The following is a 288,358-nucleotide window of genomic DNA, read 5'->3' as shown; positions in this document are numbered from 1 at the left end:
TGTTTCATTTTTCTAGAAATTTGTGTTTATTTCCCCCATTTTCAAATGCACTGGCATATAGTTGTTAATATCCTCTTATTATCTTAGCATCTGTACTATCTATAATAAAGCCCCCTTTTCTCAGCCCTGCTATTATCTGTCCCTCCTTTTTTCCTGGATCAATTACACAAGAGGTTTGTCAATTTCCTTTGCCTTAAAAAAAGTTTGGCTTTGTTCATTCTCTCTACTGAATGTTTATTTTTTTATTGGACTAATTTCTGGTCTAGTTTTTCCTTCCTTCCTCCTACTTTCTTCAGGTTTACTTTGCTATCTTTTTAAACTTCTTGAGATGAATACTTGGCTAATCAATTTTTAGGCTTTCTGTTTTTATAATACACACATTTAAGGCAATGCATTTCCTTCTAAATCTGTTTTAGCTGCATCTACATGTTTTTTCTTCTTTTTAAAAATATTTGTTTCTTTATTTATTTGGCTGTACCAGGACTTAGTTGTGGCACACGGGATCTTCCTTGCACCACACGGGCTCTTTTAGTTGCAGCACACTGGGCTCCTAGTTGTGGCATGCGGGATCTTTTTTTTTTAGTTGCGGCTATCGGAATTCTAAGTTGCGGCACGCATGGGGGATCTAGTTCCTTGACCAGGGATCGAACCCAGGCCCCCTGCATTGGGAGTGTGGAGTCTTAACCACTGGACCCCCAGGGAAGTCCCTGCATCTACATGTTTTGATATATAGTTTCCTTACTATTTGCTTGAAAATATTTTCAAATTTTCATTATAATACCTTTTTGGACCTATAGGTTATTTAGAAAAGTATGTCAATATCCAAGCACTTGGGGATTTTATTATCTTTGTTATTGAGTTCTAGCTTAATTGCGCTGTGGCCAGAGAACATACCCTGCATGATTTGAATCCGTTCAAATTTGTTGAGACTTGCTTTATGGCTTACCATATATTTGTAAATGTTCCTAGAGCACTTGAATTAATGTATTTTCTTCAATGTTCTATACACATCGATTAGGACAGGCCTTTTTCTTTTTAATTGTGTTGTCCAAGTACTTTGTCTTTAATTTTTAATACATCTGTCCTATCAATTAGGTGTATTAAAAATAACCCACTCTGATTGTAGATTTATCGTTATTTAACTGCCAATTTCTACTCCATAAATTTTGACATTATGTTGATAAATGCCAAAGAAAGGTAAAATTAATATCTTCCTGGGGAAGTGAACCTACTGTGAAATGACCCTCTTTATTTTTAGTAATGCTTTTTGCCTTAAATTTTATTTTGATTGCTATTGATACAGCTATGCCAGCTTCCCCTGGCCCAGTGTTGCAAGGTTCCTTTTCTTCTATCCCTTTTACCTTCAACTTTTCTGAATCCTTATATTTAAAAGATACAGAGTTTTAGAAAGCCAATTTGAGCTTTAAACTTCTAACGGGAACAATTAATGTAACTAGCTACTGACCCTTATTCTAATTACTGATATGTTAATAAAAACAAGTCTACCATCTCTGTGGTTTTTCTTAATCTCCTTTCTTGCTGTCTTCCGGACTAACTGACTTTAAAAAATTATTCCATTATCTTCCCACTTCTAGTTTGTAAACTTTGCCTTTTACCTCTGTTCTTTCACGGGTTACCCTAGAAATTATACCCCACATTCTATTAAGGGACAAAACAAGAAAGTTAGAATACTTTAATCCTATGTTTATGCCCTATTGTTTTCATTCTGATCTTTAAAAACCCAAAAGATATTATTCCATGTTCATTTAGATGTGTTTGCTTGTTTCTCATTGTCTTTGCTTATCATTCCTTCCTGTGTCCAAATCCTCCATCAGGATGATTTTCCTTCCACCTGAAGGGAGATTCCTTTAGAATCTGAGGGTCTCCTGGTGACAAACTCAGTTTTTGTTTACCTGAAAATGCCCTTATTTCTCCTTCATTCCTAAAATATCGTATCCGTAGGTTTAACATCCTAGGTTGGCAGTTATTTTTTCTAAGTTATGCTTTCAGTAATATTAAGACATTATTTCACTGTGTTGTGGCTTCTGTCGTGTGGTCAGGAAGTCAGTTTTTTGTTCCTTCGAAGGTAATCTTTTTTCCTCAGACTAATTTTAAGATTTTTTCATTTTTGTCTTTGGTTTTCTACATTTTCATTCGATGTGGATTTCCTTTTATTGATCCTTTTTGGGATTCATTCAGTTTCTTAAATCTGTGGACTGGGGCGTCTTTTGTGTTTTTTTTTTAAGTCAATTCCAGAAAATTCTCAGCTATTCTCTCCTCTCCTGAGACTGTGCTCAAATGCATGTTACACCCTTTCACTTATCTCTATGCTTCCTGTTCTCTTTCTGTATCTTCCTTCTTTTTACCACTCTGTGATACATTCTGTATACTTTCTTGTGCTCTCTCTCGAGCTGATATAATCTGCTATTAAACTCGTCCACTTAATTTTTAATTGTAATAGTTTTACTTATTTCTAAAAAATCCACTTGATTGTTTTTCAAATCTGGTACCTCATTTAAAAGTTGTTTTAAAAATTACATCAGTAAAACTGACTCTTTTTGGTGTATACAGAGTTGAATAATCACCACCAAAATCAAGATACATCATCATTGTGCTGTCTTTTGTAGTCAAACCCTTCCCCTACCTTTAACCCCTGGAGAGCACTGATATCTTCTCTGTTCTTATAGTTTTCCAGACATTTCCTTTTCCAGAATGTCATATAGAGTGATTCAGACAGTATGTATCCTCTTGATTCTGGCTTTTTTTCACTTACCACCATGCATTAGAGATTCATCCATGTTGTTACCTCAATCAATAGCTTGTTCCTTATTATTGCTGAGTACTGTTCCATTGTATAAACAAAGTGGTAAACAAAATGAAAATTGTTATAGGTTTTTGTGTAAACATAAGGTTTCACTTCTCTTAGGTAAATACCTAGGAGTGGGATTGGTGGCTCATAGACTGTGTATTTAATTTTATAAGAAAGTGCTAAAATACTTTCCAAAGTGGCTGTACCATTTGCATTTTCATCAGCCATATATGAGAGTTCCAGTTGCTCTGCATCCTCACCAGCATTTGTTTCTGTTTTTGTTCTGACATTCTAATAGGTGTATAGCGGTATCTCGGTGTAGTTTTAATTTGCATTAACTAATGACTATTGGTGTTGAGCACTTTTTCATGTGCTTTTTTGCCACCTGTGTATCTTCTTAAGTAAAGCATCTTTAAAAACCTTTTGCCTATTTTTAATTGGGTTGTTAGTTTTCTTACTGTCGAATTTTGAGTGTTCTTGTCAAATGTGATTTGCAAATATCTTCTCCCAGTCTGTGATTTGACTTTTCATTTTCTTAACAGTGTCTCTTACAGAGCGAAAGTTTTAAATTTTGATAAAGTCCAATTTATTGACTTTTTCTTTTAGGGACTGAGTTGTCATATCTATGAACTCTTATCTAATCCTTGGTCATAAATATTTTCTCCTATATTTTCTTTTAAAGCGTTTATAGTATTACATTTATGACTATGATATATTTTAAATTAATTTTTCTATACTCATTTGAGTTCAAATAAACTTTGAACTCTCAAAGTTCATTTTTTTACATATGAATGTCCAATTGCTTTAGCACCATTTGTTGAAAAGACAATTACCAGCGTATCTACTGAAATGTGACAGAGGAAAAGTAGTCCTAATATGGAATAATAAGGAAAATCTATCTGTTATATATGAAATAAAGTCTCTAATGAAATTAGTATCTGAAGCTAAGAGATAAGCGCTAGGATTTAATATTATTGGAAGCTGTTCCCCTGAATTACCTCAAAGACAATCACTATTAGCACTTTGACTTAAAACAAGAGAGAGAGACGGAGAACTCTGTCACCAAAATAAGGTGAGTCAAAATGGCTGATACGGGAAAAGGCACATGTGGGGAGATTAACGTTTTCTAATGTCAGTTTTACAACTCTATAAAGACATACAGAGCAATCTATGGATAACAGTAAACCAATCGCATAACTGGGTAACTCTTGGAATGCGTTATGAGATGATGATTGATGCGCTTGGAATTTAGCTCAGTAGAAAGTGCAATAAAGGTCTCCTGAAGGAGGATAAAAGCGATAAAAGAGGACTCAAAGGCTCTCTCTTGATATCATTATTTCTTCTGGATGATTAGACCATCCAATACTCTGCCCGATGTCCCGCTGAAACTTTTGGATGTTCCTGGATGATAAATGATTCCATTGCATCTCACTTCCTTTGCTTTTGAGTCAACCAAACTTTGGGACATGTTCACCTCCAGGAAGGAGGAAAATGAGTAATCCACCCCCACCCCCGCTGCCGTGTCTGACAGAGAAGCCAAGGAGCACTGCCCCCGGGTGGCCGCCAACTGTCTGGACATGCTCTCCAGCCACATGTGTCTGAACACACTGTGAACTGAACCCACACTCCACGTACAGAACCTAAAGCCCTGGCTCTAGCAGCCCCTCTCTCACCCTACAACGCAACAAGGGCTCCGCCCAGCACAGGGGAAGTAAGGGCCTTACCTGTGCTGTCCTCCCCAAGGCCTTCCGCGGCCTCCCGAAGCTTAATGTCCATCACCCTCGTGGAAATCATGTCCAGCTCACTAAAATCAGATAGAAAGTCATGTTAGAGGAGCAAGTCTAACAGAAGTTATCAGTGACTGAAATGGTGGTGACTGCCTTTTGCCCATGTCCCTGGCAAAGACAGATTCCAGGTCAGTAGAGGCCAAAAACATGTCCAATATTAGTAACCACATCAGCATTTATCTAATCACTGACCAGAGCCATTTAATGGAAAATGCTTCACTGATTTACACAATGCAGATTTCATTCCTTTCTTTGAAAAAAAAATTTTCAGAAATTAGGTTTTTCTCTTGTTCACTGTAGAAAGTTTGGAAGATAGAATGAAAATCACCCATTATCCCATCAACCAAGAATGACTAACTATGGAACGTTTTAATGTATTTCCTTCCAATATCTTTTATGCAAATATTTATGTGCACAAGCACACATGCACTGTATTATTAGTAAGACTGAGTTCCTGATTTTCTTATCCCACATCAGTAAAATTCTTGATGTTATTGTAATGGCTACATGATGTTTTGATATTATGCTGTACCATCACTTATTTATATTGTTTCTTTTTTGAACTTTTTATGAAAAATTTCAAACAGATATAAAAGTACAGAGAATGTATAATGAATTTAAAACATGGGGACTCTTGTTCATTTTTACCCCTTCTCCACTCCCCGCTAACTAGGTTATTTCAAAGCGAATCATTCCACATACCAGTATCATTTCATCCATAGGGACTTGCCTTCTCCCCAGATTAAAAATTTCTGACTCTTCATGGAAATCAAATAAATGATTGCTGGTCAGTATTCCTGCTACAGAGTATTGAGCTGCGTCCCTGCTTTCCACAACTGACTTTTAAACAGCACATTCTATCCCACACAGACTAACTCCTCATTTACTTGGAAGGCTATTCCTTATTGGCAATTACTATGAATTCTCGTACTTTAAAAGGGAGCTAAAATATTTAATTAACCAATTAACATTTACCACTTGCACACAGTACATATGGGAAATGATGGGAAAAATTAAAAAAAAAATTAACAGAGGAAAGAAGATGCAGGTCTTTGCTAGAGCTGGGTCTAATACTTAGGTCTCCTTTAATATTAATGTCAAACTGCCCCATCCCTGACCAGCCAATTCCTTAAAAGGGGAACAAACCTTCATTAGCCTTGCTTCTTGATTTTGATATAATTTGGCTTTACAAAAATGTTGGATCAACAGAATGAAGGAGAAAGACATCACACACACAAATCATCTCAACTGATGCAGAAAAACCATCTGACAAAATTCAACACTCTTTTGTGATAAAAAAAAAAAAGCGCTCAAAAACCTAGAAATAGAGAAAAACTACCTCAGCATAATAAAAGCCGTATATAAAAAGTCCACAGCTAACATCATACTCAACACTGAAAAACCTAAAGTTTTTCCTCTAAGATCAGGAACAAGACACTCTCACCACATCTATTCAACACAGCACTGAAGTTCTAGCCAGAGCACATAGGCAAGGAAAATAAAGGGCATCTAAGTTGAAAAGGAGGAAGTAAAATGATCTCTGTTCACATGTGACATGATCTCACATGTAGAAAATCCTAAAGATCCCTGCCACACCGCACACACACAGAACTGTTAGAACAAATGAATTCAGCAAAGTTGCAGAACACAAAATGAACACACACTCATCAGTTGTTTCTATAAACTAACAATGAACAATCCCAAAAGGAAATTAAGAAAATAATTCCATTTACAATAGCATCAAAAAGAATAAAGCACTAAGGAATAAATTTAACCAAAGAGACAAAAGACTTATATCCTGAAAACTAGAAAATGTTGATGAAAGATTGAAACTAATGCCAATAAATGGAAAGACATCCCGCGTTCATAGATTGAAAGACTTCTTGTTGTTATGACGTCCATACTACCCAAAGCAATCCACAGATTTAATGCAATCTTTATCAGAATCCCTGATCCCACAGTATCCTGCCGCTTGATGTTACTATAGGGGATGGGGCGGCTACCAGAGGATTTGAAGGAAGAGGCAGTAGAGAAGGAGCAATGCAAGGAGCAAGGAGAGTAAAAGTGGTCAGATTTGGTTAAGAGTCACCAACTACTACCCTGGATACCATCTTCTATGGTTGCCGCTGAGCTAGAAAGGTCAAGTGCTTGAGGTTTCTATCGCTTGAATTTGGAGTTAACAGCTGCAATTACTTATCAAGCATGCAGCATATCATCTGATTGTCTCATTTCATCTCCAAGAACTCTAAGTATTCCCATTTTGGAAATGAGAACATGTATTATGTATCAGGTAAGTTTATTAACTGGCCCAAAGTAGGGAGGCAGAGACACCAACCTATATACCCATACTGACCGCATATGAAGGGTGGGCAGGCTCTTATGAGGCCTGGGGATACAGCGATGGACGAGACCGACTTGGTCCCTGCCTCTGGCACGTGCTGACCCAGTGCAGTGGAGCATCCTGAGCTGTCCCCAGAGGGGCTTAAGGGAAGCTGGGAAATCCGAAGGACACCAATCTCCCACGGAAATGGCTCTGCCTGCCAAGCAGCCCCTGTCCAGCATCAGGCCAGGCTCAGAGGCTGAAGGAGCCCCAGGAGACCATCCATTGGGTCTGACAGGGCATCTTAGTCAGCAGGGGGTGGGGGTGGGTTGAGGCTGCCAGGATTTATCAGCTAACACTCCTAAGAAACCGTGAGGTTACCTTCAAAATGTCCACTTCTGCACAGTTTACAAAATGTTCCTTGCCAGGAAGTGCTGAGAACATGCAAGCGTATGTGAGCGTGTGCACAAGCTTCGGAGGTGGGTGTACAGGAGGGCGCCCATCCCGCTGAGTGTGGAGTAGACCCAGGAGCTCAGAAACGCTTCTCCCTGGATTGAACAACATGGCTGTGATAAAGCCCTGTGCACAGGGCAGAGGGCTCAGGAGCAGGTGGGAGGGTGAGCGGGAGACACCAGAGGATGGCCCGGTCCTCACCTTGCTGGAAGGTACGTTCTCGGCGGGGGCCCAGGAGCAGAAAGCAGCACGAGAGGCCGAGGCTGCTGATGAACTGGCGCTCAGAGGCAAAAGCCACCCCCAGACCAAGGGACGACAAGTCAGCCTCGCCCCACGTGGGAGGTTTGAAAGCCTGCTCACGCTTGAGGTTCCAAACAGCTTCTTACTCATAGGAGTGCAGTATGATGCGGAGGAAACGGGAAAGACTTGGAAGGGAGGCAGTGCTGGAGCTGAAGCCGCATCCCATCATGTACCAGGGCGGAGCCTCTGTTTCCTGGTTTACAAAATGGGGGCAGTAACACTTTAACGAAATGGGACTGAGAACACAGCACATACAAGCACCCGCTGAGAAGAGCTGTCGCTTTCTGCATCTCGTTTCTCACCATGGGCTCACGCCTCTGCACGATTGCAGACAAGAACACACATCACCGGCATGCCCTAGGGACTGGCCATGCTGTCTCACATAGGCACAGTCTCCTTGGGCAAACGGCTCGCTTTGGAGCCACCAGTATCAAAGATGAAGACACCTGGGCTCCTAGATGACCCCTGACCTTCGCAAGGCTCCGCAGCCCGACGGACCGTGAATGAAACTGTTGCCAAGGAACTGACAGAAGTATATTCCAGGCCCCGGAGGAACGCCCTCCACCTGGGACTGCGGGCTGTGCGGATGGAGGACCGTCCCCTGCACTCGAATGCTCCAGGTGCAAACACGCCGCAGCTGTTACAAGGGAACGTCTTCTCTGTTGAGCCCAATAACTTGCCCTGCTGAATACATGTTCCTCAACCCGAGCAAAATTGAAGAAAAAGCCAGAAGGAGACCCATAATTAGGAAGGCAATGTGGCAAATAACCAGTATCTCCCAGCACCCCTTCTTCTCGCTGTAACTCAAAGTTCAAGTCAAGTGGCCCCAATGTCCCCTCAACCAGCTTCTGCCCTCCACCATCCCACCCCGTTGCTCTGACAGCTCAAGTCCAAGTACAGGAAAACTGGTTCTTTAAACCTGGACCTGAGAGGGCCTCTTCAGGGGTTCTAGTTAACTCAAAAGGGTGCTGAGCCTCCAGACCCCTCTGCACAGCACTCATCAGTGTGCATCTGGGCGCCTAACAGGATTCAGGGGCGTTCTGGATCCAAAGAAGGAACCTTGTGAGGGCTGCCCCACTGCCTCTCTCTGAACCCTAATTCACCAGAGGCTTCTCCCCAGCTTCCAGCAGAATTCCATCATTAGTTGCAGCTTATACTGAAAAATTCTACAGAAGTTTATTCACGTGAAGAATGAGAACAGATTTTAATATGGTATTTTAAAGGTACCCATCCATTACACTTATTTACACAATGCAAAGCAAAAGATCTGTATCCTGATTACATACCTCTGAGCCCATAATTGTATACAAAAACCTTAGTGTCCAGCCCTACAGACCCACTCATTCCACACCACCCTCCAGGCCCTGTTTGCATCTCTGTGGTATTCTGTCTCAGCCCCTGTACCTGTCTTCACAATGCTCACCACAGCTGTCAACAGCAACTTGTTTGTTAGGTGTCTGCCGACCACTCCCCTCACTTCCAAGGCTGTGAGCTTCTATGCCTGTCACATCCATTGCTCTCTTACCAGCAGTAAACAATCCAAAAATGAAGTTAAGAAAACAATTCCATTTACAATAGCATACAAAAATAAACTACTCAGGAATAAATTTAACCAAGGAGGCAGAATACTTGTACTCTGAAAACTACAAAACATTGTTGAAAGAAATTAAAGAAGACATAAATAAGTGGAAAGCTATCCTGTGTTCACAGATCAGAAACTGAATATGTTTAACACAGCAATACTCCCCAAACTGATACACAGATTCAATGCATTCCCTTATCAAAATCCCAGATGGCTTTTTGCAGAAATTGACAAGTTGATCTGAAATTTCGTATGGAAATACGAAGGGCCCAAAACAATCTTGAAAGAGAAAAACAAAGATGGAGGACTCGCATTTCGCAGTTTCAAAACTGACTACAAGTCCACAGCAATCAAGAATGCGTGGTAGGGCTTCCCTGGTGGCGCAGTGGCTGAGAGTCCGCCTGCCGATGCAGGGGATGCGGGTTTGTGCCCCGGTCCGGGAAGATCCCGCATGCCGCGGAGCGGCTGGGCCCGTGAGCCATGGCCGCTGAGCCTGCGCGTCCGGAGACTGTGCTCCACAACAGGAGAGGCCACAACAGGGAGAGGCCCACGTACCGCAAAAAAAAAAAAAAAATGCATGGTACTGGCACAGAGATATACATACAGATTAACAGAATTCAGGGTCCAGAAATAAAATACATTCATGGCCAAAAGATTTTCAACATGGGTGCCAAGACAATTCAATGTGGGAAGAATCAGTCTTTTCAACAAATGCTGGAACAACTGGACATTCACATCCAAAACATAATTTGTACTCCTACCTCACGCTATACATAAAAATTACCTCACTGTGAATCATAGACTTAAATGTAAGCGCTAAACCTAGAAAACTCTTTGAAGAAAACATTAGAATAAATTTGTGATCTTGGGTTAGGCAATGATTACTCATATGCAACACCAAAAGGGAAGACAGATAAGCTGGACTTTATCAAATGTATAAACTTCTTGTTTCAAGTCTAATCTATCAAGAAAGTGTAAAGGCAGCTCACAGACTGGGAAAAATATTTGCAAATCATATATCTGCAATATAGGGATTTGTACCCAGAATATATAAATAATTCTTATAACTCAACAATAAAAGACATCCATTTTAAAACAGATGAAGGATTTAAACAGATACTTGTACAAGAAAGGCAAACAAATGGCCAGTAAGCATATGACAAGATGTTCAACATAATTAATCATCAGGAAACTGCAAAGCCAAACCAAAGTGAGATACTACTTCACACTCACTAGAATGGCTCTAATCAGAGAGATAGACAGTCACAAGTGTTTGCAAGGGCATGGAGCAATTGGAATGCTAATTCATTGCTGATGGGAATGCAAAATGTTATAGCCACTTTGGAAAACAGTTCCTAAAAAAAAAACCCCACAAAACATAAAGATACCATACAGTCTGACAATTCCATTCCTACGTGTTTACCCTAGAGAAATAAACACATATGTCCATGGAAGATTCTAGGGAAACAGTGGAGTAGGAGGCACCAGGAATCTGCCTCCCACTTAGAAAACAACCACACTGGCAGAATCTGTTTAAGGTAACTATTTTGGAGTCCATTTAAGGCTTGCAACTTCCCCTGGAAGGTTGGTATGGAAATTGCAGTTAATTTCAGTCAATTTCAGCTCTTAGCTCAATAGCATCTACTCACCCCCACTCCCTACCAACCCCCCCCTCCACAGGCAGCCACGAATCTGTTCCTAGAGCAGCTTGCACACAGCTTGAAGGAACCATGGTGGGCAAAAAGGACCCTGCTCTCCAAATACTGGGGATCTGTGCTGTGATTAATGCTTATGACGACAGAGTTGCAGACAAAGAGGTGGGCCGCCACTATTGCTGCACCTCCCCTTACTGTTGCAAGCCCCTCCCCTTCTAGCTGCACTAACTTCCAGGAGCTTTAAAGGCCTGGGCTGGTGCTTCATGTCTCCTCCCCCACTTCAGTTTTCTCTCTTCCCCTTTTGGGAGCCAGACATTAAGTACTGGGGCATTCAAAAGCAAACTGTATATATGGGACAAATAAGAAAGTTACTGTATATGCCCAGGGAAAGGCACAGGCTTAGAAAAGATCTGAGAAGACCTTAAGATTACAGTTTAGGCTGATCCTTGGCACAAACATAAAGCCCAGCAAACCCAGAGGAAGGGGGAGAATCCGATTTCCAGGGTTACCACATTATTAGATTCAAATGTCCAGTTTTGAATCTGAAAAAGATCTGGTGGCAAATCTACTAGACAAAGACTTTAAAACAACTCTCTTAAAGATGCTCAGAGAACTAAAGATGCAGAGAAAGTGAAGCAAATAATGTATGAACAAATAGAAATATCAATAAAAAGGTAGAAAACCTTAAAAGGAAGCAAAAAAAAAATCTGGAGCTAAAAATAATAATAATAACAAATGAAAGAGTCACTAGAGGGTTTCAAAGGCAGATTTCAGCTGGTAGAAGAAAAAATCAGAAATCTTGAAGATAGGACATGGATAAAGTGAACAGAGCATAAGGGACGTGTAAGACACCATCAGTTGGATCAAAATACACTGTAGGAGTCCCAGAAGGAGGAGAGGGGAGAAAGAGGGGCAGAGAGAATATCTGAAAACTTAATGGCCCCAAACTTCCCAAATTTGATGAAAGACATGAATATAAACATCTAAGGAGCTCAATGAATTGAGATACATTATAATCAAACTGTTGAAAGCCAAAGATAAAGAATCTTGCAAGCAGCAAGAGAGAAGCAAATCATCACACACAAGGAATCCTCAATAAGATTATCAGCAGGTTTCTCATCAGAAACTCTGGAGGGTAGAAGGCAGGAGGCCAATCTATTCAAAGTGCTAAAAGGAAAAAAAATAAGTCAACCGAGAACCCTGTACATGGCAAAGCCATCTTTCAAAAGTAAGGGAGAAATTAAGACATTTCCAGATAAATAAAAGCTGAGGGAGTTTGTTACCACTACACCTGCCCTGTGAGAAATGTTCAAGGGAGTCCTGCAGGTTGGAATGAAAGGGAACTAGACAGTAACTTTACACCATATTTTAAAAATGGATAAAGAATATGTGGTATGTATACAGAATGGAATACTTCTCAGCCATAAAAAAGAATGAAACTTTGCCATTTGCAGCAACATGGATGGACCTGGAGGGTATTACGCTAAGTGAAATAAGTCAGACAGAGAAAGACAAATATTGTATGATACCACTTATATGTGGAATCTAAAAATACAACAAACTAGTGAATATAACAAAAAAGAAGCAGACTCATAGATACAGAGAACAAATGAGTGGTTACAGTGCGGAAGGGGGGAGGGGCAATATGGGGGTAAGGGATTAAGAGGTACAAGCTATTAGATATAAAATAAGCTACAAGGATATATTGTACAACACAGGGAATATAGCCAATATTTTATATATTTTATAATCAATGGAGTGTAAACTTTAAAAATTGTGAACCACTATACTGTACACCTGTAACATAATATTAAAAATCAACTATACTTCAATTAAAAAAGAAACTAACTTAAAAAAGCTCAGTAAAGGTAAATACATGGCAATTATAAAATGGTAACTATATACATGGTAAATACATGGGCACTTATAAAAGCTAGTACAGTTACCCTTGAACAACATGGGTGTGAATTGCCCAGGTCCACTTAAATGTGAATTTTTTCAATAAGTATGTACTACAGTACTACACCGTCCATGGCTGGTTGAATCCCTGGATGCAGAGCCACAGATATGAAGGGCCAAGTGTAAAGTTAGACTCGGATTCTGCACTGCGTGGAGGGTTGGTGTCCCTAACACCAACATTGTTCAAGGGTCAACTGTATTACTGTAACAATGGTTTGTGACTCCACTTTTTGTTTTCTACACAATTTAAGAGACTAATACATTTTTAAAAAGCAATTCATCTCCAGCTATAAGGTCCTGCCATCCCCGGAAAAGAGTTAATAAAGCCACTGGAGTACCCATCCATGCTAAAAAAAAAAAAAAAAAGCAATTAGTTGTCTAAAAGCTAGTATGACTGTAACTCTGGTTTGTAACTTCACATTTTATTTGCTACCTAATTTAAGAGGTTACTGTATTTTTTCAAATTATTAATTTATGTGTCTGCACACACAATGTTTAAAGATGTTATTTAGTGGCATCAACAACTGAAAGCAAGAGGAACAGAGATGTAGAGGAGCAGAGGTTCTGTGTGTCATGGAAGCTAAGCTGGTATAAATCCAAATTAGAGTGTTATAACTTTAGGATGTTAAATGTAATCCCTATGGTAACCACAAAGAAAATTGCTGTAGAACACACACAGAAGGAAATGAGAAAGGAACTTAAAAGTTTCACTACAAAAAAAATCAACTAAACACAAGAGAGGACAGTAATGCAGGAAATGAAGGATAAAAAATCTATAAGGCATGGAGAAAACAAATAGCAAAATGACAGAAGCAAGTCTCTCTTTATAAGTTGTAAAAAGGAAGGAAATTCTGTACTCTGCTACCACGTGGATGAACCTTGAGGACGTTATGCTAAGCAAAATAAACCAGTTGCAAAAAGACAAATGCTGAATGATTCCACTACTTATCTAGAGGAGTCAAAATCATAGAGACAGAAAGCAGAATGGCGGTTGCCAGGGGCTGGGGGAAGGTGGAAGGAGGGGTAGTTTAATGAGTACAGAGTTTCTGTTCTGCAAGATGAAAAGAGTTCTGGAGATGGATGGTGGTGACGGCTGCACAGGATGGAGGTACTTCATACCACTGAACTTATACCCTTTAAAATGGTTAAGATGTTACATTTTATGTCACGTGTATTTTACAACAATGAAAAAATGGGGGAAAACGCACACAGAAACGTATACACCAATGTTCAGCATTATTTATAATAATCAGAAAGTAGAAATAGCCCAACAATTGATGGAGACATGTAAAATGTGGTACATACATAGGATGGAATATTATTCAGTCGTAAAAAGGAATGATGCGCTGATACATGCTACAGTATGGATTAACCTTGAACGCATTATGCTAAGTGAAAGAAGCCAGACACAAAAGGCCACATACTGAACGATTCCATGTCTATAAAACACCCAGAATAGGCAAGTCCATCGAGAAAGACAAACAGATTCCTGTTCACCTACGACTGGGGAGTAGAGTGCTGGGGGAGGGAGGCAGAAAGGGAAGAGACAGCTAATGGGCACAAGGTTTCTTTGGGGGAGATGAGTATGTTCTAAAATTAGATTATGTTCATAGTTGCACAACTCTGTAAATATACTAAAACCTATTGACTGCACACTCCTAACAGGTGAACTTTCCGGTAGGTAAATTATATGCCAATAAAGCTGCTGGAAAAAAGCGTGACCAGAAAAAAAGGTGAAATAAAGACACCTTTGGAAAAGACGACATGATACAATGTGTCGCCAGCAATCCCACAGAAAAGCAGATATTAAGGGAAGGAGGATATGATCTCAGATGGAAGCCTGGAGGAATGGAGGGCAGTATATGTGAGTAAATCTAAACATGGACGCGACTAGCAGGTTGTCTGGATCTCAACCAGACGCCCTGTACACAACTGGCAGGAATGTGCCTGCCCTGCTCTCCCTGACCCACAGGCTTCACTTCCTTCCAGCCCAGGACCTTTACAGACATTGCTCCCTCGGCTTGAATGCTCTTCCCTGTTCTTACACTCCACTTCCTTCTATCAACTCCCACTCGGCCCTCAGGTACCAGCTTCACTTCCACATCACCCCAGGGGTCTGATCTGAGGAGCCTGCACCTCCCACAATGCACAGTGAGAAGCCCTGAACCTTTTGTTCAGAGCACTCACCAGTTTTCATCACACCTCTGTTTGCACGATTCTGTGATCTGGTTCCCCTTTCTGGATTTAAGCCTGCTTACCTTCCCTATACCTTTAACTAACTTTTCCTTTTCTTGGGGAAAAAGACGAAAATAAACTGGGACTTGACTATTGTTCTCTAGTGAGTCACACCAGGATCTGCCTGTACCTTTTTTTAGAAAAATAAGTTTCACATTACTGAGGCAACGGAATGTGTAAGGCTTGCAAAGTTCCTGTGAGAAATCTCTGCTTGAAAATTGTGCCAGCTTTACTGCCTCATGATAGATACTTTTATCCTCAAGAGCAGAAGGCTTGACCTCTGCTCCCACCCCAAGGTGGCAGGGGCATTGGCAGGGGACCTCTCCACGGTCATGTCTCCTCGAGGGTGCCAGGGGACCTCCTGCCCTTCAGAGTAGACACCTCGATGTTTCTGTGCAAAACCTGCTCCGTCCACTGTCGGGAAGGGTAGATCCACTCTGACATAGGGGAGAAAAGAAAGCAAAGAAGCCACCCAGAAATAAACCCACACACCTACGGTCAATTAAACTATAACAAAGGAGGCAAGAATATACAATGGGGGAAAGACAGTCTCTCTCTTCAGCAAGTGGTGTTGGGAAAGCTGAACAGCTGCATGTAAATCAATGCAGTTAGAACACACCCTCACACCATACAAAAAAATAAACTCGAAATGGCTTAAAGACTTAAATACAAGACATGACACCATAAAACTCCTAGAAGAGAACATAGGCAAAATATTCTCTGACATAAACCGTACCAATGTTTTCTTAGGTCAGTCTCCAAGGCAACAGAAATAAGAGCAAAGATAAACAAATGGAACCTAATCAAACTTATAAGCTTTTGCACAGCAAAGGAAACCATAAACAAAACGAAAAGACAACCTACGTACTGGGATAAAATATTTGCAAATGATGCAACCAACAAGGGCGTAAGTTCTAAAATATACAAACAGCTCATACAACTCAATAACAGCAACAACAACAAAACAACCCAATCTAAAAATAGGCAGAAGACCTAAATAGACATTTCTCCAAAGAAGACACACAGGTGGCCAATAAGTACAAGAAAAGATGCTCAGCATCGCTAATTACTAGAGAAATGCAAATCAAAACTACAATGAGGTACCATCTCACACCGGTCAGAATGGACATCATTACAAAGTCTACAAATAACAAATGCTGGAGAGGATGTGGAGAAAAGGGAACCCTCTTGCACTGCTGGTGGGAATGTAAATTGGTGCAGCCACTGTGGAAAACAGTATGGAGGTTCCTTAAAAACCTAAAATTAGAGTTACCATATGATCCAGCAATCCCACTCCTGGGCATAAATCCGGAGAAAACTATACTTTGAAAAGATACATGTACCCCAGTGTTCATAGCAGCACTATTTATAATAGCCACGACAGGGAAGCAACCTAAATGTCCACCAACAGATGAATGAATAAAGAAGATGTGGTGTATATATATACAATGGAATATTACTCAGACATAAAAAATGAAATAATGCCATTTGCAGCAACATGGATGGACCCAGAGATTATCATACTAAGTGAAGTAAGTCAGAAAGAGAAAGACAAATATCATATATCACTTATATGTGCAAATGAACTTATTTATGAAACAGAAACAGACTCACAGACATAGGAAACAAACTTATGGTTACCAAAGGGGAAAGGGGGTGGGGGAGGGATAAATTAGGAGTTTGGGATTAGCAGATACAAACTACTATAAATAAAATAAACAAAGAGGTCCTACTGTATAGCACAGGGAACTATATTCAATATCCTATAATAAAGCATAATGGAAAAGAATATGAAAAAGTATATACATATATATATATATATATAAAAAACTGAATCACTTTGTTGTACACCAGAAACTAACAAAACATTGTAAATCAACTATACTTCAATTTTTTAAAAAGTAGCAAGGAAATCGGATGAGTGAAGGGCTGAAAGCCGAGAACTCAGACACTGAGTCACAGCGCTCAGAGGACAGCAGGAGGGAAACAAAGGAACTTACTGGGCGGTCAGTTTCCTATCGACCTATAATTGATTATCTTATTAAAATACTAAAATTTGGCTTGGCCTAGAGAAGTCAGTCATCCCCTATCTGGCTAAGGATGTAAAACTTGAAGACTAACTCCTTGAGAATAGGGACCATGTACCAGCATGGTACTGCCACACAGGAGGTCCTTAATAAAGATTGTTAAATGAATGAATGAGTGAGTGAATGAACCAGAAGCATTTGTAACACTTGTTAGAAAGGATTCACCTCCTGATAAAAATGACACAGCATCAACTACCCAATCACTGTTCCCAAGACCACATAGTACTCCAATGTCTTGAGGAGAGACGTCCTTCTAAATCCATGACTCAGCTAAACAACGTCACATTTCTTTAGCCTGAGTTCTTCTTGTCCATTGTCCCCCTTTAGACATCAGGTGCTCTATAACCATGCAGAGCCTTTGGGAGTCAAGGAATATGGATGCAGAGGAGGTCTCTGCTCCAGGTGCCTTGCTCCCATCCTCCGGCTTCCCTTCGGCCACAGCTGGGCAGGGACAGTTGGGGCACCCAAAGAGAACAAGGCAGTGGACCACAACTGGCTGGGCTGTTTCTTTGCAGAGAAACAGCAGAGCTTCATTCAAACAAACTTAGTCATCCGCAAGACAAACGGCACAGTTTATAAGCATATAAATAATATCTTATGTAAGATAAACTACACCACTTTTTGAAATTTATGTAACAGTTGATTTTGTGGTAGTTAGAGTCCTTGTGAATGGACATATTGATAAGTTACTCAGCTGGGAATGCATATAGCTGGCCAATGCAGCATATACCTATATACCGTGTATACATGTATACACACACACAGGAACCTGTGTTCACGTATGCAGCCTACGTCTACATGAATGCTCCTCAACAAAGCTCATGTCTCAGACTGTGATTCATGACAGCTTTCACAGGAGTTACCTGTTTTCACTCACCTAGAAATGAATGTTTTCATACGAGATTTCAAAAACGTTAGTTTAGACATTTTCAGGTTATTAGAATAAAACAAATCTATTAGCGACATTTACAAAACCATCATTTCAAAAACAGGTAAGCATAAGAGCTTCAAACTTTGCAACCTCAGAAACTGCATTCGCATAATTCCTGGGAAAATACATTCTAACGCTGGAGTGTCTTGCCAAGATGCCATCTAACTTGGAAACGTTCAGTCTCAGAGTTACAGCTGTAAGTTGTGCTGACCGATGCCCACACGGGACGAATGGACCCAGAGCCCAGGGCTCAGGGAAGCTTTATGAAGGCTGGTCTGTTTTTAACTTCATGAGTTTATTTACGTAATAAATTTCCCCCTTTTAAGCATTTATACCAAAAATAATGACACGAAGAAAGTTCTTAAGGCTAAATTTATCTAGGATGTTCCATATGTGATTGGCATTTCTGCAGCACAGCAATGCAGAATTAAGGTTTTGCTTTGTGTTTTTTTTTTTTTAATTAGGAAGTCATGCTCCAAAGTCTATTAATGAGGAGACATCACACCACCACTCTATTCTGGTCCATTCAAAATAGGCAGCATCACTTTTGCAAATATGTTCCTGTAAAAGGGGTTCCTCTTCAAGGAATTCATGGAAAAGACTCTGACAAGTACAGGTTTCTGGTAACTGACTATAGTGCTGAACTGAATGGATAGGCATTTTCAGAACTCTAATGGAAAACTGATGAACTCATAAAAGTGCTAACAAAAGATCAAGATAAAAAAAATTAATTACATGGGACTGAGTGAACTGATGAGGATGATTATAATTTTTGTGACTTTCTGTTTGAATAAAAAAAAGAAATCCCACAAGGACTCAGAGGCAAAAAATATACAAATCAATTTTCACTGCAAAGTAAAGGAGCTGTTACACTGGAGGATTACTGGGCTGAATGTCAATATTATGACGTAGTATGAGTGTGCTTCGTGTTTGGTAATTGCAGTCATTGTTGCTTTTGTTGTGGTCATGCATTTACAATGCTTGGTGTCAGTCTATTTATCTCTTGTAAAAATAAAATACAGTGTGTGCGTGTGAAAAAATAACAAAAAACAATATAGGCAGCATCAGACACTGAGGCTGAATAATTACAAGTAAAATGCATTTTTATGAAACAATAACAATGATGGGAACGTCCATGCACAGGGCTTTACACAGTACAAAGGCCCATGTTCCCGAGGACTCCTCTGGTTGTTGGGTTCCTGTCCCTAGGTAGCAAAAGAAGGAAGTGAGGCTTGGCGGGTGGACAGTCTGTCCAGGTCCCCCAGCATCCCCACACCACCAGATGTCTGCTGCCAAAGGTGCAACATCCGTTTCCCAAGATGGTCCACCCAGCCCAGGTGATGGGCAGATGTGACCACCACTTGGATCAGCAGAGGCTGTCATACTGGAACTTTCCACTTGGTATATGAGACATGCAATTTGTGTACTTATACTTGCAAATGCATTTCAACCACGTCATAGGTCTACTTCCCTCTGTACTATCACGACTGAAGCAAAATGCACCGAGGGCCACACATTTTCAAAGCACGAGGTCACCTGCAGCAGGGGGTGGTGGCTCTGAAGGTCCACTGGCCTCTGCTCCAAAGGAACTCGGGCAGGTCACTGCCCTCAGCAAATCTGTCAGTTAAGAACAAGCCCTTTGGCATTATGTGAAGTGAAATACGTCAGAGAGAGAAAGACAAACGCTGTATGATCACTTAGATGTAGAGTCTAAAAACTACAACAAGCTAGTGAATATAAAAGAAGCAGACTCACAGATAATAGAGAACAAATGAGTGGTTACCAGTGGGGAGAGGGAAGGGGGAGGGGAAATATAGGGGGAGGGGAGTAAGAGGTACAAACTATTAGGTATAAAACAAGCTACAAGGATATACTGTACAACACGGGGAATACAGCCAATATTTTACAATAACTATAAATGGAGTATAACCTTGAAAAATTGTGAATCACTATACTGTACAGCTGTAACTTCTATAATATTGTACAGCAACTATATTTCAATTAAAACATAAATTAAAAGAACAAGCCCTTTGGTGCTGATCTTTAGCTACAGGAATAATTCTTTTTTTTTTAAGAGTGAAAAGCATACAAATTTATTTATGTTTTACATGGCACAGGAGCCTTTATAAGGAAGTGAAGATCCAAAGAAATGATTAAGCCTGAGTGTTTTTATTCTAGGTTTGATGAAGAGTAGAAAGTTGTGGGAAAAAATGATAGGAGACATAAAGGAGATGAGCTAAGGATAGTAAACTGGGTGAAACAGCAAGCCTGTGCTTTCAGGTTCCTCTCAGTATCCTCCCATCTTTGGAGATAAGGATGCTCCTTTCCTCCAAGTATCAGGAGGACACCTCTCACATGAGAGTCTTATGACCTGCTACAGGGTAGAAAGGGAAGCGAGCCCTTCCTATACCTGCCATTTCTCAGATTCCTTCAACTTAAAAATAATTATTCTGGCAAAGTGGCATATTTTGGGGTGACATATCCTGATTCCCTTTACTTTCTTTTTTTTTTAACATCTTTATTGGAGTATAACTGCTTTACAATGGTGTGTTAGTTTCTGCTTTGTAACAAAGTGAATCAGCTGTACATATACATATATCCCCATATCCCCTCCCTCTTGCGTCTCCCTCCCACCCTCCCTATCCCATCCCTCTAGGTGGTCACAAAGCACGGAGCTGATCTCCCTGTGCTATGCCGCTGCTTCCCACTAGCTATCGATTTTACATTTGGTAGTGTATATATGTCCATGCCACTCTCTCACTTCGTCCCAGTGAGCTACAGGAATAATTCTAATGGTCTTTCACTTTGTCCTCCGCTGTCTACTCTCCACCCGAAGTACACAGACTGTGCCATGTGGATCCAACTTACAGGCATGGGCTGTTCAGAGGAAAATGCTCTGTCTCCCAGCCCTCTGCCCCTCTCCTTCTCCCTTCCTTTCACTCCCCACCCTCTCACCTTAGCCCTCTGCTCCCTGTGTCCCTCTCTTTCAATATATGCATGTGTCACAAAGAAAATAAAGAAAATCATTATTTTGTCCCGGAATTCACGTAATTCAAGGAACTATATAATATACATAATGACGTCTGTAAGGAAAAGGGTCATACACGACAACAGATGCTGAAAGTCAATTCTTGGACCCCAGGGGCTGGGGGTCGTGGCCGGGCCTCCCCCCGCTCCGCCCCTCCGCCTCCGCCCCCCCTCCCCCCACCACCTCTTGGCTCTCAGAGGCCCACCTGGGCTCAGGCTTGAGGCACTGGTAAAAGGCAGCCATCTTCGTGAACGTGGAGGGGGCCTCCGGCACTTTCATCCTCTGGGAGAAGAGGGCCTTCCCTGTCTTCCCCAAAGGGGCTTGGGGCCCTCGGGACACCCCTGGGTGCTGATCAAGAGCTTCGTCCCCGTCTCCGGAGCAGCACCCCCGGGCCCCGAGGGCTTCGGCCAACTCCTGCGGCCCCGCGGGTCCCCCGGCAGGTGTGCAGCCAGGGCAGTGGACGCTCAGACACACACGCACTTCCTCCTTCCCTCCAAACACGTGGACGCCCAGGGTGGGGCCGGAGCCGCCACCCGCCTCCCTCTGAGCGGAGTCGCTGCCCAACTGCTGAGGGTGGAAAGTGACAAGCCCGGGCTCCGTCTTCCTGCGCTCCCAGCAGAGGAGGGCAAAGGGCACTGATTGCCCCATGCATCCGAGCAAGGGCTCAGGGCCCCGGGGGCACATCCACCCCTGCACGTGTGTTCCCTTGCGCTGGCTTTCTCCTTATTCCTTCTTCAAGGGCCAGCATGTTGCCGCGGGTCCTGGATGTGTTTTGTGAACTGCCTTCCTGGGACCTTCCAAAGGCTCCTCCTTTCAGTCAGGCACCTGCTCAGCAGCTCACTGTGGCAAGGACAGAGTTCCAGCACTCCCTGCTGGAGACCACACCTGGCAGGTGCGCAGACCACGCCCCCCGCCGGAGAGAAATCACCAAGGGCAGCCCACAAAAAGCCGCCTCCCTGATGACTGGCAGCTGCCACTTCAAAATAATAGACTCCTGCCGTCCAGCATCGCAACTCCACCTGAGTTCGTCCAAGGTCTAAAGGCTGCTAACCTGCACAGTCAGCAGTTTCCAGGCAACGTCTAGAGGGTTGACAGAAGGCTCTGGATGACAAGCATGAGTCTGTATTACTAAAACCAAGGAGCAGCAGGCAGCCAGGGTGACTCCTGGAGATGGTTCTTAGAAACCATCTTAGAAAAAGTCCTAGCTTCCTCTTCTGTTTTCCAAAATGCATCCATATATATAAAGTTCTGGTCAAATGGTTTATAATTTAAATAATAAAGCATAACCAGTGTATTTGATGGTGAACAAAGAAAGCAGTGAGTTTAGCGAACTTGGAAAATGACCCCTGAGTGCTTTTTGACGGCAGCCTACATCCACTTGCCCTTGTGTGCTTTAGAGTCTAAACATTTGCTGCCTGAATGCTGCTAACAGAACAGCCTTCTCCGGGGAGAAAGACAACAGGCCGGCAGGAGGTTCAGGGGCAGCGTGGACCACTGTAGGTTCGTGAGGCGATCCAGGGGCGAGTGGACCACTGTAGGTGGGCGATCCAGGGGCAGATCGCGATGAGGCGATCCAGGGGCGGAGTGGACCACTGTAGGTTCAGGGACGGGCCTCAGCCTCGGGGCGGATGTCTCTAAAGAGTGGTCCCAGCCAACACTCCTCTCTCCCCAGAGGCCAAATCCAACAGACCCACAGCTGCAATTCACCCCACCAGAGGCCAGCTTCGCAGCCAGCGGCGTTGAACTTGGAGCCACCCTGCCACTTGCTACGGCCGGCTCTGCTCTGGGCCTGGTCAGCACTCCCTGCCAGTCCAGGGCGGTGCCCAGCTCAAGACAACACCCTTCAGACTGACACAACACCACAAGGGGATGCGGCGTCGCATCTTGGGGTCACACTGAAGGCCCCAGGGACCGAGAGGGACCCTGAAGACCAGGGAGGGCCCTGCCACCACCCGCTCACGCGCACATGCCTTCTCACCGTCCCTCTACCACGTCCCAGCGTGCTCCCCACGGCACACCGTTCGCACGTCTTAAATCTCTGCTCAATGTTAAGAAAAATTTTCAGGAAATTCCTCTCTTTGATGCTTTCTTTGCCCTTCTTTGCCGTGCCGAAGCCATACATCCCTCAGGACATGGGAGAACCAAACGAAAAGGCCAATGACACCCCTGGTACGTTCCTATTACAATGCAATTTATCAACTGCAACAGAAAATCTTTTCTGAAAGAAAATCAAAAGGCTTTGCGATACGACCTCCTCAGGCCTTTGGTCTCGTTTTATTCAGAGGGAAGAGAATGAAGCAGGTACCAGGTCCACGATGGTCTATATTCTCTCTCACTCAGTGCTCACAACCAGCTCTGAATTAAATGGCACATCTCCTTTCTGCAGGTGAGAAGACAGAGGATCAGAGAAGTTAAGCAAACGGTCCAAGATCACTGAGCCGGCGTAAGTGGAAAATCTGACGCTCAAATCAAGGCCTGTACCAGCTCACCAGCTGTGAGCTCCTCCCCACAAGGGCAGCTGCCTACTAAGAAGCCCTGGTCAAGATTTCAAGTGACCAGTCAAGTTAGATATTCTCTGGGCTGGAATCTGCCAGCAAGCACCAAAGGCCTTCGAAACCCTTGCTGACCTGGGAACTGTGCTCTGGGAAGTTGTCCTCAGGAGGTCATCAAGTATCCCCTGAGAACAGCCCCCTGGAAACACTCTAAAGGCTCATCGGTAGGAGACAGAAACAGGAGACCGGCTATGGTGTTGGGACATGTCATGAGGTCACTAAAAACCCTGTTCCATGAAAATATTGATTGACAAGGGAGAATGCCCATGATACCTTGCAAGGGGAAAGAGTAGGCTACAACAGTACTTCTAAAGGGAATACGCACCCCAGGATCTGAAGAGCTTGCTAAACACAGATTCTGCCTCAGTAAGTCTGGGGTGGGGCCTGAGATTCTGGTATTTCGAACAAGCTTCTGGATGACACCAGTGATGTCGCCCATAGACCCTCCTTTGATGATCACCATGCTATGAATGGCGTGTGCATGAAACCCATCGTTACTTTTTTTTACAAGTGTCTTAATGCAGAAAAGGAATTCAGGAAGGGCCGCAAAAGGATGTGATCTACAGTTATTTCTACATCACAGAATTAGGTGTATTTTAAACTTCTTCTCTGCGCTTTTCTATGTTTTGCAAATTTTCTGATGGAACATGTATTTTGCTGATAATTAGGAGACGCTCCAATAGTTTCTTTTAAATACCAAGCAGTATGTGGTAAACAGGCTGGGATTTAAGTTCCTGTTCCTCTCTAAGGCTCAGTTTCCTAACCTGGTAAACCTGAGGAGTGGCTGGGCTGCTGCCCCGGCGCAGATTCCAAGTGTAAGTTTCTGCCCTGCTCTGGCCACACGGCAGGATCTCAGCAGTGTCAGGACCCGCCCTCTCCACTGCTGGAAATGAGAGCTTGAGTCTTTGACAAGCAGTTTCTGTCATTCTTCCAAGGTACTTTCACATTTGCTTCCCTGTTCGTCTGCACACCATTTCCTTGACTACGAGCTGGAGGAGGAATGATCGCTGTAAAGCTTCACAAGCACCGACCTGCAAGGAAGGCGAGCGACTTGCCCAGGGTCAGCGCCGGCCGCCTACAGGGGGCTTCGGTGCCAGGACGCAGCATCCCCTCGTGGCTCCACTACCTCTGACGACCCTCTCACACCCCCATCCCAACACCCCACCCTACACACACAGGACCAGCCCGCTGTGCTCTGACCCCGGGCCAGAACGGTCCCCTGAGCTGAAAGGGCCTGGGTGGAGCAGGGATGCAGAACAGGGTCTCCGTCGGGAATCAAGGCGGGGAGACCCCACACCTCATGCCACTTGGCCCATCCATGCCTCTGCGAGCGGTCCTTCCTGCTCACTCCTGGGATTTCAAACACATCACGGTGTGCTTTTCCCCCTGTAACATTCTGATCTGCTTAAACAGCCCTAGAAGAGATGGGCTCACTAGCGATGAATTCTTTCCAGCTGCAAAGGCAATCAAACCAAACCACCAGGCCCCCAGAGCCCAAGGGAGCGCTTCAGTTCCTTAGAGTGGCTACTTACAAGGGTCAGGAATGAGTGAGACAACTTTAGGTCTTCTCTCTTCTCTGTGTTGTTCAGAGTTAACCTTTGCAAGTGGCACCTGTCACCTATGTGGCCTTTACTTGCTTAGTAGCCCAAAGAGACATTATAAAGAGCACAACGGCCATCGTGAGTTATATTGATATTTAACCAACCCTCCTCCCCGCCCCCCAAAATGGAAAGAACAGCCATAGGTCAAACTGCCACACTGACAGTTTTTCACAGTTCTTCCCAGTTAAACGCAACTCTATGGAAACACAAAAAAGACAAAAACACAGAAGGGCAGCCCCCTAGCTGGGAGTCAGCAGGAATTCTGCACATACTGCTGGGCAGAAGTCTCTCCACCCTGGCCACATGGGGCCAGCCACCCTCCCAACTCAAGGGATACAGGGAAGTCACCGGGTGTGAGAAGGCAGGTCCCTGCTGTCTGTGATGGAGGGAAGAGGGGAAGGTCCCAGCTGGCAGGGAGGCAGCAGAAGAGAGGGTAGTAAAGCTGGGAGAGTGAGGCAGAACTGTGCTGGAGAACCACGCGGCCTGAGGACTAACACACAGACACACATGATTCAACACGGGGCATCAGGGATCACTGGGCAGTAACATGCTGCAACTGAGGACAGAAATAAAAGGTGCCACACAGAGCCAGTGTCTGCATTCATAAAACAATCAAACAGTGGAAGAGCGAAGAACAAAGCTGCCTCCATACTGGATCTGTTTCTTTTGTTTTAACCTCTGTATTCTATTGCTTTTGCTACAAGAATGTTGCCTATAGCCTGAAATATACAGGACAGCCCATTCTCGAGGCTCTGACCTTTAAAGGTATAGCACTTTTCCATTCATATAGAGACAATAAGTTGCAGAACAGAGAATACCATTTGTCTTGTTGAAGGTTTACAGGAACATCCTGACCTGACCTCCGTGAAAAGATGCAAAAACAAAGGATGCTGACACCAAGAAGTCTGCAACTACCAGCTGCACTCCCTCCCCTTTTAGTATAAAAGAAGCCTGAATCCTAACTTGGGGAAGATGGTTCTTTGGGACACTGGGCCACCAACTTCTTGGTCTGCTGGCTTTCCGAATAAAGTCGTTATTCTTTGCCGCAACAACTTCTCTCTTGATTTAGTGGCCTGTCACGCAGCAAGCAGTATGAGCTTGGCCTCAGTAAAGACAGAAACCAGGCAGCTAATGAAACTGCACATTCACCCATGGTGGGCTGACACTTCAGCCAAGGATTTGCCTCCTGGGCCTGCAGGATACTGTGTGTCACCACATAAATGTGGCCTGCCCACCCACTCACTTGCCTCTTGGTCAACTCCCAGATTACCCACCAGCCAGCTGGACCCTGGTTAGGCCACAAGCACCCAAAACTGGCTTCCTGTACTTGGGAGCAAAAGCCATGATGCTCCAGGGATCTCCCTGACCTAGCGAGATTTGAGGAAACTATAAAATTACTGAAAACAAATTCTATGTATGGACTCGTTTGCCATTATTTTCTTAATTGAGCAAAAACACAGCTAATGTCATTTTAATGACTTAATAGGTCTAAAATCGCCTGGCTAGTTCAGTAACTAAAGAGGTATTAACTTTGTTTTCACTTTAACTTAAAAATAGTTTAGACAAACAATACAAATGCACTGCAGAGCACAGATCTGTGAAATTGCTTTTCACATTTTCTCCATTCTGTTGCAAGCCGTTGACATTCCTTGCTAAACACAGCTTTTGCCCTGAGACTGTGAGCTGAGGAAGGACCAGTCTGTGGAAAAGGCAGCTCTGTGTTCACAGCACTGACAGCATGGGTGACCAGCTTTCCCTACTGCTTCATTTTTATCACGGTAAGGAAAGGTAAGGCAGAACGGCAACAATGGGCACGTGTATCGCCACTCTCCCATTACCTGCCCTGGGCAGACATCAGTAATCAACCACAGCATCATTCTCAGAATTGCCCACCACACAGTACTCCAGACAGCTACTGCCAGTTGCCTGGAGTAGCACTTGGCTAGAAGCCTGCCAGCACTGTTGGCAGAAACTGCAATAAATCTATAGAACTGGGTTCTCGCCTTGCCTACCACTAACTAGCTGCTAACCAGCTGAGTGACTTGGGACAAATCACTTGCCTCTCTGGGCCTCTGTCTCAATTATGATACGAGTGATTTGGACTCTGATATCTGACAGTCTATTAGAGTACTTCAGAAAAACAAAGGTCTGTAAAATTGGCCCAGACTTCTTTTTGTGTGAAGATGCTTTAGTTAGCCAGCAGAGGACAAGACATGTTTGAGCTGAGAACAACATATATTGGAAATATATTTTCAAAATCTAGCTCTCAGTACACTGCTCGTTTGTGATCCGAAAAAACGAAGTGGCAGTGGCAATATCACAGAAAGTCCCTCCAGTCTGTCCTGGCCACCACCTCACCTCCTGCCATCCCCGCCTCCGCCACGCAGCCATACCTGACACTGCACGCCTGCTTCCCGAGGGAGCCGCGCTCACACACATCAGCGTCTTTGCCCCACCCTGACCCTGAGAAATCTCTGCACTTGCTGGGCGCCCTGCATCCTTCCTCTGAGCCCCTGCCCACCCACATTATCGTGTACACATTTCCCCTCCTGGAGTCTGAGCTTCATTAAGGGCAGAGACAAGCTCTTTTCATCTCTGTAGCCCTGATAACCTACACACAGTAGATGCTGGGAAATATTTTATGAATGAGTGAGACGTATCACCTGCGCTTATAAAATCCAAGGGCAGAAATCACTTGTAATAACGTCTTTTGCTTTATTACATTTCCCCTAAGGAAAATAACATCCTCAAATAGTTGATTTCGTTTGAGCCATTTGGTAAGATGCTCTGACAGAGTGCTCCTGTGTGATTCAGATGTGTGGGCTGGTTGGGTTTGACATAAATATCTTCCTATTTTGTAATTCGGAGACATCACATTTGGAGACTGGGGACATGGAGCAGTATGAACACACATTTGGCTCATCACGCAAGGACATCTAATATTCCAAATTATTCCAACCTCCTGGTTTTTTTTTTTTTTTTTTTCAGTTCGCGGGCCTCCCGCTGCGGAGCACAGGCTCCGGACGCGCAGGCTCAGCGGCCATGGCTCACGGGCCCAGCCGCTCCGTGGCACGTGGGATCTTCCCGGACCGGGGCACGAACCTGCGTCCCCTGCATCGGCAGGCGGAGTCCCAACCACTGCGCCACGAGGGAAGCCCCAGCCTCTTGGTATTTTAAAGACCTTAGAAAAGCAACCAAGTTCCCATCTTCTTCAATATTGCCATGGGGAGGGGGGCGTCGTAGATAGATGCCCCACACCAGTTAGCGCTTAATGGGTCATAACTGGCCTCCTCAATCAGACTGCAGTCTTTGAGAACAATGCCAGTAAATTTGATTATTTCTGTATATTCCAAGGAGCCGAGTATGCAGCAGGTGCTTCATAAGTGCACAGTGATTAATACAGTGCAACATATAAACCATGTACTCCTGGACTGGCCAGGGCCATCAGTGGACACAGCACTGGGCACGGGACTAGCGTCAGTAAGGGAGCACCCGTGAAGTCCTAAGTTGACTGATGCACAGGAACGTGGCCAGAGGAAGGCAGGCTGTGGTAGACAGGCGGGATCCCGTGAACGACTGAGGATTTCTCACACTTTACCTTCTAGTAAAGCCGCGGCATGATGCTGGCAGCAGCTCACAAGTGCCAAGAACTGCTGTAAATACTTCATATACATTTACTCTTTAAACGCTGGCTGAATTGAACATTACGAGCGTTTCATCCAAGCCAGGCCACTCTGAGTCGTTCATCGGAGAAGGAGCGTCACCAGGTGGCAGCCGGCAGCAGCACCACGAGGCACCAGCACAGGCGTGGGGTGGAGGGCGGAGCCCGGGGACGCGGGATTCCCGTTGCTGAGCGCGCCTGTCCGCCGGGTGCCTTGTTCCTGGGGTGGTGGCAGTGAGGTCAGGTGGCCGCCCAGCCAGGGGGCCCTCTTCCATCTCCATCCGGTCAAATTTCTCCCCTAGGGCAAGGGTGCTGCAGCCAGATGTGACCCAGAAGGGCAGCCCTAAGTGCCTGATAGACACTCAGTCGCGAAGGGCTCCAAGCTCTAGAGCAGGTGTGTCAGGTGACCCTGTGGCCCAATCTGATATGCCGACCGCCGAGCAAAAAGTATCAGAGGAAACTGGCCTACTGACTCTCCCCCTCGGAGAAGAAACCTTGCCGCATGTTCTGCTTCACGGCTTGAGGCGCTGACAGGATGACCACCCTGGGACACCTGTGCCTCACCTGCCCAGAAGCCCACCCTCGGGACGGCGGTCAGTGCTACTGCGGGCACTGCATCTGAGCAGCCCGTGGCTCTTTCTCCAGAAGCAGCCCAGTGGGATGGCGTCTGATGGCAAACACAGGCCTAGGCTGATGTGTCCACCTGCCAGAGGATGTTCCGAGGCCCCAAGGATGGAACGCCAGTTCCCCTGCCACTCAGAGTGCAGCCTGGGGACCAGCAGCCTCAGCATCACTTGGGAGCTGGCGAGAGGCGCAGACCCTCTCAGGCTCCATCCAGACCTATGTCTCAGAATCTGCCCCGAATCAGCGTCCCCAGGTGATCCCTTTGCATGTGAAGGTTTGAGAACCATGGCCTTAGAGCAGTTGTTCTCGACCCTGGTTGCACATCAGAATCCCCTGGGGGGGTTTAAAAACCTCGGGATCCTCGGGTCATGCCCCAGCCCAACTGCTGGCAGGGGATCCCGGGTGACTTCCAATGCAGCCACACTGGAGGACAGCAGTTCTCCAACTCTGAGCGTGGCCCTCACGTCAGCAGGTGAGCCTTCAGCTGGGGCACCTGCAGGAACACTCCCTGGGGGTCCAAGCACAGTGCTCACCCACAAGGACAAGGAGCTGCTGCAAGCTTGCTGCCTGCACCGTGCAGGCAGTGGAAGTGCTCGTGGCCACCAGCGTGTCCTGGTCTGTGATCTAGTGGCAGGAGCCGGGCACACAGCATCATTGGTTGGGGAGAGGGCTCGTCACGTGGATCCAGTCCCCTTCTGAGAGATGCCTCTTACAATACAGGCTTAGGGCAGCCTAGGAAGATCCACCCACTGATCACGGCTCGGCTGCACTCAGAAGGGCTGCACAGGGACTTCCCTGGTGGTCCAGTGGTTAAGAATCCGCCTTCCGATGCCGGGGACGCAGGTTCAATCCCTGATTGGGGAACTAAAATCCCACATGCCACAGGGCAACTAAACCCATGCACCGCAACTAGAGAGAAGCCCACACACCACAACTACTGAGCCCATGCGCTCTAGAGCCGGCGCACCACAAGTAGAGAGCCCACGTGCCACAACTAGAGAGAAGCCCGCAATGAAGAGCCCACGTGCCACAATGAAGAAGACCCAGCACAGCCAAATTAAGAAAAAAAAAAGAAGGGCTGGACAACTGGAGTTCTGGGGAAGGAGTGGGATGCTGTCCAGCCCCTGGGGAGGGTCTGTACAGCAGGGGTGATGGCTCTAAAGAACACTGTTCTGCTTTCAATGCTACAGTTTCTGTAACAAAAGGTTTTCGTTTGAGTCACTGAGTCATCCAGGCCCAGGCACCCAGGAACTCGGTAAGAACGTACAAAGGCTTGACTCTTAATACATCATGTGGCCCAAGACAGGAGCTACAGACATGGCCCGGGCCCAAGCTGGTCCACGCAGTTCCATTCCCTGGCAAGAGTGGTTGTTTCAGGGACAGGCATGTGACTCATTTCTGGCCAAGGGGAGTGAGGCTCAGGGCTTTTATGGAATTGTTGAAACAGAATATTTCTTTTCTGTTGGGTCTGGGAGGATGTGAGTTTAGAGAGGAAAGAAACACCAAGAGGTGAAGGGGAAAAGCAATGCACCTGGGGACTCTGTTGAGAGTCCTGGATCCAGCTGTTCCTGAAGACAGCTACCAGAGATTTTCCAGTTACCTAAGCTACAAAGTCCATCTCTCTGTTTTTTTTTTTTTAAAAACCAAACAAACCTTTGCAAGCCTTATCTGTAAAAGAAAAAGTCCCAACTAATTCCCTGAGCAAACAGGGGCTGTGTGAGTGATGTCAAACCATTTGAACCCTCCGGAGCCACCCGGACACAATTTGTTTGGTTCCATTTTTAGATCTTTAGGGCAAAGGCGTTTGGTATACTTTCAGGACAGCTGCACCCAGGACAGGCTGGGGCAAACGTAAAGGCAGGTATCAGTAAAGGAAGAGTATGTTCATTGCAGATTTACAGAGGGCGGAGGTGCAACCCCTCGGTATCGGAGTCACCTCTGAACAGCTCAGTAATCAGCAGAATAAGCCAGCTCCAAGCTCTGTCCCATTCCCTGTATGTGCCCTGTGTCCCTTCATGGAATCACTTCTTCCAGTAGATGGAAAACAATCTGTCAAAGGATGAAGGGCTAGGGCTTTGGAGGGAGACAGAGCCAGGTGGAACCAGGGAGTGAGAGCAAGATCCTTGGGTGAAAAGGGCTGTGGGGTGCTCAGGAAAGCTAGACGTAGATGTGTCACTGGCAACCCGAGGCCCAGCAGCAGCAGAGCAGCAGGATGACTCCTGGGCTTCAGGGGAGGCCTGGGTGGGGCAGTGCACCAAACTCAGAGGGACCACAGGAAGGGCAGACGAGCCAACCCAGAGCCCCTGGTGCAGAGGCGGGAGGATGGAGCGGCCAGTGGCACCGAGGCCAGCAGCATTTCTCCCTCCCAGACATCACGCACCACAGTCCAGCTCCCAGGACTGAGGTGCAACCCACTGGGTGCTGAGGGCCGGAGGAAACACCACACCAGCTGAGATTAAGACGGGTGGCCCTGTGCTCTGGGGGCTCAGTGCACAAATGAAGCTGAGTTGTCGGGAAAGCAAGTTGTTTCTCGGGCACCTACACTGGTGGCCTGAGACCTGCATGTGGGGAGTCCAGCCCGGGGCTCGGCTCCCAGCAGGCCCGCTGCTCTCACAGGCCCCGCACCACCATGAAAGGGGCACGTTGGTACACTAACACAAAGCACAACTTGTGCAGCCAACCAGAGGCGATAAAATTCTACGCCAAATAGAGGGATAAACCCGGGCCTGAGTAGAACAGGAAGAGCCCCGCGTGGCTCTCTGCACGGGAGTCCTGGTTGTCACTCACCAGCCCGGTCTCGGTGTCTCACCTGTCACAGGACCTGCTGTGCGGGCTGCCGTACAGGCCCGGATGAGATGATGTAACGCGTGAGGCGCATGGAGTTAACGGGAAGGCTCTTGGCTCACCGTTATTTTTGGCATCTCTCAGAATGCAGCACATGGCGCCCACACACACCACCTCCACACAAGGCCTGCTCTGGCTGTCCCATCCCCAGCTCCCTGGGATGTGGAAACAGTGTGCCCACAGGAGACGCTTTGTGGCTGGGGAGCAGCCAGTGCTGGGAGGTGGGGGCCACAGACCCACAGGTGCCCCATCCACCTGGAGACATGGGCCAGCAGGGGGCATGAGGGGGCAGACTTCAATGCAAAGAGGGAGGCACGGATGACATCTGGTCCCCACCTGCAGGCACCTGAGAAATGGGAGGATGGAGCTGGGCTTTCCGGAGAGCAGTGCCAGATGCTATGCCCCATCCTCCAACCCTGGAAACAAGTGCCCACTGAGTTGGGCACAAGGAGGTTAGGGAGAGAGTGCCTGGCACCAAAAGGCGCAGGAGCGTGGGGAGCGGTGGCTGTCCGCGGCATTTAGGCATCTGTAGCATCATAAGGAAGCAGAAGCCCGAACACAGAGGCTGTGGTTTACAAAGATGATACATTTGAGACAAGGGCTGAAATCTGCTGCTGGGGTCAGGACATCAGCAACTGTAAACGGGCGTGAGATGTGTGGCTTGGTTGCTATGGCATCTCACCTCCAGACCTGGGTACCATTTTCCTGTACCGGGGCCCGTTTAAAGCCCTCTTCTTCTACTTCATGCCGAGGAGCTGCTAACCCAAGGTGGAGGGGGCGGGCGACAGAGAGAAGAGTAACCCCCTCTTTTAATGGTAAGATAGCAACTGCACTTTTAAAGTTTCTCCGCAGGAATAAATAACAGCCAAGAGCCATAACGATGCTATTGGAAGAACGTTTACAATTCAGAGTGAAATAATTATCATAAGAAGATGACTGACAAGGTGCAGTTAGAATTTTTAAAAATTAACTCAGTAAAGCTGCATAAGAAAGAACTGAAAATGCAGATGAAAATGTGGCCTTTAGAAGCTCAGAATCTCAGAGGTGGAAAAACCAGAGCTTTTGCTTGACAACCAACCATTTTTCAAGCCAAAGAACTGAGGCTGGCAGATTCTGAACGTGCCCCAGGACACAGTGAATAAGTGACAAAACTGAGCTGTCTTCGCTAACCAAATATGATGACGCCGAACATTCAGCCTGATTCCAAACACTTTTAACGATAAAACCAAATGCAAATGACATCAGCAAGAATGGTGGAATGAGGACCTCCAAAAAAAACCTCTTCTCCATAAAAGTAATTTAAAAACTGCCCCCCCTGGGCTTCCCTGGTGGCGCAGTGGTTGAGAGTCCACCTGCTGATGCAGGGGACACGGGTTCGTGCCCTGGTCCGGGAAGATCCCACATGCCGCGGAGCAGCAGGGCCTGTGAGCCATGGCCGCTGAGCCTGCGTGTCTGGAGCCTGGGCTCCGCAACGGGAGAGGCCACAACAGTGAGAGGCCTGCATACTGCCAAAAAAAAAAAAAAAAAACCTGCCCCCCCAAAAAAAGGTTAGAATCAACTTTGTCAGAACTCTAGAAATTAACCAAAGACTTTAGCACTCCGTGGAGCATGTATTCCACGGCTAAATCTCAGTAAAATCAGTGAATGTTGTGGCATTTTAACTTGCCTTACTCCAACCCTCGGCTCTCCAGCTCCTTGGGAGCCTTGAAAACCAATTACTTCACAATTACTGTGTAAATGAGTAGCCCGGCAGTCACCAGATGGGGAAGAACTGGATTGGAACGTCTTCAAAGCTCCATTTCCAGAGAATTGTCATTATTTAACCTGTTTAGTGGTTCCCCAGAAAACCTCACTTGCAAGGGGAAAAAGCCCAGTCTGACCTGAGTTAGAGCTCTCTCAGTGTGAAAAGCCGTTTTCCCCCTAAAGGGAAATATTTAACTTCACTGAGGCAAGTGGATAACAGTTGGGGTAAATGACAGACTAGCTAAAATGCTTAAAAGAAAAGCCCAACATATTCCTGGGAATCTAGAAGACCACATGTAGGGCTATGCACATACTCAGGAAAAGACCTGAGAAGCCCCTAGCCTCTCACCTCTGGCTGACCTTGAAGCTCTGTGAAACTAGGAAGTGAGGGTTTAGACAGAGCTGTCAACTGCCTGTCTGAGTGCCTCAACATGCACACAGAGTCCCACAGCAAAGACTGGGAGGACGGCTGATTCTAAATGTCTAAGAAAGTCTCTGTCCAATCACTAGCTGATTACTAAGCCAACCAAAGCAGAGACTTCAATGCACACATGATAAAAAAATACAGGCTTTATGGAATTAGTTCAGAAAAGTCAAAACAAACAACATATGCTGGGGAGTCAGGGAGAATCCCATATCCAAAGCTGCCACATTATATATTTTAAATGTTCAACGAACAATTACACAACATACAAAGAAACAAAAAGTGTGATCCATACACAGGAAGCCCAGCTGTTGGACTTATTTGACAAAGAACTCAAATCAGCTATTTTAAATATATTCAAAAAACCAAGAAACCACGTATTAAGCAAAGTATGAGAATGATGTCTCACCGAATACGTAACATGAAAAAAGAGACAGAAATTATAAAAGAGAACCAAATAGAAATTCTGGAGTTGAAAAGTACAATAACTGAAGAATTTTAAAATCACTAGAGGGACTCAACAGCAGATTTAAATGGAAAGATTCAGTGAACTTGAAGACCCATCAATTGAGATTAGCCTGCCTGAGAAACAGAAAGAGATACTATGAAGAAAAATAAACATCACTGAGCACACCAACATATACATATTGGGAATTTCAGAAGGAGAGGAGAGAATGGTGCAGAAAGAATATTTGAAGAACTAATAGTTGAACACTGCCAAAGTTTGAGAACATTAATCTACACATCCAAGAAGTTCAACAAACTCTAAGCAAGATAAACTCAAAGAGATCCACACCGAGACACATCACAATCAAACTGTCAAAGACAAGAGAAAATCTTGGAAGGACTCATACATACCCTACAAGGGAATCTCCAATAAGATTTTTTTTTTAAGATTTTTTTTTTTTTTTTTTTTTTTTTGCGGTACGCGGGCCTCTCACTGTTGTGGCCTCTCCCGTTGCGGAGCACAGACTCCAGACGCGCAGGCTCAGTAGCCATGGCTCACGGGCCCAGCCGCTCCGCGGCATGTGGGATCTTCCCGGACTGGGGCACGAACCCGTGTCCCCTGCATCGGCAGGCAGACTCTCAACCACTGTGCCACCAGGGAAGCCCAAAAGATGTATTTTTTTTTTGATGTGGACTATTTTTAAAGTCTTTATTGAATCTGTTACAATATTGCTTCTGTTTTATGTTTTGGTTTTTGGCCGCGAGGTCTGTGGGATCTTAGCTCCCTGACTAGGGATTGAACCTGCATCCACTGCATTGGAAGGCGAAGTCTTAACCACTGGACCACCATGGAAGTTCCCCCCAGTAAGATTAATGGCTGGTTTCTCATCAGAACCCACAAGGCCAGAAAGCAGTGGGATGAACTATTCAACGTGCTAAAAGCAAAAGACTGTGGATGAAGAACACTAGACCCAGCAAACTGTTCTTCAACAATGAAACAATGGGGAACAACTGCTTAGCAGGTACAGAATTTCCTTTTGGAGTGAAAAAAACATGTTTGGAACTAGAGAGAGGTGGTGAATGTGCTAAATGCCACCGAATTTTTCACTTTAAATGGTTCATTTTATGTTACATGAATTTCACCTGAATTGCTAAAACAACAAAGGAAAAAATAAGACAAATTAAGACATTCCCAGATAAACAAAAACAGAGAGAAATTGTCACTAGCGAACCTGCCCTACAAGAAATACTAAAGGTTACTAGACAGTAACTCAAAACCAGATGAAAAAATTGAGTACCAGTAATTACATAGGTAAACATAAAAACCAGCATAAGTGTATTATTGTTTGTAACTCCTTTTTCCTTCTACCTAATTCAAAACAGTTGTATGAAGCAATAACTACAACTCTGTGCTAATGAGCACATGGTGTATGAAGATGTAATTTGTCTGACAATAACAGCATTAAAAAGGGGTGAGGAAATGGAGTTATAAAAGCAAATGTTCAGTATACTATTGAAATTAAGTTGGTATTAATCTGAACTAGGTTGTTATAAGTTAAAATTGTAATCCCCACGGGCAACTACAAGGAAAATAAATCCTCAAAAAAGGCAAAGAAATGACAAGGGAATTTAAATGGTACACTAGAAAGCATCTATTTAACACAAAAGGAGGCAGTAATGGAGGAAAAGAGAAACGAAAAAGGCTTAATACACACAGAAACTGAAGACCAAAATGGCTAATGTAAATCTCACTTTATTACTAATTACATTAAATGAAAATGGATTAGACATTCCAAATAAAAGAGAGAGACTGATGAAATGGATTAAAAAATGATCCAACTATATGCTCTCTACAAGAGATACACTTTAAATTCAAAGACACAAATAGGTTGAAAGTAAAAGGATGGAGAAAAGATATACCATGCAAACAAACTAAAACAGAGCTGGGGTGGCCATATTCATATCAGACAAAATAGAGTTCAAAACAAAATTACTAGAGACAAAGTGGGAAATTATATATTGATAATAGTGTCAATCAATGAAGATTTAACAATTACATACATATATGCACCTAATAACAGAGCTCCAAAATACATGCAGCAAAACTAACAGAACTCAAGGAAGAAATAGACAAGCAGTAATAGTTGAAGTCTCCAATGTTCCATTTCAGTAATTATAGAACAACTAGCCGTAAGATCGATGAGGAAATAGAAGACTTGAAAAACATGATAAGCCAACTTAGACCTGACAGACACAGAACATTTCTTAGGCCATAAAACATCCTTGATACATTTAAAAAGATTAAAATCATACTAAGTATGTATTCCAACTACAACAGCATTAAATTAGAAATCAATAAGAAAGAAATCTGGGAAATTCACAAATATGTGGAAATTAAATAACATACTCCTAAGTAACCAATGGGTCAAAGAAAAAAAATCACAAGAGACATTAGGAAATATTTAGAAATAGATAAAAACAAAAACTTATGGATGCAGCTAAAGCAGCTAAATTTATAGCTATAAATGCCTATATTAAAAAGGAAGAAAAACTCAAATCACTTGCCTGACATTCCTCCTTAAGATATTTAAAAAGGAGCAAACTAAACTAAAAGCAAGCAGAAGGAAAACTATAATAAAGATTAGAGAAGAAATTAATGAAATTGAGAACAGAAAAATAACAGAGAAAATCAACAAAACCAAAAGCTGTTTCTTTGAAAAGATCAACAAAATTGACACACTTTTAGCTGGACTAACTAACCAAGAGAAAAGGAGAAAAGACTCAAATTACTAAAATCAAGAATGAAAGAGGGGCCATCACTACTGACCGTACAGAAGTAAAAATGATTATAAAGGAATTCTATGAACAACTGGATGCAGACAAACTACATAACCTAGGCGAAATGGACGTATTCTTAGAAAGATACAAACTACCAAAACTGACTCAAGAAGACATTGTTAATTGACCTATTACAACTAAAGAGACTGAATTAGGAATTTTGAAATCATCCACAAAGAAAAGCCCAGGCCCAGACAGCTTCACTGGTGAATTCCACCAAATGTTTAAAGGAGACTACTAATGGATTGTAGTTACTTTCTGAGGCAATGAAAATGTTCTGGAATTAGATTTTGTCAGTGGTTCACAACCTCGTTTGGGGATATGTGAATTATATCTCAAGTATTTTAAAATTAGGGGGAGAAGCAAAACAAAAGGAATCTAGTACAGTTATAACAATGGGATTCCTGGAACTTTTTTTTTTTTTCTTATTGGTAAAGTTAAACATTATTTGAAAAGTTGTGAGTCATAAGCCCCTTCCTTTTTTTTTTTTTTTTTTTCAATCCTAAAGTAGGTGGCTTCTTATTTCATCTCTTCCTTTTCTATACTGTGAAAGCTTTCAATAAAATTGAAGACATGAGTCATGCTAGGGGAAAATATATGCAATATACATAAGAATGGGAATATATATCCTTGATTTATAAAGAGCTCTTATAAAGCAATAAGAAAAATGCAAACATTCCATTGAAAAGTGGGCAAAGGATATGGAAAAACAATTCAAACGATAGGAAACAGCCAGTAAGCACATAAAAAATGGTCAGCCCCACTAATAACCAAATGTAACCATCAGGCTCCTGGAAATTTTAAAAGGTAGATACTAGTCATCTTTGGCAGAGTGTGAGAAATGGGCATGCCCATATGCTGCTGGTAGTTTAAAAATGGTACACCTTTTCTGGACAGCCATTTGGAAATTTCTATCAAAATCTTAAATGTATTCATCCTACGACACAGCAATTAACTTCTGGGAATTTGTTCTATAGAAATATTCAGAGACACGTACAGATAAATGAGCAAATATGTTCCCTGAAGCCAGATTTGTATTAAAAATTCAGTCATCTCATAAACACTCCTTGACATGGGAATGGTTAACCAATTATTCATGATAATAAAGAGTGGTTAAAAGAAATGAGGTGGATCTATTTACTGACTTGGAAGTGTCTATAAAATACATTATGAAGTTTCAATAAAGATCTACAGAAAAATATGCAAACATAGTATGACTTCATTTTTGCAAAAAAAAATGTAAACCCCAATATGCATGTATGTGTGTATATGTATGTATACATGCAAGGTGTGCTATATATTTTCATCTATAACTTATATGTATTACATATATATGTATAATAAATGTAACCGGTTACAGACCAAGCTGGACACCTTAGAGTGAAGCAGAAACCATCCGCATCCTTCCTCACATTCTTACTAAACTTGCTCTGTGGACCTGTTCCCGCCACCTGCATGCACGTCAGCCACAGCTTTTCGGGCCTTTCTGAAATAGTAGATGAATAGCCCATCTCTTTTGACACGAAACACTCCAGTCCAGTCCAGTGGACTTGAGGGTAGAGTCCTTTCCACAAGAAAGTGTCTCTACTCCCTGGCTAACGGAGGCCCAGAGGCCCGTGGGGGAAGCTGTGTGGACACCTGCCCGGCTTATCACCTGGCCTGTACCTGGACGAAGGCCCCTAAGGACAGGCCCCGTCCAAGTGAGGCCAGGGCCCTCCAGGTGGTCTGGGCCCACCTCCCTGCTGCAGGCCCACATACTCTCTGGGAACCCCTTTGGCCAGGTCCCACTTGGGCAGCCCTCACGCTGGCCGTAGCCTGGCAGGAGTGCCACCCATCCAGAGAGGTGCTTCCCAGGCGCTTTCTACAACCTCCAGGTGCACAGGGTAGGGGGCTAGGTTCAGGGAGAGAAATGGACTTGCTGATCACATCTCCAAAGAACTGTTTGCCATCTACGATTCCAGCTCTCAGGCGAGGAGGTGGCTGGGGCCTGTGTGCCCCCTGCCTTCCCCACCCCGTGGAAACAGGGGCTGCAGAAAAGCACCACAAAACAGTCCTCAGTCCAGAGTGCAGAGGAGCTCTACTTCCACATCCCGCTGTGTAAAAGTACAGAAGAGATCTGGAGGGACACACAATGGCTTATCTCTGGGGAAGGGATGATAGCTGTTTACTCTTTATGTTACTGTAGTGTATGATTTTTTTAAATTACTCATGTAAATGAAAACATAATTAAAAAGAAAAAAGTCTCCCAAGTCTATTTCTGACTTTCTCAGTGCGAACAGCTTGTCTTTTACTGAGGAAGCCCCATGCCAACAGCAGAAGGCCCTGTATCCTCACGTCCACCTGAATTCACCTGAACTCCCAGGGACTACACAGCGGAGTCATCTGGGCACCATCCCCAGAGGTTCTGATGTAATCAGCCAGGAATGGGCCTGGGTATCAGGCAGTGTTAAAGCCCCCCAGGTGACTCCAAAGTGCAGCCGGGTTAAGCAGCAATGGGCTTGCTCCTTTTCTGGGGCCCAAACCACGCCCAGCTATTCCCACGCCCCACCTCCACTCCCCTCATTGTGTCAACACCACCTCGTCCTCCCAGGGGAGCTGGAAACACTGCAGAGGTAGAAGCAGCAGCACCTGGTGAGCAGAGGACGAGGTGGGAGCCCACGGCCAGGACTGGCAGGGCTGACATCATGCTGCAGGACCACTCACTGGACAGCAGAGGGCATGGCCAGCCCACTGGCGAGAAACCTTTCCCCTGGACCTGAGAACCTGCACGAGGCAGAGGGTCTGTTAAAGCATTTCCACTTTCTACAGCTTTCTTCCCTTCTTCTGGATCATCGGCTGCCACTGTTTCTTGTACACCAAGCAATCCCTGTTTTTGTTGTTATAGAGTGTTGGGTTTTTTTGCTTTATCTGGAAGACCCCTTTGACTGACTTCTTCTTTTTTCCCCATATGGGATGTAAAGGTGTATTTCTGAGCCCCTCCAGGCACAAAAATACCTCTATCAGTCCTCACGCTTGACTAATAGTTTAGCAGGGAGTAGCATTCTACATTGGAGATCATCTCCACCAAACCTGGCAGATACAACTGCACTGGTGCTGACGAGAAGTCTGCTGCCAGTTTGATTTCTGTTCTTTTTGGCAACCTGCTTTTTCTTTCCAGAAGTTTAGCAATATTTTTCTTACCCTTAGAATTCTGAAGTTTGGCTAGAATATATTTCCCCCAGGCCTCTCCTTCGGATGAGAAGCTGGGTAAGTGGGACAGGCTGGCAGCCTGGGACTCTCACAACTGCCGAAAATAAGAAAGCTTTACCCTGGGTGCAAAGCGTGGGAGGTCTTTCACTCCTGGAGAGCGTCATCTCTCCTCTTTTATTCTCCTCCATGTCCGTTCTGAGGTCTCAGGTCACCTCAGGCTGTGCAATGATTCTCGGTCAGAGCCCAGCACCACCGCCGGGAGCCTGTCCGGGCAGACTGCCCACCTTCTTCAGAGAACGCTCTCGGTTTTATCCTGGAGGCAAGATCTGCTCTGGGCTACTCTGATCTGCAGTAAGCATCAGTGGGGGCTCCCGGGGGGTGGCGGGGGGCATTCGTTCCACATAAGTTCTCATTCTTCGTGTTTAACCATGTGGAGACTGGGGCTTCCCTGGGGCTCCGTGAAAAACTCACTCACGTGTCTCTCCAGGGTCTTGGGCTGCTTCCGCCTCTGCTCTGCTTTCCTCGTCAACCCATTCCGTTTTTACCTTCTAGGCATTCCTCTGCATTTCTGGTCTGCTGAGGGTATTGTGACTTCCTTCTTTTCGCCTCATTGTCTCTCATTTCACTGGGACCCAGGGAAGGAGGAAAGCGGATGTGTGCCTCACCTACCAGCCCAAACCCTCAGGATAGTAACTCTATTAAAGTTCCGGAGAGAATCACAGTGATCACCTCATGCAAACCCCTCATTAGAGAGATGAGGAAACAGACCCAGAAAAGCCAGTAACCTGTCCATGTGCCACATCTGCTGGTCAGTGGGAAGCCAGGACAAACCAAAGGCCGGGCCACACAGGCAGTGCCCGTAAGCCGAGACCATGAGACGTCCCCATTGCTGGAGGTTTGCTTTAATCAGGAAATCAGACAAGGCTTCACACAAGAACAGGTAGGTGCCCTTGGACCTGTCAGGGCTGTGAACCAGCAGAGCCCGTCAGCGCTCTGGGGCCCTCGTGGCAGTCTGGATGGCTGTGGGATGCAGGGCAAACTGTCCCCGAGGGTCCCAAAGACCAGGCTGGCTGGACTTCAAAGATGGCCAAGTCAGCCCTGGGCACAAGGCACAGCCCTCCCCTGCCTAGCTGGGGGCAGGGAGTGGGGGACCACAGGGTCACCCAGCCCACATCCCTCCAGCCCCCTGGGTCTAGGGCCTGAGCACATGAGCAGGACACAGGCGCTCCCAGCTACAGCTGGACGTGCCCACAGCCTTCAGACCCATCTTAGGGTCCAATCAGCAACACCTGTGGCCCAGACGTGGACTCAAGACACCGTGTTTTCCAAGCGGAAAGCCATCATTTTTTATTATTAATTTTAATTGGAGTATAGTTGCTTTACAACGCTGTGCTAGCTTCTGCTGTACAGTGAAGTGAATCAGCTGTACGTATACATATATCCCCTCTTTTTTGGATGTCCTTCCCATTTAGGTCATCTCCTTCCCATTTAGGGGACTGAGTGGAGTTCCCTGTCCTATACAGCAGGTTCTGGTCCCTGGAACCAGAGTGGGGTTGGAAAGAGGAGGAGGGAGAAGACACCCCCCCCCCACCTCTGGAAACAGTCTGCCTGTAGGACCATGCTGCAGGGGAGGGACAGCTCGGGAGAGGCCGAATGGGGACGTGTTTCAAAGTTAAACAGGGCAGAGAAGGGACAACACCAGCACATCACGTGAGGGTCATGTGGAGGAGAGTGGCCACATGACGCAGCAGTAGGTGAGATTTCCCCTGAAATGTGACAAAACCCTCGGGGCTACCCGACGTCACCCATGGAGGGAGTGGGGTGGGCCCTAGTGGCTCAGCTTTGGTGAGTGGGCAGCAACCTGTATAGTGTGAGAAGGGAGAAAATCTATATGATGTGAAGAAGCAGCAGATTTGTGACGTAACGCAGAAGGAGTGCTGCGTAGCTTCTCCAACAGCCTCGACTGCTCCAGCTCCCGTCCTCTCCCTCAGCGGCATTTGGAGTCCATGTTGCATGGTTTAACGCAATTACTATTCACGTATTTAAAAGGTTATTATTTCCCTGACCAGACTGTAGGCAAATGAGAAGGCAGGGACTGGCACCTTGAGGCCATTACATTCCTGCTGGCCGCTGGCTCTGGGATTTTACAGATGACTCTGTCCCTTCCTCATAACATCTTCCCTCAGCACTTTCTAACTCGAGGCACTGTGCTCGGTGCCCAGGACACAACAGTGACAACACAGGGAGGACGCTGTCTGCAGAGATCTGGGGGCAATGATGATACAGTGTGTCAGGTGCCAGGACAGAAGAACAGGCAACTCTTGGGCCGGGAGGGAGGGAGGCTCAGCCCAGAAGAAAGTGGCATGTAGGTAGAGGATGGACAGGCGGACGGAAAACTTGCCGGACGAATACTGCGTGTGGTCAGGGGTTGGGGGCACGGTTCCAAGTACAGGGAGTAGCATTCTGCAAGGGCACAGTAAGACATTGAGCGTCGGATTGGGGGTGAGTATGAAGACTAAGCTAGAGAAACAGGCAGAGGAAAACCAGATGGTTCAAGGATAGACATGAAGCCATGTCAAAGTGTTTGCACTCTATTAGCTCTTTGGCTAAAAGGTGGAGCTGCGGTGGTGGCACGGGGTGGAGAGGAAATGGGCCCATTTGAGAGCTATTTAGGAGACAGAATTTCAAGACACGGTGCCTCAAGAAGGGCTGGGGAGAGATAACGAGGATGGAACCTGGGTTCAGATTCAGGCAAGTGAGTGGACAGTGGAGTCCATTCCTGAGGCAGGAGACTCGGCTTTGAGAGAGAAGTGAATATCATTGCAGCTCTGGACACGTGTCCAGAGGAGAAACCACTTCAAGGGAATAAATTAACAGCTGAAAAGGAATCGCTGTTCTAAGTTTATCAATTTCATGGAAACACTTATAATCATATAAACATTCATATAAATACACAAAAGGAAATCTTGAGAGTGGCCAAAAAAACACAGAAAACAAAAATCACCCAAACCTGCATCCTACATAATTCTAAGGGGCAAGTCTGGAGCAGAGGTGCAAACTCCATGACCTTTTATACAACAAAGAAAACCAGATCGTAACCTTGGGTGCGTCCTGACAACCGTCAGCCAAAGGACACTTGCGACATGAGAGTGAGCCTGGGTTGGGGATCTCTCTAAACCTCTCAGCACAGACGTTGTTACTTCAGGAGAGGAGGGGACCTGAACCTGTCCTCAGGGACTGGACAACTCAGGCACTCCTCACCCTTCAGGAATTATTTTATTTTTAAATTCTCATCCAGTAAATCTGACTTGTTTTCGGTGCACAGTCCCATGAGTTGTGACACATGCCTAGATTCACGTAGCCACCCACTGCCAGGACACAGAACTGTTCCATCGCCCCCCAAACCCTCCCCAGCGCCTCTCCGTTATCCTCCCCTCCCCCTCCCCCAGCTCCTGGCAACCACTGATCTGTTCTCTGCCACTGTGGTCCTGTCTTTTCGAGAATGTCACAAAAATGGAATGGCACAGTATGTAACATTTTGAGACTGGCTTCTTGCGCTAAGCATGATGATTTTCAGATTCATCCAAGCTGCTGCGTGTACCCATAGTTTGTTCCTTTTAGCCTTCTGGTATTAAACACAAAGCACTGACAGCATTGCAAACATTTATTTGCTTTGCTCCTTTTATCACCTACGTGGATACTTTTCTCTTACACGGATGCCAAAGAAATCATCTTTGATTCACAGGGGCCCTGGTAGCAGCAAACCAAATTCATCATATGGGGTACGCAGTCAATCAGTGCCTCTTGTTGAAATAGATTAGAAAACACTACAGCCCTGAAGGTTCCGTTTGGTATAACTCTGCGGGGGGAGTCACGTTTAACTCCTAAAGTAGGGATGCTCCATGTAACCCAATGAAAAAAAGAAAAATTAACCTGTAATTCTTCAAAAGCCTAACTTGGGGGCTTCCCTGGTGGCGCAGTGGTTGAGAGTCCGCCTGCCGATGCAGGGGACACGGGTTCGTGCCCCGGTCCGGGAAGACCCCACATGCCGCGGAACGGCTGGGCCCGTGCGCCATGGCCACTGAGGCTGTGCGTCCGGAGCCTGTGCTCCGCTATGGGAGAGGCCACAACAGTGAGAGGCCCGCGTACCGCAAAAAAAAAAAAAAAAAAAAAAAAAGCCTAACTTGGGAGATACAGTTAAGCCTCAGCTACTGCTTTTCCTCACCATTCTCATAAAAATAAGAGAGGAGGGGTGCAGAGCAATCCTGTGCTCAGCTCGCCACAGACTTTTGAGCTACAAGGCAACTCGGGACGGCACGCTAACTTTGTGCCACCCTTGTGCCAGCAAACATCACTGGACTCCGGCATGTATGTGCTCAGCGCAGCACTGGGAACAGAGGTGGAGAACGCCCTGCCCTCGAGGGGAGGGAGGAGTTCCAGATGATCCCCAAACTGTGGAGCCCACTGTGAGGGTTCCTTCAGCCAGCTTTCTTCCCTCACTGAAGCTTGCTGAGGTTCCATTAAAATCACAGCCCCCCAAGCTTTCATCATCAATGGGGTGGGTCAGGGGGCCCCACAGCCTGCTGAGCAGCTGGGGAGGCTGACCTGAGATTTACTGTTTGTCACGTATAGGCCCCAAACAGTGAATCCACGTGTAACTGATCAATAGTTGATTGCCTGAGGGTTTCGATCCAGATACAAAGACTATGGGATCAGCTGAAGGAAAACTCTCGGCTGGTCATTCCGCTGGAATGTGGAGTTTTACTGCTGGTTGGAGTTTTACTGCCTTTTTTTTTCCACACCAAAAAGAAACAACAGTCAACAGTCAGTGCTCATTTAAAGGGCCATGAGCAAGTCAACGTGGTAGGCAACATGGGGGTGTGAGGGAGATCAGAGTCCGCACTTCCCTAAGGTCAGGGGCAGAGAGGACATGCCCACAGTACAAGCATCAGAGCATGGCGTCACCTGATGAGTGCCGACGTGGGACCAGGTGACAAACGTCACCACGTTTAGGAAAGGGGGGTCCAGAATGGCCAGCCAGCCGTCCGGCTCTCGGTCAGGCAGGGCACACCTTGAGCCCTCTTACCCCGCCAGAGCGGGTGCACTCTGGGCCTAGGGCAACACAGCACGGAGCCTTCAAGGATGCGTGGACAGAGGGCTTGTAGCCTGTCACGGCGGACCGAAAAGGCCAAGGGCAACGGAAACACCGCCACTGTGCTCAGGTAACATGGGGGCAGCCCCGGCCCATTCCCACGAGACCACCTGTTTTTTTCTTAAGTAGAAGGATGCATCAGTTTCTGCCAGAAAGGGTGTGTTTTTCCAAAAAGAGGAAGACAGAGACTGAAATCCAGAGAGGAGGCACGATGAACAGGCTCCTCTGTGGTGACTACAAAGGCCCCAGTCAATTCACGACTGCCAGGCCTCCACAAGGCCAAGATGCTGGAAGCACCGCTCTGACCCCCCCAAGCTCAGCGGGAGGGGCCTTGTGGGCAGGAGAGGTGGCAGCCCCTGAACATGACAGTCACCTGCTGCCACAGGAGCCAGCCCACTCCACCCAGATCCCAGTCCTAGCAAAAGGCCACCTGGCCACTCTTCCCCACACAGCCTGATGGTCCAGTGGCAAGAAGTGGCCGAGGGTCCATCACTGGCCACCGGGCAACACAGAGGGATGAGACAAGGTCACGTAACCTCAAGCCATTAATCCTTTCTTTCACATTGAAAAATACTTCATAAGCAACAAGGATTTACTACATAGTACAGGGAATTACACGCAATCTATTGTAATAACCCATAACGGAATACAATCTGCAAAATGCTGGATCACTCTGCCGAATGCTCTACTCCTGAAACTAACGCGATATTGTAAATAACTACACTTCAACTTAAAAAAATCTTCAAATATGTAATCAGCACCTAAAAATGACAAAAATCTACAGGACAAGAGTCCTCACATAACCTTGTAGTTTCGCGAGCGAGTCGGACAGACATGATAAGTTACACGAGTCCACACGAGAAGGAAATCACATCCCTAAGGCAGAGCGTGGGCAGGTGCCAAATGGACGGTCCAGTGGCTGCCAACACTCTGGGTTTGGAGGCCCGGGGAGGATGCTGTGATGCGGGGACCGCAGCCAAGCTCTGCAGGGCAGGGAGGGAGGGGACGTCCAGGTGAAGGGACAGGGCGGGTGGCCTTGCAGGAGGGGATGCCCCTGAGCGCAGGCAAGGCATCAGCAGACAGACTGGCCCCAACGGACTGGAGGGAAAAATGTGGCTAAGGAGGAAATGAGGGGAAAAAGGCTGAAAGGCTGGTGCTGCCTGATAATGGAGGGCCTGAGGGCGAGACCCCCGGATGTGTGTTTGGGAAATCTTGGCCCAATGGGAGTGAGGGGGAGGGACTAGAGGCTCCACGTGTGGGTGCCCTGGTGGCCCCTGCGGCCAGAACCAGGTTACTAAACCTGCCCAGCAAAGATTCCCCCAGTGGCCCCCCACCTGCTCCCAGCTTTCCAAAGGGGGCTGAGGAGCAGGAGAGAAAAATGGCAGAGGTGAGGGCTTCCCTGGTGGCGCAGTGGTTGAGAGTCCGCCTGCCGATGCAGGGGACGCAGGTTCGTGCCCCGGTCCGGGAAGATCCCACATGCCGCGGAGCGGCAGCCACAGGGAATGACCAGAGACGGCCCGGGTTCAGGGCCGGTGGTGGCTGCCCACACAGCACCTCCTCATCTGAGAAGGATCAGGTCCTCCAGCTCCACCTTCAGTGATGGTGGCAGTCAGAGGATGAATTAAGTTCCACCGAAAGGAAGACTGAGCACCCCCCCGCTTCCTAAGGACAGGAAGTGATTCAACAAGTAAAGGGGGTAGGGACTTCCCTGGTGTGTCCAGTGGGTAAGACTCCACGCTCCCAATGCAGGGGGCCCAGGTTCGATCCCTGGTCCGGGAACTAGATCCCATGTGCATTAACTAAGAAGTCCGCATGCTGCAACTCCAAAAAAAAAAAAAAAAAAGATCCCGCATGACGCAACTAAGACCCGGTGCAGCCTAAATAAATAAATAAAAATTAAAAAAAAATAATAAAGAGGTAAAGGGCAGGGGGAAGGGTGTTCAAAGCAAGGGGCTCTGCTACTTAGACCAAGGTGACCTAGGGCAAGTCCTGTGACCCCTCGTGGCCTCTCTTCACTCCCTCATCTGTGAAATGGGACCATACCTCTTTGCAGGGCTGCTGAGGACTAAATGAAGCTAGGCTGGCACAGGACCTGGCCAGGGAAAGGCTAATAAGCAGTGACCGTTTTGGGCCTCATGAGGCCCCAGAGCCTCTGCTGCAGCGGGAATGTCGCCAGCACCATGCAAAAGGATTTCCAGTTTGGGTTCCCGCAAGCGACAGGAAGCACCCTTCCCACCAAAGGTCTGCTCATCCCCAGCACTCGGGGAGCCCTGATCCTATACATACGGCACAGAGGGCACAGGTGAAAGCACCATCCCAGGGCTCCCTCTCTCCTGAGCCCAGAGCCCTGGGGGCACAGCAGACATCCCAGGGGGACCAGCACAGGTGGCCTGGGGGTCTTGACATAGCGCCAGCACCCCGGCGCAGGGACCACAGGCCGATGTCGCCTCCACTGAGCATCTCACCCGGGATGCTTATCTGTGTGATGGGACCACACATCAGACCACAGGGCCCCCAATCTGCAAGGGATCCTTCTGTCTCTACTTCAAGTCCTGAATCACAGAAGAGACAGCCCAGCGGTGGGCTCCCTTAGGAAGCCAAGTGAGCGCCCTTCCCTCTGTGCCCCTGGCCCTCGTGGAGACTGGCAGAGCCAGCAACCTGAATCCACCCTGAGTCCAGGAGGCCTGGAGCAGAGGCACTCACGCCTGCCTCACCCACCCCAGGCCCTGCAGACCCAGTGTCAGGACAAAGGAGCAGTTAGTGCTGCGGCCAAGGGCACCTGGCCACCCTCGGGCAGCTGAGGGACCAGCTTTCCTGAACCCGCCAAATGCCCACCTTGGGCCACACCATGTTCAGAATTCCCTGATTATAAATCCCTTTTGTTTACCCCCCTATTTTTTAAAAATCCCATCTAGGAAAAAAATAAAGGAGTCCTCGGGCTTCACTGTGTCAAACAATTCCACCTGCGGGAAGAGGCCACAGCTCTGCAGGCACACAGACGAGAGATAAGTTTAAACCACTGCGAACACTTAAATCAAGGGACAGGTTTTTTTTTTTCTAAAGCAACGATATACCATGATGAAAAACATTTGCATTCTCATTAACTCCGAATGCTGAGAATGAACTAAGGCTTCTTAACATGCCTCACCCTGTAATTGTTCTGCAAGTGGATCTTAGCAGTAAGTTTTATTTCTGATAGGTCACTGAGTTAGGAAAAAAAACCATTCTTCCGGCATTATCCCTAGGCGCACACACACAGGCGTGCGGTCCTGAGATTAGAAATGCCGCTGCAACCATCAGTCCTGCTCTCCCGGCCCTCTGTCCAGGAGGCGCTGCCTTGTCTGATCTCTGGCGCCCGGAACGACATCTGCAAAACAGAGTCCCCGGAGCCACCCTCATCCCACTGCCAACGATACCCTGAGCTCCCGGTAGCTTCGCGGTGGAGCCGAAGCCTCAAACCCAGTGAGGACGCGTAAAACGATCCCCGAGAGAGTTATACAAAGTGAGGGGCCACCGAGAAGGCAGGTACCAAATGCGAAAGAGGATGAACTGACGTACCCCACTCCTTCACACGTACCCGCCGGAGATCATTTTAGCCCTGTCCTCACTTAGGTCCCCCCTCATTCATGCTTTTCTTGAGAACAGTCCACGGGAAGCCACCCCCTGCGTGATTACAGTATTACAGTCGCCATACACTGCTCTCTGTCCCACTCACTCCCCGTGGAGATTTGTTCAACACACAAGGCCTCTTGGCAGGAGTCTTCCCGGAGAGCATTTTTTTTTTATTATTACTAGTTCCCCGACCAGGGATGGAACCTGTGCCCCCTGCAGCGGAAGCGCGGAGTCTTAACCGCCGGACCACCAGGGAAGTCCCCCGGATAGCACCTGACTTGGAGTTCTAGCCCAAGACCTGGGTCCTTGCCCCAGACGTGCCACCTACCATGGGAATAACCTTGGGAAACCCACAAGATCGTTTTCTGCCTGCCTCTTCATCTGGGAAGGTGGAGAAGGCATTTTTCTGGTCCATTTTGAGGATACAGTGGGATACGGCACGTGGATGCCCAGTCTTTCATCTTCTGTGTTTACTGACACAAATTTCAATCAGAGCAGAAAAAGGCCACTTTTATTTCTCCCCACTGCCCCTCTCCCACAGCTCAAGGTGGCATATGTGACAAGAGTGGGGCCCCAGTGGACTTGCTCACATCCACAGGCCCCTCCAGGCCTCTCCTCTTTGCAGCTGAAGCCAACCCACATTCCAGAGCCCTCGGGAGGGTCTGTGGGACCCTCACTCCACCCCAGGATCAGCAGGGCCCTTCCTGTGCCTTTTTACACAATGAAAACATCTGAGGCCTGACTGATGTCGGGCTGGCCCTGGTCTCTCTTCCCACAGATCCTGCCTGCAAAAGACCTCGAAAATCTGGAGAATTCTTTTCCTCCATCTGCTGCCTCACGTGCACAGAACCGAAATAGCAGAACACGTATCCTCGTGAAGATCAGACCCCAGGGGCAGCCTCGTCCACAAATGACCACGCGACAACTCTTGTTAGAGGGCCTGATTCCCATCATGGGACACAGTGGTAAGGAACGTGGGATTGAAATCCAGACTCCTGGCTTCAGTCTGTCTGCACGGCCGTAGGCAGGTAAGTGAATCTATCTCCCCATGCTATCCACTATACCACCGGGCCCTGTGTCATCTGGTGTGGCAATGCCCAGGAAAGCACCCTGCAAATGAGGGGTTGCCATGCAAACAAGAGGTGCCCTGTCCTGCTTCAGGACTCCGCACGACATCACAATTTTGAATGGAAATGTTGCTTTCACAGTAAAATTACACAGGTTCTCAAAAAAGATCAAGGTGAACTCAAGGGCCTACCGTACCAACCACTGTCATTTCAGTATGGCGGCCCCCCAGGCCTTGTCCTTGTCAGCACTACATTTTGTTCTCAATCATTCACAAAACAAATATTTACTGACTGCCGCTAAGTTCCAGGCACTGTGGTAGGCGTTGCAGATTCAGGCGTGAACAACCACAAAAGACTGCGTCCTTGTTCTCGTGTTCTAAGGGGGAGAGAGACAATAAACAAACAGGTATCCAATATGCCGGTGGAGGTGAGGGCTTTAAAACCCAAAGTGCAGTAAAGGAAGTGCTATTTTATATCAGGTGATGAGAAGGCCTTCTCCGAGAAGCTGACAGTTGAGCGGAGACCTGAAGGAAGTGAGGGGGTGAGCCATGGGGATGTGGAGGGGAAGAGTCTGCAGGCACCGGTGCGGGGTGGGGGGAGGGGAGCAAACTCAAAGCAGAGGGATCAAGGGGAGATCAAGAGATCAGAGCCATGCTGGGTGCTGGGTGGGGAGTAGGGGACACAGCAAGGAGGGCCTTGTAGCACATGGACAAGACTTTGAATTTTATTCTGAGGGAAGTAAAAAGCCATCGGCAGGTTCCAAGCAGAGGGCTGGCACAATATGACATACATTTAAGTTTCATTTTCCAATTAATCTTGCTAGTATACACAAATATTAATTTTTGCACCTTCACCATGTATCCTATGACTTTGCTAAATTCATGTATTAGTTCTAGTAGCATTTGCATAGATTACTGAGAATTACGCCTTCTGCAAACAAAGATAATTTCACTTCTTCCTTTCCCTCCAACCTTCTCGCCTTTTATTATAATTTCACTTCTTCCTTTCCATCCAACCTTCTTGCCTTTTATTTCTTCTTGCTGCCCTTTTGCACTGACTGGACTTCCAGGGCTGGGCTGCACAGTGTTGTAAGCAGGCTCCCTTGGCTTCTTCCTGATCAAGGGGTAAACATTCCATGCTTCACAGTTTAAAATGACTTTAGCTGTGGGTTTCTGGAAGCTGTCCTTTAAGAGACTGTGGAATTTTCCTTTTATTCTGAGTTTGCTGAGAGTTTTTAATGATAAATAGGCTGTGAGACTTGTCAAAAGCTTTTTTTTCTGCATCTAATAAACAGGTAATATTTCTTTTTTATTCAGGTAATGTGGTGAATTACACTCGAGTTTCACATGTTAAACCAACCTTGTGTTCCTGGGATAAACCCCATTTGGTCACGAGGTGTTATTCTTTTTAAATATTGCTGTATTCAATGTGCTAGTGTTTTGTTATATTTTGTGTCCCTATGCTCATGAGAAATACTGATCTGTAACTTCTTTTCCTTTTTCTAAATCATGGTTATGCTGGTCTCATAAATTTGGGAAGTGTTTCCTCTTTCCTCTTCCTCTATGAAAGAATTTGTATAAGACTAGTGCTATCTCGTCCTTAAGTGTTTTCTAAAATTCACCACTGTAGCAATTTGGTCTGGAGTTTTCTTTGCGGGCAAGTTTTAAATTACAAATTTTATTCTTTTAAAAACTAAAATTCAGGGCTATTCAGATTGTCACTTTCTTCTTGTGTTAATTTTGATAATTTGGGTCTTCCAAGGAATTTATGTCCATTTCATCTAATTTTTTTCTGAACTTATTGACATGAAGTAGTTCTTAATACTCCATTACTAACCTCTTAATGTCTGTAAGATGTATAGTAATAGGCCCTCTTTCATTCCTGATATTGGCAATTTGGTTCCCTCTTGTTTTTCTTGAATATTCTTCTTAGGAGTTTATCAATTTCACTCATCTTTTATAGAACCAACTTTTGTTATTACTGGTTTTTCTCTATTCCTTGTCTGTATTCTTTCATTTACCCTCCTCTTCTTTTTTGTGATACTTTTTACTGTTACATGTATTAGAAACTCCTCAGTAAAACTGCTATTATTTTTGCTTTAAACCATCAATTGTCTTTTTTTTTTTAACATCTTATTGGAGTATAATTGCTTTACAATGTTGTGTTAGTTTCTGCCGTATAACAAAGTGAATCAGCAATACATATACATATAACCCCATATCCCCTCCCCCTCTTGCGTCTCCCTCCCACCCTCCCTATCCCACCCCTCTAGGTGGTCACTGAGCTGATCTCCCTGTACTATGCAGCTGCTTCCCACTAGCTATCTATTTTACATTTGGTAGTGTATATATGTCCATGCCACTCTCTCACTTCTTCCCAGCTTATCCTTCCCCCTCTCCATGTCCTCAAGTCCATTCTCTATGTCTGTGTCTTTATTCCTGTCCTGCCCCTAGGTTCTGCAGAACCATTTTTTTTCTTAGATTCCATATATATGTGTCAGCATATGGTATTTGTTTGTTTTTCTCTTTCTGACTTACTTCACTCTATATGACAGACTCTAGGTCCATCCACCTCATTACAAATAACTCAATTTCATTTCTTTTTTTTTTTTTTTTTTTTTTGCGGTACGCGGGCCTCTCACTGTTGTGGCCTCTCCTGTTGCGGAGCACAGGCTCCGGACGCGCAGGCTCAGCGGCCATGGCTCACGGGCCCAGCCGCTCTGCGGCATGTGGGGTCTTCCTGGACCGGGGCACGAACCCGTGTCCCCTGCATCGGCAGGCGGACTCTCAACCACTGCGCCACCAGGGAAGCCCAATTTCATTTCTTGTTATGGCTGAGTACTATTCCACTGTATATATGTGTACATCTTCTTTATCCATTCATCTGTTGATGGACACTTAGGTTGCTTCCATGTCCTGGCTATTGTAAACTGAGCTTCAGTGAACACTGTGGTACATGACTCTTTTTGAATTATGGTTTTCTCAGGGTATATGCCCAGTAGTGGGACTGCTAGGTCACATGGTAGTTCTATTTTTAGTTTTTTAAGGAACCTCCATACTGTTCTCCATAGTGGCTGTATCAATTTACACTCCTACCAACAGTGCAAGACGGTTCCCTTTTCTCCACACCCTCTCCAGCATTTATTGTTTGTAGATTTTTTGATGATGGCCATTCTGAAGGGTGTGTGGTGATACCTCATTGTAGTTTTGATTTGCATTTCTCTAATAATTAGATGTTGAGCATCCTTTCATGCGTTTGTTGGCAATCTGTATATCTTCTCTGGAGAAATGTCTATTTAGGTCTTCTGCCCATTTTGGGATTGGGTTGTTTGTTTTTTTGATATTGAGCTCCATGAGCTGCTTGTAAATTTTGGAGATTAATCCTTTGTCAGTTGCTTCATTGGCAAATATTTTCTCCCATTCTGAGCATTGCCTTTTCATCTTGTTTATGGTTTCCTTTGCTATGCAAAAGCTTCGAAGTTTCATTAGGTCCCATTTGTTTATTTTTGTTTTTATTTCCATTTGTCTAGGAGGTGGGTCAAAAAGGATCTTTCTGTGATTTATGTCATAGAGTAAACCATCAATTGTCTTTTAAAGAAATTTTAAACTGGGAAAACAAATTCTTTTATATTTACCACATAGTTCCCATTTCTGGCACTTTTCATTCCTTTATATGCATCTATATTCCATCTGGTGGCATTTCCCTCCAGGCTGAAGACTTTCCTTTAATGACTTCTGCACTGTAAGTCTGCAGGGAACAATTTCTCTCAACTCTTGTCAATCTGAAAATGTCTTTGTTTCACATTTATTTTTGAAAGATATTTTTCCAGAACTTTAAAGATGGCATTCCAGGTCTTCTAGTTTGCATTGCTTTCGGTAAGAAGTCAACTATATCCTTGTTTGTGTCACCCTATATGTAACACAGTTGACCCCTGAACAACGTGGGGGTTCATCTGTGTATAACTTAGAGTCAGCCTTCCATAGCCATGGCTCCTCTGTTTCCACGGATTCAACCAGCCACGGGCCACATACGTAGTAGTTACTATTTAAAAATATCAGTGTATAAATGGACACACACAGTTCAAGCTCACATTGTTTAAGGGTCAACTGTGTATCTCTTTTCTTCCGGCTGCTTTTCATCTTTTGTTTTCAGCAATCTAATTCCGGTGAGCCTAGGTGGGGTTTTCTCTGGGTTTACCCTGCTAGGGTTACTTGAAATTCTAACATCTGTATGTTGAGATTTTTTTCATCAAATTTGAGGAAATTTCCTCAAATGTTTTTCTGGCCCAATCTTTCTCCTTCTAGAACTCCAATTACACAGACGTTCGACTACTTGATATTATCGCTCACATGACATTGAGGCTCTGGTCATTTTTTTTCAATGTGTTTTTTTTACTCTGTGCTCCAGCTTGAATGGTTTCTATTGACCTTCACGTTCATCGATATTTTCTTCTATAGTGCCCAAACTGCTGTTGAATCATCTAGTGAATTTTTCATTTCAGATACTGTATTTTTCAGTTGTAGAATTTCTGTTTGGTTGTTTCTTAAATTTCTATTTCTCTACTGAAATTCCCATCTGCTTGCTCATTATGTTTCTATGGGGGTGTATCTAGTGACCTTTTTCTCTTTGTTCCTGGTCACACTGTTTATGTGTCTAGTGATGTTTTTATTGTATGCTGGACATTGTAGATAACACTTCATTTAAATAGTGTTGAGTTTGATTCTGGCAGACAGTTAGTTGACTGGCATATCATCCTGATCCTGATGAGGCTTGTTTTTAGGTCTTGTTATTGTGGGTTTAGCGTGGTCCTTACTCCAGATTAAAGAAACCCTATTCCTAAGGTGTGGCCTTTCTGTGGCCTCAGTTGTTCAGTAAGAGCTCCTCACTCTGGCAGGTTAGAGCTCTGTCTCTCAGCACTGTGTCACCTCCAGAATCTCTGTTTTAGCTCCCTACTTGCTCCTTAGTAGTTGTTCTTTTCTGAGCCTCAAGGAGCCCTGTCCTGTGTAAACACAACTTAGTATTATGCAAGACTAGGCGACCACTTTGAAGATTTCAGAAGCTTCGTCTCCAGTACACTGTGCCCCACAAATTCCGGATGCCTCAGCGCCCCCAAATTCTGACCTCTGTTTCCTCTGCCCATCTCTCTGTTGGTCTCTGCTCCCCTGTGTCTTGGTTTTTTTGTTTTGTTTTTTTGCGGTACACGGGCCTCTCACTGCTGTGACCTCTCCCATTATGGAGCACAGGCTCCGAACACGCAGGCTCAGCGGCCATGGCTCACGGGCCCAGCCGCTCTGCGGCATGTGGGATCTTCCCAGACCGGGTCACGAACCCGTGTCCCCTGCATCGGCAGGTGGACTCTCAACCACTGTGCCACCAGGGAAGCCCTGTGTGTTGGTTTTGAAGGCACTCCCCCACAGAAAGCCAGGATGGATGTGGAACGTGCCTCACACGCTTCCATTTGGATCACAGACCACTGAACATTGTTCCATTCCTGAAAACAGTTGCTTCATATATTTTGCCCTGTATCAAAATTGTTGGAAAAAGAGGAAATCCAGCAATTACTATCCCACTGTGGCTGGGGTTGGAAGTCTGATTATATTCTGACTCTGGCTGCTGTATGGAAGAAACTGCAAAATGAACTACCTACCCTAAGACCACATAAAAAAAGATTGATGATGGAGCTTTTCTTGGAGCAGAAAACGCGAATGCTTTGACACCTGTTAAACACCTGTGCAAATCCGGCAAGGCATCACGAGTAAAATGTACTTTCAGATAAACCCATGGGAACATGAGGCCGGTTCTCATCTCTGACACCAAGTAGAGACCTGCAGTTTGGAAGGCTGGAATAAAAGGACCTCCTTCCATAGTTCTTCTGGTTGAGCTCAGCCACAGCCAGAGCAGGAGCTGGCAGTGCTCCTTTCCCATTCGAAGCTGTAACCAGTGGACTGACGGGCCATCTCATCTGGGAAACCAGCCACAAGGGCAGAGGAACCCAAGTGTGTGACCTGGGGAGCTCTGAGGTCGCCCTCAAGCATTGGGTCTCATTTAGACACTTCCAAATCTTCAGCTGTGGGGCAGCAAACGGGTCACACGCTGTTACTCTCGCAAATGCAGGACCAAGTCAACCCTCCAGCAACAGTTATTTTCTTAGCAAATGCCCGCCCCTCACTACAAATGGGGATCTGGATCAGGGGAAGCACCCAGCTATACGACGCCACGGTTTCTCCCATCCACAGCCTGTGGACGGCTTGTCACGCTAACAGCTTGTCAGGGAACAGGAAGATGTTATCAGCCCAAAGAAAAACCCGAACTCAAACTCACCCTATCGCTGTGAATGTCTACCAGGCAGATAAATACGTGAAAGAGCCTCCCCTTCCTTCCCTGGGACAAGCTGCCATTTGCCCCGGACGACAGACCGAGTCTTGGGTGTCAGGCGGCTCACAGATCCAAGGACCTTCCCTCCAGCCCCTCCACACCCCGGCACCGCTGCAGGAGAGCAGCAACGTCCAGAATCCACTTGAGAAGCGGCCTGAACATCACAATTTCCACTGCAAGTCCATGTGTGCGGAAGTGAATGGCACTTACACCTCACCTGTCTTCTCTCAGCCTGGACTGAGTCTCTATTTGCAGAACCAGCCAGAAGAATCCTAAAGGTTCAGAGGTCTACACAGAGGAAGCTCACTGCCCCAAACTTCCCTAACCCTATCTTTAAAAGTATAATGCAGATGCTAATAGCAGGGGCTGTACAAAGACGTCCTGATTTTAAGCCTCACACAGTGAATCAGCATTTCAGAAACTCTGCTCCCTCAGAGACCCTGTGAGAACTCTCCGGCAAAGTTTCATAAGAGATTGGAGGAGGGCTGTCAGGCAATTTCTGTGTAAGGTTTCTGCACACGCCACGAAATTCATATTTTCCAGAGCCCTAGACGGCAGTAGCAAATGCTTACATTTCCCGTACAATATTCCCATTAGGTTCCCTGGGCTTCTCAGGGGGGGCTTTCTTGTTCATGAGGTTATTTTCTTTATTTGGTTCAATTGTCTGCTGATTTACATGTAGCAGCCGTGTGATGTAAGAGCTACCGCTCATAAGAAGAGGTGGGCAGGTATGGAAGAATTCCTATTAAATGTCTGAGAAAGCAGTCATGATTCTTAGATACAGGATCCCAGAGGAGGTTCAGAATGTTTCCATGCAATTTGGACCCAGGCAACTGTCATCAAACCACTGTTCAGGAAATCTGCGGATGCAAAGGAAATGAGCTGTCAGGCTGCGTGACACGAGCAAACAGCAGCCGTGCACGAGGAAGCCGCCTCCCTCCCGCTTATTCCTGCTCTGACCTGCAAAGGCCCACTGCAATCTGATGCCAGGCTGAGCCGGTTTCCCCCGGGGGAGCATGGACCTGGCACCGAACGCTCCACCTGCTAGGGCACCCCCAGCCACCTGGCCAGCTGCTCGTTTCCCTGCTTCCCTTTTGGTCAGAGGAATCCTGTTCCCGGGCCACCTGCAAACCCACAGAGCCTGTCCCCAGGTCCAAAGCCCATCAGCGGGCATGATGAAGGGGCAGCGATATGGCTGAGGGACAACGACAGTAAAATGAACGGGCATCAGGGCTCTGGCGGCTTTCAAAAGGGGTAACTGAATCCTGAAGGAGGAAATGCCTGCATTCCGTGCAGGTTCTCAACCCTCCGGGCTTAATAAAACACCCTTCAGCAATAAGCCCGTCTTGTCATCGTGTCCTTTCTCCCCAGCATCGCACGGGGGGCAGGGGGGAATGCTGTTCCCTGCCCACCGGCCTGGCACCACCTCCCACTGCGGCTCCAGCCCCTCCTGCAGCTGCTCCACCTGCTGGAGCAGATTTCAGAGACCTCTTGCCAACAGGCTGTGGGTCAGGACCACCCTCAGGCAGGACACACCGCACACCTTTTGCGAACAGCGCAGGGCAGCATTTTCTCTGAGGATGCATTCTGAGTAGTTCTTTGCTTCCCAAACCACTGCTCCGAGGACGCCCCAGAAGCAGAGTCAGCTCTGGCTCACATGACAACCGTTCTCCCCAAACAAGGAGCAGCCTGGAAGCCACACGGGTCAGGGTTAAGGTGTGCTTCCCTCCCACACCCACCCCCCGCCAGAGTGTGGGCTTAGAGGCCATCGGGCCTGGGCCCGTTTACAGGGGGACCCCAGCAGGGGTCTGTCCCCAGTGCACACGTTTGATTTTCTGCAAAGTGCAGCTGATAACTGCGCCTACGCCCGGGATCAACAGGAAGATTAAATCAGGTGAGACAGGTCAACTGCTCGGCTCCAGGGTGCATGCAATTACCTCTCGGACAAAAGGGGTGTTCAGGACTCAGGTTCCAGTGAGCTTGCTGGACACAAAGAACCAGAAAAATCTAAGAAACCGTTTATTTTGCAAGAAAGGTTGAGAAGTTGTCTTCAACCCCCTATGGCTGCCAGGAAGTGGAGGATACAGCAGTGTACGTCTAACCCCTCGGGCCTGAGGCAGGCCGGGGTCACAGTAGCTGTGGTCGCACAGAGCAGCTATGGGACGAATATCACACCGATGTTGCTGGCCAGGCATTATAAACCTGGATTGGGATTAAAAAAAAAAAAATCTTCCCCAAATAATTTTTCCAACATTTAGCCTACTGCAAACTACTTCGCTCTTCTCGGCTACCGGTTCTGGAAAATACAGAAGTTGTCCAAACTCTGGAACTATTCGTGCTCCAAGACCCCCAGGTCGGGGCTTGCCGAGGGGGTCTTTACACCCAGAGCTCTGGGTGGGGCCGGGGCGGGGTAGGGGGGGGCTTGTCCCCAGGCCAGGCACCTGGGCCGGGTGCCTATCTGAGAGGCGGGAGACCCACAGTGCCTGTGCTTCTGCTTCCTACACAGGCACGTCCCTAATGCTCAAAGGGGCATGTGAATTCTGGCCCTGCCCACCTCGCAGTTAATGGTGGGCCCAAATAAGACTGCTGGGTGCAAGCTGTGCCTTGAAAAAAAAAACAGACGGTTCTATAGACGGGGAGGTTTCTCCAGACTATGGGACACTTTGCACAGATGCCCCCCGCAGCCCCAGGTGCCGGCCCACAAGCACTGACTGAGGGTCCTGGGCCTCCGTGGGCAGAGCACGAGGTCAGGCACTGATGGACGAAGCTGACAGGATGCAGTCCCTGCTCTCAGACTCCCACAGATGACGATCCGCCCCCTTAGTGTGCGAGGTCCAGGTGTGTTCAACGTCATGAGGATGCCCAGATCGATGCCAGGGCCAGAAGGGGAGGCACCTGCAGGAACGGGAGCCGCCGAGCCTCTGCGGGACAGGGTGCCGGTGGCCCGCTGTGGCCTCCTGAATCCAAGCGCTGGGGCCCAAGGCAAGGCCGGCACTCCCAGGCAGAAATTACCTGCTGAGCCTCAAAGCTGGGCCACCCTGAAAACCTGTGGATGCTTTGTTTTCTTCCCCAAACCGTCAGTTCACATGATTAAACCCACAGAAACCCCAAGCACACCGATTGCTCTGCTCGCATGCGTCTCACATGGCAACAGGAAAACGGCAGAGGTGACAGTGGAGAAATGTTCTTTCGAGAACAATACTGACACACGTGTGCTTAACTGTTTTACTGTCCCAGCTGGCTGACTCATGCAGTGGTGTCACACGTGCCAGGCCCCTCCCCGCCCCTTGTTTGGCCCTAACTGGCGACGGGAGTGTTTCCTCTGGTGACAGCCACCAGCGTCCTGGACGACACACCTGTGCCCGGGATTGGGGAGAGCGGGAAAGGGACAAGGGAGACCACAAAGTTTTGCAATTGATTGAAATAGCCATGCTAACTGCTCATTCCTTCGAACAAAAAGGCAGTCTGCAAAGAGTAAAAGAACAACAAATGGAGGAGGGGGCCATGCTGTCAGGCGGTGGGCGGGGTGGGTACAACGTGGCCCAGGTATGCTGCAGGCAGGTAAAGGCTCTGGGCTGGAGGTCAACAGCGAGCATGGCGATGCCCACTCCTGTCTGCCACCTGCTCCTCAGGGGCGACCTGGCCGTGCCCGTCTGACCCCCGCTCTGTCTCAGGCGCTGGGCTCACACCAGCTGTGCTTGCACAGATCTGCTGCTCCAACCCACTGCTCGTCTGCAACGGGGCGTGTGCCAGGCATAGACAGGCTTGTCCCCGCTCCAGGCCCGTGATGGCTCCTGAGAGCGATGCCCCCGCCCCCCCGCGGCGGCTGGGGGCCGCCTGCCTCCCGCCCCCGACTGGCACGGCTGCCCCCTCCCCTCGGCAGCCCTGCTGAAGCAACTGAGCTAATTCTGGGCTCCCTGCCACCCGCACAAGCCCACGCGCACATGTTCTGACTCATTTCTGAGGCGCCTAGAAGCAGGGGCCAGGAGACAGGCCACAAGGCGCCCACGAGCACCCCATCAGCTCAGGGCCAGGGGTCCTCGGCCTGGCGGGGAGGCCTCTCATCACTTCCACAAATCACACTGGTGGGGACGAGCCCCGATTTTGAACTCCACGGATGGATGTCTTGATACGTCCAGCCATATGCTCGTGGTACACAACCATGGAGTTAAAATCTGGAGTTAAAAATTAAACCTGTCTTACTGTTTACCATCGAGACCCGTTTGGAGTGTGGAAAATTCTCACACTATTGCCAACGTTCTCAAACCTTAAAGACGAGAGATCAGAAAAGAAGGGAGAATTTACATCTAAAAGCTCAGCTCAACCTAATTCCAAAACCATCTCCTGAACACCTATTTTGCGTTATTCTTCCACGTCCCCAGGACCTCAGGCAGAGTGTCCACCATCAGGAAATCTCAGAGTCGGCTGTTTCCGCCCTACCTGTAGCGGGGGTACGACACAGCGCGGAGGGGAAGCAACACGGAACAGTTACTTCTGCGCAGGAGGCGAGGGAGGGGGAAGAGCGACCTGTGGGCAGCCCACGGGCAGTGAGGACACAGGCCTGCAGCCTCTGGGGAGGTTTGGGGAACAGAGAGTTTCAAGGCTGGAACCTGTGGGCAGTGAGGGGAGGGGCAGGTATCAGACATGCTTAGATGCAAGGAATGCTGGTCAGATGTGGGGGGCCCCTTAGTCACTAAGGACCACACCTCCCATCAGAGGGCAGGTCTGGGCATCCAGGAGTCACGGAGAGCACGCTCTGCAGCAGCAAAAACACAAACATCGTATAGTAACGCATGTATGTGGAAGCCAGAAAAATGGTACAGGTGAACCTAGTTCCAGGGCAGGAATAGAGACGTAGACATAGGGAATGGAAGTGCGGACACAGCGGGGGTAAGGGGAGGGTGGGATGAATTGGGAGATTAGATTTGACATGAATACACTACCATGTGTAAAATAGCTAGCTAGTGGGAACCTGCTGTATAGCACAGGAACTCCGCTCGGTGCTCTGTGATGACCTAGATGGGTGGGATGGGGGGGGCGGGGTGGGAGGGAGTTCCAAGAGAGAGGGGATATATATATATATATACATAGAGCTGATTCACTTCATTGTACAGCAGAAACACAACATTGTAAAGCAATTATACGCCAATAAAATAAATAAATAAAAATAAATAAAATGAAATCTGTCTGACTCTTAGAAAAGAAAAGAAAAAAAGAAGGACCTTAACCAATGTATGTGGTCGGGCAAGTTACTTACACACTCTGAGCCTCACGAGAATCAGAATAAACATAACAAACCCTACTGCAGGGCTGTTTTCAGGATTAAATACGCTATGGGAGGAGGCAAGAACCAACAGGGGGCCCGGCAGTCCTGGAATTCTTCCAACGGATCTTCCACTTGGGAAGTCATTCTCCTCCTCCACCTCCTCCGGCACCGCACAGCAACCCCGCCAGTGCCAACAGCAGCCCGGACATTTACTCAAGGCGGCCTCGGAACCTCCACCTCAGGCAGGAAGCGTCCGAGAGCCAGGTTTCCAGCGGGACGGCGCCCCTCTCTGTGCTGGGCATCACACCCACGCGCACGTGGACGCCACCAGTGAAAACGCGCAGAAAAGGCGCACACAGGGAGGGGGGTCCCAAGAAACCAGCAGGGTCCTGCCCACCCCTGATGCTAAGGACGGGCAGCCCCACCGGCACACACCCCCACCCCCGGCCTGTCCCCAGGCGCTTCACGGACTCCAGCCCTGACGCAGCTCCTCCGCCACCGCTGCGGGACCACAGCAACTGAAAAGGTCCGGGGCCGAGCCCGCAGGCGCTTCCAGAAAACGGCGGGGCTGCTCCGGGCTCACCCCTCCCACGTCGGGTTACAGAGGCTGGGTGCCGTCTCCACCCCACGGTAGCTCTCCGATTACACGGGCCGGACGTGGTCCAGGCAGGCCTGCTGTTGGTTACCGTCCGCTTCCAAGGAGATTTTTTTAAAAACAGGAGTCGCGGGGTGGAGGTGGAGCCCTGTCTTGACCCCTCCTCCGCCTCCCGCCTCCCGGGGATCGGGTTCCGGAGCTCACCAGTTCAGGGCCCTGGAACCACAGGCCCCTCATCAACTCTGCTCAAGCTGGAGGGTCCGCGGGGGAGGCGGGCTGCCCTGGGTGCACGCGCCCGGCAGTCAGCACTCCTGCGGGGGGCGGGGGGGACACAGCCACTTGCCCTTCCTCCTGGTTCCGTTCTTGACAGTCTCGTCCCTGTAATTTAGACCCCTGAGAGAGAAGGAAGGATGAATCTTAGCCCAAGGCTGCTCCCAGGGCCGGTCCGGCGCAGTGTCCGGCAGTCATCAGGTTTATTGAATTTGTTACAATACTGCTTCTGTTTTACATGTTGGTTTTTTGGCTGCAAGGCATGTGGGATCTTAGCTCCTCAACCAGGATCAAACCCACACCCCCTGCATTGGAAGGCGAAGTCTTAACCATTGGACCGCTAGGGAAGTCCCAGAGGTCAAGCTCTTTCGACACAGTTCTCTCCAACTCTATGACCGAGAGGAAGCACACAGGCAAATCTTCCTAATGTCTACTAACCAGCTCTCCGTCTCCTTGGAACCCAAATCAAAACACTGACCGAATACAGTGCAAGTGTTCAAAGGCGCGGCCGAGCCTTTTGTTTGGTGAATGACAGCAGGTGTCCCTTCTGGGCTCACCCAGGGCACTGGCCTGGAAAACTGCCCCAAACTTCCAGAGGGGGCCGGACGGCAGGAGCCCAAACTCCCACGACATCATCTAATGTTAGGATACACCTAGAAAAATGGGGATTCTAATTATAACAGTAATTCAATGGATTGTAAGAACACTGTGCTGTACCCATACGAGGGGATACTACTCAGCAATAACAAAGAATAAACCACTGACGCAACTACATGGATGAATCACAAAACAATTACAGGCTGAACGAGGCCAGACAAGAGAGGATCTACTGCGTGATTCCTTTTATATAAAATTCTTGGGAATGTAAATTGAGTAACAGTGACAGAGAGTGGACCAGTGAGAAGGGAGGGGGATGGAGGGAAGAGATTAGAAAGGGCATGAGGCATTTCTGGGGGTGATGGATATGTTCACTGTCTCGACTGTGGTATTGGTTTCACGGATACATAAATATGTCCAAACTTATCAAATTGTGCACTTTAAATGTGTTCAGAAGATTATACGTCACTTACATCTCAATAAAGCTGTTTAAAAAAAGTCATCGATGCTGATTATAAGAAAAAATACAGAAAAATATTAAATCTCCCATAATTTTATCAGAGCTGACCCAAAACAATGTTTTCTTTCAATCTTCTCCCTATACACACACACAAATAACATATAAACTTGTTTTGTTTTTGTTTTTTTTGGTTGGGGGGACGCGGGCTTCTCACCGTTGTGGCCTCTCCCATTGCGGAGCACAGGCTCCGGACATGCAGGCTCAGCGGCCATGGCTCACGGGCCCAGCCGCTCCGTGGCATGTGGGATCTTCCCGGACCGGGGCACGAACCCATGTCCCCTGCATCGGCAGGTGGACTCTCAACCACTGCGCCACCAGGGAAGCCCTAAACTTGTTTTTATATAGACTACAATCCCTCTTTTAAAAGTTTTTATATTCTGATTTTTAAAAAACTGTATATACTGAGTTTTTGTTTAGTTTTGAACTCCACCCTTCAGGCACACTGAGAACAGGAGCGGGGGACAAGCAGCTCGGGGGCGGGGGGAGGGTGTGCAACCAGAAGGGGGTTCAGTCCCGGAAGCAAAGCCTCTGGAGGGGCCAGGTGGACCCCAGACCCCAGGGCACAAAGCCGGTCCACTACTCTGAGAGCCTGCCCAGTGTCAGCACCCCTTCCTTTGGTTCAAACTTTCCTGTTCTCCAAATCACACCTAAATGACAGTGCCTTGCACCCAGTATCTGCTCTGAAAAAAGTGAAGACCGGCCTATTCTCCCAACACATCTCCCATCTTCACTTTGGCCCCCCAGCTCTTTCCCACGGGTCCCCGGCTCCCCCTCCAGCCCCGGCCCACCATCCCTCCCGCCTACTTCATTTAGCCCTAGATCACGAAGTGCCCTTGTGACTAAGCATCCTTCGGAAATGTTCCTAAGGGTTCAACCACACTTGGCGTATGAATGACTCACTCCCTATTATTGGGTGTTTAAATTGCTTCCAAGTTCTCATCTTTGTAACTTATGTTGTGATGAACATCCTTGCATAGAAATCTTTTCACTGCAGATTTAATTGTGTCCTTGGGAAAATTTCCTAGAAGTGGAATCCCCAGGATGAAGGGGTGAATTCTTTTAAGGGTTTTGGGACATACTGCCAAACTGCTTGACAGAAAGCTTGTATCTTCCACACGGCTCCACTTGCACCAAGTACCATCATTCACGAAAACAAACACAAACGATACACACCCCAAATTTTGCTAATTTGATGGCAAAAAATAGTATCTAATTTTAATATGCACCTATTTTATTACTTTACGACCGACTTTCTCAGATTTACTGCCATTTATTTCTCCTTATGTGAACGAATTCACATCGTTCAGCCACTTTCCTATTGGCAAGTTCATTCACAAAAGGAGTTCTTCATATCAGTTATCAGAGTTGTTTATGTAAGAGTATTTTTCTATACGTGTTGCAGGAGTTTTTCTTTCTCAGTTTATCAACTGACTTTTTATTTTGTTTTGGGGTTTTTTCCTTTTAGCACACTAAAGTTTTGATTCCCCCTGGTGAGACACAACCATTTTGACTTGTGGCTTCTGCCTCTGGTATCACATGTAGAAAGATGTTCCTCATCCCATCATTTCTTAAATTCTCAACTGAAGTAAATTTAATGACTTCATTTTTACATTTAAAATTGCAATCCACATGGAATACATTTTGGGGTTTGACATGAGTGAGAAACCTGATGGTTTTCCTAGTGGTTAAATATTAACTAAATCTATTAACTTTTATTTCCCAGACTTTCTAGTCTGCTCCATGGATATGCTTTCAATTACCAGCCCCAAATCAAAATGTTTAAAGTATTATAAGTTTATAATATGTTTTAATATCTGATAGGTTATCCACCAAGATCCTAGCTGGGAGTTGCATTAACTCTATCTTCATGCAGGTTCTGTACATTTCCCATCAGCACCCTTCCCGGGAATCCATCTTTGATTCTGTCATTGGTGGAAAAGCTTCCCCATCGCATTTCCCGACTATCTTAGGGGCAGACAGGCGAATTGTGAACACTTCCGCATGTAGGCGCTGTCTCTGCAATGTCCCCCAGCCAAGCACAGCTGGTTCCAAAGCCTTCACTGAGTGAGTGGTCGCCCCTGCAGGCCCCCAGGGCTGTGGCCACTAAGGGGCGCCCGCGCTTTCCTCCTCGGTCTCGCGGCAGCCTCCTCTTTTAAACCCCTCCGCCCTCGACAGCCCTCTACACAGCCCATGCCCTGTCCCATCAGATACAGCCTGTCCCACACACACCAGACCCTTCTCCCAACTGGAGGTGTCGCTCCCTGTAGCAACGACCTTCACTCCTCTAGATCCATCCACTGCTATGTCTACCGCACCTCAAAAGTGCTTCCGGGACTGAACCCCCTTCTGGTTGCACACCCTCCCCCCGCCCCCGAGCTGCTTGTCCCCGGCTCCTGTTCTCAGTGTGCCTGAAGGGTGGAGTTCAAAACTAAACAAAAACTCAGTATATACAGTTTTTTAAAAATCAGTGTAGTGCGTTATTTGAAAGGTGCTAAGAGAGTAGATCTTAAAAGTTCTCATTACAAAAAATTGTGTAAATGTGTACGGTAGCGGATGTTAACCAGAGTTATTGTGATCATTTTGCATTATATATAAATATTGAATCATTATGTTGTACACTTGAAACTAATGTCAATTATAGCTCAATAAAAAATAAAATAAAATAGCAAAAATAAGTAAAATAAAATGTTAGGAATTTTTTAAAACTCCCCACTGGGTTTGCACCTTGTGGAGGAGCCCTTACTTATCCAGTTTACTTTCTGATAAGCTATTCACACGTCTGTGCCCTGTCAGCTGATGCTGGGAAGGCCCGGCCCACAGTCAGCTGTCCTGCCCCAATCCCAGTGCCGTGCACTCGGCTGCAGCAAGTGTGTGCTGATAAATTGGGTGAAGGAAGCTGGAAATGTGCACCTTGGGTATGGAGAAGCCAAAAGGAAGAATGATTCCAGGAAGACCGGGAGGCCCGAGGGGCTGAGGACAAAGGAGCGTTTGTGCCTCTTCAGAGCAGATGGGGTGCAGGCCAGCCCAGCCCTGCACACCTGGAATCTTCCCCAACAACTGTTTGGGCTCCTCCCTCCTGCAGGAAGGTGGGAGCCCGGGTCCTGGAAATCAGATCTGCCCAACCGTGGCCCAGACACGCTCAGGTGAAGGCCAAGGCCCTCAACCCTGGCCACGCAGCAGATTCACCCGCAAAAGCTTGTTAAACACAAAGTACGGTCCCACCCAGACCTCCTGAGTCAGCAGGGTAGGTGAGGCGACGGCAGCCTCAAGCAGGCTGGTATCAGGCCAAGGTACAGCCCAGGCAATCACCCTCCGCCTCCTTGGCCTCCCTTGAATGACAAGGTGGACCAACAAAGGAGAAGAAAATAACGCTTGACAATGCCTGGAGGCCAGGTCTTACAATTGCATTGGTATAAAGATGAATATATTATTGTATACTAAAACATTTTCTTGAACCTAAAGTTCATGTTTTCCTTCTGATTTTAGAAGAAATTAAGACATTTCTGTGGGCCCCTAAAGCTATTACGGACGCTCAGCACTGTGCGTCCTGTGTCCACTGGGCTGGTGGGCCCTGCCCCACCGTGAGCCCCACAGGGTTCCCTGGACTCTCCCCACGGAAACTGGCGCAAGCTCGGCCAGTGCCTCTAGGACCCAGGCCCCAGGCACCCCACCCCAGAGGATCTGCTGCCCTCACCCGTCACATTCATTGCACTTATGCTTATATTTCAGTGCTGTTTAGACTGTGGGCTCCATGGACCTTGATAATGTGTACTGAAGGCACACTGAAAAGAACAAACAGCAGGGAACTTTTACCAGTGGGACTACTGGATGAAACGATAGGTTTGTTTGAGGACTTTTGCCTGATTTTCTTGGCTCCGTGTTTCATATTCAAATTAGCTTGACATGCAGCTCTCTCTCGCAGGTGAATAAGAAGCCACGGTGGCCTGTGAGACCAGGCTGCTGAGGGAACAACGTGCCTGCTAGAGTCCTGGATCCTTCTGTTAGGATCCAGGTATAAAAGTGGGGTCCTGGTGCCTCATGGTCCCTAAGTGGTTACGACATCCTGTGTACTTCTAATGCTAAAGCTCTCCTGGGCTGTGACACTTCAGACCCTTTGGAAGTTAGTGCAGTGGCTGACGCTTGGGGATTGCTTTTTAAAAATCAATCCTGGGGATTCCTGGCAGTCCAGTGGTAAGGACTTGGCGCTTTCACTGCCAGGGTCCAGGTTCGATCCCTTGTCAGGGAACTAAGATGCCATAAGCCAGCGGTCTCCAACCTTTTTGGCACCAGGGACTGGTTTCGTGGAAAACAATTTTTCCACAGATGGGGGGTGGGGGAGGATGGTTCAGGTGGTAATGCAAGAGATGGGGAGCGATGGGGAGCGGCAGATGAAGTTTCGCTCGCCTGCCACTCACCTCCTGCTGTGCGTCCCGGTTCCCAACAGGCCTCAGACTGGTACCGGGGGTTGGGGACCCCTCCCATAAGCCATGTGGCATGACCAATAAATAAATAAATTAGTTAATTAATTAATTCTGAAATCCTGAAATAGAGACAACTAAGCAGTAATTAATACTTGGAATTTTGGTATTATTCAGCCTATTACATCTCTTAAATTTGTCTTCATGTTTGGTTACCTCTTTTAGACCATTTTTTCTTAATTCATATGTTTTCTTTTAATTAAGGTATGTTTGTCCTAAAAAGAAAACATTTGGGAATAGAAAACTACACTTTGTCTCATAGCTGGAGTGAAGCTTCATCCACTGCAGAAGCACCCCCTGGTGGAACCTACTGAAATTGCAAGCAAAGTACCCAGGAGGAAAAAGCAAACTGCAAAAGGGCATATCCACTTTTTTGAAAGGCTACAAATATGAAATCTCCAAACACAGATCCTTAGTTCTTTACCTGTGAATCCCTGATAAAGAAGCATTATATAGAAATGGTATCAATATTATGTCACATACATATGCAGGTTATTATTTTTACTTTTCTTTTTTTATACATCTTTATTAGAGTATAATTGCTTTACAATGGTGTGTTAGTTTCTGCTTTATAACAAAGTGAATCAGCTGTACATATACATATATCCCCACATCTCCTCCCTCTTGCGTCTCCCTCCCACCCTCCCTATCCCACCCCTCTAGGTGGTCACAAAGCACCGAGCGGATCTCCCTGTGTAGGTTATTATTTTTAAATAAGTGTAGATGTGATTAATAAAATATGTCATCTAGATGAGCCTCAAAATTCATACTGTCTTTTTGTTTATATACTGATATATTAAAAATATAACTGCTGTCATGTGGAAGGTTTCCCTAACTGTCCAATGTTACAAAGGGACACTCCTACTCAGAAAGACCAGGAACTCTGGCTTTAGGGGAGAACTGACAGCCTTTAAGAAACCAAACACCATGGCAGACCATCCTGGATGTTGTGTCTTGAATTCAGATGGGAATTCCACTTTGATTGACAGTGAAGAGCTTAAACTGCAACTTCACACAAAAGACTACACATCCATGAGAAGAGCAAAGAACTGTTGTAATGTCATGTTGATATTACAGCGGAAGTGTTTATTTGGGAATTGGGGAGAAACAAGAACAGAGGATGTTTGGGAAGTATCTGCTCCCTTGGCTAATCCTGCCGGCACATGGTGAACCGTTCACTTGGGATTGCCCCGTGGAGCCCGAGAGACTCAGGATGCAGCCACCCTGGTGTGCCAGCCAACCACTGACCTGGTGACAAGGCAGGATCCCAGCACCGGTCGCTCCGGACCCCCTCCCCCACCCCCAGGGGCTTCAGGTGACCGCCTCCCTCTCTGCCCACCTAGGTGTCCCCGGATGGGGACAGGCACACACGCCACTTTCACCTCCTGAGCTTTCGTTTCCTCACCTCCAAACAGGGATAATTGTTTGTACTCTTTAAGGTTGCTGCCAGAACCAGTGGGATCATGTATTCCTTAAGCACCCAACAGTGCCTCGAACACAGCCCATGTTCAGCCCACCGGGGCTCCAACCCGTCCCCCTCACTCGACACTACACTTCTTATTCTCTCAGATGGCACGTTACAGGCAACAGTACCCCAGTTGGTCCACACAACGACCCTCAGAGGTAGGGGCTCGTCCCATCCCATTTTCCAGATGGGAAACAGAGGCGCTGAGAGGCCACGTGGCTGGAGAATGCGAGAGTCAGGCTCTGCACCCAGAGCTCCCAGTCACGAGGCCTCGTTCAATTTTAACTAGGAATGTTCTAACATTAAAAAAGAGAGAGAGGTAAGTAAGGCTTAATTATAATAACACATCCTTTTTAACTCACTCTTGTCCACTGGCTACAGCATACCTGCCACTTCCACACAAACGACTGCCTTTGCTTCTCCCAACAACCCTGGAGGAAAGTGAGCCCAAGGCCCACTGGGTCAGCCCAGCCCCCAGCCCGTGCCCTCAGCTGTCTCCCCACCTGCCACCTCCCCTCCTCTGCTTTCCTGCAGAAGCTGCAGCAGGCGGCGGATGCAGGAGGGAAGAGGAGGGTCCCCAGAGACTCCCGCCCCGCGTGGGTGTCATGGAAGCAGCTCTGGGGGGAAGTGGCCTGGAACAAGGAGCCCCTCCCGTGCCCCAGGCCTCGTGCACACCCTGGGGAGTAACTTGCCAAGTTCACTCCCGCTAAGAGAAACCCTGGGCCAGTTATAAGGACACTTCCAGGCCATTTCCACATTAACAGTTCAAGAGGTTGACAAGGAAGAGTTCAACAGGCGACAAGGAAAGGACACTGGGTTCAATTCCCTGCTCCACCGTGGACTGGCTGTCTAGGTAAGTCTCATAACCGCTCTGTGCCTCAGTTTGCTCCTCCAGAAAATGGGAATAAAAATGGGGGTGGGGGTAAAGCAGTCCTGGCAGCACCTGGCGTGTTACCTAAGGAACAAACAGTCTGTTTTCAAGGCGAAATCATCTCCTGAGAGACGAGGGGGTGGAAGTGGGTCCACAGCTCTGTTGCTCACTAGCTGAGGGGCCCTGGCCAAGTTACTTGGCTTCTCTGGGCCTCAGTCTCCTTATCTGTAAAATGCACAGGGTGATCGTAAGGACAAAATGAGATGCTGAAGATGAAAGACCCAAAATGATGCGTGGCCTCGACATCACCTGCTCTCTGCGCTGGAAAGAGACTCATCTAATCTGGAAAGGGACTCATCTAATCGCACACACACTCACAGCTTAGTAACTATTTGAAAGCACAAGATTCGGGGAGGGGGAGGTTATGCAATAGGCAGCCTGGATTATCCAATGTATCTATGCCACATGCACAAAATTCAGAATCTCATTGTACGTGCTTAGAAAAACGGAAAGAAACACCTGTTGCTGGTAAAATAATTATTTCAGTTTACTTCATCATATACAATCAATGTACAACCCCCTAAAATTAAAGAAAGGCAAATGTCTGTTACATATAAACCACAGAAAGGTGTTGTGGAAACCTAAGGCACATCACTTGGGATACAGCAAATCACGATTACTTTCTCTCTTTTAAAAGACATGGGTTCCTTTGATGCGCCTCGCTGAAAGCATGACCTGCTGGACCCTCCAAAGACTAGTCCCAAGGGCTGTGTCGGCCCACCTGGAGATGGAGGGGGCCGAGCCCCCTTCTCACCCCTACCACCCCCCTCAGAGCTTCGAGCTGGGGAGCACTGGCTTGTTTTAAACAGTCCATCTCTAAAGGGGGAGCACACACCATGAGGGCCAGAGAACCTGTTGAGGGTCAGGAGAGCGTGCACCCCCAGGCTGGGGTTGCCCCCCTGCTGTCACCCAAACACCCCCCCACCACCACGGCTCTGGGTTGCTAAGGACACGGTCTTTTCTGGAATCCTTCCTCGGCAATGCTTTCCTGGAACAACTGAAAATACAGAAACCACGCAGAGGGGGAGCTTGGAGCTATACAAACACCTGAATTCACACTAATTACACATAAAGGCCGTTGGAAGAGGCAGGGAGAAATACGGTTCATAAACTACCTGCTGGTCAATTATGGGTCATGAAAAAAAATCGGCTATTAACTTAGCATAAGCTAACTCCTGCTTCCTACCCACGCCTGACAGCTCAGGGCTGCTCAGTGTGAAGGGGCAACAGAACCCAGGGTCCCCCAGAGAGAAAAGAGCCAGCCCACAGCTTCCCACAGGCAGGCCTCAGGGGGCCTGATTTTCAAATACGTGGTCTGTATAGAAGGCAAGTCTGCAGGTGCTATTCGTGTGTGGCTTCACCTTGAGATAGATACTGATATATAGAGACAGATATATAGTGTTTCTTTTTTTACCTATTTGAAGCTCAGGCTGGAGAGGCTGCCAATCTGGTTTCTAAGACTGAGCAGGAAGGGGGCTGGGGTCATGTCAAAAGGGGTCTGAAGAGAAGGGGACTGAAATGAAAACCTTATCGGGGAAACGACCTTGACCTTCTCTGGAGAGGACAAATGATTGATTCTGCAAGGCAGGGACCAGGCCCACAGAACCCATGGCTAAACTCTGTGAACTTCACCCGTCTGCATCAAATAGAACACAAAAAGTACAAAATATTTTTTTAAGAAGAAAGAGAGAAGGGCTGAGATACAGTTCAGCCCACCTGCAGGCTTGCTCACTGCCTGCTAGAAGCTAGAAAAGCAAGACCACACTTCCCGGCCTCCATCCAGGCCACGCTCCCCACGAGGTGGAGTTTCCTGTGCCTCTTTGCTGACAGGCACCACCACGGAGGCATCAGATTCTCCCATGGGTGGTGATGGGGGTCCCAGGGGATCCACTGGCCACAGCTCCGCGACGATCGCCGAGCAGCAGGTGGGACCCTCCACGCGGTGGGTCTGGGGTGGGAGGCAGCTCCCGGCGGGACAGCTCTGCAGTGCTGCTCTGGGGGTCACCCCTGCGGGTCTGGCCCAGGGCTGAGCTTTCAATGATTCTGTTATCCCTGAATTTCCTGCATTAAATCCTCTTCTCCTTAAACTAACCAGAGCAAATCCTGAATAGCACAGATGCTGACGATGCCGTCGACCAAGATCCATGAAATCTCGTGGGGAAAAAAAACTTTAGTGTGGGAAAAAAAAAAAAAGACTCTGGGCAGGACACCTCAAAGGAGGAGGCTTGTACATAGACAGGAAATCTACTTATGAGACAGGACGTCAAAGGAAGCGACCAGACAACGTACAAAAGAGCACTGACAACGGCCTTCACTGTCGTGCTGCTAAACGATGACAGGCTGAAAATGACCTAAGGAAACGTCCATCCGACAGAGGGCTTGGTGAGTAAGCGGGGGCCACCCTGACCATGGAATCCCTCGCAGCCATGACAGCTGGTGCTAAGGAAGCGTATCCGACCATGTGGAAAAGAGCTACTCATTTTGAAAAGGCAGCCCAGAAAACAGTGTAGGCATTACCTCTTTGTATTAATATATACTTTTGTGCATACACGTATGTATGTGTATTCGGAGCAGCAGGGACAAAGTTTGGAAGGATACGCCCCCAAATGTTACCGAGCTGCCTCGTGTTCTGCCCCCTGGCTTGCTGGATGGGAGAGTCTGTCTGTTATGCAGCACCTGGCCTCGGGCCACCCGAGGCGGGCAAACTGCCAGGACGGAGCCAAACCACAAGTCTGGTCGGGGCCCCAGGCGGCTGGACGACCCGTCCCACGCCGGGTTCATCACCTTCCAGGCCCTCCCCGCTTGCTGGCCTGGCTAAGTCCTGTCTGCAATGGTCCCTCTGCCACCTAGAGACCCCGGGATACCCATGCAACGCTCCCAGCGACTTCAGCTCTAGAACGTGGTACCGGATAAGCCTTGCTTACCAGAACCCCTCGACGCACAGACCCGTCTTCGCTCGCGAAGGCCACACAGCAGCAAGATGATACCAGCTAAGCCTCGGAAAGCAGGTGGCGCACATCTGCAAGATGTTTTGTGTTCGTACACTAAGAGCCCATTCACACCCCGAAAGGACACTGGAAATGCTAATACATCATGATTTAAAGATCTGATTTCCAATGGACCATGCAGCTGACACCTAGCAAATATACAGGGCCGAGTCTATCCCCATGGAAATGACCCCAGGGCACGGAGGATGAACCACCAGGTGGAGTGGCGTGGCCGCCTGGTTCAGACGTCGACCCCCCAGCAAATGCCACCCTCCTGCTCCTCACTTCCATCAGCAGAGTTAGCACTGCAGCTGCTAAGTCAGGAATCTTCCACGCAGACGGACCCATAAGAAAGCTCCTGCTACCACTCCTTGCGGAGGAGGTCAGGGAGAAAGGATGAATAATTAACAGGCAAGCTGATGGAACCTCGGGATTAGGAGTTAGGTATCAAACCCAGGTTAGAATAGCTGATGCCAGTGCAGACGCTGCTTCGGAGCAGCTCCCTGCATTTCCCACGTGGGCTGCAGAGCCGTGAGGAGAACTCAAGGGACCCAGGTCAGAGCCTTCATGGGCACCGCACCTGCCCCTGCACCCACAAGGTGCTGAGGCTGTGCCTGCCCCAGAGCTGCAAGCAGACCAAGAGCGAAGAGCTGACAGCAGCTTGCACAGGCTCGCAGCAGCGCCTACAGAAAGGACAGCAAAGGGGATGGATGACTAAGTGGAGATAAAAACTCAGGAAGGAGGGCACGTGTGCATCCAACACAGAGAGGTGGGGAAGGACAGACAGACACCTGATAGTCGTGAGGTGCTAAATATACCCAGGCAGCTGGGCAGTAAATATTCATGATACACTAATGCTGAAAAGGTACTAAATATTCATCATCTATTCACATGCAGGAGACTAAATATACAACAGGAACCTGATACTGGCTGTCATTCGGTTACCCACTGGTGACACCGACTGTGCTCCTCTGACCCACGGCTGTTCATGAGGCTCACCGCAGGCCACAGATGTGGCCGGGCAGAACTGTCCCTATGGCTCCCAGCAGAACGTGTGTGTGTGTGTGTGTGTGTGTGTGTGTGTGTGTGCGCGCGCGCGCGCGCGCGCGTCACTGGCCCAGGGCACCTCCCATCCGCGGCCCTGCTGCTCGTACTTGTAAGCACACGTTAGCGGGGAAAGCTGACACTGCAGAGGGAGATGGGCCACGGGAACCCTGCACGCCCCAGGACTCAGGGTCTGAGGCTCTCCCACCTGCTGAATGGAAATCAGAGGAATTCCCACCTGTGTCACCCTCTCCTACCTGTGTTACCTTCCCCGTCTTTCTGCCCTGGCTCTTTGCTTTAACTTGCATCAAGGTCCTTTCCCACAGGACATCGACCACTTAGCCCTGCTCAGGGGTGCTCTGTAGAGCACACTTGCTCATTTTCCTGGAACGCCATCAGATCTCAGCTGAGGAAGGACCCTTTATTGCTTTAGGAGACTTTATTAGGGGTTCCTAATTGAGAACTATAATAAACACCCTTTTGCCTTCTAAGAAAGACAATGGAAGAGTAACAGCCACAAATAATTTATGAAGCATTTTCTCCGCTGATACAGTACCTCAAGTGATGCTTGTGTGTGTGTGTGTGTGTGTGTGAGCACGTGTGTCACTACCCCCAGGCTATGGGGTCGCAGGGACTCTAAGTGGCAGAGCGGAAACCAAAGCCCTGACTGCCCACCTCGGCTGGACAACCTGCTTTAAGAAAGCAAAACATCTCTGACATTTTCATGTCCACACTTGGGACAGCTGTTCTGAGACCAGTTTCTTGGGAAACTTGCACACCTCAGCTGATGCTTCTGTTGTCTCCCACAGATGTGAGAATCTGGGGATAGAAACAATGGTCAGATTGGTGTTTGGACCCCAGGGGTGAAGGTGGGTACTCCAGAAGTTCTCAAACTTCATACATTCAAAAGCCCGTCCCACACATCAGGGCTAGGAAGACACTTGAGCAAATAAATAACTTCCTACTCCTCACCTTTCAAAAGGCTCTTCTGTAATTTCTTTTCACGGATAGCTTAACCATAAGAAAAATAACTGGGAGCCCTTCCTACCCGGAATCTACACAGGAACAGTGCAAGTGTCTGCACGGAGCTAGTGGCCAACACCGGTGAGGGGGCATCCCTAGTGGTGTGGCCACACCTGTCTGATCATTTCTTGTCAATCTGCTGCTAAGTTTGCTGAGCATCCGCCCCCCCACCCCATGGCATCTACTGGTTTGTGACCCACTGAGCTCAGGGTTATGGGTCATAGCACGTTAAAGCAATACAAAGGATGCCGCCGTAACTCCTAAGAATCACCGATGTGTCTTAAGGGTCCATTTACCTGAGCTGAAAGTTTGAAATGAGTTTCCAGGTGCAGATAACTAAGAATAACAGGGTTAGATGAGAATTCCTCTGAATTCCATTCAGCTGGGGGAAAAGACCAGGCATTTAGAAAGCTGACCGTCCTGTTGTCCTTTGTACAGATGACACTACCTGTACCAGGGTTTACAGGTACCCTGACAACGAAACGGGTAAGCACAACACCAGGAAGGGTCAAGTCACAGGTGGGACCCGAAAGGCCACTCCTGGGGCAGCCTTCTGTCTCTAGGAATTCAAGAGCTCCTTCCCAGGGGAAGTTCTCTTTCATCTCACGTCTGTGTGGCCAAGTCTTAATGTTACTTAAAGTCCCACCTCCTCTGAGAAGCCTTCACTGGCCACTTAACCTTCCACGCATGGAGTGTGAACTAAACCCAGGGCTCTGGGTGTATAGCTTTAGGTTTCATAAGAGCTAATCATATTCTCCAGACAATTCCCAAGGACCCTGAAGCATCCATTATGACTTGGACTTTTCTGTGCTTTTCCTGCTGCTTTTAGTAAAATGCCAAGCATACAGTGGGTCGCTCTGATGATGAAGCAGCAGCGGCAGAAATAGGGTGACTGTTCGGAAAACACTAATGCGTGTGAAACTGGTCTACCGGGCTGGGCTCAGTAGTGTGTAGGCAGACAGCTCTGCTCTCCCCCCACCACCAAAGCTTCAAAGCTGCTCTTTCTCCATTTCCTCCCAGCCCCAGACTGGCAACTCCAACAGGCCCTACAGCCTTTCCAGTCTTTTTCAGGTACTAAGAAGCCCAGTGCACATAACCGAGGTCAGCGACCCAGAAGATGGGGCGGGGGGAGAGGGAGTTTCCAGTCTATTTCCCCAGCTTGCTCCCCACCCTGCTTCCTTCCCACCTTGCCAGAGTACATCTGGTTTCTCCAGGGATGGGGGAGTTAAGAGAAAAAGATGTTGAAATTCCCTTTACACATCAAGAGCTTTACTCTAAGCCACAATGTCCAGAAGACAGGAGACACAACCTAAGAAAGATTCCTGCCCTGCAGGTGGAAAAAAGTTCTGGTACCAGGAGAGAGGAGCCTGGGAGCCCCCTGGCCCTTTGCACCGTGCCTGGAGGAGGAGAGGCGGTGCGGGAAGAAAAACCCCCAGGAGGTGGAGGGGGATGGAGAAGGCAGGGGGGAGTCTGTCCTTCCTCCTGCTGGTAGCACAGGGACTGCTCAATACAGCAGGTATGGGGGCCTGGGCTGTTCCACACAGACTGGGCAGGTTCCCAGGTGCCCAGCAGGGACCTGGTGGAGACCCAAGGGGGTGGGGACCTCAGGACCAGATGCAGGAGCCGGGTCCCCAGCTGTGGCTCACCCCAGTGACACCCGGCTGGACAATAGGCAGTGGAAACAGAAAAAGGAGGCTCAGTCGTGGGAAACCCATCAGAGGACAGCAAGGGGCCACTCTCCCCCATGCCCCGATGTAACTGCAACCTTCTCCTGGAGCCCAGAGACCACCTGCGGTGAGAAGGGGCCCCAGAGGGTGACGTGGGGAGACAGAGACTGACTCTGAGGGACTAAGCTGCTTTAAGCTAGATAGCGGCTGAGAGAAACTCACTAGAATTAGGCTCAGGAAAATCACGATCATGACCTAGGACTAGATATATCAAACGGGAACCAAAGTCCGTTCGGGGCAGCGAAATTAAGCTCACCTATAAAAATCTTTGCCCATCACAACTGGTGGCTGGTGACCTTCACCCTTCCACGATAAAGCTGGGCAAGAAACATCTCTACTCGGATTCAAATGCTTCCGCAGGGTCTCCATGCAACACAAACAGCGTTTATAAAAGTGTGTCTGGGGGCTTCCCTGGTGGTGCAGCGGTTGGGAGTCCGCCTGCCAATGCAGGGGACATGGGTTCGATCCCTGGCCCAGGAGGATCCCACATGCTGCAGAGCAACTGGGCCCATGTGCCACAGCTACTGAGCCTGTCTGTGCTCTGGAGCCCGCGGGCCACAACGATTGAAGCCCATGTGCCAGAGTAGCCCCCGCTCGCTGCAACTAGAGAAAGCCCGCACGCAGCAGCAAAGACCCAACACAGCCAAAAAAAAATTAATTAAAAAAAAAAAGCGTGTCTGTGCACAAGGCACATGGCTAACCTCCAGAGGAAGAGCAGGTGACTGCAAGCTTGCCAAGGCAATCCAGGCCCCCTGAGCCATCGCGGAAAACTCACCCCCCAGAGGCCCAGGCACCTTCACCCACAGTCTCTCACTTAACCCTGTGAGCTGGCGATCACCACTCCCATTCTGCTGAGTCAAACTGACACTCAGCAAGATTCGGTGACCAGCTCAAGATGTCCAAGCTGAGTGACAATACGAACAGGACAGCCACCCTTTCGTGTGCCCCACGTGCCTGGTCCCACGCAGCGGCCACATGCTGTACGTGAGCTGAACAACACCCGTGGAGGGGCCACTTTTTAAAATTTTATCAACGAGGAAACGTGCTCAGAGAGGCTAAGAAACTTGACGCACAGGCAAGTCTAGACCGAGGGTGAGGCAAGCGAGGCCCTCGCTCCAGGCACAAAATGTAAGGCGGTACCAAAAACTCCAGAAGATAAATGTTATAATGAACTGTTTTAAAACATCAAAATTAACACAAAATCCGCATTGTACAAAACATCACAATTTTAAATAAAGACAGGATCCGTATTACTGATTTTTCCTTCTGCCTTAGGCTCCAATATGGCTCAGCACAGCACTGGGGCAGTGCCAAGAAACCAGCCCAGCTCAACCCTTCTCCACCGGCCCCCAAAGGCAGAGACCCCTGATGCTCCTGCACTGCCTCTAGATATGTTTCTCCTCACAATTTTATGACCTCAAAGGGCTGTAAGGAGTGATCAGAAGGCTCCATCATCGCAGGTGTGAGCTCCAGGGAGACCGGGGTCTAAACAGATTCTGTTCCATGGTCACGTGCACATGTTATGTAAATGAAGGAAGCGTGCAGGCTTGAATAACGGGGTGGGATATTTTAAGATATCAGTTGGGGAAGGTGTGGGGTGGGCTCGATCACACAGCTGCTTGTCTCCCACTGGATGGATTTCTGGCTCAAAATTAAGTTTTCAGCAGTGACACGATACCAGCTGCCGCCTGTACCTACGCAAGTCCAATCCAAACGGTGGCATTCCTTTTCACTTTGCATTTCAAAAGCCGAAGCTTAGTTGGTAACTACTACATTGGCGTAGCTACTTATGCTTTGATCACTTGTTCACCTCATATTAAAGCCCCGCCTGAGATGAAGTCTCTGTTCAACAAATATGTGTTGATTAAAAATTCGAACATTTCTTAGATCACACCCAGAACCTCGTACTAGCGGCTTGTAATCAAAGCCTAAAACCTGTATAACAAATCAACCATTACCTGGAGCAGGAGGAAAATAGTTTATGACTCTGTCCACTATTTTCTCCTGCCGTGGCCATTAGCGACGGGAGGCACAAATACTTCCGTCTACTAACAACTTCAACCCTGCAGACCGTCTTCCCTCTTTTCTATTTTCTGAACACGATCAACTGCGAGGCTTCCCCTCACGACGCAAAGTCGTCCGGCAAAGTGAGCAAAGGGAAACTTCGGGCGCTTGCGGGAGCGCGTCCGGCTAGACTCGGCCCTGGGCCAGCGCTGCCCCGAGAGGCGGCCGCGGGCAAGGCGCCCTGTCCGCGGTCCGAGGGGCACCTGGAGGCCCGCGCCCAGCCCTCGGCGCCCCGACCCCTGGCTGGCCGGCCAAGCCCGGCTCCCGGCCCGCGCCGTCCCCGCCCGGGTCCCCGCGCCGCGGTCCCCGGCCCACGCGCGCCCGCGGCCGCTCCACTCGGGTCCCCCCGCCCCGGTACCTGCACGGGAGCGCGGGCGGCTCCACGAAGCGCCGGAGGCTCGGTCGGCGAAGTGGGGGCGGCGGGACTGCGGCCGCCCCGGGAGCGCGGACGCCCGTTCCGCACGCGGCGCTGCAGGTGGCCGCCCGGCCTCGCCGCCGCCGGGTCGTGGCCCGGAGACCCGGACGCGGGCGGGGGCACGACCCTCCGGAGCCGGCGCTCGCCCGGCCTCGTGCGCGCTCCCCGCCCCGGGCGCGCCGGCTCGGCTCGGCTGCTCTCGGCGCGGCGGGGGCGGACGCCGCTCAGCTCGCTCGCTCGCCCGCCAGTCGCGCGCACCTCCCCCGCGGCGCGCCACTCCCGCCGCCGGGCCGAGTCTGGCCGCGAGCTCGCGGGGAGGGGCGGGGGAGGTGGGCCCCGCAGGCCGGGAGGGCGCCGGGTGCGGGCCTGGCTGCCCGCGGGAACCCCTCAGCAGCCTGCGGCGACCCCGCCTGGGCCGGCCCGTGCGGCGGCGCTGTCGGGGCTCCAGGCCTGGCTGCCCCCACTGAGCGGGGCCGGGGTCCGCCAGAGACCCAGACGACCCAGAAGACGAGGCGCCCTGGCCCCGCGCCCCTGCGCACCCCATCCGAGAGGGATGCGGCCCCGACTCCAGCCTCGACCTCGGGGGTCACCTGGGGGTCAGCGGCCCGACGGCCGGGTCCAGAGGGAGGGCGCCGTGGATGGGAATTGTACGTTTGAATAAAAGTAAAAGTTGTTTTTTTTTTTATAACCGTCTGGGTCCGGAGCGTCTCCGGGCTAATTAGGGAAGCTGCCGCCCTGTCTTGGGTTGAATCATGGTTGTGACACTGCAAGTGGTGGAAGAAAGAAAGGCTGCTGACAGCTTCCCAGCCTCACTGGCTCCCCTTTGCTTCTTTTAGAGACGGGCTGGTCCAGGTAAGGAGAGCGTCTTAGGAAACGTGGCCTCGGGTGGTCGCTCAGCGAGTCAACTAGAGAGCCGGCCTTTAAGCCCGGGCCTGCGGAGCGCACAGCCCGGGACACCTCCACTCCAACCATGTGCCCCCAGAGCAGGGAGCTTTCCCGGCAGGGAGGGAAGACGCACGTGAACTGTGACCCGCAGGAGACCGAGACCACGACAGCTGACCCTTGAGAAACTTCCATGCCAGCTGGAAGAGCTCATGCTAGCTGGCAGAGCTCATGCTAGCATCACGGAGTAACACTCGAGTGATAGCCGACATCTGAATCATCAGCTATCTCAGCGCCGTTATATGGGGACACGCCCGGAATCCGCGCCACATCTTGGGGTGGTGGGTTTGGGGATTTTCCCGGCGTACGCTGAGGACTGGAGAAGCCTGCGTTTGTACCACTATCTGCAGCAGAGCCAGGGTGGAAGCCTGGAAGGGGCTCTCCCCACCCCTGGCTTTAAAGGGGATCAAAATCCCAAACACAAGAATCAAAGGCAGGGAAAAGAGGCTAAGGACAGATCTCATTTACTTGAGCACATAAAGAGAGGTTTACTCAAAAAAAATTTTTTTTCATATAATCCCTTTGGTACAAGCCATTCTCTTAAAATCCCCCTTTGCCCTTAAATGCTTGAAATTCCCTGTGTGAAAGGAACGAAAATATATTGTGGATCAGTCTACTGCCCCCCAAGTCAACAACCTGCCCTCACGATGGACAGGTGACTCGTGACAGCCAGAGACAATGACTTTGTTAGGGGTGTGTGGTTGCTTTTTTCAGAACCGTCAGACTAAACTGAACAACTACAAACAAATCTACACTCCTTTCTCTCCTCTCCCACCTTGAGCCTCTGTTTCTTGCTCCTCAAAATCACATTTATTTTTTGTTATAACTAAATATTTATTGACTTCATAAATTCCCTTTCTAACTAAGGATTTCATTTGTTTCCAGAGTATCTTAAACCTCTGGCTTTATTTGTGTGTGCTGTGGGGGGCTTTTGAAGTTCCTGGAGGTTTTGAGGGGACAAAACCCAAAGTTCTTGGTGATTAGTTAAGGCTGGGAAAGAACACGGTGTCAACACCCACAATAGAAAGTGGTGAGGAGCTTTGTGAATAGGTTAGGAAAATGGGAAGTTACCGGCTTCTGGTAGAGCAAGCACCTTCATGCTTTAAAAGTGTTGAAAGGAAGAATGTCCCTTCCCCACACCCAGTCCCCAGGGCTCCTCCACACAGCCTTCGAGGGAGCTCTTCACCTCCATAATGGCTCTTGGACCAAACCTTGAAGCCAGGATGAGAAATGGCTAAAGTGAAGTTTTGCCAAAGGTTCCAAGGAAATAGTCTCCACGTGGAGTTTCTGGAAGCCTGCACAGACAACCATAAAGCTACGAGCATAGGATTGCATTTTGGTTTTGTTTGTTTGTTTTTTCTGGAACTCCAGAAAATCTCTCTCATCTATCCCTGAACACCTCCTCCCGGGGAAGGAGAACCTCACCGCCAAGGCAAAAGGAAAAGTCTGTGCTACCTCTAAATATACGGCACCTGATCAGGGAACACATTTTTATCAAACTGCAGGTGCTGTTCTAAACCATTTACAATTCGTTGCTCATTTAAACCATTCAGTCCCCAGGAGAGCCCTGAGCTAAGACCTGCTATTATCCCATTTTACAGATAAGGCACTGCCATCATCTCCCTGTTGTGGAGGAATGAGGTGCCCAAGGTCAGGCAGGAAGGAAGTGGCAGAGCCAGGGATTCCAGGAAGGAAGGAAGTGGCAGAGCCACAGTCTGCACTCTCGGCACTGAACAGGCTGCCTTTCTACAAGTGGCATCTAACGCTGCAAACTGAAAACACCTTTTAGCTTAAAAAGGGAAGGAGAATCACCCTCGCCCACACTCAGGAAGAGGCAGCTTCTGGGATCTCAGAAAACAAGAGTATTTAAGTCTAGTCTCCTCTTCCCTGAATCATCATTTAGTCAGACCAGAGGGCTGTTATTGATGGGTTGAAGAGGGGTTCGCCAAAGGTACCAGGCTCACTAGCCCAGGCTGGTACCCAGGAGACCCTTCTGCAGGACAGGGCTTCATCCCAGCCTTCTGCTCTTGGGTCTTCATAAGACTCTCAGCCTGCCTGTCTTCCGTTGGGTTCCAAAAATACAGACCCCATCAGGCACAGGTATCCCTACCTGGGCAGAGGATTTCATCCAAGGACCAGCCAGGAACCAACTAGGAGAAAAAAGATGTCAACCTTCTCATGACAGCAGGCCCGTTGCCCAGGTGAGCCTTGGTGACAGAGGTGGAACTGAGCTGCCTCACTGTCAGAGGTCCTCCTTCCTTGTCTTTTGTTTACATGGCATCGTCTGCCGCCACACACCCAGGCAGGTACATTTTTGTCCACACAATCAAGCAGCTTGTGCATTTTTGCTCTAAGTAGTGATTACCTATTTTCAAGACCATCACAAGGGTCACGAGGCTCTGCATTGAGGTCACACCTTTATTTCAGTGGTTCTGAATGTTTCCTCATAAATCTTTACGATCTTAATTTTTTTGTAAAATAGATGTCTGATTGAAAGGCTGGACTTACGTTCAGAACAAGTTCAGGGCACTCTGTTTTCCTTGATGGAATGTTTTTTCCTAAGTTAGAAACTATTTATCCTTTTGGGCCAGTTTATTGATCTGTAGGAAGGTATTTCAGGTTTAGTGAGGTAGGGATATTCAGTAATTCTGGCTTAGTGTTGGCTGCGGCTGGGAGGTCACAGTTCTGCTAGAAGTTTATCATGGTTGATAAATTTCATACAATCTTAGGGTTTCAGGGTGGGTTAAATCTTGGCAGTGGTTTTTGATGACAAGATTTGGTTTGGTTTGTTTTCTGAGGTATAACGGACCTAAAGGACACATATCTCTGTGTTCAGCTTGAATTTTCGGTTACATATCATTTCTCTCATGCAACCATCATCCACATCAAGATCTAGAACATTCTTAGCATCCCAGGAAGCTTTCTTGTGCCTTTTTGTAGTCAGTGCACATACCCAAGCTAACCACTATTCCACACTGTTACCATAGATTAGTGATCTGTGTTGTTAAGGCTCATGAACAGGCATATGTAGACTGATACGGTATGTCTTCTTTTGTATCTGACTTCTGTTATTCAACACAGTGTCTGTGAGATTTATCCATGTTCTGTGTATCAGGTCATTCCTTTTGTATTGCTGTGTAGTATTCCACTGCATAGATATACCATAACTTACCCCTTCTACTCTTCTTAGGCATTTGGATTCTTTCCAAGTTTGGGATATTATAATATATCTGCTATGAACATTCTCATATATGTTTTTTGGTGGGCATAAGTACTCAGTTTTATCCAAGAGTGGACTCCTGGGTCATAGGACATATATAGTAAGTTTAACTTTAGTACTTACTACCAAATACCATCTCTCTACTGCATTGTTTTCCTTTGAAAGTATGATACAAAATTCTTTGACAAGTATCTGTGTCCATAGTTTGTCTGCATTCATAATTATATCTTTAGGAGAGATCCAGAGAGGAGTTCCTGGGTCAATGGCTGTGAATGAGTCAGAGGCTCTATTAATCACAGGGTATGAAGGCTTCTTAGGTTGTAAGGCCTTAATGACACAATTGGATAATACTTTCATTCCTCTCTGGGCAGCTTCTTCTCCCATTCCCCACAGCAACTAGCCCTTACTGCTCTCATGCACCACGTGTTCTCAGCCCCCATCACACTCTTCCAAACAGATGGTCTGCTTCCTTTTTTTTCATAGAAAATCAAAGTTACTGGGCATGGAAATAAGTCTGCTAAGCAGCTGACCTTAAAATAGGGAGATTTTCCTGGATTATCTGGGCGGGTCTAGTGTAATCACAAGGGTGCTTAAAAGGGAAGAGGGAAGCAGCTGAAGACCAGAGACGTGGCGGCATGAGATAGACTCAGCTCAGTAGTGCTGAATTTGAAGGTGGAGGGAGGGGCCACAAGCCACGGAAAGTGGGCAGATTCTAGAAGCTCGAAAAGGCAAGGAAATGGATTCTCCCCTCAAGGATCCAGAAGGGACATAATCCTTCCAACACCTTGATTTTTAGCTTAATGAGACATATAGCAGACTTCTGCCCTCCAGACCTGTGAGATCATTAAACTGTGTTGTTTAAAGCACCAAGTTTGTGGTAATCTGTTACTGCAACAATAGGAAATGAATATGGAATTTATTTTAGAATTCCCTTGACTTATAGCTGGAAAGTCTATTTCTCCATGCCCACTCCCTGGCACAGTCTATAGCAGAGACCCCATTAGACATGCCTTGGCTCAATCCTAGCTGAATAAGCTTAATATTTTAAATGGAAATTATCATTCAATGTAGGATTCAGATTCTTAACTAAGGCTCTCCCAGGCACTTTTTTTTTTTTTTTTGGACAAATGCCAGACGCTGACAGTCTGAAATTTTAGAGCCTTGGGCAGCCATTTAAATACCCTTCGGCAATTTATAGGCCTTTCAGGAATGTCCACAACAGTATCTTCTGAGAACTCAAAAATACTTTCAGTTTTATTTTAACCTGCCCCAATTTTGTAAGATTTATTTTTAATTATTCCCTCTTTTTAAAAAAAGTTCATTCTCTTGTTACACCATCTAAAAATCATAGTTTTTTTGGTTTTCTTATCAGTAGTAATGTCATTTTCCATAAAATCCTGAGCCTTCATACTTAACCCTTCCTCTAACCTAACAAGAATTTCTTATCCAAAAACATCAGCTTCCTGACCGGGGATGAAGCTGGAAGATTATTTTGGAACAATATCCGTAACAATGCTGATTTTGTGTTTATATGGAATAATATTTTCGGTAAGAGAAATGAGAACTTTCATTACGCTTATAAAGTCTAAACCTCTACTTTTCTTTTCTTTTGGTTTTATCCCAGAGAGATAAAGCAAGCAAGGATCCGATTTATGGGCTGGCCCACATAGCTCCTTTGCAAATGTGGCTTTAAACCAGCTAATCTTTTGAAAGTCTTTACACTGACTAATTTAGAAGCAAGGAGAACAAATGTGGGAGTATAAATGCAAGGCACTGAATAAGAGTGATCAGCTCTGCCAATGAACACACTGCTGTGTTTCTGAGTACCCAATGCAGTTCACGACTTTCATTTAGATGAAGCTTCCTGGGGCTTGTCTTGCCTCCCCAGCACAGTGTGCTACGTGACTGGAATTCCAGCTTGGAAGGTGAGATCTGTCCAGGATCTTAAAGATCAGAGTCTCCAACCTCACGTTATGGGGGACTAGAAAGTGACTAGCCCAAGGTTACACGCTGCTGGCTGTGCTTTGCAAAAGGCAGGTGTGTTACAGCATCTGCTCACCTCTCACTGATTCTGTAGTCTCCCAGTCTCTGAAAATCACCAGAAGATTCTGATGGAAAACTTATCTTCTTAGTAGAACAAATGAGCAACACTCCTATTCACTTAGTAGGAGTGCAGCATCTTATTCATTTGATAGACTGTAAATAACAAATACAGTATAAATAAACAAACAGTAAAAAAGGAAATGTAGGTTTTTTTTAATCACAGAAAGGTTTTCTTATTGACACTGTTTGGGCAGCTCCTTATTTTTTGCCTGAGTTATGAACAAAAACATGTTCATAAGGCAGTTTGGTACCCGAAGCATACACCCTCTTCTGCTAACTGCTGGAGCAGCTCTTCCGTGGCTCTGTCAGTGAAATGATATGACATTCAGGTGAAAGAATGAAGGGAATGTTTCTGTAGCAAATGGTAACACTAAAAATAGTGTTTGGAGTGAAAGTAGGATGAGGAATAATTTCTTCATTGTTTCCATGGAAAAGTAGGAAAGTGGGAATGATGTATGGCCTTTTGAGGCCTTAGGTAGATCTGGAGATGTCCTTCAAAGAAATGGGAGGGTCTCTGCTGCCATGATAGCTCTCTAAACAGCTGTTCCGCATTTCACTTTCATCTCTACGATCTCTTCCCATTCTAAATGTCTGTGAGTCTGATTTATTTCATGTATATGTGAAAATTTTTATTGACTGTATTTTTATATCTAGTTGCCTATTGTTTGATCCGTGTTGCTTCTATAGAAAATGGCATAAGGGGTGCTGAAATGCTGACCCATGCGAAGTTGTGATGTAGGTGAAGCTTGTTTTTTGTGCACTTCGAGTCCTCTTCCAGCTCAGAGACCTATCCTGCAGATGCCCCAGGCCTGCCTTCTGCAGACAAGGCCCAATTCAAAGGTACCCCTTCTATACACCTCAGCTAATAAACCAACATGCTCGTAAACCAATCCCTTCAAGGATGCCAGTGGCTAGTATTGCTTACGGTTTTCCTGCCTCTATCACCATTTCACAGGGGTATGTGTAATTCTACAAAAGTTCTCAATGAAATACTAGCAAAATTAATCCAGCAACATATCAAAAGGATTACATACCATGACTAAGTGGGATTTACCCAGAAATGCAAGGTTGGTTGAACTTACAAAAATCAATCAATGTGATAAACCATGTTAATGGAATAAAGGACAAATACCACATGAGCATCTCAGTAGAAAAAAAAGCATTTGGCAAAATTCAGGACTTTTCATGATAAAAACACTTAACTAGGAATGGAAGAGAACTTTCTCAACCGGATAAAGGGCATCTGTAACAAACCTAAAGCTAACATCGTACACAATTAAAGGCTAAATGCTTTCCCCTTAAAATCAGGAACAAAAGTATCTATTCTCACCACTTCTATTCAACACTGTACTAAAAGTACTAGCCAGGGCAATTGGCAAATAAAAGAAATAAAAGACATCCAGATTTGAAAGGAAGAGTAAAACAATCTCTGTTTGCAGATGACATGATCCTGTAGATAGAAAATCCTAAGGAATTCACTAAAAATTATTGTAAATAAAAAAAAATTCAGGAAATGTTGAACTGTACAAGATCGATATACAAAAATCAATTGTATTTCTATACACTAGCAACAAAATGTCACTGAAATGACATTAAGAAAACAATTCATTTACAATAGCATCAAAAGTAATAAAATACATTGAAATAAATTTAACAAAAGCAGCATAGACTTGTACACTGAAAACTGAAAAACATCACTGGAAGAAATTGAGACCTAAGTAAGTGGAGAGATAGCCCATGATCATGGATCAGAAGACTTAGTATCTTTAACATGGCAACACTCTCCAAATTGAGTTACAAATTTAATGCAGTGCCTATCAGAAACCCAGCTTGTTTTTTTTTTTTTTGTTTTTTTTTTTGCAGCAGGACAAGCTGATCCTAAAATTCATATGGAAATACAAGCAACCCAGGGCAGCCAAAGCAATCTTGAAAAAGATGGAGAACTCACACTTCCCAGTTTCAAAAGTTACTGCAAAGCTAAAGAAATCAACAGTGTGGTACTCAATAATTAACTCACATGAATGATAGACATAATGTAAGACTAACACTATAAAACTCTTAGCAGAAAACACAGGGGTAAATCTTTGTGACCTTGATTTCAGGACTGATTGCTTATTTATGATACCTGAAGGCACAAGTGATAAAAGAGAAGTTGGAATTCATCAAAATTATAAACTTGCGTGTTTCCAAGTACACCATCAAGAAAGTAAAAAGTGATAAATGTTACACTTTTAAGTAACTTTTACTTAAAAGTAAAATATACAAAAAGTCTTTAAAAATATATTTTATTCTTTGTACCATATTGTACAGAAACCACTGTAGCAGATATGTTTTAATAGAACTGTATGAACGCATATAAAGTATGCTCCTTTAGTTCCTGGATACAAAAGGTTACATAAATATTGCATAAAAGGATTTTCTGGAAGTGTTGGCCGTTAAACAGCTAGACCACTGAATTTTGCTTCCAAAACTACCTCCTCATATCAGAATTTCATAGCATATCATAGATGTCACCAGACCTCTGTTCCGTAAATGGACATTAGACTCCCAATAAATTAAAGGAAAATAGAAAGGTAACCAAAATATTTGCAAATTATATACTTGGGAAATGCAAATCAAAGCCACTAGACACACACAAGAATGTGTATAATAAAAAATCCCTAAATATTTGGTAATTAAGAAATATAATTAAAATAATCTGTGGGTCAAAGTGGAATCACAATGGAAATCAGAAAATATTTTTAACCAGTCATGAATGAAAATATTACATATCAAAACTTGTGAGATACACCTAAATACTTTGCCTTAGTGGAAAAGTATTACTTGTTCAAAACACATACGTTAGAAAAGAAGAAAGACTGAAAACACAATTTGAGCATCCATACTCAAGAATCTAGGCAGGGCTTCCCTGGTGGCACAGTGGTTGAGAATCTGCCTGCCAATGCAGGAGACACGGGTTCAAGCCCTGGTCTGGGAAGATCCCACATGCCGTGGAGCAACTAGGCCCATGAGCCACAACTACCGAGCCTGCGCATCTGGAGCTTGTGCTCTGCAACAAGAGAGGCCGCGACAGTGAGAGGCCCGCGCACCACGATGAAGAGTGGCCCCCACTCGACGCAACTAGAGAAAGCCCTCACACAGAACCGAAGACCCAACACACCCAAAAATAAAATAAATAAATTAAAAGCCATGCTCATAAAATCTTTAAAAAAAAAAAAAAGAATCTAGGCAAAATAGTAGCAAATTATACCCAAAATGGAAAATAGAAAAAAAGAGAAGAAATTAGTGAAATAGAAAACAAAAAGCACAGTAAAAAGGATCTACAAAGCCAGAAATTGAAAAGATTAATAAAACTGATATATTCCCGGTGAGACTGACTTTGAAAAAAACAAGAGAAAGAAGGCAAAAATAGTCAACATCAGGAATGAAAAAGGGGGTATGTAGATCCTGTTACATGAAAGAGATAGTTGCAGGATTTTATGAACAATATTATGTCTAAAAATTTGTTTAAATTAAATGGACAAATTCCTAAAAAAAGAATTCAAATAACTAAAACTGACTTAAGAAGAATGATATCTGAAGAGTCCTATTACTATTAAAGAAGATGAATTTGTAATTGAAAACCTTCCTACAATGGAAACTACAGGCCCAGGGGCTTCACCAATGTAATTCTACTAAACATTTAAGGAAGAAATCATTTCACTCTTATACTGCTCTTCCAGAAAATACAAAGTTCCTAATTTATTCTTTGAGGCTGACTTAATCTTAATACCAAAACCTGATAAGGCCATTATGAGGATGAAATTTTACACAACTCAATTTCATTCAGTTTTATCAAATAAAATATTAGCAAATCAAATCTAGCTGTATATAAAAAGGTTCCATGTGAAACCCAAGTTGACTTTATTCCAGGAGAACAAGGTTAAATTAATATTTGAAAATCAGTCAACATAATAAAGGAGAAAGTAATATGATAATCAAAATAGATGCAGAAAAACATTTGATAGTGTTCAACATCCATTCAAGGATTAAACCTCTCAAATTAGGAACTGTAATTAACTTTGTTAATCTGATAAATAGTATCTTTGAAAAAAAAAAAAGGCCACTAACCCACAGCAAGTATCATACTTAATGGTGAAATGCTGAAAACTTTCCCTTTGTGATTATAAAGAAGACAAAAATATCCATTATCACCACTTCTGTTCAGCTTCATATAGGTGGTCTTAGCCAATGCACTAAATCCAGAAAAAATTAGAAGTACAGGTATTGTGACAATAAAAATGGTTTTTTCCACAGATGATATGATTGAATATGTAGGGTCCTAAAGAATTTACCGCTAAAGTATTAGAAAGAATAAATGACTTTTAGCAAGGTTGCTAAATCAGTACAAGGTCAAAATACAAGATTCAAATAAGTTTTATACGTCAGCAAGAAGTTAAAAATGACACACATTCATGTATAAATGCATCAAAAAATTCAAATACCTAAAAATATTTTAAAATGAGTGTGTCAACACCTTCACACAGAAAACTATGAAATATTACCAAGAAAAATTAAATAAATAGAAAAATATATGCTCATGGACTAGAAGACTCAGTATTAGAAAGATGTCAGTTCTCCCCAAATGTATCCATAATTTGATGTAACTAGTACGTTAAAAATCATAACAAGTTTATATGGAACTTCACTGAATGATTTTTAAATTATATGGAAATACACAAGAAAAAGAGTCAAGATACTTTTGAAGAAGAACAATAACATGATAGGATCTGCTATAGTGGATAGCAAAACTTTATTGTAAAGATACAGTAATTAAAACAATGAGGTATTTGTCAGATAGAAAAATAGACCCGTGAAATAGTATAGAGAGTCCAAAAACAAAGACACACCTATTTTGGCACTTCATAGGACAAAGTAGTAATGCAAACCCATGGGGAAAAGACAGTCTTTTCATGGGTTTCTTGGCAATCTGTATATTGTCTTTGGAGAAATGTCTATTTAGGTCTTCTGCCCATTTTTGGATCGGGTTTTTTGTTTTTTTGATATTGAGCTGCATGAGCTGCTTGTAAATTTTGAAGATTAGTCCTTTGTCAGTTGCTTCATTTGCAAATATTTTCTCCCATTCTGAGGAATGCTCAACATCACTAATCACTAGAGAAATGTAAATCAAAACTACAATGAGGTATGACCTCACACCAGTCAGAATGGCCATCATCAGAAAAATCTACAAACAATAAATGCTAGAGAGGGTGTGGAGAAAAGGGAACCGTCTTGCACTGTTGGTGGGAATGTAAATTGATACAGCCACTATGGAGAACAGTATGGAGGTTCCTTAAAAAACTACAAATAGAACTACCATATGACCCAGCAATCCCACTACTGGGCATATACCCTGAGAAAACCAGAATTCAAAAAGAGTCATGTACCACATTGTTCATTGCAGCTCTATTTACAATAGCCAGGACATAGAAGCAACCTAAGTGCCCATCGACAGACGAATGGATAAAGAAGATGTGGCACATATATACAATGGAATATTACTCAGTCATAAAAAGAAACGAAATTGAGTTATTTGTAGAGAGGTGGATGGACCTAAAGTCTGTCATACAGAGTGAAGTAAGTCAGAAAGAGAAAAATAAATACTGTATGCTAACACATATATATAGAATCTAAAAAAAAAAAAAAGGTTCTGAAGAACTTAGGGGCAGGACAGGAATAAAGACGCAGACATAGAGAATGGACTTGAGGACACAGGGAGGGGGAAGGGTAAGCTGGGACGAAGTGAGAGAGTGGCATGGACATATATACACTACCAAATGCAAAATAGATAGCTAGTGGGAAGCAGCTGCATAGCACAGGGAGATCAGCTCAGCGCTTTGTGACCGCCTAGAGATGTGGGATAGGGAGGGTGGGAGGGAGACACGAGAGGGAGGAGATATGAGGATATATGTATATGTATAGCTGATTCACTTTTCTATACAGCAGAAACTAACACACCATTGTAAAGCAATTATTCTCCAATAAAGATGTTAAAAAAAACAACAACAGTCTTTTCAACACATAGTGCTGAGTTAATTGGAAATCTATATGAAATTTTTAAAATCTCAACACTTTCCTCAATTCTACACAAAAGTCAATTCCAGATGCACTGTTGTAAAATTAACAAGAAATAATGTTTATAGATGAAAATATGAGACACCATTGCAAACTTCAGGTAGGAAAAATTTTCTTAAATAGGACAGAAAAAAATGTACATCCATAGAGGAAATAACTGATAAATTGGACATTATTTTATTTTTTATATTTATTTATTATTATTTTTTGGCTGCGTCAGGTCTTAGTTGCGGCGTGGGGTCTTCGTTGTGGCATGTGGGCTTCTCTCTAGTCGTGGCACGTGGGCTTCAGAGCGTGTGGGCTCTGTAGTTTGCAGTACGTGGGCTCTCTCCTTGAGGCGTGCGAGCTCAGTAGTTGTGGCGCACGGGCTTAGTTGCTCCACGGCATGTGGGATCTTCCCGGACCAGGGCTCGAACCTGTGTCCCCTGCACTGGCAGGCAGATTCTTAACCACTACGCCACCAGGGAAGTCTCAGCAGCCCAAATAATAAATAAATAGTCTCATATTTGTAAAATGGAATAATACACAACAATGAAAATGAAAAAACCCTGAAACTATTATTACATTTAGCAACATGGGTAAATTTCAGAAACAAAATATTGAGTGAAAAAAAAAGGAAATAACAATACATACCCTAGGATTCCATTTATAAAAAGTTTCCAAATAGGTAAAACTGAACTATTTGTCTTAGAAATCAGGACTCTGGTTATTTGGCAAGACAAGAAGAGTGATTGGGACGGGGTACCAGGGAAACTGCTGAGATGCTGGAAATGTCCTGGATCTTGACCCAGCCAGACAGTGGTTTTATGGGTATTTGTGATAATTCATTGTACTCTTCTACGTGGTTATACTTTACCACCAAAAATGCACTCTATGAAGTACTGCTAAGATTTTATTTTTTTTATTACTAGATTTTTCTAATAATGAAATACAGAAAATTGGGATCAAATACTTCCCTTATCCCTATAGGTGACATTTTCTAGCCTTTCTCAGTGTATCTGGCATATGACAATATCAGGTTTATGATCCTATAAGATCATGGTCACAAAGACATTTTGCCAGAAAAGAAAAAGTCCTACTTCTCATTGTAGAATCCAGAGATGTCTGCTCTATTTTACCCCAGAGAGCTCTGAGACAATGAACAACAGAGCACAAAGAGAGAAGCACAGAGAAACACACAGAGGGACAACAGTCTACCCTGTCTGGTTCTGATGATCTGTGGAAACTCCTCAAATGGACGATTCCTATTCATTCTTTCTCATCAGAATTTACCTGTGTCAATCTGCCATTCACTGCTATAAAGGAGATACTGTTCTATTGCTTCATGTATGAATTAACCACTTGCCCCAGTGAAGGTGTTTATTTCAAAACCTTTAAAGGCTAACGTACTGCCAGATGGGAGCTTAGTGAAACCTGAAGTCATTTATCTTTGATCTACTTGCAGAAAATCCTTGTCTCTGAACAATTCAAACTTCACAAGTGACTGAGGTTTGTAGGTAAGCAGAGGGATTTGAAAGATGCTACAATGGGGGCTGCAATAATCAAATGAAGATCAGTTATAGCAGTAGCCAAAATTCAATCAAGGTACAGAATTGGAAGACAAAATCTTTTTTTTAATCCACAGCAAGTGTAAAATTCTGATCATAAACATAGTTTAGAACTTTTTAACACATGGAAATTTTTTTGCAATAGGAAATTGAAAGTCCTGGGCTTATGTGGACACATAATGTATAAATTTCTGTGAGTTTATACATAAACCCATAACTTTCAATTACTTATTATAAAAAGTTTTCACTAGTCTGTGTAGTTATTAAGGGTTTTTTTTTAAGTCATTCAATACAGCTTTTTTCTAATAGAGGCAATCAAGTCCTTGTACTAATGCCTATGAAGCCCAGGATTAACTGTCCACTTCCAAATGGAAGTCCTGAAAATGGTCAAAGGGACTTGTTTCATCATGGATTAACTTGATTATTGAATTTTACAACTCTGGGCTGCTAAGGAAAAGATCTTGAATTTTTTCCCACCTGTGACCATCTTCTTCAGATCTGCCTTTAACTCGCTTCTGAAAAAACCCACTGTCTGCTTTTTTCTGAGGAAATTATTATTATAAATAACTACATAAATGCATTAAAGCTGTGTTTTGTTTAGCTAGAAATTTTTAGAAGGTGGAGAGAAGTGGGCCATGTTTCAAAAATGTAAATGCAGTTGAAGAGAATCCCTCAGCCGAGCAGAGTCTTTACCAGCCGTTTGGCTGCAGTGAGGGAAACATATTAAGGCTGCCTGCACTGGAGCACAGTTCCAGTGAGTTCTTGGAGCTACAGGGAAGTACTGAGGCAAACCTTTCATCCTGATGACTATAAAAAGTAGGTTTCACTCATTTGTTCATTCAGCAAATACTTATTGAACATCTACTCTATCAAAGTCACTGGTACTTGAGTGTGAATTGGCGAAAAATGCTGCAACAGTACAATGAAAGAAAAACAGGAAGAACTATAGGAAAGTGAATATCAAATGAAGGTTACACTTAAATACAGATAAAAACACTTTCCTCTGAAAACAAGATGACCATGAGGCATATTCCTGATTCTCTCCATCACTCTCATTAGTAGGAAGCCAAACCATAGGTCTCTTTGTCTAGAGGCTGTTATCCTGAAGTACAGACATGCACAGATGGAGTTAATTAGCTGCCCTTGAGCTAGGCGTACTTCCAATTGCCTTGACTTTGATGGAAACATCATTAAAGAAACTGGTCCTTTAATAGCAATCCCTGCGATTCCATAGCCTGTTAAGAAAACTGAGGAAGCAGAAGGGATTTCTGCCATATGAAGGAGTCTGAAGTCTTCTCTTTCAGAATATTGCAAAATGGCCTCTCTATTATATCAGACGCTATAGCCTAAGAGATGATGCAAATGTATTAATAATTACTATAATGTCTGTTTCCTACTGAGATAAAACTGGTTTAAGTCCAGCTCAACAAAACACATATAAAGAGGCAGCAAGCAGAAGATAGATTTTTTTCCCCTTAAACCTAAAACAGGACACTGTATTTGTCTTAATAGATAACAGCTCATGTTACCTTCCCTGTAATTAACCTTACCTCCAAAAGCAAAGTAAACATAAGATAATAATTCTTCATCCTAGGGACAAAATGGGATATTTTCTATATTTTATCTTCTCTTGTTTGTTGAGCCTTTATGAAATTTGGTCTTCATTTTACTAAATGTGTAAATGTAAGATGCAAAATTTCCTGGAAGTGCAGCAAGAAGAAATTTAGAACACAGAAAGCTTTTGCACGGCCAAGGAAACCATTAACAAAATGAAAAGGCAACTTACCAAACGGGAGAAAATATTTGCAAATCCTATCTCTGATACGGGGTTAGTATGCAAAATACACAAAGAACTCATACAACTCAATAGCAAAAACAAAAAATTGGATTAAAAAATGGGCAGAAGATTTGAATAGATATTTTTCCATAGAAGACATACAGATGATGAACAAGTACACAAAAAGATACTTAACATCACTAATCATCAGGGAAATGCAAATCAAAACCACAATGAGATATCACCTCATACCTGTTAGAATGGCTATTATCAAAAAGACAAGTGCACCAGAGGGCAGACAGCAGAAGCAAGAAGAACTACAATCCTGCAGCTTGTGGAACAAAAAACACATTCACAGAAAGATATACAAGATGAAAAGGCAGAGAGCTATATACCAGATGAAGGAACAAGATAAAACCCCAGAAAAACAACTAAATGAATTGGAGATAGGCAACCTTCCAGAAAAAGAATTCAGAATAATGATAGTGAAGATGATCCAGGATCTCAGAAAAAGAATGGAAGGCAAAGATCCAGGAGATGCAAGAGATGTTTAACAAAGACATAGAAGAATTAAAGAACAAACAAACAGAGATGAACAATACAATAACTGAAATGAAAACTACACTAGAAGGCATCAATAGCAGAATAACTGAGGCAGAAGAACGGATAAATGACCTGGAAGACAGAATGGCAGAATTCACTGCCGTAGAACAGAATAAAGAAAAAAGAATGAAAAGAAATGAAGACAGCCTAAGAGACCTCTGGGACAACATTAAACGCAACAACATTCGCATTATAGGGGTCCCAGAAGGAGAAGAGAGAGAGAAAGGACCCGAGAAAATATTTGAAGAGATTATAGTCGAAAACTTCCCTAACATGGGAAAGGAAATAGCCACCCGAGTCCAGGAAGCGCAGCGAGTCCCATACAGGATAAACCCAAGGAGAAACACGCTGAGACACATAGTAATCAATTTGGCAAAAATTAAAGACAAAGAAAAATTATTGAAAGCAGCAAGGGAAAAATGACAAATAACATACAAGGGAACTCCCAAAAGGTTAACAGCTGATTTCTCAGCAGAAACTCTACAAGTCAGAAGGGAGCAGCATGATATACTTAAAGTGATGAAAGGGAAGAACCTACAACCAAGATTACTCTACCCAGCAAGGATCTCATTCAGATTCGATGGAGAAATCAAAAGATTTACAGACAAGCAAAAGCTAAGAGAATTCAGCACCACCAAACCAGCTCTACAAAAAATGCTAAGGGAACTTCTCTAAGTGGGAAACACAAGAGAAGAAAAGGACCTACAAAAACAAACCCAAAACAATCAAGAAAATGGTCATAGGAACATACATATCGATAATTACCTTAAACATGAATGGATTAAATGCTCCAACCAAAAGACACAGGCTTGCTGAATGGATACAAAAACAAGACCCATATATATGCTGTCTACAAGAGACCCACTTCAGACCTAGGGACACATACAGACTGAAAGTGAGGGGATGGCAAAAGATATTCCATGTAAATGGAAATCAAAAGAAAGCTGGGGGCTTCTCTGGTGGCGCAGTAGTTGAGAGTCCACCTGCCGATGCAGGGGACGTGGGTTCATGCCCTGGTCCGGGAAGATCCCACATGCCACAGAGTGGCTAGGCCCCTAAGCCATGGCCGCTGAGTCTGCACATCCGGAGCCTGTGCTCTGCAACGGGAGAGGCCACAACAGTGAGAGGCCTGCGTACCGCAAAAAAAAAAAAAAAAAAGCTGGAGTAGCAATACTCATACCAGATAAGATAGACCTTAAAATAAAGCATGTTATAAGAGACAAGGAAGGACACTACATAATGATCAAGGGATCAATCCAAGAAGAAGAAATAACAATTATAAATATATATGCACCCAACATAGGAGCACCTCAATACATAAGGTAACTGCTAATGGCTATAAAAGAGGAAATCAACTGTAACACAGTAATAGTGGGGGACTTTAACACCTCACTTACACTAATGGACAGATCATCCAAAATGAAAATAAATAAGGAAACAGAAGCTTTAAATGACACAATAGACCAGATAGATTTAATTGATGTTTATAGGACATTCCATCCAAAACCAGCAGATTACACTTTCTTCTCAAGTGTGCACGGAACATTCTCCAGGATAGATCACATCTTGGGTCACAAATCAAGCCTCAGTAAATTTAAGAAAATTGAAATCATATCAAGCATCTTTTCTGACCACAATACTATGAGATTAGAAATGAATTACAGAGAAAAAAACGTAAAAAACACAAACACATGGAGGTTAAACAATACGTTACTAAATAACCAAGAGATCACTGAAGAAATCAAAGAGGAAATCCAAAAATACCTAGATACAAATGACAATGAAAACATGACAATCCAAAACCTATGGGATGCAACAAAAGCAGTTCTAAGAGGCAAGTTTATAGCTATACAAGCCTACCTCAAGAAACAGGAAAAATCTCAAATGAACAATCTAACCTTACACCTAAAGGAACTAGAGAAAGAAGAACAAACAAAACTCAAAGTTAGCAGAAGGAAAGAAATGATCAAGATCAGAGCAGAAATAAATGAAACAGAAACAAAGAAAACAATAGCAAAGATCAATAAAACTAAAAGCTTGTTCTTTGAGAAGATAAACAAAATTGGTAAACCATTAGCCAGACTCATCAAGAAAAAGAGGGAGAGGACTCAAATCAATAAAATTAGAAATGGAAAAGGAGAAGTTACAACAGACACTGCAGAAATACAAAGCATCCTAAGAGACTACTACAAGCAACTCTATGCCAATAAAATGGACAACCTGGAAGAAATGGACAATTCTTAGAAAGGTATAACCTTCCAAGACTGAACCAGGAAGAAATAGAAAATATGAACAGACCAATCACAAGTAATGAAATTGAAACTGTGATTAAAAATCTTCCAAAACAAAAAAAAGACAAGTGATAACAAGTGTTGGAGAGGATGTGGACAAACGGAAGGAATGTGCACTGCTGGTGGGAATGTAAATTGGTGCAGCTACTATGGAAAACAATATGGAGGTTCCTCAAAAAATTAAGAATAGAAGTACCATATGATCCAGCAATTCTACTTCTGGGTATTTATCCAAAGAAAATGAAATGAAAATGAACCCCCATATTCATTTCAGCAATATTTACAGTAGCCAAGATATGGAAACAACCTAAGTGTCCATTGATGGATGAATGGATAAAGATGTTGTGGCATGTATATACAATGGGATATTATTTAGCAGTAAAAAGGAAGGAAATCTTGCCCTTTGCAACAGTATGGATAGGTCTTGAGTGCATTATGCTAAGTGAAATAAGTCAGACAGAGAAAGACTGATACTGTATGATCTCACTAAAACAAAACAAAAACAAAAGAATGAGCTCGTAGATACAGAGAACATATTGGTGGTTGCCAGAGGCAGTGGGCTGGGGAGGAAGTGGGCAAACTAAATGAAGGGGGTCAAAGAGTACAAACTTCTAGTTGTAAAATAAATAAGTCATGGGGATGTAATATACAGCATGGTGACTACAGTTAATAATACCATATTGCATATTTGAAAATTGCTAAGAGTAAATCTTTAAAGTTCTCATCATAAGAAATTAGGTATGGTGATGGATGTTAACTAGACTTACCGTGTTAATCATTTCACAATGTAGACAAATACTGAATCAGTATATTGTATACCTGAAACTAATATAACATTATATGTCAATTATACCTAAATTTTTAAAAAAAGGATAGTAGGTTTTCCCCAACATTAAATCATAGACTTATAGAAAGAGAAGGGGCTCAGAAAGGATACCAGGAGCATGTTTCCCAGCTGAAAAGCTGACCTTTCTCACAAGGAGAGCTTCCCTGTGCATCGGGGCCTCTAAAATTTCTCTCCTTGGCTTCATTGGCTCCTTGTTTGACTCTCTCTGCCACAACTCTGCCCACCTTAACTGAAAGTAATAAAGGTGAGCTCTCCAATCACAGTCCAAAGAAAGGAACTCTTATTATCCATGAATCTGGGTGCCCATCAAGTGCCTGTTCTTTTCAAAGACCTAATTCTTTTCACTCCTCATCAATAGACTAAACTCACCATCATTTCATTCTTCTATTTTCATTAGTAGATACAGCAAAATACCCTTTTTTAAAAAAAGAGGAAATAAAAGAAAAATCTCCTTTGAAATACTCTGAAAGTTTATCGCTACAAATAGAACTCCCATAAGATCCAGTGATTCTACTTCTGGGAATATATTCAAATGAAAACATTAACTCAGAAAGATCTGCACCATGTTCATAGCAGCATCATGTACAAAAGTCAAGACATGGAAACAACCTACATGTCCATTAACAGATGAATGGATAAAGAAATGTGGTATGTATGTACAATGGAATAACATTCAAACATTTAAAAAAATGAGCAAATTCTACCATTTTCGACAACATGGGTGGACCTTGAAGGCATTGTGCTAAGTGAAATAAGTCAGACAGAGAAAGACAAATACTGAATGATCTCACTTATATGTGGAATCTAAAAAACACCAAAACAAAAAACCAAAAACCCCAACCTCCCCCAACAAATTTATAGAAAAATTGGTCAGATTTGTGGTTACCAGAGGTAAGGGTTGGGGGAGGGGGAAATGAGGAAAGGTAATCAAAAGGTATAAACTTCTAGTTATAAGATAAATAAACACTAAGGATGTAATGTACAACATGATGACTGTAGTTAACACTTCCACATGATATATAGGAAAATTGCTAAGAGTACATCTTAAGAGTTCTCCTCACAGGGAGATTTTTTGTGTGTGTGTGGTACGCGGGCCTCTCACTATTGTGGCCTCTCCCGTTGCGGAGCACAGGCTCCGGACGTGCAGGCTCAATGCCTATAGCTCACGGGCCCAGCCGCTCCGCGGCACGTGGGATGCTCCCGGACCGGGGCACGAACCCGCGTCCCCTGCATCGGCAGGTGGACTCTCAACCACTGTGCCACCAGGGAAGCCCCAGGAGATATTTTTTTTCTTTTTATTGTACCTATCTGAGATGAGGGATGTTAAATAAACGTATTTTGGTAATCGTTTCACAATATACGTAAATCAAACCATCTTGCTGTATAACTTAAACTTATATATACAGTGATACGTATCAATTATTTCTCAATAAAACTGGAAAAAAAACTGGAATAAATTTATCAAAAGAGGTGCACTGAAAACTGCAAAATATTGTCAAAAGAAATTAAAGAATCCATATCACATATTCATGGATCAGAAGATTTAATATTGTTAAGATGGCCATACTCCCCAAAGTGACCTATAGATTCAATGCACTTCCTATCAAAACCAGGTACTCTCTTTTGCAGATGTTGAGAAGCTGATCCTAAAATTCATATGGAAATAAAAGCAACTTAAAGTAACTAAAGCTATCTTGAAAAAGAAGAACTAAGTTGCAGGACTCACACTTCCTGGTTTCAGAATTGACTACAAAGTTACAGTAATTGTGACAGGGTGGTACCGGCATAAAGAGAGACATATAGGTCAATAGAACAGAATTGAGAGTCCAAAAATAAACCTTCACATTTATGGTTAATTTATTTTCATCAGGATGCAAAGGGAATTTGATGGGGGAAAGAATGGTCTTTATAACAAATGTTGCCCAGACAACTGGATATCCACAAGCGAAAGAATGAACCCAAACCCCTTCCTCACACTGTACATAAAAGTAATTCCAACTGAATCATAGAATTAAACTTAAGAGCTAAAGCTATAAAACTCTCAGAAAAAAAATAGGAATCATTATTCATGACGTTGAGTTAGGCAACGTTTTCTTAGATACAACACCAAAAAGTACACCTAACAAAAGGAAACAATACATAAATTGGACTTGATCAATTAAAAACTAGTACTACAAGTGATACCATCAAGAGAGTGAAAAGACAGCCTAAAGAATGGGAGAAATATTTACGAACCATACATCTGATAAGGGTCTAATATCTAGAATAAAGAAAATTTACAACAATAATAAAAAGATAACACAATTAATAAATGGGAAGTGGATCTGAATAGACACTTCTCCAAAGGAGACAGACAAATGTCAAATAAACATATAAAAAGATATTCAGTATCAGTAGCCATTAGGGAAATGTAAGTCAAAACAATACCATTTCACAACCACTAGGATGGCTATTTAAAAAAAAAGGCTGATAATAACAAGTGTTGGTGAGGATGTGGAGAAATTGAAACCCTCATACATTGCTGATGGGAATGTAAAGTAGTGCAGCTGCTTGGAAAACAGATTGGTAATTCCTTAATTACTATATGACCTAGAAAGTTCTCTCCTAGGTACCTACCCGTGAGGTTAGAAAACACATATCCACACAAAGACTTGTACATGAATGTTCATTGTATTATCATAATAGCCAAAATGTGGAAACAATCAAAGTGTTCATTAATTCATGAGTGGATAAATAAGATACAGTATATTCATGCAATGGAACATAATTCAGCAATAAAAATTAAAGAAGCACCAATACCTGCTATAGCATAGAAAGCCCCTGAAAATATGCTATGTGAAAGAAGCCAGTCACAAAAGACCACATGTTTGTATGGTTCCTTTTATGTGAAATGTCTGGAACAGGCAAATCATAGAAGTGGAAAGATGATTAGTGGTTGCCTAGGGCAGGGGGTTGAGTGTGTGGAGGAGAATGGGGGATGAGTGATTGCTAATGGGAATGCTGTTTCTTTTTGGGTGACAAAAATGTTCTAAAATTAGATTGTGACGATGGTGACACAACTCTGTGAATATACTGAAAACCATCGAATTATATACTTCAAATAGGTGAACTGCATGGCATGTAGATATCTCAATAAAGCTATTAAAAGGAAGGATAAAGGGAGGGAGGGAGCAAGGGAAGAAGGGAGGGGGGATGGAGGAACTAGAGCTTTGACTCAAAGGAAATATTTTGAGGGACTGGAACAAAATGTGTATATTCTCAGCACCAGAAAACACTACAAACAAATAGACCCTGGTGTGTACAAATAAAGGAAAGGACATTAAGTAAATGAAGATAACTAAATAGACTGTATAGAGGGTGTGCATTCCAGTTTATGTTTCTAGCACATTAGAACAACGTAGGTTGTTTCGGAAAATTAGTTTTGGCATACTGATCAATCTTACCTTGTTCAAAATCTAGAGATCTGATTCTGCACCTGTGAATCATCCTAGCATTTATTAAGCACCCACTTACATTTTCAGCATGGTTAGAGATGGAATAACTTAAAAACCGGATCCTAGTATTGTATTTGATGAAACAAAGCAAAAACACGTGAAGTGGGAACCTAGCTAAATACACTTTAACCCATTCAACATATATTTAAAGACTACCTGTGATGTACAAAGGACTGTTTTGAGCAGGAGAAGGCTGGGGATAAAGATAAAAGTGGGTGAAACTATGTTCCCTTCCCTCAAAATATTCAAAGTCTATTATAAAACATCTACTCAAATAGGTGTAATACAAGGCATTATGTGATACAGGCCTAAAAAAGGTAAACATTTTAAGGGGAGGTCAGAAGGGCAAACTAATTTAGGGCTGATGGGATTAGAGAAGACTTCAAAAGCCTTCTAGCTGTTGATCTGTTTCTCACCTTCTCTCTTAAAACAAAATAAAAACTTAACACTTACACATTCTGTTTTAATTTTAATCAAAATTATAAAAGATTCAGATAGTTCCACAAGGTTATTAAGACAAAAGTCTCCAGCCAGCCTTATTTCCACCTGTGCATTTTCCCCTCCCAGAGGCCACCAGTTTTACCTCTTTTAGCTGATTGTTTTGGTATCCCTTTCTCTAAATAACAAACTTGTATCACTATTTCTTGACTTTTCAGTTTTAGGCATTAGCTATTGACTTACCACCACAAAGGAAGAGAATTTAGCTTTATTTCTTTCCAAGGCCTTCATTACACATTGCTTCTTTCCAATTCCTTCATTCTCTCATTAATTCATTTTGTTTAGATTTATATTCAGTGTTTACATTATTATGTCTGCGAAGTACTATTTGCAATTGAGCCACCTGGTAAACCATGATTAATCTTTCCCTTCCTAAACTGCTTTTCGTTTTCCCTATCTTGTATTTCATTCGTTTGATCTCCTATCTCTTACCTGCTAAGGACTAACAAATCTCTTTCCCCAGGCAAGTTTTCTCTCTTGATACTGAAACCTATAGATTTCTTTATTAATTCAACAAATCATAAAAACATCAACTGACCACCTACTGTACATCTGGCATTGTACTGAAACTAAGCACTTTAGATATATTATCTCAGTTAAACCACATGATTCTATTTTGGGTTAGGTACTATTATAAATATACCTTTTACAGATAAGGAAAACAAAAAGTTAGCACTTTAGAAAGTGCTAACTTGCCCAAGTACACAGCTATGTAGAAACATGACGTAAGGTCAAGCAGTGGGACTTAAGAACCTATGATCATAACCACCTATGCTTTATACTCTTTCAGTAAATATATATCAACTGGAAACCACCATGAGTCTGGCATGGTCTGTACCATGATAAATAAACCAGACTATTCTTGCCTTCATGGAGCTCACAGTCTAGCAGGTATGACACACAAACAAGAAGATACAATAAGAATGCAATGGATACTCCAATAAAGATGTTAAAAAAAAAGAATGCAATGGAACACATGGGATAAGTGAAATTAATAGTGAATAGAAAAATACACAGAAATTAGCAAGAAATAAAAAGGATTTCATTTTTAGAAATAAATATTGAGCACACATCAGTGCCAGGCACTGTGCTAGGTGCTGAGGACACAATGTTAAGACAAACAAGAATCTTCCAGGCTGGGAGGGGAATAGGAGAGAGGAAAAGGAGTGATCCAGGCAGGAAACAGCATGTGCAAAGGCCGAGAGATAAAAGAGCATAAACTGTTCAAGGTACTGAAAGCAATTCAGAATAACTATAATATATAATTGTAAGGTGGGGGGGGTGAGGTATGAAGTTGAAGAGATTAAAAAAAAAACAAAACAGAGAGGTCTGTAAAGGCAATGTTGAAGAGATTGGACTTTAGTCTAATGATAAATTTGGTACTCACAGCGTGCGTGTGCGGAGAGAGAGAAGTAAGCATATTTGTGTTTGAAAACTTTCTTGATTACAGTGTGAAGAATGGATTAGATGGAAGTATGAAAGCATACCTGTTTTTTGTTGTTGAGTTGTAAAAATTCTATATATATTCTGGATATGACATCTTTATCAGATATATGATCTGCAAATATTTTCTCAAATTACTTGGGCTGCTTTTCATTTTCGTGATACTGTCCTTTGATGTACAAGGTTTTGTGATTCTGATGAAGTCCAATTTATCTATTTTTGTTGTTTGTCATTTAGTAATATTTAAGAAACCTTGTAAAATGCAAGGTCATGAAGGTTTGCTTCTATGTTTCCTTCAAAGAGTTCTATAGCTTTAGCTCTTAAGTATATGATCCACTTTGAGTTGATTTTTGCATGTGGTGTGTGGCAGGATCCAACTTCATGCTCTTGCATGTGGTCATCCAGTTGTCCCAGCACCACTTCTTTTCTTTTTTTTTTAATAAATTTATTTATTTTATTTACATTTTATTTTTGGCTGCATTGGGTCTTCATTGCTGTGCGTGGGCTCTCTAGTTACGGCGAGCGGGGCCTACTCTTTGTTGTGGTGCGTGGGCTTCTCATTGCGGTGGCTTCTCTTGTTGCCGAGCACAGGCTCTAGGCACACGGGCTTCAGTAGTTGTGGCACATGGGCTCTAGAGTGCAGGCTCCATAGTTGTGGCGTATGGGCTTAGTTGCTCCACGGCCTGTGGGATCTTCCCGGACCAGGGCTCAAACCCGTGTCCCCTGCATTGGCAGGCAGATTCTTAACCACTGCACCACCAGGGAAGCCCCCAGCACCACTTGTTGAAGAGACTGTTCTTTCCGCATTGAATGGTCTTGGAACCCCTGTCAAAAATCAATTGACCATAGATGTATGGGTTTATTTCTGTGCTAATAGAATAAACCACTTCTAGTCTATTGATCCTTATGTCTGTCTGTATGCCAGTACTACACTATTTTGATTACTGCAGCTTTGCAGTAAGTTTTGAAATTGGGAAACGTGAATCCTCTAACTTTGTTCTTCTGTTTCAAGACTGCTTGGGCTACTCTGGGTCCCTTGTAATTCCATAAGAATTTTAGGACTGGCTTTTCCATTTCTGCAAAAAATAATAATAATAATAAACTCCATTGGGGTTTTGATAAGGATTGTATTTAATCAGAAGACGGTTTGGGAGAATATTTCTTCTTAAGAATATTAAGCCTCCCAATCCATGAATGCCGGATGTCTTTCCACATATTTAGGTCTTTAATTTTTTCAGCAATATTGCATAGTAGGAAGTGACATTTAAGTTGACAGAATGTGTGGAGTGAGAAGGGAAGGGAGTGACCTGGTGTGGCATCTGGCCTCAGGGTTCAGGTGTCTGACTTAGTGGCTGGTGTGGCACTCCATGGTGGGAAACCAGGGTAGAGACTACAAGGAGGAAACATTGTTGAATTGAGTTTAGACGTAACAAGACTCAGTGCCTATGAGATATTTAACTCAGAGGGTTAATAATCCTCTTTTAAAACACGCTTACTTCAGCAAGAGTGGATGGATGCTTTGTACTAAACATGACTTTGCAAAACTGAGAGCTCTTTTTCAGGAGATTTCTTTGTCATCAAAGAAAGAATATGTTTGGTATAGTTTTTGCATTCTGTATTTTATTGCATTTTTTCTATTGTGTCCTTACCATATCAATAGGCTATTACACATTTACCTCAAGCAATTAGAATCTCATTTAAAACAATAAATGTGATGGGCCCCCAGCCTGAGGAGCAGGGGCGGGAGCTTTGAGACTAGGGTGGTGCAAAAGCCGTGTGGATAACAGGCTCTTGGTGCTCCAGCCAGGCATCAGGGCTGTGCCTCTGAGGTGGGAGAGCCAACTTCAGGACATTGGTCCACAACAGACCTCCCAGCTCCACATAATATCAAATGGCAAAAATCTCCCAGAGATCTCCATCTCAATGCCAAGACCCAGCTCCACTCAATGACCAGCAAGCTACAGTGCTGGACACGCTATACCAAACAACTAGCAAGACAGGAGCACAACCACTCCCATTAGCAGAGAGGCTGCCTAAAATCATAATAAGGTCACAGACACCCCAAAAAACACCACCAGATGTGGACCTGCCCACCAGAAAGACAAGATCCAGCCTCATCCACCAGAACACAGGTACTAGTCCCCTCTACCAGGAAGCCTACACAGCTCACTGAACAAACCTTAGCCACTGGGGCAGACACCAAAAACAATGGGAACTACGAACCTGCAGCCTGAGAAAAGGAGACCCCAAACACAGTAAGTTAAGCAAAACGAGAAGACAGAGAAACACACAGCAGATGAAGAAGCAAGGTAAAAACCCACCAGACCTAACAAAAGAAGACGAAATAGGCAGTCTACCTGAAAAAGAATTCAGAATAATGATAGTAAAGATGATCCAAAATCTTGAAAATAGAATGGAGAAAATACAAGAAACATTTAACAAGGACCTACAAGAACTAAAGAGCAAACAAACAGTGATGAACAACACAATAAATGAAATTAAAAATTCTCTAGAAGGGATCAATAGCAGAATAACTGAGGCAGAAGAAGAATGGATAAGTGACCTGGAAGATAAAATAGTGGAAATAACTACTGCAGAACAGAATAAAGAAAAAAGGATGAAAAGAATTGAGGACAGTCTCAGAGACCTCTGGGACAACATTAAATGCACCAACATTCGAATTATAGGGGTTCCAGAAGAAGAAGAGAAAAAGAAAGGGACTGAGAAAATATTTGAAGAGATTATAGTTGAAAACTTCCCTAATATGGGAAAGGAAATAGTTAATTAAGTCCAGGAAGCACAGAGAGTCCTATACAGGATAAATCCAAGGAGAAACCTGTCAAGACACATATTAATCAAACTATCAAAAATTAAATACAAAGAAAAATTATTAAAAGCAGCAAGGGAAAAACAACAAATAACATACAAGGGAATCCCCATAAGGTTAACTGCTGATCTTTCAGCAGAAACTCTGCAAGCCAGAAGGGAGTGGCAGGACATATTTAAAGTGATGAAGGGGAAAAACCTACAACCAAGATTACTCTACCCAGCAAGGATCTCATTCAGATTTGACGGAGAAATTAAAATCTTTACAGACAAGCAAAAGCTAAGAGAACTCGGCACCACCAAACCAGCTTTACAACAAATGCTAAAGGAACTTCTCTAGGCAGGAAACACAAGAGAAGGAAAAGACCTACAATAACAAACCCAAAACAATTAAGAAAATGGTCAAAGGAACATACATATCGATAATTACCTTAAACGTAAATGGATTAAATGCTCCAACCAAAAGACACAGAATGGCTGAATGGATACAAAAACAAGACCCAGATATATGCTGTCTACAAGAGACCCACTTCAGACCCAGGGAAACATACAGATTGAAAGTGAACAGATGGAAAAAGATATTCCATGCAAATGGAAATCAAAAGAAAGCTGGAGGAACAATTCTCATATCAGACAAAATAGACTTTAAAACAAAGACAATTACAAGAGACAAACAAGGGCACTACATAATGATCAAGGGATCAATCCAAGAAGATATAACAATTTTAAATATTTAATGCACCCAACATAGGAGCACTTCAATACATAAGGCAAATACTAACAGCCATAAAAGGGGAAATCAACAGTAACACAATCATAGTAGGGGACTTTAACACCCCACTTTCACCAATGGACAGATCATTCCAGAATGAAAATAAATAAGGAAACACAAGCTTTAAATGATACATTAAACAAGATGGACTTAATTGATACTTATAGGACATTCCATCCAAAAACAAGAGAATACACTTTCTTCTCAAGTGCTCATGGAACATTCTCCAGGATAGATCACATGTTGGGTCACAAATCAAGCCTTGGTAAATTTAAGAAAATTGAAATCGTATCAAGTATCTTTTCCAACAACAATGCTATGAGACTAGATATCAATTACAGGAAAAAATCTGTAAAAAATACAAACACATGGAGGCTAAACAATACACTACTTAATAACCAAGAGATCACTGAAGAAATTAAAGAGGAAATCAAAAAATACATAGAAACAAATGACAATGAAAACACGACGACCCAAAACCTATGGAATGCAACAAAAGCAGTTCTAGGAGGGAAGTTTACAGCAATACAATCCTACCTTAAGAAACAAGAAACATCTCAAAAAAACTAACCTTACACCTAAAGCAATTAGAGAAAGAAGAACAAAAAACCCCAAAGTTAGCAGAAGGAAAGAAATCATAAACATCAGATCAGAAATAAATGAAAAAGAAATGAAAGAAACAACAGCAAAGATCAATAAAACTAAAAGCTGGTTCTTTGAGAAGATAAACAAAATTGATGAAACATTAGCCAGACCCATCAAGAAAAAAAGGGAGATGACTCAAATCAATAGAATTAGAAATGAAAAAGGAGAAGTAACGACTGACACTGCAGAAATACAAAGGATCGTGAGAGATTACTACAAGCAACTATATGCCAATAAAATGGACAACCTGGAAGAAATGGACAAATTCTTAGGAATGCAAAACCTTCTGAGACTGAACCAGGAAGAAATAGAAAATACGAACAGGCCAATCACAAGCACTGAAATTGAAACTGTGATTAAAAATCTTCCAACAAACAAAAGCCCAGGACCAGATGGCTTCACAGGCGAATTCTATCAAACATTTAGAAAAGAGCTAACACCTATCCTTCTCAAACTCTTCCAAAATATAGCAGAGGGAGGAATACTCCCAAACTCTTTCTACAAGGTCACCATCACCCTGATACCATAACCAGACAAAGATGTCACAAAGAAAGAAAACTACAGGCCAATATCACTGATGAACATAGATGCAAAAATCCTCAACGAAATACTGGCAAACAGAATCCAAGAGCACATTAAAAGGATCATACACCGGGCCTCCCTGGTAGCACAGTGGTTGAGAGTCCGCCTGCCAGTGCAGGGGACACAGGTTCGTGCCCCGGTCCGGGAAGATCCCACATGCCACAGAGCAGCTGGGCCTGTGAGCCATGGCCGCTGAACCTGCGCATCTGGAGTCTGTGCTTCGCAACGGGAGAGGCCACAACACTGAGAGGCCCACGTAACGCAAAAAAAAATAAAGAAAATATCATACACCACGATCAAGTGGGGTTTATCCCAGGAATGCAAGGATTCTTCAATATATGCAAATCAATCAATGTGATACACTATATTAACAAATTGAAGGAGAAAAACCATATGATCACCTCAATAGATGCAGAGAAATCTTTTGACAAAATTCAACACCCATTTATGATAAAAACCCTGCAGAAAGTAGGCAGAAAGGGAACTTTCCTCAACATAATAAAGGCCATATATGACAAACCCACAGCTAACACTGTCCTCAATGGTGAAAAATTGAAACCATTTCCACTACTATCAGGAACAAGACAAGGTTGCCCATTCTCACCACTATTATTCAACATAATTTTGGAAGTTTTAGCCACAGCAATCAGAGAAGAAAAAGAAATAAAAGGAATCCAAATCGGAAAAGAAGAAGTAAAGCTGTCACTGTTTGCAGATGACATGATACTATACATAGAGAATCCTAAGGATGCTACCAGAAAACTACTAGAGCTAATCAATGAATTTGGTAAAGTAGCAGGATACAAAATTAATGCACAGAAATCTCTTGCATTCCTATACACTAATTATGAAAAATGTGCAAGTGAAATTAAGAAAACACTGCATTTACGACTGCAACAAGAATAAAATATCTAGGAATAAACCTACCTAAGGAGACAAAAGACCTGTATGCAAAAAACTATAAGACACTGATGAAAGAAATTAAAGATGATACAAATAGATGGAGAGATATACCATGTTCTTGGATTGGAAGAATCAACATTGTGAAAATGACTCTACTACCCAAAGCAATCTACAGATTCAATGCAATCCCTATCAAACTACCAATGGCATTTTTCACAGAACTAGAACAAAAAAAAATCTCACAATTTGCATGGAAACACAAAATACCCCGAACAGCCAAAGCAATCTTGAGAAAGAAAACTGGAACTGGAGGAATCAGGCTCCCTGACTTCAGACTATACTACAAAGCTACAGTAATCAATAAGTATGGTACTGGCACAAAAACAGAAATATAGATCAGTGGAACAGGATAGAAAGCCCAGAGATAAAGCCACGCACATATGGTCGCCTTATCTTTGATAAAGAAGGTAGGAATGTACAGTGGAGAAAAGACAGCTTCTTCAATAAGTGGTGCTGGGAAAACTGGACAGCTACATGTAAAAGAATGAAATTAGAACACTCCCTAACACCATACACAAAAATAAACTCAAAATGGATTAAACCTAAATGTAAGGCCAGACACTATTAAACTCTTAGAGGAAAACATAGGCAGAACACTCCATGACATAAATCACAGCAAGATCCTCTTTGACCCACCTCCTAGACAAATGGAAATAAAAACAAAAATAAACAAAAGCGACCTAATGAAACTTCAAAGCTTTTGCACAGCAAAGGAAACCATAAACAAGATGAAAAGACAACCCTCAGAATGGGAGAAAATATTTACAAATAAAGCAACTGACAAAGGATTAATCTCCAAAATTTACAAGCAGCTCATGCGGCTCAATTTCGAAAAAAACAAACAACCCAATCCAAAGATGGGCAGAAGACCTAAATAGACATTTCTCCAGAGAAGATATACAGATTGCCAACAAACACATGAAAGAATGCTCAACATCATTAATCATTAGAGAAATGCAAATCAAAACTACAATGAGATATCATCTCACACTGGTCAGAAAGGCCATCATCAAAAAATCTAGTAACAATAAATGCTGGAGAGGGTGTGGAGAAAAGGGAACCCTCTTGCACTGTTGGTGGGAATATAAATTGATACAGCCACTATGGAGAACAGTATGGAGGTTCCTTAAAAAACTAAAAATAGAGCTACCATATGACCCAGGAATCCCACTACTGGGCATATACCCTGAGAAAACCAGAATTCAAAAAGAGTCATGTACCATAATGTTCATTGCAGCTCTATTTACAATAGCCAGGACATGGAAGCAACCTAAGTGTCCATCAACAGATGAATGGATAAAGAAGATATTGCACATATATACAATGGAATATTACTCAGCCATAAAAAGAAACGAAACTGAGTTTTTTGTAGAGAGGTGGATGGACCTAGAGTCTGTCATACAGAGTGAAGTAAGTCAGTAAGAGAAAAACAAATACCGTATGCTAACACATATATATGGAATCTAAGAAAAAAAAATGGTCATGAAGAACCTAGGGGGAAGACGGGAATAAAGACGCAGAACTACTAAAGAATGGACTTGAGGATAAGGGGAGGGGAAAGGTAAGCTGGGACAAAGTGAGAGAGGGGCATGGACATAAATACACTATCAAATGTAAAATAGATAGCTAGTGGGAAGTAGCCACATAGCACTGGGAGATCAGCTCAGTGCTTTGTGACCACCTAGAGGGGTAGGATAGGGAAGGTGGGAGGGAGGGAGACGCAAAAGGGAAGCGATATGGGGATATATGGATATGTATAACTGATTCACTTTGTTCTAAAGCGGAAACTAACAAAAAATAAAATAAAATAAAACCATAAATGCTCTTAAATATTACCATAAGGACTTCCCTGGTGGTGCAGTGGTTAAGAATCTGCCTGCCAATGCAGGGAACACAGGTTTGAGCCCTGGTGCAGGAAGATCCCACATGCTGTGGAGCAACTAAGCCCGTGCACCACAACTACTGAGCCTTCACCCTAGAGCTCTCGAGCTACAACTACTGAGCCTGTGTGCCACAACTACTGAAGCCCACATGCCTAGAGCCCGTGCTCCGCAACAAAGAGTAGCCCCCACTTGCCGCAGCTAGAGAAAGCCCACGCACAGCAACGAAGACCCAATGCAGCCAAATTAATTAAATTAATTAATTAAAAATATATATTACCATAAGAAATCATCTTTTCTTTGAATTTTAGCATAGAATATACTTAAGGTTTCCCTACCTTTGGATAATGTTGGCCCCTTTATACTTACCATATAATTTTCCTTTTAAGTATTCTGCAATTAATGGCACAAGTCAAGTACAGTATACTTTTAATCAAGTATGGAAATATTTTCTGACATACTTCATTTCTATTTCTGTCACGCCCCTCTCCCTCATACTGCCCTCTCCACTTACAATATCAAAGAGAGTCATACAGAGTGAAGTAAGTCAGAAAGAGAAAAACAAATATTGTATATTAATGCATATATTTGGAATCTAGAGAATTGGTATAGATGACCTTATTTGCAAAGCAGAAATAGAGACACAGAGGTAGAGAACAAATAACAAGGGGAAAAGGGATGGAGTGGGAGGAACTGGGAGATTGGGATTGACACATACGCAGTATTGATACTATGTATAAAGTAGACAATTGAGGGGAACATACTGTATAGCACAGGGGACTCTACTTAATGCATTGTGGTGTCCTAAATGGGAAGGAAATCCAAAAGGCAGGGGATATATGTATAATGTATGGCTGATTCATTTTGCTGTGCAGTAGAAGCTAACACAACATTGTAAAGCAACTATACTCCAATAAAAATTAATTAAAAAAACCCCAATATATGTTAAGTGCACGCAATAGGTGACACTCAGCTCCTTATCAGCTCTTCTAGGAGGTGGAGAGACTAAAATGAATATTGTGATGCTTTGCTACCTAGCAGAGGTTAATTTTGCATATCTATTGGTATATTATTTAATACCAGCAAGAAAAACTTTTTGTATATTATTCTGTAACATGTTTATAAAAAGACATCTTATTTTTAATTATTCAGTTTTTAAAACCAATCTGTAATAACTGTCCTGAACTAGCTGTGTAAACCTCAAGGGTTTTAAAAATCAAAGTAAAGTGAATATAGAGCATAAATTTATGGTGAAAAACATTAGAGAGCTAATGCATAAACAAGACCTAAATCGGGGCACTATCCTACATTACTGTAGTCATAATGAATAGTGACTCTATAAAATGAGAAACTGTCTGCATCATATGAATACTATTAATGACAGGGCTTTTTAAAAATTATTAAAATGGCAAGAGTACAAATAGCTTTTACCAGTAGTGTTCAGACTGTAATATCAGCATTAAATCAAAGTCTATGGACAGAAACGGTAAGAGATTTAGGAGATTTTAGGGAATAAATAAGGAATAAATAAGGAAACACCACTGAACTTGGTACTCTACATTATAGACAGCTGCCACAGGCAAAAAAATAAATAAATAAAATGGCAATTAAGTTGACTGCAGTATTTTAATATTTTAAAGAAAAACATATTAAAAATACAGACTTTTAAAAAATTTTTACATTCTTGACAGATATAGCATCACCTACCTTTCTAAAAATAGTAAGGGTAAACAATTGTAGAAAATGTATGTTAATTAGTGGTACAACACTATGTATTTAAAAACCCTGACACACTCGTACTATCTACTGCTTTGAAGTTAGATTATGGCCTAGAGTTAATGTCACGTTGGTTCCAAAATGGAATATGGGGTCCCAGGCCAGTATTGGTACACTGCACCTATTGTGGCACAACTTGTCCAGCCATGAAAGCATAAATCACAAAGAAAAAATCAGTTTTGTAAAAACGCTTTTCCCCCTTTTTATAATCTTCTTTATTTACTCCGGAGAGTTAACATAACAGTGTTCAATAGTGAAGTAAGCAGGTTTTACACTCACTATTACTGTATGGATAGAAAGAGACATATGCATTTTTGTTTTTTACAAGTCATCTCAGATCACTGCGATATGGCACATGAAAACAGAGATTCAGAGGCACAACGTTAATAAATTCATTTAACATTGTCAAGCATTCAAAAGATAAATGCAATCATATAGCAAGAAAAAAATCAGTTTGAAACTTTGACCTCTCCCAAGGATATGAAGAATCTTTTCACGTGTCAGAAATCTCTATAGCAAAGATTCCTATAAGAGAGAAAAAAATTATGTAGATTAATATTTTCAACTCAATGATTTCATGATGAATAAAAAAATGTGTTCTAATATTAATTTGGTAAGACTTAGGATTTTTCCCTCAGCTTCTGTGTAAGAAAACAGATACAATGTATTTTTTCACTCAGTTTTCACAAGCTGTGATACATCCATATCATGCAATACTATGGATTCAACAATAAAAAAGAATGAACTATTGACACACACAACTTAGATGGATCTCCTGGGCACTGTGCTAAGAGAGAAAAACCAGTCTCAAAAACTTACATCCCATGTGTGATTCCATGTATACAACATTCTCAAAAGGACAGAATAATAGAGCTGGAGAAGAAATTAGTGTTTGCTCAGGAATAGGGAGGAGAACGAGAGGACTGTGACCATAAAAGGGTATCATGAAGGAATGAGTTCCTCGGGGCTGATGGAACAATTCAGAATATTGACTGTGGTGATGTCATATGTTCTCTGTGTAAAAAAACTGCACACACACACAAGCACATGTAAAAACTAGCGAAAACTGAATAAGGCCTATAGACTGGTTAATTATGCCAATGTCAGTTTCCTGGCTTGCCATTGGGGAAGCTGGGGGAAGGATATGTGGGACTATCTGTACTATTTTTGCAACTACCTGTGAGACTGCTGTAATGATTTCAAAATAATAAAAAGTAAAACAAAGCAAAACAAAACTGTGTTACAGTCACACAATGGAATATTACTCAGCAGTTAAAAGGAATATCCAATAATATCTGATACATACAACAAGCCGGATAAATCTCAGATATGTAGTGCTGAGTGAAAGTCAGCCACTACTTAACACATGATTCCATTTATATGACAACTTGAAAAGGCAACACTAGAGGAACAAGAAACAGATCAGTGGTTCGGGGAAAGTAAATTAAGTACATTGACTGTTGTCTGGATAATAGGTGGCAGTCAAAGGATACCATTTAAAACTAACAGCAAAAAGTTAAAATTTTTTAAAAAGGGTACTTTAAGGGTACTATTAAAAGTATTAATAGAAAGGTAACCATTATAATGAAACACAAAACTTCTTGAATATCAAAAGAAATGTTCACAAGCAAAGAAGAATAATCAAATAGAGTAAATATCACATAGTAAACGCGGTTATCATAACATAAGATGATATGACAGAGTTGAGGCCAAATTTAAGTTATATCAATAAAATGAAGGAGCTTAATTCACCTGTTTTAAAAAAATTTCAAAATGATTCATAAAGCAAAACTCAAATCCATACTATATAGAAGTGAGATACTTAAAATGCAGTGATTCAAAAAAGTTAAAAATAAAGTGATGGACCAAGATCTACTAGGCAAATGGAGACAATAAGGAAACAGGAGTTGTAACTCTAATACCAGACAAAGCAGGCGTCAAGTCCTTCCTCCTTCCAAAAAAATTAAACGCATCAGAAAATAACACTTCATAAAAGCCACATTCACAATAAAGATATGATAGTTCAGAATATCTATGCCACAAATAAAACAGCAAACCACCTATATAAAACAAAATTTATAGGAGACATAAGAAGAAATAAAAACATACTAATAATAGGTTTTAAAACACCATTCTTAGTAAAACAAGTGAACAAAAATTAAACGACATTATAAAAGAACTAAAAATTAAAAAGGCAAATCTTTTAGATATATTACACTATACTCTGATAAGAAAGAATGTATCTTCTCAAGCGCACATGAACTGTTCACAAAAATTGATCATGCAGTAAAGTACAAAAAAAATCAGTAGTGTCCATAAAATAGAAATATTATAGACAATAGTCTCTGATCACAATGCAATTAACACTCAGAATTAAAAATGAAACCAAAACCAACAAACAAAAAAGCTCTTCTCATTGAAAATTAAAAGATTTTCTATCAAATAACTCTTGGGTAAAAGTGAAAATACAAACAGAAATTACAGAATTTATGAAAAATAATGATCACAAAAACACCATATATCAGAATCTATGGGATATATTTAAAGCAGTGATCACAGAAAAATTCATAGCTCTGAATATCTACATCAATAAAAGTGAAAGAATGGTAATAAATGAATTAAATTTCTAACTCAAAACTCTAGGGAAAAAAACCCAACAAAGTAAATGAAAAAGCACAAGGAAGGAAATAATATAAATAAAAACAGAAATTAATAAGAAAGAAAAACAGATTAAATCAATAAATCAAAATGCTTGTTCTTTGAAGCAATGAACAAAGTAAACAAACCATAGGCTAAGGTAATCAACAAAAAAAGGACGAAACATACAAATAAGAAATGACAAAGGATATAACTATTGATACAGAAGAAATTTTAAAATTTATAAGATATTGCATTGGTTACTTCTGTGCAAATAAATTTGAAAACCTAGATAACTGAAAGCCTAGATAACTTTTAGGCAAATAGAGATAGAAAGCTTAAAAAGACCAATTTCCAAAGAAGCAATAGAGGACTTCCCTGGTGGTGCAGTGGTTAAGAATCCGCCTGTCAATGCAGGGGACATGGGTTCGAGCCCTGGTCCGGGAAGATCACACATGCCGTGGAGCAACTAAGCCCGTGCGCCGCAACTACTGAACCTGTGCTCTAGAGCCCGCAAGCCACAACTACTGAGCCTGTGTGCCACAACTAGTGAAGCCCACACACCTAGTGCACATGCTCTGCAACAAGAGAAGCCACAGCAATGAGAAATCCGTGCACTGCAACGAAGTAGCCCCTTCTCACCGCAGCTAGAGAAAGCCCGCGTGCAGCAATGAAGACCCAACGCAGCCAAAAATAAATTAATTAATAAATTAAAAAAAAAAAGTCGTGTCAAGGCTTTAAAAAAAAAAGAAGCATAGAAAAAGTTATTAAGGAAGTACATCCCACAAAAAAAAAGAACCAAGGCCACATGGTTTGACAGGTAAACTCACCCAAATCTTTAGAGATCAAATAATCCCCAACTATATAACTTGTTTCAAAGCATGGTAAACAAAAGATTTTCAAATTCTTTTTTTGAAACAAATATAACATTTATATCTAAACTTGATAAAAATAGCACAGAGAGAAAATTACAGACCAATATCACTTACGAATATTGATACACAGATCTAAAATAAATGAAATAGTGAACACCAAGAAAATAATATACTATGACCAAGTAGGGGCTATGCCAGAAATTCAAAGATGGTTCAGTACTTGAAAATCTATTAATATAATTCACATATTAATAGTTCTAAAGAGAAAAACCATATCTTCATAGATGATAAAAAGGCCCTTGACAAAAACATCCTTTCCTAATAAAAAGTCTTGAAAAAATAGTAATGAGTAGTATTTCCTTAATATCATAAAACATATAAACCTCAATCCTAAAGCCAGTATCTTACTTAATGGGCAAACCCCACTGGCATTCCCACCACAGGTCAGAATTAAAACAAGAATGTCCACTTCAGTATGCGGGCCTCTCACTGTTGTGGCCTCTTCCGTTGCGGAGCACAGGCTCCAGATGCGCAGGCTCAGCAGCCATGGCTCATGGGCCCAGCCGCTCTGTGGCATGTGGGATCTTCCCGGACTGGGGCACGAACCTGTGTCCCCTGCATCGGCAGGCGGACTCTCAACCACTGCACCACCAGGGAAGCCCCAAGAATGTCCACTTTTGCTACAGCTATTTATCATTATTCTGATGATACTGGCAAATGCAGTCAACTAGAGAATACAATTCAAGAGATACATATAGGAAAAGAAGAAATAAAATTATCTCTTTTTGCAGATGACATGATAGTATATCTGGAAACCCCTAAAGATTCAATTACAAAACTTAATGAAAAAGTAAAAGAATTTAGCAAGATAATGTGATAGAAGAGAGAGAGAGAGGGAGGAACAAGTGCAAGAATGTGAGTGCATGAGACAGCATGTGTTGTCTCATAAACACAGAAAAAGCAAATGCGGTAAAATTTTAATAATAGTGAGTATGGGTAAAGGGTTGCACAGATGTTCTTTGTATTATTTTTTTTTAACTTCTTGTAACGTTGAGATTATTTCTAAATAAAAATGTTTTTACGAAATTTGTGACATACAAGAATATATCTAAAATATTTTCCTCTGAAAAATTAGCCTATTATTTTCCTGAAGTATATGTATTTTATGGTGCTGTAATAATTAGCCAATATTTTGTCAATGAAAGTATATGAAAAAACTGTATGATGTAGAAAAAAAAAGAAAATCAGATTTTAAAAATATAATTTATGTAGACATTAGATAAAATAGACCTTTCTTTAACATATTTATATAAAACTAATTATCAAAATACTTTATTTTTATGTCTACATATCTAATTATGTAATGATGTTTAAATAGCACTATTAATGGTAGACTGTTACAGAGTTTTCTTACCCCCTCAGATATTCAGTTTTTATTGCTATATGGTTCCCGAAGAATGGATCCTTAAACCACTTACTCTTCTACTGATCGATCCAGGCCTCGGTCAGGAGATCGATGGTGAGAACGTTCTGGTGAGTGACATTTTGTATTTGGCTTTATTGTGGAACTCAAATGATAAGCATTACTTGAGTAATTCTGGCGGCGAAGTTCTTGCACAGCTCTTTCCCTAAAGCAAAACAGTGAGACTTTTACTAAACTTTATATCCAGCGACATTATTAACACTGTCGTAGAACTATAGTTCAAATCATGCTTTAAAATCTAAGCATCATGAAATAACCAAAATCTGTGGTTATCCAAGGAACAATGCTTTCCAGGCTGAACGTGGCATAGAGACACACTTACCTTTCAAAGCGCTCTGTCCCTAGTTGTCTCTTGGTAATGTCTAAATCAGCTTCCAACTGCGTTATGGCGTTCCTGAACTGGGCCACATCTCTACTCTGGATGGCCCTGTGTAAAAGAATGTGAGTGACAGTTAATTACAGGTAAAATATGGCTAGGACTCCTAGAGTACATGAAACCATGTTGGCAATGGTTTCTCAGCTGGATCCAAGCAAAATTGTCATTTTCATAGATGTATTAGTGCATCTAAAATATGCCAGCTTTAGATGTAGTAAATGTGCAAAGTAGCCTACTAAAAGCCTAAGCTGTCCCAGCCCCATTCAATTAGTTAAACCTTTTCTGTCTCAGTTTCTTTATGTTTAGAGGGGTACTATTATCTATTATCTACCTATATTACTTATTTACTGCAGATCATTTTTACAAGTGTACTTTAAGGTATTAGGTGCATATTCCAGTGCATATAATACTAGAATTCACTAGCACCATGATGAATGTGTGTGTATATATGTACATTTAATTGACCAAATGCCTTATATATACTTGCAATGAAATTTGATATATCTACTGTTAAAAACAAAATCTCTTCAATTTAACAGGATCTTCCTTAGGGCTAAACACTGCCTCAAAAACCCTGTGATAAGGCACACTACCATGAGGCAGATGACAGAGGTGAATGCTTCTTGCACAGAACATTCTATCCTATCTGCTGGCTTTCAGGATTGCATTACAGACTGCTGGAGTCTAAAATTGAGAGACTAAGAACACACAACTTTATCAAGCTTACTTGATACTACTCACCAGCCAGTCTAAAACAGAATGTACCCCTTAAGGTGGGAGAGTCGGCACATTTCACTGAGGCAATTTCCATCTACGGCTTGAGGAAATCATCCTGCAGAACTGGTTGAAGGTACCCCAAAAGCCCAGCTGCAGTGATTGAAAAGAATGACTCAATCACAGCTGCCAAAACCTAAAATCAGTTTCTGAAGGAAACGGGCCCTGGCTTTGCAGCCTTTGCTTAGTCGGGGCTCCTACAAGTAGCTGATTCCTGAGACCATGATTCCTGTCCTTCCCCACGTCCCCTGCTCGGATGGGAGGGCAGAGTTGAGGCTGGATGAAAAAGTGTTATAGGTTGGACAGATAAGAACAGAGGCTAAGGGTCCCCATGAAGTTTTGTGAGAAGTGAGTTTAATAATAAAATATTAAGTTTAATAATAAAATATTTTAATAATAAAATATTAGTTTAATATTTTAATAATAAAATATTCACTATGTTTAATAATAAAATATTCACTATGCAGGCAGGCATTTCCACCTAATCCTCCAGTCTTGTAAATAAGGTGCTAACAGTATTAGGGATTCTTAAAATAAAAAGTCAAAATCAGGGCTTCCCTGGTGGTGCAGTGGTTGAGAGTCCGCCTGCCGATGCAGGGGACATGGGTTCGTGCCCCGGTCCGGGAAGATCCCACATGCCCCGGAGCGGCTGGACCCGTGAGCCATGACCGCTGAGCCTGTGCGTCCGGAGCCTGTGCTACGGGAGAGGCCACAACAGTGAGAGGCCACAACAGTGAGAGGCCCGCGTACCACCAAAAAAAAAAAAAAAAGTCAAAATCAATGCTCTGGGGGAAGTCTTCAGCATTCTGTAAATGCAGCAGTTCTTCCAGGTAACCAGCATACACTTACAGGTACATAGGGAAATATTATGTGGCAAATGGAAAGACGGTAGCACTACCAGGTGGGTCCATAAATGGAAAAATTCTTCTGGTTTCAGAAGTGCTTAATTTCTTCTAATCTGGTTATTTCCTAAAGGCAATATGTTAGATCAGTAGGTGTTCATTTATACCCAAACAATCAACAAAGATGGTTAAACTTAAATTTAGATAAATTTAGATAAACATATAATAGAAATAAGTACTAAATCTTAGACAAATCACAATATTTGGGGTCCTCAGTTTAATTAATAGCAAATTATGACACTAAATTGTCTAAACGCCAGCTTTGAAATTCTATTAATCTATAAAGTACCAAAACTTTAGAAATAATGACTTTATGTTATCATATTGCTAACCAACTCACATTTTACTTTCTGCCAAACAAAGGTGTTCTTTAAGAAGCTGAATTTCAGATTCTTTTTCTTGAAGTGCTATCTGAGACTGATATTCTTTGTCTCGATTGGCCACCAGCAAAGCTTCTAGATTCTGCATGGAGATTCTCTCATTTGTCATCTGACTCCTGAGGAGTTCTATTTCAGAACGAGCAGAATCCAACTCATTCTCCATCTGTACAATAATAGGAAGATACCTATACTTATTCCTCTTCGTTCACTTAACTGATGTATTATCAGAGACTCATAAAATGTCTGTATTATGTTATAAACTGACAACCACTTTTAATTTCTTGATTAGAAATTGTGTCCTCCTTCTTACCAGATACACACACGCACACACACTGAGTATCACTTTCCCCAACTCTCTGATAATATCAGAAAGTTCATTAATTTAAGTAAAGAGTTATTAATCTCAAACTTCAAACAATTTCCATTTCCAGCTTTGATATTTCTTATTTCTGCAAGACTGACATGGTAGTATCTGTAACTACTGCTTTGTCCTGAGTTGGGTGAATTATAAACACCTAACTTCCTGACGGAATGTCATTGCGTTCCATAGTTAAGAAAGATAAGGAGTAATTGCACATTCCCTCTCTTGCATGATCCTGTGGAAAACTTCACTTTTTGAAGGTTATCTTGAGCCTAAAATACGTTCTATAAGCCAAATGTTTCTTCAAAAGGAGAAAAACCAGACATTATTTAGAAAAAAATTATTCCTTATCTCATAATACATATTATAATAATTTACATATGCATTAAAAAAGTTAAATGTTGGGCTTCCCTGGTGGCGCAGTGGTTGAGAGCCCGCCTGCCGATGCAGGGGATGTGGGTTCATGCCCCAGTCCGGGAAGATCCCACATGCCGCGGAGCGGCTAGGCCCGTGAGCCATGGCCGCTGGGCCTGTGCGTCCAGAGCCTGTGCTCTGCAACGGGAGAGGCCACAACAGTGAGAGGCCCGCGTTCCGCAAAAAAAAAAAAAAGTTAAATGTAAAAGATAAAACCCTAAGAAAAAAAAGTTAAATAAAAATGAAATTATTAGGAAAGGGGCGGGCAGGTAGGGGAAGAACTTTTTAGACTAGATACAATTAAAAAATTATGTCTGACTGTAGAAAAAACAAACATATTTATACTCATTATAAAGAAACAAAATTTACGAGGAAAAAAACCAGATGAAAATAAACTCAGTAAATAGTTAATATCTTATTAATATAAGGAAGATGAACAAACTGCGGAGAAATATGAACTAATGATGTGAACAGAAAATGTACAAGATACAGCTAATTAGTAAACATATAGAATAACTTACCCTTACTAATAATGGAAGAAATAGAAATTAAATCAAGACGGTATTTCTAGTCCAGGATTTCTTAACTTTGACACTACTGATCTTTTAGGTTGGACATTTATTTGGGGTAGGGAGTTGCCCTATGCATTACAGGATGTTTAGTGGCATCCCTGGCCTCTACCTACCAGAGATCCACAGCAGCCCCCAACCCTGGTTGTAACAGTCAAAAATGTCTATAGACATTGCTAAGTGTTTCCTGGGGAGCAAAATCTCTTTCAGGTGAACCAATGTTGTAGTTTATCAAACTGGCAAATTTCTTAGCTTTTGTGTTGATTAACATTAAAGTGGGCAATGGCAATCTCATATACCTTGCTGGCAGGAATATAAAATGGAGCGTCACATTTTTGGTAACAGCTTTATTGGAATATAATTCACATACCATACCACTTGCCCATTTAAATTGTACAAGTCAATGGTTTTTAGTATATTAACAGAGTTGTATGATCATACCACAATCTCACAACCTATTGTGAGAACTTTTTCATCATCCCAAAATGAAACCCAGCACACATTAGCAGTCATTCCCCCACTCCTACCCCAGCACTAGCCCTAGACAATCCCTAATCTATTTTCTATCTCTATGAACTGCTTTATTTTAAACATTTCATATAAATGGAATCATACAATGTGTGTGTGGTCTTATGGGACTGCCTTCCTTCACTTAGTGTAATGTTTTCAAGAGTCATCCATGTTTTAGCAGGTATCAGTACTTCATTACTTCTATTGCCAAATAATATTCCCTTGCATAGATGTAGGAATATTTGAGTTATTTACACTTTTTGGCTATTATAAATAATGCTGATAAGAACATTTGTGTATACGTTTTTACATGGACCTATGTTTTCATTCTTCTTTGATAAATAGGAGTGGGATTTCTGGACTTTATGGTAATCCTATTTTTTCACATTTCGAGGAACTGCCAAAATGTTTTCCAAAGAGGCCTATTTTACATTCCCACCAGCAATGTATGAGGGTTCCAAGTTTTCTACATCTTTGCCAACATTTGCTATTGTCTTTTGTAAATTATAGCCATCCTAGTGGTTATGAAATGGTATAGTTTTGTTTTGCATTTCTCTGATTATTAATGATGTTGAGCATCTTTTCATGTGCTTTTTGCCCATTTATGTAGTGTCTGTAGAGAAATGTCTACTGAGATCCTTTCCCCATTTTTTGAGTTGGGTTATTACTAAGTTGCAAGAGTCCTTTATATACTCTGGATACAAATCTCTTATTAGATATATGATTTGCAAATGTTTTCCCCATTCTGTGCATTGTCTTTTTACTTTGTTGATATCATTTGCAGCACAAAAGTTTTTTATTTTGATGAAGTCCTTCTAATCTATTTTTTCTTCTGTTGTACTTTTGATGTGACTCTAAAAAAGCATTACCTAACCCAAGGTCACACAGATTTATTTGTATGTTCTCTTCTTAAGAGTTTTATAATTTTAACTCTTACATACAGGCCTATAAAACATTTGAATTTAATTTCTGTATATGGTACGTGATAGGAATCCAACTTCATTCTTCTCCATGTAGATGTTTAGTTGTCCCAGTAGCATTTGTTGAAAAGACTATTCTTCCCCCATTAAATTGTATTGCTACCAATTTTTTTGGAAATCACTTCACCACAAATGTAAGAGTTTATTTCTGGACTCTCAATTCTGTTCCACTGACCTATATAGCTTTCCTTATGCTAGTACTACACTGTCTTGATTACTATAGACAGTTTTGACATTGGGAAGTGCTCTGACTTTGTTCTTCTTTTTCAAGATTGTTTTGGCGATTCTGGGTCACTTGCACTTCCATATTAATTTTATGTCATCTTGTCAGTTTCAAAGAGGAAGCCAGCTGGCATTCTAATAGGCATTGTATTGAATTTGTAGACCAATTTGGGGTAGTACTGCCATTTTAACAGTGTTAAGACTTCTGATCCATGGATGTGGGATGTCTTTCCTTTTATTTGGGTCTTTAATTTCTCTCTCTCTCTCTGTCTTTCTCTCTCTCTCTCTCTCTGTCTCTCTCTCTATCTCTCTGTCTCCAAACTGGAAATAACAGATGTCCTTCAAAGGATGAATGATTAAACAAACTATGTTACAGGAATGAACCACTAATATATGCAACAACCTGGATGAATCTTCAGAGAATTATGCTGAGTGAAAAAATTCAATCCCAAAAGTTTACATATCGTATGATTCTATCTATACAACATTCTTGAAGTGACAAAATTTACAAGTGGAGAACAGATTAGCTGTTTGTTTCCAGGGGTTAAGGAGAGGTTGTGGATAGGAGGGGAGTAGATAGCGCTAAAAAAGGGCAACATGATGGGTCCTGTGATAGAAATGTTCCATATCTTGCCTGAAACAATGTCAAAAGCCTGGTTGAGATATTATACTATGGTTTTGCAAGATGTTACCATTGGGGGAGGCCAGGTAAAGGAGACACAACATTTCTTGGTATAGTTTCTTATAATTGCATGTGAATCTACAATTATCTCAAAATCAAAAGTTTAACTTAGAAAAATTATTTGACTGTCCCTTATATGCATAGTACAGCTGAAGAAATACAAAGATAAATAAGATAGTTCTTGCACTTGAAATACAGCTTATTATGGGGATAAACATAAATATATAAATAACTAAATTCTAAGGCAAAAAAATTTATGTCAGGAGTATTTAAAAATACTATGAGAATTAGCCTGATGACTTCACACCCATCTGGATAGTTATTAGCAAAAGAGAGAGAGAGGTTGGGGGAAGAAGGGAGGGAGGGAGGGGGGTAGAGAGAGAGAGAGAGAGAGAGAGAGAAAGAAAGAAAGAAAGAAAGAAAGAAAGAAAGAAAGAAAGGCTGAAAAACAAGTGTTGGCAAGGATGTAGAGAAATTGGAACACTTGTGCACTGTCAGTGGGAATATAAAATGGTACAGCTGCTTTGGAAAACAGTATGGAGATTCCTCAAAAAATTAAAAATAGAATTACCATATGATTACCATATGATCCAGAAATCCAACTTCTGGGTAGAGACCCAAACAAAATGAAAGCAGCATCTTGAAGAGAGATTTATACCCCCATGTTTATAGCAGCATTATTCACAATAGCTAAAACATGGAAGCAACCCAAGTGTCCACAAACTGACAAATAAATAAGCAAACTGTGGTATATTCACACAATGGAATATTGTTCAGCCTTAAAAAGGAAAGAGAGGGTGGAGTCAAGATGGCAGTGTGGGAAGACGTGGAGTTAGCTTCTCCCCACAACTAGGGTGCCTGCTGGCCGCTGGTGGGGGACTCTGACACCCAAGGAGATGGGAGGAACCCCAAAGTGAACCAGTAGGATGTAGGGGGACTGAGGGGGGAGGAGAAGTGGAGGCCAGACAGGATCTGTGCCCCCTAAGGCCAGGGAGATCAGGAGAGGCAGTTGGGGGAGACTCTCCCGGAAGAGAGAGAGAGGAGCGGAGGGCCATCGCCTGGCCCACTAGGGCCGGGGAGCCTGCTGAGCTCCCAAGCTGGTTTCCCCTATCCAAAGCCCGATCCAGGCCACATGCGTCCTTGTGGGCATAGCAGGGAGGCCGGAGAGATCAGGAGATGCAGGTGGGAGAGGCCATCCAGGAGGAGCAGGAGAGGAGTGGAGGATGATTGCCCTGCCCACTCGGGCCCAGGGAGGCTGCTGAGCTCCCAGGCCGGTCCCCTGCCCTCCAAGGCCGCCCACACCTCATTGGTCCTGGGGACATAGGGAGGGAGGCCGGGGAGATCAGGAGAGGCAGGTGAGAGGGGCCCTCCCAGATGGGAAGAGCAGGAGAGGAGAGGAGGGCATTTGCCCTACCCCCTCAAGCCCAGGAAGCCTGCTGGGCTGCCAGGTAAGGTTTCCTGCCTTCTAAGACCAGGGGTGGGGGGCATGCCTGGGCCTCTTCTGTTCCTAGAGCCTAAGCCCCAACCCCCCACAGCCCCCAGGGTCTTTTCCAGCCCTGTGGGTCCTAAGCATAGGCCCCGCCCACTGCCCAAACCTCGCCCTTGCTTAGGCCCTGCCCTCCACAGCCAAGGTCTTCCCCACACCGCTTTTTTTTGCTTTTCCCTCCTCTTTTTTACTATTGGGGTACTGATGTACCTTCTGGTTGTTGATTCATCTATATTTTTATTTTTATATTCTTTCTAACCTATCTGTTAGTTTCCTAGTCTAATTTTATTTTTTACTTTGTTATTGTTCTCTCTCATTTTTTTTTTTTTGCTGCCCCATGTGGCTTGAGGGATCTTGTTCACGAGCCCAGGGTAAGGCTGAAGCTCCTGTGGTGGGAGCTCCGAGTCTGAACCACTGGACTAACAGAGAACCTCAGACCCCAGGGAATATTCATCAGAGTGAGGTCTCACAGAGTTCCTCATCTCAGCACCAAGACCCAGCCTACAAACCCCAGTGTTGGAAGCCTCAGGCCAAATAACCAGTAAGACAGGAACACAATCCCACTCATTAAAAAAAAAAAAAAATGAGACGGCAAAAAGTATGTCACAGATGAAGCAGCAAGGTAAAAACCTACAAGACCAAATAAATGAAGAGGAAATAGGCAATCTACCTAAAAAAGAATTCAGAGTAATGATAGTAAAGATGATTCAGAATCTCGGAAGTAGAATGGAGGCACGGATTGAGAAAAGACAAGAAATGTTTAACAAAGATCTAGAAGAACTAAAGAACAAACAGAGATGAACAATACAATAACTGAAATGAAAAATACACTAGAAGGAATCAATAACAGAATAACAGAGGCAGAAGAACGAATAAGTGAGCTGGATGACAAAATGGTGGAAATAACTGCAGAGGAGCAGAATAAAGAAAAAAGAATGAAAAGAATTGAGGACAGTCTCAGAGACCTCTGGGACAACACTAAACACACCAACATTTGAATTATAGGGGTCCCAGAAGAAGAAGACAAAAAGAAAGGGTCTGAGAAAATATTTGAAGAGATTATAGTCGAAAACTTCCCTAACATGGGAAAGGAAATAGTCACCAAAATCCAGGAAGCACAGAGAGTCCCCTACAGGATAAACCCTAGGAAAAACACACCAAGACACATATTAATCAAACTAACAAAAATTAAATTCAAAGAAAAAATATTAAAAGCAGCAAGGGAAAACCAAAAAATAACATACAAAGGAATCCCCATAAGGTTATCAGCTGATTTTTCAGCAGAAATTCTGCAGGCCAGAAGGGAGTAGCAGGATATATTTAAAGTGATGAAAGAGAAAAACCTACAACCAAGATTACTCTACCCAGCAAGGATCTCATTCAGATTCGATGGAGAAGTCAAAAGCTTTTCAGACAAGCAAAAGCTGAGAGAATTCAGCACCACCAAACCAGCTTTAAAACGAATGCTAAAGAAACTTCTCTAGGCGGAAAACACAAGAGAAGAAAAAACCCCACAAAAACAAACCCAAAACAATTAAGAAAATGGTCAAAGGAACATACATATCGATGATAACCTTGAATGTAAATGGATTAAATGCCCCAACTAAAAGACACAGACTGGCTGATGGATACAAAAACAAGACCCATATATATGCTGTCTACAAGAGACCCACTTCAAACCTAGGGACACATACAGACTGAAAGTGAACACATGGAAAAAGATATTCCATGCAAATGGAAATCAAAGGAAAGCTGGAGTAGCAATACTCATATCAGATAAAGTAGACTTTAAAATAAAGACTGTTACAAGAGATAAGGAGGGGCACTACATAATGATCAAAGGATCAATCCAAGAATAAGATATAACAATTATAAATGTTTATGCACCCAACATAGGAGCACCTCAATACATAAGGCAAATGCAAACAACCATGAAAGGAGAAATCGATAGTAACACAGTAATAGTAGGGGACATTAACACGCCACTTACACCAATGGACAGATCATCCAAAATGAAAATAAATAAGGAAACACAAGCTTTAAATAACACAATAGCCCAGCTAGATCTCACTGATATTTATAGAACATTCCACCCAAAAGTGGCAGAATACACTTTCTTCTCAAGTGCACATGGAACATTCTCCAGGATAGATCACATCTTGGGTCACAAATCAAGCCTCAGAAAATTAAAGAAAATTGAAGTTGTATCAAGCATCTTTTTCTGACCACAATGCTATGAGATTGGAAATCAATTACAGGAAAAAATCTGTAAAGAAACACTAATACATGAGGCTAAACAGTGCGCTACTAAATAACCAAGAGATCACTGAAGAAATCGAAGAAGAAATAAAAAAATACCTAGAAACAAATGACAATGAAAACATGACGACCCAAAACCTATGGAATGCAGCAAAAGCAATTCTAAAAGGGAAGGTTATAGCAATTCAATCTCACCTCAAGAAACAAGAAAAATCTCAAATGAACAATCTAACCCTACCCTTGAAACAACTAGAGAAAAAAGAACAAAGAAAACCCAAAGTCAGTGGCAGGAAAGAAATCATAAAGATCAGAGCAGAAATAAATGAAATAGAAACAAAGAAAACAATAGCAAAGATCAATAAAACTAAAAGTTGGTTCTTTGAGAAGAAAAACAAAATTGATAAACCCTTAGCCTGACTCATCAAGAAAAAAAGGGTGCAGACACAAACAGATAAAATTAGAAAAGAAAGAGGAGAAATCACAACTGACACTGCAGAAGTACAAAGGATTATAAGAGACTATTACAAACAACTATATGCCAATAAAATGGACAACCATGAAGAAATGGACAAATTCTTGGAAAGGTACAATTTTCCAAGACTGAACCAGGAAGAATTAGAAAACAAAAACAGACCTATCACAAGTAATGAAATTGAAACCGTAATTAAAAATCTTCCAACAAACAAAAGTCCAGGACCGGGGGCTTCACAGGTGAATTCTATCAAACATTTAGAGAAGAGCTAACACCCATCCTTCTCAAACTCTTCCAAAAAATTGCAGAGGGAGAAACACTCCCAAATTCATTCTATGAAGCCACCATCACCCTGATACCAAAACCAGAAAAAGATATAACAAAAAAAGAAAATTATAGACCAATATCACTGATGAATATAGATGCAAAAATCTTGAACAAAATACTAGCAAACAGAATCCAACAGCACATTAAAAGGATCATATACCATGATCAAGTGGGATTTATCCCAGGGATGCAAGGATTCTTCAGTATATGCAAATCAATCAATGTGATATACCACAATAACAAATTAAGGAATAAAACCATATGATCATCTCAATAGATGCAGAAAAAGATTTTGACAAAATTCAACACCCATTTATGATAAAAACTCTGCAGAAAATGGGCATAGAGGGAACCTACCTCAACATAATAAAGGCCATATGTGACAAATGCACAGCAAGCATCATACTCAATGGTGAAAAACTGAAAGCATTTCCACTAAGATCAGGAAAAAGACAAGGATGTCCACTCTCACCACTCTTATTCAACATAGTTTTGGAAGTCCTAGCTATAGCAATCAGAGAAGAAAAAGAAATAAAAGGAATACAAATTGGAAAAAGAAGAAGTAAAACTGTCACTGTTTGCTGATGATATGATACTATACATAGAAAATACTAGAGATGCCATCAGAAAACTACTAGAAGTAATCGATGTATTTGGTAAGGTTGCAGGATACAAAATTAATGCACAGAAATCTCTGGCATTCCTATACACCAACAACGAAAAATCAGAAAGAGAAATTAAGGAAACACTCCCATTTACCATTGCAACAAAAAGAATAAAATACCTAGGAATAAACCTGCCTAAGGAGGCGAAAGACTTGTACTCAGAAAACTGTAAAACACCAATGAAAGAACTCAAAGATAACATAAACAGATGGAGAAATATACCATGTTCTTGGATTGGAAGAATCAATACTGTGAAAATGACTATACTACCCAAAGCAATCTGCAGATTCAATGCAATCCCTATCAAACTACCAATGGCATTCTTCACAGAATTAGAACAAAAAATTTTACAATTCATATGGAAACACAAAAGACCCTGAATAGCCAAAGCAATCTTGAGAAAGAAAAACAGAGTTGGAGGAATCAGGCTCCCCAACTTCAAACTATACCATAAAGCTACAGTAATCAAGACACTATGGTACTGGCACAAAAACAGAAATATAGATCAATGGTACAGGACAGAATGCCCAGAGATAAACCCACGCACATATGGTCACCTAATTTACGACAAAGGAGGCAAGAACATACAATGGAGAAAAGACAGCCTCTTCAATAAGTGGTGCTGGGAAAACTGGACAGCTACATGTAAAAGAATGAAATTAGAACACTCCCTAACACCAAACAGAAAAATAAACTCCAAATGGATTAAAGACCTAAATGTAAGACCAGACACTATAAAACTCTTAGAGGAAAACATACGAAAAACACTCTTTGACATAAACCACAGCAAGATCTTTTTCACCCCACCTCCTAGAGTAACAGAAATAAAAACAAAAATAAACAAATGGGACTTAATTAAACTTAAAATCTTTTGCACAGCAAAGGAAACCATAAACAAGACAAAAAGACAACCCTCAGAATGGGAGAAAATATTTGCAAATGAAACAACAGACAAAGGATTAATCTCCAAAATATACAAATAGCTCATGCAGCTCAATATCAAAAAAACAAACAATCCAGTTAAAAAATGGGCAGAACAACTAAATAGACATTTCACCAAGGAAAACATACAGATGGCCAAGAGGCACATGAAAAGATGCTCAACATCACTAATTATTAGAGAAATGCAAATCAAAACCACTATGAGGTATCTCCTCACATGGATCAGAATGGCCATTATCAACAAATCTAGAAACATTAAATGCTGGAAAGGGTGTGGTGAAAAGGGAACCCTCCTGCACTGTTGGTGGGAATGTAAACTGATACAACCACTATGGAGAACAATATGGAGGTTCCTTAAAAAACTAAAAGTAGAACTACCATATGACCCAGCAATCCCACTACTGGGCATATACCCTGAGAAAACCAGAATTCAAAAAGAGTCATGTACCACAATGTTCACTGCAGCTCTATTTACAATAGCCAGGACATGGAACCAGCCTAAGGGTCCATCAACAGATGAATGGATAAAGAAGATGTGACACATATATACAATGGAATATTACTCAGCCATAAAAAGAAACGAAAATGAGTTATTTGTAGTGAGGTGGATGGACCTAGAGTCTGTCATACAGAGTGAAGTAAGTCAGAAAGAGAAAAACAAATACCATACACTAACGCATATATATGGAACCTAAAAAAATAAAATAAAATGGTACTGATGAACCTAGTTGCAGGGAAGGAAAAAAGAGGCAGACATAGAGAATGGACGTGAGGACATGGGGTGGGAGGGCAAAGCTGGGGCAAAGTGAGAGTAGCATCGACATATATACACTACTGAATGTACAATAGTTGGTGGGAAGCAGCAGCATAGCACAGGGAGATCGGCTCGGTGCTTTGCGATGACCTAGAGGGTTGGGATAGGGAGGATGGGAAGGAGGCTCAAGAGGGAGGGGATATGGGGACATGTGTATGCATATGGCTGATTCGCTTTGCTGTGCAACAGAAACTTACACAGTATTATGAAGCAATTATACTGCAATAAAGATGTATTAAAAAAAAAGGAAAGAAATTCTGCAATATGCTACAACATAGATGAACCTTAAGGACATTATGCTAAGTGAAATAAGTCAGCCTCCCAAAGACAAATACGTATGATTCCACTTATGTGAGTTACTTAGAGTAGTCAAAATCATCAAGACAGAAAATATAATGGTGGTTGCCAGGGGCTGCAGGGAGGAGAGAACGGGGAGTTATTGTTTAATAGGTATAGAGTTTCAGATTTATAAGATGAAAGAAGTTATGGTCATGGACGGTGGTGATGGCTGCAAAACAATGTGAAAACCACTGAACTTTAAAATGGTTAAGATGGTAAAGGTTATATGTATTTTAACACAATAAGAGAAAAAATATTTAAAGACTAGTAAGTAAGCAACAAAACCTGTGGTAAACATCCTTAAAAGATTAAAAAATAAATATAAATCATTATCGATTTTATATTTAGTTCTGCTAAGGGTAATAATTTTAAAGCTTAAAGATTACTAATCCTTTTGGTTATGGTGTATTTGTGTATGTGTATCAACATATAACCAAAATGTGTTGACATTTCAATTATGCTATGCAACTTGAATACATATCCCTTCAGGATTCAGGCTCCATCTATTTTTCCAGATGCATCTCAGCCACCTGGCCATTGCAAATGACTTACTACTCACTCAAGAATTTACTTATAACTTCAGACCATTGCCTAAGTGGTTGTTCCCTCTGAATGGGATGCCTCATCACTTCCGAGTTCAGTAGTTTGCCCTTGTGAACTCCTCTCTGACACCCATAGGCCAAAAAGGAATTCCCTCTCTGAAAACTTGAGTATTCCTTACTAGTAAAATATTCACCCCAAATAATTTGTATGTCAATACCAGGAGGCCCTTGAGGGCAGGGGACTGTATCTTTTGAACATTATATTCACAGTGGCAAGCACAATGTCAGGCACGTGGTAGACACAGTCAAGTGAATTACAGTTTAAAAGAACTCAGCCAAATAGTAAATTTTGCTTAAAAGGATATCATTAAAGTTATTATTTTGCTAGATAAACCTCAGCCTCATGGTTCTTTGCTGATTGATATGTCAATGTGTTTTATACTTCTTTTGGCTAAAAGTAAATGCAAATTACACACTCAAAGGAAGAGCTTCTGTTATGGTCTTGAGTTGTTTGGAACACAGCATAAATTAATTTCTTGGACTTTAAAAATAAAATCTAACGTTGAAAGGCATGGCTTGATGTAATATTTTATTAAAAAATAGTTCATTTTTTGAAAATGGTGGTAATTTTATAGTAATATTAAAAGAACCATTTAAAAACATAATACATACCATTTCTATTTCTTGATCTTTAGCAATCAGCTGTCGATTAAGAAGTTCTTTGCTTGAGTCAAGTTTAATGCAAAGTTCCCTTGTGGAAGACAAGTCTGCAAGGGCAGACACTTTTTCAAACTGAACCTTCTGAAGCTCCTCTTCCATCTTTACAACAGACTTATGTAAAGTAGCAATCTGGGACTTGTAAGACCGTTCTGCATTTAAGTGCTGCAAGGACAAAATTATTATATATATGTATTTTTTTAACTTGAAAAAAACCTACAGCATGGAAAACAAAGTGGGGCAAATATTTTAATGATAGTACTTTTAGATTATAAGGAACTTTAGATGATATAGGTGGCAATAGTATGTGCACAAAACATTCTGGGAAAGATAAATTTGGGCTTCAAATTTCTATATATAAAATCCAGGAGTAAAGTGGTCAACTGGTCGTTCTTTTTTTTTTTTTTTTAAATAAAGTTATTTATTTTTGGCTGCGTTGGGCCTTCGTTGCTGCACACGGGCTTTCTCTAGTTGCGGCGAGAGGGGGCTACTCTTCATTGCAGTGCGCGGGCTTCTCACTGCAGTGGCTTCTCTTGTTGCGGAGCACGGGCTCTAGGCACACGGGCTTCAGTAGTTGCAGCACACCGGCTCAGTAGTTGTGGCGCACGGGCTTAGTTGCTCCGCGGCATGTGGGATCTTCCAGGACCAGGGATTGAACCCGTGTCCCCTGTATTGGCAGGCAGATTCTTAACCACTATGCCACCAGAGACGTCCCTGGTCATTCTTTTCAATGTATTTAGAAAACAATTGAAAAGTCTCATCCCCAAAGTTAGTTGAGATATACACGTTTGGCCTGTAGTTCTGTCTATATTTGCCATAGTTCCAATTATTCTACAGTATAAATATTATTATTGTTAAAGACAAAACATTGTCTACTGTTTCATTCACAATACCCATTTTCTAATTCTTGAATGGCATGCTGATATGGATCATAATATCATAAAACGAGAGCTGATAACTCTCTAGCACTTACTAATACCTCTGAGGGAAAAAGACTCCGGGCAAGTATAAATCAAGAACACATCCACATTATGGAAAATAAGAGCATGTCTTTAAAACTGTAATATGAGAGTCAGGTTATATAAATGCTTTCAAATGTTCAAGATAATTCCACAAACCGCCCCTTTTTTTTTCAGAAAAATGTCTTATGTAAGTGCACTGCCACCTACAGAGTATTTGCTATTATGTGAGACTAACAGAACTGAGAGACAAATAAAGAAATGTTTCTGCTTTTACAAGCGTTTTTACAAGTAAAATGCACAAAAAATTGCTCCTGGAATAAGTTATTTGGCCACAATTCACTCCTACTTTTCTGCCTCCCTTCCTTCCTCACTCACTCAATTTCTCACTCATTCTTCAAACAACCTTCTATCCATCCATCCACCCACCCGCCCATCCATTCCATACTTATTGAGTATATTCTATGTTCCAGTCAATGTGCCTTGATGCATATCCAATGATAAGCAAAATGGTCTCTGCTCTCATGAAGTTTCCAGACTATGGGGGAATCATGCATTAATAAAATAATCATACACATGAATATGTAAATATATATTGAGCAAATATTTCTAGAGAAAAAAGTGTAGAACACAGGAAAGTGACCTAGACTGATGGGATCGGGGAAATCAGGAAAGTCTTCTCTAAGTAAATGACACTTGAACTGAGATCTGAAGAGTGAGTAGATATACAGTGTGTTGGGGGAGGGTGGCTTTTCAAATCAGAGGATGCTAAGTGCAAAGCAAGAGCAGAGAGAAGGCTAGTATGGCTAGAGCCCAGAGACTACAGGGAAGAGTGATAGGAGGTGCAGTTGAAAAGGTACATAATTTACAAAATAGAGCCTAGTAAGCCCTGTAAAATTCAGGTCTTTATTACAATTGACAGATCTTACAGAGTAGGTTATGTGATCGGTTTTGTGTTTTGAGAAGAATGCTTTGGACGTTTCAGGTTCTAGTAAAATAGCTGATTAAGCTAAGAGGAAAATCTGGATAAAACAGAATAAAAAATTATTTTTGCAGTTCATAGTTGAACTTGCAGGTAAGAAAGAGAAATTCTCACATGCCAAAAACAGAGAAAACAAAACCAGAGCAAGGAGCAAATGAGCAGGTCTGAAGCTAAGAGTTGGGGGTTGGAAGACCCAGTAATGGCGAATGGCTTAACACACTCAAGTAAGACTAGGAGACAAGAATTTAGGACTAATGGAGAGTTGGAATTGAGATCTCCATATAATCTGGGACCCTTGAAAGGAGGCTCCAGGAAAAAAAAATTCACTCAACCTCACAGAGAGACAACCAAAAGTTTATCTTGACCTAGTCTCTGGATAGAGAAAAAAAAATGTCTTCTGTAAGAAACTGAAAACTTTGGTCTGGCTTCACCCAATTTTGGAGTCTGACTTTACCCTGCCATACACAATTCTAAACTTTAACATAATGTTTGTTCCATGCCAATGATAACTCAGAGTCCTTCTGTAGAAGCAGATGCACCTCCCTGAAATTCACAGTGAAGCACAACAGGAAAGATGAACGTTTTCTGGCTGGGTTGTGGAGGTCTTGAGAGCTACTTTCTATCACAAAACGATCCTCTAGTCTCCATTCCTGGCAGATTTAGGACTTAAGAGTTCCCATGAAATCCTTTCTCCCACATGTTCCGCTTGTGTTTTTACAATAACTCCTGTTTTCTTGAACTAGCTGGAGTAGATCTCTTTTCCTTACACTTGAACAAGTTTTAATATATAAATGAATTTACTCAGACATGTGAACACATATTAAATGTCTTCAAAAATGTTTTCCTTTTAGAAAAAGTGAAAAATGTATCCTTAGGAAATCCCAAATTTCAGTAACATATATTCTGCTAAGTATATTTTACCAAAGTTCTGCAGAGAACTGGATTTTTAGAATTGGGTTGAGCATGTTTTATACCAAACTCTTGGCCCTGATCACTATTGCCCTTAATATCACCTAAAGTCAACCCTCCTGGATTTGATCACAAGGTTTTAGGATCAAGGATAGCAATATTGTCATATAACAATGACAAAAACAAACAACACTGATATTGAAACAAGCATACCAATTATTTATAAGGTTCTTTGAGCAAGAGTTATTTACAGTGATTAAAGCAGATGATTTTTAATATATTCATGACAAAAAAAAGAAGCAACGATGAATGAAGGATTCTGTACACATATGGGTAGATACAAATAAGGATTGACAAAGAATAAGAACAATAGTAATGATTTATTTTTAAGAATATAAAAACAAGGTGGAACTAAAATAGTACACAACAGTATCATAAAAGATTGGTGTATGTGTGTTTGTGTGAAAGAGAAAATAAGAGAGAGGGCACAAGATCTAGTAAGCAGTAGTTTTATGCTCAGTATTCAAATTTTCTCAGGACCATATATTATTGTTTAGGAGAAAGGTTGGAGATACTAACAACAGACTTTGTTAAGTATGCATATTACAATTTTAACTACCAAAAGAAGAGACTGAGAACATATAACTGCCAAACCAATCAGCAGTGGGGTAGGAAGTGTGTAAGGAAAATAAACACATAAAAGACATGTAAAAAAAGGAGGTTCTTCAGAAATGAGGGTGAAATAAATACTTTTTAAAACAAACAATACCTGAGAGAATTCAATGCCAACGTACTACAAAAAACGGGTTTTTTCCCCCTCAGTTGAAAAGAACTTAGCTCTTACCACTTTATTTTATTTTACTTACTTTTTGTTAAATTTTTTTCTATTTGTTACTTTATTTAGAAGAAATGTTTAAAGGAACTTCTTCTAGCAAAAAGAAAATTATAGTAGATGAAAACTTGGATCTCCCCAAAGGAATGAAGAGCATGAGAAATAGTAAATATGTGGGTGAATAAAAATGTCTTTCATATTTTAATTTCTTTAAAGATAACTATTAAAAGTTAAAATAATAAGGTACTATGGGGTTTACAATATATGTAGAAGAAAAATGGAGGAACAGTAGGATAAAGAATGGGAGGGGGAAGTAAAGGGGTACTAAGAAGTAATCTATTATTTGAAGGTAGACTGTGACAATTAAAAGATACATGGTCTAGGGCTTCCCTGGTGGCGCAGTGGTTGAGAATCCGCCTGCCGATGCAGGGGACACGGGTTCGTGCCCCGGTCCGGGAAGATCCCACATGCCGTGGAGCGGCTGGGCCCGTGAGCCATGGCCGCTGAGCCTGCGTGTCCGGAGCCTGTGCTCCGCAACGGGAGAGGCCACAACAGTGAGAGGCCCGCGTACCGCAAAAAAAAAAAAAAAAAAAAGATACATGGTCTATACTCCAGAATAATCAGCAGAAAAAAATAATGATGTACAGCTCATAAGGCCATAATAGAGATAGAATGGAACACTAAAAAAAATACTCAAAAGAAGGCAGAAAAAGAGTGAAAATGAAACAAAAAATAAGTGGGACAAATAGAAAACAGTAACATGGTAGGTTTACACACAACTATATTAATAATTCCATTAAATATAAATGGCCCAAAGACAACTAAAAGACAGATGTAAGACAGGATAAAAAAGCAAGATCCAACCATATGCTGTCTAAAGGAATACTATTTTAAACATAAAGACATAGAAAGATTAAAAACAAAAGCATGGAAAAAGATATACCATACAAACAATAATTAAAAGAAGTCTGAAGTGGCTATATTAATACCTTACTTGTAGTATACTACAGTAAGGTATTACTTACTTACTTACTTGTAGTATACTACAGAATGAGAAGCATTACAATGGATAAAGAGATGAATTCATTAAGAAGTAATATAACACAGATTCAAATACATGAAGTAACATGACAGAACTGAAATAAAAAATACACAAATATGTTTGGAGATTCAACACTCTTCTCTCAATAATTGGTAGAACAAGTAAACAGAAACTCAGTAATGATAGGAATTGAAAAACACTATTGATGAACTTGACCCAATAGACATTTATAGAACATTTTACCCAACAACAAAATAATACACGTTATATTCATGTGTACATGGAAAACCCAGAAAGATGACCATATGCTAGCCATAGTCTCAATAAATGTAAAAGACTGAAAAATCAATAACTAGAAAGGTATTTTTTTAAAATCTCCAAATACTGAAAATTAAACAATACCACAAAATAATATAAGGGTAATCAGAAAATTATTTTGACATAAAATAAAATGAAAACATATCAACTGTGTAGAATAAGGTTCCATTTCTGGCACGGCAGTGTGAGCAGCTCCATAGAACCAGTGAAAGTAGTGAAAACTATAAAAAAGCAACCTTAAATGGTCTTTAAATAGTCTCTGGAAATGGTCTTAAGAACATACAGTAAATGAAGAAACACTTTTAAGAAAACCAACTAAAACTGGGAGAAAACAGGAAAAGTCCGTGGCCTCTGAAGTATGACCCTCTCTCCCCACACCCAGCTCAGCACGATGGAAATTCCACTCCAGGTGGGTGCAGCTAAAAACAATGCTCCCTCTCCCCTCAGTACTCAGTCAAGAACTATAGTGTATTCCCAGGAGAGGCAGGCTATCAGCATTTCTCATGCCACTCCAACAGCTACTTATTTCAGAGGCCAAGTTTCTGGCAACAATGTCTGGGAGGCATTCTGACCAGCCTCTCCACATGGGATGGAGGTTCTATCTTGTTTGTGGCATACTGAGAACACTGTGGCTCTGATTCTCCTTGACACAGGTTATTCATAAGGAAGAGGTTCCATACCTGGAGAGGCATGCTGAGAAGGCCAGAGGCTACAGCCATATACCCACCGTCCCCTCCAAGTGCCCAGATCCTAAAGTGGGCACGTCACTGCAAGAGAACTGCACCACTGTCCCTGTACCAGCTTTAGAGCCAGGGCTCAGAGATTTTGCCCAGGGAAAGAGAGAGGTCTTAAAGAAGGAAGCTCCTAAATTCTTCCAAAGGAACTTTACTTCATTTACAACTGACTATAGGAAAATTCAAGTCTAAGGCACTCTCAAGAACAATGGAAGGTACAGTGAAAATACTTCAAGGCTATGTTGAAAAGAAATTTTAAAAAGAATGGTAAACTCTTAAGAGATACAAGCTCCACCATAGGTCAGCTAGTTTACCAGCGAAAATTAGGGGAAGAGACTGCTAAAAAGAATGTTCTCGGGTTCAGAAAAAACTCAAACATTGACCTCAAAAGCTATCCCTGTAAAACAACCCAAATTTAATTGAATCAGTCTATGAAGCAATTTGTGCTTGAGGGCACTGTTGAAAACAATAAAGCAAATAGCCAGAAATTAGTTGGGCTTAACAGCTGAGTGTAGTAAAGGAAGAGAGTCAAAAAAGGCCCTGCCAAAGCCACTGTCATTGCAGGGTAACTGTGGACGCATTCAAGGCTGCACCTCTGAGGAGAAACATCAGAGGCTTCACACTTCAAGGGGAAAGGGGAGAAAGAGATTTCACTAAATAATCCAGCCAGTCTCTAATCATATAAACAAGCAGCCTTCCAGTTTCTGTTCCAACATGTAAACAGCTTAGAGATCATCACTCCCATGCTCACAATACAAAAAAAGCAGAAAATATGACAATAAACAACTCCTCTTTGATCTATCAGAGAATTGAAGACATAAAATGAATCACTGCACCCAAAATATAGAGAAAGGTAAATACAGAGAATTGCAGCTTACCAGGAGGAGAAACTGCCGTTGGAGCTAGCAACCGGTAGCGACTCTTAAAGGGTAATTGACCACCTGCTAGAGACTGAGCATGAACTAGCTTGAGAGATACATCCTCCTGGGCTCCCAGCCTGAGAAGAACCCCACATTTTTATTAGTTTTACCTCCTGGAGCCCACTGGGTTTTCAGGATTAATATCCGAGAAAAATCCCCTCATGCTTCTAGCAGGGTGAGGGGAAAAGTAACCATTTTGAATAATCCCACAGGATTCTGTACTTCTTGACAAAGGTCTGCCCTCAAAGGAGATGATTTTGTGACAGCATAACCAACATGGTTGTACCAGAGCCTAACCAATGTGGAGGGATGGTAGTACCTGACGCAGAGTCTCTCAAGCCTTTCTACCTCATCTAAGGGAGAAAAAAACTGAGAAACGCTTGTGAAGGTCGCATCCCAGGGGCACATGCCCACTAAAAGACTAAGACCTAATCGTAGGATAATAGAACACGTCTCCTCCACCTACACTTCACTACCACGTCAACAGGGCTCCTGTATAATAACAGGAGGTCACAGTTGAAAGAACTACAAGGTTCAGACTCTATTTAAGGAGTCTCTTAAGTGAACCCAAAGACAATAGAGGAGACAAAGAAGGAGACCAGAAGGAATTTTAGCCTCTCTGACATGCACGGCTACAGTAAACAGTAATCATAGCCTAACTCATAGACAGATAAACACAAAACTTCACAGTAAAGGCCTATTTACCTCAGTAACTTTTACCAAATGCTGCTTGTTGCAGCATTTTATTATAGAAAAAGTGAAGACAGTTAAATGTCCTTTAGTATGGGAATGAATTTTAAAAATAAAATATTTTATTCAATGACTATAGAAGCAACTGTTTAGATGTACACTCTATGTATTAAAATAGATACATTTCAAAATTATAATATTGAGCAAAAAAGGCAAATTGCAAATAGATACCTACAGTGTATTATCACTTAAAAAAACTTAAAGCACACAAAACACAAAATACATCATTTGTGGGTGACAGATATGTAGAAAAAGTACAAACATATGATAAAGAGTTATACAACAGACATGAAAGTTCTACATACCAACCATTAGGGAGGGAGGAGAAGAAAGGATGAGGAGCTGTATCTGCAATGTTTTGTTTTTTTAAATAAAGAGAGACTTTATTTAAATAATAAATATATTCTTCATAAATATGGGAAAATGTTAGCATCCTTCAACTTTGGAGATGGGCATATGTGGGTCTTTTATATTACTTTTGGGGAGGGCACTGTTTTTGTATGCTTGATATAGTTTCTAATTTTCAAAAAAGCTAAAGATTATTCTAGTTGTAGAGTAGGTAAGAGATTGGAGAACCAGAGCGGAGAACAGTTAACAGACTACAATTCACAGTATATTTAAATAACTTAAGTGTTTGTTTATACACTTAATTTACGGAAAGCCAAACAAAACTCTTTTAAATATGATACAGGATGTACTACAAGCATATTTTACCAAACTTACCTGCTCGACCTCTCTGTTGAGGGCATCTACCTTTTCTTTTAATCTGTTACCCTCTGCCTCAGCAGTGATAAGTTCTAATTTGAGGGTACTGTTATCTGCCTCTGCTTGACGGCACTTATTTTCCCAGTTTTCAGCATCTTCACTGGCTTTTCGGAGTTGGTCCATCATTTGCCGGTTCTCAGATTCCTAAAAAGCAAATCTTAGGTATTACTTTAGGAGAGTAAAATGTTAAACATGTGATGCAAATTAAACATTATTTGCCAGGCCACTGGGAATTTACTTGCCACGATGACCAACTGTACCACAATCTCAAGGACTCCTATCTCTACTCTCAGTTTAGAAAATTGGTCATCCTGTAATTAACAGAAGGGAATGGAAGCAGGATCTGCCCTGGCTCCTGAGTCACACTCACTCATCTAGTAAAGTTTTCACTCTTATCTTCAAGACCTCAATGAATATGTTCTTCTATTTGCTTCTGTTCAAACAAAATCCTCATTGCCTCCCTATAGCTAGCTGCTTGCTGACTACTTGCTGGTCTGGTTTCCGAGCTTCTGCCTCGACCTGACCTTTTGTATCTGTGTAATTCCCTTGTTCCTGACTGCTCTCCTGGGTTGTACTACGGCGATAGAGCTTCTGCCTGCTTGCGTATCTTAAGCGTCAGCTTCTGATAATTCTCTTGGTTTGGCATGCTTCCTATCTGGTTCCTGCCTTTCATTCATAACCCCAGCCTTCATTTCCTCGATCATGGACTGTTCTATAATTCACTTTTGCTCACTGTTCTAATAACTTGCCTGAAGTTGCTCAGAAGTAAAATATGGAACCTATGCCAATAGACACTACTCACAAATATACATTCATGTACATACTGGGCATACAGTATAGAACCACTGTTAGAACCTATCATGATAAAGTTCTATCATGATGGACTGACTAAAGTAGGATCTCATTTCTAAAGGAAAACAATCAGCTCCTCAAATAATATATTATACGGAGTAATAATTATGAAGCTACTTTTAAAAATATAATTTTAGTAGTATGGTTTGGCCAACTCATTCTAAAAAATCATTTATAATTCTGGTAATTCGTTAAAAAGGCACTAGATCTCTTTGCCTCCTACCTGTTAATAAACAGTTCAGAAACACTGGAATGAGCAACACCTAATTGTATAAGGCAAATTACAATAAACAACACCGCATTGTATAAAGCTTTCAAATCAGATTTTTCTCAGAAATATGATTAATCAGGAGACTGGTTGAAATTCAGTTAATATTGCCACCTTGTGGTCTGGTTGTACCTTGACCAATATGAAGGATCTTTGCCAAGTCTGTTATTAACAAGTTAACATACTAAACTACTGTATTGGCTTTTAAGATTCAGATATTCCAAATGTGCCGGTAGGAATCTGATGTGTGTTTTCTATTATTGTACTAAAAATAACAGTTTTGTACAGAGTATGTACTTGGGAGTTACATGATATAATATACATAAACTGAATTTTACCCACATTAATTTTTACCCTCTTTAACTTTCTGTAGCACTTATTGTGTGTCATTCTCTTAAAAGAGCCTTATAGCTTTATGTAGTTAGCTGTGGATGTACCATCTCCCCAATAACCCCTCAGATTCCTCAAAGATAGGAACCATTTTTATGTTGAATTCAGTTTTCTAAGGTAGAAATCATTTTTATATTAAATTTGGCTCTGTGACTAGGTAATATATGGGTCCAAGTTTAAGCAGCGAAAAAGCCTGCATTAAAACGTCTCTCTGCCCTCTAACCACTTAGTGCCCTCCCTCCCAGCAGCCGGCAACCAGTTTACCCGTTTTTGTACCTGCCCAAAGCAGCCAGAGCAGTGTGGGGTGCAAGATGGGCAACATTATAAAGAAAGTGCAACTGATCTTTGGTATTCTCCAGTTCTCTCTTTGCAGATCTCTTTCCCTCTTTTTGGTGCTTCCCCACCAGTTCCCTCCGGTTGACCACTGGGCTCTTTACACCCCTCCCCTCTCCTAACTGCTCTTCCCCCTCTTTTGTTACCCTTCTGATTTATTCTTTTTCCAACATTTCCTCAACAATCTTTCTAAAAGGCAATTCTTCAAATAACTTCTGTGTATGTTGTAATGAGAGCTTCCTAAAAACACAGTTCAGACATATCCTTCTTACCTCTTTATTACCACCCACTTTCACATTCCACTCTAGCTACAGGACCTACTTTTCCCCCCTCTACTTGTTGTCCCCACTGCCGGGGATGCCATTCTGTCTCCTCGCAGTTTTTCAACTCTGTCACCTCAGCGCCCAGCATACTGCACACTGAATGGATGGGTGATGAATAAAGTACTCGACAATCCTTAATGGACCTCCCTACCAAAATGGACCCGTGATCCTTTCTCTCAGGCGGGTGCCTGGATCCATCCAGCTATGTTGTGAAACAGAGTCTCAAAAAAGAACTCACATGAGGATGCTAAAAGCTGAGAGGAGTTTGATGTGTGATGTCTGAAAATACAATTCCAGAATCTAAAAGCCCCAATCCCTAATGGTGGAATTTCAGGTAATGCGATGGGCTAGGGAGAAAAAGTGTCTAACACCGACTGAAAGCTTACTACGCTAAATGTTGTTCAGATAGTCTTTTATTTATATTCTGCCCTATTCCAGAATAGACTTAGATGGCTCACTGTGCTAGGCGTATCTTACTCACTTGGGTGTTCTTCCCAATTACCGATGGGACACTGAGACTGAGGGAGGTTGAGTGGCCTACAGAAGTCCATGGCATTAGTGAGAGGAAGAGTCAGACCTACCTGACTCCAAAGCTTCTGTCCATTTATGACATTACATTGCTAGCACCTTCAACTCAAGAAGGGTAGGAAATCACCTGATTTGGCAACATGAGGCTGCTGCCTTACTGCCTGAAAACAAGGGTTGCAATTCAGGAGTCCTTAGAATCTCTCACCTCTCAAAGTCCTGAACGGTCTTATGTACACCATAAATAAATGCTCAAGGTATGTTTATGGACTGAAATTAAATGATATGTTAAATACAATGAGGAAAACTGTTTGGGGGAGGAATTCCTATTAGTGGTTTGATTGTTACGTAAGTAGGTAACACCACACCTATTACAGGAGTCAATCCAACACTATTTTATATAATAGTTTATCAGATGGACATACCTAACATCCTTGGTCTAGCTGTCTCTTTATTCCAGGGTTGTCACACATGTGCCCAAATTTATCAGGAATCATCTGATATCAGACATACCAGTCGACATGTGTCTAGTCGACTGGTTACTAACAGAGAAATGGAGAAGAGAGCCATCTGCCCTCTGGTCCTGGGAAACAGGTGGCTCCACAACAGAGAGATCAATTCTGATCTGCTACACAATCAGGTGGAGCCTCTTTTGTCAAAGGTTTGTAACTGTAAACTACCATTTCCAAATATAAGTGAGCCCAACTTGATTCTGGCCCCTTGTTCTTCATCCAGTTAGGAGGATTCTGCTTATCTAAAATAGCTAAGTGGCAAATAAAAGGGGTGTATCCTTGAGTTACCCTTCTGGACATTGGTGACATTCTAAATATATAGTTAACACGTAACTGTCAACATTAAAATAGGTTATGCCTTAAAGAAATGCACTTGATTCAGCTGTCCCTATCAGTGCAATCAATCAACAGCTTTAGTGAAAACTCAAGTGTCTCGAGCCAAGGTGGAAATATATATATACGTACTTCGGACTGTAATATATTCTTCAGTTTATTAACCTCCAAATTAGTGTCTTGAACCTTCTGTTTAATGTCATTAAGCTCATTATGAGTATCATTCAGTTTTTTAGACAGTGCCTATAAGAAAAAGACAGTTAGATCTGACTACAAAAAATTAAAAATTGCTCTGTGTCAAAACTACCATAAATTTTTAAATATTTACAGTAAATATGATAAATAAAAATTAATATGCCTAATATATAAAGCTCATATAAAGACAGTGAGAAAAACACAAGAGTCCAAACAGTAAATGGGCAAAGAACCCAAACACAATTCACAAAAAGGAAGCATAAGTGGATAATACTTGAAAAAAGTTAAAATTTACTAGTAATCAAAGATATGGTAAGGAATGGGCGTTTCCATGTATTATTAGAGTAAATGTAAATTTGAGAAAAGCAAATCTGTGATCTGCTACCTGGTGATGACATGAGACATTTTTAAAAGCTCATAAAAACAAGAAAGACAAAAATATGTTACTTTTTGTTAAAGGCAGGAGATGGATACTTGGGTATTCACGATACCCATGTCCACTTAGAAGGTTTTTTAATTTAAAAAAGAAACCTCATAAGCGTTTGATTCAATTTGAAACTCAATCTATAAAATTTAATGAAAAAGAATGTTTATTAAGGCATTATTTGCTATGTGACAATATTTATTCACATTAGGTGAATGATGCAGTACCTAATAGTATCTACATAGTGGTAAAACCACACAGAATACTATGAATTCATGAGAAATGTTTGGAATAATTTTTAATAACAGAGAAAAATGTTAATGTATATTTGAAAAAAATCAGGATAAAACACTAAAAACAACTCAATTTGTTTAAAATCGTGGTATTGAGGAAGAAATTTTTTTTAAGGTTTCTGCTTTCCAAATCTTTTATGATACGGGTTTTTTCTTTTTTTTAACATCTTTATTGGAGTACAATTGCTTTACAATGTTCTGTTAGTTTCTGCTGTATAACAAAGTGAATCAGCTATACATATACATATATCCCCATATCCCTTCCCTTTTGCGTCTCCCTCCCACCCTCCCTATCCCACCCTTCTAGGTGGTCACAAAGCACCGAGCTGATCTCCCTGTGCTATGCGGCTGCTTCCCACTAGCTATCTATTTTACATTTGGTAGTGTATATATGTCAATGCTATTCTCTCACTTAGCCCCAGCTTACCCTTCCCCCTCCCTGTGTCCTCAAGTCCACTCTCTACGTCTGCGTCTTTATTCCTGTCCTGCCCCTAGGTTCATCGGAACCATTTTTTTTTAGATTCCATATATATGTGTTAGCACACGGTATTTGTTTTTCTCTTTCTGACTTACTTCATTCTGTATGACAGACTCTAGGTCCATCCACCTCACTACAAATAACTCAATTTTGTTTCTTTTTATGGCTGAGTAATATTCCATTGTATATATGTGCCACATCTTCTTTATCCATTCATCTGTCGATGGACACTTAGGTTGCTTCCGTCTCCTGGCTATTGTAAATAGAGCTGCAGTGAACATTGTGGTACATGACTCTTCTTGAATCATGTTTTTTTCAGGGTATATGCTCAGTAGTGGGATTGCTGGGTCATATGGGAGTTCTATTTTTAGTTTTTTAAGGAACGTCCATGCTGTTCTCCATAGTGGCTGTATCAATTTGCATTCCCACCAACAGTGCAAGAGGGTTCCCTTTTCTCCACACTCTCTCCAGCATTTATTGTTTGTAGATTTTTTGATGATGGCCATTCTGACCAGTGTGAGGTGATACCTCATTGTAGTTCTGATTTGCATTTCTCTAATGATTAGTGATGTTGAGCATCCTTTCATGTGTTTGTTGGCAATATGATATGAGTTTTTAAACAACCTGCAGTCCACAGAGGGATCCATCTTCTACTCTTGGGCCCTCTGACCCAAACAAAGGAAAAAACTATTCTTGAACATTTGTATATTGTTATGATACTAATTTTCTTCTTCTGATTATAAAAGATGTTTATGAAGGTGTAACAAACAACTATGATGTTACAGTAAGCTAATAACAGTTAAAAAATATTTATCTAGTGATTATGCGAGACACTACATTCTTGCCAGGCATATTCTCATCTACTCTCCATTTTTACAGTTGATAAACTGAGAGAAGTTAAATGATAGGATCACACAGCCAGGCAGGGGACTTGAACTCATGTGGGTCTTAAACACTCCACTCTATTGTCTTCTCATGTAGAACAAAACATGATATAAAGTGCTATGTGGTTTTATCCCAGCTACATTAAAAAGTTCATGTAAAAGATAGTATAAAAATTTTTTAAGTACATTGAAAATCAGTAAAAAATACATTAACAGTGGGTAACTCTGGGTGGTAAATATGAGAGTTTTTAATCTAATTTTCATAAATATAAGTTATATTTACCTTTAGCCTATTTGCTTTAGCTATAAATAGAGCACACAAAGTAGATCCTATAAATTCACATCTCTTGTTTTTATTGCTATTAACTTTTAAAAAATAAACTTTCTTTTAAAATAGTTTTAGACTTATAGAAGAGTTATTAAAATAGTATAGAGAGTGCCCATATACCCTACACTTAGCTTCCTCTATTATTAACATCTTATATTAGTATGGTAAATTTGTCACAATTCATGAACCAATATTGATACATTATTGACTAAAGTCCATATTTTATTCAGATTTCTTCCATTTTTACATAATGTCCTTTTTCTGTTCCAGGATCCCATTATTCATTAATTTTTGAACAAAGTACTTTAACACCTCAGGCAACTTTTTAATAATTAATCAAGTTTTGCATCTTTATATCTGATTATGTAAATTAAAATATTTAACAGTTAAAAAAATACAGACTTTTATGATGCAAACTGAACACATTGAGAGTGATAGCAAAGCAAGGGAAATTATTTGGACCAAAAATTTTAAAGGGGGAAGAAAATTTCCAAGAAGAATTTTTTTTTCTTTTTTCTTTTTTTTTTTTGTGGTACGCGGGCCTTTCACCGTTGTGGCCTCTCCCCTTGCGGAGCACAGGCTCTGGCCGCGCAGGCTCAGCGGCCATGGCTCACGGGCCCAGCCGCTCAGCGGCACGTGGGATCTTCCCGGACCAGGGCACGATCCTGTGTCCCCTGCATCGGCAGGCGGACTCTCAACCACTGCGCCACCAGGGAAGCCCCAAGTAGAATTTTTTAATGTTAAAATTAAAAGTGATATTGGTAATGAGAGCTCTGGATAAAGCTGAACTGTACTGGCTTAGAGAGCAAGTAATTAAAAGAGAAATTTTCCTAAAAAGAATCACAGTGCTAAAGAGGACCAAATGATGTATCATGGTCTGTATACTCATATTCAAACGGAGTAACAGTCCATCAAATAAATCTATGCTTTTCTTAAAAATTTCGGAAGGTTATCTTCATTTGTTGGTTTATTCAAATATTTATCCTTCACTAAGGAAGTACTTCCTAAGGTTTAATGCAAATCTATTATATCCCCGTTCCCTCTTTTCTCTGATATTTAAACTATATGTCTGAAAATTTCATTTAGAAATTATGTGGCATATTCTGTGTAATAAAGGTAAAAAATGGCTAGTTCCAAAGCCTGAGCTTTTCTACAAAATGAAATGAGGGTTATGTCTCAGAAGAAATACCTATTTTTCTCAGAGAAAAAGATTGTAGGAACAAGTATACCTGGTTTTCTTGTTTAGCTTTAGAAAACTGTTCTTGGAGACTGTCATTCTCATGAGCCAAGATATCCCTTTCCTTGGCAATTTGAGACAGCTCATCATTTGTTTCATCCAATTGCCGACGCATTCTGGAAATGTCTTGTTCACACATAATTAGGGCTTCAGTAGACTGTCTATTCCACAAATCAAATAGTACATAAGAAGAGACATTTTACCAGAAAAGAATAACAAATTTTCACAAGACAGAAGATAGACAGTTAGCATGAAAACATTTGAAGAAGTTTTAAATACATTTAAATGTGTAGGAAGAAACACTGCAGAGATAGTGCACTGCAGTTCCTCTGTGTTGCCAACATTTCACTATAAACAAGGATGCCAAATATACACAGTAGTCAATGATTTGTTAAGCATTTCAAAACTTCTGACATTCAAGTATAAGAAAGACTTCATCCTACCTCTAGCTGCTATGGCTTAGTCTCCTCTGCAGGCTCCTCTTCTCCTGCCCTCTTAAAAATGAATGGTTCTCAGAGCTTAACCCTTAGCCTCCTGATTCTTCTCACGCTACCCCTTCGCTCAGACAATTCCTATTCATATCCGTGGCTCCCAACCCTGTCTACACCCAGATGACTCTGAAATGATCACCCCAGCCTCAGCCTCGCCCTCACACTCTAGACCCTTATATTTAACTGCTAACTAGACATACTTATAAGGACATCTCAAAAGCTCTTCAAAGAAAAATCTTTTCTCACGTAGGTTCATCATGTCCAGTATTCATCCCCAGACAGAAACCTGGCATTTTCCTAGATTTTCTCCTTTACAAACACCACACTCCTGTCCTCCAAACTCCCAACCCCAATTTATCATCACCTCTGCAGCCTAGCTCATCTTTCCGGCATAAAAATCTCAAAATTCTTTAATGATTTCTCATTGCCCACAGACTCATTTGTCTGTAACACAGGCCTCTGCCTGCCTACCTAGCCTCTTCTCCTTCATTTCTCCCCTTACACTTTGGGTTCCAACACACTCACTTACTTGTCATTCAAGAGGCTCTTGAACATGATCTGTGGTTCTTTGTGGCTTTGTTATTCTTTCTACCTTGAATGCCTTCTCTTTGCTTTCCTTGGCAAACAGAGTATCCTCCCTTTACTTCCCTAAACAGACTTAGGCCTCCTTTCAACATTAGAGAGTTATCATCTTACATATAACATTAAGCTCCTTGTTTCTTACTATCTTTGTACAATACCTAACATAGTACTTTGCCCCCAATAAGTGCTCACATTTTTGTTGAATAAGTGACTTACCTTGATGCCTGTTCCATCTCAGCAATGATATTCTTCATGCCTGAAATGGTCTTTTCCTTGAAAAGTAATATAAGTATTAAATAAAAAATTATCTTAAACTGTTATTTCTGTTAAAACTGAATAAACTAAAAGAATTTCCCCTCCCTTTTGGATTTCCATTTGGTTTTAAACATTTATATTCTATTTTTCTTTGCTACACTTTAAAACTAAAGCCTAATATATCAGTGTGAGTATACGTACTGGATAAAAACAATAGATTATGCTCATTTAAGCAAAGACTATACTTAAGTATATTGATATGATATCATTATATCAAATACTGTTAAAAGATGTTTTGTGCAGTTATCCAGCAACACAAGAACCCCTTAAGCACCCTGTTTTTGGAAGAAAACCAATGGTTGGCATTGTAGTGTTCTATACTGGGAATAGGACTGATGTACTTCCTCACTTCTTCATGCTATAAAACCCAGGAAAGTGAATCATGTAAAACTGAATTTAGTTATTAAGAATAATAACTTTGACCAAGTATAATATATATATGTCATCAACATCATCTTCAAAAAGCTGTTCCAATGGAATTACTTATAAAAGTATATGACTAATTTTAGGTGTGAGTTAACAAGGAGGTAAGCATTAGGCCTAGAGCAAAGGTATAAAAAAATAAATTGCTATTCTTCCTTTTCAAGGGTATGGTGAGGAAGTAGAATTAATGGAGTCAATCAAGACTGAAATGAGGGGGAATATCTTAAGGCCATCAATACCATTCCCACACCTCCTCCTTTAAAAACTCGCTGATCCTGAACTAGTTACAGATACTTTACATAGGTTCTTAGCACTAACATTAGTCCTAAAAAAGGAAAATTATTCTTTCACTAAATACCTAGATTTCACTTTGCCCTTTAAATTTTCAAATCCTTAGTAACCAAGTAGCAAGATGAAAAACTAAATCTGTATTTCCCAACTAGTGCTGTTTTTTTCATCAGAGAGACAGGTGTGTGTGTGTGTGTGTGTGTGTGTGTGTGTGTGTGTGTGTGTGTGTGTGTGTACGTGATCTTCCTTTATTCACGTGCTCCTCTCTAGGGTATTTTTATCTCTGGTTTCCCATTCTGCTTTCTGGTAGAATGGTACAGATTCCACATCTGGCAGTAATAGGTATTGAAGTATGGTTAAAATATCTATTAGCAAAACTGTTAAATCCCTTTAAGAAGCACAAGCCAATGGAAGAAAAACTCAAAGAGACAATACCACTTAAAATGGAATATTTACACATGCTTTCGAAATATAACTTAATACACCTCTAAATAAATTCTGAAAAGCTCATTGAACTTCTAGTGTTTCTGACAGAAGTTCCTTGGTTAAAATTTAAACATGGCTTATAAGCCTAAAAAGGACTTTCCTTTATCAATAGAAATTCATCTTGAAAGACTCTCTAAGAACACTGTAAAGTATCCAGGGCAACAAAATTACTGTATAGTATCCAATAATATATCCTCTTAGCCTATTTTTCTCTTAATATGACCCAAATAGTACTGTTTCTTAAATTGTTGAAATTTATGCCATCATTATCAATTTGATATTCCTTGTACAATCTCAATACGTCTGTCCAACCAGTGACATAGATTCAAGTTAATTGTTAAAAATTCAACCTGGACAGGATGGTCATAAATCTACTCAGAAAAAAGAAACAAACTAAAATTTTACACAAATAATTCTGGCTTTTATGATTCAAAAATCGGTGAACTGGCTATTGAATTTTCTAACTTTAATTGGTAGCAGGTAGTAGAACATCTTTTAAAACTATGATTACCAGTAAAAATTCACCTTATTCACTATAATATAGACTTTTCCATAGTAATTTATTTCTGTAATCTCCAGATTAAACTATAAAACTACTGCTTTTCACTGAAAGGCATTATAAATTCAGCTCTGAAATATCACTCTAGAGAACATTTCCTCTTTTGAATGTCTAACACTGCTTTAAAAAGTTATTTTCCTTTCATAGCATGGATGTGTTTACATTCATAATCCTATACAAAACTCTTAATTTTGAAATAGACTTGCAACTCAATATTCTTTGTGAAGGAAAAGATAATATTGGTACAGTTAGTAGAATGGAAGAAATGTGAAATACAAGATATAACAGAAGGAACAGATATTCAGAAAGAATTGAGTAATTTGTTTCTAAAGCAAATCATGTTTAACTATTCAAAAAGTGGTTTGAATATAATGAGAAACAAAATCCCACCCCCCAAAATACCATAAAATTTCAAAAAAATTAAAAGGTATTAACTATAATGAGTCAGACTTTTCAACAAGTTAAAAGCCAAAATTTACTACCTCATGTATTTTGATAACTTCAATTGTGCTCATGATTCCCAAATCTATTAACTTCAATTTTCTCTCCAAACCTTAAAATCCAAGAGCCTATGAATATTTCACTACATGTCCCAAAGGCATGTCAATAATCTTCCTCTCTAAGCTTGTTCTGTGTCCTGTGTTTCCTACTTCACACATAGGAACTATTCATTTGGTTCTGAAGTCAGAAAGCGCATCTTGTCAGTCTTACTTCCTAGAGTTGTCTATTTCTCTCATGGATACTGCCACTCTCCTAATACAGTTCTTATCATTTTACTCCTAACTAGTGTCCTTGTCACTACTCTCATTTCCCTACAGTCCACCTTTTATGTAGATTAACAAGGGCTAGGATAATGTTTTAATGAGCTAATTGTAACATTTCATTTTCATTATTTCAATGTTCCTCTATGTCCATGATGATGGAAACTAAACTCAGTATCATGTGTAGTTCTGATTTGTTGCTTATCTATCCCACCTCATCTTTTACCACCGCCGCCCCCTTCATTCCCCCCATACTCCCCTTTGCACTCTATTCTCTGGACATATTAAACTATCAAGAAATCTCATGAAATTCTCTTATGAGAGCCACTGGGCTTTCATATAATCTGCTCTACTTGTTTGGATCACCCTTTCTCTAAAAAGCGCTCTGCCTGTCTGGATCACTCTTTCTCTCACTGTCCCCTTTCTCTAAATCTTTCCTTGGCTAATTCCTAGTCATCTTTCAGGGCAGTGTAGGCACCATCACCGTGTGGAAGGCTTCCTAGATCTTCTCCCTCCCCTAATCCAACCCCCAGGCTGAATCAGGTATGTTTCTGACAAACTTCACTCATACATTGTGCATACGTCATTATGGTACTTAGCACATTCTATCATAACAGCCTCTTTCTTTATCTTTCTCTGAATTACACCATAGGCCTTTGGAAGGTATGCCCACTCAACCTCAGTTTCTAACATAATTCCTGGTACATGTCAATAAATGTTTGTTGAATGGATGGATGGCTGGATAAATGAATGAATTAGTTCCCTTAGAGAGGGGAAAGACCTTATGCCAGAGATGCTGCCTTTGCTTAAAACATTTGTGGAAAACAGTTTAGGAATTGCCTTCAGAATCAGCTTATGAGCTAGAAAAGGGGGTCAATATATCCCTGCCTTTTTGAGAACACCTTTTTGTTGTTGTTGTTGTTGTTTGAACAACAGAAATGTGGGATGAAGCTTATCATCTAACTTTATTCACCAGTTCCATGTGATCCACTCTCAAGGCTAAGGATGATGTAACAACGTGCCCCAGTTCTGAATACAACTACAAAGGTGGTTTTAATGAAATACACATATTGCCTCCCAAGGTGGCTACCTGAAAACGTAAGTTCTGGTGTGCTTTTAAAAAGAAATCAGTCTTACTGCTTTTTTTTATTATGCTTTACATTTTGATATTTGAATTAGTTATTGTTAGTGAATGTTGATCATAAAGTGATGAAAGAAAAATCTATTTCAAAATATTAGCTAGTGAATTTGAACACATATTTCCTAAGACTATCTTGAAATATTTCAAAATCAGATTTTAAAGTTTTAGCTCTCTAGGAAAAAATTGAGAAAATCCTATTATTTTATTCAGATTCAAGTTCAAACATTTCTTTTAAACCACGGTTGTCAGAACATACTTTCATTGCCAAACTCTCTCCAAGGGATGCAATATTCTCAGATTTTTTATCCAAACATGCTTGCAGGCATTCCTTTTCTTTAGCCAGATCATTGAGGGTTGCACCGAGAATGCTGATTTCTTCTCGCTGGGCAATACTTTGTCTTGTAAAATTATCTAAATGTGTAATCATAAAGGCATTGTTTTAATCAAGATAAATTTTTTTCCAGTTCAAGCAGAGTGAAATACGTTTCAAAGAAAATTATCCTGTATTATATTCAATGACTAAATATAAAGTACTGTATCCCAAATAAATAATGGCTTTTGTTGTTAGTGATTAAAAATGAAGGTTAATCATGAAATTCTAAATGATATAAATGTAAAAGCACAATTAATATATTTGAATTAGAACAGCAAAGGATATATGTGGAATCTAGGAAAATGGTACAGATGAACCGGTTTGCAAGGAAGAAATAGAGACACAGATGTAAAGAACAAACATATGGACACCAACGAGGGAAAGAGGTGTGGGGGGAGGTGGTGGGATGAATTGGGAGATTGGGATTGACATATATACACTAATATGTATAAAATAGATAACCAATAAGAATCTGCTGTATAAAAAAATAAATTCAAAAAAAATAACGGAAAAGAATATGATAAAGAATGTAGATATATATGTATAACTGAATCACTTTGCTGTACAGCAGAAATTAACACAACATTGGAAATCAACTATACTTCAATAAAGTATATTTTTAGAAAAAAGAACAGCAAAGGAAAGTTCTTTATAACAAGTTCTCAAAGTAGGATGTGTGGTGGGGTAGGGAGGGTGTGTGGATGTAGCACGTGGACTATCAATTTTCCCCCCTCTAATTTCACCTCCCTCTAGCTTAGAATCACTGTTGGATGTAAGCTGGTAACTAACAGATCTTAATAAAATATCCAGTTAAGTCATCTTCAGAGTCAAATATCTTCTAGTATTTTGGTTTTTCTAAAGTAGTGTTATAAAAATTCCTAGAAAAAAAATCATCCCAGGAAGTCTGATTTGATTTGTAAGAACGCTGGCAAGCCAATGTCACTGTTGAAGGACTGAAAGATGGTGTGGAATAGTGGTTTCTAAATTGTGGTTTCTCAACCAGCACCATTGGCAGCACCTGGGAACTTGTGAGAAATACAAATTCTTAGGTCCCATCCTAGTCCTACTGAATTAGAAATTCTGAGTGGGCAGACCAATTTATGTTTTAACAAGCATCCCTCCCAAGTGATTCTAATGCACAATAAAGTTTGAGAACCACTTGAGGAAATTGGTAAGGATACAAAAGCCCTGGCCGTATCCTACTTCGAGGAGCCCAGCTCAATGAGGTTTAGCTCTCCAGGTAAAGACTGAAGTTTGAGAACCACTGGTCTAGAGCTCTACCAAGGAAGCTCTGTGTGACTAGACCTCTAAGTAAATGCCCACCAAGGGCCACCCAGTGCACCACTAAGAGATGTAATCCCATATGCCAAGAGGGTGATTTATATAATACATCACATCCCTTTTCCAGGCAAACCACATGTTTTGGGTGTTCTGTTATCTGAGTTCATTCCCATTGGCATAAAATAAACTCTAAAACAACTAGTATATCCTAGCTTAAAAAAATCCTCAACCCCACATCCCACTTAAGCTGCCACCCCATTTTTCTACTACTCTTAATAGCCAAACTTCTTAAGACTTCTATTCTCTCCTGTCTCTACCTCCTCACTTCCCAATCATTCGTCAACCTACCCCATCTTCCACATCTAACACTGTAATTCAAACTTTTTAGGGGGGTCAGTGCTACCAAAACCTCCAATGTGCCAATCCAATCAATGTTTTTTCATTCTCATCTTATTTTGCTTCTTGAAAGTACCTGACAATTGATCATATCCTCCTTTTTAAAACATGTTGCTCTCTTGCTTCCCAAAATGACACTCACTTCTGGGTTTTCTTCCTATGTCTTTGGCTTCTTCTTACTCAGTCCTGGATCCTCTTCTCCTCATTCTCTATATTTCCCCTAGGTGATTTCATGGTTTTAAAATACCATTTATATGCTGATGTGTCCCAAATGTATATCTTTAGCTTAGATTTCTCATCTGAGATACAAACTTATCTATTTACCTGCTTACCCTACCTTTTTACTTGAACTTAAAATATCCAGAAATGAGTTCTTCAATCTTCCCCTTTTATATTTTCTTTTAATACTTCCTGTCTCAATAAAAAGCACCTCCACCCACCTAATTGCTTATGTCAGATATTTTTGAACTGCATAATAGTAAATCTTAAAAATATTTATTGTTTTAAAATGGGCTCTTTTATAATCTTGACCAAAATTTTACTTTAAAGTTATAACCATATTTTCATAAAGATCACTGGTAAGAAACAATAATAGGAGACTTTATAAAAATAATCTTTATAAACTCAAGTGATACCATAGATATAGCCAAATATATGTACACTTTCCACCAAAGATAGTATATATGTAATGTATTTCATTACAACAGCTATGGGCATGACATATAATACAAAAACTTATAAATTCAAAATTGATCATCATAAATTTACAAAGTATTGCTGCTTTGTTTAGCTATTTCTTCATTGAAAAATATGAAGCCATGTCTAAGTATTTATGGTCCTAAATTTAAGTAAAAATTTTTATTATCAAAGAAAAATATATTTTCCCATGATTTCTGACTAAAAAACTTTAAGGGCATATTTCTAAGTTTATCTATGTTATAACTGAAGAGAAGAAAACTTTTTTTAAACCAGACTTTAAAAAAAATGTAACATCAGGGAAAAAAAAAACAACTCACCAATTTTTTCATCCAAGCACATAATTTTCTCCTGAGTAAGCTGTAGCTCATATTTTTTCTTAGCAAGGTATCGTTGAGTATCAGAAAGATCTTTTTCTGTGTTTTCATATAAAAGTCTGTAAACATTTTAATAATGAAACTAATTCTGAAATTTTGTTTTATCAACTTTTTAGTGTATTTAAATCTAAAAACTTTTAAGAATACTAATGTACATTTTTTTCTTCTTAGTATTTTCATTATAAAAACACATTATAGGAGGTTTGAAATATAAAGGATAAAAAGGGATACTCAATCCGCCACTCCAACATAAGCAACTATTAGCATTTTGGTGTTCATTAGTTTGTATTTTTTTGGCTACACGTATTTTAAAGTTACCATATTCTAAATTCAAAACTGAATCCTGATTTTTTTCCACCTACACTTAATCTTTAATATTTTTTAGTCTTATTATTCAGCCCTCCAAATTATCATTTTTTGGCTGAAAAACCTTATATGAGCAGTAACCATTTACTTAAGTACTCCCCTAATATTAGACATTTAGGTTCATTTCAGGTTTTCACTATTACAAATAAATCTGTAATGAATAGCATTTCACTGAGTCCACAAACATTTATTAAGTGGCTAGTATGTACCAGGCACTAGGTGTTGAGGAAGCTATGGTGAACTAGGTGGGCAGTGGCCCTGGTCTCATGGAGTTCACAGTCAATAAACAAATATTAATAAGTAAACAGACTATAATTTCTGGAAATATGGAAGCTAGATAATCTGAAAGTCCTCTCACCACAAAACACTTACACATACTAAATATGATGTAAGAAGCATCCTTTTAAATGTATAGCAAAACTTAGAAGGATTTGTAAGGGAAGTCCCCTGGAGCCAAATCAGAGCAATAAGACAATGAACTGATGTTATGTTAGATAAAGTTGGGGTTTGCCTGTCTCTGTGGCCTAGAGTCTTGCCTTTTAACTCAGAAACAGAAGATGAGGCCACAGAGATGGCTGCAACACAAGTATTAGAACTAAGGTCCGGGAATTCCCTGGTGGTCCAGTGATTAAGACTCTGTGTTCTCACTGCTGAGGGCCCAGGTTTGATCCCTGGTTGGGGAATTAAGATCCCACAGGCCATGTGGCATGGCCAAAAAAGAAAAAACAAAAAGAATTAAGATCCTCTACCATAAGGCCACTAAGGGCTACACTATTACTGGAGAGGACTAGAAGAAATCAGCTTGCCAAACATTGCTAGGGCCAGGGTAACAAAAATAACTAAAAGTCTTCATTGGGAATTCTCAACCTCAAGATAAGAAATCAAAATAAAATCTGGTTCCAGGATGGTCATATAATCTAGAACACTCAGTGGAAATAAAAGTTCTCTGGAGGGACATGTCCTCAACTCAGGCACAAACTAAACCTCAGACAAAGGTCTGTTGAAAATGAGCTCACAATTCAATCTCAAAAACACATTAAGAAACAACCCAAACTTAGTGGGAGTCAAAATACACACAAACTAAATTAAATCCCAAAGAACTTCAGATTATAGCATTATTAAATAGCAATTTAAAAAGTTTTAAATACTAAGACATAACATAAGTAATAGAATACACAATGAAAAGAAAAAAGAACCAGCAGATTTTTAAAAGAACCAAAGAGAACTTCAGGAAATTAAACTGAAGTCACTGAAATAAAACTTTTAAAAGGACAACATCAAATGACAAGTTTAAGAACAAAATAGACACAGCTAAAGAGACAATTAGTAAGATAGAAAGAAAAAATAAAAGCCAGATCAGAGGAAATTACCTATAATAGAGCACAGAAAAAAAAGATAGAAAAAATACAAAATAAAGTTTAAGAGACATAAAGAATAGAATGAGAAGGTCCAGTATTCACCTAATAAAAATTCCACAAGAGAATAAACGTAATATTCAAAGAAACAATGGCTCATATAATACATGAAATCTTAAACTAAAGAAACATCAATGAAAAACATAAACAGCAGCTTTGAGGGAATGTAAATCATGGGTAGAGCCAAAAAAAAAGCTGTATCTATTAAGACAATTATAAATGGAGGAGGGTAAAAGTATTTAAAGGGACACAAGATTTCTACATTTAAACTGATAAAATGTGACACCCGTAGGCTGTGTGTATAATGTAATATCTAGAGCAACCAATGAAAACATCTACATAGAGATACTCAAAAGTATTAAAGATAGATCCAAATGAAATTCTTAAAAATGTTCAAGTAACCCACAGAAAGGTGGGAAAAAGAAAACAGAGATAAGAAAAACAAAGGGAAGAAACAAACAAAAAAACAAATAAAACAGGAGACTTGAGCCCTAACATATAATAATTACATTAAATACATAAGGTCTACCTTATTTGTGTTAGCTAAACACTAGAAACAATCAAAATGTCCCTCAATAGATGAATGGTTAAACTGTGGTACATCCATACCATGGAATACAATGATAAAAATACATAAAACTATACATACACATTGAACTAGTGACAATTTCTGCTTCTGATATTGTACTATAGTTATATAAAATGTAATAGCTGGGAGAAATTGGGTGAAGGAATCTCTCTGTATTTTTGCAACTTCCTTTCACCCTAAATTATTTTAAATTTAAGAAGTAAAACAAATTCTCAAATCCAATCTGCACAACTAAAATAAATAAAAATCTCAGGGTGGGGGGACTTCCCTGGTGTCACAGTGGTTGAGAGTCCACCTGCCGATGCAGGGAACACGGGTTCATGCCCCGATCTAGGAAGATCCCACATGCCGCGGAGTGGCTGGGCCCATGAGCCATGGCCGCTGAGCCTGCGCATCCAGAGCCTGTGCTCCATAACGGGAGAGGCCACAACAGTGAGAAGCCCACACACCGCAAAACAAACAAACAAACAAAATCTCAGGGTGGGAATTAGGAATCACTATTTTTTTTAAAGTTCCTTATTTGATTTCAATATGCAGCCAAGGTTGTTAAGGAGTGCCTCCTACTGTTGCTTCACCCAGGGGAGCAAAAGGTGAAAAACTGACAAAGCAGATGTTATGTAAGACAAAATGTTATTGCAATTTTATGGTGTCTCTCCCATCTTAGGACTCTTCCATCACCCATAGTGTGAACTCAATGAGGCTGTTCCCCCCAAAGGACTGTATGACATAATAACTTATATCTCGATGGAAAAATGTGCTCACAGACCAAAATGACAAGACATTTGAAAAGACAAGTCATTTCAAAAGAAACAAAATATACTGATTACAGAATCCAGCAACAGCAGATATATTAGAAGAAACAGATCAAAAATTTTTAATTAGACTAATAAACATATTAAAAGAAAGAGAAAGATATCAGCAATATGAAAAAAGAACCAAGGGGAAAAACAGATGTGACAAGTATGAGAAATGTAATAGATGAAATTAAAAGAAAAAAAAAACAGATGGTGTAAATAGCAGAATGAATATAGCTGATCAATGAGTTAGCAAACTGAAAGACCAATTGAGGATATTTCTCAGAATGAAGTATAAAAGGACAAATAAATTGAAAACATGAGGGCTCCCCTGGTGGCGCAGTGGTTGAGAGTCCACCTGCTGATGCAGGGGACACAGGTTCGTGCCCCGGTCCGGGAAGATCCCACATGCCGCTGAGCGGCTGGACCCGTGAGCCATGGCCGCTGAGCCTGCACGTCCGGAGCCTATGCTCTGCAACAGGAGAGGCCACAACAGTGAGAGGCCCGTGTACCGCAAAAAAAAAAAAAAAAAAAAAAAAAAAAAAAATTGAAAACGTGAGATGAAAAGTTAGAAGACTTACCAAACCTGACTTTAAGACTTACTATAGAAACCATAATAGAGAGCCCAGAAATAGGCTCACATTTATTCAGTCAATTAATTCTCAACAAAAAGCAATATAATGGGGAAAAGAAACAATTGGTATTGGAACAACTGAATTGCCATGTGGGGAAAAAAATGAATCTTAACCCCTACATCACACCACATACAAAAGACATAATATAAAAGCTAAAACTATCAATATAATGCTTTTGAGAAAAATCACAAACATACACATAAGAAGTTTTAACCAATTTTAGTAAATCAAATCCAAGGATATAGAAAAACTATAATACATCATGTCCAAGTGGAGTTAACTCAGGAATGCAAGGTTGGTTTACAATCTAAAATTATTTAATGTTATTCACCATATTAACACCCTAAAAAAAAGAGAAAAAAGCCATATGACCACATTAATAGATGCAAAATAGACATCTGACAAAACTCAATATCCACTCTTCATATGAACTCTCAGCAAATTAGGAATAGAACTTTTTCAATCTGATAATAGGCACCTACAAAGAGTCTACAGCAAACATCACAATGGTGAATGGTTGAATGCTTTCCCACTAAGATTAAGAATAAAACAAGGATGACTGTTCTCATCCTTCTATTCAACATTATACTAGAGGTTCTAGCCAGAGAAATAAGGCAAGAAAAAGAAACAGGCATTCAGATTGGAAAAGAAGAAGCAAAACTCTCTATTCACAGACAACATGATAATCTATGTAGAAAATCCTACTGAATCTACCAAAAAAAACTATCTTAACAAGTGAGTTTTAGCAAGATTGCAACATACAAGAGCAGTACACAAAAATCAATTTTGTTTCTTACACGGGAATACCTCATTTTATTGCATTTTGCTTTACTGCACTTTGCAGATATTGCTTTTTTTTTTTTTTACAAATTGAAGGTTTGTGGCAACCCTGCATCATACAAATCTACTAACACCATTTTTCTAACAGCGTTTGCTCACTTCATGTCTCTGTGTCACATCTTGGTAATTTTCAAAATATTTCAAACCCTCCACCAGCAAAAAGATTGACTTGCTAAAGGCTCAAATGATAGTTAGCATTTTTTAGCAATAAAGTCTTTTTATTTTATTTATTTATGGCTGCGTTGGGTCTTCATTGCCGTGTGCGGGCTTTCTCTAGTTGCGGTGAGTGGGGGCTACTCTTTGTTGCAATGCACGGGCTTCTCATTGCAGTGGCTTCTCTTGTTGCAGAGCACAGGCTCTAGGCACACGGGCTTCAGTAGTTGCAGCACACGGGCTCAGTAGTTGTGGCGCATGGGCTTAGGTGCTCCATGGCATGTGGGATCTTCCTGGACCAGGGCTTGAACCCATGTCCCCTGCATTGGTAGGCGGGTTCTTAAACACTGTGCCACCAGGGAAGTCCAATAAAGTCTTTTTAAATTGAGGTGTGTACATTGTTTTTTAGACATAATGGTACTGCACACTTCAGAGACTACAGTATAGTGTAAACATAACTTTTACATGTACTAAGAAGCCAAACAATTTATGTGACTTGCTTTATTGTGATATTTGCTTTATTGCAGTGGTCTGGAACAGAAGATGCAATATTTCCAAGGTCTGCTTGTAATAGCAAAAAAACAATAGGAAACTGAAATTTAAAAAGCATTTATAATAGCATAAAGAATGTGAAATACTTAGGTATAAATATGACAAAGGGTGTACAAGATTTGTACAATGAAAAAATATAAAACACTGTTGAGAGAAATTTTAAAAGATCTAAATAAATAGAGAGAGATTTTCTGTTTATGGATCAAAAGGCTCAATATTGTTCATAGTTAATTTTCCAAAACTGATCTGTAGATTCCACATAATTCTAAGCAAAATCCCAATAATAATTTGTATATGTTGACAAGATGATCCTAAAATTTATATGAAAATGTGAAGGATCTAGGATAGCCAAAACAATTTTGAAAATGAACTAAGTTGAAGGACTTAACAGTACTTGATTTCAAGACTAATTATGCAGCTTCAATTATCAAGACAGAGTGATACTAGCATAAAGATGGAGAATTAGATTGATGGAATAGAGTCCCGAAACAGACTCACATATGTGGTCAACCAATTTTTTCACTAAGATGCCAAGGCAATTCAGTGGATGAATGGATAATCTTAACAAATAACTAATGGATACCCATATACAAAAAACAAACAAAAAAACTACCTCTACTTTTATCTCATACTTTACACAAAAATTAATTCAAAAAGGATTACAGACCTTACATTTATGTAAGAGGTAGAACTATAAAACTGCTAGAAGCAAACACAGCAAAAATTTTTAGTGACCTTAGGTTTGGCAAAGATTTCTTAAATAGAACACAAAAAGCATGATATAAATGAAAAATAATTTCAATTGTGCTTCATCAAAATTTAAAGTCTTTGCTCATCAAAAGACACTGATAACAAAATAAAAAGGCAAGCTCTATACTGGGGCAAGATATTTGCAAAACATGTATCTGACAAAAAATTTGTATCTAGACCCTATAAAGGACTTTTATAAGTTAATGATAAAGAGATAAACAAACCAATAAAAATGGGCAAATACTTGAACAGATATTTCACTAAAGAAGATATATGAATGGCAAATAAGTAAATGAACAGATAATCAATATCACTGATCATTAGGGAAAAGCAAATTAAAACTACAGTCAGATACTACACACCCACTAGTATAACTAAAGTAAAAAGACAGATGATATCAAATGTTGATCAGGATATAACGCAACTGCACTCTCATGCACGGCTGGTGGGAATATAAAATGGTAAAACAATTTTGGAAAACAGTTTGGCTGCCCTGGAAGCTATCAGGGGAACCACCACTGTGTCCTTGGGCTATAGGATCAGGGCAGCAAGGATTTACAGTGGTACTTATCTGGCTTTTGGTGGAGAGCTGCCCTTGACAACGGAGACCAACATTCTGTGCACTATACTTGACTGTTACAAGATCCTACCTGATAACCCTCATTCAGTATGCATCTAGGAAAAAAAGCACCAATGCATAGTAAATCAACAGTAATAAAATATTTTAAAATATAGTTAAATTCTACTGTAGTCCAAGAAGAATCCCTTCAAAGGCCCTGACGGATTATTTTCTTAGCTTTCTTCTTGTAAAACACTTTTAAAATGCATGTTAATCATACTGCTCAATATCAAAAAAATAAACAACACAATCAAAAAATGGTAAGAAGATCTAAATAGACACTTCTCCAAAGACATACAGATGTCCAACAGGAACATTAAAAGATGCTCAACATCGCTAATTATTAAAGAAATGCAAATCAAAACTACAATGAGGTATCACCTCACACCAGTCATAATGGCCATCATCAAAAAGTCTACAAATAATTAATGCTGGAGAGGGTGTGGAGAAAGAGGAACCCTCCTACACTGTTGGTGGGAATGTAAATTGGTATAGCCCCTATGGAGAACAGAATGGAGGTTCCTTAAAAAACTAAAAATAGAGCTACAGTATGATACTGAAATCCTACTCCTGGACATATATCTGGAGAAAACCATACTGTGAAAAGATACATGTACCCCAATGATCACTGGCACACTCTTTACAATAGCCAAGACATGGAAGCAACCTAATTGTCCATCGACAGATGAATGGATAAAGAAGATGTGGTACATATATACAATGGAACATTACTCAGCCATAAAAAAGAATGAAATAATGCCATTTGCAGCAACATAGATGGACCTAGAGATCAGCATATTAAGTGAAGTAAGCCAGACAAAGACAAATATATGATGTCGCTTGTATGTGGAATCTAAAAAAAATGATCAAATGAACTTATTTACAAAACAGAAAGAGATTCACAGACATAGAAAACAAACTTATGGTTACCAAAGGGGAAAGAGGGGTGGGAGAAAGGATAAATTAGGAGGTTGGGATTAACATATACACACTACTATGTATAAAATAGATAACCAACAAGGACATACTGTAGAGCACAGGGTATTATACTCAATATTTTGTAATAACCTATGAGGGAAAAGAATCTGAAAAGGAATATATATATGTATATGTATATAACTGATTCACTGTGCTGTACACCTGAAACTAACACAATACTGTAAATCAACTCCATTAAAAAATTCTTTAAAAAATGGATGCTAATATAAGAGCCATAAATATATTGCAATAATAAGTATATCAATGCATATGATAATGAATGAGTCCAGAAAAGACAAGCGGAGGATGTGGCAAAACCTTCGGTTTACACTGTGGCCGTCCTTATCCTGTTAAACTGCACTGCAGCCACATATCTTCCCAAATAGCCATAAGACCCCTGCACAACACAAGAATATACCTAATAAGAAAAAGGAAAAATGGAAAACTACATTCATAATCCGAAGTTCTCAGATTAGACCTTTAAATCACTGACCAATAAACCCACACCGAAAACAGACATTCAAGAAATAGAAACTTTAGAAATAAAGCTGGTAGCTTCTTTTGCAGACTCTTCTAATTCCAATATGAGAAAACAGGCACTCAGAAAAGTTGTTCAAGATATGTTTAGGAGTTGCTTTTACCGAAGCCCAAAGGGGCTTTGGTTAAGCTATCTAACATGGTTTTTATCAAATGCCTATTTTGGGGCTTAAAACCAACCCTCTGTGCAGCCTTAGGAGGAGGTGTTAAAAATCAGGGATCTGCCATGGGGTGCGATTCCCCTGATTTCTCTGTATGGTCTTATTCTCAAAACAAATTACCATTTAGTTCTCAAGTTGCACTCTCCATTAGAGCTCAGATGCATACACTTCTGTCCATTTCTAAGGGAGACACTCATTCAGAGACACTCAAAATAATGCTTTTACACATAGTTGGTTATAATCAAGTAGACTCTCCAGAGAAACTCAAACCAGTGAAATAGAAAACTCTACAGACGACAGCACTGATAAACCAAGCTGTAATGTATGGTGACAGTTTTTTATAGTTTCCACTCAGCATTTTAACAAATAATATTACAAGCAACAGTTTGATTAGCAGAGGCTGAAATTCATGCTTTGTTATCTCAGAATGATTCTAAGACTTAAAATTCAAGATGAGAAATCTGCACTTATTATAAACCTCACTGCACAGAATGCTTCCTTCACAAAATGACAGAATCAGAACCAAATCATAGATTTTTAAAGCAATTTTGGAAAATGTGTTATCAGGTGATTTGTCTGGCCAGAAATCAGATAGTGAGGGTTCTCAGTATGACATTAATATGGGATCTGACATACAGTTGTCATCTCCAGCTCAGAGTCCTAGAATAGACTTTGGTTGTTTCCAAATTTGGACAATTATGGCTAAAGCTGCTATAAACACTGCATGTAGGTTTTTGTGTGGACATACATTTTCAACTCCTTTGGATAAATACCAACAAGCATTTAAGAAAATTGAAATTGTATCAAGTATCTTTTCCGACCACAACGCCATGAGACTAGATATAAATTACAGGAAAAGATCTGTAAAAAATACAAACACACGGAGGCTAAACAATACACTACTTAATAATGAAGTGATCACTGAAGAAATCAAAGAGGAAATAAAAAAATACATAGAAACAAATGACAATGGAGACACAACGACCCAAAACCTATGGGATGCAGCAAAAGCAGTTCTAAGGGGGAAGTTTATAGCAATACAAGCCCATCTTAAGAAGCAGAAAACATCTCGAATAAACAACCTAACCTTGCACTTCAAGCAATTAGAGAAAGAAGAACAAAAAAACCCCAAAGCTAGCAGAAGGAAAGAAATCATTAAAATCAGATCAGAAATAAATGAAAAAGAAATGAAGGAAACAGTAGCAAAGATCAATAAAAGTAAAAGCTGGTTCTTTGAGAAGATAAACAAAATAGATAAACCACTAGGCAGACTCATCAAGAAAAAAAGGGAGAAGACTCAAATCAATAGAATCAGAAATGAAAAAGGAGAAGTAACAACTGACACTGCAGAAATAAAAAAGATCATGAGAGATTACTACAAGCAATTCTATGCCAATAAAATGGACAATCTGGAAGAAATGGACAAATTCTTAGAAATGCACAACCTGCCAACTCTGAATCAGGAAGAAATAGAAAATATGAACAGACCAATCACAAGCACTGAAATTGAAACTGTGATTAAAAATCTTCCAACAAACAAAAGCCCAGGACCAGATGGCTTCACAGGCAAATTCTATCAAACATTTAGAGAAGAGCTAACACCTATCCTTCTCAAACTCTTCCAAAATATAGCAGAGGGAGGAACACTCCCAAATTCCTTCTACGAGGCCACCATCACCTTGATATCAAAACCAGACAAGGATGTCACAAAGAAAGAAAACTACAGGCCAATATCACTGATGAACATAGATGCAAAAATCCTCAACAAAATACTAGCAAACAGAATCCAACAGCACATTAAAAGGATCATACACCATGATCAAGTGGGGTTTATTCCAGGAATGCAAGGATTCTTCAATATACGCAAATCTATCAATGTGATAAACCATATTAACAAATTGAAGGAGAAAAACCATATGATCATCTCAATAGATGCAGAGAAAGCTTTTGACAAAATTCAACACCCATTTATGATAAAAACCCTGCAGAAGTAGGCATAGCGGGAACTTTCCTCAACATAATAAAGGCCATATATGACAAGCCCACAGCCAACACTGTCCTCAATGGTGAAAAACTGAAAGCATTTCCACTAATATCAGGAACAAGACAAGGTTGCCCACTCTCATCACTGTTATTCAACATAGTTTTGGAAGTTTTAGCCACAGCAATCAGAGAAGAAAAGGAAATAAAAGGAATCCAAATCGGAAAAGAAGTAAAGCTGTCACTGTTTGCAGATGACATGATACTATACATAGAGAATCCTAAAGATGCTACCAGAAAACTACTAGAGCTAATCAATGAATTTGGTAAAGTAGCAGGATACAAAATTAATGCACAGAAATCTCTGGCATTCCTATATACTAATGATGAAAAATCTGAAATTGAAATCAAGAAAACACTCCCATTTACCATTGCAACAAAAAGAATAAAATATCTAGGAATAAACCTACCTAAGGAGACAAAAGACCTGTATGCAGAAAATTATAAGACACTGATGAAAGAAATTAGAGATGATACAAATAGATGGAGAGATATACCATGTTCTTGGACTGGAAGAATCAACATTGTGAAAATGACTCTACTACCCAAAGCAATCTATAGATTCAATGCAATCCCTATCAAATTACCACTGGCATTTTTCACAGAACTAGAACAAAAAATTTCACAAAAGACCCCGAATAGCCAAAGCAATCTTGAGAACGAAAAACGGAGCTGGAGGAATCAGGCTCCCTGACTTCAGACTATACTACAAAGCTACAGTAATCAAGACAGTATGGTACTGGCACAAAAGCAGAAAGATAGATCAATGGAACAGGATAGAAAGACCAGAGATAAACCCACGCACATATGGACACCTTATCTTTGATAAAGGTGGCAGGAATGTACAGTGGAGAAAGGACAGCCTCTTCAATAAGTGGTGCTGGGAAAACTGGACAGATACATGTAAAAGTATGAGATTAGATCACTCCATAACACCATACACAAAAATAAGCTTAAAATGGATTAAAGACCTAAATATAAGGCCAGAAACTATCAAACTCTTAGAGGAAAACATAGGCAGAACACTCTATGACATAAATCACAGCAAGATCCTTTCTGACCCACCTCCTAGAGTAATGGAAATAAAAACAAAAATAAACAAATGGGACCTAATGAAACTTCAAAGCTTTTGCACAGCAAAGGAAACCATAAACAAGACCAAAAGACAACCCTCAGAATGGGGGAAAATATTTGCAAACGAAGCAACTGACAAAGGATTAATCTCCAAAATTTACAAGCAGCTCATGCAGCTCAATAACAAAAAAACAAACAATCCAATCCAAAAATGAGCAGAAGACCTATATAGACATTTCTCCAAAGAAGATATACAGACTGCCAACAAACACATGAAAGAATGCTCAACATCATTAATCATTAGAGATGCAAATCAAAACTACAATGAGATATCATCTCACACCAGTCAGAATGGCCATCATCAAAAAATCTAGAAACAATAAATGCTGGAGAGGGTGTGGAGAAAAGGGAACACTCTGGCACTGCTGGTGGGAATGTGAATTGGTTCAGCCACTATGGAGAACAGTATGGAGGTTCCTTAAAAAACTACAAATAGAACTACCATATGACCCAGCAATCCCACTACTGAGCATATACCCTGAGAAAACCAAAATTCATAAAGAGTCATGTACCAAAATGTTCATTGCAGCTCTATTTACAATAGCCCGGAGATGGAAACAACCTAAGTGCCCATCATCGGTTGAATGGATAAAGAAGATGTGGCACATATATACAATGGAATATTACTCAGCCATAAAAAGAAACGAAATTGAGCTATTTGTAATGAGGTGGATGGACCTAGAGTCTGTCATACAGAGTGAAGTAAGTCAGAAAGAGAAAGACAAATACCATATGCTAACACATATATATGGAATTTAAGGGAAAAAAATGTCATGAAGAACCTAGGGGTAAAACAGGAATAAAGACACAGACCTACTGGAGAACGGACTTGAGGATATGGGGAGGGGGAAGGGTGAGCTGTGACAGGGGAAGAGAGAGTCATGGACATATACACACTAACAAATGCAAGGTAGATAGCTAGTGGGAAGCAGCCGCATGGTACAGGGACATCAGCCCGGTGCTTTGTGACCGCCTGGAGGGGTGGGATAGGGAGGGTGGGAGGGAGGGAGACACAAGAGGGAAGAGATATGGGAACATATGTATATGTATGATTCACTTTGTTATAAAGCAGAAACTAACACACCATCGTAAAGCAATTGTACCCCAATAAAGATGTTAAAAAAATATACCAACAAGCATGATTGCTGGTTTATATGATAAGAGTATGTTTAGTTTTGTATGAAACTGCCAAACAGCCTTACAGAGTGACTGTACCATTTTGAATTCCCACCAGCAATGAATAAGAATTCCTGTTGACCCACATCCTCACCAGCATTTATTGTGTTTCCGATTTTGGCCATTCTAATAGATATGTATTGGTATCTCGTTGTTGTTTTTAATTTGAATTTCCAGATGACATATGATGTGGAACATCCTTTTATATGCTTATTTTCCTTCTGTATGACTTCTTTGGTGAGATGTCTGTAAAGGCCTTTGGCCCATTTTTTAAGTGGGTTATTTCTTATTGTTGAGTTTTTTAAAAGTTCTCTGTATGTTTTGGAAAACCTATCTATCTATTATTAAGGTACAGTTGATGTACAATATTATATAAGTTTCATGTGTGTAACATAGTGATTCACAATTTTTAAAGGTTTATGCCATTTATAGTCTGATTTATTTCACTTAGCATAATACCCTCCACGTCTATCCATGTTGTTACAAAGGGCAAAATGGCAAAATTTCTTATATTGTATATTCATATTCATGAATATATATATGTATATATTCCCATACATACATATACACACAGACATGTATATACCACATCTTCTTTATCTATTCACCTGTTGATGGACACAGGTTTTCTCCCTATCTTGGCAACTGTAAATAATGATTCTAGGAACACTGGGCTGCATGTATCTTTTTTTTTTTTTGATTTATAGTCATTCTTTTTATCTTTTTAATTTTATTTATTTATTTATGGCTGTGTTGGGTCCTCATTGCTGCATGTGGTCTTTCTTTAGTTGCGATGAGCGGGGGCTACTCTTTGTTGCAGTGTGAGGGCTTCTCATTGCGGTGGCTTCTCTTGTTGCGGAGCACGGGCTCTAGGTGCGTGGGCTTCAGTATTTGGGTTACGCGGGCTCTAGAGCACAGGCTCAGTAGATGTGGCACACGGGCTTCGTTGCTCCATGGCACGTGGGATCTTCCCAGACCAGGGCTCGAACCCATGTTCCCTGCATTGGCAGGCGGATTGTTAACCACTGCACCACCAGGGAAGCCCCTGTATGTATCTTTTCAAATTATTATTTTCATTTTCTTCAGATAAATACCCAGGAGTGAAATTGCTGGGTCATATGGTAGTTCCCTTTTTATTAATAGTTTTTTGAGAAACCTCTATACTGTTTTCCATAGTGGCTGCATCAATTTCTGTTTCCAGTGCATGAGGGTTCCCTTTTCTCCACATCCTCCCCAACATTTGTTATTTGTGGTCTTTTGGATGATGACCATTCTGACAGGTATGAGCTGATATCTCATTGTGGTTTTAATTTGCATTTCTCTGATGATTAGTGATGTTGAGCATCTTTTCATGTGCCTGTTAGCCATCTGTATGTCTTCTTTGGAAAAATGTCTATTCAATTCTTCTGACCATTTTTAAATTGAGTTGTCTTTTTAAAATTGAGTTGTGGATAGCAGTTTTTATCAGAGATGTCTTTTTTTTTTTTTTTTTTTTGAGGTACACAGGCCTCTCACTGTTGTGGCCTCTCCTGTTGCAGAGCACAGGCTCCAGATGCGCAGGCTCAGTGGCCATGGCTCACGGGACCAGCCGCTCTGCGGCACATGGGATCTTCCCAGACCGGGGCACGAACTCGTGTCCCCTGCATCGGCAGGCGGACTCTCAACCACTGTGCCACCAGGGAAGCCCCAGAGGTGTCTTTTGCAAATACTTTCTTCCAGTCTCTGGCTTGTCTTCTCACCTACTTGACATTGTGTTGTGTGGAGTAGAAGTCTTTAATTTTAATGAAGTACAGTTTATCAATTATTTATTTCATGGATTGTGCTTAAGGGCTGTATCTAAAAAGTAATCACCATACCCAAGGTCATCTACGTTTTCTCCTATGTTACCTTCCAGAGGTTTCATAGTTTTGCATTTTACATTTAGGCCTATGATTCATTTTGCGTTAATATGAAAGGTGTAATGACTCTGTCTAGATTCTTTGTTTCTTTGTGTATGGGTGGGGTTTTGTTTGTTTCGGGGTTTTTTGTTGTTGTTGTTGTTGTTGTGTTTTGGTTTTTTTGCACGTGGATGTCCAGTTTTTCCAGTACCATTTGTTGAAAAGACTGTCTTTGCTTTATTGTATTGCCGTCGCCTTTATCAAAGATCACGTGACTATATTTATCTGGATCTATTTCTGGGCTCTCTATTCTGTTCCATTGGTTTGTCTGTTCTTTTGCCAATACCACACTGTCTTGATTACTGTAGTCTTATAGTAAGTCCTAAGTCAGGTAGTGTCAGTACTCCAATTGTGTTTCTTCAGTATCTTTTAATTCTTTACCTCTCCATATAAACTGTAGAATCCATTTGTTAATATACAGAAAATAATTTGCTGCAATTTTGATCAGAATTGCACTGAATCTGTAGACCAAGCTGGGAAGAGCTGACATCTTGACAATATTGAGTTTTCCTTTCCATGAATATGGAGTATCTCTTCAGTTATTTAGTTCTTCTTTGATTTCATTCACCAGTTTTGTAGTTTTCCTCATATAAATTTTACACAAAGTTTATTAGATTTAACTTAAGTATTTCTTTTGGAGGGGGTGCTCATATAAATGTGTTTTAATTTCAAATTCCACTTCTTCATTGCTAATAAATAGTGAAGCAACTGACTTTGTATATTAACCTTGTATCCTGCAACCTTGTTATAAATGTTTATTAGTTCCAGATTTTTTTGTTGATTCTTTTGGATTTTCTAGGATATCATGTCATCTAGAGTAGATTTTAATATTGAAATATTTTTAGCTTCAAATATCCAAATTCAAACCAAACCAGTTTTAGAATCACTGGACACGGAGACCCAAACTAACTTTTTAGTAACAGATAACTCTATCGATCATTCAACTCCATGGGATATTCTAACTCCTTGGGCCTAGAGATGTTTGATGTACAAATGCAGACATAGAGACCTTTTTTTCAAAATGATATGCTTCTAGGAAATATTCTGACAACACTCCAGCTTTTTAGAAGTGTTGATTTATCTGACATCAAAATCCAAACAGAAGAACTTCTACTACTAAAATATACCTGTTTAGAAAGAAAAGTTCATGTAAGCAGTATAGAAACACAGAAAATAAGTATTGGTTTTGAAACCTGGAGATTTTTTTTTTTTTCCACTAGCAATGAAACATAAACAGCAATAGATACATTTCTTTCTGGCTGGTTCAACCTGAACACTATGGAACCTCAGTTTAGAGTTATAGAAACCTAAGCATGTGCTGAACTGTGCTCAGGACTTAACTTCTAACGAGTGGAGTTCACATGTGGGATAAACTTAAAATTTTTCTCATGAACTGACAAAATGGAAAACAGAGACAATGGTATTTTAACTATGCATAGGTTCATTATAATTCTTTGCCTTTTGTACACATATATATGAAATCTATGATAAATGTGAGTGCGTTATAAAGACATTGACCTATTAAAATAAACGGACAGCTGACTTCTCAGCAGAAATAATTTAAGTCAGAAGACAGTAGGATATCATCAAAGTGTTAAAATAAAAATAATTCCCAAACTGTAGAATTCTCTACCTAGCAAAAATATCCTTCAGTACAGTAAGGTTGCAAAAGAGGTAGTGAGAAACACTCAGCTTTTGGATACATTTTGAAGACAAAATCAACTGGATTGTATATGGGTATATGAAAGAGAAATCATGGATCACTTCAAGGTTTCCGTATGAATGGAGTTTCCATTGACTGAGATGAGAAGACTGAAAGAGCGGGTTTGGGTTTGTGTGTGTCAGAGGGGAAGGGTGGAGAAACTCAAGTTTGGAAATGTTAATTTTGAGAGGCCTATTAGACATCCTAGTGAAGATGACAAGAAGGTGGTTGGACACTCAAGTTTACAGTTCAACAGAGAAGTCCAGCCTACAGATATACATTTGAGAGTCAAGAGTAAATACATGAGAGTGAATGAGATCACCTAGGGATCAGTATAGATAGAAAAAAGAAGCAGTCTAAGGACTGAACTCAGGGACACTTCCAACATTTGGAGGTAAGGAGATGAGGAAGAACTATCAGGAAAGACTGAATAGGACAACCCAAGAGATAAAAAGAAAATCAAATGAGCATGGTATCTCAGAAGCCAAATGAACATGTGTTTAAAGGAGCAGAGAAAGAGAACGTAAGTGATCAACTTTGTCAAATGTTGCCAATAGGTCAAATAAAATGAAGACTGATAACTGACCACTGCATTGAGCAACATGAAAGTAAATATTACCTTGAAAAGAAGTTTTGATAGGATGGTGAGGGAGAAAGGCAGATTATAGTAGGTTCAAGAGAAAACAAGAAGTGAGACATTGGAGCCAGAAGTTCAGGCAACTCTTTCAGTGAAATTCCTGTAAATGAGACACAAGATTTAGTACAAATATAGGACATCTGAATAACATGATTACAAATCTGATTACAAAGGGACAAATACAAAAACAATGCACCAACTATTTCGGAATTTATAATTTCTCAAGTATACACAGATCACTACCAAAAACTGACCATAAAATAGAGAACAACAAATTTCAGAAATTTTAAATCTAACAGTATGTTAACAAAACAATGTAATTAAGCAAGAAATCAATCACAAAGGGAAAATTCATTATGTTTTTTGGATATTTAAAATCACACTTATAAATAACCAATGGATCAAATAAAAAGTCATAATGGAAATTAGAAAATATTTTATAAAGAAAGAAGTACATACCAAAACTTATAGCTTACATTAAAAGAAGTATTTTGAGACTATATGGCCTTAAATGTTTATATGAGAAAAAAGACTTAAAAGTAATAAATGTAAGCATCCACCTTAAGAAATTAAAAAATAGAAAATAAATTTAAAGAAAATAGAAGAAAGGAAATAATAAAGAACAGAAGTTAATGAACTAATAAGACAAACAATAGGGAAATTGGTCCTTTGAAAAGACTAATAACAGACTAGAAAAAGAGCAAATCACTACTGATTCTGTGGACAGTAAAATGTTGATAGAATATTGTATACAACATTATTCTAAAAACGTTTTAAAATTTAGGGAAAATGGACAAATGCCACAAAAATATATATTTTGAAAGGCATAAGAAGAAATTTCTGATTGTCCCTTTTTCCATTAAACAAATAAAATAAAAGCTTCCCTCAAAGAAAACTTGAGACCTAATTGGCTTCACTGGGAAGTAATAAATTATTCCAGATAATGAAAGAAGACAAAATGAATTGGAAAGATTATTATAAAGTTTATATTACCTTGACACCAAAATTTGATTTAAAAAACCCCCAAGATTGGCAAATTATTAGCCAATCTCATTTATAAAAATAGAGTTGAAAAATATTTTAAACAAAGCATTAGTTAACTGAGACCAGAAATTTATAAAAAGTATAATAATACCCTGACCAATCTGACAAAGCACATCCATTCCTGAAAAAACACTCTCAGTAATCCACAAATAGAAGAAAACCTCTTCATTATGATAGAAAACATCTGGGAAAAACATGAAGCTAACATCATACCAACTATTGAGAGTCTGAATGCTTCCCCTAAGATGTGGAACAAGACAAGGATGTCCACTTCACCAATTCCATTCAGCAAATCACTGGATGTTCTAGTCAGTGCAATAAGGCAAGAAAAATAAAGGGAAAAAAAGCATGCAACTTGAACAAGTAAAAGGGTCTTTATTTGCAGATGATCTAATTATCTATGTAGAAAATTGAATGGAATCTATAAAAAGGCTACTAGAACTAAAAGGTATATTTAGCACGGTTGTAGAATACTGGATAAATAAAAATAAATTGTAGGACTTTTGGTTTTAGTCCTGACATGTAAAGAGCTTAGGAGCCATCATTCCCATTGTTATGGGGGAAATAAAGATGAAAAAGCTGAGAATCAAAGACTTTTCATGGACATATCAGAGTAGTGAGTTGCAAGACAAATCACCACCCCAAAAACTGAAAAGTATGGCAAATTAGGAGACTTACAACTGAGATCTGCTTATCTTAAGCGGAAGTCACTAGAATTATAATTGGTTAAGAACATTTAAACAATAAACACTTCATCAAAGATATACAGATGGAAAATAGCAATATGAAAAGATGTTCCACATTACTTGTCATTAGAGAATTGCAAATTAAAACAATGAGATATCACTACACACTTATAATGGCTAAAATACAAAAGTCTGACAATACCAAATGCTGACAAGGATGTGGAGCAACAGAAAGTCTCCTTCACTGCTGATGGGAATGCAAAATTTTACAGTCACTTTGGAAGAGAATTTGGCAGTTTCTTACAAAGCTAAATAAGTTTTTCTATATATGATTCAGCAATTGTGCTCCTAGGTATTTCCTGAACTGATCTGAAAACTTCTGTCCACACAAAAACCTGCACATGAAAGTTTATAGCAGCTTTATTCACAACTGACAAAAACTGGAAGCAACCAAGACGGCCTTCAATAGATGCATGGATAAACACAATGTGGTACATATATATGACTGAATATTATTCAATGGGAAGAAATGAGGTATCAAGGTATGAAAAGACATGGATGAACCTTAAATGCACATTACTAAGTGAAAGAAGCCAGTCTGAAAAGGCTACGTGCTGTATGATTTCAATTATATGACATTCTGGATAAGGCAAACATTACCTCAGCCAGGCGACCAAAGTCAAAATCAACAGTAATGAATCATATCAATAAGATGTACTCATGACACCCTGGGTATCTGTGTATACTAAAATGGCACTTTAATTCTGTGATCTTTCTCTCAAAAACATTACCCAACCTAATCATGAGAAAACCATCAGACAAACCCCAACTGAGAGATATTCTACAAAATACCTGATCAGTACTCCTCAAAACTGTCAAGGTCATCAAAAACAAGGAAAGTCTGAGACTGCCAAGAGAAGCCTAAGGAGACATGACAACTAAATATAATGTGGTATCCTGGATGGGATCCTGGAACAGAAAAAGGACATTAGGGAAAAACTAAGGAAATCTGAATAAATTACAGACTTTAGTTAATTATAGTGTATCAATGTTGAGTCATTAATTTTAACAAATGTACCATACTAATGTAAGATGTTATTAACAGAGGAAATTGGGTGTGAGGTACGTAGGAACTTTTCACTATCTTCACAATTTTTCTGTAAATCTAAAACTGTTATATAATGCAAAGTTTATTTTTTAAAAACAATCGTATTGATATTTTCACATACAAGCAATAAACAATCAGACAGTGAAATTCTAAAATTCCACTTACAACAGCATCAAAAAATGGGAAATACTTAGGGATAAATCTTACAAAAGAAATGAGAGATCTATATGTATAAAACATTGCAGAGGGAAATTAAAGACCTAAATAAAGAAATGGAAAGTGTTCATGAGTGGGAGTTTTTCCCCAATTCCAATCAAATCCCCAAGCAGGCTTTTGTGTTTACACTATGAAGCTAATTCTAAAATTAAAATAAAATGCAAAGGAACCAGAATAGCCAAAACAACTTTGAGAAAGAACAAAGTTGGAGGACTAACATTACCTAATTTGAGGATTAAAAAAAAAAAAAAGGAATCAGGAATGTTGTATTGGCATCAAGATATATATAGATCCACCAAACAAAATAGATAATCAAGAAACAGACCTAAACATATATGGACAATTGACTTACTACAAAGGTACAAAACAATTCAGTGTAGACAAGTAAGGAAAGTTTTTCAACAAATGGTGCTGGAACAATTGGATATCCATATGCAAAAAAACTGAACCTTGTACTATATACAAAAATTAACTTGCATAGATTTAAATTTAAGAACTGAAACTATAAAACTGCTAGAAGAAAACACAGGAGAAAAATCTCATCTTAGGCTTGACAACCATTTCTTTAAAAGAACACAAAAGCTGGATATAAATTTTTAAAAATCAATAAGTTTTGCTTAATCAAAAATCAAAAACATTTCCTCTTTAAAAGACACTTAAGAAAATAAAAAGGCAGGCCATAGACTGGGAAAAAAATATTTGCCAAACATATATGTACCTAACAAAGGACTTTTATCTAGAATACAGAGAGGATGTTTATGACTTAATACTATAAAAAACTCAATAAAAGTGTGCAAAAGTTCTGAACAGACACTGAAGAAGATATATGTATGGCACATAAGGACATGAACAGATGTTCAAAATTACTAGTTATTAGAGAAGGCAAATCAAAACCATAATACGTACCTATTAGGATGGCTAAAACTATAAAGATACTGCATACCAAGTGTTGGTGAGGATATGTAACAACTAGCACTCACACACTGCTGGTGCAAATGTAAAATGAAATAATACAGCCACTCTGGAAAACAGTTTAATGGTTTCTTCAAAAGTTAAACATATATCCATCATATGACTCAGTCTTAGGTATTTACCCAAGAGAAATAAAAGCATATGTCCATACAAAGACCCATATAAGAATACTCATAACAGTTTTATTTGTTATAGCCCTAAACTGGAAGCAACTGAAATATTTATGTGGTATATTCATACAATGGAATACTACTCAGTAATAAAAAGGAATAAACTATTGATTATATGTGACAACATGGATAAATCTCAGAATAATGATGCTGAGTGAAAGTAGCCCAACAAAAGAATATATACTGTATGATTTCACTTATACAACATTTTAGAAAATCCAAACAAATCTCTATGACAGAAGCCAAATCAGTGGTTGCCTGGGGAGGGCAGGGGAGGGGAGAGGTTAGAGGAGTACAAGAAGACTTTGTGGAGTGATAGACAGGGCTACTATCTTGAGGTTGGTGATGGTTCTACAGGTACACACACATGTCAAAACCTACCACACTGAATACTTTAAATATGTGTAGTTTACTGTACATATATCAATTAAACTTGAATAATACTGTTAAAACTGTATACAAAAAAACCTCTAACTTATTGTACATTTATCTGTTAGAATATTTTAATAAACCATGATAATGCTTTCAAAGAATTTCTAATGACATGTGTAAATGTTTATGGTATACAATTTAGTGAAATTGGCCAAATATATAACTTAATATAGGATGATATCAATTACACAGAAAGCTTTTATACACACAGATAGATCTATTTCTGGTTAGAAAAATGATCTATATTAATAATAGTTTTCCCTGGGTTATGGAATCATGGATGATTTAACTTTCCTGTATGCTTTTCTCTATTTTCCAAAGTTTTCTTTGTTGTCCTTCTTATTTTATTACTATTTTTATTTTACCTGCGCTTGCAATATCCTTTTAAGCAGGAAAGTAAAAAATAAATGAAGGGAAAAAATTTAAGTGACTCTCTGTCCTGACAAGTGATTCCAATATATGCATCACAGACCCATGAAAGACCAAAGAGGGGATTCTGGGAATTCACATATGAACAAAATATTATCTGTAGATTTAATAATATACTTCATACTCATATGAACTATTATATTTCATATGTTCATAGATGCACTGAAATTCAACCTTACTGAATCTGTAGAATATCTGTTTCTCACATCAATAGATACTACAAGTAAAGCACTAACATGGAGGTCTTCAAACACTTATTCCCCTACGTTATTGCCTGTAGGTTGCTTCAATTGGAATACCTTCTGCTACCTTTCTGCAATATGTAGAAGCGCTAAGCACAGTACGTAGCATTCAATTAATAGAAGTTCTATTACATATTCCTATTTCTCTGCTATGGCTTTTATTACATGCTAAACTACCCCTTTCCTAAGCTACTATCAAACCGCTGCTTTGTGCTTTCTTATATCATTCAGATCCCAGAACATAACGAAAGTTATAAGGTAAATAAAACAGTGAGGGCTTCCCTCGTGGTGCAGTGGTTAGGAATCCACCTGCCAATGCAGGGGACATGGGTTCGAGCCCTGGTCTGGGAAGATCCCACATGCCGCAGATCAACTAAGCCTGTGCCCCACAACTACTGAGTCCGCGCGCCACAACTACTGAAGCCCGCACGCCCTAGAGCCCATGCTCCACAACAAGAGAAGCCACCACAATGAGAAGCCCACGCACCGCAACGAAGAGTAGCTACCGCTCGCTGCAACTAGAGAAAGCCTGCGTTCAGCAACAAAGACCCAATGCAGCCAAAACTAAATAAATAAAATAAAAAATAAATTAAGCAGTGAAATACCAAAGTCAAATATGCTCTTTACACAGGAGGGCTGTGTAAAAGCTATTTCAGCTAAACATTGAGGCCTTCTGCAAATATAAGATTAAGATTACTAGTTAAGTGTGGCATTCCCAGTCTGTGACTGACCTTCAGGAAATCATTTAATGTCTGCTAAGGTGTCTATGACTGCTTCATAATAATCCTCTCAGAAAATAAAGTCAACAAATAACTTAATTATCACTATAAAATACACTACAAAAAGCAGAGCTATTATTTATAGTTAAACTATTAGTTGTTTAATGGTAATTGAGTTTACCTCAAAGAATTATTCTCTACTTTTTGTCTGCCAAGTTCACTTTCGGTATCCATTGCCTTTCTTGCTAGTGATTTCATTTCTTTTTCCACAGTGGTTATGGTTTCCTTCATCAAAGTCATATTTGACATTTGTTCCATACGTTCATCATCGAGCTATACAAGCAGAATGACAAAGTTACTGCCATCACTAAAAACGTTTCAGTAATCTTCCTAAAGAGACATCCTCTCTTTGTACAAACCGGTATATAAGATTCACACAATGAGATGATCAGATTAGACTTAAACGTTGCAGGAGGCTGTACGGACAAGGCGACCATGGAGCAGGAACTCAGACAAGCCACTGCACAGCTTTTCCATAAAGCCTATCACAGTATACACATCTATATTTTCAGTCTGGTTCAGCTGGACTATAGCACACACAGCTTATTTGCAAAAGGATTTCTTATTTGTTGCTCAGCATTAACAAATTACATATATAAAGTGGGATTATGAAAAATAATGTTTTTCTCCTGTCTACTGCTTTTTCTAAAACTCATTATAACAACATAAAACAGATGAATTCAGAAATATAATCAATTAAATTTGGTTAAAAGAAAGTTGAATTCCCTTAATTCTGTTTATATAGTAAAAACATTTCAAATATATATTCATAGCATCTCAAATCCTTGATTAGTAAAAAGGTGATGCTTCACAATGAAATTCAGTTTAAATACATTTCATTAATTGCCATTTCATTATAATTTTCTCTACCCTAGCTACTCTTTAGGTAGAATAAGCCAGTTTTTCTATCCCTGGCAATGTTATCGTTAATGAAACAGGGAGATGACAAAGTTGCTAAAATCCCTTAGAATGCATCCCTAATGGTTTATTTAAAAGAACACACTTTGCAACCTAACACAAAAAAAGACTTCACTCACATTTTTTAGAAGGAAATAAATAATGAAAAGGTGACTATTTACACCATACATACTACCATAAATATATTAGGATTACAAACACTATCATAAAAAACCAACTTCTCGGGGCTTCCCTGGTGGCGCAGTGGTTGAGAGTCCGCCTGCCAATGCAGGGGACATGGATTCGTGCCCCGGTCTGGGAAGATCCCACATGCCACGGAGCAGCTGGGCCTGTGAGCCATGGCCGCTGAGCTTGCGTGTCCGGAGGCTTGCTCCGCAACGGAAGAGGCCACAACAGTGAGAGGCCCGTGTACCACAAAAAAACAAAAACAAAAACAAAAAACAAAAAACCAACTTCTCTGAACACAGAAAAGGGGGAAAGGGGGGAACCGCTGAGAGTTTATAGCCGAAAGTGCAAAAGTGATTTTTCTTTACATTATGAACTGTACACTCCAGCTCCTCTATCCTTTGTTCCAAGTGAGCCTTCTCATTAAATGCTGTCTCTTGGGCAATCTGTTTAAAAAACAAAAACAAAACAGAGCGCTTTCAATGTCACTGCATGGTGTCTCACAAATGCTCGTATAGATAAAATTCTTCCAAACCTTCAGCCTTTCCCTTAGACTATCTCGTTCTGTGGTCATTCTTCGTAAATCAGTGAAGGCCACATCTCTCTCAGTCTCCACCCGCCGGAGGATGGCATGTGCTGTTGTTGATTTAGGAGATTTACAGCTTTTCATCATTTCTCGTCGAAGTCGGGCAATTTCTTCCTGTGCCTATTATTTAAATACACAGATAGACTTTTATTTAACAAGCTTTAGAACAGAAATAAATACAGCTATCTTATATCCAGCCAGTTAAAATGCAAACCTATATTAATATGCATGTGGCAGGATAATGGTATAATTCTTTAATGAGTTTACACATATAAATGCAAATGATTCCCCCATATGTAAATGAATAGAAGCTTGGTTTACAATGTCTTTGCCAAAAATTTAAAAAAAAATTAATTTGGAAGCAGTCAATGAAAGAGACAGTGTTTTACTAAGAAATATATACAGTACTCCATCTATTTTTTTTTAGACTTTTTTTTTAACATCTTTATTTGGAGGATAATTGCTTTACAATGTTGTGTCAGTTTCTGCTGTATAACAAAGTGAAACAGCTATATGTATACATAAATCCCCATATTCCCTCCCTCTTGCGTCTCCCTCCCACCCTCCCTATCCCACCCTTCTAGGTGGTCACAAAGCACTGAACTGATCTCCCTGTGCTATGCAGCTGCTTCCCACTAGCTATCTATTTTACATTTTAGTGTATATATGTCCATGCCACTCTCACTTTGTCCCAGCTTACCCTTCTGCCTCCCCATGTCCTCAAGTCCATTCTCTACATTTGCATCTTTATTCCTGTCCTGTCCCAAGGTTCTTCAGAACAATTTTTTTTTTTAGATTCCATATATATGTGTTAGCATACGGTATTTGTTTTTCTCTTTCTGACTTACTTCACTCTGTATGACAGACTCTAGATCCATCCACCTCACTACAAATAACTCAATTTCATTTCTTTCTATGGCTGAGTAACATTCCATTGTATATATGTGCCACATCTTCTTTATCCATTCACCTGTCAGTGGACACTTAGGTTGCTTCCATGTCCTGGCTATCATAAATAGTGTTGCAATGAACCATGTCTCTTTTTGAATTATGGTTTTCTCAGTAGTGGGATTGCTGGGTCATATGGCAGTTCTACTTTTAGATTTTTAAGGAACCTCCATACTGTTCTCCATAGTGGCTGTATCAATTTACATTCCCACCAACAGTGCAAGAGGGTTCCCTTTCCTCTACACCCTCTCCAGCATTTATTGTTTGTAGATTTTTTGATGATGGCCATTCTGACTGGTGTGAGGTGATACCTCATTGTAGTTTTGATTTGCATTTCTCTAATGACTAGTAATATTGAGCAACCTTTCATGTGTTTGTTGGCCATCTGTATATCTTCTTTGGAGAAATGTCTACTTAGGTCTTCTGCCAATTTTTGGATTGGGTTGTTTTTTGTTTTTTTTTTCTGATATTGAGCTGCATGAGCTGCTTGTATATTTTAGAGATTAATCCTCTGTCAGTTGCTTTGTTGGCAAATATTCTCTCCCATTCTGAGAGCTGTCTTTTCGTCTTGCTTATGGTTTCCTTTGCTATGCAAAACCTTCATTAGGTGCCATTTGTTTTCTTTTATGTTATTTCCATTTCTCTAGGATGTGGGTCAAAAAGGATCTTGCTGTGATTTATGTCATAGAGTGTTCTGCTTATGTTTTCCTCTAAGAGTTTTATAATGTCTGGCCTTACATTTAGGCCTTTAATCCATTTTGAGTTTATTTTTGTGCATGGTTTTAGGAACTGTTCTAATTTCATTCTTGTACACATAGCTGTCCAGTTTTCCCAGCACCACTTATTGAAGAGGCTGTCTTTTCTCCGCTGTATAGTCTTGTCTCCTTTATCAAAGATAAGGTGACCATATGTGCATGGGTTTATCTCTGGGCTTTCTATCCTGTTCCATTGATCTATATTTCTGTTTCTGTGCCAGTACCATACTGCCTTGATTACTTTAGCTTTGTAGTATAGTCTGAAGTCCAGAAGCCTGATTCCTCCAGCTCCGTTTTTCTTTCTCAAGATTGCTTTAGCTGTTGTCTTTTGTGTTTCCATACAAATTGTGAAAAAATTTTTGTTCTAGTTCTGTGAAAAATGCCACTGGTAGTTTAATAGGGATTGCATTGAATCTGTAGATTGCTTTGGGTAGTATAGTCATTTTCAGAATGCTGATTCTTCCAATCCAAGAACATAGTATATCTCTCCATCTATTTGTATCATCTTTAATTTCTTTCATCAGTGTCTTATAGTTTTCTGCATACAGGTCTTTTGTCTCCATAGGTAGGTTTATTCCTAGGTGTTTTATCTTTTTGTTGCAATGGTAAATGGGAGTGTTTCCTTAACTTCTCTTTCAGATTTTTCATCATTAGTGTATAGGAATGCAAGAGATTTCTGTGCATTAATTTTGTATCGTGCTACTTTACCAAATTCATTGATTAGCTCTAGTAGTTTTCTGGTAGCATCTTTAGGATTCTCTACGCATAGTATCATGTCATCTGCAAACAGTGACAGTTTTATCTCTTCCTTCTGATTTGGATTCCTTTTATTTCTTTTTCTTCTCTGATTGCCGTGGCTGAAACTTCCAAAACTATGTTGAAAGACAGTGGCAAGGGTGGGCAACTTTGTCTCGTTCCTGATCTTAGAGGAAATGCTTTCAGTTTTTCACCATTGAGAATGATGTTGGCTGTGGGTTTACTCCATCCATTTTGTGATAAATTTGAATTCAGCACAACTCAGGTAGAATACTGGTTTAAAAAATATCATAGCGTTCCAGTCTTTCTCTCCAAAATGTATATGCCATTTCCATGTCCTGGCTACTTTTACCCTGACAGAAGGGCCCATCAATCCTTACTGACAACCCAACAAACTCTTTACACCCTTGTTCAACAACCATCCTTGGGTTCCAAATCTATTCTATATCTACAGATGATTTCATATCCTACTTTTTGAATCCTACTTTTGTTTCACATCCTACTTTTTTTTGAATATCATCCTCTCCACTGATTCTTTCTCTACTTCTTCAACCATGCACACAACTCCCATATCTTGAAAAACTGTCACTAAATCCTGCTGCCCCATTTACCATCAAATGTCTCTTTTTCCTTTGACAGGCTTTTTGTTTTTTTAGTGCCATGGATTGTACATCTTGACCGTTCCTTACCTCCCACTCTCTCTCCCCAGTCTAACCTGGCTCCCACACCCACCACTCTGCAGAATTTCACGTAATGACCTCACCAAATTTAATGGCCTCTTCTCAGTTCCTGTTCTTGATATTTCAGCAACACTTGCCATTGCCTTCAACACTCTCCTTGAGATTCCTTCCTTCCTTGGGCGTATAACAATGTTCTGCCTTAGTTTCCTGTCTTCTTTATCTCTTTCAAAGGTTCCTCTACCAATTGAATAAAACTTCCCAAGATTCCATCTTGACTTCTCTGTTACTCTATTTATAGCTTTCTCATTCAGAAACTTCATCCATTCTGAAGGCTCAAAACAGATGACTTCTCAATCTACATACTCAGCTCTTGCCTCTCTCCCCACTCCAGTCCCACATTTCTTACTGCCTGATGGCAGTTACTACCTGATGTACCACCATCATCTTACTCTATCTCTCTGAAACCAAACACATCTTTTCTCTCAAACCACTGATGACTTTCCTGTTTCTTTTTCTATTACCACAATTCTTCAGTCATTCAAAACAGAACTTCAGTGATCTCCATTTGTCCCTCCTTTGTGCTAAAATCAAATCTTGTTAAGTCTTCCTTTTCAGTGTCTTTTGCACCTGTCCCTATCTTTATTTCCACTGATCGCACCCTAGATTAGTCCCTTAATGCTTCATGCATGGACTACTGTTAACAGCCTTCTAAAGAGTCCATGGGGACTCCCCTGGTGGTGCAGTGGTTAAGAATCCGCCTGCCAATGCAGGCGACACGGGTTTGAGCCCTGGTCTGGGAAGATCCCACATGCCACAGAGCAACTAAGCCCGTGGACCACAACTACTGAGCGTGCATGCCACACGTACTGAAGCCCACACGCCTAGAGCCCATGCTCAGCAACAAGAGAAGCCACAGCAATGAGAAGCCCACACACTGCAATGAAGAGTAGCTCCCGCTCACCGCAACTAGAGAAAGCCCACGCTCAGCAACAAAGACCCAATGCAGCCAAAAATATAAACAAATAAATTAATTAATTAAAAAAAAAAAAAGAGTCCATGGTTTCCCCCTCCTCCAAATCTCCTGAAGGAGAAATTGTTATATAAGATGATAACATAGAAAGATTACGTAAGAGATAATAAAGAACTGTTACCAGATTAAAATTGTAAAAATGTAGATTTCATCATATTTCTTCCACTTTAAAAAAAAAACAAACAGACTGTCCATTGCTTATAAGAAAGCAAAGTATAAACCTCCTATAGGGCCTTCTGAACAGCTTCTACCATGTAGTCTAGAAATTGGCAAACTATATATAGTTCACAGGCCAAATCCAGCCTGCCTATTTTTGTAACTCTGTAAGCTGAAAATGTTTTTTATATTTTTAAATGGTTAAAAAAAATCAAAACAAGATGAATATTTCACAACAGGTAAAAAGAATATGAAACTCAAATTTCAGTGTTCATAAATAAATTATACTGGAACACAGCCAAACTCATTCATTTGTATATTATCTATAGCTGCTTTCACACTACAACAATAGAGTTGAATAGCTGTGTCAGAAGTCACATGGCCTGCAAAGCCCAAGCTATTTCTTATCTGGGCCTTTACAGAAAATGTTTTCAGACTCCTGCTCTAGTCTAGTCTACCTCTCAAGCCCTTACTTCACTGACATATACTTTTATTCTAGTCATAAACTGATCCATTTATGTACTGACTTTCCCACCTTTATCCTTTGCTTCATACCATTCCTTTAGTCTGGAATGTTCTTTCTTACCCCTTTCAAGATAAAAGAAACCCCATTCATCCTTCAGGACTCAAACTCCACATCGTCTAGCAAAGATCTTGATAACCATAACTAAAAGTACTCACCTCTTTTATTTCTTACAGTATCTTCTAGACTACTTATGCTAAAGTAACAAAAAGTATATACATGATAATATATTTTATCTCCCCAACTAGATTGCAAACATATAAAACAGTGTCTGGTTTATTTTTTCTATCTTTTAGAGTAGCAAGTCCAGAGCCCTGCACTTAGTAGCTGTAATTCTTAATAAAATTTGATATTTTTAAAATAAATTATAGGGACTTCCCTGGTGGCCCAGTGGTTAAGACTCCACGCTCCCAGTGCAGGGGGCCTGGGTTCGATCCCTGGTCAGGGAACTAGATCCCGCATGCTGCAACTAAAGATCCTGCATGTGGCAATGAGGACCCCATGTGCCACAACTAAGACCCAGGGCAGCCAAATAAATAAATAAATAGTTTAAAAAAAAATAAAATAAAATAAATAAATTATATTGGTGATGTATGGGGTTTATTTGTTGAGTCAAGAAGCCATTTGATTAATAAGGGTTATATAATCTTAAGCTAAAAATAGAGATAAACTACAAACTAATTTTACTCTCTATATTAAATTATATGGCAATTCCTAAAGTGACTGACAGTACATCAAAGTGATGTGTTTGTATTTTTTAACCCCCAAGTCCAAATTTTTTACCTTGAACTCACCACACCCTATCATTTAACACTTTCCCCATTTCTTATTCCAAAAATCAGACTATTCCGATGCATGCATATGAGCTTTTTCGGATACAGGGATAACTTGTGTGTGTGTGTGTGTGTGTGTGTGTGTGTGTGTGTGTGTGTACGTACACATACACAAATACATTACATTTCATTAAGAATATCATAAGAACAAAGGCAATTCCCAAATGTTAGATTAATTTGATTGACAGATTTAAGCATTCTCATAGAACTTAAAGAATTACCTATCTCTAGAATTGTTAGTATTTATGTATTTTGTTTACTTATAAATAAGTTTACCTGCTCATACAGAAAAAAGCTCTTGTCTCTCTCAGATGTGAGAACCTTGACATTACCCTGAATTTCTGCCAAATGACGCTCATATTTTTCCAGCATGCATTTGAGCTCTTCACGGTCTCTTGTTGTCTTCAAAAGCTCTACATCACACTTTGTACCCTACAATTATTACATAAGAAATCTGAATAAACAACAAGGTCCTTCTGTAGAGCACAGGGAACTATATTCAATATCCTGTGATAAACCAAAATGGAAAAGAATATGAAAAAGAATACATATGTATAACTGAGTCACTTTGCTATACAGCAGAAATTAAACAGAACATTGTAAATCAACTATACTTCAATAAAATTTTTTAAAAAAGAAATCTGAAATTATTCTTTGACATGTGTTACTGATAGAAAGGTGCTACTGATGGCAGCACACGATCTCTAGTTAAGCAAACATGACGATATAATGAAATGATGAAAAAAGTTTAAAAATCGCCTCTCTTTTAATCAACTTCATCCCAAATTGCTCCACATTTGTATGATTACCCCCAACCACTACTAATGCTGGGGATAAAGGCCAATTTCAACAGTCCACTGTGCTATCAAAGAGAGCTCTGTCTCCCATCCTCGTTGGTATACCAATTCATGCCAAATTAAAAGGAATTATTTCCAGATCAGATAAATCAAAGAATAAAAGTCACTGAGCAACAAACTCCAAAGTATTTATAAGTTTCCAAAACCTACCCGGGAAGATGGAGATGGGCGTCTTGGGCTTTTAGATCTACTTCTGATCATCTTTCTCAAATTTTGAGCTTCTCTCTTGTAGTATTCTCTGTCTGCTTCTAAAGTTTTGACAAAGGAATCAAGTCTGGAAGGAGATTTATTTTGTGCTTTTTCAGTCTCTAAAATTATCTTGCCAAGGAGGAAAAAATTAGGCCATTATTTCAAGCTAAACTATAGCATCATTTTCTAAATGAAAGTTGAAAGCAAACAGGATCCTTAAAAATAATAAATTTGGTATTTTGAAAATAATTCAAAAAATAATAATTCATCAATACTTTTTAAAAAGCAGTTAGATACCTTTCTTTTCCAGCATTTCTGAATGTAGTGTATTTTTATTTCACTGAAAATGTCCCTACATTTACTCAATAACTTTGAAGAAAAAATAGTAAAGAAATTTCAGAGAGGCCAGAATTGTTTCTTGTATCAGATCTAGTAACAAATCCTAAAAATGGAATTAATTTGCTTAGAGAAACTTGTATGCTACTATTAAAGCACCTGTTCATAGCGTTCAATTTTGTTCAATAATCATTCAATGGATGAATAAATTAAATGAATGCTGGATATTCTATATGTGTATATACTTTCAAGTGCATTTCCATTCACTTTAATATATTTAGAAACATTTGTTTTACAATATATATTTTACCAATACTTTATTGGGAAAAAAGTACAGATATTTTAGAGAGGATGTTTCAAATATTTTAAATGATAACACTAAAATGTCTAATCAGAGCAATTTTCATTTCACATTGTTAAAGAGAACATATTACTCAGAACTAAGTAACAACACTTGACTTTAAAATATTTATTATTAAGAGGAATAAATGTGTACACAAATACATCTTACATTTTGAGAATTAAATTACTCACAGCTGTCATTTTAATCAAGTAACAGCTAAGAGCATTAATAAAACCAACCAAAAGTTCTTTCCAGCTCTAGGAAAGAAAGAAGTAATGATGAAATAGAGCAAGAATAGCATCGCTCTTACGGATGGGAGTACCCCTGGGCATCAAGCAGAGAGTGCTGATTTTAGAAAACAAACATTTTTTACTGTTCACAAAATGCATGAGAGCCAAAACATATGTACAATTTTTGCTGTCCTACTAACAGAATAAAAATGATTCCTTAATATATATTTATGAAAAATGTACTTACAGATCTGAGTCTTTTTATTGTATCTTCCAATACTATTATATTATTTTGCTGGCAAATGAGTTCAATCTGAAAAACAAGCCAGAAAAAATTGTTATTTAGGTGTAAAATGTTTAAACTGATTTCACTGGAAAGAGAGCATCAAAAACAGGAGCTGCTTAAAAATAAAAACATGCAGACAGTGAATACTTTATGAAAGAAAAGATAATACACTCTTATGTTTACCTACTTTTGATGGTAAAAGAACCTAGAATGAAATGAAGCAGTTCCTTTAAATTGTCTAATGTTTTGTATAAAATACTAATTGATTTTATTTTGTCAAATTGCTCCTCATAAACTGGAACAAACTGTTAATACTAATTATAATTTTGAAGATGATAATGCAGAAGAGTCAAAAGAATGACTAGAATAAGTTTTCCCAAGTCACCATAGTCAGAAGTGATTGCTCTTTCCTCTGAATCCTTTTAATAGTTTAGTTCAATCCAACCCACAAAATACTTTTTGTATCAGTTTTATAACATTGTCTTAAAAGTCTTACAGTATAGCCACCTGCAATCATATATCTAGTCTATGACTAGATTGTACGTTCCTGGAGGATAGTGACTATGTTTTTATGTAAAGCTGTAAATCTCTTTGTTAAAAGTTGGCATATTAGTTTAATGGATTTCTCAATTCGTAAACCTCCCCCTTGTTATTCTAATCACAAATGTCTCCTGTTATATTTTAAATTTGAATTTTCTGCAATTATTCCTTCTCATTTGTTCTTTAGACCAAAGTTCTAAGATTTCTCTGGCAGTTATATTTTAGTTTATGATATACTAAGGGGTGTTATGGTATAGAATATAACTTACATACAGTTTGGATAAGGTTATATATAGTTTTGGATAATTTTGATAATTTTTCAATGCTTTAATGTGTACTACTATGTAGACGCTAAAAAAAATGGATTTATACTGAATTATGTGCAAAGATGTCCATATATATTAAGTATAAAAACTCACACTGCCAAAAATTTTATCTAGTATGACACATTCTTGTAAAAAATAAATTCATACACACATATCCTAGATACAGATGGAACATAACCAATAAGTAAATTGCGCAAGATAGATTATGTCTAGGTATAGCAAGGTGTGATTAACAGTACATATTATTTTCTTCATTATACTCTTCTATTAAAAAAATATGTATTACTTTTATAAAGATAAAAATATTAATGCTTATTCCACTCTGAAAAACAAACTTATAACTGGCTCAAATGAAAAGATGCCAGCCCAGTGCTTTCATTTATTTGACAATTGTTTAATGAGTGTCTACTATATGTCTGACATTGTGTTATTTGCTGGCTATAGCAGTGAATAAAACAGACAGAAACGTCTACCCTCATGGAGCTTACATTCTCGTTGAAAAGAGAAAAATAAAAGATAATAGGTAAAGTATATATCAGATAGTCATTGTGTCATTCAAAAATATATAATGAGTACTCACATCTGTTCTATACTTAAGATTTTTAAAAAGGGAATAAAATAGACAAAGATCCTTGCCTTTGGACAGCTTACATTCCAGCTGGATAGACAACAAAAAATAAACCTAACGAATAAATTACATACTACATTAGAAAAAAAGAGCAATATCCTTAAGAATATTGGGAGTGTTTATGAAGGAATAGGCTGGAATTTTAAAGGGGGTGATCAGGGAAGTCCTCACTGAGGGAGTCAACCATGTAAAAATTCGGGAGAATATTCCAGGCAGAACATTCAGCTATAGCAAAAGGCAAAAGATTGTCTGCTAAATTCCAAGGAATAGTAAGGAGGTCAGTGTGGCTGCAGCAGAGGGAAGGAGGAGGAAAGTAGTAGGAAAGTGCTAGAGAAAAATGAATCAGGGAGAGAGAGAGGGAATAAGCATGTGTGGTTGGGGGTGTAGGTCAGAAACTGATACAGGCTTTACGCCTTGTCTTCCTCATAGTAGGTTCTGAAGCATTTTTGACCGAATCACATACAAAGTAATAGTAATGACAAGAGCTACCAGAGATCCAGTCCAATAATGGCCCCATGTTAATTAAAGATATAAACTGTATGAAGAAATAGTAACGGTAAAATTGCAACTCTGTTTCTTCATATTTCACAAACTTGTGTTCAGTAATCTGGGAAACACTGCGTTAAGTCATGAATGATAACAACTCAAGAAGAAAAGATCAAAGAAGGCTTACGGTTGTGGAAGCTTTAAAATATGTCCCAAAATTCTGATACTCTTTCCTTCAAAAGATGGAGCTTAATTTCTCTGCCCCTTAAGTGTGGTCTATACTTAGTGACTCACTTCTAAAGAACAGGATATGGTGGAAGTGACGGTATGTAACTCTTGAGACTGGATCATAACAGGCACTGGAAATTCTTCCTTGTTGTCTCTTTTGGATCACTGGCTCCAATGGGAAGCCAGATGCCATAAAGAATACATCAAGAGACTTCCCTGGTGGCGCAATGGTTAAGAATCCGCCTGCCAATGCAGGGGACACAGGTTTGAGCTCTGGTCTGGGAAGATCCCACATGCCGCAGAGCAACTAAGCCCGTGCGCCACAACTACTGAGCCTGCGTTCTACAGCCTGCAAGCCACAACTACTGAGCCCACGTGCCACAACTACTGAAGCCTGTGCACTACAACTACTGAGCCTGCACTCTAGAGCCCACGAGCTACAACTACTGAGCCTGCACTCTACAGCCTGAGAACCACAACTACTGAGCCCGCGTGCCGCAACTACTGAAGCCCGCGTGCCTAGAGCCTGTGCTCCACAAGAGAAACCACCTCAATGAGAAGCCCACGCACCGCAATGAAGAGTAGCCCCCGCTCACCGCAACTAGAGAAAGCCCACGCGCAGCAACGAAGACCCAATGCAAACAAAAGTAAATAAATAAATAAACTTATATTTAAAAAAAAAGAATATATCAAACAACCTAGGGAGAGGTTCACATGTCAAGGAACTAAGCTTCCTGTCAAAAGCCAAAAGCCATCTGAATAAGTCATCTTAACAGCAAATCCTCCAGTACCAATCAAGCCATGACTGCAGCCTGGCCATCACCTCGATTTCAATTTCCTGAGAAACCATGAACTAGAACTACTTAGTTAAGCTGCACTTAAAACTGTGAGATATAAATGTTTGTTGTTTGAAGTCATTAAGATTTAGGGGTAACTTGTTACATAGTGATAGATAATACAATAGCAAATCCTCAAAACATTTTCATGGAATGAATGATGGAAGAAGTTACTCAGTGGACTTTAAAAATATGACTAAAAGTAAACTCTTCTGATTAAATAAATTTAATACTATCTCAATTCTAGACAAACAGCAGTTTTAGCCTCAGACTCTACCTCCACATATCTAAAGAATAATCTCAAATAGTACAGGGACCCAAACATTCTCAGCTCTCAAATTAGAAATTCTCTTGTTTCAAGTCTCATCTCACAAATCAGACAAGGAATCTCTCCCCAGTGACTGGATGCCTAAACTGTACACCCAATGACTTCATGATGATAACAACACGCATTGGTATTCACATTCCCAGCACCTTTCACGCATCTTTCTAATCCCCATTCTACCTGGAACATCCCCTTACTGAGGTTGGTGTTTTCATTTCAGGGCATTTTACCAACACAAAGGACCTATTTCCATTTTGTCCTCTCTTTATTAACTTTCCAATGTTTTCCCTGCATCAGCAATGTTATCTCTACCCTAAGACTACAGTCCGCCTCTTCTACAAATAGTTTTCCAATTCTCGAATACACCAAACATTCCAAATCATATATATATGGATATCTATTTCCTAGAAACACTCTTTTCTGAGCTAGGCAGAATTTCCATCTATGAATTTAATATTTTCAGTTTTCGGTAAATCCTAGCTCTTTTATTTTAGATGTTCTGCATTCCTGAAATTCTTCCTTTTGATAGCAGAGGATTCACCCTCAAAGAGTACTCACTCTCTCTCTGGAACACAGACCCTAACAACCCTTTAAAATTGATGACTTCTAAACCAGGCATTCTCTTTATGGGAATTTGGCCAACTAGGCTTCCCACAGTCTGGGAAGGAGTGCTGTTAATTTTAAATTTGAAGAAGAAAACAAGAAAGACATAATAAAACATCAATCCAGTGTTTTTTGACAATTTTTATAATTAAGACTGAACTCAATTTACCATTAAACTGTGAATGAATGACAACTATTATTAAAAAAGAAACAATACAAACAAAAAAGTTTGTTGAGAATGTTTAAAATAGTTAAGTTACTTTTAAATACCCTTCAAATACTTTGGTAACAACTATTACAAGATAAATAATTTGCAGGTTAAAAACAAATCATTCTTATCTACTCTCTCAAATAGTTCTCCTAAGGACCTCCTCCAGGCAACACAATCTTCTTCCGGGAAGATTGTGTCCTTATATTAAAGTAATAAACTTCATGTATTTAAATATTCCATTATTCAGACTTTTCATTAATACAGACTTATCCTTTACACACTCTAAATACGTGAGGCTACTGTATGTATACAAATACCATCCTAGTGCTCATTAACTAGGCTCTTAGGTTTCAAATTACTGTAACAAATAATGTCTTCAATAACGCTTAGGTTTATAGCCTGATCATTTAAGTGCTTTATCATATGCTACCAAGAGTACCATATAATATGCTTTATTAAATTATTATAATAAATAATATATTTTTATTTTATTATATTATATAATAATATATGCTTTATTATATTATATATGCTACCAAGAGTATATTAAAAGGATGTGTATGAAATAACATGTAATAACAATTAGCTTTGGGAAACTACCATCTTACAGACACAATTTACTAATTTGGTGATTAATAAAATCAAGATGAATAAGCACATGTTATCACTTAAAATTTCAACAGGTTGTTTTCTGGCTTTCACATATACCATGTGTCTTGCCTGTAAGCCATTAGACAACAATGAGAAATCAAAGTCTTCATTTTATAGTAGTGTTTAAATTCCTAGTTTCTAAAGGTCATGGTAGGGTACTAAAATTTAATCAAGAAATAAAATGTTTATCAAAATATCATAAAGCTATAGTTATTAAAATAATACGGTAGTGGCATAGAAGATGGCAAATGAATCAATGAAACCAAATCGTCCAGAAACATATCCATGCACGTACAAGAATTCAGTAGCTGTTAAAATGGCGCTTTAAATCAGTGACTGAAGAAAGGACTATTCAACCATACCTCATACTAGAACAAAAAGAAATTCCAGAAGGATTAAAACTTTAAATATACATGTTAAGAATTCTTTAAAGAAAACTGTAGAAAATATTCTTGTAGTTCTTGAGGTGAGAAGGTCTTCCTAAACAAGGTTCAAAACTAGGTGGAGAGGCTTCCCTGGTGGCGCAGTGGTTGAGAGTCCGCCTGCCGATGCAGGGGACACGGATTCAAGCCCCAGTCTGGGAAGATCCCACATGCCGCAGAGCACCTGGGCCCGCGAGCCGTGGCCGCTGAGCCTGCGCATCCGGAGCCTGTGGTCCGCAACGGGAGAGGCCACAACAGTGAGAGGCCCACGTATCCCCCCCCCCCAAAAAAAAAACCTTAGGTGGAGATAGAGGGTTTTTAGGGCAGTGAAATTACTCTGATACTATAATGGTAGGTACATGTCATTTTACATTTGTTCAAATCCATAGCATGTACAACACCAAGAGTGAACCCTAATGTAAACTATGGACTCTGGGTGATCATGATATGTCAATTCTTTTTTTTAATAAATTTATTTATCTATTTATTTTTGGCTGCATTGGGTCTTCGTTGCTGTGCACGGGCTTTCTCTAGTTGTGGCGAGCGGGGGCTACTCTTTGTTGTGGTGAGCGGGCTTCTCATTGCAGTGGCTTCTCTTGTCGTGGAGCATGGGCTCTAGGCACACAGGCTTCAGTAGTTGTGGCACATGGGCTCAGTAGTTGTGGCTTGCAGGCTCTAGAGTGCAGGCTCAGTAGTTGTGATGCATGGGCTTAGTTGCTCCGCAGCATGTGGGATCTTCCCAGACCAGGGCTCGAACCTGTGTCCCCTGCATTGGCAGGCGGATTCTTAACCACTGTGCCACCAAGGAAGTCCCAATATGTCAATTCTTTATCATAAAATGTAACAAATGTGCCACTTTGGTGGGGGATTGTGGATAATGGGGGAGACTAGGCATGTGTGGGGGCAGGGAGTATATGGGAAATCTCTGTTACCTTCTGCTTCACGTTGTTATGAACCTAAAACTGCTCTAAAATAATAAAGTCTATTCAAATATATATTTTTAAATTTTTATTTATTTTATTTATTTTTGCTGCATTAGGTCTTTGTTGCTGCGCGTGTGGGCTTTCTCTACTTGCGGTGAGCAGGGGCTATTCTTCATTGCGGTGTGCAGGTTTCTCAGTGCAGTGGCTTCTCTTGTGGAGCATGGGCTCTAGGCCCAAGGGCTTCAGTAGTTGAGGCACACGGGCTCAGTAGTTGTGCCTTGTGGGCTCTAGAGCGCAGGCCCAGTAGTTGTGACACACGGGCTTAGTTGCTCTGCAGCATATGGGATCTTCCCGGGCCAGGGATCAAACCTGTGTCCCCTGCACTGGCAGGTGGATTTTTAACCACTGCGCCACCAGGGAAGTCTCATTCAAATGTTTTAAAAGGGGGTGGGACCTCAAAAAATAAAAGATCAAAACTCAGAATTCAGTAAAGATTGACAAATTTGACTACATAGAAATTTAAAAGCTTTGGTTAAAAAAAACCCACCTTTTTTAAAAGTGTGAATGTGTAAATTATAATTATATAATTATAATAAATTGTGTATGTGTGAAAACAGAAAAGAAGAATGGAAATATATATATATATACTTGTTGGTAGATACCTCTGCAGAGGAAAAAAGGATTAGGGAGAAAGAGAAATGTTCTATATACAGAACATTCCCATTGCTTTGAGTTTTTACTATGACTACATATTACTTAGGAAAATTTTTGGGTAAAAATTTTTAAAAGAAATAAAATGTGAAACACAAAACAATTTAATCCTTAGAATAAACATTTAATTACAATGTCAAATCTAAAAAACTTTCAAATGATGTAAATGAGAATGCCACTTTTTCCACTGCATTAATAACTATATGATGTTTAAAGTAGAATTAAAATCCTGATCAGTAGTTGGATGTTACCTAGACTTGTGGTGATCATTTCACAATACATACAAATATTGAATTATTATGTTGTACACCTGAATATAATTGTACACTAGTTGTACACTAATATAATGTTATATGTCAATTATACCTCAATTAAAAAAAAAAACCTGATCAGTGATCAATCTAATACCTTTGCTTCTTCAAGTTCCTTGTTGGCAGTATCCACCACAGACTTTTTCTCTTTTTCTAGTTGCTCTGCTAGTTGGTCAATTTTAATCAGTTCTTGACAAAGATGCTCATTGTGGCTGGTTAAATCCTCTATTTGACTGCTTACCACCTCCTTACCATCCAAGAGTTTCCTAACACATTCTTCCAAGCCATGATTTGTCTGTTTGAGATCTTCAATCTGTTACAAGTAGAAAGAAAATCATCAAATTAAACTATTTCCTTAGCTTCCCTCTGAGGAGAACAACTAGGTGACTAGATTCAGGAAGGGAGGTTTGCTTCCCTGGCAAGGAGACTTAACTATATATCTTTTTTTACTTTCTGAATTTTGTACCATGTGACTGTGTTACCTATCTGAAAAAAATATACTAAGTGAAAATTTAAAGGTTTATAGCTATAATTCTCAAAACAATTTACAGCTTAATAACAGAAAAAAACTCTTAGTGTTGATATTTAACAAAACTATTAGAAAAATTGCCAAATATTTATATCTGCAGAAAAGAAACCAGTCTTGAAATTATTTAATTTAAATAATTAATATCATCAATTAGGCATTCTTTAGAATTAAGTTTCTAACTACTGTCATCAAAATATGTTAACTCTTTAGAAAAGTCCTTTTGAACATATCAGTAACTTACTTGACTAAGCTAAATACCAAATCAATCAAGTATCTGCTGACTTATGCGGAGGACCACAGCTTTCTTTCCTAGCCCACTATCAAACCATCAATGGATGAAGAAAAGGGCCTTTTCTATCACGAAGGTATCCAAATGCCTTTAAAGGAAAAAAGATATGTTATACCGATTGAATAATGATAATACGTCAAGAACTATGTTAAATTCAACAGATACAAAGATAGGTTAGCTATCTGCCTCAGAGAATGTATTGTTTACTTGTGGAAATACATATACAGTATATTAAGTGCCGTAAGAGAAATATCTGAGATAAAGGGGTGGCACAAAGCCCTTTTCCACAGGATTTGTCTCTCACTGTATATTTAACAAATATTTATTGAGCACCTATTATATTCAAGGCACTGTGTGTGCAAGATGTGAAAAGACAGAAGAAAAAAACAGTCTTGGTCTTTAAAGAGCATCTAAAATTGCTAAATCTCTTATGTAACATTATTCTTAGTTCTAACATTATTTTTGCTGTAACCTTGCCCTTTTCAAGTAACTAGAGAGAGCTCTTTCCAAACCATCAAAATCAACAAAGTTTTCTTTAAAAATATAAACTTTATTATTTGTCACTATATAAAGAAATATCCTAAAGGTCATGAATTATATATAACTATACCACAATGACATTTATTATACTCAAGAAGCACAATAAAAGCCATTATTTTAATCCAATTCTCACTTTGGTATTTTGTAAGGCACACTAACTTGTGAGATTTACAGGAAAAGAGTTTAAATTGTCAAAACCAGGAGACAAAAAAAAAACTTGAAGGATTTTTTAAAAAGCAAAAAGGCAAACTGTAAATGCACTTATTTCTGTAGTTGAGCCTTTTATCACAACCAGGCTGAATTTCAGCAATACCTCTTACTCTCTTCTTTTTTGGCATTCTCCCAACTACAGCTAAAAATTCTTTGAAAATGCAAATTTGAAGTAATTCCTGTAGCCTTATGGTGCTTCATTACACTGAGAATAAGATGAACAAATACCATTTGTGGTCCCAGGCCTACTGCCCTGTCCAAGCCCTCTCCACCATCTCCAATATACACCTAAGCTCTAGACATGCTGTAAGAAACTTGCTAAACTCATTTTAAAACCTGTTAGGAAATTTATTGAAAATGTTATATACTATATCACAGAACCCTCTCTATAAGAATCCTCAGGGGGCTTCCCTGGTGGCGCAGTGGTTGAGAGTCCGCCTGCTGATGCAGGGGACACGGGTTCGTGCCCCGGTCCGGGAGGATCCCACATGCCGCAGAGTGGCTAGGCCCGCGAGCCATGGTCACTGAGCCTGAGTGTCCAGAGCCTGTGCTCCGCAGCGGGAGAAGCCACAACAGTGAGAGGCCCGCGTACCACAAAAAAAAAAAAGAATCCTCAGGGAAAACTTCACTCAGGTCTCAATTTCAGAAAAACATGTGCTTCTTTTGTATACCTGGTTTGTTTTTATCCTTTGTACCGTGAATTACTTTACAATTTCCTTGTTGCTTTTGCCTGTAGTAATTTTAAAGAAATCTGCAGCTCACCTCTAGCAACTAGTACAGAAACCATGCAATGATTTCCTGTTTGCTCTTCTTATCCATGCTTTCACTGTTTCTTTACTTTCCCGCACTCTTATTACCTCTTTTCATTACTAGCATTTTTTTTAACTATAGGGATAAACAAACTTCAATTTATCTATCTTTTTGTCTTTGTTCATGGCTTCAACAGTGCCACGTCTCTGAGCAACAAGAACATGCTAAAAATGTTTCCTGACCTCCCACCAGGAAAGGTTACATGCTTTTCCTCTCTGGGCTCCCATACAGCTTCTTATATATTTTTATCTTAGTATTTTATAAGATGTGTTATAATCATTTGTTTCCCTGTCCCTTCCACTAAGTTCTAAGCGACTTTAAAGGGATCATGTCTCTAATTTCTGTATCAACATACCTCTCCTTTCTGTATCATTTATTATATATCTAGCACATGATGCTCAATTATTAAATGAATAAAACAAATACATTATAAATAAATAAATGAACACTTCCCTCACCTTGACATCAAGCCCCACTTTTACTTAATTCCAAGACACAAGTACTTTAGAGGAGGAGGTTACAAAGGATGTGGGCTTTGGACTGAGGCAGACAGGTTTAAATCCTGCTGCAGTTCCTCACCAGTCACTTAACCTCGGACAATTTACCATATTTTCTTGATCCTAAGAGATGCATCTGACTTCAGAAAAAAATAAATGGAAGCTTCTTGAGTTTCATCTGTTAAATGGAGAGAATATCTACAATTTTCAGGGTGTAGTTAGAGAGATATAAAAGTTCAAGTAAAATTTTTGGCAGACAATAGGTACTCAAAAAGTAGCTTTTATTAAAAAAAAACTTGCAAAAAAAAAAAAACTTTTTATTTTGAAATAACTAAAGGTTCACAGGAAGTTGCAAACGTAGTACAGAGGTTCATGTGCCTTTAACCTGGTTTCCCCAAACAGTTACATCTTAAATTACAGTAAAATATCAAACCCAGAGATTTGACATTGGTACAACGTGTGCCTATTGTTCTATACCATTTTATCACGTGTAAATTACTGTAACTACCACCTCAATAAGACACAGAACTATTCCATCACCACAAAGATCACCCTCCTGTTACTCCTGTATAGTCACAGCCTTCCCTCCCCACCCTTAACTCTTAGCAACCACTGATCTCTATAATAATTTTGCCATTTTGAGAATGTTACATAAATAGAATCATGTGATAGAGATCACAGCATGCTATCTGTTGACGGTGGCTTTTTCACTGAGCACAGTGCCCCTGACATCTAAGTTGTTAAGTGGATCAACAGTTCGTTCCTTCTTATTGCTGAATAATATTTCATGGTATGGATTACCGCGGTTTGTTTAATAATTCACCAATTAAGGGAAGTTTTAGATGTTTCCAGTTTGGGACTATAACAAATAAAGCTGCTATGAACAACTGTATAACTGTATACAGGTTTTTGAGTGGACATAGTTTTCATTTCTCTGGAATAAATTCCCAAGAGTGCAATTGCTGGGCTGTATGGTAAATGTATGTTTAGTTTCTTAAGAACTAAACTATTTTCCAGAGTAGCTGTACCATTCCCCATTCCCACCAGGAATGTATCAGTGATCCAGTTTCTCCTCATCCTTGCCAGCATTTGGTATCATGACTATTTTTTATTTTAACTGTTCTTAACGGTGTGCATTGTTATCTCATCATGGTCTTAATTTGTATTTCCCTGATGTTTAGAAAAGATGAACATATTTTTATTTGTCAACAATACATCCTCCTGTGAAATATGTCTTTATATTCTTTGTTCATTTTCTAACTGGATTGTTTGCTTTTTACTGTTGAGTTGTGAGAGTTCTCCACATGTTCTAGATACGATTCCTTTGACAGAAACAGGGGTTGTAGCTTATCTTTTCATCCTATTAACAGGGTCTTTCACAAAGCAAAAGACTTAAATCTTGATGAAATTCAAATTATCAATTTTCTCTTTTATGAATCACACTTTTGCTGTCATGTCTAAGAACTCTTCAGCAAGCCCAAGATCCTGAAGATTTGTTCCTATGTTACCTTTTCAAACTTTCATAGTTTTATGTTTTACATTTAAATCTATGATCTATTCTGAGTTAATTTTTGTATAAGGTGTGAGGTTTAGGTCTAGGCTCATTTTTGTTCCTAAAAGATATCAAATTGCTCCAGCACATTTTGTTGAAAAGACTACCTTTCTTCATCAGATTGCATTTGCACCTCTGTCAAAAATCATTTGGCTGTATTCGTGTAAGGCTATTTCTGGATTCTCTATTCTGTATCACTGATCTATGTCTGTCCCTCTAGCAATACCATACAGTCATGATTACTGTAGCTGTATATTAAGTTTTTAAATCAAGGAGAATGACTCTTTCCACTTTGGTCTTTTTCAAAATTGTTCTTTGCTGGGATTTTGATGGGAATCGTATTAAACTTGGATACAGATTTGGAGAGAATTGATACCTTACTATGTTGAGGCTACCAATCCCTGAATTTTGTTTAGATCTTCTTAGATTTCTCTTATTAGCATTTTGTAGTTTTCAGAATGTGAGTTCATACTTATTTTGTTAGATTTACATCTAAGGATTCCATTTCCTATTTGAGTGATTGTAAATGGCATGTAATTTTTAATTTAGATTTCTACAGGTTAATTGATAATATGCAAAAATACAGGGTTTCCCTGGTGGTGCAGTGGTTAAGAATCCGCCTGCCAGTGCAGGGGACACAGGTTCGAGCCCTGATCCGGGAAGATCCCACATGCCGCGGAGCAACTAAGCCCATGTGCCACAACTACTGAGCCTGTGCTCCAGAGCCCGCGAGCCACAACTCCTGAAGCCCAGGCACCTAGAGCCCGTGCTCTGCAACAAGAGAAGCCACTGCAATGAGAAGCCCGTGCACCGCAACGAAGAATAGCCCCCGCTCACCGCAACTAGAGAAAGCCTGCGCACAGCAACAAAGACCCAACGCAGCCAAAAAATAAATAAATAAATACATTTAAAACAAAAATACAGTATGTTTGTGTTGTATTCTGACCTTTTGAACTCATTTATTAGTTCTAGTTTTTACACTGTAGATAGTATGAGATTTTCCAGGAAGAAGATCATGTCATCTATAAACAGGGATAGTTTTATTTCTTCATTTGGGTCTGAATGCCTTTCAACCTAGCTATATCATTATATTTGAAGTGAATTTCTTATAGACAGCATAATGCTAGGTCATGGTTTTTTAATCCACTCTGCCAATTTCTAGCTTCTAATTGGTGTATTTAGATTACATGTATTTAATGTACTTACTTTTATGTTAAGATTCAAGTGTGACTTTTCTGTTGTTTTCTGTTTGTTTTTTTTTTTTTTTTTTTTTTTTTTTGCAGTACGCGGGCCTCTCACTGTTGTGGCCTCTCCCGTTGTGGAGCACAGGCTCCGCACGCGCAGGCTCAGCGGCCATGGCTCACAGATCCAGCCGCTCCGCGGCATGTGGGATCTTCCCCGACCGGGGCACAAACCCAGGTCCCCTGCATCGGCAGGCGGACTCTCAACCACTGCACCACCAGGGAAGCCCCTGTTGTTTTCTGTTTTGTTTTTTTTTTTAATTTTTCTTTCTGTTTTGTTTTACCCACTTTCCTCTGGGTTTCTTGAACATTTTTTAGAATTCCAGTTTGAGGTATCCATAGCAATTCTGAGTATAACTCTTTTTACAGATTTTTAGTGGTTGCTCTAGGTGTTTCATTGTATGTTCATAAGTTATCACAGCCTACATTTTACCAGTTCAAGTGAAGTGCAGAGACCTTACCTCCCTTTACATCCCTCTACCCTCCTTTATTAATAAAATAATTCTTAAATATTTCCTCTACATGCACTGAGAACTACATTCGACAAACATAATTTAGAAAAGTAGAAAAGGAAATTCGATCACGTTTACCCATATTTTTGCTCTATATGTTGTTCCTCCTTCCTTCCTATTCTTCCAAGACTACTCCTTTTATCACTTCCTTCCTTGTTAGAGAAATTCCTTTAGATATTCTTTTAGGGTAGCTTTGCTGGCAACAAATTCTCAGTTTTCTTCATCTGAGAATATCTTAATTTTCCCTTCATTTCTTACTTTTCCCTTCATACTTTTCTAAATACAGAATATGCACTGGGTTGACAGTTCTTTTCTTCCAACACTTGAAAAATGTTGTGCCACTTCCTTCTGATCTCATTTCCAGACCTGCTGCCATTTGAATTGGTGCTCCCCCATAAATAATGAATTGTTTCTTTCAGGATTTTTTTTGTCTCTAGTTTTCAGTTTGAGTATGAAGTATCTCAGTGTAGATTTCTTTGGGAGACTCCTGGTAGCTTTTCACTCACCTTCTTTCATTTATGTCTTTTGCCAAATTTGGGGACTATGTAGCCATTATTTCTTTGAATATTTTTTCAGCCCCACCTTCTCTTACCTCTCTTTCTGGGACTCCAACAATCCAAATGTAGATCTTTTGTTATATTCCCACCTGTCCCTGAGCCTCTGTTCACATTTTTTCAATCTATTTTCTCTCTATTGTTCAGATCAGGTAATTTCTTTATTTCTATCTTCATGTTCACTGATTCATTCTTTTCTCCTCCTCTTCATGTTTTTGTTTGAGAACACTGAGTTTTTAATCTCAGTTACTGTATTTTTTTAAACTTTTTTATTGTGGTAAAATAGAACATCATAAAATTTACCACTCTAACCATTTTTAAATGTAAAATTCAATGGCATTAAGTACACTCACAACATTGTGCAACCATCCCATATCCATTTCCAGAACTTTTTCATCATCACAAACTGAAACTCTGTACCCATTAAATAATTATCTATGAATTTTCCTACCTCATATAAGTGGAATCATACAATATTTGTCCTTCTGTGCCTGGCTTATTTCAATTAGCACACTGTTTTCAGGGCTCTTCCATCTTGTAGTCTCCTTTCAGAATTAAGGTTGAATAATGTTCCATTGTTTGTACATACCCCATTTTGTTTATCCATTCATCTAGCAATGGAATCTGAGTTGTTTCCACCTCTTGGCTATCATAAATAATGCTGTTATGAACATTGGCGTACAAGTATCTGTTTGAGTCCCTGCTTTTAATCTTTGGGGGATATTCCTAGGAGTGGAATAGCTGGATCACATGGTAATTCTATACTTAACTTTTTGAGGAATTGCCAAAATTTTGTACTATGCTTAAACCATTTTACATTAGCAATGCACAAGAGCTCCAGATTCTCCACATCCTCACCAACACTTGTTATTTTCTGCTTTTTGATAATAGTGGTCCTGATTGGTGTGAAGTGACATCTCATTGTGGTTTTGATTTGCATTTCCTTAATGACTGGTGATGTTGAGCATCTTTTCATGTTTATTGGCCATCTGTATATCTTCTCTGGAGAAACATCTATTCAAGTTTTTTGCCATTTTTGAATTGCATTGTTTTGGGGGTTTTTGTTGTTGAGTTATAGGATTTCTTTATATATTCTGGATATTAATCCCTTATCAGATACATAATTTGGAAGTCTTTTCTCCCATGTATTTTTTAATAGAACTTACTTTTTTTTAGAGCAGTTTTAGGTTTACAGAAAAATTGACCAGTAAGTACAGAGAGTTCCCACATACCCCTTCTCCCCCCTCCAACTCACCCCAGTTTCTCCTTATTTACATCTTGTTTTAGTGTGGTACATTGGTCACAATTGATGAGCCAACATTATACATTATTATTAACTAAAATCCAGAGTTTAATTAGGGTTCACTCTTAGGGTTGTTGATTCTGTGGGTTTTTACAAATGTACAGTGACATGTATCCATCATTACTGTATACAGGATAGTTTCACTGCCCTAAAAATCCCCTGTGCTCCCTTCACCGCTTCCTCCCTCCAAATCCCTGGCAACCAGTGATCTTCTAATGTCTCTATGTTTTGTCTTTCCCAGAAGGTCGTATAGTTGGAATCACAGAGTATGTAACCTTTTCAGATTGGCTTTTTTCACCTCACAATATCCTTTCAAGGTTCCTTCATGTCTTTTTATGGCTTGATAGCTCATGTCTTTTAATCAGTGAATAATATTCTATTACATACCACAGTTTGTTTATTCTATTCACCTACTGAAGAACAGCTTGTTTGCTACCAAAATTCCACTTGCCTCTACTTTATATCTTTTATTTCCAACAGCCTGTTTGCTACCAAAATTCCACTTGGCTGTACTTTATCTGTTTGTTTCAAGCATGCTCAAAATTACTTGTTGAAGCATTTATATGATGGCTAATTTAAAATCCTTGTCAGATAATTGTCATATTTGATTCATTTCTGTATTGGCATCTCTTGATTGTCTTTTCTCATAGAGGTTGAAATCTTCCTGATTTTTGGGATGAGGAGTGTTTTTTCCTTTTTTTTTATTGAGACCTCATAGTCTAAGACACCGACTCTTATCTTTCAGTAGGCTTCCTGTGACACCGCTCCAGCAAGAAAAGGGGGACACTGCCTTGTTACTGTTGGATGGGAGTAAAAGCCCAATTTCTCCACTAGGCCTCCTGTGACACCTGGGAAGGGTGGGGCTCCTCGTGACGGCTAGGCAGGGATGGGACTTCGGGCTCCCCACCAGGCCTCTGCTGATATCACCAGAGCTGGAAGAATGGAGGCTCCTTATTACCGCTCCCATGTATCCTCCACTGCCACTGTGGGTGGGTGGACTTGTTACTGTTGGAGGGTGGTAAAGGTTCTGACTCCGCATTAGGTCTCTTCTGATATCATCCCAGCAAAGAGGAAATGGGGCACCTCTTACTACCAGGTGGCAGTGGACTTCTTGGCTCCCCATGTGGTCTCTGCTGACAATATGGGGTTGGGGACTTCCTTACTTCCTGAATGACACAAAAGTCTTGGTTCCCCACTCAGCCTTCTTTGATACCACCCTGGTGGGATGGGGGCCTTGTGGGGCAGGGTGGGGGGATGAGGGAAGGATGGGGTTCTTTGTTATAGCATGAGAAGGGTGGATGTCTGGGCTCTTAGCCTTTGCTGGCAGGAATGGAGCTAGTTTTTTTCCCTGGTGTCTGCTTAAAATGGGCAGTTCTTGTCTAAGAGTAATCTGCCTTGCTAGATTGCCCAATTTCTAGTCCTTCAGCTAGAAAGGGATGGCTTTTCTGAGACCTTTATAAATCTGCACCCATGATTTCTGGTTGCCAGTTTTTCCAGTACTCTGCCTGGGATATATGGAACAAAAAGAAAAACCAGGAACTCCCTAACATGTCCTAACATTCATTGTGTGCTGAGGTCTCTAGCCAGTCTTCCTTCTTCCCACCTTTCAGAGTGTTCTTATGCTTGTTTTATACATAATATTCAGGGTTTTTAGCTGTACTTATTGGGAAGAGTAAGGAAAAGTAAGTCTACTCCATTTTCCTAGAAGAGGAAGTTTCTTTTAATAGCCTTTATTAATAGCTATACCACAGGTCAGACACCAGGAGAACAGAAACAATAATGAACTTGGGAGTTCAGAGAACTGGATTCAAATTCTAGCTAATGTGGGAGTTCAGAGAAATCCTAGCTCTGTCACTCATTAGTCAAATATCATAATTCTTTAGCCTCTTGGAACTTGGGCTTCCACATTGGTAAAATGGAAATAACATCACAATTTCACAAAGTTGGGATGATTAAGTAAGATTATGTACTTGAAAGCATCTGATACAACATCTGGGATATAGTTTTCACTCACTAACTCTGAATCTATGTGTTTCAAAATGGTTAAGATAAAAATGGAATGATTTTAGACCCATACAATTTAAATGAGCACTGAATTGGTATTTATTCTCTATCTTATTTTAATATAGGCCCCCATCCCAAATTAATTTAGGGAAATATGCAGAGAAATTAAATGTAACCTGTAACTTCAGTGAAGAAATGAATTTGTCTTGATTTCTCACTTCTTGTTCTAGCTGGAGAATATTCTGGTGTTTTTCAGCTTCAGAAACTGGAGCCCCTAGATCAAAATCATGTTCTTTGGTGGTAACCTAGTGGAAGGAATAGGGAATAATATAGAGACAGTCAGGTTTAAAACAGCTTTGTGATTTCCCACAACAATCATAATTTTGAAAATTAACAACATTCAATTAAAAAATTGTTTTTAACCTGTTCCACCAGCTAAAAGGACTTCATCAACGTTTACTTTCTTAAAACTTTATATTATAAAACTTCTGTGTGTTTTCCAAATATGAAACTATAGTATTGAACATGCTTTTCAAAAAAGACATACTCCACTCTATCTAAGGGAATATGGGTCAGCAGCAAATCAAGTGGTCTACTTCCAGGGCTATGATGTTCACTAGCTACCTGTTTATTGTTATTTTTGTATATTAACAAAAAGGTTTGCTACCCATATCACAAAGGGCTAATTTCCCTAATATATAAATAATTCCTATAATTAAAAAAAGGAAAAGAAATACCCTAATATAAAAATGGGCCAAGAATATGGATATTTCACAGAAATGGCTTTTAAATAGATTTAAAGATATTCAATCTCACCATTTGGAGGAATACAAATTAAAACAACACTGGGATACCATTTTTTAACCATCACATTGGCAAAATCATAAAGTTGGATATATAAATTAGCATTCTGTGGCAGTGTAAATTGACACAGTATTTATGGAGAACAACTGGGTAAATCTAGCAACATTACAAATGCACATAGCTTCTTTACAAATAATTCCATTTCTCAGAATTTTTCTACATACATATTTGCACATGTGCAAAGTAACAGTGTTAAAAGATTTCTCACTTTAGCATACTACACATACTACTCTTCACTGTGCTTTTTTTACTTGACTATGTATCTTAGAAACTGTATAATTTAAGGAAATAATTTTTCTTTCTCTGAATCAAGGCTACCATTACGTTAAGAGAGAATTTGCTACAAGCAAAGCAACACAGATGCTATGCTCCAAAATCTAGTGCTTGGGAAATTAAGGCTCAGGATCACTGACCTTGTGTTAACGCCCTGTACAACCCAGTCCTTAACAGTCCGACAGGTTTATTTCCCTTTTTCCCTTTCCCTAAACAAGACACAAATCTGCTTTTTCTGTTCTCCAGTCCAGCAGTTCCTGCCTCTCCTGGAACTTCAGCATTAGATCTCACACAGCATTTCTAACTATGAATCGTTTTAGGCCTTTATGGGTTAGGCTGAAATCCTAACTACCATTTCTTACATAGTTTCTGTTGAAAAACGTGTTCCTAGTTATAAACATGTGACTAAGTATAACTGAATCAAATGACTCCTCACTATAGCAGTACTTTTCAAATTTTAGTAAACATACGAATCATTTGGGAATCTTGTTAAAATGAGATCATTACTCACAGTAGGTCTGAAATACTGCATTTCTAAAAAGCTGCTCAGCGATCCCTATTTGGCTAGCACACAGACTATACCTTGAATAGCAAGGACCTAAAATCTAAACCTGCCTAGCATACAGTTCTTCATAATTTGGTCCCTTCCTACTTCTTCAAATTTACCTCCTACTTGACACCTCCAAGAACCCCTCTATTAAAGACAAACTATTCTACACCTTCTTTATACATACATTCAGAAACATATTATCTTTTGTTCATGAGCTTTGCCCTCACTCTTTTCTCCACTGAAGTAAAGACACTTCTAAGGCTCAGCTTGAATTCCATATTCTCTAGGAGGTTTTCTCTGTCTTCTCCATCGAACAGTGATCACCTCTGCATTGAGACATCCAAATATCTTGGTAATAGAACAATTTATGTAGCTATTTACTTTTTCTGTCTTCCTCACACAGTTATTAGAATCTTAACAAGTAATATCCTAGAGCTCTCTATTCCATCAATCTGCACAGTTCTTTAGCTAACAGGAAGGTGTCAATACAAATTTGTAGAGGTTGATAATGAAGCAGTGTACTAAAGCAGATAAAATGGAACCTTCCCTCTTCTTTTTGGTAAAATGAACAGTCACGTTTACTATCAGTCTAGTCTAGAAATCAGAAGTATAGAGAGACCAAGAGTCTACCTGACAATTGTGAGCCATCATATTAGAGCTGCAACTTTCCCTACACTAACTTTGGAGGCAATAAAAAGGGAGAGAAATCAGTGTATCTGAAATGCCCATGCCTGGCATGCCAGTTTCTCCACCTCAGGCTACCTGAATATCTTCCACCTTCCAGTGATCTCTAGATGGAGCTTTGAATGGAACTTGTGTTCCTGTACAGATCTCAGAGAACGCAAGTAAAGTACTTTGTAAGCAGCAAATTGTCATCATAAACACCCAAGCTAGAATCACAATCATTCTCAACAGGCAAGCAACACAGCATAGTGGTTAAGAGCGTGTTCTTTAGCCTCAGACTGCTTCCGTTCATAATGCCTGTTCTGCCCCTTCTTAGCTGCATGACCACAGGCAAGTTACTTCTCTGGCCATGGCTTCCTCATCTCTAAAATAGAGATGAAAACAGTACTTGCCTCATAGAGTTGTTGTGAGGATTAAATGAGTTATTATATGTAAAGCACTTAGAACAGTGCCTGGCAATAAATAATAACTGCTATATATATATTATTATTATTTACAATTACTATTATTACTAATTCCTCTCACTGACTCAACTTATTTAATTGGCCGTCATGTCCTACTGATCTTTTCACTAAAATCTCTCTCAAACACATTTCTTCCATCACTACTATCACTGTTTCAGTTCATACTATCAGATTGTAACATTTATTCACTTACCAAACAAATTTATAAACAGTTAGGATAAGGATGAACCAATATTAGATTGGGAAGCTAGAAAGATAGAAAACAAATAAAAACTTACAATTTCAAGGAGCTTCCCTGGTGGCACAGTGGTTAAGAATCCACCTGCCAATGCAGGAGACACAGGTTCGAGCCCTGGTCCAGGAAGATCCCACATGCTGTGGAGCAACTAAGCCCGTGAGCCACAACTGCTGAGCCTGCATTCTAGAGCCCGCGAGCCACAACTATTGAGCCCGTGTGCCACAACTACTGAAGCCTGCGCACGTAGAGCCCGTGTTCCCAACAAGAGAAGCCACCACAAGAAGCCTGCGCACCGCAACGAAGAGTAGCCCCCACTCACCGCAACCAGAGAAAAGCCCACGTGCAGCAACAAAGACCCAATGCAGCCAATATAAAATAAATAAAATAAAATAAAATAAAAACAAAAAACTTACAATTTCAAGCCTCAATGAATCTAGGGAAGTCCAAAACAAATCAGAAATTACAGTACAGTATGATTCGTGCCACATACATGTATGCTAAGGGAATACAGGACTACAAAAAAGTATTTCTGACTTCTACTTCCCCCCAAAGACTTAGCATATATTTTCCATGTTCCCTCCAAACTATGAACATATCCCTACTGGAGCACTTAACACATTATATTGTTTATTGGATGTCCAAAGCCATCACAACTTAACATGTTAAAACAGGCCTCTTGGGCTTCCCTGGTGGCGCAGTGGTTGAGAGTCCACCTGCCGATGCAGGGGACACGGGTTCGTGCCCCGGTCCGGGAGGATCCCACATGCTGCGGAGCGGCTAGGCCCGTGAGCCACAGCCGCTGAGCCTACGCATCCAGAGCCTGTGCTCCGCAATGGGAGAGGCCACAACAGTGAGAGGCCCGCGTACCACACACACAAAAAAAAAACAGACCTCAATTCCCCCACCTGCACTTCTACTCTCAACCCTGCCTCCACCATCTTCCTTCCCAGTCTTTCCCATGTCACTGTCATTTGTGCAGTGATCAAAGTCAAAAACCAAGGCGTTGTCTTTGTTTCCTCTTTTCCTGAACCTCATCAAATCCATCAACAAGCCCTTTGGATCTACCTCCAAAATATATCCCCAATCCATCATCCACTTCTGTACACTTTTATTATCACCTACTTGGTTCAAGTCACCATCATCTCCCACATGGATTACTGCAATTGTCTCCTAACTGGTCTTTTTCCTTCTACTGCTGCTCCCTGCAACCTGTTTTCCAAACTGAAATCAAAACAATCATTTTAAAATAATGAGATCCTGCTCAAAACACTCCAATGGCTTCCCACTGAAATCAGAATAAAAGTCAAACTTTTTTTTTTACTTTAATCTCTAGCCTACAAAGGTAGCTCATATATTTTTCTTTTTTCCTTTAACATCTTTATTGGAGTATAATTGCTTTACAGCGTTGTGTTAGTTTCTGCTGTATAACAAAGTGAATCAGCTATATGCATACGTATATCCTCATATCCCCTCCCTTTTGCTTCTCCCTCCCACCCTCCTTATCCCACCTCTCTAGGTGATCACAAAACACCAAGCTGATCTCCCTGTGCTATGCAGCTGCTTCCCAGTAGCTATCTATTTTATATTTGGTAGTGTATATATGTCCATGCCACTCACTTCATCTCAGCTTACCCTTCCCCGTCCCCGCATCCTCAAGTCCATTCTTTATGTCTGCGTAGTTATTCCTGTCCTGCCCCTAGGTTCATCAAAACCATTTTTTTTTTAGGTTCCATATATATGTGTTAGCATACGGTATTTGTTTTTCTCTTTCTGACTTACTTTACTCTGTATGACAGTCTCTAGGTCCATCCACTTTACTACAAATAACTCAATTTTGTTTCTTTTTATGGCTGAGTAATATTCCACTGTATATATGTGCCACATCTTCTTTATCCATTCATCTGTCGATGGACACTTGGGTTGCTTCCATGTCCTGGCTATTGTAAGTAGTACTGTAATGAATGTTGTGGTACATGACTCTTTTGAATTATGGTTTTCTCAGGGTATATACCCAGTAGTGGGATTGCTGGGTCATATGGTAGTTCTATTTTTAGTTTTTCAAGGAACCTCCATACTGTTCTCCATAGTGGCTGTATCAATTTACATTCCCACCAACACTGCAAGACGGTGGTTCCCTTTTCTCCACACCCTCTCCAGCATTTATTTTTTGTAGATTTCTTGATGATGGCCATTCTGACCAGTGTGAGGTGATACATCACTGTAGTTTTGATTTGCATTTCTCTAATGATTAGTGATGTTGAGCATCTTTTCATGTGTTTGTTGGCAATCTGTATTTCTTCTTTGGAGAAATGTCTATTTAGGTCTTCTGCCCATTTTTGGATTGGGTTGTTTGTTTTTTTGATATTGCGCTGCTTGTATATTTTGGAGATTAATCCTTTGTCAGCTGCTTCATTTGCAAATATTTTCTCCCATTCTGAGGGTTGTCTTTTCATCTTGTTTTTGTTTTCCTTTGCTGTGCAAAAGCTTTTAGGCTTCATTAGGTCCCATTTGTTTATTTTTGTTTTTATTTCCATTTCTCTAGGAGGTGGGTCAAAAAGCATCTTGGAGGCAGCTGCCAAAGATGGCGGAGGGGCAGGTCCTGGTTCTTGATGGCCAAGGCCATCTCCTGGGCTGCCTGGTGGCCATGATGGCCGAGCAGGTGCTTCTGGGTCAAAAGGTGGTGGTTATGTGCTGTGAGGGCATCAACATTTCTGGCAATTTCTATAGAAACAAGTTGAAGTACCTGGCATTCCTCTGCAAGCGGATGAACACCAACCTCTCCCACAGCCCCCTACCACTTCTGAGCCCCCAGCCGCATCTTCTGGCAGACAGTGCAAGGCATGCTGTCCCATAAGACCAATCAAGGCCAGGCCGCTCTAAACTGCCTCAAGGCGTTTGATGGGATCCTGCCACCCTATGACAAGAAAAAGAGGATGGTGGTTCCTACCGCCCTCAAGGTTGTGCATCTGAAGCCTATGTGGAAGTTTGCCTACCTAGGGTCCCTGGCTCATCAGGTTGGCTGGAAGTACCAGGCAGTAACAGCCACCCTTGAGGAGAAGAGAAAGGAGAAGGCCAAGATCCACTACTGGAAAAAGAAGCAGCTCACGAGGCTATGGAAGCAGGCCGAAAAGAACACAGAGAAGAAAATTGACAAATTCACAGAGGTCCTCAAAACCCATGGATTCTTAGTCTGAGCCCAATAAAATTGACTGTTTATTCTTAATTTAAAAAAAAAAAAAAGAAGAAAAAGAATCTTGCTGTGATTTATGTCAGAGTGTTCTGCCTATGTTTTCCTTTAAGAGTTTTATAGTGTCTGGCCTTACATTTAGGTCTTTAATCCATTTTGAGTTTATTTTTGTGTATGGTGTTAGGAAGTGTTCTAACTTCATTCTTTTACATGTAGCTGTCCAGTTTTCCCAGCACCACTTATTGAAGAGGCAGTCTTTCCTCCACTGTATACTCTTGCCTCCTTTATCAAAGATGAGGTGACCATATGTGCATTGGTTTATCTCTGGGCTTTCTATCCTGTTCGATTGATCTCTATTTCTGTTTTTGTGCCAGAACCATACTGTCTTGATTACTGTAGCTTTGTAGTATAGTCTGAAGTCTGGGAGCCTGACTCCTCCAGCTCTGTTTTTCTTTCTCAAGATTGCTCTGGCTATTTGGGGTCTTTTGTGTTTCCATACAAATTGTGAAATTTTTTGTTCTAATTCTGTGAAAAATGACTTTGGTAGTTTGATAGGGATTGCATTGAATCTGCAGATTGCTTTGGGTAGTATAGTCTTTTTCACAATGTTGATTCTTCCAATCCAAGAACACAGTATAACTCTCCATCTGTTGGTATCATCTTTAATTTCTCTCATCAGTGTCTTATAGTTTTCTGCATACAGGTCTTTTGTCTCTGTAGGTAGGTTTATTCCTAGGTATTTTATCTTTTTATTGCAATGGTAAATGGGAGTGTTTCCTTAATTTCTTTTTCAGATTTTTCATCATTAGTTTATAGGAATGCAAGAGATTTCTGTGCATTAATCTTGTATCCTGCTACTCTACCAAATTCATTGATTAGCTCTAGTAGTTTTCTGGTAGCACCTTTTTGATTCTCTATTTATAGTATCATGTCTTCTGCAAACAGTGACAGTTTTACTTCTTCTTTTCCAATTTGGATTCCGTTTACTTCTTTTTCTTCTTTGATTGCTGTGGCTAAAACTTCCAAAACTATGTTGAATAACAGTGGTGAGAGTGGGCAACCTTGTCTTGTTCCTGATCTTAAAGGAAATGCTTTCAGTTTTTCACCATTGAGAATGATGTTGACTGTGGGTTTGTCATATATGGCCTTATTACATGTTTAGATAGGTTCCCTCTATGCCTACTTTCTGCAGAGTTTTTATCATAAATGGATGTTGAATTTTGTCAAAAGCTTTTTCTGCATCTATTGAGATTATCGTATGGTTTTTATTCTTCAGTTTGTTAATATGGTGTATCACGTTGAATGATTTGCATATATTGAAGAACCCTTGCATTCCTGGGATAAACCCCACTTGATCATGGTGTATGAACCTTTTAATGTGCTGTTGGATTCTGTTTGCTAGTATTTTGTTGTGAACTTTTGCATCTATGTTCATCAGTGATATTGGCCTGTAGTTTTCTTTTTTTATGACATCTTTGTCTGGTTTTGATATCAGGGTGATGGTGGTCTTGTAGAATGAGTTTGGGAGTGTTCCTCCCTCTGCTATATTTTGGAACAGTTTGAGAAGGATCGGTGTTAGCTCTTCTCTAAATGTTTGATAGAATTCACCTGTAAAGCCATCTGGTCCTGGACTTTTGTTTGTTGGAAGATTTTTAATCACAGTTTCAATTTCATTACTTGTGATGGGTCTGTTCATATTTTCTATTTCTTCCTGGTTCAGTCTTAAAAGGCTATACCTTGCTAAGAATTTGTCCATTTCTTCCAGGTTGTCCATTTTACTGGCATAGAGTTGCTTGTAGTCTCTTAGGATGCTTTGTATTTCTTCAGTGTCTGATGTAACTTCTCCTTTTTCATTTCTAATTTTATTGATTTGAGTCCTCTCCCTCTTTTTCTTGATGAGTCTGGCTAATGGTTTATCAATTTTGTTTATCTTATCAAAGAACCAGCTTTTAGTTTTACTGATCTTTGATATTGTTTCCCTCATTTCTTATTCATTTATTTCTGATCTGATCTTTATGATTTCTTTCCTTCTGCTAACTTTGGGGGTTTTTTTGTTCTTCTTTCTCTAATTGCTCTAGGTGTAAGGTTAGGTTGTTTATTTGAGATGTTTCTTGTCTCTTGAGGTAGGATTGTATTGCTATAAACTTCCCTCTTAGAACTGCTTTTGCTGCCTCCCATAGGTTTGGAGTTGTTGTGTTTTCATTGTCATTTGTTTCTAGGTATTTTTTTGGTTTCCTCTTTGGTTTCTGCAGTGATCTCTTGGTTATTTGGTAGTGCATTGTTTAGCCTCCATGTGTTTGTATTTCTTACAGTCTTTTTTCCTGTAATTGATATGTAGTCTGATAGCGTTGTGGTCGGAAGAGATACTTGATACGATTTCAATTTTCTTAAAAAAAGTCAAACTTTTTAAGGTCCTACATGATTTGGCCCCTGCCTTCACTTCCCTAAATAAACCTACTACTCTCTTCTTTGTTCACCCCCCAGGTTTATTGGTTTTCTTTCTGCTCCTCTACTGTGCCAATCTCATTCCACTCTGAGGCCTCCTCCCTTGCTTTCCCTCCGTCAGGAACATTCTCACCCCCAAGCCCTTGACATGAATGGCTCCTTCTTACCCTTGGCAATTTGGCTGAAATATCAGAGCATCCTCCCCAACCTCTTACCTAAAGTAGCCTCTCTCCTACTCACTCGCCCATTAGGTTATCACACTTAACACTATTTGAAATTATATCACTTATTTCTTCATTTGTTTATTGTTCGTCACCCCCCACCAAATGTAAGCTCCAAGTGATCTAGGCTCTTGTCCAGTCACTGTTATATCCCTAATGCCTAGAAGAGTGCCCAGCACAAAGTTGGTACTCAATAAAACATTTCCCAAATAATGAATTTTGATGATTCAAACAAGGTAGTTTCAATGGTAGGAGGACGAACAAATGAATGAGTAGTGAAGAAAAAGAAATAGAAAGTGTAGATTTCTTTTACAAAGCATGATTGTGAGAAGAAAGAACAAAATTTGGGAAAAGACCAGGGTTGTTGAAGGGCCAACAGAAGAGGAGAAGAACTTGCTTCTTAATTTCCTCTATATCAAGGACCCCTTTCAGAATTAAGCAAAAGCCCTAGGTCATTACCCCAGGAAAATGCAAACACATACAAAACTTTAAAAATTCCAGGGGGTTCAAGAACTCCCCAAATTTCTTGTACTCCAGGTTAAAAATTCTTACCAGTATAAACACAATGACGATTCCTAAGACATGGGTTAATGTTAACTAAAGGAGAAAGGCCAATAAGCTAGTAAGAGAAAACCCAGGTAAAGGGTGCGCACTGTCCTTTGAGACAAGACAGAAAAAAGCAAGGTCAGGTAATGATTTAGATAAGAAGGGGTAGAAATCTGAAGAAGTTCCTGCCTGGCAGAATTTTAATTTTTCAGTGAAACAGGAGTTGAGATCACATGCTAAAAGGTATCATCAGTGCTGAGCAAAATATAATATGTGCTCAACAAACGTCTACTGAATATTTTGATAGAATAATTGAAAATACTGGAGAATCTTATATAGGATTTTGAAATCTGGTTCCACAAAAGGTCAACTTGTTTTCTTTTTAGAAAACTGTCTCCAAAAGTTTAGACTGAAAGACACTTTGAAGTAGGAGGCAATAGCTTCACTAAGAGAAGGATGTAGAAAACCACATAAAATTTTATGAATAATTTTGAGGTGGGTTCTGTATTTATAAAAAATAAGTGAATATATGTTTTGGAAATTCACTTCAAACGAAACAGTAAGGTCACTTGTTTAACCTTTCTTAAAAAGAAATAATCTCTCCAGTCACTCCATCCAAACCAAAGCTCCTCAGTTCTCGTCAATCCAGACTGTACCGTGAAGAAATAACTTGCCCTTTTTAAGGAGCATAAAACAATGGCCTTAGGAGAAGAATCATTTATCAGTTCCTCTTGGAAACATAAGAAGGGGGTCAAAGAGTTGTTGTCAAGAGGCTTTTCAGAACCAAAGGAATTTAATACAGACTGACATAAATAGCATAACTAAGACAAACAGAACTACCTTACCAACCAGCACACTTCAAGAGATTATCATGGGGTATGTGTACAAGAAAATTCACAGCAGTGTTCCTCATATTCACCAAAAAACATAGAAACCCTAGTGTCCACCAACAGTAGGTAAATTGTGGTATACTCTTACAATGGAACACCAAAAAACAAACTAACTACAAGCAATAAAAAGGATCAATCGTAAAAACAATGTTGAGTAACATTGTTACAACAGCAAACTTTGCAAAATACAAAGGAAAACTTAGTACAATCCCATCTACCTAAAGTTCAAAAACAAGCCAAACTAGGAAGTGCATGGTCACATACAAAGATGGTGAAACTACAAGGAAAAGCAAGGAAGTGGCTATCATAGAAGTCATGAAAGGGAACAAGGAGGAGCATGTGATGGGAAAAGGGAATGAATAACAACACCTGCTCTAACTGCCTCTGTATGTGGAGTACTTTTAAAAGCAAGTGATCGTAGGGCTTCCCTGGTGGCGCAGTAGTTGAGAGTCCGCCTGCCGATGCAGGGGACACGGGTTCGTGCCCCGGTCCGGGAAGATCCCACAGGCCGCAGAGCGGCTGGGCCCGCGAGCCATGACCGCTGGGCCTGCGCGTCCAGTGCCTGTGCTCCGCAACGGGAGAGGCCACAGCAGTGAGAGGCCCGCGTACGGCAAAAAAAAAAAAAAAAAAAGCAAATAATCCTAAAACAAATGGAAAAAGAAGCACCTGAAGAAGAAGACAGACAGGTCAGAGAATGTCTACATCTCTTGGGCCATAAGCAGTGATTTTTTTCAGAAGGTAAACAAGATTTATTTTGGAAGCTGCCATTAAATAATGCTAAACTGTATACTGTTTAAAATAAATATATAATTAATGTATCTTCCTAGTTACTACCCACTAATTAAGACTAAATGGCTTAGCTCATTCATCAATTAACAAACAAAAATCAGTTTTATCCTGGAGGCAGATCTGAGCAATGTAACCCTTTCCTTTCATAGTTATAACTAAACTATTTTCTTCTAGTTGCAACCCGATTATTCTTCTATTTATTTCCTTACAGGTTAGGAAAAAACAAAAAAAAAGTGTGCTTGAAATTTTGAAAACCACTAGAGGAAATTTAAAACAACGAATATCGTGAGATATAATGGCCTTAAATGGAAAAAGGAAAACAAACACAGAGACCCTGTGTCATCTATGTAACGTTTCCTGAAATCGCTATCCTTGACTTTATTTAAAGAAAAAAAAAGTATATTCCTATGCGTGTTTAGGTATCAGCTCCCTGATCGCCGCAGTTATTCAATTTAAACCTCAAGTACTTTTTCCAAGGAAAGCCAGCGTACCCTGCCCTTCTGGTGTATAATTTCTACTGTAATTATATGAGATTTTCATGCAATTGACTACGTAGTCTCGGCCCTTCACCTCGCCAAGTCTATAAAGTGGCTTAAAAGTGAGAGGCTGGGAGTCAGGAAGAGCCAGGTTGAACTCCCAAATCTCTCGCTTCCAAATTCCTCAGCTCCACTCCAGAGCGTTTCTAAACAGAACAATCCCCGCAACGACCAAGCGGAGAGCCGCGGTAGGCAGCGAGGCGGTCACCATAGGAACTGGGCTCAACCCTAAGCTCCCGAGAAACGACAACACGGGCAAAGTTTGCTCCTGGCGGGCTTCCCTGGACCGCAACTCCGCCGGCTACCGCCCCTAACAGCGGCTCCAGCAGCCAATACCCACCTCAGGGGTCGCCCTCAGCCCCGAACACCCACCACACCCGCCCCCTGCACCTGCCCTCTCAGAGGCCTTCTGGCCCAGGAGATGCTTTTTACCCCAACACGGCGCATCCCCGCGCTTCTACCTGGGGCTGCGGGTCCCTCCCCGGGCTTCTCGGCCTGCCATCCTCCCCGGAGCTCATCCTGGCGACTGCCAGGACTCCGCCTCCGTCAGGGATCCAGGTCCCTCGAGGTCTCCATCCTCCGCCCCTTTCCTCTCCCTTCCCATCCCAAATCGACCTGGCCCCGCCCCGGGAGTCGCAGGGAGGCGGGACCCGGCAGGAAGGAGGCGGGGACGGTTAGCGCCGGCCTCCGCCGCCGTCGGCCCCGCCCTCACGCTCTGTACCTGAGGGGACTCGTCCTCCACCTCCCCGGAGCCTTTGCTCCGCTTCCGTCCAGCGCGCCCCAAGTCCCTGTGCGCACGCGTACCTGGCTCGACCCTCCCTCTCGCGGGGACTACAAGCCGCGCGCGCACACCCACGCACGTAGCGACGCGTACGTCCTCCTGTCCGCCTTACAGGGCGCTTGAGGATAAGGCCTCTTCCTGGTTCATCCGCGCCGCGCAGGCGCACGCCCACGCAGCGTGTAGACTACCCCTCCGAGAGTCCCGTCTCCTAGTAACCAGCCGCTATCCCCTTTTCCAAGACTTTTTCCTTACTCCCTGGGGGCGGCGGCCGCACCTGAGTGGAATGCGCATGCGCGGGGCTCCATTCCCTCCGGCTGCCTTCAGTTAGCTCTGGGACACCTGCTGCTTTGCTGCCGCTCTTTTGTGCTATTTTCCCCAGGGATCGGGTACCATTCTGGACCCACGTTCAGTGAATTCGTTACTCCGCAGAGTTGCTCTTGGGCGCTGGGAGGGTGGTGCGCTCTCGGGCCGCAGTCAGGGGCCTGTTTGCGGGGAGCCTCCCGGGTCGGGTGCTGCTGCTTGCAGCCTCGGGGGAGAGACCGTCCTGTTGCGGTAAGCGCCCGCAGCTGGGGAGCCTGCGGACCCCGAGCCCCGTCCGCCAGGCACCATCCAGTCTGGGTTGAATCTGGGAGTGACAGAACTAGTGATGACAGCGCAGGTTCCTGACCGGTATGCCTTCTCCCCAGTCCAGGCCTTCTCCAAGTCCCCTTTGAAGAAAAACTGATCATGGTTAACAAAAAAAAGAAATATCACTTGATATTTAATATTGTACAGATTCTGCTCCTGTTTAATACCGTTTAAATTTGTCCTCTCAAATAGGAGCCTTCAGTCTGGGAACACTCATTTAAGTTAACCAGGTGTAATATTATTTTTGGCCATCCAACTATGTTAATATTGACCACATTACCTAAAAATGAAGAAATGAACTTTTTAGGGAAAAAGAATGAGAATTGCATTATTCTGCCAAATTTTTGGAGCTCAGCTGGAAAAGAAATATTGTCCTTTAAACATTTCTTAATGTTTAACATGTTCCACTTTTCTTAAGTAACCCAAGGACTTCTGAACTCTAAAGGTGGCTTTATCTCCCTGTCTTTTCCTACAGATGAAATAAACTAGGTTTTCATAGCTGTTCTCTGATGATCTTGGTATAGTATTCGCCTGTGTCTTTCAAAAGTAATCTCACATTTCAAGAGACTAACGCTTCCTGTTTTTGCCAGGTGAGTACTCATTTTTTTCCCACAATGTATTTTGACAGGCATAAATAAATTTTATGTTAGAACGAATTTCACAGAAGTGCATTTAAATATGTGCCATATGTTTTTCCAGTCTCTGCTCTGATTTTTTTATGCCAGTACATTTTATTTGTTACTTGTGCCAGTATATTTTCTCATATTTTCAGATATAATATACTTTGTAAGTATAGCTAGATACTAAAAAATTAAATCGTGTCCCTGTTATTTTAGATAAAGAAGTCAGAGGTCCCAAGAGATACATTTCCTGTGAAATATAATTATACCTAACTGATAAAATAAGTTACAAAGAAGCATGAGCTCTCAAAGACCATCCTGAAAAGTTATTTTAGGGAAAACAAAGTATAATCTCATTTCCTCTTGAAATACTAAGATTATTTTGAATAAAATGTTCTCATGATCTAGCATTATTGAAAAGAAATGGGGAAAAATGTACAAACCTCAAAACTCTAAGATAGAGTTGAAGGCTTGTGGGGAGAAGGGGATTGTTAATATAGGTGGTAGGAAAGTACTTCCTTTAGGGAAAAAATTAGAAGAGTTTAAGCATTTATGTACGCCACGTAGATGTTACTAAAGAGTCTTTGGAAAGAATGTAGGGAAGGGCTTCCCTGGCCCCGGTCTGGGAGGATCCCGCATGCCGCGGAGCGGCTGGGCCCGTGAGCCATGGCCGCTGAGCCTGCGCGTCCGGAGCCTGTGCTCCGCAACGGGAGAGGCCGCAATACTGAGAGACCCGCGTACCGCAAAAAAAAAAAAAAAAAAAAAAAAAGAATGTAGGGAAAAGATCATTTTAAAGCTAGACCAGGGCGTGAAGAGTTTCCTTTCTTTTCCTATCAAGGACTGTTGACTTCCTCCCTCAGCCCAAGAAAGTGAAAAATTTCCTCCCTCTGTGGAAACCCAAAGAGTGCTAAGTGCCCCCTCCTGCCCCACCTAATCCTTTTATAGCACCTGAGCTCTCTCCCTTGTAATAGATACTCCTGTGCAAGTCTGAGATCGGGTTTCTCCATTTCACAAACTTCGCTACAAAAACCTCTATTTCACCTTTTTTCTTCCTCGGTACCTCCCTGGTCCCCTTAAAAAAAATTATACACATGTTAAGCTGCTTTTTGCTGTTCTGCAGCTAACTGATGCTCTGTTCATTTTTTTTTTAATTGGATAGTTTGTACTGATATATTTTCAAGCTCACTGTTCTTTCCTTTGGCGGGTGTTACTCCCATCCACGATATTTTTCATGTCCGATTTGTATTTTTCATCTCTGGATTCCAGTTTGATTTTTTTAAATGTCTTTCATTTCTCACTTCATCATGCCCATGCTTTGGGAAATATGGAATATATTTAAAATAGCTGTTGTATACTAATTCTATCGTCTGTCTCATTCTTGGCATTGTTTCTATTAACTGATTTTTTTCCTCCTGGTTATGCGTTACATTCTTCTGCTTGTTTTCATGCCTGGTGAGTTTTTATTGGCTGCCAGGTGTTGCAGATTTGACATTGTTGGGTGCTGGAGGTTTGGGTTTTGGTCATTCTTTAAATATATTTAGGCTTTTTTCTGAGATGCAACAAGTTTACTTGGAAACAGTTTGATCCTTTAGAGCTGCCCTGTTGAAAATAGTAACCACTAGCTACATGTGGCTATTTGAATTTGTATTCATAAAATTAAATAAAATTTAAAGTTTAGTTCCTCATTTGTATTCTGTATATTTCAAATTCCAACATCCAGCTTGCATCGGTCGTTCTGTATTAGAATTCTCGCCTGCCAACAGCCACACGTGGCTAGTGGCTACTATATTAGACAATCCATATAGGATATTTCCATCATTGCAAAAAGTCCTGTTGGACAGACCTGCTTTAGAAGCTTGCTTTTAAGCTTTGTTAGGTCCAAAATAGTCTTTATTTAGGGCTAATTTGACCCCATTACTGAGGCAATACCTTTCTGAGGACTCTATTCAATGACCAGTGTATTAAGAGTTCTTTCTACTCTGACTGGTGAGAACTCTATTCTTGGCCTTGTGTAGGCTCTAAGAACTATTCTGCCTTCTCCTTTTTGGTGTTGTTTTCCCCAGGGCTCAATAGTTTTTTTACACACATACACTGATCAGTATTCAGCCAAAGAACTGTGGGGAATCTTCTGCAGATCTCTGGAGCTCGCTCTCTCACTGCACCTCTCCCCTCTCTCCACAAATTCTAGCCATCTTGGCCTCTGCAAACTCTGAAGTCTGTCTTCACAGTTCACTGAAGTGGCCAGACTCAATTTGGATTCCCCTTCCTCGTGATGAAACCTAAAATTTCCAGGCCCTGAGCACTCATAAGACTTAACCTTATCTCCTTTCTCTTAGGGATCACTCTCCTGTACTACCTATTGTCCAGTATCTAAAAACCATTGCTTCATGTGTTTTGTCTGTTTTTAAGATGTTTAAGGCATGAGGATAAATCTGGTCCATGTTACTCCATCCTGGACAGAAGCAGAAGTCAGCTATCTCCACTAATCATCCCCATCAGAAGTGGTTTGCAATTCAGAAATTGCTTCAGCCTGAGGGAACTGTCAGTGCCTGGGCCCTGAAGCAGAAGAGGTCCCTGAAGCATGTCCTGGAGGAACAGTAATGAGGTCATGGGGCGGGGGGCAGAGTGGAGAGGAGAAGAGCTTGGGATGACAGAATGTTACTGGTGTATCTGTTTCCTATTACTGCTGTAACAGTTTGGCACAAACGTGGTAGCTTTAAGCAACACCAATTTATTATCTTACAGTCCTGGAGGTTAGAATCCAAAACGGATCTCACTGGGCTAATACTGAGATGTCAGCAGGGCTGCATTCCTTCTGGAGGTTCTAGGGGAGCGTCTGTTTTCTTGCCTTTCCAGCTGCTACAGGCTGCCCGCTTTGCTTATTAGCTTGTGGTCCCCTTCTATCTTCAAAGCCAGCGATGGCCAGTCATCACTCTAACAGTGACATTCCTGTCTCTCCCTCGATTTTTCTTCTTTTTTCTTTTTTTGCTGCACTGAGTGGCTTCTGAGATCTTAGTTCCCCAACCAGGGATCGAACCCAGGCCCTTGGCAGTGAGAGTGCCAAGCCCTAACCACTGGACCGCCAGGGAGTTCCCCTCTCCCTCACTTATAAAGACCCTTGTGATTATATTCATAGCCACCAATTAGCCCAGGGTTATCTCCCCACCTCAAGGTAGGTTGATTGGCAACCTTAATGCCCCCTTGCCATGTAACAGAACGTTCGCAGGTTGTGGGGATTAGGATGTGGACTTCTTTGGGGACCATTCTTCTGCCTACCACAGCTGGAGACTTGTTAGGTAGAGAATTTGGCTTTACTCTGTGATGGGAAGTAACTAGAGCGTGTTGAACAGAGGATGGATGTGATATGGCTTATGTTTTAAAAGGCTCATTCCAGATACAGTTAGAAGAACAAACAGTGGGGAGGCATAGGCAAGGGTAGAAACAGAAACAGGATTCACTGAAGGATTGGATTTGGAATGTGAGGTAGGAATTAAAAATTACTCCATCAGCAATGCACAAGGTTTCCTGCATTCTACTAAATATTCGGTGCTACCCACCTATCTGCCATTCAGATGGTAGCAAACTTGCATTTCTCTGATTTCTAATAAGTCTGAGCATCGCTTTATGCACACGTTATCTTTTGGGGATTCTCCAATCGGTGAATTATGTCTCTGTATCCTTTGCCCATTTTTCTAATGGGGTTCCTTTTTCCCTGTTAATTCATAGTTGTTCTTGTTATATTTTAGCTATAAATCCCTTGTCAGCTTGGACAGCACATCTTCCAGTCCTTTCTCCGTCTTCTGAACTTTGTTTACAATTTCTTTTTTTATTTTAATTTTTGAATTTTATTTTATTTATTTTTTTATACAGCAGGTTCTTATTAGTCATCAGTTTCATACACATCAGTGTATACATGTCAATCCCAATCGCTCAATTCATCACACCACCACTGCCACCGCCCCGCCGCTTTCCCCCTTAGTGTCCATATGTTTGTTCTCTACATCTCTGTCTCAATTTCTGCCCTGCAAACCAGTTCACCTGTACCATATTTCTAGGTTCCACATATATGCGTTAATATACGATATTTGTTTTTCTCTTTCTGACTTACTTCACTCTGTATGACAGTCTCTAGATCCATCCACGTCTCAACAAATGACCCAACTTCATTCCTTTTTATAGCTGAGTAATATTCCATTGTATATATGTACCACATCTTCTTTATCCATTCATCTGTTGATGGGCATTTAGGTTGCTTCCATGACCTGCCTATTGTAAATAGTGCTGCAATGAACATTGGGGTGCATGTTTCTTTTTGAATTATGGTTTTCTCTGGGTATATGCCCAGTAGTGGGATTGCTGGATCATGTGGTAATTCTATTTTTAGTTTTTTAAGGAACATCCATACTGTTCTCCATAGTGGCTGTATCGATTTACATTCCCACCAACAGTGCAAGAGTGTTCCCTTTTCTCCACACCCTCTACAGCATTTGTTGTTTATAGATTTCCTGATGATGGCCATTCTGACTGGTGTGAGGTGATACCTCATTGTAGTTTTGATTTGCATTTATCTAATAAGTAGTGATGTTGAGCAGCTTTTCATGTGCTTCTTGGCCATCTGTATGTCTTTTTGGAGACATGTCTATTTAGGTCTTCTGCCCATTTTTGGGTAGGTTGTTTGTTTTTTTAATATTGAGCTGTTTATATATTTTGGAGATTAATCCTTTGTCCGTTGATTCATTTGCAAATATTTTCTCCCATTCTGAGGGTTGTCTTTTCATCTTATTTATGGTTTCCTTTGCTGTGTAAAAGCTTTGAAGTTTCATTAGGTCCCATTTGTCTATTTTTTGTTTTTATTTCCATTACTCTAGGAGGTGGATCAAAAAAGATCTTGCTGTGATGTCAAAGAGTGTTCTTCCTATGTTTTCCTCTAAGAGTTTTATGGTGTCTGGTCTTACATTTAGGTCTCTAATCCATTTTGAGTTTATTTTTGTGTATGGTGTTAGGAAGTGTTCTAATTTCATTCTTGTACATGGTAGCTGTCCAGTTTTCCCAGCACCACTTATTTAAGAGACTGTCTTTTCTCCATTGTATATCCTTGCCTCCTTTGTCATAGATTAGTTGACCATAGGAGCGTGGGTTTATCTCTGGGCTTTCTATCCTGTTCCATTGATCTATATTTCTGTTTTTGTGCCAGTACCATATTGTCTTGATTACTGTAGCTTTGTAGTATAGTCTGAAGTCAGGGAGTTTGATTCCTCCAGCTCAGTTTTTTTCCCTCAAGACTGATTTGGCTATTCAGGGTCTTTTGTGTCTCCATACAAATTTTAAGATTTTTTGTTCTAGTTCCATAAAAAATGCCACTGGTAATTTGATAAGGATTGCATTGACTCTATAGATTGCTTTGGGTAGTATAGTCATTTTCACAATATTGATTCTTCCAATCCAAGAACATGGTATATCTCTCCATCTGTTGGTATCATCTTGAATTTCTTTCATCAGTGTCTTATAGTTTTCTGCATACAGGTCTTTTGTCTCACAAGGTAGATTTATTCCTAGGTATTTTATTCTTTTTGTTGCAGTGGTAAATGGGAGTGTTTCCTTAATTTCTCTTTCAGATTTTTCATCTAAAGTGTATAGGAATGCAAGAGATTTCTGTGCATTAATTTTGTATCCTGCAACTTTACCTAATTCATTGATTAGCTCTAGTAGCATCTTTAGGATTCTCTATGTATAGTATCATGTCATCTGCAAACAGTGACAATTTTACTTCTTCTTTTCCAATTTGTATTCCTCTCATTTCTTTTTCTTCTCTGATTGCTGTGGCTAGGACGTCCAAAACTATGTTGAATCATAGTGAGAGTGGACATCCTTTTCTTGTTTCTGATCTTAGAGGAAATGCTTTCAGTTTTTCACCATTGAGAATGATGTTTGCTCTGGGTTTGTCATATACGGCCTTTATTATGTTGAGGTAGGTTCCAGCTATGCCCACTTTCTGGAGAGTTTTTATCAAAAATGGGTGTTGAGTTTTGTCAAAAGCTTTTTCTGCATCTATTGAGATGAGCATATGGTCTTTATCCTTCAATTAGTTAATATGGTGTATCACACTGGTTGATTTGCATGTATTGAAGAATCCTTGCATCCCTGGGATAAACCCCACTTGATCATGGTGTATGATCCTTTTAATGTACTGTTGGATTCTGTTTGCTAGTATTTTGTTGAGGATTTTTGCATCTATGTTCATCAGTGATATTGGTCTTTAATTTTCTTTTTTTGTAGTGTCTTTGTCTGGTTTTGGTATCAGGGTGACGGTGGCCTCATGGAATGAGTTTGGGAATGTTCCTTCCTCCGCAATTTTTGGAAGAGTTTGAGAAGGATAGGTGTTAGCTCTTCTCTAAATATTTGATAGAATTCACCTGTGAAGCCATCTGGTCCTGGACTTTTGTTTGTTGGAAGATTTTTTTTTTTTTTTTTTTTTTTTGCGGTATGCGGGCCTCTCACTGTTGTGGCCTCTCCCGTTGCGGAGCACAGGCTCTGGCCGCGCAGGCTCAGCGGCCATGGCTCAAGGGCCCAGCCACTCCGTGGCATGTGGGATATTCCTGGACCAGGGCACGAACCTGTGTGCCCTGCATCGGTAGGCGGACTCTCAACCACTGAGCCACCAGGGAAGGCCCTGTGGCATATCTTAAAATCTGGTAAGGCAAGTCTCTGTGCTTTTTGTGTGTGTATGTCCAAATTTATTTAGCTCTTTATAGATCTTTATTCTTCCTTATGCATACAAGATTTCCTTTGAATGGCAACTGAAATACTAGGTCAAAGAGGCCCCCAATAGACTTCTTCTCCCTTCCTGTCCTCAAAATCCCAGAGAAGTTAAGGTGAGACTCATAGGGCCAAATCTAACCTATTGCATTTCATTCCTTCTCAGTCCCTCTGTTAGAGTGAAGTTTAATGTGCTAGTGGGTAATTGTATACATTACCATTATTTTACCCTCTGTCAATTTCAAATGTGGTATGTTTTATAGTTTTGTTAGTATTTTCTTTTAAATTTTCTTTTAATTTGGTTGCACCACATCTTAGTTGTGGCAGGCGGGCTCCTTAGTTGTGGCACATGGGCTCCTTAGTTGTGGCATGTGAACTGTTAGTTGCAGCAAGCACGTGGGATCTAGTTCCCTGACCAGGGATCGAACCCGGGCCCCCTGCATTGGGAGTGTGGAGTCTTAACCACTGTACCACCAGGGAAGTCTCTTTAATTTTTTTTTTAACTTTGTATTTTGAGAAAGTTTTAAACATATAGAAGTTTAGCAAAAATAATATACTGAAGAATTTTTTATCCTTTCCCACCTAGAGTCATTAACATTTTGCATATGTTACTTTCTCTCTGTATCTATCTCTTACTAGATAATTTGAAAGAAAGTTGTAGATATGATCCTTTGCCCCTATGTCAGCATGTTATCTCCTGAGACCAAGGACATTCACTAATATAACCACAATACAATTATCCCAATCAGGGGATTTAACAGTGATGCAACATTATTATCTAATAAACCATCCATATTCAAATTGTCCAATTGTCCAAGAAATGGCCTTTGTAGTACATTTCCTCCACGTTCCAGCCCACCCCACCTCCCAATTCAGGATCATTGACTACATTTGGAAATCATGTCTCTTTAGTACCCTTTAATCTGGAGCAGTTCCTCAACTTCTCTTTGTCTTTCATACATTGACATTTTTGAGTACGGGTTATTTATTTTATATAATGTCTCTCAATTTGGGTTTATCTGATTGTTTCCTCATGATTAGATTCAACTTATGCTTTTTTTTTTTTTTTTTGCGGTACGTGGGCCTCTCACTGTTGTGGCCTCTCCCATTGCAGAGCACAGGCTCCGGACGCTCAGGCTCAGCAGCCATGGCTCACGGGCCCAGCCGCTCCGCGGCATGTGGGATCTTCCCGGACCCGGGCACGAACCCATGTCCCCTGCATCGACAGGCGGACTCTCAACCACTGTGCCACCAGGGAAGCCCCAACTTATACATTTTTGAGAGGAGTGTTTCCTTTTTAAATAATCAAAGAGGAGGAACCAAATAACAGAATAAACTCACTTTTACTCATTTGAAGGTAGTATTGGATATTCACTTGATGAGAAAAAAATTCGTCTTCAATTTCCAAATCTAAGAAACAGGTATTTGTTATACTAACAACATTTGATTAACTACTATGTTTAGGATACTACTGTAGACTCTGGACTCTGTTCTGTTACAGATTAAACACTGATATTCAATCACGAATATGGATAAACAAGGTTTCAAGATGATATCTTTAGAAATCTTCTGTCAGTAAATGATTAGGGCTTGATGGGGATGGAATTGTAAACTGATAAAAGATAACTCCAGTACCTAAATATTAAAGAAATACATTATAAAAGGTGAGTAAGTGCTTTCATTCACAGCTGTGGAGTGGGTTCCAGATCTCAAGTTGCTGCTAGAGCTTCTTCAGTAGATCACTGTTCTGTAACAAGCTCTGGTCCCTTCTGCCATCCTGGTCAACTCTGCTTACCAAATTCCTGACCATCTTTCAAAGCCCAACCCTGACGTACACCCCCTCCTTTCACAACCTTTCCAAGCCCCTCCCTCCATGTTGCATGCTCATCTCTCTAAGCAGATTGGGCATTGGTAATAAAAGGTACTGTTTCTTTATTGGACATCTTTTTTTTTTCTTTAGTTTTTTGTATTGTGGTAAAATACATGTAACATAAAATGTAGTATCTTAGCCATTCTTAGGTGTATAGTTCAGTGTATTAAATATATTCATAATTTTGTGCTGTCATCACCACCATTTATCTCCAGGACTCTTTTCATCTTGTAAAATTGAAAGTCTATACCCCTTAAACAACACCTCCCCATGGCAACCATCATTCTACTTTCTGTCTCTATGATTTTGACTTCTAGCTACCTCATGTAAGTAGAGTCATACAGTATTTGTCTTTATGAGTTATTTCACTTAGCATAATGTGTTCAAGGTTCATCACGTTGTAGCATATTGCAGAATTTCCTCCTTTTTAATGCTGACTATTTCATCATATTTATATACAACATTTTGCTTACCTATGATCCATCGTTGGACACTTGAGTTGCTTCCACATTTTAGCTATTGTGAATAATAGCTTATGTTATTTGTACATGGGCGTACAAATATGTCTTCAAAACCCAGAAGTTGGTTTGCTGGATCGTATGGTAATTCTATTTTTAATTATTTGAGGAACTGCCACACTGTTTTCCATAGTAGCTGTACCATTGAACATTCCCACCAATAGTGCATAAAGGTTTGAATGTCGGGGTTCCCTGGTGGCGCAGTGGTTAAGAATCCGCCTGCCAATGCAGGGGACACGGTTTCGAGCCCTGGTCTGGGAAGATCCCACATGCCGCGGAGCAACTAAGCCCATGCACCACAGCTCCTGAGCCTGTGCTCTAGAGCCCACAAGCCACAACTACTGAAGGCTGCGTGCCTAGAGCCTGTGCTCTGCAACAAGAGAAGCCACCACAATGAGAAGCCCGTGCACCACAATGAAGAGTAGCCCCCACTCGCTGCAACTAGAGAAAGGCCGTGCGCAGCAATGAAGACCCAATGCAGCCAAAAATAATTAATTAATTTTTTTAAAAAAAGGTTTGAATTTCTCCACATCCTCAACAACACTTGTTATTTTCTGTTTTTTTTTAATAGTAGCTATCCTAATGGTTGTGAGGCTGTATCTAATTGGTAGCTGTGATCTGAATTTCCCTAATTATTAGTGATGATGAGCATTTTTTCATGTAATTGTTGGCCATTCATATATCTTCTCTGGAGAAATGGCTATTCAAGTCCTTTGCCAAATTTTGAATTGGATTATTTTGTTGTTGTTGAGTTTCAGTTCTCTGTATATTCTGGGTATTAGTCCCTTATCATATATATGGTTTGCAAATATTTTCTCCTTCTGTGGGTTGCCTTTATAGTCTCGTGTCTATTAATGCACAAAATTTATATATTCTCATAAGTTCCAACTTGTCTATTTTTTCTTTTGTTGCCTCTGCCTTTGGTGGTGTATTCAAATCATTGCAAATCCATCAGGAAGATTTTGCCTTATGTTTTCTTTTAAGAGTTAGAGCTTTAGGTCTTACATTTAGGTCTTTGATCCATCTTGCGTTAGTTTTTGTATATGGTATTAGGTAAGGGTCCAACTTCATTCTTCTGCGTGTGGATATCCAGTTTTCCCAGCACATTTTATTGAAAAGGCTGCCCTTTCCCCCACTGAATGGTCTGAGCAGTCATAGGTCTATTCAGATTTTCGTTTCTTATTGACTTAGTCTTGGTAGGTTTTGCGTTTCTAGGAATTTGTCCATTCAGCTAGGATATCCAATTTGTTGGCATACAATTGTTCATAGCACTCTCTTATAATACTTTTTATTTCTGTAGAATCAGTAGTAATGTCCCCTTTCATTTCTGATTTAGTAATTTGAGTTTTCTCAGTCCATCGAGGTAGTTTGTCAATTTTGTTGCTCTTTTCAAAAACTACTTTTGGTTTAATTGATTATCCTCTATTGCTTTTCTGTTCTCTACTCCATTTATCTCTGCTCTAGTCTTTATTGTTTCCTTCCTTCTGCTAGTAATGGGTTTAGTTTCTTCTTCTTTTTCTAGTTCATTAAGCTGTAAAGTTTGTTGATTTGAGATCTTCCTTGTTTTTTCTAATGCAAGTATTTATAACTATAAATTCCCCCCTTAGTACTGATTTTGCTTCATCCCGTAAGTTTGATATGTTGTGTTTTTGTTTATCTTCATCTCTAAGTATTTTTTAAAATTTCCCTTGTGATTTCTTTGATCCATTGGTTGTTTAAGAGTATACTGTTTAATTTCCACAAATATGTGAATTTTCCTGTTTTACTTCTGTTGTTGATTTCTGACTTCATCCCATTGTGGTCAGAGAAGATACTTTGTATGATATCCATACTTTGTATGATATCCATCTTTTTAAATCTACTGAGACTTAATTTGTGGCCTAACATATGGTCTATCCTGGAAAATGTCCCCTTGAGAAGAATATGTATCCTGTTGTTGTTGGGCGGAGTGTTCTGCATGTGTTTGTTAGCTCTAGTCAGTTTATTGTGTTGTTTAAATCCTCTATTTCCTTACTTGTGTCCTGTCTGGTTGTTCTCTCCATTATTGACAGTTCAGTTTTGAAATCTCTAACTATTATTGTAGAACTGTCTATTTCGCCCTTCATTTCTGTCAGTTTTTCCTTCATTATTTTGATAGTATATTATTATGTGTGTAAATGTTTACAGTTGTTTGGGCAGCTTTTTTTTTTTTCCAGAACACCTAGCAGAGTGTTTGGCCTTCAATAATTATTTCTTTAATCCATTAATAATAAATTAAAAGTTTTTGATAATAAGAATGATAGGCAGGACTAAGTAGAGAAGTTCTATTATTTTCTGCAAGGTGATGAAAGGTAACATCTAGGAAATTCCTTTTAATAAAAAGACTTTCGGAGAATCTGTAGAACCAGCAAACCCTTCCACAAAGAAAATGTAAACACTGAGAGGTAGAAGGCGATTTTACTTTATATTTTTAGCATCATCACCATGAAATTTCATTAAAACAAACATTGCCATGACGTTAGTTGAAATTCCCGCTGTATTCACTTGTAACAATTTTTTCCCCAAGCAGTCAAGTTGAAGAAACGTCTCCACTACTTAAAGAGGGACCTGCAAACTATTTCTATTCAGCTGTCCCAATGGGATTTTCTCTTAGTAAATCTGCTACTCAGGTATCTGCTATGCGTATGGATTCAAAAGTGGATGATCACTTAATGCAAGGGACTGAGAAAAGCAAATTGGAACCAGTGACTCAGTTATTTCAAAACACCAAGAAAATAAGATTAGAAGACACAAACCAAGAAAACTTTACAAGGAGCAAAGATACTGGCACAGGATCTCTTTCGGAGAAAGCCTTGGGTTCAGTGGTGTATGTTAAAGAAAGTGATGGAATAGAAATGATAGATGTGGAATGAAGTTATTTGTGTATGTTACCAAAGAAACCAAAAATTGGTTTTGACTAAGAGGGCCTGTTGAATGAGAACGTAACCTTATTATGAAAACCTAACAAAATGAAGGAAGACGATTGCTTATTTTTCACTATTTATGAATCACTGTAGATTGCACTTTTTGATGATACATATTCAGAAAAGTTGCTTTAGAGAGAAGAAGCTTTCCAAAATTCAAAGAAGATTTCTCTGGTATTACATTCTGTCCTTGTCAAAAAATCAGAGTTTTTGTGTAACAGTATTTAAATGGCACCAAAACATTTTAATTATAATGTATTTCTCTAACAAGTGATCAAAAACCCAAAAAACAGTGCCCAAACAATTTGACATCAGTATTTCACATGATTTCTGGTGTACTGATTTTGTATGTTGAAATTCCAGTTAGGGATTTTGCTTTAGAATACTTTATCTTATTGCATTTTTTCATGTCTGTTCTGTTAAAGATCACTGGCAGCTAAACTCAAAGACCAGTAAATTATGTACCTTGAGAAGCATTTCACATTTCAAATCATCCTTTTAAAACTTTTTTTTCACCCACGTGGAATTCATTTCAGAGTTCACAAAACAGTTTTTTCTAAGTGTAATAATTTATCTTGCAGATGTTACCATTTTATACCACCAATATTTAATATAATAAAACAGCTTAGTTGTTAAAAAAAATTCTTGTTTTGTATATATCAGTTTGCCATTCTTATTAAAACAGCTAGTAGTTTGAAACAGCAGTATTGTCCCAAGTAATGTAAGCTGAAGTTAAAAACCATGTGTGTCTGGACAAACAGTGACCTATAAATATTTCTATTATGTATGGTTTGAACATTTTCCTGTACTTTAATATTTACTGGTGATCTCTAATGCTCAATTGAGTAATCTCCTTAATATTCATAAAGGAAAAAGGCATATTCAAAGAGGAAAAGGCATCTTCTTTTAGGAGAAGAAATATTTTGTAAATCAGAAAAAAACCAAACAGATGTCACGTATTTGTAGAGTTAAAAAAAAAAAAAAAAAAAAAACATTGAATGGGATGTAAGCCACTAAGATAATGCTCTTTATCATTTATAGAATATAATTCTTTGGGAGAGAGAAAATACACAAATCATTCATTTGTTCACCTAGCCTGGCACTGTGCTTGGTGCTCAGGATACAGTGGTGAATAAATTACCACTACCTTCATAGTGCTTACTGTCTGTCTACCAGGGAAGGTAGAACGTCAGACAGTAATTATATGATACAAATTGTGATGTGCCATGAAGAAAAAGTTAAATTTCAGAGAGACAGGAGAGGAGACATAACACATACACTTGATTTTTTTTTTTTTTTTTTTTTTTTTGGTGGTACGCGGGCCTCTCACTGTTGTGGCCTCTCCCGTTGCGGAGCGCAGGCTCCAGACACGCAGGCTCAGCGGCCATGGCTCACGGGCACAGCCGCTCCGCGGCATGTGGGATCTTCCTGGACCGGGGCACGAACACGTGTCCCCTGCATCGGCAGGCGGACTCTCAACCACTGCACCACCAGGGAAGCCCTACACTTGATTTTTAATTGTGGGAACTAGGAAGGCTTCTCTGAGGATGTGACATGTATAGCTTTTGCAGGGACATGGTTGTCCAAGTGAGGTGATGGTGATGGTCGAGGTATATCGAGAAGGGGACAGAGTCCAGGTGAAGTTTGGCAGGGCAGACTGATGGTCTTAAAGTGGGAAATGAGGAAAATGAAAGGATTTCTAGTAAAAACAAAAAACAAAAACAAAAAAAAAAAAGCTAGATGCATGGAGGTTCCCTGGGGGAAAGAGCTTGGGAGCATGGGTTTTGGGCATACCTGTTTCTAAGGCAGACAGTCCTATGTATGGAATGAAAAAATACAAATTGTGAAGTTGTATACAGAATGGTATCTAAAGCTATGGGAACGAAAGAGGTTGCTTATGGTGGATGTATAGTGTGAGATAAAGCAACTACAACACTTAGGAGCTGGGCAGCACAGGGGGAGCTGGCTAAGGGGACTGAAGAGTTGGCAGAGTTGGTGGAGCTGGTCAACGCAGGGGGAGCTGCCTAAGGGGACTGAAGAGTTGGTAGAGTTGGTGTAGCTGGTCAGCGCAGGGGGAGCTGGCTAAGGGCACTGAAGAGTTGGCAGAGTTGGTGGAAAACCAAGACAGGATAATGTCAAGATTGCCCACAGAAGTCTTTAAGGTGGAGGCAGTCAACTGAAATGGTAGATGAGGACTTGAAAGGTCCACTGGATCTAGCAACATGAATGGCACTAGTGACCTTAGCAAAACCACTTTTTTCTTTAATAGGGACTTGGCTCAAATATTTACAGACTGGTTTTTCACCTCCATGAATGTCCAACAGGACATTTGATAGTGTGTTGGACACTGAATTTGGGATGTCCTTCATTGTATGTGATGCCCCGGGCATTGCAGGATGTCAAATGTTGTAGCACAATCCAGTCATTGAGATGATAACAAATGCAAGCATTAATTACTCTGATTGAGAACTATTGCTGCTAAGACATCAGAGAATTGGAATCCCAAAATCCAAGCGAAGCCATAGTTTTAGCAGCACACCTGGGAATGGAAATCCACAAATACTTCCTGGAAGGGGTAGAATGGAATAAGTTTAATCAGAACAACAGCCTCACTTAGGTGTTTGTTTTATGGAAGAATTCTACAAGAAGAATCCTAAAGTGAACATTTTTCAGAGTTCTACCGTTGCTTCTGATGAGAAACTTTCCATATAAAAATAATATAGTTCAGGAGAAATAAGGATGTTAGGAGACCTTAGATTCAACATACCTATAAGACCTATAATACATGCATTGGTATTGCATCTAATGGTGTTGTCATTGATGCCAGTAATAATAGTTATCATTTACTGAGCTGTTGTGTAACTGGTTTAGTTGAGATTCCCTAGAAGCTGCTTGAGACAAGGACCCAGATGCACATGATTTTCGAGAGTGTGCTCTTTAAGGTAAGCCTGTAATGGAGTCAGGGAAGCAGAAGGAATCAACGAAGAATGAGCACTCAAATAAATTCATGGCCTGACTCACAGGGTGCTCTGGAGGGATCATACTGCAGAGTTGTCCCACTGTCCCACTTTGAGGCAAGGGGTGGGACTATTGCAGCGCTAGGCCAGTCAGGCATCGGTTGCCACCTCCAAGCCAAAGTGGGGAGGCTGGTGGGCAGGGATGCAGGGTGAATCACTCTGGTGTGCCTGTGCCTGCTAGCTCCTTCATTCACACCAGCTGGAGAATGGATGATGAATTAAGGGTAAAGGGGACCTGGGTGGGGTGCTCACAGTCTTTATTACAATGCCAGACACCTAACATATATTATTTTCCTTTTATTTTGAAACAATCTCAAATTTACAGCAAAGTTGCAAGCATGGTACAAAGGCCTTTCCCTCTCCTCCCAACCATTTGAGAGTAAGTAGCTGACCTAATTCTCCATCATCCCTGAATAGTTTTTTAATGATTTAAATAATTTTATTATTTTTAAAATAAATTTTAAAAATTGATATATAATTAACATATGCCATTATATTAGTTCCAGGTGTGCAACATAATGATTTCGTATATATTGCAAAGTGATCACTGTAAGAAGTTAACATCTATCAACACATAGTTTTTTTTTTTTTCCTTGTGATGAGAACTTTTAAGATATATTCACTTAGCAACTTTCAAGTATACAGTACGGTATTTTTATAGTCACCATGCTGTACATTTACATCTCCAGGACTTACTTATCTTATAACTGGAAGTTTGTACATTTTGATCATCTTCACCCATGTTGCTCACCCTGCAAAAAGCACTTTTGATGGAACACCAGGACAGAATCTATGTTGGAGTAGGTTAAAAAACGAATGGGAAGTGAGGAAGTGGATACTGGATGTGTAGCAACTCCACAAAGAAGCTCAACTCTGAAGGGGAGTAGACAGCATGAGAGATGGAAGATGAGATGGAGGTCGTGTTTGAGTGTCAGCAGAAGAAGGATCCAGTGGAGAAGCTGAAGAAGTAGGAGAGGGGTTAAGATAACCACAGGGTGGAAGTCTAGGAGCAGGGAGGACGGATCCATTCTTGAAAAACACTTCGGTAGGAAATTAGGGGGGGGCGGAAATTGTACCACCTCAGATTCCAGAGAAATGGAATTTAGAAAGATGTACTATAAGCAAAGGGCAAGAGAATTGCGTGGCTCTTTTTAATGATAACTTGGAAAACTACTGGGACTAACTGCACAGAATCCATTCCCACCTGCATAATCCAAGAAAGACTAGAGTGACTTCAAGAGGGTAATAGTAAATAAGGAGCCACTGTGTGTCTTTATTGTAGCTTTATATGGAGCCCTGGTCATTGTATCGGCATCACCAAATTGTGAACACTGGATGCTTCTTACTCCAAGATGCAAGTCTTGATGGTTTCTATTCTAAGCCAAAAGAGATTGATTTCTGTGGAAGCCTGAAACAGATGACCACAAATTCTTTGGGCTCCTCTCATCAAGAGGTGGGGTCCATTTCTCCACCCCTTGACTCTGGGCTGCCTTTGCTGGTCAACAGAATGTGGCCAAAGTGCTCCTTCCAAGGCTAGCGCTGAACGGAGGTGCCCCATCAGCCAGCCAGCACCAGCCGCCAAAGGCGTGAATAAGGCCGTCCTGGACCTCCCCGCTCAGCCAACCTGTGCTGAATGAAGGAAGCCACGTGAGCAAGCCTTGACCATATAAATGTTAGAATAAATCGTTGTGTTAAGCCACTGACGTTTGAGGCAGTTTGTTACGCAGCTATAGTTACTTGGAACTTTGCCTGACGGGGGAATTTCCCATCTGGCTAAGCCACAAAGATTTTCTTGCCAGCTGCACCGAGGGACACCCCGAGTGGTAACGTTCATTGCGCTCAGTGTGTTTGTTCTCCGACCCACTCCTTCCTACCTGTCCCTGTATTGGGAATACCAGCGTTTATTCCTTTAAATGCCATTTATCTTTTAAAACCGATTTTAGTTTCGTCCCCTTCCAAGTGGAGTTGCCTGCCCTTTGGACTATGAGACGTGCAAAGCCCCGCGCAATGCCTGGATGTTCAGTAAAGAACATCCGACCCGACTGCTCTGGGTACCAGGCGGGCTCCCCTCCAGACTGACTCAACCCCGCTCCTACCTGTTCCCCGGTAACGCTCTGGGCTGTCACGCGGGGAACCTCCATCTGCCCTGGGGCTCTAGGACTTTCGATATTATTGATACTATTATTCGAACGTGGGCGGCGTCCCTGCCTCTCCTCTGGCTCGGCGCCAGCTCGGCCGGTCGTAAAGACCCTCCGGAACCCCCGGCCCCGCCCCTACGCAGCGCTTCCGGTGCCCCGCCCCCCGCGGGCCGGGGCGGCGGGCGGGGCGGCTGCGTGCGCAGCAGGACGGGACTCCGGGTCGCACGCGTCCTTACCCCACGGGCCCGCGCGCTGCTTGGCCGCGACCGGAAGCCTCAGGTGCGTGAAACCGGAGGCGTGGCAAGGCGGGGCGGGGCAGGCAGCGTGGGCCCCCGAGGACAGGCAGCTGGCGGGGACCTGAGACCCTGGGGCGGTGCGCACGGCTGGCGCTGCAGGCCCTGAAGTGTCCGGTCAGAGCTTGGGAAGACGTAGCTCCACGGTTAGGAACGGATTATCCGCAACACGGGAGGGTCAAAAAATTAGACATGTTGGGTGCCAGCCCTGTGCGCGCCCACCGAGAACCAAAAAGGCAAAATCAAACAGGCACACGGCTGTCCTGAGACTGGATAAGTTATGTACTAAGACAGGTGGCAAGATGGCAAGATAAAACTTGAGGAGGATTTTTTGAAGGAGCTGGGCCTGCCTAGGAGGGTAGGTGAGATCCTGTTATTTTTTGCTTTCTGTTCGATGATGGAGAAGCAGGTTTGGTAAATTCAAAGTGGTGGTAGCTAAGTGTCCCTCCCAGAACATGGAAATATGATTGTCCTCTGATTAAAAAACGATAAAAAATTAATAATTAAAAGGTAAGAGTAGAGATATGCAAAGTTAAAGAGACAAAATTTTATCAGGCCTTCAGAACTTGACAGTATCCTGACAACTAAAAAAAGACGGTGCATCATGCAGCTGGCGGTCTGATCTGTTTTTGAAGCATGGAGTAAAAGAGAGGCGCGCCTGACCGGATGACTCCAGGCCTCCTCTGGGAGAGACAGGGTGTCCTGGCGTTAACAGTGGGGTCTCTCCAGAGCCCAGGAGCTTAGAGGCGCTTTCCTCAAGGCTCATTCCACCAGACATTGAAGTCATATAACTCCATCCTTTTGTCCGGATTCAGTATTCACCAAGCAAACTTATGATGAGAGAGTAGTTGGACAGGCCGATCTGAATATCCGGTTGATAGCCTATAGTTCTCTTTGTAAATTAATAAATTGGCATTCAGGTTTTCTCAGACATCCCTGGGTTCCCACTTTTTCTCACTCTTTGTGTGATTCTTTCTTGTCCTACGAGGCTCAGTAGGAAATGTTACCTCTTCACAGGGTCCTATTTGTTTGTGTGTTCAGGTGCCTAGAACAGTTTCTGGCACATAGTAGGCACTTAGCCTAACTCCCTCGACTTTCAGTCTGCTTTTTTTTTTTTTTTAATTGGAGTATAGTTGCTTTACAATGTTGTGTTAGTCTATGCTGTACAGAAAAGTGAATCAGCTATATGTATACATATATCCCCTCTTTTTTGGATTTCCTTCCCATTTAGGTCACCAAAGAGCATTGAGTAGAGTTCCCTGTGCTATACAGTTGGTTCTCATTAGTTATCTGTTTTATACATAGTAGTGTATATATGTCAGTCCCAATCTATCCCACCCCCCTCTTTCCCCCCTGGTGTCCATACGTTTGTTCTCTACATCTCTGTTGCTATTTCTGCTTTGCAAATAAGGTCACCTGTACCATTTTTCTAGATTCCACATATATACGTTAATATACGATATTTGTTTTTCTCTTTCTGACTTAGTCTGCTTTTTTGGTCACTTTTTGATGAAGCCTAGCCTGACAACCCTATGTGAAATTGCAGCCTGGGGACTTCCCTGGCAGTTCAGTGGTTAAGGCTTGGTGCTTCCACTGCAGGGGGCATGGGTTCGATCCCTTGTAGGGGAACAAAGATCCCGCATGCCTCGTGGCCAAAATAAATGAATAAATAAATAAATAAATAATAAATTAAATTAAATAGCAGCCCAGTTCCTCTCACATACACATTTCCTTTGTTCCCTTTCCTTTTTCATATGGTCCTCATCACCTTCCTTGATTTGGTTCACTGATGAATCCCAAGTGCCAAGAACAATGCCTGTTGCGTAGTAGATGCAAGATCTCTTGAATTAATATCTTTACTGTGTTTCACTCACACCGTATCCACAATGCCTGGATGAATACAGATATTTTGATCACTATTAATACATTAGTTGGATCAATTCTGGAGCCCTTAGTTACCATCTCTTCAGCTCTGTGCCATTGGCTGCTGGTAGCCAAAGACTCTTAAGTCCAATGCAGTCAAAACGGACCAGTTATCTTCACCCTGTATCTCCTCTTCCTATGAAATCTGTCCTAGGAAATGTCACCTCTTTCCACCCATTTCCCAGGCCAGAAGTCAGGGTATGCATAAAATTAATAAAAGAGCTAACATCCTGTGTACTTTCTATGTGCCGGGCACTCTTATAAGCACTTTACATGTATTAGTTCATTTAATCCTGATATGAGTCCTGTCAGTTACCCACATATTACAGATAAGGGATCTGCGGCACAGAAAAGTCAATTAATCTGCCTTAGCTGGGAAGAGACAGAGTTGGGATTTGAATGCTGGCTTGTAATCATACCATAAAGGACCCTTGACTTCTTTCTCTCACCCTCACTGAACCAATTACCAGATATCAAGATTCTCCCTGCTTAAATCTCTAGGCGATGTCTCTGAGGTGTAAATCTGTAAAACTCTTCAGCACCTGCTCATCACCCTCAGGGTGAAGTTCAAGTATTTAACATGGATTTTTTTTTTTTATTTAGGCCCGAGGCTTGTGGGATCTTAGTTCCCGGACCAGGGATCAAACCCGTGCCCCCTGCAGTGAAAGCACAGAGTCCTAACCACTGGACCGCCAGGGAAGTCCCTAACTGGATTTTAAGTCTCTTCATAATCTGATCTCTACTTCTGCCTCCTTATCTCTTGCAGCTCCCCATTCCTGCACTCTTAAATACCAGCCAATTTAGTTAAATTCTTCGAATTCTTTGAATGGGTCTTCTTCTCCAAGCTACTGTACTTTGTTGGAATAATTTTCCTTACCCCTTCTATGTCTCAACTTCAATGTCACTTCCAATGATGAGAGGGTTAAATGGCCTTCTAATGTACTTACCCTGTCATAGCACTTATGACACCATATTTTTTTTTTTTGTGGTACGTGGGCCTCTCACTGTTGTGGCCTCTCCCGTTGCAGAGCACAGGCTCCGGACGCACAGGCTCAGCGGCCATGGCTCATGGGCCCAGCCGCTCCGCGGCATGTGGGATCTTTCCGGACCAGGGCACGAACCCATGTCCCCTGCTTCGGCAGGTGGACTCCCAACCACTGCGCCACCAGGGAAGCCCTGACACTGTATTTTAATTATCACCTTCCTTGCTTTTTAGTGTCTCCCACTAGATAGTGAGTTCCTTGAAGGCAAGGACCAGTCTGTGACCTTAATGTCCTCATGTCCATCCCTCCTCAGTGTCTGCTACCCTCGTTCAGGCCCTCATTATCTCTAACTGGGACAACTGCATGGGTCGGTTAAACCGTCTCCCTGCCCCTAGTCTATCTGTTTTTAATCCATGCTCAACACTGCCAGCAGAAGCAGTTTTGTATAACGGCTGACTTAACACTTTCCTGCTTAAAACACCTCACTAGATCCAGCTGCTTTTAGAAAAAGGCCAGATGCTTTAGAATTACATGAATTTGTCTCCTCCCCTTCTTTATTCTACCTTGTGCCTAGTAGGCACTCCATAAACATTTGTTTAGTGAAGGAGGGACTGATATCAAATTTGGTCAAACAGAACCAAGAACAAAGAGTTTAACCAAAGAAACGGCATCTGGCTGCAGAGGCTTCCTAGGACAGCACAGCCAAAGGTTTCAGTGGAGCTGGAAGACTGGTAGTGGAACTCCTTTGAGGAGGGAGTCCCCAAGACATGCCTTACTGTTGGAGGACTCTCTGTCTTTGCATTTGCCTGGAACATGCTACTCCCATCAACGTGGTAAAAACCATCAGATTTCGAGACTCAGTTCAAGTATCCCTTCCTCTGTTACACCTCTCCTGACCTTTCTAGATAGAAAGAGTGTAAATTGGTTCAGCTTTTCTGTAGCATAACTTATCAAGATATATCAAGAGTGATGAAAATACGAAGACTTGTTACCCTAGGAATTGTGCATCTAGGATGTAACTACAAGAGAATGGGGCCTAGTTCTGGGCTTTAATAACCCAGTCCTTCCCAGGTCTTTAACCTAAAGGAAAATTATGACCATTCTAAGAAACGAAATCGGAATAGAATGGTTTCTTTACAACCATAACCAGTCAAAATACTTCATTATTACAGCTAGTATTTTCAGCCTTTTCATCATCACTGCTAACACAAATAATGTGTAAAGTGTCAAAACATAATAAAATTGTTTCTAGCCTTTCTATTTAACCTTGCTACTCTGACCACCTCTCCCCTGACTTCAGGGGGTCCATCCTAATTTAATATTGATCTAAATAAAACAGGCTGCCAGTAAACATGTATCTCAAAATTAAATAGGAATTATTTTTAAAGTACTACAAGGACATAATTAAAGCTTTCCAGACAGATGTCCATGAGTACATTGTTGATAACATAGAAAAACTAGAGACAGTCTAAACTTACAAACTAAGAGACTGGTTGAGTAAACGGTGGTGTATCTTGACAATGGAATGTAACACGACATTAAAACCGATGTAAAAATAGGTTTAACGTTGAATGAAATAAGAGTATCATTCCACTTTTGGTGGGGAAAAGTGTGTGTGTGTATTTTACACATGCACATAAAAAAATGGGTACACACTAAAGTGTTAATTGGGATTATCTCCGGGTGGTCATGTTATGGTTTCTTTTATTTTGCTCTTTTTGCTTGTCTGTATTTTCTCATTTTTCTCAAATAATGTGTATTACCTGTGAATTCAAAATAATTTGTTTGTCTCTGAGATATATTACATAATGTATTTTCAGCTTTATTATTGGAAAAATCTGTGCCCTTATTCCATTTCAACTAAAACAATTTGAGGTTTGTATCATTTATTTCCTTTGAGTACTCTGTTGTACAATTTTTGCTAAAGACTAATGATAAGGCTAAAAGGCAAGAAAAGCAACCAGACCGGATACTTAAATAAGTTTGGATTAAATAACCAAGAACTGATAGCTACAAACTAGAATTTAATTTTCTTTTTCTCCATCATTAATTTGTTTGTCTTCCATTTTTAAAAGCATGCTGATCCCATTTTCAATGAAGAATTGCTTCCAGTTACTTTGTAACCTCAAGGTCCCAGCAGCTGGTTTTAAAGACACAGTTAAAAGTGGGCTCATTTTACAGTCAGTTTCCAATAATGTTTACCAAAACCTGGCTGTAGAAGACTGGATCCATGACCATATGAATCTAGAAGCCAAGCCGGTTCTTTTCTTTTGGAGGAATTCTCCCTCTGTTGTAATTGGTCGGCATCAGAACCCTTGGCAGGAATGTAACCTGAATCTGATGAGAGAAGGAGGTGTAAAACTAGCTCGGAGGAGAAGTGGAGGAGGAACAGTCTACCATGATATGGGTAACATCAACTTGACTTTTTTTACAACCAAAAAAAAGTACGATAGGATGGAAAATCTAAAATTAGTTGTTAAAGCTCTGAAGGCTGTCCAGCCGCAGCTGGATGTGCGGGCTACCAAAAGGTTTGACCTTTTACTTGATGGACAGTTTAAAATCTCAGGAACAGCTTCCAGGATTGGCCAGACCGCTGCTTATCACCACTGCACTTTGCTATGCAGTACCGATGGGACCTTCTTGTCATCTTTGTTGAAGAGCCCTTACCAAGGGGTCAGGAGTACTGCCACTGCGAGCACACCTGCCTTAGTAAAAAATCTTATGGAAAAAGATCCCACCCTGACCTGCGAAGTAGTGATAAATGCTATTGCCACAGAGTATGCTACATCTCATCAAATCGATAATCACATTCACCTAATAAACCCAACAGACGAGACGCTGTTTCCTGGAATAAACAGCAGAGCCAAAGAACTACAGACCTGGGAGTGGATATATGGCAAAACTCCAAAGTTCAGTGTAAGCACTTCCTTCAATGTGTTATATGAACATTCACACTTGGAAATTAAAGTATTCATAGACATAAAGAATGGAAGAATTGAAATCTGTAATATTGAAGCACCTGACCATTGGTTGCCGCTGGAAATACGTGACAAGTTAAATTCAGGTTTTATTGGTAGTAAATTTTGCCCAATTGAAACGACTATGCTTACAAGTATATTACATAGAACATGTCCAGAAGATGATGAACTACACAGTAAATGGAATATGCTCTGTGAAAAAATTAAGGGAATAATGTGATTCCAAGTAAATTTCTTAATATTGACAGTTTCAATGACAGAATTAAAAATGTTTACAGTACATTGTCTGTCTCTTAAAATAAAAAAGATCTAGTCTCCTCCAGTAACTTCTCCCTATTTGAAATTGTCTATCACCTATCCTAGTCCATATTTTCCATTGATGTCTAAGATTCTCTCTGTCTTTATTGATTTTAATACCTGGCTGCATTTGTATTTCACCTCCTTCCTCTGTTACCATCTTGGGGTTGTATACCATATGGGACACTCTGACCTCAGAGTTCGTTCTCTTTCTTACCTCTAGGGAATATAACCCCAGCTGCTTGCCACCTCTGATACCTTAAACTCTAAAATTCTCCCGTTTTATTGTTTCCTTATCCTTCCGTCCTCTCCCATTAAATCAAGCTTATTGCACTTTTCTAAGCCAAAAACTTTTCCTCAGTCTCTTGCTTCAATACCATTTCTTACCAGCATTCTCATTTGTTTCTCTTGACCTATCATAGCTACCCTTTTTTTTTTTTTCCCAACAATTGATTTCCACTCTTATACCCAGATGGCAGGCAATGCTAGAAGAAAATTCACATAGTTTTCAACTTGTATTTCTTTGTTCTGTTGGTACCAGATTCGACTCACCCGTTGACTCCCCCTCATTCTTCAGAGGCCTTATTCGTAAATGTTCCCACTCTTCCTAAGCTCAGAATTCCATTACTCTTAATCTGGTCACAAACCTTGATTTATAATTTGAGAGTGGAGGCTTTCAGAAATGAGCTCCTTCAGCGCCCCCGTGTTCTCTACTTCAACTTTTCTCATTTCATTCAATCTCAAAGAATTGGCTCGAGAATTGGCTGGTGGCTTTTTCCTCTCCAGCCTGTTAGTGCTTTGTATTGTACTATCAGTTATTTATCTCCTTTATCTTGCCTAACTCTCTCTCGACTTTTACTGGATCTTTAGCCTTAGTGAATAGACACGCTCATGTCTCCCCTTTCCCGAAGACTCCTGCTCAAGGCTTTACTCTGTTTATCTCCATCACTTCATTGTCAGACTTCTTCAAAGGGTACCACCACTGCCAACCATTTCCTGTCTCTACAGTTCACTCACATACTCCTCTTATTTCTGCAGTAGTTCCTACATGTTTATTGAGTGCCTACTCTGTGCCAAGGACTTTGCTAGTTGTTGGATGTTCATGGTGAGTGAAAGCGACATGCTCACTGAGCTTAAGAACTGACAGTTTAGAGCAGTGGTTTCAAACTTTTTAAAAACTGGAGTACAAAATGTATTTTATATTGTGCACCAGCACACACATATGTTGCCTATACCTAACAAGTTTCACAATACGATGCTTATCCTTTACTACTTACTTATCTGATATTTTATATTCAATTTTATTTCTTTTAAAAATTGACTTTATGACCCATTAATAGGTCAAGACTTGAGTTTTTTAAAACTAGGGAAAGAAATCAGTAAATGCTTACAAAATGAGAAAAGTATGAAAGAAAAGTCCAGGCAGTTAGACAATACGGGCTCCCTAGCTAGAGTGATCAGGGACCTGACATTGAAGCTGAGCCCTGAGGAATGAGAAGTGGAGCAGGGAGGAGAGTAATCCGGATTCACCGGTTATCTATTGCTACATAACAAACCACTCCAAAACTTGGTAGCTTAAAACAACAACAGTCATTTATTCAGTCCAAGATGAAGGTGACAGCAGGTTTGGTTTCTTCTTTTTTTTTTTTTTTTTTACATCTTTATTGGAGTATAATTGCTTTACAATGTTGTGTTAGTTTCTGCTTTATAACAAAGTGAGTCAGTTATACATATACATATGTTCCCATATCTCTTCCCTCTTGCGTCTCCCTCCCTCCCACCCTCCTTATCCCACCCCTCCAGGCGGTCACAAAGCACCGAGCTGATCTCCCAGTGCTATGTGGCTGCTTCCCACTAGCTATCTACCTTACATTTGGTAGTGTATATATGTCCATGCCTCTCTCTCGCTTTGTCACAGCTCACCCTTCCCCCTCATCATATCCTCAAGTCCAGTCTCTAGTAGGTCTGTGTCTTTATTCCTGTCTTACCCCTAGGTTCTTGCAGCTCTATTTATAATAGCCCAGAGATGGAAACAACCTAAGTGTCCATCATCAGATGAATGGACAAAGAAGATGTGGCACATATATACAATGGAATATTACTCAGCCATAAAAAGAAATGAAATTGAGCTATTTGTAATGAGGTGGATAGACCTAGAGTCTGTCATACAGAGTGAAGTAAGTCAGAAAGAGAAAGATAAATACTGTATGCTAACACATATATATGGAATTTAAGAAAAAATAAAGTCATTTTCTTTTTTTAAAAAATTATTTTTTAATTTGGCCACACCTGGCAGCTTGTGGGATCCTAGCTCCCTGACCAGGAATTGAACCTGGGCCCCAACAGTGAAAGCACCAAGTCCTAACCACTGGACCGACAGGGAATTCCCAGGTTTGATTTCTTCTGAGGCCTGTCTCCTTGGCTTACAGGTGGCACCTTCTTGCTATGCCCTCACATAGTCTTTCCTCTGTGTGCGTATCTGTGTCCAGATGTCCATTTCTTACAAGGACACCAGTCATATTGCATTAGGGCCACCCTAAAGACATCATTTTAACTTATTTCTTTGAAGACCTTATTTCCAAATATGGTTACATTCTGAGGTACCAGGGGCTGGGATTTCAACGTGTGAATTTCTTGGGGGGGGGTTAGGGGGGGCTGCGGTTTGCACAATTCAACCCATAACAGGTGTTTCAGGACTCAGAGACCTTCAGACATCTTCGCCTGAAACAACGTAACCCAGTGTTTGGCTATCACATTAATTTCAGTCCTCTTAGGAGATCTTCTCCTTTCATGTATCTCAGTGGATCCAGATCCCATCCTTGTTTCTGAGGGATTGTGGGGAGCGGAGGTGGACACACAGGGTTTTGCTGCAGCTGGTTATCTCAAAATGGGAGCAGGGTAAGGGAAGGGGATTTTTCAAGTTGCTCCTGGGACAAACACAGGTGCCAGGCTAAATGTTCTTCATTTGAGGCAGGTTTCACGGGCAGGCCCCATTGTTCTTTTGCAATATTAAATACCAAGTAAACACAGTTTTGAAGGGGTTGTTCATGGGCCCGTTTTTAAGCACTACATGTGTCACAACAACTGAAAATTATTTTCTAAGAAAGGTATAAAAATCCTGACATGATGTGCTTGGTGCAATAAAGCAGCCGTGATGTTCTGATACCCTTTGTTTCTCGAGAGAGAGGATGACATCAGGTGAAGGCTGTTAAGGGCTTCAGGTTCTAAAAGGGAAATCTGACGAGCATTCCTGGAACACATGGATTAAAGGCATGTTTTGCAGGTCGATTCTGCAGAACTTTCTGCATGTCTGCATATGAGGATGAAGGGGAGGGAGGAATCAAGAATGACGCCTAGATTTCTTACTTAAGCAACTGGATGGATGGGGGTACACGGGAGCAGTGGGGGAGTGTGTATCAAGTTCAGTTGGGGCCTGTTATGTTTGAAATGCTTGTGTGTTTCTGAGATGCCAGGTGAAATGCCAAACAGGCAGCTGAGTATGTGAGATTAGAATTCCAAGGAGAAGTCTTAGCTTAATAGGAGTTGACAGCATATAGATAGTATCGTATATCATGAAAATGGATAATTGTGGACTTGTGTAATTCATCTAAAGTTTAAAGTGTTTAGCATCCAAGTCCCCTATGTTTGGGGAATCCTCCAACTTACAAATCTTGGTGGGAGGTGGAGCCCACCTTTTGGAGGAGGCCATCAAGAGGATGTGACCACCTGTTGTCCTTCAAACTGGACCCAGGCAATCAGAGGCTCCTAACCTCCTCCCCTGTCCATGGAATGTATGTTCTGCCCACTGTTCCTGTTCCAGGAGGCCACCAGGTCTGGCTTCACTCAAGCTTTCCCCTGTTGCCATGCAAAGCAGGCTGCCACCGTAAGGGCATTAGAGAAGCTGAGTACCATTTATGGATACCCTTGTCCAATAGACAGTGACTGGGCAGTCACATTTTAAAGGTCATGATATGCAAGTGTAGAACAAAGAATGTTGCCCACCATCCAGCTCTACAAGGATCAAGTCATTAGCCACTGCAGTCGCTGACTGACGGTGCACCCTGAAAGGAATTCAGGACGAAAAACAGGATGAGAACATATATGCTTTGGAAAAACGGGCCCCTTAGATAGATATATCTCAGGAAGATTTTTAGAGAACCCAGATTCTTGCATCTTTGCATACATAGAAAAAGCACTAACATCATTAACTAATATATCTGTTCCTCATGACCAGCACTAACCTTTTACTGAGATGTATACTTCACTGCACCATTTCCCCAGCCAAAATCACATATATACTGGCTTCTTCCCCTGTGTCTTGGGGAGCAGTCCCCTCTGGGCTACCAAGAGGCTGTTTCCCAGGCTATAGTCCTCACTAAGTTTTCCGAATAAAACTGAAACTAACAACTCTTATGTTGTGCCTTTTTCTTTCAGTCAACATAAGATTGGGTGAAGGAACATGACACTGAAGGAGGTTCTGTCTCTCCTACAAGCTACAACCAGCAGAGTCGGTAGAAAGGAAGAATGAAACATTAAAGCAGCAGATTGAATTACTAACAGGTAAAAACCACCTTGGCCAGATGGACTAAAGTACTATCCCAGGCTTTAAGACATTTGAGTGATCAACCAGGAGGGCCTGCTGCCCCACAGGCCAGATGGGAGACCCTTGCTTAGACACACAGTACCCACAGTAAGGTATGGAAATTGCAGGAGACAGCCATTTCCCTCTCACTGTGGATCTACGTGCTATGCTGCCGAGAACACCAAGCCCCGTCCCACCTGGGAGGGGAGTTTGCAATGGGATTTGTAAAGGGACGTCCCACCAAGACGGGTGAGTTACTTTGCATCCCTGTATGAGGAGGAATGACTCATTCTCCACTGGGATGCTGATGTCCTGCTGCAAACCAGACCCATCCAGGTACTACACCTGGAACAGAACACACACCTTTGAAAAAGGGGAGAAGGTGGGAGTCCTGGTCTGGCAGATCCTGCCCCGTCCATCTCCTCACACCTGATAGTGCTTCCTCCCCCAGCCAACATGGAAGGTACACACAACTAGGTCAAGTTCCTAAAGCTGCAGCCACATTAACATCTAATTATCAGGCCACAAGTGTAATTCTTTTTTATTTATTTATTAATTTTTTTTCCCCACAAGTGTTCTTTTTTTTTTTTTTTTTTTTGTGGTACACGGGCCTCCCAATGCTGTGGCCTCTCCCGTTGCGGAGCACAGGCTCCGGACGCGCATGGCTCACGGGCCTAGCCGCTCCGCGGCATGTGGGATCTTCCCAGACCAGGGCACGAATCTGTGTCCCCTGCACCGGCAGGTGGACTCTCAACCACTGCGCCCCCAGGGAAGCCCCACAAGTGTAATTCTTATAGGGGAAGACCTCCCCATACAAGTTCCTACTAAAAAAATGGTTACTACCTAGTACCTAGTTTAGGAGAACTCCAATATTTAAAAGGTAGGGTGAAGGAGAAGCAAAGTGTGTTACATGGAAGTTGAGATTCAAGAAGGGAGTGGCCAGGGACTTTCCTGGTGGCGCAGTGGTTACGAATCCGCCTGCCAATGCAGGGGACATGGGTTTGAGCCCTGGTCCGGGAAGATTCCACATGCTGTGGAGCACCTAAGCCCATGCGCCACAACTACTGAGCCTGTGCTCTAGAGCCCGCGAGCCACAACTACTGAAGCCCGTGCACCTAGAGCCCATGCTCCACAACAAGAGAAGCCACCGCAATGAGAAGCCCGCTCGCCGCAACGAAGAGTAGCCCCCGCTCGCCGTAACTAAAGAAAGCCCGTGTGCAGCAACGAAGACCCAATGCAGCCAAAAATAAATAAAATGAAATATAAATAAATTTTAAAATGCTGTGAATTCAGAACACAATGAAAAAAAAATTACAAAAAAAAAAAAAGGGAGTGGCCAGCTAGGTCTAATACTCCTGAAACAAGTAACACGAGGGTTAAAAAGTGTCCATTGGATATGGTAGCATGGAGGTCACTGCTGACCTTGATAAGAACAATTTCAGTGGAGTGACTGGGTAGCCGGATAGAAGTGAATTGAAATGTGAATAGGTGGTGAGGAAAGGGGAAAAAACTGTATAGAGAACTCCAAGAAATTTGTTCATGAAGAACAAAGAAACAGGGTGTATCTGGATGGGAATGTATGTACCGCAGGAACAACCCAGTAGAGAGAGATTGCTCAAAGGACCAAATCCTTGGTCAGGTCAAACTTGCTGAAAATGTGGCAATCTTCCTTGTATGTTAGGACTATTAACCCTTTTCCTATATGTTGTAAATTTGATCTCATATGTTTTTAACTTTTTTATGGTTCCCTTTATTCAAGTTTTAAATATTTATATGATCATGTGCTCTTTACTTTCCTTGATAATTCCTGGGTTTTGTGTTACGCTTAGTACATTCAGTGGAGTTTAAAAAAAAAAGTGTTTGAATATTTCATTTCATTAGCTCTTTAACCCATTTAGAATAATTTCTCTATGTGGCATAAGGTAGAGATCTAATGTTACCTTTTGCAAACTTTTACTGGCAGTCTACTTGTTTCCCACTAATTTGAAAGACCTTTATTATCTATTATGTGCCCATACACACATCCACTTTCTCTCAGGTGTGTTTCTGGATTCCTTATTCTGTCTCAGTGACTTATTTGTCCATTCTTATGCCCAAACATTTATATATATATATGTAAATGTAAATAGGTAAATGTCTGCTAAAGACACTTAATTGTAACGAAATTATCGGTGGTTATTTTTTTCTGGTTGTTAGACCCACAAGCCCATCTGTCTCTTAAGAGTACTCTAATTCATGATTTTTCTTGCTGGACCCTACATTCCCAGGGGCAAGATTAAAGCATCTAATTCATCTTCTTCATAGGTGCTCATTACGTGTTGATTCACTCTCCAACAGTCAAATAGAGAAAATCTGGTAAAATGTTTAAATTAACCATATGACTTGAAACACTATAACTCTACTGAGCAATGTATTTATAAAAATACTTAGGATTGGTCACACAACTGAACAATGAATCCATAAATTAGTAGAAATGTAAAAGTTTATTGTTAAACTCTTACGTTACAGGAATGATCTGTCCAAAGTAAAAAAAAAAGAAAAATCCAATATTCATTTAAAATAGAAACATATAATGTAAATTAAGCTACTACCCATCATATTTTTTGTGTGTGCTTATTATGAAAAATGTCCACTGTTGTTTCATGGCATGGTCTTAAATCAAAATCACAATATCCAAGGGAAAAACGACTCTAAGAAGAGAAGAAAAGAAATTTTTTTAACAAAAAGGACCAAAGCCATTTTGTTAAAATAAAAAGAGTGCTACACAGTCACTCTTAAGACTATATCCTACCTGTGGTTTCTTAAAATAATCAAGTCCCCTTCCGATCTTAATCATCCATCCATTGTTGAACCTATTGAAATTAGTATATAATATTACATTCCAGACATTTAAGTCAGACAATGACCAAAATTATAATGTATTAAGTGTCAGCTAAATTTCCCCCTAACAAATAAAATCACTTCCTCCAGTGGCAAGAGTTGAACCAAACCTGGGTTTACCCATGGGCTGTGTCTACAGTGAAACAAAACATCCATTAGCTGATAAAGAGTTTAACAATTCAATTAAACCTGCCTCCTGAATTTCACCTTACTGATAAAGCTTCCCAGTTCTGCTAAGAAGTGGCTTCCAAGCGTACTCAGGCAGACTGTGGTGATGTTTCAGGGGTTTCCCTGCCTTGAGGTGGGGGACATAAGCAGGGGGAGCCCTGGCAGGCATGACACAGCGTCCTGTCATGTCTGCTAGAATATTTAAAAGACCATGAGAAGTAAAACCACATTAAATAAATATTAGTATCACTAGAAAAGGAAATTATCCCAATGCCATAACACTGTGTATAGCTGAATGACAGAAAAGTACTTCCTCTTCTCACATGACACAGAACATGTAAATTTTATTCCATTAGGAAATAGGAAACTCACATACAGGACAAAATAAGCCAGATTTTTTTTTTTCTTCAAAAGTGAAAAGATATGAAAACTGAGCTTTATTTAAATCTTTAATATTTAAATTGAATATTATTTGTAATTATATATAACTTATTATGAGAAATAAAAATAAGTATTTTTCAACTGCATAAAAATTAAAATATTACCATACACTAACCTAATTTCCCGGTCGTGTATCACAGAAGAGTATTCTAATTCCAACTGCACTCCATGATTCCTGAGTGACTCTCTTATTTCTTCCAGGCCACTACTTTGCTGTTCTTTCCCACTGCCCTGTTAATAGGAAAAATACAACTTTTTGCCTCAGTTATTAATATTTTAAATTATTCCTAAACTATGCAATGTGTATCATAGGTGAATTAAAATGAAAAGATTCTATACTAGTTTCATTGTCCATTATTGCAAACAAGCAACCGAAGAAGATGAAGTAGTTTAAGAGCAACTGTTTTTATCAAAATAATTGTTTTTTTCTCTAATGTGAACATAACACAACTCTGTCCTATCTGCTAAAATGTGTTTTATTACCTTAGCATTCTGTGGCTTGGCAAATCTGTAAATATTTTTTTTTTTTTTTGCGGTACGCGGGCTTCTCACTGTTGTGGTCTCTCCCGTTGCGGAGCACAGGCTCCGGACGCACAGGCTCAGCGGCCATGGCTCACGGGCCCAGCCGCTCCGCGGCATGTGGGATCTTCCCGGACCGGGGCACGAACCCGTGTCCCCTGCATAGGCAGGCGGACTCTCAACCACTGCGCCACCAGGGAAGCGCCCTGTAAATATTTTTTATAATTTCTAGAGATGCATGTTTTTTCATAGTAAATTTCTCAGCATGGCACAGGACTCGTTTACTAATAAACCCAGATATCTTTAGTTTTTCTGTAAAAGGAAGTGAAAGTAAATAAACCTATATTCAATTAAAGAATAAATAAAATGTATTTTAATGGTGCTGTTTCGTTATTCAGATGGGGCTTCCTTCTTCTCAAATTAATCCTAGAAATATGAATTCTTTAGAAGCATTCCTATTTAAATCAAAATCAAGATGACAGAAATTGTCAATAATGCAGACAGTGTGATTGCCTCATAGAATATCCAAGAAACTGAGAAACTACTTGAACAAGAGAGTTTAGCAAAGTGGCCAAATACAAGATATGACATACTGAAATCAACAGCATTTTCCCCAAGGTGTTTTATGCCGGTTGTTAGAGAATAAGTTCATTCCCAGTGAAACAGCTCTAGCTGAAGCATGACGTCCAGGTTTGCCTCGAACTACACCCTGCAACTGAGTAAAGTTCATGACGTTAAGAGACACTAAATGCCTTCAGATACCTACTTCATCCAGAGAGGTGAGGAGATGAATAGTTTTTATCTTACATGGTCTCTTAACCAGCATCTCGCAAAATCGAAGGAAGTTATACAGCTGAAAGACATTAGGAGGCGTTATTACTAACTCGTACATTTAAAACAATAACGTTTCATCGTACGGGAGTACATTTCACCTACCTGATGAGTGTGTCTAATGTAAGGATCTTCTATCCAAACTTCCGTAACTGTTTCATTCAGGTATTCTTGAAAAAGTGACTCATAACTGAAACCTGTTGCGTTCTCTTCTATTTTAATTTGCTTGTGATATTTTCCAGCTACAAAACACAAGCTTCCATAATAAAACCAGGGACTACTTCCTTTCTTTTTATACATACTATATTTGTATCCAGTAATAAATCAGCATCAGATACAAGTTAATTTTTTTTTAACTCGTGCAGTCAGCAAACATTTTTGAATGCCTACTCCATGCCAGGCACATTGCAAGATGCTACACCCGCAAAGGTAAATTCCATGTGGGATTTTTTGCCTTCATGGAGGCCAGGCAAGTGGGAAAGTCCAGAGATTTCTTGGAACAGGTTCTTGAACTAAATCCTATAGACCAGGCAGTTTATTCAAGAGGGAACCATATGTATAAAGATATCTAATATTCCTGCCACCATGAGTAGAACCACAAGCTATGAGTCAGTGGCCATCTGGTCCTTCTTTTCAGATTTAAGTCTTTTTATGTCTTGCAACTGAATAGCTGAAGTATTAAATATATAAATGCAAAATAATATGGAGTCTAGGAGTCTTTCTTAGAACTTGTAGAGACTGTGTTAAGCAGAAATTTATAGTACTTCTTAATAACCCAAGCCAAAGCCCAGAATGCCACAGCGTCAGCAGGGTAGTTCCATTGTTTGTGTTTATCCAAAATGGCTAATTATTGAATAAGTTATCGAAGACCTTTATGTTTTTTTTAAAAATATGACCCTTAATGGTAGTTCCTAATTTATATGGTGGTTGCACTTTTAAACCTTGTTTGAAAACCAGTAGTTTGGATTCTGTTCCTAATAGTTCCAAAGATAGAACGTTACCAACCGTGCATCGGTTTTCAAGCCAAGCTAGCCACACAGGTTAATTTAACCCACAGTATTCAAACCACAATGCTGATGGTACTATATTTCATCCAAGTTTTAGAGGGAAATTGCATTGTGGATTTCAATTTGGGGTGAAGGAAACAATTTTATTCCCACTCAACAGAGGTCCTCAATGGGGGTAGTCAGGGTGTGCGCTAGTACAGAATACCAGGAAGAGGTGGGGAGAGGGCTGGAGTAAAGAGCAGCTGAGGGCCGGGGGCACTGGGTTTTTTGAGGGCAGTAGTTCCACTGACTGTAGAAAGCAGCAGCCGTGCACTTCAGGTGGCAATGGCCATTTGTTTCTATATGTTTGTAAACTGGATCCTCATTGAGTAGAGAACCAGTTATAAATAGGGAACCATACCTCCTGCACCTCTAATCATTAGGAATACCTAACTCCTGAAATGTCTTGACTCACAACGAAAATCTCAAAGAAGTCCCAGGAGTTTCTTGAGCTACTTTAATATTTCGGTCATTTTATAAAGGGAAATACAAATAAAATACAGGATTTATATTCAGTATTCCTCTGTAGTATTATTTAAACTGGAGTCTACACGTAAGCTTCACGGGGATCTATGAACTCCTTAAAATGGCATGCAAAGTTCTGCAGTACGTCGAGCTGTCCTCAGATTCTCAGGAGGGTATCTGAGCCCCACCTTCCCCCCACCAGGGAAGAAAAAGGTTAAGAACAGCTTGTGTACAGACGAATGGAAATGCAGAGTAGACCTGCAAGCTCCAAAGGGCACAGCCAGAAACACTGGGTGAAATGGGCTTTATCACAAGAGCACATACACATACTCTCCGAAACAGCCTCTTTACCTTCTTTTTCTTGATCCAAGTATTTCTTTATGTTTTCTGCTCTATCCATGTAGTCAGAAATTCTTTTTCTGAGATTACATTTCTTTGTTACATCTTTGGTGCCTACAAATTAAAAATAAAAAATACACTTTCAAGTTTCAAAACAGGCTTCCTATTTGGTACAAGCAGTATTTCCCATTTCCCAAGTTTTCCACGGCTTTCCTGTTCTTTGGCATGGTCTGTCTTGGTCCTAAAATGCACAAATAATAGGCCCAAATTTAGCTTGATCATGTAGGGCCTTCATTTTTTTCACTAAGCACTTGAAGCAGCTTTATTTAGGAGTGGGGACTCAGACACCATGTCTCACTGCTGAGACTTCAACTCTGGTGAGGAAACAAAGGTGGCTTATTGATGTCACTGAGTCTGAGCACTATTTTGTCCTAATTACCCATAAGTTTGAAATCTAAGCATAATCAAAAGAGAGCAAACAATATCTATCTTTCTTCCACAAAACCAGCGTCTGTTCCAGACTTCCCCTTTATGGTTTATGCTGAATCATTTTCCCAGCCACCCCAAAAATGGAAGGTATTTTTGAATATACATTATCAATAAAGTCTTACTCCAAGCCCCACCCCCAATCAGTCACCAAATCAATTCCTGGCTCCTTCCTTCCTCCCTTTTAATACTGCTTTTATTTTCCATTATAATTTTATTTTTAAACCCTGAGTTTTAAAACATTTTATTTTGAATTAACTATATATTTATGGAAAAGCTACAAAAATGGCACAGAATCCCTTCACCCAGATGCCCCTAGTATTAACATATCACACAACCATGGTACAATTATCAGAGTAAGTAACTTAACATTGACACGACACTATTAGCTCATCTACAAACCTAAAGAAAGTTAGTGGGAAAGTTCGTTTTCTGGTCCAGGATCCCACATACCATGTGGTTGTTATGTCTCTTTAGCCTCCTACGATCTGTAACAGTTCCTTTAGTGTGTCTCTGCCTTTTATGACCTCGACATTTAGGAAGAGTACATGGTCAGTTATTTTGTAGAATGTCTCTCATTTGGGGCTGTCGTGTTTTCTCATGATTAGACAGACTGAGGTTATGCATTTTTTTAGCAAGAAAATCACAGAAGTGTTGCGCCCTTCTCAGTGGGTACACGATGTTGATGTGTCTTATTCCTGGTGACGCTGACTTTGGTCACTTGGTTAAGGTGGAGTTCACAGATTTCTCCACTACAAAAATCACTATTTTCTCTTTTGTATGGAATCGCTATCTTGTGGGAAGATATCCTGTCTCTCTCCACTCTTCATCCGCTAATTTTAGCATCCATTGATGGTCTTTGCCTGCAATGATTATTACTGCAGTGTTTGCCAAATGGTGATTTTCTATTCCCATCATTCCTCTTTAATTCATTAATTGGAATTCCACTGTAAGGAAGAGCTGTCTCTGCTCTCCCATCTACTTACTTATTCAACTACTGATTTATATCAATATGGACTCATGGATATATCTTTTATTCTATGGGTTGTAATCCAATACTATCAATCTTTTCTTGCTCAAATTTTACCAGTGTTGGCTTTAAGAGTTCCATCATGTTGGCTCCTTTGTCCTTTTGACATAACCCATCATTTTTTGAGCACTTCCTTACTTTTTGGTGCAAAATGTTTTATTTTCCTTGCCCCAGCCCTGGAATCAACCATTTCTCCAAGGAGACCTGGTTCCTTTTATTGGAGAATGGTATCAAGAAATCATATTTTGGGTACTAACTGTGCTCACTGCTACTCAGGGCGTCTTAACACTACCTCTAGACCCTTTCCGTCAATGCAGGTAGAAAGTACGTGGAGGTTTACTAACACACACATACAACTCTATTTCTATGTCTGTCCATCTGTATCTATATTAAAAACCATGAATTCATGCTGATTACTTTGATCCCATAGGGTTCATTCTAGCCTTCCTCCTTTCCTTACCTGTAACTTCTTTTATTATCCACAATATATTTACTGGCTTGTTCAAGCCTAGTATAGACATAAAATAGTTTGAGAATTCCTAACCCATACCGTTGTGAGAAAATAATTTACCAATTAAAATAATACAATGTTTGTATACTGTTCACTTTGTCTTTAACTTTACAGAATACAGCCAAAATACTATTTTCCAAAGATGCTTAGGTTACCTATTTCTTTCACTCTCCTTTATGTATAACAATTGAATAACTTAGAGAGGTTATTCACTCCCTCCTCATCCTGCTACCCTACTCCCATTTCTCCTTTCTTCCCACCTCTTTCCCACCCACCGCATATTAAGTAATTAATTTCATTAGTTTCTGGTTTTATCCTTCCTGTGTTTCTTTTCAACAAATGAGGAGACACATGAAAATCTTCTTATATCTTTGTCTTTACATGCAGGTTACCATACTATAGCTACTCTTCGTCCTTTTCACTAAACAATATATCCTGGGAATCGCTCCATATCACTTCACAAAGATTTTGCTCAACCCTCTTTACAGCAGTATAGTACTCCATTGTTTGGCTGTACCATGGTTTATGCAACCACTCTCCTACCCAGGGGCATTTAAGTTGTTTCCAACCCTTTGTTGATATCCATATAATTACTGAAATCCTTCCCTTTCAAGTTCTTCTACTGCCAAAATTAATATCATTTAGATCCCCACTTTCTCATGCCTATACTACAGTAGCATAAGAAAATCCTAATATACCCATATATCATCCATAAATCTCTTGTGGAGAATCCTGTTTTTTGTCCTAAGGTGATATGAGAACTCATACTCTTCCACTACGTTGATATATGTTCCTCTAAACTCAGAAACTTTGAACTTTTCGTCAGGATTCAGCATTTTACGGACTCTTTACAAAGAGGCAGTATGAAAAGTGGTTAACAGCAAAGCATCTGGAGTCAGGCTGTTCTAGTTCAAAACTTGCTTTGTCACTTTTGCCTATGTGACCTTGGCCAGTTATTCAACCTTTCTGCAACCTCATCTGTAGCACAGAAAGAGTAACAGTACCTTAGAGAGTTGTGGAGATGATTAATTATGAAAGAGACCTGCGTGTAGGAAATACTCAATAAATGTCAATATGATTATCATCTACATAATTTTTTCCATACACCTCCCTCTCAGCTTCCTTTAGAACATTTTATCTAACATCTCTTTTCTTAAGCTCTACTGTTACTTTGCTCCTGCCTATAAATATACTCTATTTTCCCTGTCCTCTACAAATATAGTACTCCTTTCTTAATCATCATCCTTGATCAGAGTTTGATACTATAGACCCATTCTTCAAATATGCCTTGGTTTTCCAGGCTTGAAATCATACAGCCATCTTCAATTCCCATTCCAACATCTAATCACGTGCCAGTGCCAGTAATTCAATGTCCAGACTGTCCCCTCCCTTTCCTAATACTGGTGTTGCCCCCCTGGTTCATTCAGGCCCTTATCACCTCTCATCTTGACTTCTGCAGGAGCTCCTTAGTTGGTCTGCTTGACTTCAGTATCTTCAGGTTAATGTCTCTCCTACGCTCCTGCCATATTCACTCATTTATTCAAGAAATATTTACTGAGAACTTACCACATGCCAGGCATTGTTCTAAGCACTGGAGACGTAGCAGTTAAGTCCTCCCCTATCATTCAAATGAGAGGAAAGACAACAATAAAAATAAATTGGTAGGACTTCCCTGGTGGCACATGGGATGCAGGGGGGCCTGCCATGCAGGGGGACATGGGTTCAATCCCTGGCCCGGGAAGATCCCACATGCCACGGAGCAACTAAGCCCATGCGCCACAACTACCGAGCCTGCGCTCTAGAGCCCGTGAGTCACAACTACTGAGCCCGCGTGCTGCAACTACTGAAGCCCACGTGCCTAGAGGCCGTGCTCCACAACAAGAGAAGCCACCGCAATGAGAAGCCCGCGCACTGTAACAAAGAGTAGCCCCTGCTCGTCGCAACTAGAGAAAGCCCATGCGCAGTAGCAAAGACCCAACGCAGCCAAATAAATAAATAAGCAATGGGAAATTCGCAATAGTCAAAAGGTAGAAGCAATCTAAGTGTTCACTGACAGATGAATGGCTTTAAAATAAATAAATAAATTGGTAAAACATGTATGTTAGATTGTGGTAAGTGCTATTAAATAAAATAAAGCAAGGAAGAAGGATAAGGGAGTCCTGGGATGGGGGTTGTAATTTTACACTGGGGGTCAGAGAATGTCCTCACAAATAAGGTGATATTTGTGTAAAGACCTGGAAGAGGAGCGGGAGTAGGTCATGCAAATATTTGGGAGAAAAGCATATTCCTCAGAGAGCCGAGCCCTGAAATGCAACTTTAATTACGTCACTCCTTTGTAAAAACTTTAAATGGTTTCTCCTTGTCAATGGAATGAGTTAAAATCTCCTGGCAGCCAAGGCCATCTGCAGTGTGCTCCAAGCCCCAGTCTACCTTTAATCTTTACTTCTCACTCTTTCTCTACAGACCTATGCCACTTGTTTGGTAAAACAGTACGGACAGAATTGGAACACTTTCAGCTGAATTTCTGAAATTCTACTCATCCCTCCAAAACCCCTATCAAAAGCCACCCACACCTTTCCATCCCCCAATGACTGTTAACTGTTTAAATCCTCGCTGCACTTGTCATTATGGCTCCTGGCACGTCTTCCCTGTATTAGAGTTATTTGCATTTACATCTTAACCTGCAAGATCACGTCACTGTCTCTCTAAGCCCCACAGGATCAGTGGAGCACAGAGGAGCAGAACTGCTGTGATGCTGCTGCTTCAGAGTCGAACAATGTACACCATCTCTCTTTCTGAGAGTCAGTATAGTAGAGTCTTTAAAGCCTTGGGTTTCAGCTGTGACTCTACCAATTGTGGCAGAACTGGAAAGCAAACTTTATTTTTTATGCTGTAAAATGAGGATAACATCACCTACTTCATAAGGCAATTGTAAGAATGAATTGAGATCATGCTTTTAACGTGCTCTGCACACTGCCTGGCACTCAGCACTCACAAATGATGTTACTCTCATTATCACCACCATCATCACCGTCATCATCATCATCATATGGTCCCTGCCCAAGGTAGAGTTTTACCATTCTAAGAAAAGTGCTGAACATTGAAAAGCAGCCTCTACTATCTCAAAGCTTCTGAAACAAATCAGAAACACTCAGGCTAAAAAGCACAGAGAGGAGATCTGAGGCCAGACTAAGAGCCCCAGGGGCTGGGGAGCAGGGGCTGGTCTTAAGTCAATTTAATACATAATTACTAGGTGTTTACTACCTACCAGGGATTGTACTGGGTGTTAAGGGTTATCTGTGTACCTCTCAACATTGAATAACCATGTAACAGAAAGTCTTAACTGTCTCCTCTCACAATCCTGTACATTTCTCACACCGAATGTCAGTATACCCATTTCTAATTTAAAAATATATATATATATTTTTAAACTTTTAATGAAGGGACTTCCCTGGCGGTCCAGTAGTTAAGACTCCGCGCTTCCAATACAGGAGCGCGGGTTAGATCCCTGGTCCGGGAACTAAGATCCCACATGCTGCGGGTCACGGCCAAAAAAAAAAAATTTTTTTTAATTAAAATGTTTAATGAGAAAAGTAAGGAAAAGGGTGTAACGAACACCCTTATTACCCACCACCTAGATTTAAAAATTGTTAGCATTTTGCCATATTTGCTTCAACTTTCTTTTAAAGTAAAATCAAATTCAGACATCATGACAATTCTTCTCCAAACACTTCTTCAGGCTTCATCTCTAAAATTAAGAACAGATTTCGAAAAATACCATACTGCCTAACAAAGTTAATTTTAACGCTACCCAATCCATATTCAACCTTTCCAACTTGATCCCAAAACGTCTTTTACAGTTCATTCAAACCCAAGTCCTTTCGAGGCTTATCTATTACATTTGGTTACGTCTCTTAAAATTCTAGGATAGTAATCCCTCTTTTATTGACAACATTAATCTACCAACGATATCAAAGAAATCAGTCCACCTGTCCTGTAGACTACCCTACGTTCTGTATTTTAAGGCTTTCTCGCTGTGCACAGTAAGCGTTTTAATCTTTCACTCCCGCCCAGACACAGCAGATTGCAGCTCCTTTTCCTCTAGTCCTCCCTCCCCGGCTCACTGCTCACCTTTCAGAACCTGCAGGAGCATATCAATTCCCTCCTGGTAACACACCAGAGCCTGCGGGTACCGGGACTCGGACTCTAGTTCCAACGCCCGCTTTATCACAGTGACTGCAGCTGTGCTTCCAGAGTCCTGACCCTGGAGAGACCCCGCCATAATGCCAGCAACTCCCTTCCGCCCCAACCTGCCCCTAGGCTGTAGGGTCTGCAGCGCTGCCGGGAGCGGTCACGTGACTCCAATGCGCCTGCGCTCTCTTTTTATGATGCCTGAGTGGGGGGGACTCGGCCGGAACTAAAATGCCAGGGTGTGTGCACTGTGAAGGTGGGATTTGAGTGTGGCACTCTGGGTCCTTTCTCTGTTCCGGTTCCCCTGAGTGGTGAGCTTCAGGCTGAAAGACATTTAGGAATTGCTGGTGAGTGGGGAATGAGTGGCCGAAAGTAGTGCATTTTTTCCAGGGTACATATCTGGGAATCCTATGCAGATGCGGATTGATTTTCTCCATTCGATTCTGTGTTTACGGGTCACAGTAACCTGAATGGAACTACGTCCAGGTACTGTCCCTTGGGCTCCCGAAAAGCCACGGGCCGGCTGGATCCCATTTCCCAGTTTGTGGAATCCCGGGACGCGGCATGTGGAGCCCCGCCTCCTGGAGCTCGAGGACAGAGCCGCCTCGGCTGGGCAGTCTGGCGGGAAAGGGAATTCAAGTATGTTTTAACATTTTCTGTGCTTCTGCTTTATGCATAACTTCGGCTTTCCTCTGGGGTCAGCCTAACTTGAATTGTTGATGGAGATACAAGATTGCCTAATTTAAAAATTGCCGCATTTTAGAACGTAAATCCTGTGAAGTTGACAGTTAAAATATTTACCGTTTTACTAAAAGCCGTGATTTTGCAACCGCGTTTTGATCGCCACCTACCCAGAGCTGCTTTTTCCGCGGTTTTTTGTTTAGTTTTGTTTATTCCAAGAGGCACTTCGGACGCCTGCCTAGAAGGCATTAGGAGTTCAAGAGACATTTCTTGCCTTCAGAGATGTCGATTTATTGAAAGGGAAATCCTATGTTCTGCATTTTCAGTAGTGCCCCCCCCCCATTTACCATTATGTCTCTTTAGAAAAGGAGTTAGTTTTTTTTAAAGAACAGTTACGCGCATGGTCATTGTAAAAGAGCAACAACAAACCTATCAGACATTACGGGGGTGTGGGACGTCGGGGAGGGGCGGAAATAGCCCTGGTAGCCAGCCCTCCTCTCCCTGGGTATGCTAACGTTTCTCTGATAGCCTTCCAGAGTTTTTCTCTGTTTACACACACATTCACAGACATCTTTTTTTTTTTTAATTAATGAAAATGGGATCATCCTTTTCCTATGGTGCATTTATTTTCCTGCTTTTGTGTCTTTGCAAGAGAAACTTAATTGTACGGTGAAAGACAGTATAATTGCTTCAAGGTCCAAGAGTTACATGCCTAATTATTAAGAATAACCTTTATTGAAACTTACAACTTTTGACTGTCACACATTCTGAAGTATGTAAATGACACTTCATTCATTCAGCAAGAATTAATTGAGTGGCTGCTACATGGCAGTGCTGCTTTAGGTAGATGCTTGGGATACGAATAGACAGAGCAAGCCTAAAACAAAAGAAAATTTTAAAATCTTTGTGCTTGTGGAACCAACATGCTGTTGGGTGGGAACAGACAATAAACCACAAACCTAACAAAAAATTAAATTATGTTAGAAGATGTTAAATGCTATGGAAAGAAAATCAAGGAGAGTAAGAGAGATTGGGAGTGCTGACAATTGTAGTTGGGTCAAAATGTTAAATAATGGAGTCAGGGTAGAACTCATTGAGAAGATGAGAATTAGGCCAGAAATTGAAGGATGTAAGAGAGTTAACTATGTGGATATCAGGGGCATTCCAGGAGAGGGAACAGCCAGTCAGGGGAGTATACCTGCATGGCAGGTTCCAGGACCTGCAACGGGGCCAGTGTGTGTAGCGATTGACCAAAAGTATGGAGGTGGTGTCCTCAAGGCGGGGGTTTAGCACTGGCTGTCACTCTGATTGAAATGGAGAGGCATTGGAGCTTTTTAGTCTTGTAATAAATAAACTTGTAATTTTGGAATAACTAGATTTATGGAAACGTTATGAAAATAGTATGGAGTTCCTACATACCCCCCACACCAAGTCTCCCCTTTTACTAACATCTTACATTAGTATGGTACATTCGTTATAACTGATGAGCCAATATTGATACGTTATCAACTAAAGGTCATACTTCATTCAGATTTTGTTAGTTTTTACCTGATGTCCTTTTACTGTTCCAGAATACCATCCAAGATACCACATTGTGTTTAGTTGTCAAATGCTCCTCCTGACTATGACAGTTTGACTATGACTTTCCTTGGTTTTGATGACCTTGACAGTTTCGAGGCAGTCAGGCATTTGAGGAGGCACTGGTCAAGTATTTTGTACAATGTCCTCCAATTGGAGTTTGTCTGATATTTTTCTGTGAGAGAAGTGTTAGGGGTTTTTGGAAGGAAGACATAGAGGTGAAGTGCCATTCTCATTCCATCATATCAAGGATACATGCTATCAGCTTGACTTTTATCACAATTGATGTTAAATCACCTCGATGACACAGTGTTTGTTAGGTTCCTCTAATGTAACGGTATTTTCCCCCCTTTCTATACTATATTCTGGTAGCAAGTGTTTAAGCATGGCCCATGCCTCAGGGTTGATAGCTTTACTCCACCTCTTTGAGAGGGGAGTGTCTACATAAATTATTTGAAATTCTTCTGTAAGGGAGATTTGTTTCTTCTCCCTCATTAATTAATTTATTCAACTATTTATATCAGTATGGACTCATGGTTAGTTTATGTTTTGGATTATAAGCCAATACTTTGTTACTTATTTTGTTGCTCATATTATTTCAGCTGCAGCCACTGGGAGCTCTTTCATTTGGCTTCTGGTCCCTTTGACATACCCCCATCATTTTGATTTTTTGAGTAGTTCCTTTCTAGCACTAGGTGCTCCAGACTCATCGTTATCTATTCCCTGCTACAGCCATATAATCAGCCATTTCTCCAAGGAGTCCTGGTTCTTTTTTTTTAGAGAATGCCATTAGAAACTAAGATCTGGGCACTGGGCGTGCTCATCGCTACCGGGATGCCATTGCCTTTAGGTCCTCTTGGCTAACAGAGCTAACCCATGTGTGTATATGTATCTATAATTATTTCTCTATCCATCATATCTATATTAAACTAAACATGAGTTCCAACACTAATCCTCTGTCATTGGATCACATGGATCATTGTAGCCTTCCTCTCTGGCCTGTGTGTAACCTCCTACTCTGATAATGAGAAGCCTGGCTCATTGGAAGGTTTTGAGCGGAGGAGTTGACATTATCTGATTTCGGACTTAATGAGATGATTGCTGCTGTGGAGAAAAGACCTTGGGGAAGTTAGAATAGAAGCAGGAAGGCCAGTTAGGAGGCTCTTGTTGAAATCTAAGTGATAAGAGAAAGATTTAACAAAGAGTGAAGCTAAATAAGTTGGGTTAGTACCTAACGCTTAACTTGGGAGGAATGAGTGTGGTAGAGAAAATAATTTAGCATTGTCTATTTGATGGGAGGGACGGAGGATTAAGCGTCTCTTCTAAAGAAGCCTTGATACAAGGCATCTAAACAACCAACCAAGCAAACTGGATGATGTGAACTAGAAATTGCTCTGCTGTATTGTAATGTTTGAGGTCTGAAGTCAGAATGGCAGTTATGAAATTCTGATGTACTTCTGAATTCTGAGTTGAGCGGACCATGGATCTAACCCGTTAACTGATTCAGACATTCATCAACAAACACTGGGTGCCTACTGTCCATCAGATGGTGTGCCAGATGCTGAGAGTAGAAGATGAACAAGACAAAATTCTTGTTTTCAGGGCGTTAAGGATATAGTAGTTAACTCTTCTAAAACTGATACGTAATTAGTTTTGAGAGACTGGTTCGGTTGCTGAGACTTTTTCTGAAGTCAGGCCCTTCTAATGGGACATCTCGCATTGATTCCAGTAGCTTCATTGCTTTGTCCACACCACAGGAAAGACCTGCAGAGCTCGAGTGAGCCAGAATCTGGTGGGCACTGAAATACAGTACTTGCCCTATTTTGGCATGTTAGGGTATTCTTATTATAGCTTTGTAATAATTTAATGATATTATAATAGTAAAAACTACCATTTATTGAGGGCTTCTTATGTGCCAAGTACTGTTTTAGGTGTTTTCAGAGTAATTCATTTGCAAGATAGGTATTATTTTTTTTTCTGTTCTCTGGGGGGAAAAATTGAAACATACAAATTAAGTAACCTGTCCAAAATATACATGTAGTTCATGAACTTAATCTTTCTGCATTCAGTTTAAGTCGGTACGCTATAATTGTTTTGTGTCTAAATAAACATGACCTTTAGTTTATAAATGCAATGCATGTTCGTTAAGAATAGTCTAAAAATATAAATAAGCAAAAAAGAACATTCTGCTTTATTTAACAGAAGGGTGTTATGATTTAGTGAAAATATGCTGGACTAGGTATTAGGAGGTTTGGGTTCCAGACCATATACTCTCTTGAAAGCTGGATGACCTTTGGTAAATGATTGAACTCTCTGGGATTCATTTTCCTCATAAATAAAGTAAGAGCGTTGTCAGTCCTAATTGGGAGTTTGGATTTCTTCAGTCCCTTCCAGCTCTTTAATTTTTTTTTTTTTTTGATTCTATAGCAAAGCATAGAATCTGCCCTCGCTCTTGAAGATTTTTTAAATGATAGTAACCTCCATTGCCTATTTTTGTTGAATCAGCCTAGGGTGTAATTTAACTCTTTGGTGAAAATGGGATATGGTTAATGTATAATTACTTCCTATGGTTTTCTTGAACTCTCAATAAAACATCTATTGTAACTTAATTCTTGTCCTTAGTGTATTAAAACAATCAAGATTTTGCTGTTAAACTTCATCCAGTTTTTCAGTTTGAGCTATCCATTTCTAAGACATACCTGACCCACAGATCTGTTTTCTACTTCTCACAGCCCCTAAGGAGAACAGTCACCACACTCATGGCAGGGATTTTGCGCTCAATAGTTCAGAGGCCCCCAGGCAGACTACAAGTAAGTATTTCTTTTCAAGAATGATCTTTTTTTTTCCTATTCCTTAAGAACTTTTTCTCTCTTTTCTAATTAACAAAACATACAGGCAAGTTAAAATTTTAAGTTTCTTTATTTATATATATATATATATATATATATATATATATATATATATATATATACACATACTTTTTTAATGTTGAACGTTAATTTTATTTGTGGTTTATCTGCTGTTTTATCCCTAAAGATCTGAAATCACAAAAGACCTTTTTCTGGAGAAAATGCTGGTAAAAAATGGCTAGTGTTGATTCCCCATGGCCCACCTTAATCTTTTGAAAGTTTTAGATTTTTTTTCCTTCAGTTATGAAGAGTCCATTTTCAGTAATAGAAAATTAGAAAAATGTAGAAAAGCATAAAGAAAAGAAACAGTTTCCCAGAGACCATTAATGTTTGTACTTTCATGTATTTCCTTCCAGTCTTTCTTTTAGAAATTTCAGTGGTGCAGCCTAATCTATTCATGAGGTCCAGAGTCTAGATAGGACCTGCTGCTGTCTTTAGATAATAATAATGCCAGGTGCTTTACACACTTACCTTAAGCTCAGATTAATCCTGGGTGGTAAGTATTATTTCCTTTTTATAGCTGAGGAAACCGACCCTCTGAGAGGATAAGTATCTCATATGTCACAGCTGGTAAGTACAGAGCAGGATTAGAGGCCCAGTGTTCCTGGTATGTCAAAGCCCATGTCCTTCACCAGTCTCCCCCTAACCCCCAGTTCCCTCCTGCTTATTCTCCCATTGTTTATACCATCTCTGCAGTACAGGGAGGGCATGAAGGGAATGATTATTTTCCACCCAGAGGAGTTTCCTGGTATGAAGGATTAGCAGTGAATCCTTTTTCTTCTGCAGCCTGAGAGAAACACGACTGGAAGATTGTAGAAAGGGAACAAGAGACAGGAAACAGGAGTTGATGGCATTCTTGGGACTAGAAAGAAAACTGGAAACTCATTTTGGCTTTCTTTTACACTGTATTGCTGAAGCTGAATTATCGTTTGTTGTCTAGAGCACACTGACAAACTACAACCTACAAGCCAAATTCAGCCCACCACCTATTTTTGTAAAAGTTTTATTGAAACATAGCCACACAGATTTGTTTACATATTGTCAACAACTGCTTTCGCCCTGCTGTGGCAGAGCTGAGACTTGGCTGCGGAAACTGTGTAGCCCCAGAGCTGGAAATATTTACTGTCTGGTTCTTTACAGAAAAATATTGCCAGCTGCTGGTCTAGAAGTTTATATTTAATGTGTTTTTTCTTCATGTTAGTGGTAAGATGAGATGTATTCATTCAGCTAGGGGGCTGAGATAAATATTTAATAATTACAGGTTAGGTGAGAACAGATTTTGTCACCTAAAAATTGGTAGGTTATGATTTCTGCACTAGATAGAGTTCTAAAAATCAAATGTTTTATGGCATATTTTAGATGGTGACAAAAGGTGTGGAGCCCCTTGTTTGTACAGATTGGATTCGTCACAAATTTACGAAGTCAAGAATTCCAGATAAAGTAAGTTTTTACATTACTGTTTTTGAAAAACATGTTACTGTTACCGGGTCCAAGCTCATTCTGCTCACCGCAGGGCAGGCCAGTAAATCGGGAGATGAGGTGTTGAGGCAAGGAATAGCGACTCTTATTTGGAAAGCCGGCAGACTGAGAAGATGGCGGACTAGTGTACCCAAAAACCATCTTATTGGGGTCAGGATGCCAGTTTCTTTTATAGAACAGACAGGGGGAGGAGGTGAGGAAGTAAAGTAAAAAGGCCATTTGTCTTGCAAAATCTCCTCCCTCGGCCTGCATGGGGAAGGGATGTGTTAATTTCTTCTTTTCTGTAGCCATTCACAGGTGGTCAGGGTCAGAATGTCTGTCTGTGAGCTGAACAAAGGCCTTTTAGTTTAACAGGCAGAGGAGCAGGGTTCCTTGTGGCAGGCCATTATCTATGCTTACAGCTATAACAAAAGCAACGAAAAGCAAAGGTTAAAGTAAAAGAAACAGAACCAACATGGAGTCAGAATTCTCTCTTCCCTGTTACATTATGTTTTGAAGGTACCGATTTTTGTAATATTGAAAACTTTCATGTTGAATTATTTGCGGGTATAGGTAGAAGTGTAGAGTTTAAAACATAGGATTTATGTGGGAGGGATAAATTGGAAGATTGGGGTTGACATATACACACTACTATATATAAAATAGATAACTAATAAGAACCTACTGCATAACACAGGGAACTCTACTTAATACTCTATAATGGCCTATATGGGAAAAGAATCTAAAAACAGAGGTGGCTATATGTATATGTATAACTGATTCACTTTGCTGTGCATGTGATATTAACACAACATTGTAAATCAACTGTACTCCAATAAAAAGTTTAAAAATAAAAAAAAATTTTTTAAATTAAACATAGTAGGATTTATGTAAATGATTATTTAAAATAAATATGTGCCACTGACCTTTTAAGTACTGGGTTTTGGTCTCAGAATCTGTTTATTCCTGCTTATGGCTTTTTTCCTTGATACTTTGTGTTTTCATATCACCATTGTCCTGAGAAAACAGTGTTTCTTCCTCCTGCTCAGACTGTCTGTGTGGCTCTTGGTTTTCACTTTCTCTATCAGCCATTGCTAATTTGGATCTTCTTCTCTGCTAGATTTGTGTCTACCTATGATTCTTTTAGAAAACACTGACTAAGCCCTCAGTAGATTTCTGTTTTATTTTGATTTCTCCAATTTTTTTGTACTGTGGTAAAATACATGCAACATAAAATTTAAACATTTTTAAGCGTACATTTCAGTGGTATTAAGTGCATTCATATTGTCGTGTGACCATCACAGCCACCATCTCCAGAATGATTCATCTTGCAAAACTGGACCTCTGTACTCATTAAACAGTAACTCCTCATACCTTCTCCCCCTAGTCCCTGGTCACCACCATTCTCCACTGATTTTTTTAAAGCTAAAATAGTATTACCATTGACTATTTAGATACCTTTAATGTGCTTGATGTTCTTTTATCAGAAATCTCTTTTTTTTCAAGTCATGGTCCACAACTGCATTGTCTTATATGTTTTCATGTTCCTTAGACTGTAAACTTCTGGAAGAAATGATAGATACAGATGTTAGCATTTGTTTAAAATGTGGGGGGAGTGATTTTGATCACTGGTTGCAGTGAGCATGAAAACTTTTAAACTTTATAGAAATGACTCTGAGATTTGCACCTCCAGCTCTTCGCCTATCTTCTGAACTTACTCCTATGTTCTCCTGTAGTTTCTAGACCTTGCTGCTTAGATAACCTGTAGGTATTTCAAGTTATCCAAAATTAGACTCATTGTCTTACAAATGAGGTTGTCCTCCAGACAACCAAACTAAAAGAGAGTGCTTGTCCTATATTAGTGATGTCAGTTAATGCTACCATCCTCTACCTGACTTCCCAGACTAGAAAGCTCTAAGTCAGTCTCAACCCTATCTTCTCCCTCACCCACCACAAATCCATCTATTTTATTACCTAAAGTCCCCAAATCAGCCTCTTTCTGTTACAGCTGCTATAATTCAGACTCTTAAACCATGGCTCTAAGTGCTTCCTGAGTTTCCTTGTATCAGTCTCCACCTCCAGTTCATTTGAAAGAGTTTTCTTTCTGAATCTATTTTTGAAATGTCATTTGCTTCAAACCTCCAATAACCTTACATCCATTCTGGGAATTTCTGAAGACTAAGCATAGTTAAGCTTAGTTTAACTTCTCGCCCTGCATTGCTTTTCCTATTTTTTTCTACCTTAGTCACACAGAACCACTTACTTTTCCTGAATATTTCATGCTCCTCACACCATTTCTTTAATTCTTCTCTCCTTTTCTTTGGTGCACCTACCCCATCAAAATTTCTAGAAAAATACCCTTCATCCTACCCACCTGGAGGCAAATACTGCTAACACCCTCCACATACTTTTCTGTTAAATATTTTTGAAGATGTGCATCATCTTGCCTATAATGCTTCTCCAGCTGCTTTCATCATTTAGCAATGTAATGTGAACCCTCTGTGGATAAGTTAATGATTGAATAATATCCTTTTTGATTAAAGTACCATCTTTTTTTTTGGCCTTCCTCAGTCTGATTCCCTAGAGGTATGACTCTTGACCTAATGTTTTTGACACCTTTATACAAATAAGGATAAATAAATAAATATATATATATATATATATATATATATATATATATATATATATATAAAATACACACACATGTATATATAATTGTTAGAATCATATTTAGAATTTAGGGGAGAGACCTTCAAGATGGTGGAGGAGTAACATGTGGAGATCACCTTCCTCCCCACAAATACATCAGAAATACATCGGGCTTCCCTGGTGGCGCAGTGGTTGAGAATCTGCCTGCCAATGCAGGGGACACGGGTTCGAGCCCTGGTCTGGGAAGATCCCACATGCCGCGGAGCAACTAGGCCTATGAGCAACAACTACTGAGCCTGCGTGTCTGCAGCCTGTGCTCTGCAACAAGAAAGGCCGCGACAGTGAGAGGCCCGCGCACAGCGATGAAGAGTCGCCCCCGCTTGCCACAACTAGAGAAAGCCCTCGCACAGAAATGAAGACCCAACACAGCAAAAATAAATAAATTAATTAATAAACTCCTACTCCCAACATCTTCTTTAAAAAAACAAACAAACAAACAAAAAAAAACTAAAAAAAAAAAAGAAATACATCTACATGTGGAACAACTCCTACAGAACACCTACTGAACGCTGGCAGAAGACCTCAGACTTCCCAAAAGGCAAGAAACTCCCCACGTAACTGGCCGTGCGGCTGACAGGGCCTTCGTGCTCTGGCCAGGTGTCAGGCCTGTACCTCTGAGTTGGGAGAGCCGAGTTCAGGACATTGGTCCACCAGAGACCTCCCGGCTCCATGTAATAACAAGCGGCGAAAGCTCTCCCAGAGATCTCCGTCTCAAACCTAACACCCAGCTCCACTCAACAACCAGCAAGCTACAGTGCTGGACACCCTAAGCCAAATAACTAGCAAGGCAGGAACACAACTGCACCCATTAGCAGAGAGGCTGCCTAAAATCATAATAAGGTCACAGACACCCCAAAACACACCACCAGACATGGTCCTGCCCTCCAGAAAGACAAGATCCAGCCTCATCCACCAGAACACAGGCAACAGTCCCCTCCACCAGGAAGCCTACACAACCCACTGAACCAACCTTAGCCACTGGGGGCAGACACCAAAAACAACGGGAACTACTAACCTGTAGCCTGCAAAAAGGAGACCCCAAACACAGTAAGTTAAGCAAAATTAGAAGACACAGAAACACACAGCAGATGAAGGAGCAAGGTGAAAACCCACCAGACCAAACAAATGAAGAGGAAATAGGCAGTCTGCCTGAAAAAGAATTCAGAGTAATGATAGTAAAGATGATCCAAAATCTTGGAAGTAGAATAGAGAAAATACAAGAAACATTTAACAAGGACCTGGAAGAATTAAAGAGCAAACAAACAAGATGAACAACACAATAAATGAAATTAAAAATACTCTAGATGGAATTAATAGCAGAATAATTGAGGCAGAAAAACGGATAAATGACCTGGAAGATAAAATAGTGGAAATAACTACTGCAGAGCAGAATAAAGGAAAAAGGATGAAAAGAATTGAGGACAGTCTCAGAGACCTCTGGGACAACATTAAACTCACCAACATTCAAATTATAGGGGTCCCAGAAGAACAAGAGAAAAAGAAAGGGACTGAGAAAATATTTGAAGAGATTATAGTTGAAAACTTCCCTAATATGGGAAAGGAAATAGTCAATCAACTCCAGGAAGCACAGAGAGTCCCATACAGGATAAATCCACGGAGAAACACACCAAGACACAAATTAATCAAAATGTCAAAAATTAAATACAAAGAGAAAAAAAAGCAGCAAAGGAAAAGCAACAAATAACATACAAGGGAATCCCCATAAGGTTAACAGCTGATCTTTCAGCAGAAACTCTGCAAGCCAGAAGGGACTGGCAGGACATATTTAAAGTGATGAAAGGGAAAAACCTACAACCAAAATTATTCTATCCAGCAAGGATCTCATTAAGATTCGACAGAGAAATTAAAGCCTTTACAGACAAGCAAAAGCTAAGAGAATTCTGCACCACCAAACCAGCTTTACAACAAATGCTAAAGGAACTTCTCTAGGTAGGAAACACAAGAAAAGAAAAAGACTTACAATAACAAACCCAAAACAATTAAGAAAATGGGAATAGGAACATACATATTGATAACTATCTTAAATGTAAATGGATTAAATGCTCCAACCAAAAGACACAGACTGGCTGAATGGTTACAGAAACAAGACCTGTATATATGCTGTCTACAAGAGACCCACTTGAGACCTAGGGACACATACAGATTGAAAGTGAGGGGATGGAAAAAGATATTCCATGCAAATAGAAATCAAAAGAAAGCTAGAGTAGCAATTCTCATATCAGACAAAATAGACTTTAAAATAAAGACTATTATAAGAGACAAAGAAGAACACCACATAATGATCAACGGATCAATCCAAGAAGAAGATATAACAAGTGTAAATATTTATGCACCCAACATAGGAGCACCTCAATACATAAAGCAAATAGTAACAGCCATAAAAGGGGAAATCGACAGTAACACATTCATAGTAGGGGACTTTAACACCCCACTCTTCACCAATGGACAGATCATCCAAAATGAAAATAAATAAGAAAACACAAGCTTTAAATGATACATTAAACAAGATGGACTTAGTTGATATTTATAGGACATTCCATCCAAAAACAACAGAATACACTTTCTTCTCAAGTGCTCATGGCACATTCTCCAGGATAGATCATATATTGGGTCACATATCAAGACTTGGTAAATTTAAGAAAATTGAAATTGTATCAGTATCTTTTCTGACCACAAAGCTATGAGACTAGATATCAATTACAAGAAGAAATCTAAAAAACACGAACACTTGGAGGCTAAACATTACACTACTTAATAACCAAGAGATAACTGAAGAAATTAAAGAGGAAATCAAAAAATACCTAGAAACAAATGATAATGAAAACACGACCCAAAACCTATGGGATGCAGCAAAAGAGGTTCTAAGATGGAAGTTTATAACAATACAATCCTACCTTAAGAAACAAGAAACATCTCAAATAAACAACCTAACCTTACACGTAAAGCAGTTAGAGAAAGAAGAACAAAAAAACCCCAAAGTTAGCAGAAGAAAAGAAATCATAAAGATCAGATCAGAAATAAATGAAAAAGAAATGAAGGAAACAGTAGCAAATGTCAGTAAAACTAAAAGCTGGTTCTTTGAGAAGATAAACAAAATTGATTAACCATTAGCCAGACTCATCAAGAAGAAAAGGGAAAAGACTCAAATCAACAGAATTAGAAATGAAAAAGAAGTAACAACTGACACTGCAGAAATACAAAGGATCATGAGAGATTGCTACAAGCAACTATATGCCAATAAAATGGAAAACCTGGAAGAAATGGACAAATTCTTAGCAAGGTATAACCTTCCAAGACTGAACCAGGAAAAATAGAAAATATGAACAGACCAACCACAAGTAATGAAATTGAAACTGTGATTAAAAATCTTCCAACAAGCAAAAGTCCAGGACCAGATGGCTTCACAGGTGAATTCTATCAAACATTTAGAGAAGAGCTAACACCTATCCTTCTCAAACTCTTCCAAAAATTGTGGAGGAAGGAACATTCCCAGATTCATTCCATGAGGCCACCATCACCCTGATACCAAAACCAGACAAAGATAGTACAAAAAAAGAAAATTAAAGACCAATATCACTGATGAACATAGATGCAAAAATCCTCAAAATACTAGCAAACAGAATCCAACAGTACATTAAAAGGATCATACACCATGATCAAGTGGGGTTTATCCCGGGAATGCAAGGATTCTTCAATATATGCAAATCAACCAGTGTGATACACCATATTAACTAATTGAAGGATAAAGATCATATGCTCATCTCAATAGATGCAGAAAAAGCTTTTGACAAAACTCAACACCCGTTTATGGTAAAAATCCTCCAGTAAGTAGGCATAGAGGGAACTTATCTCAACATAATAAAGGCCATATATGACAAGCCCACAGCCAACATCGTTCTCAGTGGTGAAAAACTGAAACCATTTCCCCTAAGATCAGGAACAAGACAAGGTTGTCCACTCTCACCACTATTATTCAACATAGTTTTGGAAGTTTTAGCCACAGCAATCAGAGAAGAAAAATAAAAGGAATCCAAATGTAAAAGAAGTAAAGCTGTCACTGTTTGCAGCTGGGATGATACTATACATAGAGAATCCTAAACATGCTACCAGAAAACTACTAGAGCTAATCAATGAATTTGGTGGAGTAGCAGGATACAAAATTAATGCACAGAAATTTCTGGCATTCCTGTACACTAATGATGAAAAATCAGAAAGAGAAATTAAGGAAACACTCCCATTTACCATTGCAACAAAAAGAATAAAATACCATGGAATAAACCTACGTAAGGAGACAAAAGACCTGTACGCAGAAAAATATAAGACTCTGTTGAAAGAATTTAAAGATGATACAAACAGATGGAGAGATATACCATGTTCTTGGAATGAAAGAATCAATATTGTGAAAATGACTGTACTACTCAAGGGAATCTACAGATTCAATGAAATCCCTATCAAACTACCAATGGCATTTTTCACAGAAGTAGAACAAAAAATTTCACAAGTTGTATGGAAACACAAAAGACCCAGAGTAGCCAAAGCAGTCTTGAGAAAGAAAAATGGAGCTGGAGGAATCAGGCTCCTGGGCCTCAGACTATACTACAAAGCTACAGTAATCAAGACAATATGGTACTGGCACAAAAACAGAAATATAGATCAACGGCACAGGATAGAAAGCCCAGAGATAAACCCACACACATATGGTCACCTTATTTTTGTTAAAGGAGGCGAGACTATACAATGGAGAAAAGAAAGCCTCTTCAATAAGTGATGCTGGGAAAACTGGACAGCTACATGTAAAAGAATGAAACTAGAATACTCCCTAATACCACACACAAAAATAAACTCAAAATGGATTAAACGCCTAAATGTAAGGCCAGACACTATAAAACTCTTACAGGAAAACATAGAACACTCTATGACATAAATCACAGCAAGATCCTTTTTGACCCAGCTCCTAGAGAAATGGACATAAAAACAAAACTAAACAAATGGGACCTAATGAAACTTAAAAGCTTTTGCACAGCAAAGGAAAATATAAACAAGATGAAAAGGCAACCGTCAGAATGGGAGAAAATACTTGCAAATGAAGCAGCTGACAAAGGATTAATCTCCAAAATATACAAGCAGCTCATGCAGCACGATATCAAAAAAACAAGCAATCCAATCCAAAAATGGGCAGAAGACCTAAGTAGACCAAAGAAGATATACAGATTGCCAACACACACAAGAAAGAATGCTCAGCATCACTAATCATTAGAGAAATGCAAATCAAAACTACAATGAGGTATCACCTCACACCAGTCAGAATGGCCATCATCAAATAATCTACAAACAATAAATGCTGGAGAGGGTATGGAGGAAAGGGAACCATCTTGCGCTGTTGGTGGGAATGTAAATTGATACAGTCACTGTGGAGAACAGTATGGAGGTTCCTTAAAAAACTAAAAATAGAATTACCATATGATCCAGCAATCCCACTACTGGGCATATAACCTGAGAAAATCATAATTCAAAAAGAGTCATGTACCAAAATGTTCATTGCAGCTCTATTTAAAATAGCCAGAACATTGACGCAACCTAAGTGTCCATCAATAGGTGAATGGATAAAGAAGATGTGGCACATATATACAATGGAATATTACTCAGCCATAAAAAGAAACAAAATTGAGTTATTTGTAGTGAGGTGGATGGACCTAGAGACTGTCATGCAGAGTGAAGTAAGTCAGAAAGAGATAAACAAATACCATATGCTAACACATATATATGGAATCTAAAAAGAAAAAAAGGTTTTGAAGAACCTAGGGGCAGGACAGGAATAACTACGCAGACATAGAGAATGGACTTGAAGATGCGGGGACGGGGAGGGGTAAGCTGAGATGAAGTGAGTGGCATGGACATATATACACTACCAAATGTAAAATAGCTAGCTAGTGGGAAGCAGCTGCATAGCACAGGGAGATCAGCTTGGTGCTTTGTGACCACCTAGATGGGTGGGATAGGGAGGGTGGGAGGGAGATGCAAGAGGGAAGAGATATGGGGATATATGTATATGTATAGGTGATTCACTTTCTTATAAAGCAGAAACTAACACACCATTGTAAAGCAATTATACTCTAATAAAGATGTTAAAAACAAAAAATAGAATTTAGGATCATATTCTTAGAATTAGTAGTTACAGAATATATCATATATACACACTCATCATGGTGTAGATGAAACAGATACAAGATCCTGTTACACAGTGGTATGGAAATTTGGTTTTCTTGCTCAATATATTATGACCTTCAATGTTAGTACTTACAAAGATAGTAAACTTTATTTGTTTTAATGGTAGCATTATAGCCCATAGGATTCATCATGATTTATTTGCATCATATCTTATTTAGTTATATTATTTTTATTTTTATTTAGAATGTATGCCTCATAATTTATTTAGCTATTCTCTTGAGGAATATAGATGTGGCCTTTAAAATTTTCAGTATTGGGCTTCCCTGGTGGCGCAGTGGTTGAGAGTCCGCCTGCCGATGCAGGGGACACGGGTTTGTGCCCCAGTCCGGGAAGATCCCATGTGCCGCGGAGCGGCTGGGCTCGTGAGCCATGGCCGCTGAGCCTGCGTGTCCGGAGCCTGTGCTCCGCAATAGGAGAGGCCACAACAGTGAGAGGCCCACGTACCGCAAAAAAAAAAAAAAAAAAAATGTCAGTATTACAAATAGTGTTATACATAACATCCTTATTCAGGGTTGCAGTGAATATGTACTTTTTATAATACTCATGTGTTATTGTCATTGTAAGTTTTTGTTTGTCCCCCTACTTGAATGGGGGAGGGGGTGCAGCCCAAGGCCCAGTTCATATAACGCAACATATTCTCTTGACATTTGAACTCTTTAGTGTCATCTGGTTGCTCCTGCTTTTCTCTTAATAAAAACAAAACAAAACAAACCCTTACCTGTGTGGTATTTTTCTTAGAGTATGAAATTCTTAGACTCCATCTATCTGAGTAATCAGACTGGTAGAAATGTTCAATTTGAAGGTGAGGATTATAGAACTATTAGGGATGAAATCATTATGTAGTTGTTTGAAGTTTTTTTAAGGAAAAAAAAATAAAGGAGGCACATAGAAGCTGTGTAAATTGAAAATATACCGTTTATAATTCTTCCTTTCCAGGTTTTTCAACCTTCACCTGAAGATCATGAAAAATATGGTGGGGATCCCCAGCAGCCTCATAAACTGCATATTGTTACCAGAATAAAAAGTACAAAAAGACGTCCATATTGGGAGAAAGATATAATAAAGATGCTTGGGTTACAAAAAGTACGTAACTATTTTAGTCATCTTTAGTGTTGTTTAAATTTGCTTTAAATTTTCCACTTTTAAAACTTTTGTTTAAATGTATGATTTCACGTAATATATTTGGAAGTTTGATTTAGACAGAATGAGCCTACACCTTAACCTTTTCCTGTAACATGGGACCATCTGTGCTTTTGAAATTGATCCATAACATTGTTTCCTTTGTTTGTAGGCACATACTCCTCAAGTTCACAAGAATATCCCTTCGGTGAATGCAAAACTGAAAGTGGTTAAACATTTGATAAGGTTTGTTGTTTGTTATTCCAGCAGTTTCTTAAAACGTGTTACCTAGTATAACTCTAAAAGCATTCCCTTATGTCACAGAATCAAGCCCCTGAAGCTGCCGCAGGGTCTCCCAAGAGAGGAGGACATGTCCAGCACGTGCCTCAAGAGCACTGGAGAGCTGGTGGTGGGGTGGCTTCAGAGCCCCACGGACCAGGAAGTGAATAAGTCCTGATGGCCTCGCGGCTTCAGAGTAAAAAGTGCAAGTCATTTCTATCTCAAGATGGTGAGAAAGTGTTCTCATTAAAATATGTTTTAAATTCTAGTCATTTTCACTGGCTAAACATGGTGTGAGTCTTCCTTGGTGTAGCCTTGGAGGTTTTAGTGCTATTAATTGGTTTAATTCTGTCCCCTTTCCCTCCAGTAGTTTCACTGGAAAATGGGTAAGGATGGCAATGTTTGAACATGTGGGTTCAGATGTCACCTTAGCAATCGTCGTTAACGTTTTAAAAAAACTGTTTTCTCGTTTAATTGAATTCAACACATTCTATGAGTGGCCCTTTGAGTGAAGAGTGTGTTATGTGTTGGAGAAATCCAGAGCTGACCAGAATGTGGTCCCTGCCCTAAAGGAGCTTAGTCTGTTCCCCTGGAGAGCAGAGATTCAGCCAGAAGCATTAGACACTGGGTGCAGCTGGACCGGCTGCTCTGTGCTGTGGTGTCTATAAATAGGTATGTGGACTTGGCTTCATTTTATCCTTAAATTCAATACCCAAAATAGTATCTGTTTTCTAATTATAAACCTCATTTGGCCTAAACTTTATTGATGTTCCTTGAATTCCTAGAAACCTCTGCCAACAGTTGAGGTTGCTATTTAAAAGAAAAAAGAGAAGGGAAAAATCATTTAGGGAAAGTTGTTTTATTTCCTTTTATTCTATTTCAGATACCTGGAGGGGTGGGGAGAAGTAAGAATTTTAAGAGAGGTTCAGTACCGGGAAATTCTGTGGCAGCTAACTGAAGTTGGTGCTAAGGACTCAGAGTTCTAGCCGCCCTTTATTTTCCGTGTCTCGTAAAATTTGGCTCAGGCAGCAGTGACATTGGCATACTCACTGCCTGTGGTCCCAGCATCTGTCCTGTCATAGAGTTTTGGCATCACGTAGAAGTGCTGTGTGAAGTGAAGCCAGATATCATTAATTAATAAGCTTCAGGGTAATCACACTTTCAATTCCACAATTATTGAATATCCAGTATAGGTACGGCCTGGAGAGGATATAAAGCAGAAGGACACTAACTTCGAAGGGCTGGGTCTAACTGGAGAGAGACCTGTATGCCTCAACAGAAGCTGTCCTTGCTGGAGTTGGATTGAGGCCAGCTGTATAAATATTGATAAAAGCAGCCCCTGCTAATGTTTTGCTGCCTCTTTTACTAGGCTAATATTAATGTTTAAAATGGGGAAAAGACCATTGGTTAATTTTTACCCAAAGAGTCTCATAAAGTTTTGGTAAGTAATTTTAACCTGCTGCTCATGACTAGAGGAAAATATCTGAATGATAAGTTGGATATTTAGAAATGAAATTGCCCAGAAGAGGAAAAGCCTGTAGGGAGATGAGCATAGGCTAGAGCATTTGTTTTCTGTTGTCACGTAACATATTACCACAGTCTCAGCCGCTTAAAACCACACATGCTCACAACCCTGCTGTTTCTCTCGGTCAGGACTCTGGGCACAGCTTAGCCCACTAATCTGCTTAGGGTCTCACAAGGCTTCAAAAAAGGCATCAGCCAAAGCTGGGTTCTCCTCAGATCCTTGACAGGGCAGGTATCTGCTTCCAAGCTCTCCCAGGTTGTTGGCAGAAGTCATTTCCTTGTGGTTATAAAATTCATGGCAAGTTGCTTCTTCAAAACCAACACTGGAGTGAGAGACTTTAGCAAGATGGGTGCTACCCTCTTAGGTAATCATATAAATGCAGTGGCCTAGATTCTGTCTCCTCTGTTGCATTCCATTGGTTGGAAGCAAGTTACAGGTCCAGCTCACACTCAAGGAAGAGGGGAATTCTACAAAGGTGTGACCACCAGGGGCCAGGATCAGGGAGGCCTCTGTAAAGTCGACCTGCCAAACCCAGTCAGTCCATCCTTAAGTTGCACCCAGGGGATTCCCCAGAATGGTACTCCTTTGCCTCCCATCATTTCAAACCTTACAAGGACTTCTTCTGTCCTGTCTTTGTGTCTCAGAGAATTGCTTTATTTCAGGTTTTTCTGGCCACTCCTTGGTGACCATTGGCCTTTGGTCAGGCTCAGGGGAGACAAAAGTTACCCAAGCACTCTTTTTAAGGGCATTCCAGTTCTCAAGGTCTTCTCAATCTAAATGGTGCCTGTTTCAGGCCAAACACGTGTTTTCTTCATCTTTTCTTGTTAACAATACTAACTAGTATGCTTATCATTCTAACTGTCACAGTTTCACCAAGGACAAGTTGGAATTGCACTGGCCATTTTAGGGAGCTTTTGACACGAGCAAGATTGTATGTTTGGGAGGTACTTTAGAGCAAAAAAGAACAAAAAGTGAAGAACCCTCCATGCAGACATTATTTGTCTTGTTTTTCTTTAAAAAATAAAAGACCATTTTATTTAATATAGAGGATATTTAATATCCTCTCCTTCCTTTCTATACTTTGAGGAATATTAAGTACTGACTTTTTGATCACACAGCTTGATAAAAATATCAAGGGTCCAAGTTACTGTCTAAACCATCTGTCGCTCTCTTTTTATGTATATGTGTCAAAATCTATTTTATACATTTAAACTTTTCTCAGCTTTAAGACCTTGGTAAACAGTTAATTAAAACTGGAAGTCTGGACAGTTTCTAAATAAGAAACTGATACAAAACATGAGTCACTAAATAAAATTTTTACCCTTATTTCTCAGAATGGCAATCCATTAACAAATGATGAAAATGCCTTTGAATAATATTATTTATGTTTCTTTTTCCCTCAAAATTATTAAAATGATATGAGGGCTTCCCTGGTGGCGCAGTGGTTGAGAGTCCGCCTGCCGATGCAGGGGATACGGGTTCGTGCCCCGGTCCGGGAAGATCCCACATGCCGCAGAGCAGCTGGGCCCGTGAGCCATGGCCACTGAGCCTGTGCGTCCAGAGCCTGTGCTCCGCAACGGGAGAGGCCACAAAAGTGAGAGGCCCGCGTACAGCAAAAAAAATAACTAAATAAAATAAAATAAAATAAAATGATATGAAATGAGTGCTCATGGAGAAAAAAATAGCCAAACAATTCATTTTCTGTTCTCTAATTTTCTTTATTTTCTGGAGAAAAGAAAAATAGTTGATCACTTCAAGAGAATATAAACAGTTAATTATACCAGGCACAGTAATTACAGAGAAATACAAATATGTATTTAACATAATAGATATGATTTTCTGCTTATTAACATGGTAAATTTAGTGATATGTACATTTTGTATTTAATATTACTGATAAATTATGTTTTAAATCTATAGGTAATCAATATAAGCTTTAAATGTCTTAAATATATTTACACATGCCTAAATACTTGCATATAAATGTATATTAGTAATTACTACAATCTGTGCATGAATAATGTAAAATAAAAGTAAAAATAGAATTTGGGTAAACTAAGGTATTTTTCATCAAATTATTTCCTATTTTGGGGTACTTATCACATATCTTGTCTTCTGTAAAACTAGTCTTGATTTTGCCTTTCCCAAAATCATACCTAGATTCAAAATAATAAAATTGTTAGGATGAATTTTATGCCTGCACTATCTGTGGATTTTCTAAAGTGGCCATTAGATGGCATAAATAAAGATTCGCTGTTAACCACATAAAAGTAAGGGCAATAGGAATGATTGTCCAAAGGTTCTCCAAACTTCAATTCTATTGCGAGAATTTTTGTCTACCAAGCTTATTTTCTTTTAATTAATTAATTAATTTATACTTTGGCTGCGTTGGGTCTTCGTTGTTGCACGCGGCCTTTCTCCAGGTGCGGCGAGCAGGGGCTACTCTTCGTTGTGGTGTGTGGGCTTCTCATTGCGGTGGCTTCTCTTGTTGTGGAGCACGGGCTCTAGTCGCACGGGCTTCAGTAGTTGTGGCACATGTGCTCAGTAGTTGTGGGTCACGGGCTCTAGAGTGCAGGCTCAGTAGTTGTGGCACACGGGCTTAGTTGCTCCACGGCATGTGGGATCTTCCGGGACCCGGACTCAAACTGTCCCCTGCGTTGGCAGGCAGATTCTTAACCACTGCCACCAGGGAAGTCCCTACCAAACTTACTGTTAAAACAATCCTGACAAATTAAAAAAGGAGTTTATCTTCCTAAGTTAGTTATATATAAGTAAGGTCTATTAAATATCTTTCAATGAATATGTTTTTCAAGTTAAAAGAAACATAGTCCTTGGACACAAAGACTGGTACAATAAAACTATCTTCCAAATGTTTCCTCCATTGTTCTGGATTCACAGATCCTCCCCTTGCCCCACCCCCTTTCCTTTTATTATAAATCTGAACAGGCACTAGGGAACTGCTTCAGTTAAATGGAAATCACCAGAGGCCCTTTGCTTATTTCAGTCTTTCTTTAGCTCCAGTAGCCAAAACATATATATATCCATCTTGTCTAAGAACCACAGCAGTGACAACAAAAGTGTGAAAACTTCAGCTGGTTTAGTTCTAGGGTCTCCACTCATCCTAATGGTTTCCCATCCTGTGCTGTATAGATTCTTCCATTGACAGTAAGCTCTCAGCATCTTTCAGCTAGTCAACTAACCTAGGGAGTACTGATGCTTTTCCATCACGCATCACTGCCCCTCTCTAAACCCAGCCACCTCCTTCCCTCTCCCACAAAGGAACAGCCCATAATTGCCTGCCTCAGGGAACTATGTATACCCTGCACTGACCTTCTGAAGACTCCCTTGGATAACTCTGATTTAATTGTGTATGTAGATTATTCATACTTAGAAAGTAAAATTAAAAGTGTCATCAGACTCAAATTTACCCTTGAATTATAAGCTTTTCTCAAAAATTGTGTCCATTCAATGCCCTCTCCCAGATCTGCCAAATCACAAAAGTAAATATACTGATAGGATAGGTAGATGATTTGGAGATAGTCCATGACATTGAAATGCTTTAGAAACAAATGCCCGTCACAGGAGCCCCTATAACATTGACAGTGAATTAAAGAGCTTTGCCATGCTTTTCTATATGTAAGGAGGTGACCGTGATAAAAAGTGAAATTTAGCAAATATTGTGATATTAAAAATATCAAAAAGTAGTGATATTACCCATAAAGCAGAGAAAAATTGGCAATAGTATTGAACCAGCATTAGTAGGGTAATTTTCAGGATACCACTGAGGATTTTTCCACTGCACATCCTACCTGCCAACAACACAATCCCGACAAGATTCTGACAAGACTGGACAGGATGCTCAAGGCCCCTTTGAACACCTTGATTTCCTCTAAGCTGGTGGAGGGTGGTTTGTACTTCTTGCTGCATTTATGAACTACAGGGCAAGCACAACTGTGGATATTAGGATAAACAAAAAATCCATCTGATTCTCTAAAAGACCCAGCTGGATTCTGGGACATGTTTTCATTGCCTGGGTTTTATAATCTGGGACCCTGGCTTTAAGTCTTGTCACAAGACTCATGATCCTTTTGCTTCTGGTCATTGCCTGTGTTACAGTTGCTCAGTGTATCCTGTCCAAAAACTTAAATGCTGCGGTGCAGCCGTCGGCACATCAGGTGACTCAACAACTCATCCTACAACTGGCCCTAGTCCAACAAAGACTATGCCCTCTGGACATCCTCCTGGTCTTAACTGACAACATCTTGACCAGTGAAAATCTGGACGTCGTGGATTGATGCCTTGTGGTCTGACTTGTCTGCCTTTGGCTGAAGAGGGGCATCAGAGAAGAGCAGCTGTGACAGCCAGGAGCTGGCCTGGAAAGCCTCCGTGTGTCTAGGAGCCGGCCCAGCACGGACAGGTGTTGCCTATTGAACGTAAGCAATTTCACAGGTCACCAACATCAGATGAAGCTGCTCTGTAACTGATGGATCAAGGCGAAGACAAGCTCACTCCATAATCACATCCGAGCGCAGGCGAAAACACAAGCATTGTTCAAGCCGGAAAAATGAGGCATATCCCCTCTTCTGGGTAATGTGGGGCCTGCTGCTTCTCATCACACAGCTTCAGCGTCGCTTCATTCCTCTCACCTTCTAGATGAGATTCATGAAGACGCCAATCATAGAGCCATCTCTCTTTTCCTGACAGCATCCAATCCAGAGCAAACCATGCTTCTTTGAACACTCATCAAAATCATCTAATAAGAGCCCAGATCCTTTAAAGTCCTTCCCAAAGGACTTTTCCTGAGATGCAATAAAGGGAACTTATCCAGCTCCAGGTGTGTCTGGTGGTCTGTGGCCAGCCTGCACTCCCGATACTAATTGTTGTGGCGCTCGGGTCTAAGCTGCTAAGGAACATTCTACTCAGCCTCGACCTCCTTAGAGTATCTCTGCTCCTTCCTTCACCACAGGTAACCCAGTCTGCTGTTTTCCCAGCCTGGAGAGCTTGCCAGAAAAAAACTCAAGTGGATTTGTTATAAAGCAGAAACTGACACACCATTGTAAAGCAATTATACTCCAATAAAGCTGTAAAAAAAAAAAACAAAAAGCGGCGCCAGTCCTGCTTTCTCTTCTGTGCAGGAGGTCCATCACTTCCCTGCTTTCTGTGTTTCTTTTTCCCAGGAAGGCTGGTACAATTCCAGGGCCTCAGGACAGCTTGGCCTGACATGTCAGGGCAATCTCTAGGGAAGAGAATGTGGGATAACGCCTTGGTGAGAAATGGGGTGCAGGAAACAGGACAGGAGAAACCATCAGGTGCCGCTACCCCTGCTAGGACCTTGCCCCTGTTCCGCCCTAACTGAGGCTTGTACCCTGTCCCCTGCAGCCCCAGGGAGTTCCGGGCAAGCTCCTTGATAAGGGCAACTGTCACCACACTGTGTGTCGTTATCCTGGCTGTGAGGTGTTTTCATATATGTACATACAGGTTGTCTTCCAAAGCTGGCATTCTGCTATTTGGGGAGCTTGGAGAAGATACTGCATCCTCTGTGCCCACTTCAGCGTTCACGGTCCTCTTTCTGAGCCCCCATAACCCCAGCCTCCACCTTCTCAGAGGGCACTACAAGGTCTCCCAGCCTCTGCTGGAGTGCCTTCCACAGGCCCGTTTCCCTTCACTGCAGCCGTCCAGGCTCCGGGCAGGTCTCCCTCACTGTCTCCCTCCTCACCGGCGGGCCCTGCCCCCCACCACACTTTTCCACCGCATCACTGGCTCTTGTTCTGCCGCCAGGGCCCTCTCTGCCAAGGCCCCTCCATTCTCACTGGCATTCCCACCCCCACAGCTGGCCTTACCACTTTGCTCCAGAGTCCCCTGGCCACTGTGTCCTCATACTTGTCACTTGTCCTCTTTCACTCCCACTCATCCCCACCGGCTTCTTTGTCTTGGCTACCGGGGTCTTCTCTGTCCTTAGACCCACCTCCTCCCCACTTCCCCCTTGTTCACCATCAACCTTGGGCTTCTTTCTGACACCAGAGCCCTTCTGGCCCCTGGACCACAGTCCTAGCGGACCATCTCCCCAGCTCCCACCAGAGCACGCTCTTGTTCCCCAACTAGACACCACTTTGTCTCTGGGGGTCTATTCTGTAACCCCACGTTCATAACAGCATTATTTAACAATAGCCAAGACATGGAAACAACCTAAGTGTCTATCAATGGATGAATGGATAAACCAAATGTAGCATAGATATACATATACATATATATATATATACATACATACATTATATATATATTCAATATATATATCTATTATTCAGCCATAAAAAGAAGGAAATTCTGTCATTTCCAACACCATGAATGGACCTTGACAGCATTTTGCTAAGTGAAATAAGTCAGACCAAGACTAATACTATATGATCTCACTCATATGTGGAATCTAAAAAGAAACGTCATAGAAAAAGAGACCAGATTTTTTGTTACCACAGGCAAGAGGTGGGGGAGTGGGAATGGGATGAAAGTGGTCAAAAGGCCTAAACTTCCAGTTGTAAGACAAGTA

The 288,358-nt window shown here is 40.8% G+C and overlaps 6 protein-coding genes and 1 pseudogene across 15 annotated transcripts in view; 4 read left to right on the top strand and 3 right to left on the bottom strand.

Annotated features, from left to right (window-relative positions):
* The window catches only part of CRACDL (CRACD like), a 121,698-nt gene extending 40,813 nt beyond the window's left edge, over nt 1-80,885 (bottom strand). For all 3 annotated transcript variants that reach the window (XM_060027675.1, XM_060027676.1, XM_060027677.1), the window contains exons 1-2: nt 80,601-80,885; nt 4,534-4,613 (exon numbers count right to left, since the gene is read on the bottom strand). In XM_060027675.1, the coding sequence (XP_059883658.1) occupies nt 4,534-4,603 (70 nt within the window). In that variant the 5' untranslated portion in view covers nt 4,604-4,613; nt 80,601-80,885. The remainder of the gene's footprint in view (nt 1-4,533; nt 4,614-80,600) is intronic.
* Nucleotides 80,886-114,867: 33,982 nt separating this feature from the next.
* TSGA10 (testis specific 10) lies at nt 114,868-220,644 on the bottom strand. Its single transcript, XM_060027301.1, has 20 exons — nt 220,538-220,644; nt 208,566-208,694; nt 198,446-198,661; nt 191,109-191,174; nt 189,914-190,081; nt 189,183-189,338; nt 183,175-183,345; nt 183,008-183,085; nt 181,678-181,829; nt 158,407-158,522; nt 155,597-155,751; nt 151,584-151,639; nt 150,287-150,455; nt 146,588-146,698; nt 142,878-143,063; nt 134,664-134,873; nt 122,368-122,570; nt 120,298-120,402; nt 119,971-120,120; nt 114,868-115,505 (listed from the first exon to the last, which is right to left on the bottom strand). The coding sequence occupies exons 1-20, from the start codon at nt 220,592-220,594 to the stop codon at nt 115,481-115,483; spliced, it is 2,679 nt and encodes an 892-aa protein (XP_059883284.1). The 5' UTR covers nt 220,595-220,644; the 3' UTR covers nt 114,868-115,480.
* Nucleotides 214,037-214,656, top strand: LOC132435567 (large ribosomal subunit protein uL13 pseudogene; annotated as a pseudogene).
* A 547-nt stretch (nt 220,645-221,191) lies between the features above and the next one.
* C12H2orf15 (chromosome 12 C2orf15 homolog) lies at nt 221,192-234,877 on the top strand. Of its 4 annotated transcripts, none has more exons than XM_060027672.1 (3): nt 221,192-221,409; nt 221,960-222,074; nt 233,794-234,877. In XM_060027672.1, exon 3 carries the CDS (start codon nt 233,864-233,866, stop codon nt 234,137-234,139), a length of 276 nt encoding a protein of 91 aa, XP_059883655.1. In that variant the 5' UTR covers nt 221,192-221,409; nt 221,960-222,074; nt 233,794-233,863; the 3' UTR covers nt 234,140-234,877. The 4 variants fall into 4 exon arrangements, with proteins under 4 accessions (XP_059883655.1, XP_059883654.1, XP_059883653.1 ...); XM_060027671.1 differs by having other exon boundaries at nt 221,192-221,526; nt 233,797-234,877; XM_060027670.1 differs by having other exon boundaries at nt 221,192-221,526.
* A 4,655-nt stretch (nt 234,878-239,532) lies between these two features.
* LIPT1 (lipoyltransferase 1) lies at nt 239,533-245,879 on the top strand. Of its 2 annotated transcripts, none has more exons than XM_060027296.1 (2): nt 239,533-239,624; nt 244,620-245,879. In XM_060027296.1, exon 2 carries the CDS (start codon nt 244,621-244,623, stop codon nt 245,740-245,742), a length of 1,122 nt encoding a protein of 373 aa, XP_059883279.1. In that variant the 5' UTR covers nt 239,533-239,624; nt 244,620; the 3' UTR covers nt 245,743-245,879. The 2 variants fall into 2 exon arrangements, with proteins under 2 accessions (XP_059883279.1, XP_059883280.1); XM_060027297.1 differs by lacking the exon at nt 239,533-239,624 and adding an exon at nt 242,578-244,419.
* Nucleotides 245,880-252,833: 6,954 nt separating this feature from the next.
* MITD1 (microtubule interacting and trafficking domain containing 1) lies at nt 252,834-263,454 on the bottom strand. 2 transcript variants are annotated; one of them, XM_060027669.1, is made up of 8 exons: nt 263,249-263,387; nt 260,684-260,735; nt 257,103-257,204; nt 255,346-255,482; nt 255,176-255,262; nt 254,006-254,121; nt 253,193-253,253; nt 252,834-253,091 (listed from the first exon to the last, which is right to left on the bottom strand). In XM_060027669.1, the coding sequence occupies exons 3-8, from the start codon at nt 257,149-257,151 to the stop codon at nt 252,996-252,998; spliced, it is 546 nt and encodes a 181-aa protein (XP_059883652.1). In that variant the 5' UTR covers nt 257,152-257,204; nt 260,684-260,735; nt 263,249-263,387; the 3' UTR covers nt 252,834-252,995. The 2 variants fall into 2 exon arrangements, with proteins under 2 accessions (XP_059883652.1, XP_059883651.1); XM_060027668.1 differs by lacking the exon at nt 260,684-260,735 and having other exon boundaries at nt 263,249-263,454.
* Nucleotides 263,455-263,518: 64 nt separating this feature from the next.
* On the top strand, nt 263,519-286,914 carry MRPL30 (mitochondrial ribosomal protein L30). 3 transcript variants are annotated; one of them, XR_009521499.1, is made up of 7 exons: nt 263,663-263,947; nt 268,300-268,377; nt 269,836-269,916; nt 279,829-279,975; nt 280,184-280,257; nt 280,336-280,519; nt 285,931-286,914. XR_009521499.1 is itself a non-coding variant. In XM_060027299.1 (6 exons), the coding sequence occupies exons 2-6, from the start codon at nt 268,327-268,329 to the stop codon at nt 280,466-280,468; spliced, it is 486 nt and encodes a 161-aa protein (XP_059883282.1). In that variant the 5' UTR covers nt 263,519-263,655; nt 268,300-268,326; the 3' UTR covers nt 280,469-280,558. The 3 variants fall into 3 exon arrangements, 2 of the variants coding, with proteins under 2 accessions (XP_059883282.1, XP_059883281.1); XM_060027299.1 differs by lacking the exons at nt 263,663-263,947; nt 285,931-286,914 and adding an exon at nt 263,519-263,655 and having other exon boundaries at nt 280,336-280,558; XM_060027298.1 differs by lacking the exon at nt 285,931-286,914 and having other exon boundaries at nt 280,336-280,558.
* Nucleotides 286,915-288,358: the final 1,444 nt, after the last annotated feature.

This window comes from Delphinus delphis, chromosome 12 (assembly GCF_949987515.2).
Source record: "Delphinus delphis chromosome 12, mDelDel1.2, whole genome shotgun sequence".
NCBI classification, from domain to species: Eukaryota; Metazoa; Chordata; class Mammalia; order Artiodactyla; family Delphinidae; genus Delphinus; species Delphinus delphis.
The sequence above is the reverse complement of the archived record's forward strand: the minus strand, read 5'-3'. Positions and strand labels throughout refer to the sequence as shown.

Coding starts and splice junctions, on each gene's coding strand:
- LIPT1 (XM_060027296.1), top strand. CDS start 244,621: ATGCTGATCCCATTTTCAATGAAGAATTGCTTCCAGTTACTTTGTAAC.
- C12H2orf15 (XM_060027672.1), top strand. CDS start 233,864: ATGGGATTTTCTCTTAGTAAATCTGCTACTCAGGTATCTGCTATGCGT.
- TSGA10 (XM_060027301.1), bottom strand. CDS start 220,594: ATGAGCTCCGGGGAGGATGGCAGGCCGAGAAGCCCGGGGAGGGACCCG. Junction 190,082..191,108: donor CAATAAAAAGACTCAGATCT/GTAAGTACATTT, acceptor CTCCTTGGCAAG/ATAATTTTAGAGACTGAAAA. Junction 151,640..155,596: donor GAGAGAGTTTGGCAATGAAA/GTATGTTCTGAC, acceptor TTACTTTTCAAG/GAAAAGACCATTTCAGGCAT.
- MRPL30 (XM_060027298.1), top strand. CDS start 263,873: ATGTGGAGCCCCGCCTCCTGGAGCTCGAGGACAGAGCCGCCTCGGCTG. Junction 263,948..268,299: donor TGGCGGGAAAGGGAATTCAA/GTATGTTTTAAC, acceptor TACTTCTCACAG/CCCCTAAGGAGAACAGTCAC. Junction 269,917..279,828: donor AGTCAAGAATTCCAGATAAA/GTAAGTTTTTAC, acceptor CTTCCTTTCCAG/GTTTTTCAACCTTCACCTGA.
- MITD1 (XM_060027668.1), bottom strand. CDS start 263,399: ATGGCGGGGTCTCTCCAGGGTCAGGACTCTGGAAGCACAGCTGCAGTC. Junction 255,483..257,102: donor CTTGGATCAAGAAAAAGAAG/GTAAAGAGGCTG, acceptor TGTGTTTTGTAG/CTGGAAAATATCACAAGCAA. Junction 254,122..255,175: donor TCCTCACCTCTCTGGATGAA/GTAGGTATCTGA, acceptor TCCTATTAACAG/GGCAGTGGGAAAGAACAGCA.